We start from the raw sequence: 288,358 nt of genomic DNA on the forward strand, positions 1-288,358 counted from the left end.
GGAGGAGGAGGGGACGACAGAGGATGAGATGGCTGGATGGCATCACCGACTCGATGGGCATAAGTTTGAGTAAACTCCGGGAGTTGGTGATGGACAGGGAGGCCTGGTGTGCTGCGATTCATGGGGTTGCAAAGAGTCGGTCACGACTGAGTGACTGAACTGAACTGAGTGCCGCATTTGCAAGTTGCGCACGCACGCATCCACCCAGCTAGCGAACCTGTTTCTGATCCTTGGCTGGTTGAGCCATGGGTTCCGTATCGTTGAACTTGGAGGGCAACTCTCCTAAGCCATCTTATGTAAGGAACTCGAGCACCCAGGGACTGTGGTGGGTCCTGGAGCTAATTCCCTAGTGATAGGGAGGCGAGTGGGTGTTGGTAGATGGTTTTCTTCATAGAGGAGTTAAATGATGAAGGCAGTCTTGGTACTGAATTTGTCTTCCCAATGGTCCATATAGAATCCTTATAGATTCTGTCTTTCTGGTGGTGTCCTGTCCCCCTTCTCAGATCAGTTTCCATCTCCAGTGGAAGATTGTTTCTGTTGCACTCAGGCGCGGTGTAGGCGGAGTTCACTGATAAAGCACCTGGACGGTCTCTAGATTCTAGAACCTGCCGTGAACGGTGCTCCTCCTCCCCTGGCCTCAGGATTCTGAGTGCGGTGCCCCAGCTCGGGGCCCTGTATCACTGTAACTGTAAACACCATCCTTGCTTGACTGCTCACTGCACCAGGCTCTCTGCACAGGCACAGACGTGTTCCCTCCTAAATGAGGCGGGTGTGTGAAGCTCCCGGGAAGCTCTGCAAGACGGCGTTGACTGCGAACAGGAAGGCAGGAGGGGGTGTGACCTGTGCATCGAAGGGCAGGTGCCCCTGTGGGCCACTGGGGCTCAATTCATTTGGGACCCAGGGGGGAGTATGCATAACCAGCCAGGGCTGTCCCCGAAGAGGCCAGGAAGCGGTGGCACTGTTTCAGGGTCATTTCTGGGGGCATCTTCCCCAGTCCGGCTCTGTCTCATGTGTGTGCCAAGCAGGTGCCCAGGCAGGAGACGCCCACCAGGCCGAGAGAAGGCAGTCAGCTGTAGGTGTGGATGCAGCAGGCTTTGCTGGCCTGCAGAGTAGTGGGATGATGTGAGCGGGCTTTGGGCAGCGTCTGCTCTGGCCTTTCCCACCATCTCCTTAATCTTGCCAATGCCTGTGAGGTCTGTCCCACTGCCTCCATTTTACAGACAAGCAAACCAAGGCTGGGGGTTGGTGTGACCTGCACACGGGTGGCAGAGTTACGACTCAGACTTGAGTCTGTCTGTTTCCTGAACCCCTGCCGATAACCCCCGGACTATACCACCTCTCCTAAGGCCACATCGCCTCTGGCCAGCCCTGTAGCCACTACATCCATGGCCAGTACACACACAGAAGTGAACTGTCTGCCTGTCAGCTTCTCCAGGAGCCATCCAAGATGTCCAGAACGCATCTTCACCACAGATACCATCCGAAGACTTCCCGTCTTCCATTTTCTTCTCAAAATGTCTTTATTTCCCTCCAAATATCTACGTGGCTCTTCTCTTTAATTGCTTCAGGCCTTTACTCAGATAATGCCTTCTCACTAACGCCTTCAAAACCATCCCATTTACAAGCTTGAATTTTAAAGCATGTAAATTGGTGTGGCCACTACGGAAAACGGTATGGGAATTTCTCAAAAAGCTAAAAATAGAACTACTGTATGACCCATCAGTACCACTCCTGGGTATTCAGTTCAGTTCAGTTCAGTTGCTCAGTTGTGTCTGACTCTTTGTGACCCCATGAACCGCAGCATGCCAGGCCTCCCTGTCCATCACCAACTCCTGGAGTTCACCCAAAGTCATGTCCATCGAGTCAGTGATGCCATCCAACCATCTCATCCTCTGTTGTCCCCTTCTCCTCCTGCCCTCAGTCTTTCCCAGCATCAGAGTCTTTTCAAATGAGTCAGCTCTTCGCATCAGGTGGCCAAAATATTGGAGTTTCAGCTTCAGCATCAGTCCTTCCAATGAACACCCAGGACTGATCTGCTTTAGGATGGACTGGTTGGATCTCCTTGCAGTCCAAGGGACTCTCAAGAGTCTTCTCCAACACCACAGTTCAAAAGCATCAATTTTTCAGCACTCAGCTTTCTTCACAGTCCAACTCTCACACCCATACATGACCACTGGAAAAACCATAGATTTGACTAGATGGACCTTTGTTGGCAAAGTGATGTCTCTGCTTTTTAAAATGCTGTCTAGGTTGGTCATAACTTTCCTTCCAAGGAGTAAGCATCTTTTAATTTCATGGCTGCAGTCACCATCCGCAGTGATTTTGGAGCCCAGAAAAATAAAGTCTTGACACTGTTTCCACTGTCTCCCCTCTATTTCCCATGAAGTGATGGGACCAGATGCCATGATCTTAGTTTTCTGAATGTTGAGCTTTAAGCCAACTTTTTCACTCTCCTCTTTCACTTTCATCAAGAGGCTTTTTAGTTCCTCTTCACTTTCTGCCATAAGGGTGGTGTCATATGCATATTTGAGGTTATTGATATTTCTCCCGGCAGTCTTGATTCCATCTTGTGCTTCATCCAGCCCAGAGTTTCTCATGATGTACTCTGCATATGTTAAATAAGCAGAGTGACAATATACAGCCTTGACGTACTCCTTTTCCTATTTGGAACCAGTCTGTTGTTCCATGTCCAGTTCTAACTGTTGCTTACTGACCTGCATACAGATTTCTCAAGAGGCAGGTTAAGTGGTCTGGTATTCCCATCTCTTGAAGCATTTTCCACAGTATATTGTGATCCACACAGTCAAAGGCTTTGGCATAGTCAAAATCCCAAAACACTAATTCAAAACGTTGCCTGCACCCTTGTGTTCATAGAAGCATTATTTACGATTTCCAAGGTACGGAAACAACCTCAGTGTCCGTCAGCTGATGACGGGATAAAGAAGACGTGGCGTGTGTATGTATCTATATATTCTCTACCAGCTCCCAGGCGGCTCAGTGGTAAAGAATCTGCCTGCCTGTGCAGGAGGTACACGAGATGAGGGTTCGATTTCTGGGTGGGAAAGATCCCCTGGAGGGGGAAATGGCAACCCACTCCAGTATTCTTGCCTGGGAAATCCCATGGACAGAGGAGCCTGGAGGGCTACAGTCCATGGGGTCATAAAGAGTCGGGCACGCGTGAGCAGCACATGGGTACACACACAGACACACACACAGACACACAGACACTCACACAGACACACAGACACTCACACACACAGACACACACACAGATACTCACACACTCACACACACAGACACACACACGCACACACACACACTCACACAAGACACACACACTCACACACACACACACACTCACAAACACACACAGACACACACACACTTACACAGGCATACAGACACACACACAGATACATACACTCACACACACAGACACTCACACAGACAGACGCACGCACACACACATGCACACACACACACACAGATACACTCACACAGACACACACACACACTCACACACACACAGACTGGAACACTACTTGTGCTGTGCTGTCCTTAGTCACTCAGACATGTTCGACTCTTTGCAACCCCGTGGACTGTAGCCTGCCAGGCACATGGAATACTACTTAATTAGCCATAAAGAAAAAAGAAATTTTGCCATTGGCAACAGCGTGGATGGACTTGGAGAGCTTTGTGCTTGGTGAAGTAAGTCAGATGGAGAAAGACATACTGTATGATATCACTTATATGAGGAATCTAAAAAATGCAACAAACTAGTAAATATTAAAAAAAGAGGCAGACTCGTAGATACAGAGAACAAATTAGGGGTTACCAGTGGGGAGAGGGAAGGGAGGAGGGGCAAGAGCGGGGCAGGGGACTGAGGCGCACCCTCTCAGGTGTCAGCTATGCCACAAGCACACACCGGAGCACACGCGTCAGAGCGCTCTTCCCCTCCTGACCCTTCCGCCTCGCTCGGGCATCTCCGCTCAGGCGTCGCTTCCTTGAGGAAATCTTTCCTGACACCACTGCACGCTCTGCTGCTGTTCTGGATCAGATTCCATTTTCACAGACTGTTTCTTTTCAACATGACGTTTCTCTTACTTGGATGCCAAGCTCTCATTCCCGTGATTACGTGATTATTCAACCTCTTCTTCCTAAACTGAAAACTGTCCTCATCTTTATCCCCACCGTCCCTCCCTGGCCGATGCCAGCCTGACCCGTTCCTCAGGCACCAGCCTCTCAACGACAGCAGCGCCGCCCTGACCCCATCCTGACAACCTCCCGCTCGTGTGCAGTCGCGTCTGACGCCTTCCAGCCCCACGGACTGTGGCCTGACAGGCTCCTCTGTCCATAGGCCTTTTCAGGCAAGCGTACTGGAGTGGGTTGCCATCTCTTCCTCTAGGGAATCTTCCCGACTCAGGGATTGAACCCCCCTCTCCCGTGTCTCCTGCCTTGGCAGGCGGATTCTCTACCCGCTGAGCCATAGGGGAAGTGCCCTAACCATAAGCATCTCTAAATACAATATTTTTCACTATAGTGGAGATCACCCTAGGGATGCTGAGGGCCAAGCCACAGAAGATTTGAAGAGAAGGCTCTGTTTTGCTTTTCAGTGAGCTATTTCCTTCCTCAGCAGAGCTGAGCTAATTTGTTAGATCCTGGCCTCAACTGCACCCATCAATAATTAAGTAAAGTATCTCACAGACCTGCATCTTTGGATTTGCTTTTGAATTCCTAGAGGGGGAAGGCACTTAATGAAACAGTCAAAGAAAAGTCACTTATCCTTCAAGTTGCATTTCAAAGAGACTTTGAATGAGCACATACAAGATCACCAAGGCAAATGATGTGTTTGAGGAGATGCAGTGATTGGATTCAGCTCCTCAGATTGTACATAATGCATTTAACTTCTTACAGAACAAAATATGAATTGAAAACTAAACTCAGCTTTTCTGTTGAGATGTGACTATTTTTTTCATAAAGACTTTCTATGACTTTATATAAGAGTTGATAAATATCTTTAAAAAAGTATTTAAATATTTATTTATTTCGCTGCACCAGGTCTTAGTTGCACATGGGCTCTTCGATCTTCATTGTAGCTTCAGTTCAGTTCAGTTCAGTTGCTCAGTCGTGTCCTACTCTTCTCAACCCCATGGACCGCAGCACGCCAGGCCTCTCTGTTCATCACCAACTCCTGGAGTTTACTCAAACTCATGTCCGTTGAGTCGGTGATGCCATCCAACCATCTCATCCTCTGTGGTCCCCTTCTCCTCCTGCCCTCAATCTTTCCCAGCATCAGGGTCTTTTCCAATGAGTCAGCTCTTCGCATCAGGTGGCCAAAGTATTGGAGTTTCCACTTTAGCATCAGTCCTTACAATGAACACTCAGGACTGATTTCCTTTAGGATGGGCTGGTTGGATCTCCTTGCAGTCCAAGGGACTCTCAAGAGTCTTCTCCAACACCAGAAGCATCAATTCAGAAGCATCAATTCTTCGGCGCTCTGACTTTTCGCTGTGGCGTGCGGGGTTTTTAACTGTGGCGTGCAGACTCTTAGTTGTGGCATGTGGGATCTAGTTTCCCGACGAGGGATCAAACCCAGGCCCCCTGCATTGGACGGTGGATTCTTAACCACTGGACCACCAGGAAAGCCCCAGGAACATCATTCTCCCTTCTGCCTGGGATAATACTGATTGCCCTTCTCTTTGGCCTTACTTCCTGCCTCTTTCCCCCTGCAAATCAATTCCAAACATTTGACTAGGGCTGTGTATTTATCCCTTACCAAGAGCCCCCTTCGACCATTTTCAGACCAGGTCTTCTTTTGCTTCTGTCGAGTAGACTGTAAGTACATACCCTACTCTTGGCTTTGAATCTGCATAATACATGTGCGTGATGGGATTCATTACATTGAACACGTAAGCCGATGGTAGTTTGCAGAGCCATATGTTTACATATCATGTCTGAAGTCAAGCTGTTATCATCTTTATTATAGCTCAAAATGATCTGCCATTAAATCCATCCATCCTCCATGTGTCTGGTAATAAAGCTTTCTTGGAATCATATAATACTTCAGTCTCTACCATGAGGCATTCCTGCTGTGGCTGGCTGGGTGCAGAGGGTGAGGGTTACTTGTTTATATGTTCTGCTCCCAGAGCGGCAAGCCTTGCCTTTGAGCTGCACACCCTGAGAAGGTCCAGCTTTTGTTTGGGTGGAAAGCCAAGTCAATAGTTACATCAAGTGATTAAATACAGCGTGGCGCTGCCAGCCAAGGGTCAGATCATTAAACAGGGGGCACGCGGAAAGACAGCTTTAGAATAACACAAAGAACGTATTCATCTGAGAATAAGGGGGCCAGAATTCTCGTTCTTGTTGTGCAGCAGGTCACTCTATGACTTGTTCTCTCTGCTCCATTTTCTCATCTGTTTTATATGGAGATAAATCTGGCAAATTCTAAAGCCCTTTTTATATACAATTTACAAAATGTATTGGGAGATTAACCAGCTCTTTTGAATGCATCCAAAAATAAATGTTAATAGATGGAATTATTTTTGATGTTATGCAGTCACTAAAATAGGGGTCTTTAAAGAGTAAGTAATGACATGAGTCACTATGCAAAAAATAATTCCCCGAACCATAGATTCCTGGCTTTTTTTTTTTAAAGAAAATATATGCAGGTAGGAAAAGAGGGACAAAGATTTTAGCAGTATGTATTTCTGGATGATTAACCTATTGTGATTCTATTTTTATTCCTAAATTCTGTTTTTTTCAAGATTTCCAAAATCTGTCAAAATTTCCTTGATTCCTTCTCATCGCCTCTCAGATCTGAATCTTTGTGAGATGTCCAGACCTTGATCTCAATTATGCAGACCCACACTCCTTCCCACCTTCTCACAGTAAATGTTTGTAAAATCCTCTTACGTAGCATGAAGTGAAATTTGTCAGTAACATAACTGTACATGTAAGATAAATACAATGCTGTAACTATAATGAGAGAGAAATAAAAGTAAAGTAAATCTTGATGAAAATAACACGCCTTTTAAAATATAAATGCTTGAACTTGATGACCCTAGAGGTCACAATGAAATCTCTTGACATTTGTCACAGGTGGAAGCAGCATGGACTTGGCAGCTTCCAGTACAGGCTGACTCAGATGGGTGGACAGTAATTCAGGTACCATGATCTGAATGATTATCGGGGGTAGATAGGATTTTGCAAAAGAGGAAAATTTAGTAAATTTCCAGCAAAACAGAGTGCAGGCTTGTCTTGATTGTCACAGTAGTTTTATGTTTGGGAAAGTCACTGAATATTAGAATTCTACAAAAATACATTGTGTTCCTATGTAGATGAATTTTAGGTTCTAATCCCAGTTCACTTTAGCAGGGTTTTCACTTTTAAATGGTATTTGAAAGTTAGGCCAAAAAAGAAAAAGGGCAGAAGGTAAGACAGTTTTCCCTTGGGCAGGACGGTCTTGTGCATTGCAAGACTCTTGTATTTCAAGCTGATTCCCTGATTCCCTAAATCAGCTCCTTGTTCCTTGAGCATGGCGTGTCGAGTCATGCCTCTGGACATCTTCATTTTTAATCATTACTCTCGGCTGCGCTGGGCCTTCGCTGCTGCTTGCAGGCCTTCTCTGGGGCAGCAGGCAGGGGCCCCTCTCTGGGTGAGCTCCGCGGCTCCTCGTTGTTACGGACACAGGCTCTGGTGTGCGGGCCCCAGTGGTTGTGGCACACAGTGGCCCCGCAGCATGTGGGATCGCCCTGGACCAGGGACTGCACCTGTGTTCAACTGGACCTGCTCTGGCAGGCGGATTCTTCACCACCAGACCACCAGGGAAGCCGCCTCTGTGCTTCCATATGTACCAGTCCCTCTGTTTGGGGTGTCCCACTTCCCTAGCTTCCTATCAAAATACCTTTCCATTTCATCAAATCTGAGATGCCTTTGATGTCTATGATGTACCATGATTTGTGCCATCAGGAAAGAAAAACGTGCTGCCAAGAAGTCTAAGGCATGCTATTGTGTATAAGTTGCGTCCCAATTTCTGAGACATAAAATGTGAATGAGAACGTGCATTTGGAACAATGAAATCTGGTCTTTACCCATCCGAGTCAGGCTGCCTTAAGTGAAAGTCACTCGGTTGTGTCCGACTCCGCACCTCCCTGGACTATGGAATTCTCCAGGCCAGAACACTGGAGTAAGTAACCACTCCCTCCTCCAGGGGATCTCCCCAACCCAGGGATTGGACCCGGGTCTCCCGCATTGCAGGCGGATTCTTTACCAGCTGAGGCACCAGGGAAGCCCAGGGAGACCGTGCCTGAGTATCTGTGATCCAGCCTGGGCCAGGGCCTCTGCTCAAGCACCGGCTCCGCCACTTAGAGTGATGGTACTCCCTCTCCTTCACGCTTCCATTGAGGTTAACGGGTGCGTTCTCAGAAGACCCAACAAGATAATTCCTGTAAAGCACCAAGCTCGGTGTCTGCCACAGCAGGAAACCCTCATGACTGTTCTATGTATTATTATTAATGCATGACTGTTCTATGTAATATTACCAATAATGGGCAGTTGTCACATCACCTTCACTGTGGATTGGTCCCAAATTCTCTCAATCAGAATTACCCCTTCCTTTTGGGAGTCTTGCATCTCCATGCACCATACCCTAAACCTTGCTGGTTATCAAGAAGTTCAGCAAGGTCCCTAGACATCTTCAAGACACATTTGGAAAAGAATATTGACGTTTGTGTATATTGACATGCAAACATACACGCAGACACACACATACCATGAAGCCTTGAAAGAAGTCACTTAATTTCTGGAAATAGTGGGTAACGTTTACTCACTGCTGACTCCAGGCCAGGTGCTGTGGGAGCACTCCCCGGGCGTGATCTTTAATCCCAGTGACGATCCTTTGAAGCAGACACAGCACACTCCTAATTCACGAGGAAGAAACTGCACATTCGCTCACGCAGCCGCCGGGACAGAGCTGGGCTGTTTCCCAGGGTCTCTTGGTCCCAGAGCCCGAAAGTGAACCTGTGACGTATCTTTGTTCTTTACATCGGTGTCAGAACCAAGTCTATCATCAGCTGGCTTGTCTTGCGAGTTTGTGTGTTTTCTCCCCCATCTCCCCGCGAAGACGGTTTGCTCTTTCACATCCGGGGATTTTAGCTACAACAACGTTTGATCATTTTTTCCCCAGCAGCTTCTTAATGCTGCACAAAGCTGCATTAGAAAGAAAGGAAGATTTTCTATCCATAATTTTATTCCCAAACAGTGAGCCAGGAAGCAAGAGAGAGTGAGGAGGTGGGGTTTTATGGATGCACTAAGGCCCTGTCTGTATGGGGATGAATTCTGAAAAGAAAACTGAACTAGCGCTCTGAGAAAGCGGGCGTGTGTCTTTATTACGGTAGACATGTGGCTCCTCCAGGTAAACAGCTGAGCCCTGATTCCTCTCTGAGGAGCCATACAACCGTGCAGTTCTGCATCTGATGGCCTGAAGTCAGGAAACCAAAGGCAAGGTTTTTGTGGGGGCTTTGTGGATTCAGCCCCTCTCCTGCTTCCTCTCCCCAGTGATGCATGGTCCTGAAAACAGCAAAGATGATGGAAATTGTAACTAACAGCTTAGTAAATATGCAGGTCATTTTTTCTTTCTTATTGCTTTGGGAAAGATGGCATTACAAATTTGCCAACTCATTTTTTTTCCCCAGGCAGTGAAAGCAAAACTATTTGTTGAAGTGTGTGGAGCTGCCAAAATCCTGCTGAGCGGCCCCCAACATCTGGAATTCAAACTGCTGCAAATGCAGGGAGCAAGAAAGCTATTCTCCTGCTGCTCCCGGCAGATAAAGTCATGCTCATTAAGGCTTAGAATGATATCCAGGGATTCAGTTCGACTGTGAGAATCGCTATTGTCTTGTGAAAGCCTTGCCTCTTGCTACTGAAATCTCATCAAAGAGCATGAGATGCTGTCTAAAATAAGGGTGATGTTTCCCTCTGTATATACGTTCTCAATTAAAGGTACTTTTATTTAAACATACAGCCATTTGATATACAGAACCCAGGCAAATAAAAATTTTTAGTTAGCCTGTTACTCAGGTGGCCCTAGTAGTAAAGAACCCGCCTGCCGATGCAGGAGACATGAGAAACTCAGGTTCAGTCTCTGGGTCGGGAAGATCCGCTGGAAGAAGGCATAGCAGCCCACTCCAGTATTCCTGCCTGGAGAATCCCGGGGACAGAGGAGCCTGGTAAGTCCGTGGGGTCGCAAAAGAGACACAACTGAGTGGCTCAGCACACAAGCACAGCTCAGTGGGCAGGGTCGGATTATCTCCCTGTGAGCTAAGCAAAGGCAGTCACAGTCGGGCAGGGGGCAGAGTCCCCTGAGACAGGCGCTAGGTATGAGTGTAATAACAAAAGCAATGGAAAGCAAGTCAACGAAACAGCTCCAACGTGGAGTCAGAACTGGCTTCTCCCTGGATCAAGCCCAACAGTGGATTTCCACAATGATGAGCCTGTTGTCTGCAGCATTTTTACATTTCTTTTCTATCATCAATATGACTTCCCTGGTGGCTCAGACGGTAAAGCGTCTGCCTACCATGCAGGAGACCCAGGTTCAATCCTTGGGTTGGGAGGATCTTCTGGAGAAGGAAATGGCAATCCACTCCAGTATTCTTGCCTGGAAAATCCCACGGACAGAGGAGTGTGGTGGGCTACAGTCCATAGGGTCGCAAAGAGTCGGACATGACTGAGTGACTTCACTTTCACTTACTTTTCTGTCATCAAAGATAGATTAAATTCTGTTGAGTATATATATGTTTAGTATTTTGCACATGTATTTGAATTATTTCATCAGTTTTAACTCCTTAAGTTCAGGATGGCAGCTGCTCCCTTCGGGCCGCCTGCGGGCCCCGGCCCTGTGCAGGTGCTGGTGGAGGCATCTTTAACCGATGACAGGGCTCCTTCCTCTGGGGCTTCCATCTGACTTCAGCGTCCAAGCCACTACTAAAAACTGGACCACGCTGATGCTAAATACGGAATAACATGTTTCTGCCATCAAATTAATCGATAAGATTTTGCACAAAGAATATTCAGTTCAGGGCTAGATAAACAGAATTCTGTTGATCTTATGCAAAACTGTGTTGCATGGATTGTATTTCAGCTGATATGTCTTTTATATGATATTAGCTATTTCCTCAGTGTTTATAAAACTGATCAAAACTCTGCAGGCTGCTGGTGAACTTAGGCAATGTTAGTAACATAAAGAAACAATCCATGTATTTTAAAGGGTTAAATGAGATTAACTTAACATACTATATTTGTTGTTGTTCGGTTGCTAAGTTGTGTCCGACTCTTTGAGACCCCATAGACTGTAGCACGCCAGGCTCCTTTGTCCTCTGCTATCTCCTGGAGTTTACTCAAATTTACATACATCCACTGAGTCAATGATACTATCCAACCATCTCATCCTCTGTTGCCCCCTTCTCCTTTTGTCTTCAATCTTTCCCAGCATCAGGGTCTTTCCCAGTGAATTGGCTCTTGCATCAGGTGGCTAAAGTCCTGGAGCTTCAACATCAGTCCTTCCAATGGATATTCAGAGTTGATTTCCTTTAAGATGGACTAGTCTGATCTTTCTGTCAAGGAACTCTCGAGAGTCTTCTCCAGCACCACAATTCAAAAGCATCAGTTTTTCGGTGCTCAGCCTTCAAGGGTCCAGCTCTCATGTTCATACATGGCTACTGGGAAAAACATAACTTGAACTAGATGGACCTTTGTTGGCAAAGTAATGTCTCTGCTTTTTAATATGCTGTCTAGGTTGGTCATGGCTTTTCTTCCAAGGAGCAAGCATCTTTTAATTTCATGGCTGCAGTCACCATCTGCAGTGATTTTGGAACCCAAGAAAATAAAGTCTCTCACTGTTTCCATTGTTTCCCCATCTATTTGCCATGGAGTGATGGGACCAGATGCCATGATCTTAGTATTCTGAATGTTGTCACCTCAATAGCACCATTTTAATCTTCCATAAATGTCACATCTTTTCTATAGAACTAATATATTGATAACTTTATTAAGCACAGCTAATGTATTGTTTTCCTTTTCCACATGCTAAAAAAAAGATCATCAGTTAGAAAATATGATGCCATATAAGATTCCATTCATAGTAATAAATTTATATACATATATACACACCTGATGATACATTTTTGTTTACTTTATTTTTTAACTTTTTATTTTGTATTAGGTTCTAGTCAATTAATAAACAATGCTATGATTGTTTCAAGTCAGCAGTGAAGGGACTCAGCTATACATATACATGTGGGAATACATTTTTTTAAATGCAGGTTTAAAAAAAAAACAGATTTTTAAAACAAAACTTTTCAGAGGGACCTAAAATAAAACAGGAAGAAAAGAGAGTAATGGTTACTGAAGTAAGGCAAATTCAGCAGACAGAATGCTTATCTAGAAAAGATCACCCACCAACTCCTATTCATTAGAACGTGAGCTCCAATATGCTTGACTTATCAGTGGTTGATTCACTGAGCCAAGTCCTGGCCAATGAGACACACTCTGGCAAGTTTGTTAATAGGCATGATGTTAAGAAAAGATCGGAAGTACAGAGTGTAGGGAGGAATGCGTTAACTTTTATCTCGGTCTCTCAAAGGGATAGCTGTCTTAATAGATTAAGCCTGTATTATTTGTTAAGCAATTTTTCCCGTGGAAACACAAGATGAAAAAAGTGAAAAGTGCAGTTCTGGACTGTAGATCCGTCTCTAAGATCTATTTTTATGCTCGCAAATAGGGAATGATCAATACCACGCTCAGCAGCTGAATTCACTGTTGCGGCTGCTGTGGCTAGAACGAGTCAGTGTCTCATCAACGTGTCTGCTCATTAAGTTTTTCCCTCCTAATCGCGTGGCTGGACTGAGATTCAGTAGCGATATGCGAACATAGCATCTACTCACCGGCAGACCTCGGAGAGGAGGAGCCGGGAAGAGCAGCCCCGCTGTGTGTCTCGGCTTTGAACAGAAGCGAGGGATATTTTTAAACCAAAAGTGAGAAAACGACAACTCCAGCTCTGCCTCAAACCGAAGGCATCAAAAGCTGTTACGATGTTTGAGTCTAAAAAGGAGAAAATGTGGGGTCCTTTATTTGTATTTATTTATCTATTGGACTATTACTGCTTTACAACGCTGCGTTAGTTTCCGCTCTACAACAGTGCGGATCGCTCCATGCGCACACAGACCCCCTCCCGCCGGAGTCCCTGCCGCCCCCCGCCCACCCCGCGGGGCCTTGGCACGGCGGCTCCCGCTGGCTCTGTCTCACACGTGGCCCCCTCCCCCCGAGTCCCTGCCGCCCCCTGCCCACCCCGCGGGGCCTTGGCACGGCGGCTCCCGCTGGCTCTGTCTCACACGTGGCCCCCTACCCCCCTCCCCCCAGTCCCTGCCGCCCCTGCCGCCCACCCCTCGGGGCCGTCCGGAGCTCCGAGCTGGGCTCCTGTTGCAGGGCGGCTCCCAGTGGCTCTGTCTCACACGTGGCAGTGTCTTTACGGCGTGTCCTCTTCCCCACCCCTACCCCGGGTGGTTTTAATCATTTCTGACACATTATTTCACAAAGCTCTGTTTGTTATAAGCCGTCCACGGAGGCTTACTGTCCACAGCTCCGGTGAGAGCAGGAGTTGGCACACTTCCCGTAAGGGCCAGAGAGGAAGTGTTGAATGCCTTGCTGGCCAGATGCTGTCTATCAGAATTTCTGAGGTCTGCTGCGGCATCGCATAAGCAGCGATAGACGATAAGTAAATGCATGGGCATGTGTTCCAATAAAACTTTATTGACAGTTACTGATATTTCAGTTTTATATAATTTACATGTGTCACGTTTTTCTTTTGATTTTTTTTCTCCATTCAAGATGTAAAAAATATGCATATTTAACCTCTGAGCTGTGTTAGATAGAAACCCAGATTTGGCCATCGTTTGCCAATCCCAGGATGATGGTGGTCATTGGCTAGCATTTTGTCAAAAACTGTCTTGGAGACTGAGTGTTTTTTAGGTGTCAGGAACCAGGCACTGGAGTTGTTCAGTTGATTAGTGGTGTCCAACTCTTTGTGACCCCCAAGGACCGCAGCACGCCAAGCTTCCCTTCACTATCTTCTAGAGTTTGCTCAAATTTGTGTCCATTGAGATGGTGATGCTATCTAACCATCTCATCCTCTGCCACCCCCTTCTCCTTTAGCTTTCAATCTTTCCCAGCATCAGGGTCTTTCCCAATGAGTCAGCCCTTCGAATCAGGTGGCCAAAGTTTTGGAGCTTTAGCTTCAGCATCAGTCCTTCCAAGGAATATTCAGGGTTGATTTCCTTTAGAATTGACTGGTTAGACCTCCTTGCAGTCCAAGGGATTCTTCAAGAATCTTCTCCAGTACCACAATTCGAAAGCATAAATTCTTTAGTGCTGGGCCTTCTTTATGGTCCAACTCCCACATCTGTACGTGACTCCTGGAAAAACTGTGGTTTTGACTATACGGACTTTGGTTGGCAAAGAGATATCTCTGCTTTTTAATATGCTGTCTAGGTTTGTTATAGCTTTCCTTCCAAGGAGCAAGCGATTTTTAATTTCACGGCTGTAGTCACCATCTGCAGTGATTTTGGAGCCCAAGAAAAAAAATCTGTCCTTGTTTCTACTTTTCCCCATCTATTTGCCATGCTACTGCTGCTGCTAAGTCACTTCAGTCATGTCCGACTCCATGTGATCCCATAGACGGCAGCCCACCAGGCTCCCCCATCCCTGGGATTCTCCAGGCAAGAACACTGGAGTGGGTTGCCATTTCCTTTTCCAATGTGTGAAAGTGAAAAGTGAAAGTGAAGTTGCTCAGTCATGTCCAACTCTTAGCGACCCCATGGACTGCAGCCTACCAGGCTCCTCCATCCATGGGATTTTCCAGGCAAGAGTACTGGAGTGGGGTGCCATTGCCTTCTCCGCTATTTGCCATGAAGTGATGGCAAAAAAACAGATGCCATGATCTTAGTTTTTTTTTTTTTAATATTGAGTTTTAAGTTAGAGCAGCATTATTGCCTTGCTCTGCTTCTTATTAGTCATGGCACCGTGGGTCAGTTATTTAAGGTGCCTAACCTCAGTCCTCTCATCTGTAAAATGGGGATTTAAAAAAAATAATTGGTTTGGCTATGTCAGGGCTTGGTCGATCATGCGGGGTCCGTGCTGTGGCCCCCGTTCTGGTCCTGTGTGTTCTGTAGCTGTGGTGCAGAGGCTCCGTAGTCGTGGTGAGCGAGCTTGGTTTCTCTGCGGCATGTGGGATCTTAGTTCCCCGACCAGGGATCAAACCCAAGTCCCCGGCGTTGCAAGGAGGTTTCCTAACCTCTGGATCACCAGGGAAGACCCCTGATGATCTAGCTTGTAAGGTTGTTGTACAGACTCAGTAAGTGTAAGAAAGAGCCACTGATTACTGGAATAAATTAGGTGATTATGTTCAGATTGTTTTCTTGGAGCGCAATGTGCAGTCTGGATTCATTTCTCATGAACCTAGCATAGCCAGCTTTAGCTGGAGGCCCACGTACTTCGGGGAGGCTTGGAAACAGAGGAGGCTTTTGTGTGAGTTCTGTTTGCCTTGTTATATTAGGAGCATCCTCTGAGCCTTATCAGCTCATCCAGGGGGCATACAAAGCAGTGAAGGTCACCGTGGCTGACTGTGGGCGCTCAAGGACTCGGCAGCATGTTGCAGCCTCATGTGGCTGCTTAAGAGCCTCTCAGGGCTTCTGCAGAACAGCCCTTGACTCACATCCTTGAAGCTAGGCTGGTCATTTGTTTGCGGAGAGCTGTGAAGCCAGGGAGCTTAATCCTTCGCCCACACTCTAACAGATGCGGGCATGGCCTTACAGGTCCTCCACCGAAAGTAGGATGGAACTGGTGTTTTAGCCAAATGGGGCTGGACTGGGGGAGGCCTGTAAGAAGCTCTCCAGGGGGGTCTGCCAAGGAATACCTCACAGGGAAGGTGCACAGGAGAACTTCAGGCCGAGCCAGTGGGTGCCGTAGCTAAGCTTTAGAGACCCAGCTCTCATGCTCAGCCTCATCTGCAGATGGCTCACGCGGGGTCCCAGGGCTTCACCGGGGTCTCACACCCTCCTCATGAATGGCCTTGGCTGTCCTGCTTTGGAAGTAGTCCTCACCTGCCAAAATGTGTTTCTGTCATTAACGTTCATGGCGATTTGTGTCATACACCTCTTAACCACCTCTTAGTATTTTCCTTTAAAGTTGCATGTTTTAGAAGACAAAAATGGACACGAAGTAAGGTCCACCGGAAGGTGAATGGATAAATAAACTAAGGTAAATGTGTAAGGGACTATGGGCTTCCCCAGTGTCTCAGCAGTGAAGAAAAGAATCCACTTGCAATGCAGGAGGTGAAGGAGACATGGGTTTGATGCCTGGCTTGGGAAGATCCCCTGGAGGAGGGCGTGGCAACCCATTCCAGTGTTCTTGCCTGGAGAATCCCAGGGACAGAGGAGCCTGGCGGGCTACAGTCCATGGGGTCACAAAGGGCTGGACATGACTGAAGTGACTGTGCACACATGCGTGTGTAAGGGAACATGATGCAGCAGTTAAGACGAAGGAACAAGAGCTACCTGCATCATTATTGCACACTCAGTGTCGACTTACACAAATCATTAACGGTGAGAAAAAAAGCAAGTTGCAGAAGGATACATACAGTTTGACACCACAAATACAGTGCTTTGGGGACCAAAAAAGTCTTTTTTCAAGACTTTTATCAACATTAATATTACAATTTTAAAATATTTCGATCATTCTATTATAGGCAAAAATGATTTCTTGTTTTCATTTGCATTTCCCTGTGTTTTCTTGGACATGTTTTTTCTTCTATGAATTGCTTGTTTTCTATTAGAATTTTCATCTTTTCTTACTAATCTTTGAAAGTTCTTTATACACCAGGAATGCAATTATTTTGTTTTGCTTTTTAATTTTAATGTTATTGTTCAGTCACTCAGTTATCTTTGACTCTTTGCAACCCCATGGACTGCAGCACACCAGGCCTCCCTGTCCTTCACTATCTCCCGGAGCTTGCTCAGACTCATGTCCACTGAGTTGGTGATGTCATCCAACCATCTCATCCTCAGTTGTCCCCTTCTCCTCCCGCCTCTATCTTTCCCAGCATCAGGGTCTTTTCCAATGAGTCAGTTCTTCGAATGAGGTGGCGAAAGTATTGGAGCTTCAGCTTCGGCATCAGTCCTTCCAACGAATGTTCAGTGTTGATTTCCTCTAGGATGGACTGTCCATAGGAGACCTGAGTGCCCACGGGACTCTCCTGAGAACCCCCGCCCCACTCTGAATTCACCCCCACAGGCTGGGTGAACGCTGGTCCCCCTACTCTAGGTTCTATGTCAAAAGGGCTGGTGTAAATGCTACAAGAATTATCTTGGGATTTACAGTTTAGCCTGTCCCAGGCTGGTCATTCAGCCAGCTGGATGTTTGAGATTGATTTTCAGTGTATGGCCTGAAGCTGTCCCCTTTCCCCAGTCTGCCATGGACCATTCCCTCTGTCGTTCCGGGCGGTACTCCTCTTGTTAAAACTCTTCTCTAAATACTGGTATCCTTCAAGGTCTGTTCTCTTCCACTCGAGTAGTTGAACATGGAAGCAGGGAAGACTTTCCAAAGGTCATACCCTTGTGATTAGCATCCAGGTAATTCCGTTAGTGAGTGTTCTGTGCTTGCAACTACAGTGAAACGGCCACGGCCCTCCTGAAACACACACAGCCTGAGACAGACATAAGACTGGCCTACCTGATTTGCCCAGTTCTCCTGAGACCAGCTCTTTCTCCTCTCAGAATTTTGCATTACATGTGTATGATGACTTTGACTGACATTTTCTACTAGAGAAGTGTCCCCAAAGCAAACACATTCTCTACTTATTTCTGTTTGCAAATCTACTTCTTTTTCACCAGCTATCATGATGGGGTATTTCAACAGGCATGTGGAACTGTCAATATACAATAAATACAAGTCAGAAGGCAGACTAATGGCAGGTGAGAGAGAACTTCTGTATGTGCTGTGTAGAAGGCAGAAGGGAAAAGGCAAGCATTTAAGTCAGACCTCCTGGAAATATTTCACAGAAGTGGGGTTTTGCAGCTATTGGAATTTCACTAAACCAATAAGAGGAGGCTCAAATCATCTAGTTCAAAGACAGCCAGACTTTTCCAGGAAAGGGGCAGCTAGGAAGGATTTTGGAGTCACACAGTCTCTGTTCTGACTCCCCTTCTCTGCCATTGTGGCAGGAAAGCAACCACAGAGAGCACGAAAGAGACGGCCGAGACTGTGCGCCAATAAAACTTTATTGACAGTGACAGGTGCTGGGCCAGATTCAGCCCAAAGATGTACTCGAATGGTGTCTGAGCTAGTTTATGTACATCATACAGAGCAGAAGATATTTGTTTTAGCCCACAACCTGAAAAGTGTATACCTTCCATAGCTACCTTCTTTTGGGGGGTGGGGGGGAAGTGGTTTCTTTCCTTTTTTAAAATTTGTATTTATTTACTTGGTGACAGGTCTTAGTTGTGACGTGTGGACTCTAGTTGTGGCATGCAGGCGCAGTTGCTCCTTGGCATGTGGAATCTTAGTTCCCTGACCAGGCATTGAACCTGAGTCCCCTGCATTACAAGGCAGATTCTTAACCCCTGCACCACCAGGGAAGTCTCTCTTCCTACTTTTAAATTTGATCAGTAGCCTGTCATATTTGTGTCTTTAAATACTATCTTTTAAAGTAGCTCAACTCATTGTACTATTTCGAAATTGCCAAGTTGGCTTTGATTTTCGTTGGCATGCAATCCTTCCATATTTCCAAGAACTGCCAACATCCCTAAGAAGTATTCTTTAATGAAAACATCAATAGTGAAATAATAAGTTCTCACTTTGAAAAAGTTCAGCAGTGGCATTAATGACTCTTAGCTGGGGTATCAAATATTGGAAGGATTAAAATTTTAATTGCAGCAATGATAATGGTACTATTTATTTAGCATTCATTATGGGATTGGCTCTACTAAACCTTTGTGCCTTAAAAGAGATGGCTGTTATTATCCCCATTATAAATTTGAAGGAATAGAGTATCTAAGCTTTTAAGTGATATGTGTAATGCCCATATACATCTGAACATAAAGTTCAAGAGGTCACGCTAGATGTGGAATTGGCTTTGGGTGTCACTGAACAAGCAAATCAACTCCCCATCTCTCTTTCTAACTGAAAGTAAAAGGTTGATCTCATTGATCTTAATATCTCTTTAAATATCCTTGTTTGAAATAACATCCAGTCACTCAAAAGCAGCCATGTGTTGAGCATTGCTCAATTCTAGTAACACCAGTATTTCTCTTTAGACTTTTCTTTGTAGAAAGAAGAAACTGTTATTTCTTATAGAACACAGGATGTATTTGACTACCCCAAAGAAAAGAACCATTGTTATAAAGACAATCAGTTTAGTTCAGTCACTCAGTCATGTCCAACTCTTTGTGACCCCTTGGACTGCAGCACGCCAGGCCTCCCTGTCCATCACCGACTCCCGGAGTCCACCCAAACTCATGTCCATTGAGTTGGTGATGCCATCTAACCATCGCCTCCTCTGTTGTCCCCTTCTCCTCCTGCCTTCAATCTTTCCCAGCATCAGGGTCTTTTCCAATGAGTCAGTTCTTTGCATCAGGTGGCCAAAGTATTGGAGTTTCAGCTTCAAATAGCTTTGACTATATGCACCTTTGTCAGCAAAGTGATGTTTGTTTTTTAATATGCTGTCTAGGTTGGTCATAACTTTTCTTCCAAGGAGCAAGTGTCTTTTAATTTCATGGCTGCAGGCACTATCTGCAGTGATTTTGGAGCCCAAGAAAATAAAGTCTTTCACTATTTCCATTGTTTCCCCATCTATTTGCCATAAAGTGATGGGACCGGATGCCATGATCTTTGTTTTTTGAATGTTGAGTTTTAAGCCAGCTTTTTCACCTTCCTCTTTCACTTTGATCAAGAGGCTCTTTAGTTCCTCTTTGCTTTCTGCTCCAAGAGTGGTGTCATCTTTATATTTAAGGTTATTGTTTTTCTCCTGAAAATCTTGACTCCAGCTTGTGCTTCATCCTGTCCGGCATTTTGCATGATGTACTCTGCATATAAGTTAAGCAAGCAGGGTGACCATATACAGCCTTGACATACTCCTTTTCCAATTTGGAGCCAGTTTATTGTTCCATGTCTGGTTCTATTGCTTCTTGACCTGCATATAGATTTCTCAAGAGGCAGGTAAAGTGGTCTTGTATTCCCATCTCTTTAAGAATTTTCCACAGTTTGTTGTGATCCACACAGTCAAAGGCTTTAGCATAACAAAGTAGATGTTTTTCTGGAACTTTCTTGCTTTTTCTATGATCCAACGGATGTTGGCAATTTGATCTCTGGTTCCTCTGCCTTTTCTAAATTCAGCTTGAACATCTGGAAGCTCTCGGTTCACGTACGGTTCACGTACTGTTGGAGTCTAGCTTGGAGAATTTTGAGTATTACTTTGCTAGTGTGTGAGATGAGTGCAATTGTGTGGTTGTTTGAATGTTCTTTAGCATTGCCTTTCTTTGGGATTAGAATGAAAGCTAACCTTTCGAGTCCTGTGGCCACTGCTGAGTTTTCCAAGTTTGCTGGCCTACTGAGTGCAGCACTTTCACAGCATCATCTTTTAGGAGTTGAAATAGCTCAGCTGGAATCCCATACATCCACTAGCTTTGATGCTTCCTAAGGCCCACTTGACCTCACATTCCAGGATGTCTGGCCCAGGTGAGTGATCACACCATCATGATTATCTGGGTCATTAACATCTTTTTGTGTAGTTTTTCTGTGAATTCTTGCCACCTCTTCTTTATATCTTCTGGTTCTGTTAGGTCCATACCATTTCTGTCCTTTATTGAGCCCATCTTTGCATGAAATGTTCCCTTGGTATCTCTGGTTTTCTTGAAGAGATCTCTAGTCTTTTCTATTCTATTGTTTTCCTCTGTTTCTTTGCATTGATCACTTAGGAGGGCTTTCCTATCTCCCCTTGCTATTCTTTGGAACTCTGCATTCAGATGGGTGTATCTTTCTTTTTCTCCTTTGCCTTTCACTTCTCTTCTTTCCTCAATTATTTGTAAGGCCTCCTCAGACAATCATTTTGCTTTTTTGCATTTCTTTTCCTTGGGGATGGTTTTGATCACCACCTCCTATACAATGTTACAATCTATGGGAATTTCCCTGGTGGTCTGCTGGTTAAGATTTTGCACTTCCAATACAGGAGGCATGGGTTTGATCCCTGGTCAGGGAACTAAGATCTCACATGCCATGGGGTGTGACCAAAAAATAAATAAATAAAATTAAAAGGAAAAAATATTTATTATAGATCACAGCCAAAAGAATAAATAAATAAAAGGAAAATGAAAAAAAAAAAAAGAAAGAAAAAAAAAAAAAAAAAAGAAAAAAAAATGAAAAAAAAAAAAAAAAAAAGAAAAAAAAAAAAAAAAAAAAAAAAAAAAAAAAAAAAAAAAAAAAAAAAAAAAAAAAAAAGAAAAAAAAAAAAGAAAAAAAAAAAAAAGAAAAAAAAAAAAAAAAGAAAAAAAAAAAAAAAAAAAAAAAAAAAAAAAAAAAAAAAAAAAAAAAAAAAAAAAAAAAAAAAAAAAAAAAAAAAAAAAAAAAAAAAAAAAAAAAAAAAAAAAAAAAAAAAAAAAAAAAAAAAAAAAGAAAAAAAAAAAAAGGAAAATGAAGAATATACGTACTGTGGGTCACAGGGCTTGAATATAACCCGGTTTTGAGTTGTGTGTATTAATGTAGCTAGCGATGATATATCTCCAGGATTTTAGGTGGGAGACTTCAGGTAAAAGGAAAGCTATAGAGGAACTGAAAATATTTAATTGGAACATGAGTGTTGGAAACAAAGTTCCCCTTATGCCAAAAATAAGCTCTACTGGATTAGTGAGCAGGAAGCAATTAAAATTTTATATATTTGTGCTAGAGCCAATCTGTGCAGGAGTTTTATAATTGCCAGCAACAGCAACCACATATGGCAAATGTAAACCACAGGGAATTTACTAGAATAGTGTGGAGCCATCAAGTTGGAAGACTCGCAGAATTAAAAGGAAACTTGTCCACCAGACCAAGGGTCCAGGAACATCCATATCTGGAGTGACCTGGCTGCAGATGACAGCAGCGTTTTCATGTTTTTCTCTCTCTCTCTCTTTAAAAGATACATTTGTATATTATTTATGGCTGTGCTGGGTCTTTGCTGCTGCCCGGGAGCTTCTCTCCAACTGAGGCGCTGGGGCTCCTCCCCAGCCGGGGTGCGGGCTCTTCCCCAGCGGAGGCGCTGGGGCCTCTCTCCAGCTGGGGTGCGGGCTCCTCCCCAGCTGAGGTGCGGGGGCCTCTCCCAGCTGAGGCGCGGGGGCTCCTCTGCAGGTGAGGTGCGGGGGCTCCTCCCCAGCCGGGGTGCGGGCTCCTCCCCAGCCGAGGCGCGGGGGCCCCCCTCCCAGCCGAGGCGCGGGGGCCCTTCTCCAGCCGAGGCGCGGGGGCCTCTCCCCAGCCGGGGTGCGGGCTCCTCCCTCCAGCCGAGGCGCGGGGGCCCCCCTCCAGCTGAGGCGCGGGGGCCCCCCCTCCAGCCGGGGCGCGGGGGCCCTTCTCCAGCCGGGGCGCGGGGGCCCCCCTCCCAGCCGAGGCGCGGGGGCCCTTCTCCAGCCGGGGCGCGGGGGCCCCCCTCCCAGCCGGGGCGCGGGGGCCCCTCTCCAGCCGGGGCGCGGGGGCCCCCCTCCAGCCGAGGCGTCGGGGCCTCTCGCTGCCGGGCTTTCTCTCGCTGTGGAGCAGGGGCTGCAGCCTGTGCAGGCGTCCGTGGCTGCCGCTCGTGGGCTCCAGGGCGCAGGCTCGGGACTGTGGCGCACGGTCAGTTGTCCCACGGCACGTGGGATCTTCCCGGACCAGGGATCGAACCCACATCCGTTGCATTGGCAGGTGGATTCTTTATCTACCCACCAGGGAAGCCCTTGTCACTCTTTTTATCAGTTGTTAAAATTAAAATCCTGGGAGGAAGCACCCTATGGTGAAGCTTATTCACAATAACTCCTTTTCTCAAGGCAAGAAAATGTTTCCCCCCCACACACACAATATTCCCTAGAGGGAGGCAATGGTTTAGGATTAGCGTACTACCAAGACTACATACAAATGCGGAGAGGAGTCTCCCCGGAAAAAAAAATAGAATGAGCAGGCAAAGAATGAAGTGGCCCTAAGAATGTTGCTTTTAAACCATCAATTTCTAAATAAGTTCATGCCCGGTTCTTGGATTTATTCAGTTAAATACCAGATGAGAACCAGCATGTTCCATTTGGACAAATCTGGCCTTAGATAATGAGCTTTTACCTTTCCAAATTATTCCTAACGTGCAAAGTAGATTTCTGATTTCTCTGTCCCAAACAATAGTAAGATACAATTATGTCCTGTTAAACACCTGCTAAGTTAGAATGAGATGGGTGGCGGAAAAAACGTGGAGTTGTGGAATGCTGCTGTTGTGGGAATGTGGAATTGATTTTCATTACATTAAGACCCCAGACAAGGGTGTCTATCTCTGCCTCCATTCCAGGACAACTGGCCATTGGATGAATGTGATGTAGAATTAAGGATTTTTATTCTACCCACAGCATTTTCCTCACTAATGTTCAATGAGTTTAATGCCATGCAAGTGAGGTAGTATTTGATAATTAATCAAGAACTTCCTTTGCCGCATCTACTTCAAGGTGGAAGTCTTCTACTTATTCAACATTTAATGAGTGACTACTGCATGTCAGGTACTAGGCCAACCCCAGGGTGTTACAGGAATAACAAAAAAGTCATAGTTTCAATACTGGAGAAGAGTCTAATCAGGGAAACAGATATGCCAAGTGTCGTGATGGAAGCGCAGCTGGACATATATTACATGCTAGAAACTCATAGAATAGGATCATAGCCCAGTGTGGGATTCCCACCTGGAGTTCCTAGAAGACAAAAATATAGCACAAGGGTTTTCAAAATATGATCCGTTGACCAGCAGCCTAAGCCTCACCTGGGAACTTTTATAAAGGCAAAGTCTGGGTGCTCCTCCAGACCTCCTGAATCAGAAACTTTGGAGTTCAGCCCCAGCAATCGTAGTTCTAATGAGCTCTCCAGGTGAGTAATGCTGATGCTTGTCAAGTTCAAGAGTCGTGTCGATACATCAAAACTGCTGAGAGGTCAGGCTTTCCTGGTAGATCAGTGGATCTCAGTTCTGGCTGCAGGTTAGAATCAGTTGGGGGAATTTTAAAATTCCTCGATGCTCAGACTCAATCAACTCTCACGGCTGGGGCATGTGCTTCTCTCTATATGTATACACAAAAATACATATTTTAAAAATGTCCAAGTGATTTAAATACTAGACTGAAGTTTGCCAACTTCAACCTTCAATTACTGACTGTCTCATAAGTGACAAGGGGCTTCCCAGGTGGCACAGTGGTAAAGAATCTGCCTGCCAGCGCAGGAGACACAAGAGATGTGGGTTCGATCCCTGTGTTGGGAAGATCCCTTGGAGCAGGAAGTGGCAACATACTCTGTACGTTTGCCTGGAGAATCCCGTGCGCAGAGGAGCCTGGCGGCTTCAGTCCATGGGGTTGCCAAGAGCTGGACTTGCTGAGCGTCTGAGCACAGCGCACAAATGGCAAAACAGTAGGTAGGGCAGACGCGGACAAGGAAGAGAAAGAGGAGCAGCAGCGTGTTTCTCAACGGTGATGGCAGACGATGATCAGGGGGTTACAAGTGCAAAGAGAGAATACAAGGAAATAATGAAGCAAGAAAGGGGGAAACGGGGAAGGAGCAGCAAAAGCTTACTGAACTGTGCGCTAGACTCGGAATCTCATTATTTCATTCAGATCTCACGACACTCCATCCAAGCAGTTGACATAAGACCCATTTTAAAGATGAGAAAACTGAGATTCAGAAACCATACGTAGTTCATCCCAGCTATGACACTGTAAGTCACAGAGTCAATAGTGGCGTGAAGTCATCCACCTTCTGGTTCCCAGGCCCTTGTTTGCTGTCTGCAAGGTGGTGGCAGGCCGGTGGCCAGCCAGATTTCCTGCCATCAATCCGCCCTTCTGGGAGTCCCATAGTCGTGTCCCCTTTTCCCGACCCCGTGGACTGCAGCCCGCCAGGCTCCTCTGTCCGTGGAATTCTCCAGGCAAGAATACTGGAGTGGGTAGCCATTCCCTTCTCCGGGGGATTTTCCTGGCCCAGGTCTCCTGAATTGCAGGCAGATTCTTTACCATCTGAACCACCAGGGAAGCTCATGACCAGTAGATTTAGTTGCATTTTCTACTCTCGGGTGTTTGAGACCCAATGAGGAGAGAGAAAAATCAACATAGTCTTGATTATTTGTTTTTCACCCCACAGAATTATCAAATTTCATATTAAATTTTATTGGAGTATAGATGCTTTACAACACTGGTTAGTTTCTACTATAGCAAAGTGAATCAGCCATATGTACACACATCCCCTCTTCTTGGGGTTTCCTTCCCATCGGTCACCACAGAGCTTTGACTACCGTTCAAACCTACCGACAGTAGGTTCTCATTAATTATCTGCTTTATTCATAGCATCAATAGTGTACATATGTCAATTCTAATCTCTCAATTCATCCACCCCTGCTTTCTCCCTTGGTATCCATACATTTTTCTCTATGTCTGTGTCTCCATTTCTGCTTTGTAAATAAGATCATCTATACCAGTTTTTTCAGATTCCACATATTTGTGTCAATATATGATATTTGTTTTTCTCTCTCTGACTTACTTCACTATGTATGACAGTCTCCAGGTCCATCCAGGTCTCTACAAATGACCCAGTTCTGTTCCTTTTTATGGCTGAGTAATATTCCATTGTATGTAAGTAGCGAATCTTCTTTATCTGTTCCTCTGTTGATGGTTTAGATTTTGTGTATAAGTGCCTTGGAGCAAACAAATCCAGCTTGCTCTGGTGGGAAGTCTTCATTTGGAAAACGTGATTTGAGTCAGGTTTGCCAACCAGTCCCATCCTTTTCCCTGTAGGAAAATTATACACATAAATGAAGTTACAATGTGAATATTCTTGGATTCCTTGGAAATATGTACATGCAAATTACACAGGTTGCAAGTAACATGTTATGATTGACTAAATCAGGTGTTTTATTCAGCTGACGTTGGAGGTGAACATGTATTTCTGAATTTCTGGATACATATTTCCTAGCACCTTCCTGCTATGAAAACATTTTGCAGCACATCTGCTTCAGCAAAGTGTGCTTGCAGCCTTATCCATGGTCACCTGGTGATTTGATCAGTAATCAACTAGAGTGAAGATGATGTGAGTAACTTATTACAGGGCAACGAAGCATGCTTAGAATTTATTACCTCCTGTCCTTGCAGACGTGAAATATGGGCGAGCTTATTTTGTAACACCTTGAAATCATTTCAGAGGCAATAGATTAGTCAGCTTCACTTAGCAAGCAAGCAGTGTCGATCATTTGTCACTTGTAGGTGGACTTTTTCTTCCTTTTCCCTCGTTGTCCAAAGAACATGGTGATTTAAGGCGAGACAAGTTTCAGGACTGACTAGAAGGGCTGATGCTGAAGCTGAAGCTCCAATACTTTGGCCACCTGATGTGAAGAGCCGACTCATTGGGAAAGACCCTGATGCTGGGAAAGATTGAGGGCAGGAGGAGGAGGGGACGACAGAGGATGAGATGATTGGATGGCATCACCGATTCAATGGACGTGAGTTTGAGCAAGCTCTGAGAAAGTGATGGACAGGGAAGCCTGGCATGCTGCAGTCTGTGGGGTTGGTTGCAAAGTGTCAGACACGACTGAGTGAATGAACAACCACAGCAAAGTCTGGGGATTCATTTCCACTCTCACAGACTCTGTACCTTGTCCACAACTGGGACTCAGAAGACTGTGCAAAGCAGTCAGATTTCATTTGCCACAGATGGTGCTTTGACCGTGCTGACAAAATGTTATCTGTGTGCTAAATCGGTATCCAAATCTGGCCTCCTGACAGAATTGACTTGAACCTACAGCAGAAATTCAGCAAAAAAAAAAAAAAAAAGAAAAAGAAAGAAAGAAATAGAATGAACAACCTCTGGATGAACAACCATGGAAATCCTTGCTTACAGCACTTAGAGTGAGAGTTGCCCGTTCTATTCCTGGTTTCCAAAAGTTGGGCCAGTGAAGATCAGACAACCATCTTTTATATTTGTCAGTAGGCTGGCAGTTCCAAAAGACAAAAATATGACTCATACTATTTTCAGTAATAATTTATTGGCTGATGGAACAGAAAAGTTCAGAGTCATCTTTAGGCATGGCTGAACTCGGGTGCTCAGACTTATTTATCTGGATCTCTTCTCTTTGCTTTATTCTGCTTGGGCTTTCGTCAGGCTCTTGAGTCATCACAGCAAAAGGCCCTCCAGCAGTTCTAGATATACATCCTGTTAGAATAGCAACCCCACCATAAAAAGAATTTCCTTTTTATAATGATTTCATCAAAATCTTCAAGTTGTATCTTGCTGGTTTGGCCTGTGTACACTCCTGAACCAATGTGGTATCCAGATATTAATTTAAAAAATGCTCTGACTGGACTTGCCTTCAGCATATGATTATTGCTGAAGGAACGTAAGTAGATTCAATCTCACATAGACGATATGGACTAAATTAAGGAAGATTTCCTTCCAAAGGATGAAGACAGGTTATTACTAAAGCCATCCTCATTAGTATAGTGAGTATCCCCACCTGTCACATGGAGACCAGGGTTCAATTCCCTGTTGGGGAGGCAACACATCCTTTTGGGTTTCCCAGGTGGTGCAGTGGTAAAGAATCCACCTGCTGATTTATGAGACACAAGAGATGCGGTTCAATCCCTGAGTCAGGAAGATCCTCTGGAGGAGGAAATTGCCACCCACTCCGGTATTCTTGCCTAGGAAACCCCATGGACAGAGGAGCCTGATGGGCTACAGTCAATGGAGTCCTAAAGAGTCAGACACGACTGAGCACATACACGTTAAAGAACAGAGGGAGGGTGATGGGCTGGAAAAGTCAACCAACCAGCCAACAAAAGTGCCCATCTGTTGAGAATGGAGATGGGAAGTCCATTAATATCAAAACCATTCGCATCCCCAACAGTTTCTCTCTTCAGGTCTCTAGCAGAACAGTCAAACTATGACCACTGTATCCACCCTTGGAAGAGGACCTCAGAAAGCCACTTTCCTTACGATCTCAGTGCCTGCCTTCAAAAGAGGCTCAAACAGTTCAGCTCAGTATGGACCTTACATCAAAAATTACCACAAGGTCCTTGCCTTTGATTCTTGATGACGACACTGGATGTTACCGGCGACCCCGACATATTCTAAAGGAAGAAAGAAGTTCTAGGGTTCACGTAAGGGATTTTGAAACTGTTTAAAGACAGCTTGAATTTAAGAGTGCTTACATTTTTAACCACCAAACTGAAAAGAGGAGAAATGCTGGTTTTAAATTTTAATGTTAGGGAAATAGGCTCTGTCAGGAGGTGTAAGGCCTCACGGCCTGTGGAAGAATGTGAGCACATTCAGACTCTAAATTCCCCCTAAATGTCACAGGAGCCATTTTACATCAGTCACGTGGAAAATAAAGAAGGAGATAGTGCAATTTCCAGGAGGAAAACTGTAGCTTAGAAGTTATACCTTCCCTGTCCCCATATGGATTCTGCATTATACTTGTGAATCTCAGAAGCCAAAGGGTTTATTCGAAAGCTCAAAGATGTGTGCCCATGCCGCAAAGCTGGGATTTTAATTCTTTCTCTTGGAAGATGAATATGAAAGTAGGAGAGGTTTGAGAAAGATGAAAAGACGAATTGAGTTTCAAAGAAGAAGGTGACCCTAAAGTTTAATACTGTGGCTCATCTTTTAATTAAATAAGGATTCAGATATACACTTATTATCAATGAGGACATTTCAAAGAGAGATGCTTCTCCTTGAAAAGGGGGTAATATACCTAGCCCCTATTATTTATTTTCTGCAATTCCTTTAGTGGTCGTAAAAGGGGACCTATAGAAAAATGACCCCCTCAGTGTTCTCATAGCACTTTGATCATAGGCCTGTTATAGAAATTCATTCATTCACTCACTCACTTGTTTAAGAAATATTTATTGAGTATCAGCTATAGTCCAGGTAATGTGGACTCATCAAGGAACAAGACAGACAAAGCTAGTGCTCTCCTAGAACTGACAGTTGAGACCCAAATAAAAACAAATACACAGGGGCTTGCCTGGTGGTCCACTGGTTAAGAATCTGCCTTGTGATGTAGGGGACATGGGTTCAGTCCCTGGCAGGGGAACAAAGATCCGGCACGCCACAGAATAACTGAGCCTGAGTGCCACAGGTGGAGAATCTCTGCTCTACAACGAGAGATGCAGCAAAATAAATAATTTTTTTTTAAAAAGCAAGTAAACAAAGCAGATATACAAGATAATTATGAAACAACTAATCCAGTTTCTATACTGTTACTTTAAGAAAGGAGAGGGGAGTTCTATTCTAGATTTAAAGTGACATAATCAAATGCAAACTGTGGGCCTTGATTTGATTCGAGGTTTAACATACCCATTGAAAAAGATGACTTGGAAACAACTGGAGGAATTTGAATGTGCCCTGGGTATTAATGATGTTAAGGGGATACTGGACTTCCCTGGGGCTCAGTTGGTAAAGAATCCGCCCGCAAAGCGGGAGACCCGGGTTCGATTCTTGGGTTGGGAAGATCCACTGGAGAAAGGATAGGCTACCCTCTCCAATATTCTTGCCTGGAGAATCCCACGGACAGAGGAGCCTGGCGGGCTACAGTCCATGGCTTCACAGGGTCGGACATGATTGAGCAACTTTCATTCACTCACTCAGGGAACGTTTGTGTACATGTTTTCTGTATGTGTAGTGCAATTATGAAGCAAAATGTCTTTAGTTTTTTGAGATTTATACTAGTGTATACACAGGGTAGGGCTTCCCAGGTGGCGCTAGTGGTAAAGAACTTGCATGCCACTGCGGGAGACTTGAGGCACAAGTTAGATCCCTGGGTGGGGCAGATCCCCTGGAGGAGGGCACAGCAACCCACTCCAGTGTTCTCGCCTGGGGAGCCCCAGGGACAGAGGAGCCTGGCGGGCTACAGTCCGTGGGGTCGCAAAGAGTCAGACTTAGCACACACACACACACACACACACACACACAGGATAAAATGTCAAGATAGCTGCAGCTTTGCTTAAAACTGCATGTGTGCTAAATTGCTTCAGTTGTGTCCGTGTCCATGGGATTCTCCAATATTCTCAAGAATACTGGGTTGCCATGCCCTCCTCCAGGGGACCTTCCCCACCAGGGACTGAAGCTGCGTCTCCTGCATTGCAGGTGGATTCTTTACCACCCAGCCACCAGGGAAGCCCTTGCTTCAGAGTGTTCAACAATAAAAAGGTAAATTTAAAAATGGCACAGAATTAAATCTTGTTGATGGGTGTACGAGACTCCATTATGATTGTCTCACTACTTTTCTGTGTGCTTGGACATTTTTGTAATCGACATGCAAGTTCTGTTCATTATACCATGTAAGACAGAATCAGAGGCTGAGATTAAGTGATGAATTGGCTGTCTTGAGTCTGAGTGGTCAGGAAAGACACAATGAAGAGGTGACTGGGAGGTGACTTCTAACGTGAGACCTGAAGGAAGAGAATGAGTTGGCCTCATTAAGAGCAGAAAGTATTTCTGACAAAGAGGACAACGTGTTCAAAGACATGGTGACTTGATCTCAGATAGCATTCATCATAAGGAATCCAGTTAAAAACAAAAGCTATTAGAACTAGAAAATAAGTTAAACAACGTTAAATTAAACAAGGTTGCAGGGGACAGAATCAATACACAAAGAATAACTATCTTTAGCAATAAAAAATCCAATAGCAATAAAAAGCAGTATACAAGATATAGTGAATAAAAGATCCAAGGAGGAAATTAAGAATTTCATTTGTAATAGCATCAAAAGAACAAAGTTCTTAGAATTTAACAAAATAAGTGTAAAACTCACAGTCTAAAAACTGTAATGCATTGTTGAAAGTAACTAAAGGAGGTCTAAATAAATGGAGAGGCAGCTCTTGCTTATGGATTGGAATTCAGAATCTTGTTAAGAAGGTGGTCCTCTTCACATTGGTCTATAAATTCAATCCTTGGGCCACTATAGCTTGTTTTCATCAGAGCTCTGTACTTTATTCAGCAAAACACTTTCCTAAATAAATGATTAAATCCAAGTATATTCCAAAGATGAATAAATAGTAGAAGCAGTAGTATATGATTGAATGCCAATGTTAGAAAAAAATTGAAAAATGAAGTTTGTATTTTCAAGATGGACTACATGAATACCAAACAAAAGTATGGTTATCACATCTAAATAAAAGTCCTGATTTCATAAAACTTTGCATATTGATTTTATTCATTCATTAGCTTCTAAATAATTTTTTATCCAAAACAGCATGTAAGTAATTACAAATATTCCATGCAACAAGATTTTATTAGGCATTTATGTGCCAAATACTCTGTTAAAAATAGGAGATTTAAAAAAGATAAGGCATAATCCCTCTCCTCAAAGTTTCAATGATTTGTACACATTTTTAATTTATCTCATGTTAATAGCTCACTGACTAGCTTATCCATCTTGGGCAAGTTAGTTAACATCTTTGTGCCTGTTTCTCTCTCTGTGTGTGTATATATTAGTTTATTATGGAAAATTTCAAACGTACACCAAAGTAGAGAGAATTATGTAATAAACCCCCATACATCTATCAACCAGTTTTAGTCATTTTCAACCAAATGTATTTTTTTTCTTAATGTCCTCTCTTTGCCCCTTATCCCTTAACAACTGGATTGCTTTGAAAGCCATCCTGGACATCATATTGTTTTCATCTGTCAGCACTTCCTTATTGCTGCTCAGTCACCAAGGGATGTTTGACTCTGCGACCCCAAGGACCCTAGCACGCCAGGCCTCCCTGTCTATCACTGTCTCCCGGAGCTTGCTCAAACTCACGTCCATTGAGCCGGTGATGCCATCCAACCATCTCATCCTCTGTTGTCCCCTTCTCTCCCACCTTCAATCTTTCCCAGCATCAGGGTCTTTTTTAATGAGTCAGCTCTTCGCATCAGGTGGCCACAGTATTGGAGTTTCAGCTTCAACATCAGTCCTTCCAATAAACACTCAGGACTGATCTTTAGGATGGACTGGTTGGATCTCCTTGCAGTCCAAGGGACTCTCAAGAGTCTTGTCCAACACCACAGTTCAAAAGCATCAATTCTTCGGTGCTCAGCTTTCTTTATAGTCTAACTCTCACATCCATACATGACCACTGGAAAAACCATAGCCTTGACTAGGCAGACCTTTGTTGGCAAAGTAATGTCTCTGCTTTTTAATAAGCTGTCTAGGTTGGTCATAGCTTTTCTTCCAAGGAGCCAGTGTCTTTTAATTTCATGGCTACAGTCACCATCTGCAGTGATTTTGGAGCCCAAGAAAATAAAGTCTGACACTGTTTCCACTGTTCCCCTATCTATTTGCCATGAAGTGATGGGACTGGATGCCATGATCTTAGTTTTTTGAATTTGAACTTTAAGCCAGCTTTTTCACTTTCCTCTTTTACTTTCATCAAGAGGCTCTTTAGTTCCTGTTCATTTTCTGCCATTGAAGTGACATCATCTGCATATCTGAGGTTATTGATATTTCTCCCAGCAATCTTGATTCCAGCTGTGCTTCATCCAGCCCAGCGTTTCTCATGATGTACTCTGCATATAAGCTAAATAAGCAGGGTGACAATATACAGCCTGACGTACTCCTTTCCCATTTTTGAGCCAGTCTCTTGCTCCATGTCCAGTTCTAACTGTTGCTTCTTGTCTTGCATCAACACTTCCATAATCATAACACGATCATTAAATGCAGAAAATAACAAAAATTCCTTAATTTTATGAAGTATCTAATCAATCTTAAAATGTCTCAGCATGTGTCACATTTCTTTTTAAAAATTTTATTTATTTTTTACTTGTTTGATTCTGGCCGCGCTGGGTCTTCACTGCTGTGTGCGGGCCTCCTCCAGCTGTGGCGAGCAGGCGCTCCTCTCCGGGCGCGGCTTCTCATTGTGATGTCTGCTCTTGTTGCAGGGCACACACTCCAGGGCCCGTGGGCTTCCGTAGTGTGGCTCCCGGGCTTCGTTGCCCTGTGGCTGTGGGATCTTCCCAGACCAGGGATCGAACCTATGCTTCCTGCACTGGCAGGCAGATTCTGAACCATTGGACCACCAGGAAAGTGTACACATTTTCTTTTTAGATGATTTTTTTTTTCCAAATCAGAATTCAAAGTCCACATGTGCGCAAATTCACTTCCCACTCCCTCTTCTCGCTTCCCTCCAACCTGGTTGGAGAAACTAGATTGTTCTGAATCACTGCCATCGTGGATTTTGTTGGTTGCTTCCCGTGGCGTCATTTAAGAGGTCACACTGTCATTTGATATTTTTGTAAGTGGAGTCGAGTTCCCTCTTTCCCATCCCTGGAGAATATAGGTAGGAGGTGGTGCTGCCTTCAGCATCCCAGCAGGAAGAATAGGATATCTGGTGTTGTTTGGGTGATGTTATGATTGACCCATCCATTATGGAGTTCCTTACTGGCTTTTTACCTTAAAGTATTCATTATTTCAGTAGGCTTTGAAAGTGGCTCAGTGGTAAAGAATCTGCCTGCCAGTGTGGGAGACACATGAGCTATGGGTTCGATCCTTGGTTCAGGAAGATCCCCTGAAGTAGGAAATGGCAACTCACTCCAGTATTGTTGCCTGGGAAATCCCATGGACAGAGGAGCTTGGCGGGCTACAGTCCATGAGGTCACAAAGAGTCAGACAGGACTGAGCACGCACGCATTGAAAGTGGCAACTTGTCCCATCCTAGTGGTCTTTCTCTGTGTGTGCGTGGGTTACCTGCGACTTTTCTGAGCTGAACAATTTCCCTGATCTATTGTATGGTCACCGTGAAGTGCAGTTCACAGAGGACTGGCAGGAAAAGTGCTTGATTATTTTCCCTTCAGTTCAGTTCATTTCAGTCACTCAGTCGTGTCCGACTCTTTGCGACCCCATGGACTGCAGCACGCCAGGCCTCCCTGCCCATCTCACCAACTCCTGGAGTCCACCCAAACTCATGTCCATTGAGTCAATGGTGATGTCATCCAACCATCTCATCCTCTGTGGTCCCCTTCTCCTCCCGCCTTCAATCTTTCCGAGCATCAGGGTCTTTTCAAAAGAGTCAGTTCTTCACATCAGGTGGCCACAGTACTAGAGTTTCAGCTTCAACATCAGTCCTTCCAATGAACACCCAGGACTGATCTCCTTTAGGATGGAATGGTTGGATCTCCTTGCAGTCCAAGGGACTCTCAAGAGTCTTCTCCAACATCCAGTTCAAAAGCATCAATTCTTCAGTGCTCAGCTTTCTTTATGTTCCAACTCTCACATCCATACATGACTAGTGGAAAAGCCATAGCTTTGACTAGACGGACCTTTGCTGGCAAGGAAATGTCTCTGCTTTTTAATATGCTGTCTAGGTTGATCATAGCTTTCCTTCCAAGGAGCAAGTGTCTTTTAATTTCATGGCTGCAGTCACCATCTGCAGTGATTTTGGAGCCCAAAAAAAGAAAGTCTCTCACTGTTTCCATTGTTTCCTCATCTATTTGCTATGAAGCAGTGAGACCAGATGCCATGATCTTAGTTTTCTGAATGTTGAGTTTTAAGCCAACTTTTCACTCTCTCTTTCACTTTCATCAGGAGGCTTTCTTTGCTTTCTGCCATAAGGGTGGTGTCATCTTCATATCTGAGGTTATTGATATTTCTCCCGGCAATCTTGATTCCAGCTTGTGCTTCATCCACCCAGCGTTTCTCATGATGTACTCTGCACATAAGCTAAATAAGCAGGGTGACAGTATACAGCCTTGACGTACTCCTTTCCTGGTTTGGAACCAGTCTGTTGTTCCAGGTCCAGTTCTCACTGTCACTTCTTGACCTGCATTCAGATTTCTCAGGAGGCAGGTCAGGCATTCTGGTATTCCCGTCTCTTTAAGAATTTTCCACAGTTTGTTGTGATCCACACAGAGTCTTTGGCAAAGTTTATAAAGCAGAAATAGATGTTTTTCTGGAACTCTCTCGCTTTTTCAATGATCCAACGAATGTTGGCAATTTGATATCTGGTTCCTCTGCCTTTTCTAAATCTAGCTTGCACTTCTGTAGTTCGCGGTTCACGTGCTGCTGGAGCCTGGCTTGGAGAATTCTGTGCATTACTTTCCCTTAGTTAACAAAGATGATGAACTAAGGTTTCTTTTTTCTGTTTAAATGATTTTAGTATTATTTTTTTGTATTATCATGAATGTACTTTTTATTTTTTCATTTATTTTTATTAGTTGGAGGCTAGTTACTTTATAATATTGTAGTGGTTTTTGCCATACATTGACATGAATCAGCCATGGATCTACACGTGTTCCCCATCCTGAACCCCCCTCCCCACTCCCTCCCCATCCCATCCCTCTGGGTCATCCCAGTGCACCAGCCCCGAGCACTTGTCTCATGCATCCAACCTGGACTGGTGATCTGTTTCACCTTTGATAATATACATGTTTCGATGCTCTTCTCTCAGATCATCCCACCTTTGCCTTCTCCCATAGAGTCCAAAAGTCTGTTCTATACATCTGTGTCTCTTTTTCTGTTCTGTTCTATACATCTGTGTCTCTTTTTCTGTCTTGCATATAGGGTTATTGTTAACCATCTTTCTAAATTCCATATATATGTGTTAGTATTCTGTATTGGTGTTTATCTTTCTGGCTTATTTCACTCTGTATAATGGGCTCCAGTTTCATCCATCTCATTAGAACTGATTCAAATAAATTCTTTTTAATGGCTGAGTAATATTCCATGGTGTATATGTACCACAGCTTTCTTATCCATTCGTCTGCTGATGGGCATCTAGGTCGCTTCCATGTCCTGGCTATTATAAACAGTGCTGTGATGAATATTGGGGTGCACGTGTCTCTTTCAGATCTGGTTTCCTCGGTGTGTATGCCCAGGAGTGGGATTGCTGGGTCATATGGCAGTTGTATTTCCAGTTTTTTAAGAAATCTCCACACTGTTCTCCATAGCGGCTGTACTAGTTTGCATTCCCACCAACAGTGTAAGAGGGTTCCCTTTTCTCCACACCCTCTCCAGCATTTATTGCTTGTAGACTTTAAAAATATGGAACGCTTCACGAACTTGCATGTCATCCTTGCGCAGGGGCCATGCTAATCTTCTCTGTATCGTTCCAATTTTAGTATATGTGCTGCCGAACTGAGCACTGACTGAAGGTATTTTTTAAAAAATTTTATTTTTAATTGAAGGATAATTGCTTTCAGTATTGTCTTGGACTCTGCCAAGCATCATGAATCAGCCGTAGGTATTGTAAGTCCTCTCCCTCCGGAACCTCCCTCCCATCTCCCACGCCGCCCCATCCCTCCTGTCAGAGAGCCCCAGTTTGAGTATTTTAACACAGTTGTTTTTCCACCCCTTGTCTTTTTTCCTTTTTCTTCCTTTTTTGAGGCTTAATTCTTTTTATCTCTGGCTGAGGGGAGCTTGTTCAAATCACTCCTGAGTCCTTTGGACATAATGTCAAGAGTCTCTTACAGCTTTCCTGGTTCCTGGCACGAAGCGTTCCTAACTCCGCGTGTACTTTGCCTGCCCCAGACCTGGCACGTGCTGTTTCTCCAGACAGCCCTAGTTCTCGGCATCTACAGGCTGGTCTCTGTCTCTTGGCCTTTTAGTGGACAGAGATAGGGTATACACTTAGTTCTTCAGAAAAAAGTAAACCATGAGTTTATACTGCTATTACCCATTTAAACTTGTGGTTACAAGATTTTTATTTAATTTCTTTAATTTTATATTTGAATTTCTTTACTTTTATGATGAAAAATCCTGGTTACTAGCTACTTCTTTGCTTTAATTTTCATCATGTTTATAAATGTGTATCAGAATAATAATATAGCTATTTGCATATATATGATTAATCACACATTTGTGTGCATGTCTGTGAGAAAAATAATACCACTTTATTAAAACATCTTTGCCCTTATAGTGTATCCCACTAAGGATATACTGTCAAATTACTGTGTTTTAAAGTCATTTAGAATAATTTCTGAATGTTTGGTTAAGCCACAAATCAATACTCATTCGGTTGCTTTGTTGTATTTTGCTTTCATTTTAGGTTTTTTTTTAAAAGACTTTGTTTTATAACTGTGTAAAAGTTAAATTGATAAATCAAGAAATATCCAGAGAATTTTAGCTTTCATCCCTGCCCCTTGACCTATTTTTTCCTTTGCTTTATGGATTATCTTTTATTTTTAACATTTCTGGTTTATCCTTTCATTGTATATTTATATTATAAGCAAATGTATGTATATGTATATGTTTATATTAGTGTAATGCTCATTTCTTAGATAAAATGTAGCTCCTCTATGTACTATTCTGTATCTTGTTTTTCTTTTCCCCACTTAAAGATATATAGAGCCTGCCATTACAGAGTGGAATAAGTCAGAAAGAGAGAAACAAATACCTTATTATGTATTAATGCATGTATATATGGGATCTAGAGAAATGGTCCTGATGAACCTACTGCAGGGAAGGAGTGGAGATGCAGGTGTAGAGGGTGGACTTGCGGACACGGTGGGGGGCCGGGGGTATGAACGGAGAGAGTATCATCACACGCACGCCGTCAGGTGTGAGACGCCAGCTGCTGAGGGGTGTCTGCAGCACTGGGAGCCCGGCCAGGTGCTCTGGGATGACCTGGGTGGGGGGGAGGCTCTGGAGGGAAGGGATATATATATAAAATTATGGCTGTTTCCCATCGTTGTATGGCAAAAAACCAACACAAAATTCTGAAACAATTTTCTTCCAATTAAAAAAGAAACAAAATATATTCTGGAAACCGCTTCACAGCATCATGTTAATAAGGTATTCCCTATTTTTTCAGCCGTCTCTTTGCGCCCTATTATGTGGACATTCTATTGCTTATAAATCCTGTCTCTGCAGATAGCCATTTGTGCTATTTCCAATCTCCCACTATTTCAAATAGGGCTGCAAGGAATAGCCTTGTCCGTATGGAGGTTTCATTTGTTACTGCTCTTTTGGTTTTATCTGGTTTCAGTTTTTGCTGCTGTATCTTTAGGATCCATCTCTAGAAGAGGAACTGAAAGAGCGAAGGGTAGAGGCATTTGCAATTGTGCTCTGCATTGATAAATTCCACATGTTACTTTCTTATCCTACCAGCAATGTATAAACATTCTTCTTTCCCCACAACTGCACCAAGAGGTTATTTTTGTCACCCTGATAGGGGAATGAAAGTGATGATGTCATGGCAAAATGTCATGCTGTGAGAGCTGATTCAGCGAACCATAGATCTTCCCTAACACTGGGCTCCACTAATAATTCACAATAAAACAAAGTGAGTAGAAGCAAGGAGATAGCATTCTTCTCTGCGGGGACCTCAAACTATCAGATGCAGCTTCCGAAAAGTGTTCCTCTTGGCTCCAGTGCAACTGGTGTCAGTGTCAGAGTAAGATGGTAACGACCACGTGTGTGACTCAGGTCAGCCCAGAGGAGCTCCTAGCGACCACGTGTGACTCAGGTCAGCCCAGAGGAGCTCCTAGCAACCACGTGTGTGACTCAGGTCGGCCCAGAGGAGCTCATAGTGACCACGTGTGACTCAGGTCGGCCTAGAGGAGCTCATAGTGACCACGTGTGTGACTTAGGTCGGCCCAGAGGAGCTCATAGTGACCACGTGTGTGACTCAGGTCGGCCCAGAGGAGCTCCTAGCGACCACGTGTGACTCAGGTCAGCCCAGAGGAGCTCCTAGCGACCACGTGTGACTCAGGTTGGCCCAGAGGAACTCCTAGCGACCACGTGTGACTCAGGTCGGCCCAGAGGAGCTCCTAGCGACCATGTGTGTGACTCAGGTCGGCCCAGAGGAGCTCCTAGCGACCACGTGTGACTCAGGTCAGCCCAGAGGAGCCCGTATCAGGTTTACAGCTTCTTGGTTTTTAGACTTTGTTAGTTACACAAAGAGAGAGGCTGTGCAACTCAGCTTCCACTTTCTGGACTTCCTTGCTCCTCACATTAACACATTCCAGTGGTTTGTTTATGACAAGCAATCTTGATAGATCAGCTATATCCTGGTAAAGGTGTTAGAATGTTTAAAAAGAAGTCTGAGGTAAATCCAAGAAGGGGCTCAGGGGAGTCCCAGGTTTGCTGTTTTCCTTCCAATTATCATATCTTGGCTATTTTATCCTGAGTCAAGATTAAGCACCTTGTCTTCAGTTTTCCGTCTGTCTGAATTTTCTCCTGTGAACCATCTGTTCACATGCATTGCTTCTTTTCCTGATAGCCTTGTGGTGGCTGCTAGCTTACTCCCTGAGTTGTCTCTGTCTCTTTTGACCCCATGGACTGTAGCCCACCAGGCTCCTTTGTCCATGGACATTTCCAGGCAAGAATACTGGGGTAGGTTGCCATTTCCTTCTCTAGGGGATCTTCCTGACCCAGGTATCGAACACATGTCTTCTGCATTGCAGGCAGATTCTTTAGCAACTGAGCCACTAGGGAAGCTCTCTAATAGCCTCAGTTCAGTTCAGTCACTCAGTCATGTCTGATTCTTTGTGAACCCATGAACTGCAGCACTCCAGGCTTCCCTGTCCATCTCCTACTCCTGGAGCTTGCTCACACACATATTCAAGGTGAAGAGGAACTAAAGATCCTCTTGATGAACATGAAAGAGGAGAGTGAAAAAGTTGGCTTAAAGTTCAAATTCAAAAAACGAAGATCATGGCATCCAGTTCCATCACTTCATGGCAAATAGACAGGGAAACAATGGAAACAGTGACTGACTTTATTTTCTTGGGCTCCAAAATCACTGCAGATGGTGACTGCAGCCATGAAATTAAAAGATGCTTGCTCCTTGGAAGAAAAGCTATGACCAACCTAGACAGCATATTAAAAAGCAGAGACATTACTTTGCCAACAAAAGTCTATCTAGTCAAAGCTATGGTTTTTCCAGTGGTCATGTATGGATGTAAGAGTTGGACCATGAAAAAAGCTAAGTGCTGAAGAATTGATGCTTTTGACCTGTGGTGTTGGAGAAGACTCTTGAGAGTCCCTTGGACTACAAGGGACTAGTGTCATCTGAATATCTGAGGTTACTGATATTTCTCCCTAAATTTTGTACCTCTAATTACTTCTGTTGGTTGTATCATGGTTCCTTAAATTAAAAGATGAAACAGAAATTATATTTATCTCTTAATCTTATTGTACATATTAAATGATATTAAATATATAAAATGATTAGAGCAGTGTCTGAAATTTAAATTGCACAATTACTTATTTAATTTAGCTGTATGTGTATATACATATATATGAGTCTTCTCTGGTGGATCAGATGGTAAAAAATCCACCTGAAATGTAAGAGACCCCTGTTTGATTCTTTGGTCAGGAAGATCCCCTGGAGAAGGGATAGGCTACCCACTCTAGTATTCTTGGGCTTGCCTGCTGACTCAGATGGTAAAGAATCTGCCTGCAATGCAGGAGACTAGGTTCGATCCCTGGGTTGGAAAAGATCCCTGGGAAGATCCCCTGGGGAAGGGAATGGCAGCCCACTCCAGTATTTCTTGCCTGAAGAAACCCATGGACAGAGGAGCCTGGCAGGCTGCAGTCCATGGTGTTGCAAAGAGTCAGACATGTCTGAGTGATTAAGCATGCATGCATGTATATGGTTGGATAGCATCACTGACTCAAGGGACATGAGTTTGAGCAAACTCAGGGAGATAGTGAAAGACAGGGAAGCCTGGTGTGCTGCAGTTCATGGGTCGCAAAAAGTTGGATATAACTTAGCGACTGAGCAACAACAAATATATATGTATCTCCATGTGTTCAGTGAAATATTTCAGAGTTAAGCAATTCTTTCCAATAGCAAGCGTTTTTACATCTGCAATTTGGAATTATGAAAGCCACAATCACTTTCTGAAGAGATCAGTATTTGCAAAACTGATCATGTGTCACCTTCATAATTTTTGCCATCATCTGTGCATCCTACCACTTCTAGTTTTCTTTAGTATTTTTCTTTAAATGAAAAAGTTTCTCTATTTTCTTTTAAATGTATATGTAAAGATATACATATAAATAAATGCAGATTCTATATATAGTGTATCTTTCTGTGTTACATATATTAAAATAAAGATATTGGTTTTTTTTAAACCTCAACACATGAATGTGTTTCATATCGCACATGGTGAAAAACATTAATGAATTTCTGCTTTAGACAAGAGCCTCCTTCTTACCATCTCAGGTGACTGACAAGCTTATTTTTAAACACTTCTTGAGTAGGTTTTATAATCACTCTTTATTATAGCTAGAATGTAAATTTTTAAAAAGTGGGATCTTTGGTCTGATTCACTGATCCATACGTGTTTTGGAATTCTTTCATTCATTCAGCTCTTCTGTCTTTTTCTTCAAGTCCTGCTCTGGGGCTAACATGGGTCTTGTCATGATGTGTTTAAACTACTGTGGTTTAAATTAGTGTCCATTCGGTTGAAAAAATGGAAGAATTGGGAATTTTGGCTCTCTTCTAGAAGATTCATGAAAAAAAATTTGGATTTTTTTTCCCCCCGCAGCTAGCTGTGTTTCATTCACATTTCCCCTTCACTTCTGGAAGTTTCCCTATAGATTATTTTTGAATCGTGAGGTTTTAAATATTTGCAGTGGGTAACTCTGATGCTATCACAATATAATTAGAAATATAGAAGTGTGGGGTAAAATCCAGCTAGGGTATATTTGGCTTTCGTTTGATCTGCAACTTATATAACTAGCAATAACCCAGTCCCCAGATGCTAAATGTTGCCTGTAATTAGAAAGGCCCACTTTTATAATTGATGGTTAAAATGACGTTTACTGGTGCTTAATGGGCTTCCTTTAGGTATTCTTATCATAAGGAATGTGTAGGCTGCCTGTTTATGCCTTTCAAAGATTCCCCCAAATCGTTTTAAGAAAATAAGGTCACTTTATAAAGCACAATTCTCTTTTGTTCTATTTTGTTAAATGACATAGTTGGTAAGTTTTCAAAGTGCCATCTGCATTCTATAATTAGAGCAGTATATTTTTCTTCCAAACATTTGTCAAATTAAGGATCCCAAGGTCTCAGGCATAATTTTTCACATCTTGTGCATAATGCTGGAAGCTTCTGTAGGTACCAATTCAAGATGAGGATAAGACATTAGTAGGAAAAGCAAGATTAAAAGAAAAAAAAGTGTTAGACTTGGGGGAAATGTGTGAGTTAAAGTCACAGAATCAGCCGTGTACTCACTGGGGAGTCTCTGAATCTCCCCAGCCTTCCGTTTCTTCTCTGAAAGATGGGAATCATCAGGCAGGTCAGAAAGGTGTGTCGGGACTTCCCTGGCGGTCCAGTGGTTAAGACTTTGTCCTCACAAAGACCCGCGCTGAGCAGGGGGTGGGGTTTGTTCTCTGGTTGAGGAGTTAAGACCCCACATGCCTCTCGACCAAAATCCAGAACATAAAACAGAAACAGTGCTGTAACAAAGTCAATAAAGATTTAAAAATGGTGCAGATTAAAAAAAGAGAGAGAGAGAAAGGTGTCTTAAAGAGACGAGGGTGCAATTCAACAAACTCTTTCCTCAGTCTCTATCATAGCTAAGGTCCTTCCTAAGTGTATGTGAGACCAAAAAATAGGATGAAAGCCTGTCTTTAGGGACTTTGTAGTTTGTTCTCAATGACAGGAATATAAAGATAATTATGTTATAATATAGAGAGGCAGAAAGTGTCAAAATAAACATGGATGAAAGACCAAAAGATAAATTGATAATTATTTCTTCATTGATAAGTTGATAATCGTTTCTTCATTAATTCATTCACCAAATATTGACTTTGAACCATAAATGTCTAATAAAACTTGTAATCTCAAAACAAGTCATTTATCCAAATATCAACAATGAAAAATGTATTTTTCTACATGTTTTGTGGGCTTTTCTCAGCCTCCCAAGATGCCCTTCAATCCCTGTGATGTGTTATCTTCCACAAGGAGCCTGAGTCCTGGTAGGCATAGTTGTCAAGGGCATGTTTGAGATTAAAAACAACCCATTTCCTGGAAATTCTCTGCAAAATTCACAAGGGCTACCTTTAAAGCTGAAAGAATGCCCACCATACAGTATTAGCAAAAAAAGTTAAGGTAGAATATTGTTTACAGACTGCTGAATGTCCACAAATAAGCACGGGTTTGAGAAGGGCTTTAGGCTTACATTAGTTGCACAGTCCTGCCTTGAGATAGCAAATGACTACAGCGTTTTGCTTCTTTAATATCCTGGTGGAAAAGCATAACATTCACTCATTCAACAAAAGGCCAGCTTCAGGCACTCCTGCTGCAAAATTTTCAGCAATTAACAAGATAGATCTCACATCCTAATGAAGGAAGGGAAAAAGCATTAAATTCTGTTTCAAAGAGTTATTTCCTTATTGATGGGGTGCGGGGTTTGCCTTGCGGCGCGGCTTTCTCTAGTGGCGGCGGGGGATGCCCTCCCTTGCGGCGCGCGCGCTTCCCACTGCGGCGGCTTCTCTCTCGGCTCCAGGAGCGCGGGCTTCAGCAGTTGCAGCACGCGGGCTCGGTAGTTGCCGCTCGAGGGCTCTGGAGCACAGGCTCAGTATTCCTGGCGAGCTGGATTAGTTGCTCTGCGCCATGTGGGATCTCCCCAGCGAGAGATCGAATCTATGTCTGCCTCCTTGGAAGGTGGATTCTTAACCTCTGGGCCACCAGGGAAGTGCCATTAAATTCTTACCTGAGCAAAAAAATGATGATTGCAGGAAGTTGTATGAAAACAAAAAACAAGGGAATAGAGTACTTGGTAGAGGTAAATCTTGATAGAGTGATAAGAGAGAGTCTCTCCAAAGGAGTGCATTTTAGGATCTGAATGATGAGAACTAGTGGGCCATGTGAAGATCCATCAAGGAAGCATGGCTTGTAGCATTAATAACAGGTGAAAATGCCCAAACATTGGAATGAACTTGAATTACTCAAGGAGCACAGTGAAAATGGGAGAGTTGATGACTTGGACTAAAAAGGTGATGGAGAGGGTACGGGCAGGAATTTCTTAAATGGTTTCTGATTTCAAAAATGCAAATCTGGCTCCTGTATAGAACATGAATTGAAACAGGCCAAGAGTACCATGGGGACTGGTTCAGGCGCTGTTGCTGTTACATGGTAAAGAGAGTGTGACGGTTTGGTGTGGGGGGAAGCCATGAAGATTGTCAGCTTACGGTGTGTTAAACATTGCGTTCATGCTTCAAGAACATGAAAACCAGCAGCACTCTGAAAAGGTAATCACTTTACGTTTCTCAGGTCAGAAGATTGGAGCTTAGAGAGGGTAAAACGTTGCACACAGTCACAGAGTTGGTAGACAGCAGACGACACTGACTTGGTCAAACTTCAAAGACCTGCTCCTTTTTAAATAATAATTTTATTTGTTTATTTTTGGCTGTGTTGGGTCTTTGTTGCTGTTCACGATCTTTCTCTAGTTGCAGAGAGTGGGGGCTACTCTGTAGCTGCGGGGTGTGGGCTTCCCACGGCAGTGGCTTCTCCTGTTGTGGAGCGCGGGCTCCAGGAGCATGGGCTTCAGCAGCTGCGGTTCAGAGGCTCAGCGGCTGCAGCTCACGGGCTCAGCGGCTGAGGCTCACGGGCTCAGCAGATGCGGCTCAGGGGCGCAGTTGCTTTGCAGCATGTGGGATCCTCCTGGACCAGGGATCCAACTTGTATCCCCTGCATTGGCAGACGCTTATCCACTGCACCACCAGGAAAGTCCCAGAGACTATGATCTGAGTGCTGAGACACCAGAACTTCAAGGAATCGGTTGAGGTAGACTTTCATGCAGGCGTGATGGGAGTGAGACCACAGTCTGAGGATGGGGCAGAACCTGCCTCTCCCTGAGGGGAATATTTTGTCCACAGATCTGTTGACAACTGTGAAGGGCCTGAGATTTTATCCTACTTGCGAGTGAACAGTTTCTTGTTTCCTAGGAGGAGACACGAGGTTCTTGGGACAGAGACAAAGGACTTGAGTGTGGACAGCAAGTGGCCTGAGCGTCTTGTTTGGTTGGGCTCCCGCTGCCCTCCAAGTCCCGCAGGGGTGAGGAGAGGAGGCATTCCCAGGCCCGAGCGGCTCAGGTGGGTTTGCGTTACAGCTGAGGAGCCCTGAGCTGGGGAGTCTGCCGGTTACAGCAAACTGTAAGCCAGCCTGCTCGCTGTCTGGAGGGGAAGTTACCTCATCCTTTAAAGTTGCTTGCTGTGAACAGAACCCTGAAGTGTGACCTGGGTGAAGAGAAGTCGGGGCCTTGCATTCGTGGCACAGCCACGAGAGTATGGAGGAGTGCTTCAGGGCCCACGGCAGCTGCCCACCCCCCACCCCTCCTCCCCACAGGGTCTACAGCTCACCCCAGTGGGAACAGAGCCACTTACTCGGGACTGATGCAGGAATTTGTCCCAAATTCAACCCTCACACTGTTTTAGAAAGATCTGGGAAATGCATCAGGAACCAGAGTCTTGGGGTAAGAGATTTGAATGCTTTTGGCTGCAAGTAAACGAAGCAGAGACATTACCAACAAAGGTCCGTCTGGTCAAGGCTATGGTTTTTCCAGTGGTCACATATGGATGTGAGAGTTGGACTGTGAAGAAAGCTGAGCACCAAAGAATTGATGCTTTTGAACTATGGTGTTGGAGAAGACTCTTGAGAGTCCCTTGGACTGCAAGGAGATCCAACCAGTCCATCCTAAAGGAGATCAGTCCTGGGTGTTCATTGGAAGGACTGATGCTGAAGCTGAAACTTCAGTAATTTGGCCACCTCATGTGACGAGCTGACTCATTGGAAAAGACCCTGATGCTGGGAGGGATTGGGGGCAGGAGGAGAAAGGGACGACAGAGGATGAGATGGCTGAATGGCATCACCGACTTGATGGACATGGGTTTGAGTAAACTCCGGGAGTTGGTGATGGACAGGGAGGCGTGGTGTGCTGCAATTCATGGGGTCACAAAGAGTCAGGCACGACTGAGCGACTGAACTGAACTGAAGGGAATATTGGCACAGTGGTAAAGAATCTGCCTGCCAATGCAAGAGATTGTGGGTTTGATCCCTGGGTCAGTAACATGCCCTGGCAAAGGAAATGGCAACCCACTCCAGTATTCTCGCCTGGGAAAGAAGAGACGGAGGAGCCTGGTGGGCTACAGTTCATGGATCGAAAAGAGTCAGACACAACTGAGCATACACACGCACATAAGGGAATATTCACCTTTTAGGATCTTATAGGGGTTTCGTTTCCTCATAGAAAATGAAGGTATGGTAAAAGGTGATTTGCTGGTGATGATTCAGTGGCTGAAGAAATACTGGGGCCCCAGGTCCACATTCCTGAGATTCTCTAAACTTTCCACTTGGTATAAGACAGACCTGACTCATCTGAGCGTGATGTTCTTATTCAATCACTTCCAAAGCAAGGAGGAGGCAGGCAGAGTACTTCTTTTCCAACACCATCCCCTTGTCAGGGGTGAAAATTCACTGCTTCAGGAATCCCCAGGAGATTTCTGCTTAGATCTCATTGGTCACAGATTGGTCACATGACCACCCTTTCCTTCCCGAGGGACCTCTGCCAGACATGTGAATAAAACTGAGGTTCTGTGACTGAGGAGAAAAGGAGTTTTTCGTGTTTGATTGTCACACTTGTACCCCAGTTCGTTTCTGGCATTTAGACAAGGGCTCCAGGCAAGAAGGATGGAGTGGAAATCCCATAATCATTGAAGCAAGCCGTGGCTCTGTGGGTGGTTCCCCAGGGCAGCAGGGAGGAAGCATTCTGTCTTTCACACCAGCCTGGCTTGGCGATAGCTACGGAGCCTGCCAATTAATTTGGCAAAGACTGCCCTTCGGTGAACTTTAAATAAAGAGCACAAAAGGGGACAAATGGGAATTATTTTGTAATCTGACTCAAACCTTGCAGGTTCCTGAGTCACTGAATAGAGCGAGGACAAGGTCTTCTCAGCATATGCCGTCAGCCGGCCGGAAGCAGGAGGGAGCAGAGGGAAAGCTGTTTGTGAGCCTGGAACCTGTCACAAAAATCCCAAACAAGCAGAATGAATGCTGCGTCTCTCAGTGGGCACCACGGCCCGAGGTTCGGCAGTCTGCTTGCCTGCAGGTTTAGTCAGCGTTATTCTCCTCAGTTTTTAATAGTATTCACCATATTGACAGTAATTTGCAGGTTTTTAAGTTCTGCATATGTTCCCACAGAAATAATCCTCCTTTTTTGCTTCTCTGAGACCTTGTTCAGGAAACACCTGAGCCAAGCAAAAATAATAAATAAATAAAAATGTTAAAGCTGTGCATTAATCAGAAAATGTCTTTGGAAATTTCTCCAGGCTTTTACACATCAAGTACTGCCCCCACTGAAATGGCAGTGGCAACATCAGGAGATTTATTGCTACGAATTGGAATCATAATCATGGGATGTTTTTCACTGAGAATTATTTTACACTATTAGGTCTCTGGATATATTTTTTAAAGTTTAAAAAATAACTTCTTGGGTTCTTTTCCTAGAAAAAATAGCACATTTATTTATCATGCAAAGAGTTTGTTATTGTAATTTATTAGAGGTCTTAAGTGTACTGTAACTGTGACTATGTTTTTATATGGACAGCTGTGTGTGTGTGTGTGTGTGTATAGGAAATCTCAAAATGACATCAAGGAGGAATCCTATAGACAACTGGTTCAAATATTGGCCCAAATAATAATATAGTTCCAACCAGATAATTATCATTGTAGATCTGGGGAGCCTGGCAGTTTTGAAGTCAGACCTCGGGCTTTCAATTCCTACCCTGTCATTTGATCTTGGGAAAGTGACTTCAGTTCTCTGAGCCTCAGTTCCTTCATCTGTTGGTTGAGTTAATAACAGCAAATAAGAGTAATATTAATCGCAATAACAGCAATGATGATGATGATGCTGCTGAAACTAGTTAATAGTTATTGAGTGAGGGGCACTGTTCTAAGTGCCTCTCAAGTATTGTTGCTGTTTAGCTGCTAAGTCACGTCCAAGTCTTTTGCAACCCCATGGACTGCAGGCTCCCCTGTCCATGGGATTTTCCAGGCAGGAACACTGGAGTGGGTTGTGTATTGAATCATTAATTAATTAATTATGAATATTAATAATTACAGAGGCTTATGAGGATAAGATGTTATGTGTGTATAATTAAACTACTTCACACACTATAAATATTTTAAAATATGTACAGACCAGTTAGGCATCCAGACCCAGACAAAGAGCCCCGGGCTGTACTAGTTGTTTCATTTTAGAGGCAATGCCAAGGTGTTCTGGGCAAATGATTTTCAAAGTATATCCTGCCCTGCCAGAATGCACAAAACACCTAACAGCATAGGACCTCTGGTCTAGATTCTTTTGCAGTAGAGGCTGAAAAACTTCCACGTGTTTGCATATTTCCCCTGGTAGCTCAGTGATAAAGCATATGCCTGCGCTGCAGGAGACTTGGGAGATGTAGGTTCGATCCCTGAGTCAGGAAGATCCCCTGGAGAAGGAAATGGCAACCCACTCCAGTACTCTTGCCTAGTGAATCCCATGGACAGAGGAGCCTGGCAGGCTACAATCCATAGGGTTGCAAAAAGTCGGACACCTTAGTGATGAACAACAATAACTGGATCTTTCTGGTTTGAACCACAAAAGTTTAAATATTTGCACAACAGACTGTTTCAAGAACGTTGCGGAGGACAGTCACACCGCCTGCTGCTGCCGTCCCAGATCGGCTCCTCCTCACCCCGCTGGCGGTTTCCTCTCCCGGGTCTGGCGCACAGCAGTGCTGGGCAACATCCGAGGACAGCCAGCAGGCCCGGCAGGGAAGGTTCCGACGGGCTTTCTGAGCCCCCTGCTTTCAGCAGAGTTGCTGAGCCCTCCCCTGTCGACTTTGAAACAATGAACGCAGAAACCTGGCTCCCCCCTTTCATTGATTCATTTAAGCGCTACCCCTTCTCCAGGGAGCACAGAGGGCCGTCTCTCGGAGTCATTCAGATCACACACATTCCGAAATGTCTAAAAGCTGCAGCGTTTCCGCGTGCATCTGATAAAAAAGCTTCTCCTCTCACCTTATCCCATGAGACCCAGCCTGATCCCGACCTTGCCTGGCTCTCATTTTGCATCACTGTCGCTGCCTCTCTGCTCCAGTCCTCCTGCCTTATTGCCTCTCATCGAAGGAGCCAAACTGACACCGCTGCAAGGCCTTCACTCTGCCTGCTTGCTCTTCTCTACCTTTGCCTGGCTTGTTGTTGTTGAGTTGCTAAGTTGTGTCTGACTCTCTGTGACCCCGTGGACTATAGCCCACCAGACTCCACTGTCCATGGGATTCTCCAGGCAAGAATACTGGAGTGGGTTGCCATTTCCTTCTCTGGGGGATCTTACTTATCCAGGGATTGAACCCATGTCTCCTGCATTGGCAGGTGGATTCTTTACCTCTGAGCCACCACGGAAGCCTTTCCCTTGACTGGTTCAATTTACATATTTCCATCACACTGAGACTTTTCATATCAACTCGACTTAAAGTAATTCCCCTTCTCCAGTGCCTGGAACAGGGCCAAACACATAATAGGTGCTAGTACTTAATTAATTTAAATCACATGAAGGATGCTTCTATGATGTGCAAATTGCTCTCTTTTAAAGAAAATATTTAGGTGTATAATTAAACTCAAGGAGGACTCATGAGATTTTAGGTGATCTCTTGGAAGGCATAGAATGGCTAACCTTTAGAATGGTGCGTTCCAGTTTAAGTAGGTCCAGGAGCCAGGCAGGTAAGCAGTGTGAAGTCAACCTAATTTTAAAGGAAAGAGAAAGGGTGAGAGGTGTGGCTTAACTTGAGTGTTATCCCTGACCTCAGATAATCAAATTCAGTTTAAAAAGTTAAGACAAATAAAAGCCGTAGCCTTAGCCGTGGGTTCAGCTGACTGGTTTCTAACCCTTGATGTGCTGCTTCCTCTGCTAAGAGCCTTCCTTCACGCTCTGTGTGTGTTCTTTCACTTACCATCACTCTACCCTGTAAGGGAAACGCTATGATTGACATCCTTTATACAGTCAGCCTTCCGTATCTGGGGGTTCTTCATCTGCAGATTCAACCAACTGGACTGAAAATATTCAAAAGAAGAAAAAAAAGCCAGAAAACTCCAAAAAGCAAAGCTTGAATTTGCCAAACCCCCCAAATTATTTGCATAATATTTACATTATATTAGGTATTATCAGGAATCTAGAGATGATTTAAAGTGTACTGGAGTATTTTATTTATTTTATCCCTATGTATCTTATATCAGGAAAGTACAATTTTTAGAGTGGAATATTATTAAAATACTAATGCTGGACAAATAGACTAAAATATCATTTAAAGGTTGTCCATAAGCTGAGACAGTGCTAAATTTTTGGACAGACGACTGAAAAACAGCCTGCTAGAAGAGAATCAGGGCAAAGGATTGACCCTCCTCTGCTTGGCAAGTTGCTGTTATTCAGTTGCTCAGTCCTGTCTCCTCTCTGTGACCCCACGGACTGTAGCTCTCCAGGCTCCTCTGTCCATGGTGTTCTCCAGGCAAGAACACTGGAGTGGGTGCTTAGCAAGTTACATGCAAGGAAAAGATCATGTCTGGTCACTTTGTATTTCATAGAGACCTGCAATAGCACAGAATGCTTTGCAAAATTTTTTCCTCATGTGTTATCAGCAGGTCCCTTTGGAAAATAAAATAATGCTTAATTCTTAAAAAAAAAAAGATTATCCATATAAAATAAAACAAAAGTTATTTGTGAAGCAAAAAAAAAAGCAAAATGAAAAGATAAAGTATACCGAAAGATACATGTAGGTTATATGTGCCATTATATAAAAGGGACTTGAGCATCCCTGGAGTTTGGGGTCCACGGGGTCTGGAACCAATCCCCTGAAGTTACTGATGGACTACTGGAAATTCGGTACTTGAGGTTTATAGAGCAGGGCGGACCTTTTCTGTAAAAGGCCTGATGGTAAATATTTTAGGCTCAGGGGTCTACACGGTCTCTGCTGCGGCCACTCAGCTCACAAGCAGTCACAGCCTTTATATCAACACATGCGTGTGGCAGCCTTCCAATCCAACTTGCTTTATAGAAGCAGCGGGCTGGACTTAGCTGTCTATAGTTTGCCAACCTCTCTTCTAGAGCGTAGGTAAATTGCTAGTATTTAAAGAGCTAAATGGCAGCCAGGTTTTGACCCACGCTTGTCCCGATTTTCAGATGCTAGGTTTACTGCCTGTGCTTCCTACTGGCCTCCCCAATAGGTCAGGGCCCCCACAGCTTTTAATAACTAGAATGCACGTTTGCTGACTGCTTACTACACACCAGGCGCTGCTTAAGGGGTCTGTGTGTATGTTCAATGATTTAGTTCTTATGGTGTTGATGGAAGAAAGTCTTAGTCACTCAGTCGTGTCCAACTCTTTGAGACTCTGTAGTCTGCAGCAAGCCAGGCTCTCTGTCCTCCACTATCTCCCAGCAAACAGGAGTTCGCTCAAAGTCATGTCCATTGAGTTGGTGATGCTCTCTAACCATCTCGTTCTCGGCCATGCCCTTCTCCTCCCACCTTCAATCTTTCCCAGCGTCAGGGTTTTTTCCAGGAAGTTGGCGCTTCGCATCAGGTGGCCAAAGTATTGGAGCTTCAGCTTCAGCATCAGTCCTTCCAGTGAATATTCAGCATTGATTTCTTTTAGGGTCAAAGTACCAGCAACATTTTTCTCCCTTGATTTTGCATGCTAAGAACTTTTTACACTTACAACAATACTATAAGGAGATACTTTTATTTCCCTAATGGGATGTTTGTGGAAATGGAGGCAGATTTTGTGCCTCTTCCAGGATCTTGGAGGTGGTGGTGGCTTAGTTGCTAAATTATGTCTGATTCTTTGTGACCCCTGGATTGTTACCCGCCAGGCTCCTCTGTCCATGGGATTCTCCAGTCAAAAATACTAGAGTGGGTTGCCATTTTCCTCTTCAGGTGATCTTTCTGACCCAGGGATTGAACCCAGTTCTCCTGCATTGCAGGAAGATTCTTTATTGACTGAGCCACTAGGGATGCCCAGGATCTTAATGCTGGTAAATGGTAGAGCCAAGATTTTAAAACTGAAAGTTGGGATCCTGCTCTGCGCTTTTAACAAAGATTTTCTTCTGCCGCTCATGTTATGTATTTGCTTTTGCTGAGGTTAGCAAGCTGATCACTTACAGTCATGTGGATTAATTCCTCATTTGAATCTATGTTGTTTTATCCATTTTAGTTCATCCTTTATTCTCTCCTATGTTACCTCTTGTAGGTAACAAAAAGACTACTTAAAAAAGAGCATTCATAAGGTCAAATTCCTTTGAAATGCTGTGCCATTTAAGGTAATTGTTCCTAATATTTTAGCTTCTAACCCAAAAGTCAGGCTTGCTTTGAATGAAAGGTTAATAACCAGGAATCTCAACTGCACAGTACATCAGGGCAGATAAATGACTACTTGAACGGTAATGCAAAATTATAGCCTAGTTTAAGCCCACTGGGTTTGTTCTTGATTCTTAGACCAACCTTGCCAAAGGTTAAATGGAAAATTAAGGAAAAGACAAGTTTATCTCTTGGCAAATTCATGTTTCACCTTCTACAGCTTGCAGGACTTGATTGTCATGGCCAACATTTGCAGCAGAACTAGACTTGTAACTGGAGAGTTGCAGTTGTTTGCTATTTGACCATAGACTGACTCAGGGGATAAAAGACATGGACTTAGTCCTATTTTATTCAATAAATTAGATGTAAAATCTGGGGGAAAGGGTTGAGTCTATTCATGTATATTTGTCTTTTTAGGGCTACTGTGACAAAGTACCACAAATTGGGTGACTTAAAGTAACAGAAATGTACTGAGATAGTTTTGGAGACCAGATGTCTGAAATCAAGTTACTTGAGAGTCAGAGTGAATCTTGCCTTGCCTCTTTTAGCTTCTGGTGTTTGCCTGCAATCTTCACTGTTGTTTGGCTTGTAGATGCGTCATTGTAACTCTGCCTCTATCATCATGTATTTCTTCCTTCTTCCCCAGTAGCATTTTGGACGCCTATTTTGGACCTTCGGGGGCTCATCTTTCAGTGTCCTATCTTTCTGCATTTTCATACTGTTCATGGGGTTCTCGAGGCAAGAATACTGAGGCGGTTTGCCATTCCCTTCTCCAGTGGACCACGTTTGGTCAGAACTCTCCACCGTGACCCGTCCGTCTTGGGTGGCCCCACACAGCATGGCTTGTGGCTTCATTGAGTTACACAGGGCTGTGATCCATGTGATCAGTTTGGTTAGGTTCCTGTGATAGTGGTTTTCATTCTGGGGGCTGTGGGATCGTAGTTCTTGCTTCTTCTATCTGTCCTCTGATGGATGAGGATAAGAGGCCTGTGCAAGCTTCCGATGGGAGGGACCGGCTGTGGGGAAAGCTGGGTCTTGCTCTGGTGGGCAGGGCACGCTCAGGCCATTGTCATGTAGCCTCTCTGCCTCGATTGCCCTTAGCTTTGCCCCGTGTGTCTCTGTCTCTGAGCCCCTTCTCCTTTTCTTACAAAACCACCAGTCCTGTTGGGTAATGAGCCCACCCTACTTTATTTGGACTCATCTTCACTAATTACATCTATAATGACTGATTTCTAAATAAGATCACATTCTAAGGTACGAGGCACTAGAACTTCAGCATATCTTTTGGGGGAAGACAAAATTCAACCCATAACACCAGGTTTCCATGTTCTCATTTGTTTTAGGATGTTAAAATTATCTTCTCCATAGTAATGCTAAAGGGAGGCTAATGAAATTCAAGTCCTTTGAGGAAAAGCTACTCCATAATTATTAAACAAATCACTGCGAGACTTACCCAAGAGATGAGGACATATTCATGGGACAATCTTTATGAAATCTGGAATTTTTTTACACCCAACCAAGTTCTCTTTTTACAGGAGCTGGGCTCCCCACAGTGTATTTTTAACCAGAATAATAAATAACTTCAAAATAAGTGAGATATACACAAAAGGATGATAATTCCTGACCTAGATGTGATTCTGCAGCAAGTTTTAGAAATTGCTTTCTTTATTTATAAACTGGATATTTGTTAAGAGAAAACCAGTTTCTCCCCAGACATACAAAGAAGTGTTTCGTTTGTTTGTTCTGGAAGAAAAGGCAGTTTTCATTAACACAGACCATCCGTATTTGGCTTTTTCACTGAACGCATAGAAAAGAATATCAATTCAGACAGTAATTTCATAGAGGATGCAGGAAGTCCTCTTGGGCTTCTCAAGAAGTGAAGTTCATATGAAATGGGAAAACAAAAGCTTCCATAATCTTTTTTGGGGTGTGTTGCTCATTCACTCGCTTATTTGACAAAGAGAGAGCCCACCTGATTAAGGCAGAGACAACGAAGGAGCAAAGATGTATAAGATGTGGTCCTTCCACTCAGAGAACCCACAGGTGAGCAGAGAAAAACGTAAAGAAACAGCCAAAGTATGGTACGTTCTGTTGAAGACGTATTTCCGAAATGCTGCGGATACAGCTGATGCCATTGAAAGGAGCCAGGGAACGTGTTCTTGAGGCAGGGACAACAGCAGGGAATGTGACTGTGTAAGGCTGAGGAGTATAGACGCCATGCTATTTTCAATGTGTGGCTGGAGTGTAGAGCGTGAGGTGTGTGGATGGTGAGACAGTAGGAGGTGAGGTCCGAGGGGTAGGCTGAGCCATTCTGCAAATATTCTCTTATATGTTGATCCAAAGAATTTGAACTCTGCCATGAGAGAGAGTCGGCTTTTTTCATTTCCTCAATAATGTTTTTCTGAAATTAATCTCAGTCCGTTATATCAAACTTTAAGTATAGAAAAGTATAAATATGAAAATTAAAGTCACTTTTAATCTTGACATTCAAAGTAAAGCTTTTTGTGTTTTATGTGTATTTCTTGGTCTAGAGAAGTCCATGGACTATATAGTCCATGGGGTTGCAAAGAGTCGGACACGACTGAGAGATTTTCACTTTTCACTTTCACTTTCACTTTGTCTTTTAAAAATAATTCAGTAGGGACTCCCCTGATGGTCCAGTGGCTAAGCCGCTGTGCTTTCAATGCCGGGGGCCCAGTTTCCATCCCTGGCCAGGGAACTAGATCCCACATACTGCAACAAAAATCCCGTCTGCTGCAACTCAGACCTCATCCAGTCAAATAAATAAATAAAAATAAATATTTAAAAAATATGTAAATTAACACAATGTATTTATTTTAATTTTGGTTTATTATAATGTGAAAGTAGATAGGATTTTTGTCTCTCTCATTTTTTTTGTCACTTAACTTTATATTGTGGACTTTGTCCTGAAAGAATTTTTTCTAGATAGTCTTATGATATATCTACATTTTACAAAGTTTAACCCTGGTAGCAAGCAGAGATTTCTACACTCGAGGATAACGTTAAGGTGATATCAGTCCAAAACTTGAACTCCACTATTCCTAGCTATAGAATTGATTCAGTCTTGATGTATTTCAACTTGTCATGTGATTCACAGAAATAAAGCCAATCATTCATCTTTTATGGAATTGTATACATTTATTAAAAAATATAAAGGGGAAGTGATACATGAAACACAATTTTGAAAAAGAAATTATGGGTGTAGAAAAATAGCAGGTTTGAAGCAGTGCACTTATTTTCTGAAAATAAACATTCCTGTTTATTTAAACGTATAGTCTGACTATGCTAACTATGTGTGCTTTAAGCCTAAGACTTCCATAAACTGCATCATTATGAGACACATAAGCTTTATTGACAGCATTGCAACAATCTCAAATAATCTGTCTGGAGAACAACTCTTGGATCAAAATAACATCATAGTACACATGATTTTTTAAATTTATCCTTGAAATTTAAGACAATAATACCATTAGAAGGGATCAAAATAGTCTGAGTGGGCAGGAAATAAAATAACTGCACAGGAATGTGGGCTTGGACAGTGTCCCCTGCCTCTTGTCTAACTCTAAAATAGCTCAACGCTTTTAATGTGAAAAATCAGAAGTCTGTTGCATTTCAGTGATATTCAATAACATCCACAAAGTCCACTGAGCCAGAGAATTCACAAATAGTTAAGATAATCAGAATGATTTTTTAAAAGTTTGGCTTAAGTTGGAGGCTTTATCAACTCTGTTTTTTTTTTTTTCAACTCTTTTTTAATTCACCATCTCAAAACAAAGACCATTCATCTATAATGACATGTATCTTCAAGGATAAAGAAGAATAACTTAGGCATCTAGAGGGAAAAACCACATAATCTATAAAGAGACAAAATTCAGGCTGGCTGCAACTTTCTCTTCTGGGAGAGAGAGAATTTGACAGCCCTGACCATTTTTGAAAGATAATTTCCAGGAAGAGGTACACTCATGACTTACATACAGATTCAAAATGAACATGTACATTAAAGATTTTATTGTACTCACAGGAGGGGCCCAGGCTGATATTATAACTGGTTCAAAGAGAAAATCAGAATAGCACTGAGTAAAGGAATGCTGAGATGAACTGCGAGCAAAGACAAAACCCGGGGGGTGCAGTGGGTGGGGGAGTGAAGATAGTCTGAACCTCTTCCCAATAAGACATGCTCGGCACGTCTATCAGTTATCACAACTGCGACTTGTAACAGCTCAGGGTCAAGGATCAGAGTTAGAGTCAGCCAACAGAGAGTGTGCTGTGGAGCCCGAGTTGTGTTCCCTGGAGCACTTTCTCTGGTCCAGTGTCACAATGGTGAACTACCTCTCTTTGCCGAGTGATCTTCTATTTCCCATTATGCCAGTCATCTACAATCTAAACCCAGAATTAAATGAAATGATTCCCGCCCCCCCCCCCCTACAGATTTAGGCGTTTAAAAAAAAGATTTAAAAAAGCAAAAATCTAGGCCAACACTATTACTGTTAAAAGGCGAGGAACAAACACATTCCCGCTGCAGTCCAAGTTCCGTTAACCCAGGAGCTTCAGCTCTTTGGGTCACTGGTAGTGATAGATCCTGGTGGGTTTTTTTGGTTTTTTGTTTTTTTTTTTTAATATTTCTTTATTTATTTGGCTGTGCCAGGTCTCAGCTGTGGCTTGCAGGATCTTTAGTTGCAGCCTGTGGGATCTAGTTCCCTGACCAGGGATCAAACCTGGGCCCCCGGTGCTGGGAGGGTGGAGTCCGCCGCTGGACCACCGGGGAGGTTTCCCAGATCCTGGTTTTTGAGGTCTGGAGCTTTTATAATGACTTTAGCCCTCTTAAAAAGATGTATATAAAATTATGAGAAAAGCTTTAGATATAGGGCAAATACTTACAATAAGCAAAGAAAACATGAAATAAGTAATAAACCATTAAAAATCATGAGTCACAATTGATTTTAAAGCTGACTTTAAAAAACCCACACATGTCACAAAGTCCAGAAAAATAATACTTAAAAAAAAAAAAATTAACTGATTCACCCCTCTGTAGTACTCTTTCCCTACATTTTTTTTTTGTGTGTGTGTGGGCATATCTTTTGATATCACTGATATCATTCTTCTGTTCCTGTGACAGGGATTTTGCCATATTATTTTCTAGCGAGAGAACTGGAGGAAACTTGGGTTTTTCTTCTACTGTGGTTGGCTGTTTCTGTTTTGTGAGCAGTTTCGCGTGTTCTTTTGTCTGGTTCACAGACGCCGTCAGGACAGGACATGTCAGAGGGGCTGAGATGTGATTTAATACGCCGCTACTCAGCTTGTCCACTGTGGATTTAAGAATTCTGAAGTTCTCACGAGTGAGTGAATGTCGCTCAGTCGTGTCTGACTCTGCGACCCCATGGACTGTAGCCCACCAGACTCCTCTGTCCATGAAATTCTCCAGGCCAGAGTACTGGAGTGGGTAGCCGGTTCCCTTCTCCAGCGGATCTTCCCAGCCCAGGTCTCCTGCATTGCAGGCGGATTCTTTACCAGCTGAGCCACAAGGGAAGCCTAGTTCCCATCGAAAGAGGAATGAGAATGCAGGGTGTATTAATTGTTGTGCTAGTTGGTTTTAGTTGCTAAGTTACGTCCAACACTTGAGACCCCGTGGACGGTAGCCCGCCAGACTCCTCTGTCCATGAGATTTCCCAGACAAGAATGTGGAGTTGTTGCCATTTCTTTTTTCAGGGGATCTTCCCAACCCAGGGATCGAATCCACATCTGTTCTATTGACAGGTAGATTCCTTATCACTGCACCACCAAAGAAGCCCAAAGAGCAGCTGTCTAATTTAATTATGTGTAGACATTTTGCTCTTACAAAACTTACAAGAACACAAAATTATGTGTGTCTGTGTGAACGTATTGCTAGTAAGCCTTCCTCATTTCTCACTGTATCCCCAGTGTTTTGCCCATTACATAGATGATAAGAAGCATTTAATAAATCTATGTTTAATGATTAAATGCTTGATGAGCAACATGAAAGGAAGCATATATTTATCTAAGGATTCTTCGGTGCCCTCAAGGGATGCATGGACATATAGAAAATACTACCCAGAAGTAGTTTTGTTTATTTGCTTAGAATGGTTCATTTCTTGTAGAAACCTGTATTTATTTATTTACTTTTGGCTGCTTGGGCTCCTTGTTGCGGTGACGTGTCTTGCAGTGGAGCTCGGCTCTGGGGTGGGCTTTAGTTGTGGTGCACAGGCCTGACTGCCCTGCAGCATGTGGGGTCTTCCCAGACCAGGGATAGAACCCGTGTCCCCTGCACTGACAGGTGGATTCTTAACCGCTGCACCACCAGGGAAGTCCAAAAGCATTTTATTTTTTAAAAATAGGTATTCAACTTATTAAAGTTGTGAAAGGAAAACGAACTCTAGCTTAGTCTTGAAGCATATCACACTAATCTATTATTCTAGTTTTAAATCCTGCGGATATTATTAGTGACGACTTCTAATGGATCTTTGACAAATATTGGGCCTTTCCAAGCTAGAACATCTCAAATATTTTAAACAGCTTTTAGAAAGTTAATCTATTTGCTCTAAGTACCCCGAAGAGACTGAATTAATGAAAACAACCTTCTAGAGTAATTCTCAAGCCTTTTTCATTTACTAATGTTTAAACTTACAAAAATTTAAAGTCTTTTTTCTTAAATAGTTTCAAATGCATATTTATAAAGTGCGTACAGATTCAGTATTTACAGGGAAAAAAATGTTAATGCTATGAGTTTGTTACTCTCAAAATTTTTATACTTAATTTTAAAGTTTATTGTGTTCATATTTCAGTAATATAATTAAGCTTTCAATTTACTGGATTTATTCATGACCAGAGATTACATTCAGAAAGCTACCTGGGTTTTTAGTGACTGTTCTGCTGAAACTCATTGAGATCTATTTTATAGTCTACTGGTCATGTCTGCATAATTCCAGGATGTGATCAAATTGCCTGATTTCCCAAATTCAAGTTATACATATTTGCTAATTCATACAGGGAAGCCTGGCATGTTGCAGTTCACGGGATCGCAGAGTCTGACACTAACGAGCGACTGACAGCAAGTATCTGTTTACTGGGCTTCCCAGGTGGCGCTAGTGGTTAGGAACCCATCTGCCTCCCAATGCAGGAGGCACAAGAGATGTGAGTTTGTTCCCTCGGCTCGGAAGATCCCCTGGAGAAGGGCATGGCAACCCACTCCAGTATTTTTGCCTGGAAAATTCCAGGAGACTGACAGGCAAATTTTAATTTGCCTTAAAATTCCTGGGGCTGCAAAAAGGAGGCACCTGAGCACTTGCACACGTGTCTGTTTACAGATTCTGTAACTTTTACCCAAATCACTGATTTGATTTGATTTTTGCTTCTTTTTTCCCCATCTTGAAGCACATATCAGTCCTTGCTAACTCAGACTTATGAACACAGTAGAATTATAAAGACATATAAATATAATTTCTACTCCAGAATATAGCATGTGGAGTGCTGGGTTAGATGAAGCTCAAGGTGGAATCAATAGCCTCAGATATGCAGGTGACACCACCCTAATGGCAGAAAGTGAAAAGGAAATAAACAGCCTTTTGATGAAGGTGAAAGAGGAGAGTGAAAAAGCTGGCTTAAAATTCAACATTCAAAAAACTAAGATCATAGCACCCAGTCCCATCATACCATGGCAAATAGATGGGGAAAAAATGGAAATAGTGAGAGACTTTATTTTCTTGGGCTCCAAAATCACTGCAGTCATGAAATTAAAAGATACTTGCTCCTTCGAAGGAAAGCTATGACAAACCTAGACAGTGTATTAAAAAGCAGAGATATCACTTTGCCAACAAAGGTCTGTATAGTCAAAGCTACGATTTTTTTTCAGTAGTCATGTATAGATGTGAGAGTTGGACCATAAAGAAGGCTGAGCACTGAAGAACTGATGCTTTTAAACTGTGGTGCTGGAGAAGACTCTTGAGAGTCCCTTGGACAGCAAGGAGATCAAACCAGTCCATCCTAAAGGAAATCAGTCCTGAATATTCATTGGAAGGACTAATGCTGAAGCTGAAGCTCCAATACTTTGGCCTCTTTGCAAAGAGCTCACTCTTTGGAAAAGGCCCTGATGCTAGGAAAGATTGACGGCAGGAGAGGTGGATGACAGGTGGTTGGATGGCATCACCAACTCAGTGGACATGAGTTTGAGCAAGCTTTGGGAGATAGTGATGGACAGGGAGGCCTGCAGGCATGCCGCAGTTCATGGAGTCGCAAAGAGTCGGACACGACAGAAATACTTAACAACAACACCAGCAACAACCCCAGAATAAACACTTGCCCACTCAGTGAGCTCGTTTTTAAAATAAATATTTTACTTATTTACTTGTTTTATTTAAAATAAATATTCTCAAATTCATATAATTGAGGTGGTGTTAAGAATGATATCCAGCAGAATTCTGTATCCCTCACGTGGCCTTTGTCTGATTTGCATTTAAGCTCATGAGGTCATTCTGATGGCAGAAAATGTAGGTCCTCTTGCTAAAAATAAAATCAAAGACACCTTCCTGCTACCCAAAAGAATGAATCGAAGAATTTCAGAGAAAGAAAATGACAGTTTTTTTAAACTGTCAGTGATCAAGAGAGGTGCAATTTAATAATAGGGTTTAAATGTAATAGTAACATTAAATTTCAAAAATAATTTTTAAAAGAGAAGGTGCAAAAAATGAAGAATAAATCTATGGATCAAAAATCTCACATTATATAGATGCTATGTAATAGATAACAGAAGAGGTAGAAAGGAGCTGATATAAAACAAAAGTACTCAAATTTCCATCATGGATGTTTATGTATTTATACAATCTAATACAAATATCAAAAATAATTATTGAGGGAGCATGTATAATGTAAAATCATCATATTTGTCATTATATTTCCATATTATATCTTATTATTGAAAAAAAACAGGAGAGGGGGTCAGGTTTCAGGAAAATAAAAATTGCTGGCATCTTTATCTTCTACAGAAAGTTCGACTTCAAGAAATTTTGACATAGAAATGAAAAATACATGCATAAAATTATAAAACTAACTGCTGAGGGAATAAAAATAAGATAGTGTTGACAGCTGACTCCCCAAAGAGACAGACCATCAACATCACCTGCAGATCCGACAAAGGCGAGTTCATTGTTCATGGCAGTGCTGAACAGAGGGCAGTCTCGGAGCATCTCTAGATGGAAAAGCCCAGAGTGGGAGAGACCTTGAGGGCATTTTGATCTGATTTAAGGTAGATCTTTCAGTGCAGGGACCTGAATGGGATTTTGCAAAGTGTGCGGTATGATAGTTGAAGATTGATGGATGCAGAGAAGTGAAGATTTTGAAGTGAATCTATAGTAAATACACAATAATTTGGTGAATCCACTTGAGTAATCTGTTATTTAATAGGCTTCTGTTCCTTGTACTGAAGAGAACAAGGTGAATAGTCTAGTGTTCAGATACATGGATTTTCAGCAAGCTCCTGAAAGAAATAGTAAAGGTTTGCAACTTCATTTTCCCGGGCAGGAATTTCCTGGCTTAAGAGAGTCATGTTAAAGTAGACAGGAAGTTGTGTTGGTGTAGATGGTATCAGGTATCAACAACATGTTTTTAAAAATCAGCCTTATTAAAAATTAAAAAGCTTTGTCTATAGCTTTTATAGACAAAAGGCGGAAAGATGAATAACAAAATGAGCATAAAATCAGACAACAGACATTAAGAAGATCAAACACAACAATAAATGTTAAAAATGAAAGTGGATTAAGCTATCTGAGGAAAAGATGCGTTTAGCTGTGTGCCAATCGAAGCCTCATGCTCGTCTCCGTCGTGTCCGAGTCTTGTGACCCCCTGGACTGCAGCCCGCCAGGCTCCTCTGTCCATGGGATTCTCCAGGCAAGGATACTGGAGTGGGCTGCCATGCCCTCCTCCAGGGGATCTTCCCGACCCAGGAATGGAGTCTGCATCTCCTGCATTGGCAGGCGGGTTCTTTTCCACCCGTGTCTCCTGCACTGACCACAGATTCTTTACCCACTGAGTCACTTGGGAAACCCTCGCCCAACTCCAAAAAAATACGGTCATATGGTGGTTGTGGTGGTTTAGTCGCTAAGTCATGTCCAACTCTTGCAACCTCATGGACTGTAGCCCGCCAGGTTCCTCTGTCCGTAGCATTTCCCAGGCAAGAATACTGGAGTGGGTTGCCACTTCCTCCTCCATATGGTCATGTATCTTTATGCATAAAATCAAAGAGCATCAAAGTACATAAATCAAAAACTGTTGAGGCAAGAGAATGTAGGAGGAGGAATAACTCAGGATGAATGAGTGTATGGGTCTGGGTTTAGGGCTCGAAGAGATGCCGGTTCTTGAAGCCGTGAGCTGAGGGTGCAGGGGTTGCTGTCTAGCATTCAGCCTCTGACCCAGGTGGGGAAGTTAGATCTCTGACAGACGAGACGCGGCTGATGGAGAACAGGGCTACTATAGCAGTGTCCACACGGAAGAGAAGGAACTGGATTTCGATCTTCCACGGCACCCCTCTCTCCCAATAACATTATCATTTGTGATGAGTTCAAGACTTCACTGTGGAAAGTAAAACTTTAAAACTTGTGGAAGAAAATAGAGTGTGTTTGACGTTAGGATCCTGAAGGATTTCTTAAGACACAAAAATGAAAAAAATGACCCATAATTTGACTCCAATGAAAATTTAAACTTCTGTTTAATAAAAGACCCCATAAAGAAAAAGAAAAGACAACCCCAGACCCCTTTGATAACACACTGACAAAAATTTGTTGTCTGGAATACATTAACAAAAAAATTCCTATGTGAAAATATGGGCAAAAGACATAAACAAACATTGCACAGAATATAAAACGTGGATAGAAAGTAAGCATATGGGGACAACGCTCAACCCCATCATAGTCAGAAAAATGAGGATTAAGATCTCATGCTGATGTCCAGGAAGTGAGGAGTGCTGGAGCCGGAGGACGTGCAAAGGCCCCGAGGCAGGCTCCTGCTCGGCTGGTCAGGAAAGAGCAGGAAGGCCAGGGAGCCAGACAGAGGGAGGCAGAAGATGAGGACAGAGACGGGCAAGGGTGCAGACCATCAGTTTCTGTGTCACGTAATGCAGTCCTTGACTTAAGAGACTAGCAAGGTAATGTATAAAAATAATAAAGAGGAACATAAACATATAGCGGACACCACTGATAGGAGTGGCAAACTAATCTTGAGAGAAAAGGTCAAAGGGAGAGCGAAGTAGATGTTTTAGATAATTCAATATTTAAAAAATTCAGACCATGTTTGTTAAGGTATCTGCTAGACTCTCTATTAGGAACTAAGGGTTCAAAGATAAGGAAGAAGAAACTCTGCCATAGAAGGTGTCAGGTGTCTTAATAAATAATTATAAAAATAAACAGAAACAAGTAATGAGCTGTTCATATGTGATGTTCACAATAAAAACAATGTGTGTTTGTAAACTTATGAAGACCCAGTTTTTGGTCACTTCGACCCTTTTCCCCCAATTTCTACACTGTACAGCGCTGTAGCCAGAGGAAGTGCAAAGGCCCTAAGGCAGGATCCTGCTTGGCTTGGTGGTTGATGCTGTTTGTTGCCAATTTACATCTGAGAAAACAGCTACAGGGGAGACTAGATGATTTGTTAGAGCCGAGTTTCCCATGTTCCATGCTCTTGGCCTGTGGGGCTGGATAATTCTTTGTTGTGAGGCTGTCCTGTACACAGTAGGGTGTTCTGTAGCATCCTTGGTCTCCACGTACTAAAAGCAAGCAGCTCCCCACCCTCAAGCGCTGTGAAAACCACGACGTGTCTAGACAAATGTCTCCTGGGTGGCAAAGTCAACCCCATGGCGAACCACTGGTTCAGCAACAGAGTCGGGGTGAGGGTGGAAATTCAGACCAAATCTGCTCAACTCCAAAGGAGATAGTTGTTGATTGTTTTTACAGAGTTCTTACTGTAATGAACGGTGCCTTTCTGTACAGCTCTCTCGTGAGCACTGTCCATTCATGTTTAACATTCATGTAAAGCAACGCAGCTACTACGAATGGTTTGCCCTGGAGGAAGATACACGGGAGACCGCAATGCAGATGTTATTTTGATTTTCCATTGTTTGTTGAACATCTCAAGACACATGTAATATCAAATAACAACCTGCATCTCATTCATTCATCCAGCAATGCTGGGCGTTGCACCAGGCACTGAGGCCCTCCATGGACAAATTAGAAAGATCCTGACTTGTGCTCAATCTACTACTGGGGGTCGGAGAACAGACAGGAGACCCAATAGTACATCATGAGACAAGATAACTTCAATTTCTGCCATGAGTTTTGGAAAAAAAAAGTTTCCAAGGGAAAGTGTCTTGGTTGGAAGAAGGGAGTTAATTTGGACTCATATCAAGGAAGGCTTCTCAGAGGAGTTGATACAGGCTGAGAAATGAGTGATAAGAGTCAGCCATGTGAAAATCTGAAGAGTGTGTGGCAGAGAGGAACAAGCAGGCACTAAGATGCTAAGCAGTGAGTGAGTCTGGCGTATTTTGGGAACAGGAAGAAGTTCTTGGTGGACAGTGGGGGTTGAGCCAAGGTAAGAAGCACGTGAGGACCTGAGGCCATGCATGACCTTGTAAGCCAAAGGATTTTATTCTATATGCAAATGGAACATGACTTTGTTGAAGCCACTTCAAAAGGAAGACCAAATGTTATCTTTCTCCAAGCTAAAATACCAGTGCAGGGTCCTACATCTTCTTGCTTCTATCATTCATAGTTACATGTTTGCGATTATTTAAATGGACCCATGTGAGACTTAACGTTTGAAGCCAAGGGAAATCAAAGAAATATTTAAAATATATTAGTTTAGCTTTTATTCTCACTGCAGAACTTCTGCAAAACCAACTTTTTTTTTTTTATTACTCTAGCTCCTTAGAAAGTCTACCGAGCATTTGATTTCATTAAAAAGAGCCCACAAGCATCTATATTCTTTAGGAATTCTGATGTTGAGCGTCACTGGATGTCAGTGATTTTTAGATTTTTTTTTAGGAAGATATTGCTGTGATGATCTTATTTCAGGGCCAACAATCTAATGTCTATTACTTGTGAAGGGATAAAATAGAAATAATTTAAGTGCCCAGCAATGAAAAAAGAGAAATAAAATGTATTATTGTTATATGATAGAATACAATTCAGTAGTTTAATGACTAGATCTAAGTGTATCAAACTGTACAAGTCTCCATAGAAGGAGAAGGAAAAAGTAGGCTATAGTCAAATATGTATATAAAAATACATTTCCCCCTAGATTTATTGAGATACAATTGACACCTAATGTAGTATAAGCTTAAGGTACACAGATGCTAATTTGGTACATTTATATATTGCAAAGCGATGACCTCTGTGGCACGGCGGTCTGAGGGGGCACGAGAAGCTTGGGGGGACGGTGGGCACGTCCATTATCCTGGTTGTTCACTGTTGCTGTTCAGTTGCTAGGTCACGCCCAACTCTTTGAGACCCATGGACTGCAGCACACCAGGCTTCCCTGTCCTTCCCCATCTCCTGAAGTTTGCTCCAACTCATGTCCATTGAGTCAACGATGCCATCCAACCATCTCATCCTCTGTCGTCCCCTTCTCCTCCCACCTTCAGTCTTTCCCAGCATCAGGGTCTTTTCCAATGAGTCAGCTCTTCACGTCAGGTGGCCAAAGTATTGGAGCTTCAGCTTCAGCATCGGTCTTTTCAATGAATATTCAGAGTTGTGATAATTTCACAGGGTGTACACATTTGTCAGAACTGAAGAAATTTTATGCTTTATTATATTTGTGCTTTATAGCTGAATGTCAACTATACCTCAGTGAAACTATGAAAATTTATTATGGTTGGCCATTGGCATGAAAAGTTAAGTTGGTAGAAATTTTCCTTCCTTACTAGGGCATAAAGTGGTAGCATCCCTTAAAATTAATGGCATCTTAAATTTCATCAGCAGCAATAATGCCTTTGACCTGAGATTCTGGTGGCTGAAGTTTATGCTATTTTCAGCTAAAAACATGCTAAGTGATACGTTTTGGAAATACTGGAAGGGGATAATGTTGGAAGACTGTGGATTTGGTTTTAGCCATGTTAAGACTGGGATGGCAGGAACTTCCCTGGTAGTCCAGGGGTGAAGACTCCAAGCTCCCAAAGCAGGGGCCCCGGGTTCTATCCCTGCTTGGGGAATTGGATCCCACATGCTGCAACTAAGTTTGACTCACACGGGAATGAAGACTGAAGATCCAATGCACTGCAACCAAGGCAAGGTGCAGCCAAATAAATAAATAAAAATAAGTTTTTAAAAGTCCTCATAAAAAAAAACCACACCAAGATTGGGATGGGAGGAGGACCATTGTCCCAGTAACTTTCTAACTGGTCTCCGTCCTCTCAGGCTTTCTGTGGTCCAGGCCCCACCAGGCAGTCTTTCTGCCTTTGCCATAGACTGCCACCTTAGCCTGGCTCCTGCCTGCCTGGGATAAAACAGGCCTTCCCCTATGGTCCCTTCTCTTTGTGAAGCCGAGGTCATGTGGCTAAGCTCTGGCCAATGAGATAAAAGTGGAATTGATGCGCGCAGCCAATTCTAATCATCCGTCTAAGAAAGGAGTTCCTAAGACTGCAAATGGATCTGTCTGTCATATCTTATTGTAAATGCATCTGGTTTTTGCTGCCTTATAATTCATCGACACAGAAGCCCTGTTTTCGAAAGAAAAACAGACTAGACTCAGTTTAGCTGCATCTTTTGAGTGACGTTAAAACGGCGCTCCTCTGGATGTCAGCGCGGTCCAATGGCTAATCCCGGTTCTCAAGCAGGCTCCATCGGTGTCCCTGGACAAGCCAGTTATTCTTTCTGCTTCAGATCCTTCAGCTGTGAAACGTGGCTAATACTGCAGGCCTTGGGGGTGCTGTGGGGATTAATTAACGCTGGCAGAGCACTTTGAACAGGACGTTGTCCTCTTTGCACGTTTTATCCAGGGACTTCGACAAACTGTACCAGTAAGGCTGGTCCCATTTATCTCTGTTTTCCAGATCAGGTATTAAGGCAGCAGACATTAAAACCTTGCTCAAAGTCGCTCAGTGAACTGGGGGGTGAGGGCCCAGAGGAGACCTCTGGAATGTTGGCTTCTAATCTTGCAACAACCACTGAAACACGCTTTGTTTTGAAAAAAGGCTCTATAAATGCCCAACGCCTTTGTCACCTAGTTCCTTCTCTCGGGTCTCTGTCACGTGCTGGCCTAGATTTTCCTGAGTTGTCTTTGCGCTGACCTACAAAGAGGAGGCCTCTTCTCATCAGAAAAGAAACATGAGTATCTGGGAGAAGGTGAAGGATCACCAGACTCCAAAATGTGTATCACAGACAAGTTGACTGGAGGTTTCTGTTAGCTTTGGTGTCCTTGCTTAAAGACTTAACACGTGAGGTCCTCCTCTGCAGAGAGAAAGAGTCACTCTTTATCTTCTTTAATTGTATCTGGAATTTATTTTAAAAAACACGCACAGGAGAGAATTCACAGCTTCAGTAGTTCCCTTCTGCCACAGATGACCCCTGCTTATATTTCAGTACAGATACATTCTACCCGGCGCGGTGTGTGAGTGTGTATATGTGTGTGTGCATACCTTTAACACAGAAAGCAGGACCGCACCAGCACAGGAGCAGGCCTCTCCTCCCCCGCGCGTCATCTCCCAATTCAGCCCTCTGGTCAATCTGTCCACCCCTCACCTTCCCGGGGGGCCAGGTCCTCTCTCTCTGCCCTTTGCCGTTCAGTCGATCAGTCGTGTCCGACTCTCTGCGACCCCATGGACCGCAGCACGCCAGTCCTCCCCGTCCATCACCATCTCCCGGAGTTTACTCAGACTCACGTCCCTGGAGTCGGTGATGCCACCTGGCCATCTCATCCTCTGTCGTCCCCTTCTCCTCCCACCTTCAATCCTTCCCAGGGCCAGGGGCTCTCCCCGTGTCTCGTGGAGAACTTCAGTCACGTCTTCTGCTCCCGCTGGCCCGTCACCCCGTGAGGGCAGAGCCTGGTCTCTGTCTCTCTGCTCCACCAACACCTCGGGGCCAAGGAAGCCTGGCTCGCATATTTGTGGAACGAACAAATTAGAAGGGTCTCTCCTGCATCCATTCCAATGCTTGCGATGCGGATTTGTAACAATGCTGAAATGTCGCCTTTCCTGTGGACTCAGTTTCGGAGGAAGCCTCTAAGGTGCAGGGGAAGGGTGGGGTGGGGGCCCGTTTAGAAAACCTTCCGAAGCCAGGGTGCGGGGCATCTGCGCAGAAGTGACAAAACCAGTGACCAAAAAATGATGGTCCAGTGAGGGCTCGGATGTTAATGAAATGCACTGATAGGTGTGAAATTATGCACCAGAGAAAGTCACGTGATGCTAGGACCAGGAGCGAGCCCCCGACCCCCGTGGAAGATGGGGGCTGCAGAAATGAGGGAGCTGAGCCAGGAGGTAGTAGTTTGGAACCACTTTGCTTGCCCTGGTCGATCACGCTCCTCCAGCCTAAAGAGGACTTTGTGGGCAAAGAAATTCAAGGAGGAGGCGTCCCTGCAGACAACTGTCCTCTCCCCACGGGGCAGGGAAGAGGGGAAGCTTGTCCTTACTTCATGGCAAGGGAGCGGTTTTCAAGAGATTCGCTCAGCAGGCTGAGATGCGGGTCCCTGTGAGTGGGGCAGACATGCGGGCTGCCCCGGACCCCCTCCTCAAGAGTCTGAAGGCGGAGGTCCGCGGCTGACCCGTGGCCTTGAGCTCAGGGCAGCCCCGGGGGGAGCGGAGCACTCAGAACCGAGTGAGCTTTCCTGTGGGCCGCTGCGCACAGGCGGGGAACAGAGGCGTCAGGAGCACACGGGGGGCCCACCAAAGCCGGCAGCCCTGGGATCTGCGGGTGTGTGTGGGGGGGAGGTAAAGAGCAGCCCGACTGAGAAGGGGATTGAAGGTGAGCTCTTGGCAGGTGCATCTCTAGTGAACTCACGAAAACTCGGAGACAGAAAGAGCAGCCTTTATATGCCTGCAGCCCCGAAGGCATCCGGCCCCAGGCAAACCTTGGGGCAGGCAGGACTTCTCAGTGTTGCAGCCTCTCCAACCCTGGAGGTCTCCGACGCCTGCAGTTATTACCTGGAAGCAGAGGCAGAAAGTGAAGACTCCGCTCCCAACCCCGGTGACCTCTCAGGTCTGAACGGACTGTCGGAAAAACACTGAGAGCTGTTGGTGTTCTGTGGCTGCCAGGCTGGACGGGTGGCTGTCCGTCTTCCCCTGAGGTGTGGCTGTCTGTCCCTCCCCTGGAGGGGTGGCCGTCAGTCCCCCGAGAGGTTCGACTGTCCCGTCCTTCCCCTGGAGGGGTGGCTGTCCTTCCCCCTGGAGGGGTGGCTGTCCATCCTTCCCCTGGAGGTTCGACTGTCCTGTCCTCCCCTGGACTATTTTCCTCATCAGTCCCTCCTCCTCTGGGGTTGAAACACACGCTCCCTAGCTCAGCCGCTTGACCTTGCCCAGCTCCTTCCTGAATCATGGCTCTTCGGAGCGCCCTTCCGCTGGCTGGAGTGCCCATCCCGGACATTTCACAGCGCTTCTTCTCTTCTTCCCTGTCTTGGCTTCAGTGCCACATCCTCCGAGAAGACTACCCTGATTCTTCAAGGAGGACCGCTGCTTAGCGCCCTCATAGCACTCCACTCGCTCCGATCGCCACCTGCAGCTGTTGACGTTGTTTCCTCCCTCGTTTGTTCTCCCTCCCTGGGTCAGAAGCTCCCTGGGGACTGGACTTTGTGCGTCTGTATGGGGTGTGTGGGCATGCACGCGAGTGTGGCAAGGCTTAGGACGGACACTTTGCTCATAGCAGGAAGGGGCAGGGAAGCAAGCGATACCTGAAGCAGAGCAGCTCCCACGCTTCCCCCCACCTGGTTTCAGCATCACCTTCCACGTCACCCCCCTTTAGTGGCCTGAGCCCTGGGGAGGGGGCCCGAGGCCGAGCCCCCCTCCCTCCCGCCACAGCCCCCTCCCCCTTGTTGGCGCGGCCTCACCTTGAGGGGCCAAGGCTGCACATGTTTCTGTGACACTCCCACCGAGAGCAGCAGGCCACGGGGCCAAAGCTCAGGTTACTTTTGGTAAAGATTTTGGACACGTGCCATTTCAGCCTCTGCCCTGGTGCTGGGTGGCACCCGGCGAGAGAACGACCTCTTTTAATGAACTTGGGCACCTGCTCTGGCAGAGTGCAGAAACCTCTGGATCTTCTGCTTGGAAGAACTTAATAATGATGGTAATAGCAATAACAGTAATTGGCTGAATGGGATGCAGAGAGCAAGGCATGAGGTGTTCGTGTTCAAGTTAGAGTGGATCTCTGCTCTGAATGTATTGAAGTAGGCAGCCTTCGGGCTTCCCTGGTGGTTCAGATGGCAAAGAATCTGCCTACAATGCAGGAGACCTGGGTTTGATCCCTGCATGGGGATGATCCCCTGGAGAATGGACTGGCTACCCACTCCAGTGTTCTTGCCTAGAGAATCCCATGGACAGAGAAGCCTGGTGGGCTACAGTCCATGGAGTCACAAAGAGGCCTTTGGGTTAATTCCTGCCTCTGTGAGGCTGTGGTTATAAAGTTCTATTCCAGCGTGTGATAGTTTTCTTTTATAGCAAGATGTCCAAGTAGCAGAGTACTGTTACCTGTGTTCCATTTCACACTGACACTCCTTTCATTTTAGTTATGCTTTTAATAAGGACAGTGTGGTGGACTGGATGTGTCCCTCCAAAATTTAAAAGTTGAGTTTCTCTCCTCCCCGCAGTGTGATGGTCTCTGGACATAGGTCCTTTGGGAGACGATTAGACTTAGATGAGCTCATGACAGTGGGGCCCTCGTGAATAAGATTAGAAGATGCTTTTAGAAGACAAAGAGAGACCAGAGCCCTCTCTTCCTCTCTGGCATGTGAGCACCTAGCAAGAAGGCTGCTGTGTGCAAGCCAGGAAGAGGAGTCTGCAAGCACTTGATCTTGGACTTCCCAGCCTCCAAAACTGTGAGAAATAAGCCTCTGCTGTTTAAGCCACCCCGTCTACATATTTTGTTATAGCAGCCTGAGCTTAGAAAGGTGGTAGTGTCAGCTTTGGGACTGGAGGAGGCAAGAAGCTCCTAGAAGGGGTGGTTTAAGGAAGCATTCACCCTCAGGGTCTTGCAAATGGAGATTCAGCACTCGGTAGCCTGGAGAGCAAGTGCTTCCTTAAATTTTGCACAGTGTCCCATTCACTTCACCCTAGTCCAGGCCCTGGGGAGCATGCTGTTTATACCCCAAACCAAACGGGCTCAAATAAATAAGACAGAATAAAAAAAAGTAGATCTCGTCAGCGAGACGCAGAAGAGGTACAGTTCTGGCGTGAGGAATGATTCTATCTCTAGCTCTGTCTCCTCCTGCTTTCTCCTGTCTTGGATTTATTCTTGACTGGGCTCCCATTTTGGAAACAATATGGCCACGTAGCTGTGCATCTCAGGGAAGGTTTTGATTGGCTCTTCTGGGTCACGTGCCCATCTCGGTGCCAATCCCCGCGTCACAGGTGGTGTGTGCTGATTGGCCAGACTCGATCAAGTGTCCAGCCCAGGATGGGTGAGACTGTGGCTCCTGCAGAATCACTCATGGTTGAGACAGAAGTGATTCCCAAGTGACAGCGATTAGACCAGTTTGGACCTGAGGTCACCTTCCCCTTTGTCCATAGCTTTCTAGAAAATGCCACAAAAATGTTTGGAATTTTCTCAAGTAATCTATGCCCTCTAGGTGTGTCTGTACACAATTCAGTTGAGATTCTTGAGGCTTCAAGTTGTACCGTGGGGCCATAAGCAGGACTCCTTTGATTGCAAATGACAGAATACCTCAGTCTGAGCTGGTTTGAGCAAAAAGGAGATTTATTTACTTAGTGCAATTAAACAGCCCAAGAGTGGCTCTGGTGAGGTAGAAAATGCCAACTGACCCAGGAAACACCAATTCAATTTTGTTCTTTCAGAATTAAAGCCATGTCTGAACAGAGACTATATTCCCCATTCTCCTTGGAGACAGGTGTGGTCTTCTGACAACGTATCAGTCAGTGGAACGTAAGAGAAAGAGGTTTGAAATATCTGGATGAAATTTTTATTTGGAGGATGTTTTCCATCCATGCTCTCTCCTCCCTTCCTGGGAAGTGGCAGTTAATTACACCCAAGGATGGAAACCATGTCCGCAGCTGACCCACCTGCCTGAGTCCCTGAATGACCTTTTGGGACTGAGCTACCTATCTGCCCATCTGTTTTGTTCAATGAGAGATAAATCAACTTTTACCCAATCTAAATCATTGCATTTTGGGCTCTAATTGTAACAGCAGCTTCACAAGTATTTATAACATAGTAGTCTCCTGGGGGTGGGGTGGGCTACCTGGACTGCAAGGAGATCAAACCAGTCAATCCTAAAGGAAATGAACCCTGAATATTCATGGGAAGGACTGATGCTGATGCTGATGCTGAAGCTCCTATACTTTGGCCACGTGATGTGAAGAGCTGACTCACTGTAAAAGACTCTGATGCTGGGGAAGATTTAAGGCAGGAGGAGAAGGGGAGGGGAGAGAATGAGATGCTTGGATGGCATCACCAACTCAGTGGGCATAATGGACATGAATTGGCACAAACTCTGGGAGATTAGTGAAGGACAGGGAAGCCTGGCATGGGATCCATGGGATCGCAGAGAGTCTGATACCACTTAGTGACTGAACAATAACAACAGGTTCCTGGGGTGCTAGATCAGGGGGTTCCAAATGGTACCATCAGGATTTGGTTTGCTTCTCTAAATCTCTTGGTCTGCTTCTTCTGTGTGGCCTCCACTCCCAACGCTTCTGGGCTCTGTCCCTCTAGACTCTATTTCAGCCAAACACAGTATGAACCTTTGGCCCAGTAGTCATCAAAAGTAACATATCTCTTAACGCACCAACTTAGGTCGTGTGTCCATGTCTAAACCAATCAGTATGTTTGAAAGAAGGCAGTGTACAAGGCTGCTCCCCTGTGCTGGTGATTACACCCCAGGTAACAACAGTGCCCAGTACTGGAAGAAGGTTATTTGCATGCTATGGAAGCAAACAAAAATGGGTACATACGAAGTTCTAAGTGTTAAAATTGAGTTAAAAGCAGGGATTGAAATAATGATTTTTCTGTATCAGACATCTCTAGTGAAACTAAATTGTGTGTGGCTGTGTGTCTGACACGCACAGTTATACAAGTTGTGTACTGTGCAACTCTTACAAGCACTATTTACATTGTGCATCTCTGAGAATTACTACTTTCCCTTCAGCAGTAGGTCTCCAAACGATTTTTTAAATCATTTCATCCTCTTTTGGTGAGAGATTTAAACTTAAAACATCATTTTCATTGAATGACAACATGATGACAGAGCTGGTGGTTTACTGTATAACAAAAAGAGTGCTCCCTGTCAGAAGATTTGATTTTTGATGGTCCCAATTTAGTCTCCATTCCCCTATGACACATTCTAGGGTGATTCTCTTCTTTAATTGACACCCATCAAACCAAGATGGCTCAAAGTCAGTGTTCCCAGAGAGAAAGATTCCTATAATCTTAGAGTTGAAAAACCTTTGAATGTCATCAGGTCAAAGAATCCACTAAATAAATGAATCCTTTCCTCAATAGCTCTGAGCAAAGGTCACCCAGCCTTCATTCAGTAACCTCCAGGGGACAAGACCTGTCAGATTTCTGACTCCATCTTTGCCTCTGTGGACAGTGCAAGCGATTGTAAAGATTTTTGGAAATCAACCAGTAACCTCCCTGCCCCATGACACCTGCTCTTCAGAAGGGATGTGTTGTTATTGTTCAGTCACTAAGTCATATCCGACTCTTTATAACCCCACAGACTGCAGCATGCCGGGCTCCTCTGCAGTCTCCTGGAGTTTGCTCCAATTCCTGTCTGGTGAGTCAGTGATGCTATCCAGCCATCTCATCCTCTGCTGCCTACTTCTCCTTTTGCTTTTAATCTTTGCCACCATCAGGGTCTTTTGCAATGAGTCACGTCTTCACATCAAGTGGCCAAAGTACTGGAACTTCAGCACTGGTCCTTCCAATGAGTATTCAGGGCTGATTTCCTCTAGGATTGACTGGTTTGCTCTCCTTGCAGTCCAAGGGACTCTCAAGAGTCTTCTCCAGCACCACAATTCAAAAGCATCAGTTCTCCGGTGCTCAGTCTTCTTTATGGCCCAATTCTCACATCCATCATGACTACTGGAAAAACTGTAGCTTTGACTATAGGGACCTTTGTTGGCAAAATGATGTCTCTGCTTTTTAATATGCTGTCTAGGTTGGTCATAGCTTTCCTTCCAAGGAGAAGGGATATAGGGCAGTGTTTATCATCAGCACTGGTGGCGTATCCATCTCCCTTCTGGTGGAACCGGATTCAAATCTCTTTAATTCCTCTGAGCTTCAGTTTCTATAAAATGTGGCCCGTAGTTCATTTTCCTTTAGCAGCATTAGCGTATTGCCTAATGCGTTCCAAGCAGTGATCGCTGTTATCAAGTCAAACAGGTTTCAGGAAGGCCGTGCAGCCAGGGCCAGGTGGATGTGCAATGGGTATGAACATGGCTACCGCCAGGCTCAGGAGGAATAAATAGGGTCCTGCTGTTCACATAAGCGGGCTACCTTATGAGGGAGGGGACCTGTAGGGTATATGAGAGTTTACATGAGTCTGGCTAAGGGCTTAGAGGGTACCTGACACTAAGGATTTTTTCAGCATCTGCTCTGGGCCAGGCTTAGCGGGTACAGGTATTAATGAGGCCAAGGGTCAACCTCTGGGACTCACAACCGGCCGGGAAAGACAGGCTCAAACAAGCAAAATGTGGAAAATGATATCACCGCAGGCTAGGTCCAGGATGCCAAGGAAATCCGAGGAAGCAGGCAGCTTAAGCCAGGACACTATCCCTCCCCTCCTATGCCAAGGTCAAGGCTAACCAGGGCAACACCCCCCCCCCCCCCCCCCCCCCCCCCCCCCCCCAGAGGCAAAAGCGAATCCTTCTCGGGAGAGAGCTGGGGGCGCAGGGAACGGAGGGGTAGACGGGCTGAGAAAAGTGAGGTTCCCTCTCCACCTGAAGGGAGCTGGGGATCTCCGCGGGAGTGGGCGAGGCGCGGGCGCGCAGGGCAGCTCGGGGGTCCCGGGGAGGGGACGGGTCAGAGGACCGGATCGGGCCAGGTAGGCGCGAGAGGGGTGGGGGGAAGAGTGCGCCCTCAAGGTTGTCCTCCTGTGGACGGCCGGCGGCTCCGCCTGCTCCCTCTCCTCCCCCCACCCACCCCGAGAGGCAGGGCTGGATCCCTGAGCGCCGCCCCTCCCTCCCCTTCCCTCCCCACCCCTCCTCCCTCCTCCCTCCCTCCTCCCTCCTCCCTCCCTCCTCCCCTCCTCCTCCCCCCTCCTCCCCTCCTCCTCCCCCCTCCTCCCCTCCTCCTCCCCCCCACCGACCCGCAGAGGCAGGGCTGGATCCCTGAGCAGCACCGCCCCTCCTCCGGGCAGGCCGGCCGATGAGTCAGCTGACGCGGGCGCCCCAGCCGCTCCGGCTCCCCACGCTCCCCGAAGTGGCTGCGAGCCGGCCGCCCACTTCCAGGCTCGGGGACGGGAAAGTGATGCGCGCCTCCTGACGCCGCGCAGAGCCGCCGCCGCTCGGTCTGCGCTTTCGCCCCCAGCCCAGCCCAGAGCCCCGTCTTGACCCGAGGCCAGTTAGGGCGCGCGCTGGGCGTGGGGACCTCGCCGGCCGCCCGGGATGGCCTCCAGTTTCAATGACATCGTGAAGCAAGGCTACGTGAAGATCCGGAGCCGCCGCCTGGGGGTGAGTGTGGACCCTCCCTCCCGCCTCCCGACCCCCGGCCAGCGGCCCTGGGGGTGCCCGGCGCGCCTCGCCGCGCCTTCCCGGCTGGAGCGCACCCCGGGGCAGCCGCTGGAGCGGCTCTCGGGGTGTCGCGGGTCTATCTTTGTCTCCCGGGTGACTTGGCTTTCCGTCGGTGGCCGCGTGTCCGCCTCGGTAGCCTCTGGAGCCCATCGAATGGAAATAAATATTTCTCGGTAGCCATGGGAGTCGGCGCCGAGGAGCCCGCGCGGGGGCGCCGAGCCTGCCGGGTGCCCCGCTGCCCCCGCCCGCCGCCAACTTCACTCCAGCGGGGGTGGGGGACGGATCGGCCGGGTGAGGAAGGGCGGACGCTCCGGGTGCGAACCGGCTCAGTGACCCCCGACCCGGGAGAGACGCATCTGCCAAGAGAAGGGCTTTTTTCGGAACTCCGGGCGGTGGACAGTGACCCAGCCCTGGCCCAGGAGCTGGCGAGGGCGCCGTGGGTAGATGTCCTCGTCCTGAGCCTGGGCAGGGGGCGTGCTGCTGTCGTACACCCGGGATGCCACTGGAGCGCTGTCTATTTAGGGCGGAACCGAACACCCGGCCCAGAGCTGGCGCTCTCTCCTTAAACATGTACTGAAAGGAAGGATGGAGGAACCGGAGGGCACCGGTGTGGGCAGATGTCGGCGCAGGGATGGGTCCTCCTTTAAAACTCCCTCTCTGTGGCCCTTCTCCTCCCTTCATTGATGAACTTCAGAGAGAACTGACTCTGCTTCTCTTTGGGCTTGAGTGATGGCTAAGGAATTCTTGAGGGAGGAAGAGGATACCGGAGTGATTTTTTTTTTTTAAATTTCAAGCTGCCTCATTTCTCTTTGCTTTGTGTCGGGTGCTGTTGCTACTTTTTTTTTTTTTTTTTCGTTGTGTACTTTGGGGCGAGGGGGTTGGGGGGGGGGTAGAAAAGTTTACTTTGCTAATGTCTGAAAAAATGGTAATGTCAGGAATGGCCACAGGGATAACTTGAACATCTTTCTCCACAAATACATGTCACTGGCACTGTTCTCTTATCTGATCTTTGGGCTTGCTAATGCACCAGATAATTTTACTGGAAATTGAAATTTCACCATGTTAAACAGCTATACAGGAAAACATGCTGATGGGAAATACCCATAACTATTAGAAGTTCTTACCTGGTTTGTTTCGGTCTTTTGCTTCCTTTCTTCCTTCCTCCTCACTTTTCTTCCTCTCTTTCTTTCCTTTATTTTCTTCCTTTCATTCCCTGCTGGTTACCATGTTTTAGCAACTATGTCCTGTGTAATTGTGAATATGCAAATATATAATTAGGGAGCAATGTAAGATAACTCACCGGTCCCTATCAACTGTGAGTTTCCTTGGTTTTCTTCTCTGCCATGCAGACATTCTAATCAACAGGAACAGCTTTTGTTAGGGTACTTAACAAGGGTCAGAAATAATAGGAACTTTTTATTTTTCATAACCTTGTGGGCCAGCCAAGTGTTACAGTGTTAAAAGAGCATTTGAAAACACCATTCTAATTTTAGATTTACTCCATCATGTCAGTTGAGGAAATTGATGAGACATCCATTCTGTGCTAGAGAGCATTCCAATAGAAAGAGGACGTGAATTATTAATGTACAAAATGTGAATTATTCATAAGGATCAGTTTATGCCAAATTGTGACACATGATGATTTATTTGAAAAGCTAGTTACCATAACTTCTAGTTTATAGTAATTGAGACTTTTTTCTGTGATATTAATACTGACATAATGTTGTCCCATGTGTGTGCCAATGTTTTTGGACAGATATACAAAGGAAAGGAAAAGTAGTTTACTTTGCGTTTACTTCATACTTTATAGTATTTTGAATGCCAACAGAAGTGTACTTTCTTAGGATTTATTCATTGTATCTGTGTTAATACTCAAATAGATTTTGGAATATTTATTGAATGATGGTTATTGTTCATGGAGAGAAAAGGTCAACAATAATCAAAATCTAGTTTTATTTGTTCAGTTTGGTTTTATCACCAGTTTAATTTTAAAAAGTGTTCTAAGTAGTAAAATTTATCATTAGAAACTGAGGAGGCTGTCGGAAACACTGCAAGCTGAAGTTTTAATGGAGGCATCAAGAAGAAGGCTTTGGGAAAAGCATAGGGACCTTCAGTCTAAAGGAAGAAATGTTAGTGGAGCTGATCGAGGCAGAAGATAGCTTAGAACAGCCCGCAGCATGTGTAAGTCTCAAAGAGTGGTAGGGCTTATGTTAGTACACTGTAGATGCTCAGTTCATGCACGCTGAACATGGATTGAACTAAAAGTGGATGCCTGACTTTGCAATTCATAACCTCTTGAGGAACTAATATGACATGGTGGCTTTATTAATGGAATCCAGGCAAGTGTCTGAGGATTAGAACCGTGTTTAGGAGAGTTTATAATTAAACAAGAAAACAACATTTCATGGTGAGCAGCTGTTGTACCTAGGAACACCCCTGCAGATTTGGAGAAAGAAGAAAAGAGACAAACACTCCTTCTGTTACTTGTTAGCTTTGTGACCCTTGACCTCTCTTGGCCTCAGTTTTCTTATGTGTATAGTGAACAGTGTTTAACGATGTAGTGAACTTCGGATAAGATAACATCTATGAAAATGCACTGAAAGCATACAGCTCTGGTTCTGATTGCATCATTTCTTTGGTATAATTAGAGATGAGTTAGGCTTGGTGGAAGGATATGGGAATTGTTGATTTCCTTATCTTTCTATCTAGAAGTGTCCAAAGGCATACATGTTTATGCAGTTTTCATTGGATGCACTTTTTACAAATATAATACATTTAAGTGATTTGTGATTTTTTTGTTGTTGTTATTTAATACTGATTTATTTCTCACGAGGGACCAAAAAAATATATGCTGCAATCATGTGGTGCCGTCTCCAAGGGGCTTATGTCACATTCACAGACTTGATTATTACTAAGTTCCTTGCCCTCACTTGTGTGTGCGCTAAGTCGCTTCAGTTGTGTCTGACTCTGCGACGCTATGGACTGTAGCCCACCAGGCTCCTCTGTCCATGAGATTCTCCAGGCAAGAATACTGGAGTGGGTTGCCATTCCCTTCTCCAGGGGATCTTCCCAAGCCAGGGACTGAACCCATGTCTCTTACGTCTCCTGCGTTGGCAGGTGGGTTCTTTACCACTCGCGCCACCTGGGAAGCCCTGCTCCCACACACATTTGTAGTTATCCCCACTAAAACACAGCATGCATGCCACACACACACACAGACACACAAATATAATACATTTAAGTGATTTTTCAACAAGGCATGAGACATTCTAAGACCATCCCTGTTCAGATGGGTCTCAGTGAGTGATGTCTTCACGTCTTTACTCTCCAACCTCATCTCCGTTGGAGCTGTCCACTTGGGCCCTGGGGGCTGCATTTGTTCAGGAATGTCGATGGCGCTGCTTTGGGGGGTGGGGAGGGGCCTGTCCACAGTTGTTTGGCAAACCCACTAAAGGCATTAAACGTGTGTTTTTAGAGGAATGGTGAATCGGGTGATTTGCACATCATTAGCGATGGACCTGGGTCTGAGCAAACTCTGGGAGATAATGAAAGACGGGGCAGCCTGGTGTGCTGCGGTCCATGGGGTCGCAAAGAGTCGGGCGTGACGTAGTGTGTGAACAGCAACCACGGCCTCGTGGGTGGCTCAGGCGGCCTTACAGACTGTGCTCACTCGGGTTCTTCCCGTGCAGCGGACAGGATTACCCAGGCAGGAAGTGTCAGGACATGTCCACCCAGCAAGTCTCAGGGTTTAGACTCACACCTGTTTACTTTATCTCCATGCAGTTCCCCTTGATGATTACTTGATTTTATTTACTTTTTAACATTTATTTATTGATTTGACTGTGCTGAGTCTTAGTTGCAGCCTGTGGGATCTAGTTCCCTGACCAGGAATCGACCTCAGGCGCCCTGCATCGGGCGTGTGGAGTCTTAGTCACTGGACCCCCAGGGAAGCCCCTGGGAGGGAGGTGCCGGGGAAGTCCCCATTTGTCTCTCAGCAGCATCTCTGCTTACCTACCAAGGAAGGGCCTCTTCCCCCATCAGCCTACATCTTCATCTGGTCGGCTCCTAGTCTCAGACTTAATATATCCAACCACCCATTGTTTCATCCCAGCCGGCTTCTCCTGGAGTCTGTATCTCAGCCACTACAGGTCCCGGTATTTCAGCTGCCCTGGTGAAAATCAGTCAAACAATCAAACAAGCAAGCAGCAAAGGATCAAAACTTCGTCTCCTTTCTCGATCCTTCCCTTATCTCTTACCACCACAGCCAGTCCATCACGAGATGCTGTAAGCTTTGTTTTGGAAGTATACCTAGAGTCCAATGACCTCTCACGCCATCTGCCACTACCGCCCTGGCCCAAGCCCCCAAATATTGTCATGCCCTCCTGGTTTATCTGCCTCGCTGCTCAGACCACCAAAGCCTTTCCCTGCGACCCAGAGTAACGGCCTTACCGCCAGCTCCGAGGTCCTGTGCGGACTCAGAGTGTCTCTCTTGCTCCTCCCTCCGTCTGGAATACTGTTCCAGCAGCTTACCTCTCTCTTCACCTCCTCCAGCCGTTCTGCAAGTGCCGCCCTCTCATCGAAACCTTCCCGCCCTCTGGTTTCGCCTCTTCCCTCCTTCTGTCCCCGTGTCCCTTCCATTTTTTCTCTCTAGACTCAGCATCCACTTACCCACTGATCTGTCTGTAGGTTTTACCTGTTGATTGCCTATATCTCCCAAATAGCGTGTGGAACTCCATGAGGGCTGGGACTTCTCATTTAATTGTAGCCGAACCCCAGTGCCTGGAACAGTTTCCAGCATGGAGACGCACCTGATGAAGGTTTAATGTGTGAATGAATGAATGAATGAATGAATCCATCATTATAGCTGAACCCCAGTGCCAGCATGAAGAAAAACTTGAAAATGTATTGGATGAATGAATGAAACCATCAGTTATAGTTGAACCCCAGTGCCTGGAAGAGTTTCCAGCATGGAGAAGTGGTTGATGAAAATTTATTGAATGAAGGAATGAATCCATCAATTATAGCTGAACCCCAGTGCCTGGAACAGTTTCCAGCATGGAGAAGCGCTTGATGAAAATTTATTGAATGAATGAATGAACCATCAATTATAGCTGAACCCCCCAGTGCCTGGAACCGTTTCCAGCATGGAGAAGCACTTGATGAAGATTTATTGAATGAATGAATGAATCCATCACTGTCTCCTGGCTTAAGAGCATGGGCTTTGACATGAGACTGTTAAAATCCCAATTCAGCAACTAGTTATGTGACTTTTGGTGAGTTATTTAATATTAAGAAGCCTCAGTCTTCTGTAAAAATAGGGAGGCTCCTAATATCCGCCTAATAGAAGATCCTCATGAAAGGCTTAACACAGTGCCCGACACAGAGGAAACCCAACCAGTTCTCATTTCTGCTCTCCTTACCACCAGTGCTGTTGGAGGGTAATGATGCTTCTGTGGTGGTGGCATGCCTCTTCTACTGCGATAGCTCTCATCCTCAGAGAACTCACTCTTTAGTTAGGAAAACAGATGTAGCACCTGTGAGGTAGTTACTGTGCAACCACTGATGCTAGGTCATGGCCAGGGGTATTGGCCATTGTATAATTTTCCCTGATCTTTAGATACGTGGCAAAAATGCCAGGAACAGAGAAACTTACCTGTATACAGATTTGGTTTGAGCAAGCTCATCAGACAAGAGCAAAACTGTTAATTTGAGGATCTTTTTCTGGGGTGGGGGAACTGGCAGGTTAGATTTGAAAAGTTGGTTAAATTTTAGGTGGAAATATTTTCTTACCCCTTTCGTTTCTCAGTTTCACCTGACCCAGTATGCCAGAGACGTTTCATTTTTCATTTAGGGATTTAGGATGCAGAGATGATCAGGAATCTGTGCATTTTTTATGATATCATGGCAAAGTTATATTCCTTACTAACATTGAAATCATAGGAATGGAATAAATTAATCACATGCCACCAGTTTGGTTGCTAAGTCGTGTCGCCTCTTTTGCGACCCCCTGGAGCGTGGCCCGCCAGGTTCCTCTGTCCATAGGATTCTCCAGGCAAGAATACTGGGGTGGGCTGCCATTTCCTCCTCCCGGGGATCTTCCTGACCCAGAAATAGGACCTGTGTCTCCTGCTCTGGCGGGCAAAGTCTTTACCACTGAGCCCCCAGGAAAGTCCTGCCACCAGGAAAGTCCTGCCATCAGTACATGAGTGTGTATACACACGTGTGCACACAAGCACATGTAATCATTCAGTAAGCTCCATGAAGAACCCTTTTCCTTCCTAAGGAAAAGAGACTTGGAGGCTGACTTCCTGTAGTGAAATTTATGGTCAGACACTCACCTAAGACTGTTTGGCTTCCCAGGTGGCACTAGTGGTGAAGAATCTGCCTGCAATGCAGGAGACCCAGGTTCCATCCCTGGGTTGCAAAGATCCCCCGGAGAAGGAAATGGTAACCCACTCCAGTATTCTTGCTGGGAAATCCCATGGACAGAAAAGCCTGGTGGGCTACAGTCCATGGGGTTGCAGAGAGTCAGACACAACTATGCATGCACGCGCGTTCACACACACACAAGAAGACTTAGTGTTCCCATTTGAATCAGCCTCACTGGTTTTCATGTCAGAAGTTCTTTCCAGCTGGTATTTTAGTCATCTTTATTTGATCGTCATTGTGGATAAAGTCAGCCTTTAATCATCAGCCCCAAAACTGATTTAAGCAAAGAATGGCCAATTTAGTGATTTTGTGTGTAGACATAAACCAAATTATGGACATGATCATTTCCCCCACATCTGCCAATGTATTTTTTTATAATATTCATGAGATGACTAGAAATATTTATTTTTTAAGCAGTTTTGTGGATCATTATCTTTGGTATTTTAAGAATTCAGTTTTCATTCGGGGTATATTTGCTTTCATTTATTTTAACATGCATCAGATGTTTATGGAGTGAATACTCGTGTTAAGAAGCTTAGGGAACACTACCCTAACTAAGACAGATGTGGTCAACATCCGTGGGGAATTGACAGTCTGTTTTGGGGCTGGTGTTATTAACATGAGATTAATATATTCACTCTAGTTAAGGAAGAATTTGTCTGAGCAACAGGTCAAATATTGAAGTGAAAAGGTATCTTCAGGTCTTTCCTTGTTTCATTTTTATGAAACGAGGGAGGGGAAATTTGATTTTCCTCTTACTCTAGGAATTTGATTCTGATCGGGTGGAAATCAAATCTTCAGGGAATCTAAGCCAGGAAGAGATTAGTCTGCCTCCATCCTGCAAACGCCCTGTTTCTGTGAAATTCAAAATGAAACTAATTGTTTAGAAATGCCACAGACATATGTGAATGTGGAAGTTAAAATAGCTTCCTTCTAGAATGCAGATGCCTGCATTTTGGATGAGGTTTTTCAGAGCAGTTGGCAGGCTGTGTTTATTTTATGAGTGTTCTAGTCTGTCGGTGCCCTGGGTCTCAGAGAATAGAAGTGTTAGCTGTGTGCGCTGTGTTATGCAGAGGGTGCAAATGATTGTCCTCAGGTGATGCTTCACAGCTTTTATGGGATTCTTAGAGAAATCTGGACTTCTGTGTCCCCAAACCTCTCACCTCCCACCCTCCAGATTTCCAAAACAGTGAAGAACCACTGTCTCATCTTTTTAAATTAGAATTTTAGGGACTTTATTGGTGGTCCAGCGGCTCAGACTCCAAGCTCCCGTGGCAGGGGGCCCGGGTTCCACCCCTGGTCGGGGGACTAGATCCCACGTGCCCCAGCGTCGTGTTCCCGGGCCGCAGCTAGAGATCCTGCCTGCTGCAGCGACAACTGAGATCCTGTATGCCGCAACTGCATACAGCTGCAGCTTAAAAAAAGGCCAGACTTTCAGCTTTTACATAATCGTAGGTTCACGTGAGGTGTAAGAAATAATACAGAGACAGCCCATGCCCTTCCCCAGCTTCTCCCAGGGGTGATGTTTTTCAGGTCCCCAGTGTCGCAGCAGGATCCTGGTATACCACCGAGGCGCAGGGCGTCGCTCACAGCGGGGTCCCCCCTGTTGTCTTTTATAGCTGCCCCTTCATCCCCCCGCCACCCCCGCCCCACAGCCCTAAAGCCCTGACAACCGCGAATCTGTTTTCCATTTCTGTGGTTTTATCATTCATCGTTTCAAAATATTATAGAAATGGAACCATGCAGTATGGAATGTTTGGAATTTTTTTAACTCAGTATAATTCTCTAGAATTGTGGTGGTTGTCGTGGGTTCTGTGGGTGTGGATGGTGGTTGTTGATAGTCGCTCAGTTGTGTCCGACTCTTTGCGACCCCACGGATCACAGCAGGCCAGGGCTCCCTGCCGTTATCATCTCCTGGAGCTTGCTCAAACTCATGTCCATTGAGTCGGTGATGCCATCCAGCCATCTCGTCCTCTGTCGTCCCCTTCTCCTCCTGCCTTCAATCTTTCCCAGCATTAGGGTCTTTTCCAATGAGTCAGCCCTTCGAATCAGGTGGCCGAGGTATTGGAGTTTCAGATTCAGTACCAGTCCTTCCAATGAATATTCAGGGTTGATTTCCTTTAGTATTGACTGATTTGATCTCCTTGCTGTCCACGGGACTCTCAAGAGTCTTTTCCAACACCACAATTCAAAAGCATCAGTTATTTGGTGCTCAGCCTTCTTTGTGGTCCAGCTCTCACATCCATACATGACTACTGGAAAAACCATAGCTTCAACTGTAGGGACCTTTGTTGACAAAGTAATGTCTCTGCTTTTTAGTACATTGTCTAGATTTGTCATAGTTTTTCTTCCAAGGAGCAAGAGTCTTTTAATTTCATGGCTGCAGTCACCATCTGCAGTGATTTTGGAGCCCAAGAAAATAAACTCTGTCACTGGTTCTGTTGTTTCCCCATCTATTTGCCATGAAATGATGGGATCGGATGCTATTCCTTTTTCCTTTTAATGCTAAGCTGTAGTCGAGGGTATGGATGTGCCATAGTTTGTTTAGCTGTTCATATATTGAGGGATATCTGGGGGGTGTTTTCCATTTTAGGCTCTTATGAATAGGTTGATGTAAATATTTGGGCTAGGGTTTTTGTGTGAATGTAAATTTTCATACCTCTAGGAAAACGCTCTAGGGGTACCATTGCTGTGTGTATTGGTAGTTGCATGTTTAGTTTTATGGGAAACCGCCAAACTGGTTTTCACATTTTGCATTCACAGCAGCAGCATGGGAGTGACCCAGTCTCTGCATCCTTGCAGCCTCTGGGGTTGCCCCGTTTTTTGGTGTGTGTCTCGGCATAGATGTTCTCACGAGTGACGCTGATCCCTCCTTGTCACGCTGAGCATTTCTCATGTTCCACTTTGTCGTCTATAGTTACATTTTGGGAAAAGGCCTGTTCATATCTTTTGCCCATTTTCTAATTGGGTTGTTTTTTAACTGTTGAGTTTTGAGAGTTCTTTGTATATTCTTGATATTAATCCTTTTCAGACATGTGATTTGCAAATATTTTCTCTTACTATGTAGTTTATCATTCTTATCCTTTTAAAAAGGTCTAGCACAGGGCAGACGTCTTTAAGTTTGATGAATTCCAATTTATCAGGTTTTTTTTTCCTTTTCATAGTAATGCTTTGCCCAGCCCAAGATCCTAACTATTTTTTCCTACTTTTTCCCCGAAATATTTTATAGTTTTACCTTTTACATTTAAGACTGTGATCCGTTTAGAGTCAGTTTTTATTTACGGTGTGCATTTTGCGTGAAGGTTCGTTTTCTGCCTCTGGGTGTCCGGTTGCTGCAGGACCATTTGTTGAAAAGGCTGCCTTTTCCCCACTGAACTTGTTTGCGCTCTCTGTTCCTAGTCCTCTGTTTAATGCCACTGTTGTGTGTGTCTCCGATGTGCCTTGATGTGTCTGCATGTGTCTACATGTGTAGCTATACTGTGTCTTGAAGTGGGGTAGACTGGTTCCTCCCACTTTATTTTTCTTTTTTGAAATTGTTTTTATTCTAAAGTTGAAATGATAAAGCTGAAAATTCGATCAACATATCATGGGGAAAAGGTAAGTTTATTGAATCAAACAGATACATAGTAACTAATATTCCCAATCAACATTTTTATCAACTCGCTCAGTCTTATAAGTGGGTCTGGCTGGGAGGAGGAATGATAGAATAGTGTCTTGGCCCACAGTCGGTGCTCAATGAACATTTAAGTCAATGAGTAAAACCCTGAAATAGCATCTTGCATATTCAGTTATGAAACGGACAGAAAGCCTAGCCTCTCATGAGTACACATACTCAGAAATCCCAAGAGTTTTGTAAAATTCTATTGAGTGGTGTTTGCTGGCAGCCCTTTTGCAGCATCCACGCTGCAGTCCTCGGCGCGGGACGAAGGTGGAGATGGGCAGCCTGGCTGGAGTGAGAACGGCCTGACTCCCCTGTCCTGCTGCTGGCCGGCCGCTGTGACTGGCACGTGTCGCTGACCTTCTCCCACCCCAGCTCCCGCTGCAGCAGAGATGGAGGTGCCAGGGTCTGCCCTCCTTGCTCCCCCGTCCGCCTCGGAGCCAGCAGTGTGGCGGCGGCCGTGGAGAGCCTGCCGAGCACACTCCACCTCCCGTCTAGCCCAAGCTTGGTCTCCAGGGTGCCCCACTGTCGGCCTCCTGAGCGGAAAAGAGCAGAGAAACGTGGGATGGCTCTGCTGCTGTGAGCTGTGTCAGACCACAGAACCGGAGCAGGTGACTCCAAAACTTTCTAGATTTATGATTTACTTTGGATTTACAATGTTGAATTTCTGACCAAAAAAAAAGAGAAAGAAATAGATGTTCTTTACCTACAACAAAAAATGGCTTTTGCCTGTATCAATTCTTTTTAATTTACTGGTATTTCACACTATATGTACATGGTTTAAAAAAAAAAGCAAAAAAGGATCAAATGAAGAGGAAAGTTCTGTCCTACTCCAGACTTGTCTCCATTTCCAGGCAATTCTAGGTGGATTCTTGTGTATTTCTATGGAGATATTCATATGTTAGGCATATATAAAAATGCATGTGTTTTTGTGTGTGTATAACTGAAAAGCAAAGGAGAAAGGGAAAGATATTCCCATTTGAATGTAGAGTTCCAAAGAACAGCAAGGAGAGATAAGAAAGCCTTCCTCAGAGATCAGTGCTAAGAAATAGAGGAAAACAACAGAGTGGGAAAGACTAGAGATCTCTTCAAGAAAATTAGAGATACCAAGGGAACATTTCATGCAAAGATGGACTCAATAAAGGACAGAAATGGTATGCACCTACCAGAAGCAGAAGATATTAAGAAGAGGTGGCAAGAATACACAGAAGAACTATACAAAAAAGATCTTCACGATCCAGATAATCACAATGGTGTGATCACTCACCTAGAGCCAGACATCCTGGAATGTGAAGTCAAGTGGGCCTTAGGAAGCATCACTATGAACAAAGCTAGGGGAGGTGATGGAATTCTAGTTGAGCTATTTCAAATCCTGAAAGATGATGCTGTGAAAGTGCTGCACTGAATATGCCAGCAAATTTGGAAAACTCAGCAGTGGCCACAGGACTGGGAAAGGTCAGTTTTCATTTCAATCCCAAAGAAACGCAATGCCAAAGAATGCTCAAACTACCGCACAATTGCATTTGTCTCACACTCTACTAAAGTAATGCTCAAAATTCTCCAAGCCAGGCTTCAGCAATATGTGAGCCGTGAACTTCCAGATGTTCAAGCTAGTTTTAGAAAAGGCAGAGGAACCAGAGATCAAATTGCCAACATCCGCTGGATCATCAAGAAAGCAAGAGAGTTCCAGAAAAACATCTATTTCTGCTTTATTGACTGTGCCAAAGCCTTTGAATCTGTGGATCACAATAAACTGTGGAAAATTCTGAAAGAAATGGGAACACTAGACCACCTGACCTGCCTCTTGAGAAACCTGTATGCAGGTTAGGAAGTAACAGTTAGAACTGGACATGGAACAACAGACTGGTTCCAAATAGGAAAAGGAGTACGTCAAGGCTGTATATTGTCACCCTGCTTATTTAACTTATATGCAGAGTACATCATGAGAAATGCTGAGCTGGAGGAAGCACAAGCTGGAATCAAGATTGCCGGGAGAAATATCAATAACCTCAGATATGCAGATGACACAACCCTTACGGCAGAAAGTGAAGAGGAACAAAAAAGCCTCTTGATGAAAGTGAAAGAAGAGAGTGAAAAAGTTGGCTTAAAGCTCAACATTCAGAAAACCAAGATCATGGCATCTGGTCCCATCACTTCATGGGAAATAGATGGGGAGACAGTGGAAACAGTGTCAGACTTTATTTTGGGGGGCTCCAAAATCACTGCAGATGGTGATTGCAGCCATGAAATTAAAAGACGCTTACTCCTTGGAAGGAACGTATGACCAATCTAGATAGCATATTAAAAAGCAGAGACATTATTTTGCCAGCAAAGGTTTGTCTAGTCAAGGCTATGTTTTTTCCAATGGTCATGTACGGATGTGAGAGTTGGACTGTGAAGAAAGCTGAGCACCAAAGAACTGATGCTTCTGAACTGTGGTGTTGGAGAAGACTCTTGAGAGTCCCTTGGACTGCAAGGAGATCCAACCATTCCATCCTAAAGGAGATCAGTCCTGGGTGTTCATTGGAAGGACTGATGCTGAAGCTGAAACTCCAGTACTTTGGCCACCTGATGCGAAGAGGTGACTCATTGGGAAAGACCTTGATGCTGGGAAAGATTGAGGGCTGGAGGAGAAGGGGACAGCAGAGGAGGAGATGGCTGGATGGCATCACCAACTCGATGGACATGAGTTTGAGTAAACTCCGTGAGATGGTGATGGACAGGGAGGCCTGGCGTGCTGCAGTCCATGGGGTCACAAAGAGTCGGACACGACTGAGCAACTGAACTGAACTGAACTGAACTAATTTGCTTTGCACGTTTGGCTTCATGTGATTTAGTACTGTTACTCTATCTTTGTTCTTTTAACTTATGTTGGAGCACTTTTCTGAAATTTTTATGGATTTCCAATATTCATTTGGGCTTCCCTGGTGGCTCAGCTGGTGAAGAATCTGCCTGCAATGCAGGAGACCTGGGTTTGATCCCTGGGTTGGGAAGACCCCATGGAGAAGGGAAATGCTACCCACTCCAGTATTCTTGCCTGGAGAATTCCATGGACTGTATAGCCCATGGGGTCACAAAGAGTTGGACATGACTGAGCGACTTCACTTTCACTTTTCACTTTCACGCATTGGAGAAGGAAATGGCAGTCTACTCTAGTGTTCTTGCCTGGAGAATCCCACGGACGGGGTAGCCTGGTGGGCTGATGTCTGTGGGGTCGCTACCCGTTGGACATGCCTGAAGTGACTTAGCAGCAGCAGCAGCAGAATTTTGATAAATTCATCTAATATTACTTCAGAGAGGGTGTCGCAGACATCCTTCCACTGAGAGTGCTCAGAGTCGTTTTTTTCTGCCAGTCGTCCCTTGAGCTGTGTTTAACCCTGTGTGTGTGTTCAGCTTCAAAAGGATGTTCTCCTGCAAGGATGTTCTTTTGCTTGGTCCCCTGCTCGCCAAATTTATTCTGCTTGCAGCAAATTTATTACCTAGTAATCCCATCCAATCCTATCCTACCTGTACTTTAAAACTCTCTAATGCCTTTTCCTTACCCATAAATATTCTGCAGTGTCCTCAAGACACTCTGAGAAATCTGCACCCGGCCATAGCTCATCCCACCCAAACCAGTGCTCAGATCAGTTTACCATCCCCCTCGGTGCTCAACCAAACCTGCCCACTTGAGTTCCTCCATTGGCCAAGCTCTCCGTCTCTGTTATTGCCTTTATACATGCTTTTTCGTTGACTAGAAAATTCTTCCATTTGCTTTTATTTTCTCTACTTTCTCATCCTGAAAGTCTCAGCTGGGATGTTGCTGATCTGGAGATGCTTTTCCCAACACCATCCCACATCTAAATGGTGGAAAAAGCCACTTGGCACATGTATTTTTTAGTTCAGTTCAGTCACTCAGTCGTGTCCAACTCTTTGCGACCCCATGAACTGCAGCACGCCAGGCTTCCCTGTCCATCACCAACTCCTGGAGTCCACCCAAACCCATGTCCATTGAGTCGGTGATGCCATCCAACCATCTTATCCTCTGTCGTCCCCTTCTCCTCCTGCCCTCAGTCTTTCCCAGCATCAGGGTCTTTTCCAGTGAATCAGCTCTTTGCATCAGGTGGCCAAAGTATTGAAGCTTCAGATTCAGCATCAGTCCTTCCAATGAATATTCAAGGTTGATTTCCTTTAGGATGGACTGGTTTGATCTCCTTGCTGCCAAAGGATCTCTCAAGAGTCTTCTCCAACACCACAGTTCAAAACCATCAATTCTTTGGCTCTCAGCCTTCTTTATAGTCCAGCTCTCACATCCTTACGTGACTACTGGAAAAACCATTCCTTTGACTATAGGTACCATTGTTAGCAAAGTAACGTCTCTGCTTTTTAATATGCTATCTAGGTTGGTCATAGCTTTTTCTCCAAGGAGCAAGCGTCTTTTATTTATTTATTTTTTTGTGGGTGTGTTTTTTAAATTCATTTAATTTTTATTGAAGAATAATTGCTTTACAGAATTTTGCTGTTTTCTGTCAAACCTCAGCATGAGTCAGCCACTGGCGTCTTTTAATTTCATGGCTGCAGTCACCATCTGCAGTGATTTTGGAGCCCCTCAAAATAGTCTCTTACTGTTTCCATTGTTTCCCCATCTATTTGCCATTAAATGATGGGACCGGATGCCATGATCTTAGTTTTTTGAATGTTGAGCTTTAAGCCAACTTTTTCACTCTCCTCTTTCACTTTCATCAAGAGGCTCTTTAGTTCTTCACTTTAAGGGTGGTGCCATAAGGGTGGTTTCATCTGCATATCTGACGTTATTGATATTTCTCCTGGCAGTCTTGATTCCAGCTTGTGCTTCATCCATCATGGCATGATGTACTCTGCATATAAGTTAAATAAGCAGGGTGACAATCTACAGCCTTGATGTACTCCTTTCCCAATTTAGAACCATTCTGCTGTTCCATGTTCAGTTTTAACTGTTGCTTTTTGACCTTCATACAGATTTCTCAGGAAGCAGGTCAGGTGGTCTGGTAGTCCCATTTCTTGAGGAATTTCCCACAGTTTGTTGTGATCCACACAGTCAAAGGCTTTGGCATAGTCAATAAAGCAGAAGTAGACATTTAAATTCATTAAAATCAAATAAAATTCAGCATGTTCAGTTCCTTAGTGGTGTTAGCCGCGCTCACATGCCCAGGAGTGACAGCTTTGCTAGTGGCTCCCGTGCGAATAGGACGATTCCGTCGTTTCTGAGAATTCTGTTGGATGGTGCTGCTCCAGTTTCTCCACAGCACTCGTGGCTGTTTTAAAATAGTGATTGAGAACTTCCCTGGTGTCCAATGGTTAGGAATCCGCGTGCCAGTGCAGGGGATGCAGGTCCCATCCTCCTTCCAGGAGCTAAGAGCCCACATGCCCCGGGCAGCTGAGCCCACGCGCCACAGCTCCCGAACCTGAGTCCCAGAGCCCGCGTCCCGCAGCAGGAGGCGCCCCCGCAGTGAAGCCCGGCCATCACAGCTGGAGCGTGGCCCCCGCTCGCCGCAACTAGAGAAAGCCTGTGCATCGCACCCAAGACCCCGTGCATCCAAAAATAAGTGAGCAAATACACAGTTTTTAAAAATGGAAAAACATTACTGTTAAGAATGTGTTACCTTAAAAAAAAAATATGTGAGTGAACGTATTGTTTTGATGTTTACCCTCATTAGTTTGTGAGCCACACAAGGGTACAGCTTATTCTTGTCTTGCTTCCTGCTTTTTTTCTTAGAGTTCAATAAGTATTTGTCAAATGAATGACTGAGTGAATTGAAGAATTCCTCCAGGCTCTTAACTGTATCATTCTGCCATATTGATGAGAGTCTTTCTGGGAAGGGGCTGGACACTTCATGATTTTATCCATGCTTCAACATTCCCGTGAGATACCTTAGCAGGGCCCTAATTCTTTCCCCAGCATCGTCTGGGATTATTTTTTCTCGTTGGACTTGACATTTCGGCATCCACTGGCCAGCCGTGGGAAGCTTGCCTGGGGTTGGGCTGGACCAGCGTGTTGGCGCTGTGTTGAGCCTTCCATCTGCACCGCCTCTTCAGGATGGGGCCTCTCGACCCCCTGGGAGTGCTGAGCGTGTCGTAGACAGCTCGCAGACCAGCCCTGTCCTGATGCTGAAAAGAGCGGCATGCCCGAAGCCAGGCCCCTTTCCAGGGCATGTCCTGCCTCCAGTGACTGCCCCAGCTTGGGACAGCTCTGCAGGCGGCCAGCTCCCGGGGTGGGGTGGGCTGGGGGTCTTCACGGGGCACAGTGGACAGAACATCACAGCTGACCTGCGCCTCTGTGGCTTCCAGAGCCCTCCCAGGAGACTTCCTGGATGCAGATCTCCTTGAATCTGCTTCCTGCTAATAAACTCAATTTGCAATTGCAAACCTGCAGCTCAGTCTTCCAAAGAGGGAGCCAAGACCTTTGGCAAGAATGCGTTTTGCTTGATTTGCTGGCCCATGGTTTCTCCCTGTATTTTACCCAGTGTTCTCAACACCCAAATGGTTCTTTAGTTCACTTTACATAAAATGAAAGTTTGGTGGCTTATTTCGTTTCTTATGTTGTTAAGATGCGCCGGTCTCTTCAACAAACTCATCTAATGAATGAATTAGGAAATTACTGCCACTGGTTCGTTACCCTGCATTTGGACTCGGTAAATTACTAATGCCAACCGTGGTCTTCTCTGAGAGGAAGAAGCTCCAGACGAACAGCAGGCAAGGATTGTATGCATATTGCTCTATCTTTTCCTGCAGGAAAGGCCTGATTACAGACAGTCTTTTTCCTGAGTACCACTTTGGTGGTGGTTTAGTCACTAAGTCACGTCCGACTCTTGAGATCCCATGGAATGTAGCCTGCCAGGCTCCTCTGTCCATAGGATTTTCCAGGCAAGAATAGTGACGCGGGTTGCCATTTCCACCTGTTTACGCCATTATAAAAGGAGAATTCCGATTATAACTAGTTGTCGCCAGAGGGAGGGAAGATGCTGTTGTCTGTGGATTTGATTCCATTTTAATCCTGGACGGGGCATTTGGCCATCAGGTAGCCCACTCACGGAGAGGAGAAAATTTGATTTTTCTTCAAAACTGTCACTTTCACTGGGCAACTGTGAATTTCTGGAGAACATTTGTAGCATCAATGGAGTTCCAGAAGATATGCTGACTGGCAGATGTTTCGAGATCGATTAAAGATTTAGAAAGAAGTTCGTTTCCCCAGGCTACTGGACTACCTTTTAATGAGATTGACAGTTTTACACGGGGGACTGAAAAACTTCTTTATCATACAGAAATAAATTTCTGAAGTGAAATCCATTTGAGAGAGATGGATACAAGATAAAGTGTGTGAAGCAGTTTCGACATTTTGCTGGCGTTTAACTTTGAAGTTTCTTTTTCAGAGATAGGTGAAGCTGGATCTTTCAAAAATGAAAAAGATCATTTTGTTAGACTAATATCTCTAATATTAGCTCAAAGAATGGGTCAACTCCCTGCCAGTTGAGGTCATGCATTCTGGAGAATTTGTAATCATGACTTTAGTTGGGCATTAGGCGTATTGAGTTAGAAATTAGCAGATTTTAGTCTTGTAAAGGTTCAAATGGAGAACGTCGTTGGCGTGTTAGCTGGGGAATGACTAACAGGGAGACTGTCAGCGTCATTAGAAGAATGTATCTTACTGTTCTCTGAACGAGAGGAGCAGGCAAGTGAAGATCATGTTAAATTTAAGGGACCACATATAAAAAAAGAACAATATCAGTTCAGGCTTTGAAACCAGAGAAAGGAGAAAAGGTCTAGGATAATTAGGCCTTTGTGGTGTAAAGAGATCTGATGTTAACTCGTTTGATACCTGTATCTAACTGATGGGATAACTGAAGCCAAGAGTGATTTCATGACTTCTTATCCCTCAGAAATCATATTTTTAAGCTGTGAAATCCACAATGTGAAATTATCCTGATATATTGTTAAGTGTGCCAAAAAACAAGTGGCAGAAAAAAGAGAAATTTTGGCACAGAGGTGTGCACATAAGTTTTTGTGTGTGAGCATAGAAAAATGAAGAAGGGGATAGCTTCTGGTCATACATCTTGTGTAGCAGCTGTGCTTCCCTCTAAGAAGTGGGATGCTGTGGGTAAAGTAAGATGGGTGGTCATTTGCTTTTTAAATTTTGTGCCTTTAAGTTTGTTTACCCATTTGTTTGTTTTTAGTGATGCACATTTGTACCTTTTGTAGTACAATAAAAATATAGTATCATGACCCTAAGTGGCCAGACGTGGAGGACAGTGGTTGGAAGATGACTTTATTTTTAATGAACATATTCTACTTAATAAATTAAGAATTCATTCTCTACGTGGCAAGGGCATATCCTCATATATTGTCTTATCCTGAAAGACAACATCCAGTAACTCCACTGACTTTTCCTCTGATGCCTCTCTTTGGAACACGGGAGAGTCACAGATCCTGTTCATTCCTGTGTGAAGTCATCACATGGGATTTCTACTGTGTATTTTCTTTTGCAGGAGAGAAAGCTCGGCCATGTGACTTTCTGCACCCTAGCGTAATCATTATGGCTTTGCCAAAAACATTGTAAGACACCCTCACAGTTAGAATGAAATGTATTTTCCTTTCGTGATCACTATTAATGTTTGAATTAGGACTGTTGAAAGCCCAGGGTTTCAGCAACATCTCACAATCATAAACTGGTAGAATTACATGGTCTTTTTACATATCGTATTAACTTTATCAAGGGAAGAGCAACAACTCTAGTTTGTCAAGAGAGAAAGATGGGATTTGAACTCTATATTCAAATATTTAAGCTCGGCAGGCAGCTTCAGCAGTGACAGAAGAAGTGCCTTTCACCCTTTGGAGAAAGGTGAGAAGGAAGTTGGGTCAGGTTTTCAGAACAAATCAAGCTGATCTGGAATTTCAGTGTATCTTGATGATCTGTTCACTTCCAATGTGCTGTATCGTTTTGCAGGTGTTGATGTTTGCTTTTAGATAACAAAATTACATCCAGTATTTCAGAGCCATGTTCTTGGTGAACTGTGTAAATTGTGGAGCCCAAATCCTTTGTTTAGGATAATAATAGAACTCAAGGAAGAATCATGTCCCTTCGAGCTAGTTTTGTAAAGATTTGTTTCCAAAAGCTATTGAATAGTATTTTTGTAGGTTTTGACCCTCCAGCCAAATAACGATTTTTCTGTGGAAGAATAAAGCCAGCTAATTGCCATGTCAGTGTGGTTGGTGGTAATTTGTAGAAATGTAGAAATATTGATAGAAATTATTAGGAACTCTATGAATCAATATAGTGAATTTGGTCCTAACAATAATATCTGGTTCCAATATGATTTGATAATAGTAGGGCACTTAATAATAGTTGGTGCCATTAGGCAAAGCTGTATATACACATACAGGGGAATTAGTTGTGACTCATGACCGCATTTTATAAATGAACAAAGTAAAGGTCAGAGCAGTGACATAGCTTGTTCTAGGTCATACGGCCCAGCGAGATGAAAGCAGGATGAACTTGGAATTGAGCCTGGGCACATTTCATGGCCTCTTGGAACAGCGTTTACACGACTGAGCAGCTGAACATGTTGGTGTTACTCCCTTTGGAAGGGGAGTGAAGATTCTTCAATGCCATGTTGTATTTTCTGCATTCGTCTTTTTGAATCTAACACTTTAAGGCAGGTTTTATTAGCTTCATTTAAAGTTTCAGGAAAGTCAGGATCAAAGAAGCTAGAAGTTGTCCAAAAAGACAGAAATGGTCAACGACTGAGCAGCTTTGAGCTTCTCTCTCTGTGGTCCCACTGTCCATGCTAGTTCTGTTATTTACACCCACACGGAGGCAGGGGGTCCGGGTGGTGTACGGACCAGAAGGTGTGTTGAATCGCACGTCACTCCCAGAGACTGCTTCTGGGGTGTTCTGCTTCTGCTGCAGTTACTTTGCTGCTGTTGAGCCGGTATTAGTGGAATGAATGCTAAGTGGGAGGAGTCGCCACTTCCATCACATCTGGCCACCTTAAAAGGGCCTTTAGTGTTGCTAAGATTAAGGCACAGAGAGCTGAAGTAATTTACCGAGGTCACACAGACAAGACACCCACCTCTGTTCCTGTGGTTCATCCCACTACTTGACTGAGTGTACAGCACAATGGTGAGATCTGGGTTTGAATTCATTCTCAAACCTTTATGATATACTATCTTTGTCCTCCTTTTACAGGTAAAGGATTTAGGCTTATAGAGAATGTGTAATCCAGGCAAGATTGCCCTGCTGGTAACAGGAGATGCAGGAGGTTCAGACCATGCCTTTCTCTGCTTAACCTGCAATGCAGGTCCATAGACCCAGTCTTTAAAATTTTGATATTAGTAACAGGACTAACTAGATGTTTTGAGTTACTCCTGTAAAACTGCCTCTTTTAGATATTTTTTTTGCACTACTTTTTACCTGATGCTCTGAAAGTAAGAAATCTTGAAGTTGCTAATGAGGAAAAGAGTAAGAAATGGATTTGAATGAAATCAAAGTGAATGTCATACAATTAACTGACTTGAAAACCAATGACAGGAGAGTGCGGCTGGGTGTCTGGGTAGTCTTTGTGAGTTTATTCATTCCTTTAGAAAAAGAGACTAATAGTCTAAAGCTGGGCTCCATATATAGGATCTTCAGAAGAATTTTAGTAACCAAGATCATCTCATTCGATATAAATTTGAACACGGGACACAAAAGGGACAGGAGAGACCACGTTGATGGCAATAAATGTCTTTCCTCTTTGCACTGTTACAGTTTTGCTAGGTTTTCCATTATTTTTCCTGGTAATAAATTACATAAGCCTAGTACCCCAATGGCAGCCTGCTCCAGGGTTCTCGCCTGGAGAATCCCAGATTCAGAGGAGCCTGCGGTTTGTGGGGTCGCACAGAGTCGGACACGACTGAAGCGACTTAGCAGCAGCAGCAGTACCCCAATACAAGGGTGCTATTTTAGTATATCTCTTTCCATTTTCCCCCGTGCTTCTAAAATTTTTCATGGTTGCAGCTATTATATATTTATAATGTCATATCCTGTGTATGTTTTAGAATGTGTTCTATACATTTTCCCAAATGGTTACATAATCTTTCAAACTATAATTTTAATGTCTATAGTACTCTGTTGAGTAGGTACATAATCTACTTGATAGTTAAAACAGTTTAACTGTTTCTAATTCAAATAATGCTCAGGCTTACATTTTTGACCATGGTTTAGATTACACCTTAATAACCGTGTGCTTATGAGGCTCGAGCATTTAAATATTTTTATGACCATTGATCTACATTGTGAATTCACTTGCCTAAGATCCTTAGCAGTTTATCCTGCTGTCAGCGATGTGTGCAGGGATAAAGGCCAGTTTTTAAGACGAGAAATCCAGCAGCCTGCCACAGATGAAGCTGACGTCCTATTTGTTTCATGGTCTTCCATTCACTGATTATAGAACATGGCTCTGAATCCTGAACTCAGTAATAAAGTCATAACCGCAGTCCTCCGTGTAAATTTCTGCCCTTAGCATGAAGATATAGACATTGTTTTGTGATATCCTTCGTTTAGACACTCTGAAGATTCTTTAGCTCAGTTAGGAATTTCACCATAGAGAAAAATTAGATATGCTCTTTGCGATGGACATGAGTTTGAGTGAGCGCCAGGAGGTGGTGATGGACAGGGAGGCCTGGCGTGCTGCAGTCCACGGGGTCGCAAAGAGTCAGACGCGACTGAGCAACTGAACTCGCGGTGGTGAGCTCTGCTGTCTGCAGCCCACTGGGAACTACTGCCAAATGAGCTCAATGACCGTTTTGGTTTCATTTGTTCCAAAACTGGAAAGAGGATCTGTTTCTGAATTTTGAGCAAATTTGAGTTCCTCAGCTAATACTCTGAAATGCAATTTGTTTGTTATACTTGCTGACAGCGGAGGGCATTGGATTTGGTTTTGCTCTTTATTAATTATATTCCATCGATAAAGCAATTTACATCTGTGAAGCTGGAAAAGCTAATCAAGAGAGAGTGTGCTCTTTCTAGTGAGTTCTGTCCTCGTGAGTGACCCTGTACCCCTGGCTACTTGTGGTGTGTGTGGCTCTTATCAGAAACCGCATCAGCGGCTGAGACCTGTTCCGTAATCACTGCACCAGTGACCTGGGCTTCCTGGTGGCTCAGGCGGTGAAGAATCTGCCTGCAGTGCGGAGACCTGGGTTCGATTCCTGGATCGAGACGATCCCCTGGAGAAGGGAATGGCCAGTATTCTTGCCTGTAAAATTCCATGGACAGCGGGAGCCTGGAGGTCTAAGGTCCATGAGGTGGCAGTGTGTCGGACACGACTCAGCGATTAGCACACACACACCAGTGACCTAATTATTCCTCTAGTTTAAAATATTTGATGAGTGAACATTCATTTGTAGGTCCTTGCATTCATTTATTTAATCCCTTTTGTTGAGTGCCGACTGTGTGCAAGGCTTAGTTCTTGGTGCTAACAGATAAATGGTGAGTCAAAGGAAAGTATATTAATGATAAATGTGCTCATTTAACCTGTGGTTTTAATATTATTATAATGATTTCATGCTATTTAAATGAAAGATTTTATAGGTATTCACATGGCATAAAATTCCAGCATTAAAAATTAAAAAATAGTACACAGCAAAAATTCTTTCATCCTGTTCCCCAGTATTATCCAAATAGGCAATCAGTGGTATAGCTTCTTATGGCTGTTATTTTTTCAGCCGTATTTCAGGCATACATCAACATATACATATATAGATAAACACATATATGTTATTTTTTGCACTCCTTTCCCCCACATATTTGGTGTATATACAATATACTTTATTCTGCACTCACCCTGTGTTACTTAATAAATTTGGAAATCTCTCATCATTACTTAAAGATCAATTTAATTTCTTTCTTTTTCTGGTTTTCATGGTTTTCCACTGTGTTAAACATTTTGTTAATTTGGAATTCTTAAAGTTATTATCTCCTTTATTACTATTATTATAAATAGTATTGCAAAGAACATCTTTGTACATAGTTTTTATCCCTTGAGGTCTTTTTTCTTTCTGGCTGTGTCAGGCGGCCTGTGGGATCTTCGCTCCCGGACCAGGGATCGAACTGACGCCCACTGCACTGGAAGCGCAGTCTTAACCGCTGGCCACCAAGGAAGTCCTAGAGGTTTTTCCTTAGTAAGTGAAATTGTGCTTTTAACACAGAGTGATTTTTTTTTCTGGCTATTGAAAAATATTTTTCAAATCATAGCCTGTATTGATCCCCAGTGTGTAGAATGCTGTATTTGTGTGGGAAAGGAGGGGAATGAGGCTGTATATTTGCATTTGTATGTACATGCTAGTATTTGCATAAGAAGCTGACTGTCCTTGCAAATAGGTGACTGGTTCAGGGGAAATAAAACTAAGAGGAAGGAGCTAATTAATAAATAGTCAATCAACCAGTAAATAAACACAACTGAATAAATACATGAGTAAATACAATTGAAATCATTAAGAAATTTGAACCATATGAACATATCACTTTTAAAAATAATAAAATTTCAATTTTAACTATAAAGGTAAAAAATGAAGGGTAGTTCTCTGTTATACTGCCATTTTCAATCTCGAATATGAATGGCTTTCTTTTTAGAATGTTGGTACCATCAAGTGAAATATGTCACAAAGGACACTTGGTCATGGGGTTTGTTCATTGGTAGGATCTAATTCATGGGTTTGCTGCTTTCACCTCTAGATCTTTTAAAGAAAATTGTATTAGAATATGGTTGATTTACAATATTCTGTTACTTCCTGCTTCCAGTGGAGTTGGGTTGAAACGGGATTGTGAGACACAGAGGGTGTTTAGACCCATAGTCTTCAAATTTTTTTGACTATGTAATTCATTCAATTAAAAAAGCCACTCCTGGGATTTCCCTGTCAGTCCAGTGGTTGTGACTCTGCGCTTCCACTGCAGGGGATGTGAGTTTGATCCCTGGTCGGGGAACTCAGATCCCATGTGATGTGTGGTGTGGCCAAATAAAAAAGTAACTCTTAATGTTTTAATACATATTCTTTATATAGGGGCTCTATTATCAAATCATATATAGCAGCATTATATTTTAGAAAAATTTTTCTTATTTATTCAAGATACACATAAGTAAACACAAGTTTTAGAATGTTTTCCTTCACTTCACTGAGCCCTACTGTGGAAATGACTCTGCCAAGCAAGGGGATTGCGCGGGCAAAGGCCTGAAGATATAATAAAGCCTGACCCACGTGCAGAATAGCAGGAGCTCAGCGAATCTGGAGCGAAGAGTGTAGGTAGGGAGCTGGGGGCCATGATGCTGAGGAAGCAGGTAGGATCGTTTCTGGAGAGCTGTGCGAGGCTTTCATGAAGAGTTATCGGCTGTGGGGACGATTTTGTTAGATACCCAAATGCCTGTATGATGAGAGGTTGTGTGTGGGTTTTAAGCTTGAGAGGGTATCTGGCATTTTGGTAAGCACTTTGCGTTCATTTGTCTTCACTTCGCAATGCGAGGTGGTGACGAGAACATTGGTTATTAATGAGAGTAGTCTCCTTTCTCTCCTCTCCACTTTCTCTAATTAATTCTGTAAGTTGAACTCATGCTGGTGGAGACAAGAGCTTTGATCACAGAGAGAAATTTCATTCCAGGACAGATGGTACTGGATCCCTACCGCCACGGCTCCAGAATACCCACACACTGCCTGGGGTCCATCCAGTGAAAACTGCCCAGTTATACCAAGGGGTAAAAATGTCCACCAGAGGCTTTCAGACAAGAGTATGGACAGGTCTTTTTTTGTTTTTTTTTTTTTTAAATACTGATTTACCGTTCCTTTTACTTACTTACTTTGCTTACACACAATTTCCTGGAAATGATTTTACTCTAAGAAGCAGAATTATTCCTTTTTCTTTACTGGAAGATTCTCTCTTCTGAATTCCTTGATGAGGAAGGCTGGTGTGCAAGGGGCTGTTTCTTGGTCTGCAAATGCTCAGTAATTAACAGTCACACTTTATGCCTAATCCTGAAATATGTGTAAGTGAAATAACATTTTTAAAAAGCCTATTTTAAATTTCACACTTGTTTAATTTTTTTACCTTCTGATTAGAATTGAATAGAATAAAGCCGTTTCATGATAAGTTTTCTGGTCATGGTGAGGAGAGGTGTTTTATTGCTAATCTCTTTAAACCACAACCGGAGACGTATACTCAGAAAATCACTTTATATTAATGGCTAATTGGAAAAGCAGACAACACTATTAGAACATGGAGAGAAATAGCATTTTTGCTTTCAAAGTGGATTCAGTATAGGATCCCATGGCCTGGTATCAGAGAGGACATTTCTCCTTCCTGATTTGCAGGAATCCCTGCTTTGCTTTACTTTGGTTCGCTTACATCACCCTGGCTTGTGCTGGATTGAAAGGTTACCTGGCTTCGTGCAGTCCCTGGACCAGAACTTACTCTCCCTGCTCAGCCATTGGGAGCACAGCCCTATCAACAGATGCATCCACTTGATTTCACTTCTGGGCTTTTGGAGTTGAAAGAGCAGCCCATTGCAATGGACGTGTCAGTGGGCTCACCAAGACTAGCTCGAGACGCTTTTTGGCCATGGTGTTCACAGGACAATGCGGAATAATAGCGTTTGTGTCCGAGGATGGTCAGAGCTGTTGGACTCCAGAAACCACAGCAAGTTACAGCTCCCATTTGGTGGACATTTTCTTTATTTAAAGTTGAAGTATAGTTGATTTACAATATTATATTAGTTCCAGGTGTATGGGAAAGTGATTCAGTTATATACATATATATTTTTCAGATTCTTTTCCATGATAAGTCATTACCAGATATTGAATATAGTTCCCTGTTATACAGTAAATCTTTATTGCTTATCTGTTTTATATATAGTAGTTTATATCTGTTAGACCCATACTCCTAACTTATTCCTCCCTCCTCCCTTTCCCCTTGAATAGTATTCTTTTTTATTGAAATCTGCACTTTGATTTACTATTTCAAAAAATGCACACTTTAAAAAAAAGAAATATGCTATGAAGGGTAAACTCTGTTTCAGTGATACTGACTTGATTTTGGCCCTAGTCTTTGCATAATTATTGTACTGTGGTTCTGGAGAAGGCGATCATAAGAGGTTCTGCAGCTAGAAGTGGAAGAATAGGATGTAAAGTAATTAAGGAAGCAGAGAGGAACAAAAGTGAGCTTTTGTGTGGTGCTGAGCATGTTTCAGAAATTTTGCATCAACTGTTTGTTCCTCCTAACCAGCCCGTGATACAAGTTTGTTTCCTGGACTCTATTGGACATCAAATTGACACTCTCTTCTCCCTCTTACTCACCAGCAGATCCCAGGTTGTTTGGGGTCATGATATACCCAGCTAAACTAACCACGTTTCTCAGCTTCTTGGCTGGGGCTCAGGAACCAGATGGAGTTAATGGTAAAGCCCTTTAAAAGGGGGCAAAATCAACCGGCAACTTGTCTCTTACCCTTTTCTCAGAGTGTAACATGGGGTTCTAACAGGAGGTTGAGCAGCCACTTTAGGACTATAAGTGGACAAGCCCCAGAATTTGGTTTCCTGTTATATTCAGCTGGAATACAATTCCCAATAAGTAGATAATACTGTGTGTGTGCTCAGTCATGTCTGACTCTTTGTGACCCCATGGACTGTAGCCCGCCAGGCTCCTCTGTGCATGGGATTTCCCTGGGCAAGAATGTTGGGGTGGGTTGCCATTTCCTTCTCCAAGGAATCTTCATGACCCAGGGATCAAACCCCTGTCTCCTGTGTCTCCTGCATTAACAAATGAATCCTTTACCACTAAGCCACCTAGGAAGCCCAAGAATAATAGTAATAGGAGTTTATTGAGCTTTAACTGAGTGTATACTGTCTGTCAGGTAGGGTGCCAAATAGTTTCTGTTTATGATTTCATTCACCTTGCCTTATGATCCTTACTACAACCATCGAGTTAATTATGGCTACAATGATCTCCCTATTTTACGAGTAAGGAAATTGAAGCCTAGAGATTATAGGTAACTTGTCCTTGAGTGGTTAAGTGTGAACACAGGTCTGTTCCACAGCAAAGCTTCTACTCTTAAGAAGATAGGCTGACTCTTTATAATGAGCTCCTGTTATACTGGTAGGGAAAACTGAATGAAGTAATAAGCTTAAAAACAGATAAGCAAAAACTCTACTTCCTAGGACATGTTCATAACTATATTCAATTTCAGGAGAAACATGGCAATCATATATTCCATTTGACAATATAAAGTGCAGAAAAGTTAATTAAATCCTTTTATTCCAAATCTTAACACTGGTCAGAATCTGCCTGAAGTCAAGAATGGCCTCTACTCTTTGGAAATCTAATCCCAGTTCTTACTACCACTTAACTAGTTGTAGGCTGATACACTAGTAGTGGAATTAACTTAACTGCTCCTTTTCATTGTTCATCATGACCTTTCTACCACTGATGACCTTGTAAGTCTATCCATTTTACCTCCGCATCAGCAACAAAGACTTTTTCCTGGTGAGAGCGATGGCCCAGTGTAGAGGAAATACAGGCTTTGGTTTCAGAAAGCTATGTTGAAATGCCATGTCTGCCATTTCAGTTTGTTATTGAGTTACCTAACCTTAGAGCCTCAGTTCTATAAAGTGAAAATAATCATGATACCTAGACAGTAGAGCTGTTGTGAGAATTATGAGAATTAATGGGTAATTGTCAGATAGTAGATGATCAGTGAATATTAATTTTAGATTACTGACATCTAGTAACTACTCAAAAATGAGCAGTTCTTTTGGAGATTGTTGAAGATATTGTTTCAAAAAGTCAAAAACTCAGAAGCCCTTAAAGCAGCTTGTCCCATGAATAAGTGAAGAGGGCTGGGTAGGGATTCTGGGAAAATAACACCTGCCCTGCTTCAAGGAAGCAGTCACTTCTCACATCCAGCCCAGGGATCCAAGTTTGTCAATTGCAATTTTTCTTTTTTTAAATTTATTTTTAATTGGAGGATAATTGCTTTACAGCGTTGTGTTGATTTCTGCTGTACAGCAGTGTGAATCGACCGTAAGTATACGTAAATCCCCTCCTTCCCACCTTCTCCCCAGTCTCGCCGCTCTAGGTTGTCATAGAGCACAGGTTAAGCTCTCTGTGTTATATTAGCATCTCTCCACTAGCTAGCTGTTTTACACATGGTAATGTATATATAGGCCTCCCAGGTGGTGCTAGTGGTAAAGAACCAGCCTGCCAATGCAAGAGACATAAGAGATGAGCGTTTGATCCCTGGGTCAGGAAGGTCCCCTGGAAGAGGAAATGGCAACCCTTTCCAGTATTCTTGCCTGGAGATCCCATGGACAGAGGAGCCTGGCGGGCTACAGCCCAGGGGATTGTAAAGAGTTGGACACGATGGACGTGAGTTGGAGCAAGCTCTGGGAGTTGGTGATGGACAGGGAAGCCTGGAGTGCTGCCGTCCATGGGGTCGCAAAGAGTCAGACACGACGGAGCGACTGAACTGAACTGAACTGAACTGAAGAGACTTAGCACACATGCACAGTGTGTATGTATCAATCCTACTCTCTCAATTATTGCAATTTTTAAAGCAAAATCAGAAGTCCAATTCTCTGTGAAACTTGATTTTCAAATATTAGTTCATTTATATATTTTTAAATGCTCTGTGAGCAAAAAAAAAATCATATTCCTTTGCAGGCTGCCATCTTGCCATCACGGATCATTCATTTATTTCACTGATCCATTCAACAAGCTGTGGAGAGGTAACGTAATTCAGAAGTGAGTCACAAAAACGACTGCAGAGTAAGACTTTCAAAGGAAGATAAAACACACTGAGGTTATTAATGTTGGAGAAGAGTGGGCTGTGGGTTGGCTAATTAATAGTTTTCAGATACATGAAGGCTTTTAAGCAGTCGATGTTGACTAATTATCTTCTGTCTTTCAGAGAGTAGAACAAAAAGACAGTGGATTCATTTTAAGGAGAATCACTATGATGAAATAAAATGGAAAAATTCTGCATGCTGGGACTGATTAAGTTTTCAACAGAATAGGGGAACAGGCTGTGGACCTTTATTTTGTGAAGACTTAAAAAAATAGGCAATGTTATTGGGGGGAAATATGTGTATAATTTGAATGATGTTGGAATGACCCCAACATCTGGAAAGCTGAGACTGCAGTTGCTTATCCTGAAGGGATTTAATTAGCGACACCCGACCTTTTGCACTCAGCTCACTGCAAGGTGCAATTCAAGACAAGTCCGTAAGGATTTTGGATTCTGATTACTTGAGAGTCTTCTGCCTCTCCTGTGCTGTAACTGCTCTTGTTACTGGACACGTGCATTGAATAGAGGGCTCCTTTCAGAGATACAGACACGAAGTTTCCCCTGGGGAAGTCGTACCTTCCAGCTTGACGGATGCCAAGTTGACACCTTCCTCCTCTTTCGTTATTCTGAATAATTCTGCAGAGCCCTCCTCACTTCGGTACTGCTCTGGGCATGAGAATTTGCCTTTTCCACTTGTCAGAAGATGTCAAGAGTTTCTCGGAGCCCATGGCCATACTTCAGTTTTCAGGCAGAAGGGGAATTCCAAGGGTTCAAGAAATGGCAGTAAATCTCTTCTCTAACTAACTTTGGTTCAGATGTGCTTTAAAAATTCGAAGCTTAACAGTCTTAAATATTCTCTTTCCTTTTGCTGAAAAGCTGCAAGTTATTTTAAAATATATGGAAGGTTGCTTAGTAACTATAGCTTCACTGGCTGTGTAAGAGAGGTTTTTTTTTTTTCTTCTCTCTTTCTGCGACAGAAGGTCTGTCAGGGAATAGTCTTGGGAAATGAGGTTCATCGAGAAATGAATGAAAAATAAGACGTCTTTTGGGAGTTTGGGCTCACATAAAACTGACATTAGCAGGAACATGTAATGTTAGCTTTGTGTTTGAGGCAATAAATAAGTTCAAGAAAATCATCTCATTTATCTTTGCTTATGCTGAATAGTTTGAGTAACGTGTGTTATAGTTGAATTGTGAAAATACTGTATTTCACCTTTCTGTCTGTCTCTCCCTTCTCTTCTCTCTCCTTCTTCTTATCTTAACTGTGTTAGTCTGCTTAGGCTGCCATGAAGAGTGCTGCAGACTGGGCAGCTTAAACCACGGAAATCAGTTTTCTCCTGGTTTTGGAGGCTCAGTTCAAGGTGCCGGCAGGGTCGCTGTCTGGCGTTAAGGACTCTCCTTCTTGCTGATAAGTGGCTGCCTCCTGCTGTGTCCTGACATGGGCTTTTTTCTGTGTTGGCAGGGAGAGAGGGATCTTTGGTGTTTCTCCCTGTTGTAAAGACACCAATCCAGTTGGATCAGGGCCCCACCCTTATGATCCCATTTAACCGTAAACACCTCCTTAAAGACTCAGTCTCCAAATACAGTCACATTGAGGGTTGGGGCTTAACATATGAGTTTGGGGAGGACACAGTTCAGTCCATAGAAGTTGTGTGGGTAATCTTATATTCTGTGGACTCAGCTTTAGGCTTTGAGATATGAAGAGTTAATTATAATTGACCTCATGAAGTGAAGTAAAAGTTGCTCAGTCATGTCTTACTCTTTATGACCCCATGGACTGTAACCCCACCAGGCTCCTCTGTCCATGGAATTCTCCAGGCAAGAATACTGGAGTGGGTTGCCATTCCCTTCTCCAGGGGATCTTCCCAACCCAGGGTTCGAACCTGGGTCTCCTGAATTGCAGCAGATACTTTACCATCTGAGCCACCAAGTTTCAATTGACCTTGTAACTGACTTTATTTCTCGTTTGACTTTTGCTTCTTTTAGCCTAGTGGGAAACAACCACCAATCAAGATGATCAAGATGTTTTTACTGAGTCAGTCCAGGTTTGGAACTGACTTATTGAAGAGCTGAATGTTGAACTTGGCAGAGTTCTATGGGGATTCTGGGAGTTTTGTGAACTTATAGTAGTACTTGGTGCATAGTTTGAGACCCAAATATTGTTTGTCTTCTTCTTTCTTTCTTTCCTTCCTTCTTCTTCCTTTTTTTTTTTTTTAACAGCTGTTTGACATGGAAAGAAGAAAACTGAGCGAAAATGCAGTTTAAGTTAATAGAACCATCAGTACCTTTTGGATTAGTACTGCGATGTGGGAAATGCATTAGTGCTGTGATATAGGAAACCTAGCTCGATTCATTTAACAAGTATTATTAGTTACCACCTCTGAGCAAGGCACATGTACTCAGGATATTAGGATGAACAAGATAGCAAGGTCCCTGCCCCTAGAACATTCCTCCTCAGTTTATTAAGCCTCAGTCTTCTAAAAGCACAAGGGTGTTAGACTTTGAAACAAGTGTTTTTCAGGGAAGGTAAAATGCATTCATAGTTTAACAGAGGGCAGGGCTGGTTCACGATGGTTTTAGGTATGGGGAAGGTGCGGTATGGGTTAAGGAAAGCCAGCTGCCGTCTAACCTTGCAGAGGGACCATGATGATTTTCTTTGTGTTCCTTTCTACTAAATATTCTTCCGCATTCTTACTGGGAACATGGCCTTGGAAGGGATGCACAGGTTTTCTGTGTTCCTTTGAAGCCCTGTGCTGGGATCACCCTTCCTTCTCGTTTCCGTGTCTGACTCAGGTTCTCACTTTCTGTTCAGCTATTGCCCCCTCACTCTGATTGGGGAAAATATGCTACTGTAATATTTTATTATTAACTTTAATTATGTGAATAACGCATAGGACATTATCATTGTAGGAAGTTAAAGTGTTAAAAATAAGTGTCCTTTGGCAATATCATCCTGCTTTTAACTCTTTACCAGGGGCAACTGTTGTTATCAATTACTACATATGGTTTCTAGGCGTTTGCATAAATATGTACATCCATAGAAATGTTAGTTCTTTGGTATGCGAGTTCTTCTATTTAAATGATACCCTGTATGGACTGTACTGCAAGATATTTTACTTAATTACCCAGAGAAACACATGTGCATAAGCAGAGGTATAGTGTGATGATTACTACATTGTGGCTTATCGTGGTATAAATTAAAAACAGCATGTAAGTTGGGACTTCCCTCATGGTCCTGTGGTTGAGACTTCGAGATGCTGGTCCAGGGGATGTAGGTGCGATCCCTGCTTGGGGAAGGAAGATCCTACAAGCTGTGCAGTGCAGCCAAAAGATTTAAAAAGAAACAGCAGAGAAATCCATTAATAGAGGAGTGGCCAAATAACTATTAATTATGCTTACTATGGGGTTCTATACAGCTTCTAAAGGAATGGAGGACATATGGCATGAAATGCACACGCACGTACTGACATAGAAAGAGCTTCTCTGCCTCATGTCCATGTTTCCATCTGTTCTTGGCACAAGACTGGGAGCTGACTGTGGCTCAGATCGTGGACTCCTTATCGCCAAATTCAGACTGAAACTGAAGAAAGTAGGGAAAACCACTAGACCATTCAGGTATGACCTAAATCAAATCCCTTATGATTATATAGTGGAAGTGACAAATAGGTTCAAGGGATTAGATCTGATAGAGTGCCTGACGAACTATGGACGGAGGTTGATGACATTGTACAGGAGGCAGGGATCAAGACCATCTCCAAGAAAAAGAAATGCAAAAAAGCAAAATGGCTGTCTGAGGAGGCTTACAAATAGCTGTGAAAAGAAGAGATGCGAAAAGAATAGGAGAAAAGGAAAGATATACCCATCTGAATGCAGAGTTCCAAAGAATAGCAAGGAGAGATAAGAAATCCTTCCTCAGTGATCAGTGCAAAGAAATAGAGGAAAACAATAGAATGGGAAAGACTAGAGATCTCTTCAAGAAAATTAGAGATACCAAGGGAACATTTCATGCAAAGATGGACTCAATAAAGGACAGAAATGGTATGCACCTACCAGAAGCAGAAGATATTAAGAAGAGATGGCAAGAATACACAGAAAAACTATACAAAAAAGATCTTCATGACCCAGATAATCACGATGGTGTGATCACTCAACTAGAGCCAGACATCCTAGAATGTGAAGTCTAGTGGGCCTTAGGAAGCATCACTATGAACAAAGCTAGGGGAGGTGATGGAATTCCAGTGGAGCTATTTCAAATCCTGAAAGATGATGCTGTGAAAGTGCTGCACTCAATATGCCCACAAATTTGGAAAACTCAGAAGAGGCCACAGGACTGGAAAAGGTCAGTTTTCATTCCAGTCTCAAAGAAAGGCAATGCCAAAGAATGCTCAAACTACCGCACAATTGCACTCATCTCACACGCTAGTAAAGTAATGCTCAAAATTCTCCAAGCCAGCCTTCAGCAATACATGAACCATGAACTTCCAGATGTTCAAGCTGGTTTTAGAAAAGGCAGAGGAACCAGAGATCAAATTGCCAACATCCACTGGATCATTGAGAAAGCAAGAGAGTTCTAGAAAAACATCTATTTCTGCTTTATTGACTATGCCAAAGCCTTTGACTGTGTGGATCACAACAAATGGTGGGAAATTCTTAAAGAAATGGGAATACCAGACCACCTGACCTGCCTCTTGAGAACTCTGTATGCAGGTCAAGAAGCAACAGTTAGAACTGGACATGGAACAACAGACTGGTTCCAAATAGGAAAAGGAGTACGTCAAGGCTGTATATTGTCACCCTGCTTATTTAACTTATATGCAGAGTATATCATGAGCAACGCTGGGCTGGAGGAAGCACAGGCTAGAATCAAGATTACCAGGAGAAATATCAGTAATCTCAGATATGCAGATGACACCACCCTTATGGCAGAAAGTGAAGAAGAACTAAAGAGCCTCTTGATGAAAGTGAAAGAGGAGAGTGAAAAAGTTGGCTTAAAGCTCAACATTCAGAAAACCAAGATCATGGCATCCGGTCCCATCACTTCATGGCAAATAGATGGGGAAGCAGTGGAAACGGTGGCAGACTTTATTTGGGGGGCTCCAAAATCACTGCAGATGGTAACTGCAGCCATGAAATTAAAAGATGCTTGCTCCTTGGAAGAAAAGCTATGACCAACCTAGACAGCATATTAAAAGGCAGAGATATTATTTTACCAACAAAGGTTCGTCTAGTCAAAGCTATGGTTTTTCCAGTGGTCATGTATGGATGTGAGAGTTGGACTGTGAAGAAAGCTGAGTGCCAAAAAATTGATGCTTTTGAACTGTGGTGTTGGAGAAGACTCTTGAGAGTCCCTTGGACTGCAAGGAGATCCAACCAGTCCATCCTGAAGGAGATCAGTCCTGGGTGTTCATTGGAAGGACTGATGCTGAAGCTGAAACTCCAGTCCTTTGGCCACCTGTTGTGAAGAACTGACTCATTTGAAAAGACCCTGATGCTGGGAAAGATTGAAGGCGGGAGAAGAAGGGGATGACAGAGGGTGAGATGGTTGGATGGCATCACCGACTCAATGGACATGAGTTTGAGTAAACTCCGAGAGTTGGTGATGGACAGGGAAGCCTGGTGGGCTACAGTCCATGGGGTTGCAAAGAGTCGGACACGACTGAGCGACTGAACTGAGCTGACTAAAATTGTTGAGTCCCTCCTGTCTTAGACTGGGAGCATCTGGAGGATAGGACTTGAAATGTTCATTTTTGTCTTCCTAAGCTACCTTGGCTCCAAGTGGGCTTTCAATAAAGGCTGTTGAACGAGTGAAAAACATAGTAGATGAATGACTGAGTGAATGTGTGATTCTGAACAAATAAGAGAGGAACTAATGCATAAATACGTTTTGAAGATATGAAAATAATTAAGTTATTACAACTGTCTTATATAGTGAGTTATATATAGATTCAACGTTCAGAAGCAGAAATTAATTGGAGAAACATTTGTCGAAAATTGTACCTTTAAAAAGTTTTAATGATACATAACATTACTTTCCTATTGCTGTAGTAACAAATGATCACAACTTAGTAGTTTAAAAGAACAGAAATTAATTTTCTTACAATTCTGGAAGTCAAAAGTCTGAATTGAGCCTTAAGGGGCCAAAGTCAAGGTGTCAGCAGAGCCTCCTCTGGAGGCCTTAGGAAGATTGTCTCCTTGCCTTCTCTCGCTTCTGTAGGCTGCTCCTAGTTTTTGACTCATGGCCCATTCCTTCATCCTCAGAGCCCTTCACTCCAGCCTGTTCCTGTTGTCACATCTGCTTTTTCTAACTTTCTCTCTTGCTTGTCTCTTATAAGGATGCACTTGATTACACTGTACCCACCTGGATACTCCAGGGTGATTTTCAGATATCAAAACCCTTAGCTTAATCAAATCTGGAAAGTGTTAAGATCATATCTGCACAGGTCCTGGGCATTACATAGTGGACATCTTTAGGGGGACGTTTTTTGTGTGTCTGTCATAGAATATCTTCTTGCTATTGACTGTTCATGCTTTGAGATCTTATGATGGAAGGCATCCTCTGTCACTTCAAATGCAAATTGAGAGAGTTTTGAGTGTATGTTCTCTGTTGCTTGTTCCATTTCAGAAGTAAATTCATTTCCTGAGCAAACATATCATTCTTCATGTTGCCCCTAAAAAGAGACATGGTTCAACCAAAGAAAGCATGCCAAGATGGACCCAGTCCCTCCTGCTCTGCTGGTCCCAGAAACGCATGCTGGTCTTGCAGAGAAGGCAGACCGCCGGCCGTCAGCCAGTTTTGTCAGGCGATGGCGTGTGTCTGGAGTACGCGTCTATGCAGCCCCGAGGTGTGTGTGACCGGGTAATGCAGAGGACGCTTCTGTGCTGTCCATGGTTTTGGTGGTGGTTTAGTTGCTCAGTTGTGTCCGACTCCTGTGATCCCGTGGACTGTAGCCCGCCAGGCTCCTCTGTCCATGGGCTTCTCCAGGCAGGAACACTGGGGTGGGTTGCCGTTTGCTTCTCCAGTGCAGACCGTGGTGTGGTGTAATCGGGTAACGCAGAGTGTGATTCTGTGCAGTGCCATGATGTTGCGGTGACCGGGGAATGCGGGGTACGCTTCTATGCGCTCTGTGGTGTTGCGGTGATCGCGTGATGTGTTAGCTGACAGAATCATCCCTGACACAATCCATCTCTTTCTGGCTCGAGTTATTTCTGACCCTTAAAGTAGACCAGGGAGGTCAGAAGGAAAGGTGTGTATAATAGTGAAGTGTTAGCTTGCAGTGGGTCCTGCACCCTTAGGCTGAAGACAGCATCTCAGCGTCCAGCTCCCACAGTCCCATTTCCCCTGTGTGATTCCTCGGTGGGCAGAGGTGTATCTCACCATACAACCCTGTTACAGTGGGAAGAGAAGCTGTATTTAAATATGCGTGTGGAGAATCCATTGTCAGCTACAGATACATATTTAATTACTGTAAGGGAGAGAAAAAAACGGAAATTTAAATATGATATGGGGGTTGATTTTATTCAAATCAGGGTTCTACGTCAGCCTAAAAAGAACTGAGCAGTGTTGTTTAAATGATTGCCTCTTAGGAGACAGTATGTGTATTTGTATCTATAGCCCTGCTTTATTTGAAGAAAGAGGCTTTTTGCAGCAGATGGAAAGACAAGCGAGAGGGGAAAATCATTTAAATTTAACCCTTTGGAAATACTCTAGCTTGGGGACCGTCTACTGTCTTCTTTGGGTATGGTAGAGTATGCTGTTGTGTCTGAGCTGTGTCTCCGTCTTCTAACATCCTGGGCTAAGAGCGTTATTGTTGCAAACCCAGGTCCCTCCCAGTGACAGAGAAGGGCCTCCAGCTCAGATGGTTTGTCTCCAGATGTGTGCTCTACACTCACCCAGGGTCTAGCCTCACAGTAAACAATGAAAAAATTAACACGGATATTCATTCATTCATTCAGTTCCTAATGAGGTCGTCGTTCTTGTTCAGTTGCTCAGCCTGTCTGAGTCTTTGCGACCCCACGGACTGCAGCCCGCCAGGCTTCCCTGTCCTTCACCGATCCCCAGAGCTTGCTCAAAGTCATGTCCATCGAGTCGGTGAGGCCATCCAACCATCTCATCCTCTGTTGTCCCCCTCTCCTCCCACCTTCAATCTTTCCCAGCATCAGGGTCCTTTCCAGTGAATCAGCTTTTTGCATCAGGTGGCCAAAGTATTGGAGCTTCAGGTACTACTAGCTCTGATCATTTTCTACTCCTAGAACCCTTCTGACACCTAATATTCATGAGGCTTTCCAACATCAACCAATTCCCTCTCTCCGGACACCAGCTCAGTGTTCTATGATTCAGTTTAATTCTGACACTGTGTGTGCTGCTAAGTCGCTTCAGTTGTGTCCGACTTTTTGCAACCCCACGGACTGAAGCCCGCCAGGCTCCTGTGTCCATGGGCTTCTCCAGGCAAGAACACTGGAGTGGGTTTCCGTGCCTCCTCCAGGGGGTCTTCCCCACCCAGGGATCGAACCTGCCTCTCTTACCTGATGTGCCGACGGTGATGATGTTGGTGATGTTGATGAAAAGGCCTCACAGGATTACACCCTTACGTTTTGCCCAGCACCGTGCTGAGCACGGCACGCACGTGAGCTCATGGTGTTCTTGCTGATCCTCTGTGACAGGTGCTATTGTAGCTTCATTTTTTCATTTTATGTTTGTGTCTATCTATTCACTTGACTGCACTGGGTCTTCGCTGTGGCACGCGGGACCTTTTGGCAGCATGTGGGATCTAGTTCCCTGAGCAGGGATCGAACCTGGGCTCCCTGCATTTAGAGCACTGAGTCTTGGCCACTGGGCCACCAGAGAAGTGCGAAGGTTCAAGTTTAGTGGAGTTAACGAACGTGTCCAGGGTCGTCTAGCAAGAAATCGGCTCACCTGGTACTCCAGTGTGGATGTGACTGACTCCCAATGTGTGCTGTGTCTTATTCACTGTTTTCACTCTGCTGTAGTGGTTTGATTGAACTGCATTTTTTTTTCTTTTTTTTTTTGGTATCAAGAGGTCAGATGTTATGAAGATTAAAAGAGATGTAATTTATGTTTAGTGTTTAGCATCCATCCCATATAAAATGCTACACAAATATTAGGCATATAAATAATATTAGGTCTATTTCTTTTACTTATAAACTATTTAATATAATCTTTATTCCTTCCAATCTTTATTGCCTTTAGCATTTCATGCCATCCTGAAATGATTAAATTATTTATTCTCTATCTCTATCGACATCCATATAATTGAAGATGAGAGAATGACAAGACCTCTGTAATGTCCACAGAAAGTCAGAAAGTCTTGATTTAGGTCAGAGTTTCAAGTTTGAATATGATGATCTCATTTTTTCAAATAACTAGCTTATATTTTAAGCAAATACCATTAGACCTGTAACACCATCCTCTTGTGATTTAGTAAAGAGAAATGGGTTGCTTAAACATGATGCTTTGCTACTTCATTTCAAAGTGAATGATGCATTCAGGAACGGTATTTGTGAATTTGTCTCTATACTGTGAGATAACCAATTTGTCTGACTTTTATCTTTGAATTAATAGTTGTTTTGGCTTCAAGGAAATGTGATGCATTAGACATTGAAGATTGTCTGTGGCAAATCTTCCTGGTAGGCTTTTAGTAACACTCTGTTTGAAACTCTCAAGAGAGAATCCTGGCGTCTTTGCATTTTGGGTTTTGGAAATCAAGTGTGTCCTCAGTTCTGTGGCGCAGGTAAGCGCCTACGGAAGCTCGTCGGCGTGCAGCCTTTGTCCGCTCTCAGACTCTTGTCGCTCGTGTTTTGGGGTCCTCCTCCTCCAGTTGATGGGACCAAAGACGTCTCAGTGGAACTCCTAATTCAACTCCATCCCCCCAGCTGCTCATGCGATCCACCTTCGGTTGTCCTCGACCCTTCTCTTCCTCTCCCATTTGTTCGGCAGCTCCTTAGCAAATTCTATTGGTTCTAGGTTCAAAATACATCTAGGATTTAGTTCTTAGTAAAACTCAACATTCAAAAAACTTAAATTGTGGCATCCTGTAGCATCGCTTAATGGCAAATAGATGGGGAAAAAGTGGAAACAGTGACAGATTTTATATTCTTGGGCTCCGGAATCACTGTGGATGGTGACCTCAGCCATGAAATTAAAAGACGCTTGCTCCTTGGAAGAAAACCTGTGACCGCCCTAGATAGCATATTCAAAAGCAGACACATCACTTTGCTGACAAAGGTCCATAGAGTTAAAGCTTTGGTTTTTCCAGTAGTCACGTCCATGTGTGAGTTGGACTACAAAGAAGCCTGAGAGCTGAAGAATTGATCCTTTCGAACTGTGGTGCTGGAGAAGACTCTTAAGAGTCCCTTCAATCCTAAAGGAAATCAATCCTGAATATTCATTGGAAGGACTGATGCTGAAGCTGAAGCACCAGTACTTTGGCCACCTGATGTGAAGAACTGACTCATAGGAAAAGACCCCGAGGTCAGGAGGAGAAGGGGGCGAGAGAGGATGAGATGGATGGCAGCATTGGCCCAAGGAACATGAGCCTGAGTAAAGTCTGGGAGATGGTGACGGACAGGGAAGCCTGGTGTGCTGCAGCGCATGGGGTCAGCTGCGAAGAGTTGGACACGACTGAGCGACTGGACAAGAACAGTGCTGTGGGGCGTTTGCGCTCATCGTCGGCTTGGGTGTTTCCTTGCGTATGGCCACCGCGCTCCCTCGCGTCTCCGGGCCCTTCCTTGGGTTGCATGACTCCTGTCAGAGGGCCCTCCTGTGAGCAGCTTCTGACGGACCCGGTGTCTTCTCCCGTTGACCTCGTTCTTCATTTTCTGGTTTCACGTCGCTTGTGAGCAGCGGTGGTGCTCATTTTTATGATGCAGCCTCTGACACCACGTGTGTCCAGCACCACCCACGTGTCCAGAAACTTGGTTCAGTTCTGCTGCTGCCTCCTGGAGTTAGCACAGACTCCAGAGGTGAAAGCCTTGCTCCCAGGAGACGTCCCTGCTGGAGCTGCCAACCGCAGGGGGGATGCCCGGTCTCCCCACCCTTCTGCGGGGCCGACCATAACCTGCTGTTCTCCCAACTTTCTTTTCAGGTTCAGTAATTTGCCTGAACAACTCTCAGAACTCAGAAAAACACTTTTCTTGCATTTCCCTGATGGTTATAATGGATTCAACTCCAGAACAGCCCGATGGGAGAGATGCCGGGGGCAGGGTATGGGAGGGGGCTGTGTGGGACTCCTGTCCCCTCTCTAGACCTGCCACCCTGCCAGCACCTTGATGATCTCTCGATCCTTCAGTCCTTGAACCCTGCCCTTTTCTATGGAGGATTCGTTATGTAGGCATGATTGACTAATTCATTGGCCATTGGTGGTTGGACTCTGTCTCCAGCCCCGTGCCCTCCCCAGAGGTGAGGGCTGGGTGTGACTGCCCCAACCTCCCATTGCAAGCCTGCTTCCTTTGGCTCATCCACCTCGTTAGAATACATTTAGGATGAAAGGAGTTAGTTGTGAGCAATAAAAGATGCTTCTCAATTCCTGTCTTTCCCATCACTCAGGAAATTCCAGATGTTTTAGGAGCTGTGCCAGGAACGGGAGACAAAAGCAAAATGCATATTTCTTATTAAACCACATCTGCCAGCCTGCTTCACACTCTTCTTAGATGTTGCCTGCCTGCCTGCACCAGCTAGCATTAAACGCCACTGGGCCATGTGCTTCTGAACCGTGGTGCTGGAGAAGACTCTTGAGAGTCCCGTGGACTGCAAGGAGATCCAGCCAGTCCATCCTAAAGGAAATCAGTCCTGAGTGTTCATTGGAAGGACTGATGCTGAAGCTGAAACTCCAATACTTTGGCCACCTGCAGCGAAGAACTGACTCGTTGGAAAAGAGCCTGATGCTGGGAAAGATTGAAGGCGGGAGGAGAAGGGGACGGCAGAGGGTGAGATGGTTGGATGGCATCAGCGACTGTGGGGTTGCAGAGCCGGACACGACTGGTTGTTGAACAGCAGCAGCAGCAGCAGCAGGTGACTGTTGTCGGTTTTGTTACCACTCTCACTCAGCACCCGGGACAGTGCCTGGTGCAGCACCGACGATCAATATTTATTGAATGAGTTGCTTAATTGATTTAAATCTAATATTTAATTAACAGAGTGATGGAGGCAAAGATGAGTTTATACATCTTCCATGAGACTCAGAACCCAAGAAACAGGGAGAGAGAAGAAAGTGATTTTCTAAAGAGCTTTCTGGTTTGAACCTGAGTCCTTCCTGGTACTGTGTTTTCTTTCCTTCCATTGGAAAGTTCTTGAGCTTCTCCTGTCTCCTGAAAATAACCCCCTATTACAAAGCAAGGTTTTAATGGATTTTCCATTTGTTGAAAGCCAGAGTATCTTGGCTCATGCAACTCTTTGTAGAAGAGTAAAAGCAGTGGGCCTGGCACATGATAGGTGCTCAGTAAATATTTTCTGAAGCATGAATGATTCCCTAAAGACAAGAAGCTTGTATTTCCCATTGGCTAGAGGGAGAGAGTGCCGGCAATGTGCTGGCTAGCTGGTGTGGGGCAGAACTCGGAAGCTCGTTTAGACACTCTGAAAGGAGACACGGGCCACGGCCTCTTTGAGGGCATTTCACTTCACACGCCAGTGCAGATGTTACAGGATTAATTAAATACATGTCTCTAAGGCCAGCGTCAGGGACCAGACTCGTTCCGGCTGCAGAACTGAAGCTCCGAGATTCAGACCTGCGAACTGGCGCTGGTGCTGGACTCAGGGCTGTGAAGCAGGCTTAGCCACGGTCCAGCCCTCTTACCTCCTCTCACCCACCCCCCGCACCTTCTGAGTCTAGCCCCGCTTGCGTCCCTTCCATCTGGAGGTGGTGGAGGGCTGAGGGAGGAAAGAGCCGGGAGAGGCGAGGAAGGCCCACGGAAGGGCAGTCTCGGGTTGAAGAGGGAGCCGCATTGATGCTCCAGCCGGCAGGCGTGAGGCTAACGATGCCGCTTGGCTGCAGTCAAGATGCGACTTGGAGTTCTGTGACTTCACCCCTTTGTCCTTGCGGTTCAGTCCAGTTCCCTTGCTGACATGGCGATGATGTGCTGGGTCCTCCAAGGTGCAATGAAGGATTAACAGGACTTGCCCTGGGGAACCCCAGCTGCTCCCAGAAACCCCAGTCTCCGCCCTTCTGATCACCTCATCTCACTGGTGATCTGATTTCAGTAATATCTGTTATGGTAACTCAGGTGACTCAGGCGTAAAGAACCCGCCTGCCAATGCAGGCCATGTGGGTTCCATCCCGGGGTCAGGAAGATCCCCTGGAGGAGGAAATGGCAATCCGCTCCAGTGTTCTGGCCTGGAGAATCCCATGGACAGCAGAGCCTGGCGGGCTGTGGTCCACAGGGTCACAAAGAGTCGGACACGACTTGGCGACTAAGCAGCAGTCATGGTGACTAGGGTCACTGTTCGCCATCCAGACCTGCCTTCCCTCTGCAGCTGTGCTGTGGGGGCAGTGAGGTGTTGGTTGTATTTTCTCCATTACTCAGCACCGGGGAAACGGAGACGTAGGGGAGGTAGGGAATTTATTTGCCCCAGATCACACAGTAGAAGAGGGCTCGGTTTCCTGCTGTGAGTCCTAAAGTGAATTTACACAACACATGTCGTGTCTTGGCATTTGGAGTCTTCCTCTCTCTTATCTTCTGTAATAACTGATTTTCATTAAGATAGTTAGCATACTCTTGAGCTGGCAGCTGAGATTTATCTATATCAGATTAAAAACCAGACCTTCAAAAGAGAATGAACAAGATTGGGTTTTCGTTGCTCTGTAGCTTTTAATTTGCGGCTGCCTGGTTGCAGTTAGCCTTCAGCCAGGGGACAGGCCTCTGGAGAAGCACGTGAATCGAGGATGGTCCTTGGCGGGTGACGGTCACTGTCTGGGGGACGAGCAAAGTTCTTGCTCTGCTCACACGTTCAGTACTCCAGGTGGCGTCGTTCTGAACACCCAGGTTATTCATAGCGGGTCGGATCGTGACTGTCGCTGCCCTGAAAGGAAGCGTTTTCCCCGAGGGTGTGAGGCCGGCTCATGGCTCCTGGGCTCAGTGGAAGGTGGAATCCTGCTCTCCTGGTTGGTTAGAAGCCGTCCTGTCAGTCATTCTGTTCACGGTGGTGCAGGGGCCAGAGGGACTGGGGGCTTCTCCGGGGGCACGGTGGTAAGGGACCCGCCTGCCGGTGCAGGAGACTCTAGAGGCGCGGGTTCCCCCCCGGGTCGGGAAGATCCCCTGGAGAAGGACATGGCAACCCGCTCCAGTGTTCTCCCCTCGGAAATCTCATGGCCAGGGGAGCCTGGTGGGCTGCGGTCCACGGGGCCGCAGAGTCAGACTCGACTCGGAGACTAAACCGTGACAGCGAAAAAGGTGATGATTTAGGCAGGCCTTTCATCTTTACTGAAATCATAGCGGGGTCGGGTTGAAGTTGTATTCCGGTCTTCTGACGCGTCCCGTTTGGTGATGCGATCTGTTACTGAAGACTTGCCTGCAGATATGGGGCCAAATACCAAGAACCAAACAGCCTTTTAGTTTTCGGGGTGCGCACACGGGTGTGCGATATCGTGTCCTTTGGGCTCTCACCACTTTCCCTTCCTAAGTTTTGCTTTTTGAATTTGGCTGCTTCTCCCAGTCCAAGTTCACACTTCTCTGATCTCTGGTTGAGGAGCCTGTGTCAAAACAAACCCCACATTCTTTTTTTAACCGTTTCCCACATTCCTCTCTCTTTAGCTTTGATGAGGTCAGCTTTCAGAATCGCCAGCCTGACAGTTTTCCCCTTCTTGCATTGATTCCTTGGGATAAAGACAGACTGTTTAAAGAGCACTTTTCGTCCGAGCACTTTCCTTTCTATGCATCGTGAAGGGCGAGGCCTGAAGCTGGGACACCAGCCGTCTGGCGCCAGGGTTCCTGGAGTCCTGAGTGGTGAATATTCAGGAAAGAGATGAATTTGTTCCCTTTGATCCAGAGCTGGTTGCCAGGGGGGAAGGCTGGAAAGGGAAAGAAAACGTAGCGACCGACTACTCGGGTATTAGGAATGTTAGAAATAATGATTTTCTCTTGAAGACTGGGACTTTCTTGCTGCAAACTTGTGGTCTGATTGTAAATCAAGTGAGAATCTAGCACACAGTACGCTTGGTGAGACACACACTCACAACTGGAAGCACAAAAAAGATGTCCAATTGCTGGATGCTTCCCGAGCCACGTCATTAAATCACGACTGTGCTTTTCAGAAATGCCTGGAGCAAGTCCATCTTCCAATAATAGATATCTTTTCATGCACATGGCTGTGTCTGAACTCCCAGAGAAAACTGTGGGGCTGCCTGTAATCAGAAAGCAGCCTTTTTCCCCTCTTGCTTTCAGAACACCAGTGTGAAAGGTGAGTGCAATTTCTTACTCAGAGGCGGAAATGTTTTAAAAATCAATTACTGAACCGCAAACAGGTACTGTCTCTGAAATAATGAGATTTTATTTATCAGAGACAGTGTTTGTTAAGGTGCATTTTGCCTGGTCTTGTCTCTTACGGAGATGTGGTTCAAAATAGTTGTGGTTTCTGTGTGCTTCTGATAAGGATGCTGAAATAATTGCACTTTCAGCAGAAAGAGCAATCTGGAAAATTTCCCTGGTTAATCTTTCTCTCAAAAATGGAAAGCTTGAGCAACTTGCCTGAAACATGGATTTGGTCTCTGAATGATACCTGAGATATGTTTTACCTAAACAATTGCAACTGTAAGTCCAATGGGAGAATTCAGGCTCTGTGGTTCCGAATCTGCCTTCTCTCTGAGAACTGGCTTTAAAAGTTTTTAATTTTATTTTGTTAATCTACTGGCAATATAGGAGACGTGAGTTTGATCCTTGGGTTGGGACGATCCCCTGCAGAAGGAAATGGCAGCCCACTCCAGTGTTCTTGTCTGGGACGGCCCATGGACAGAGGGGCCTGGCGGGCTGTAGTCCTTGGGGTCACCGAGAGTCAGATGTGGCTTAGTGACTGCACGTTCTCCGCCAGGTGATAGCTTTGGGGTTGAGTGATGAAGACCCATCATAAGTGCGTGTTTCTGTGCTCAGGTTTTATGAAGCTTCCTTAAACTTGCAGTTCCCTGGCTGCTCCTGAGATGGACACCCTGAGCCCCCTTCCTCTTATAGGACCCTCTGTTGTCATGGCATCCATGGCTGGAATCAGATCCAAGGGCAGACCTCTCACGTTGCTGTTATTAGACGGTACACGCTCCAGTAACTTGCTGTGGGGGATGCTAACCCCCAAAGGCCTTTTGTCAGTTTCCCAGAATTTAAGCTGGGAAGCAGAGTTGCTTGTCTAAGAGCAAAATAAAACTGAATGCCTTGGGAAGGCACCACTGAGTAGAAATAGATTTTTTTCCCCCCCAGAAACAGCATTTGAAAAAAGAATTTAACAAAGTGGTTAACGGATGTAGAGGAACAACTTGAAACTTTAACAATGGAAAGCTATGCATTCATTCAAAAGAATGATTTGTTTTGAAGTGAAAACTAAAGGAGTAAGTTATGGAATGTAATGCTTGGTATGATTCTCTTTATTAACGCAAGCATGCATGCTCAGTAGCTTCAGTGGTGTCCAACTCTTTGCAACGCTATGGACTGTAGCCTGCCAGGCTCCTCCATCCATGGGATTCTCCAGGTAAGAATACTGAGTAGGTTGCCATGCCCTCCTCCAGGGGATCTCCCTGATCCAGGGATCAAACCCATGTCTCCTGTGTCTTCTGCCTTGCAGGCGGATTCTTTACCACTGAGCCACCGGGGAAGTCCCTTATTAAAACATATGCATATTTAAATAAATAGAAGGGTAGGCTGATACTACTTTTTGAATTAGGTTTGTCTGCCTATACCTGAAAACTCATAATCATAGTGACTTACTAAGTAGAAATTTAGTTTCTTCCTTAGAAAAGAATTCAAAGTTCGTATAATAGTTCCAAGATCATTAGGAAAGCAGGTTTCATCTATATGTCTGCTCTGCCATTCTACTAGGGGCTTCCAACCAAAAGGTTACCTCATGGCCCAAAATGGCTGCTGGAGCTCCATGCATCATACCTCTTACACAAAAGTAGGAAAGGCCAGAAATGCAAAACAATTTTGACAGTACACAAAACTTCTTCTATATCCTTGGTCAGTATGTAGCCACCTGGCTTTACTTAGAAGCCTAAAAAATATAGTCCTTCAGGTGGAACATTGCCTGGGATTTTGTTGCTGTTTAATAAAAAGAGAATGGTGATTGGGTGGTCACTTGCTAGAATGGCCAAATGGCAGCCTCCTGTGCTTCCATATCATCAATTGCCTTAAATACACATTTTTTATTTAAACAGTAAAAAAAATTAAGGAATGCATATTTTTAAGTAGGCTCCCCCGGGGGCTCAGTGTAAAGATCCTGCCTGCAGTGCAAGAGATGCCAGTTCAATCCCTGGATCGGGACGACCCCATGGAGAAGGAAAAGGCAACCCACTCTAGTGTTCTTGCCTGAGAAATCCCATGGACAGAAGAGCCTGGAAGGCTACAGTCCATGAGGCTGCAGAGTTAGACATGACTTAGCAACTAAACAACAACAAGTATTGTAAATAGAAGGAAATAAAAATATAAGGAAATACATGGTGGCCCAGGAGTCCACGATTAGCAGCGTGAGAGAAATGAGAGTTCTCTGGCTTGTAGGACCTGTCTTTCAGCATCAGAGCACCTGGGCGTGTTGAGCAGATCATCCTGTCACGACCCAGCACTGGGCTCCTGACAGTGTCAGGTGAAAGCACGTTTAGACTTCAACTCAGTTTATATTCCATCGTTTTTTATCTGTACCAAGCCACTCGCAAAGGTAAAATTCTAATGAAAAGGACTAATTCATAGCTGTCACTCAGCTTCCTAAAAACGACTCCAGCATTTGGATGTTCAAGGCTGGAACCATAATTACACAGGTGACCTTTGAACAACGCAGGTTTGAACTGTGCTGGTCCACTTACATGCAGATGCTTTTTGCAGTAAATGCATTAATACTATAGTACTATGCAATCCACAGCTGCTTGGATCCATAGCTGCAGAACTGCGGTGTGCAGGGCTTGGTTGTAGAGTTTTTACAACTCTACAACTCAATGTTTTTGACTGGCAAGAGGGTTGATTCCTCTAACCCCAGAGTTGTTCAAGGTTCAGTTGTAATAAAAACACTAACAGAGATTAAATGCTTCAGTGAGGGAAGATCATCTAATGGACAAGAGTGTGGGTTCTTGAATCAGAATTGCTCTTACGTCTTCTTTAAATATCTTAAACCTCAATTTCTCACCTCTAAAATGGTAATAATAAGAGTTTCTCTTTATACCATGGGACTGTCATAAGAATTTAAGAAGATAAGCCCATCAGTGACTGGCCACTAGTAAGTGCCCAAGGTCAAGGTGATGACATTTTTGTTGCTGGCACGCTGCGTCAGGCATATTGTAGTTATTTTGAATCTTACCCCCAAGTTCCACAAGTCTATAAAGATAGTACTTATTTTTTAAAATAACAACTTTATGGAGATACAGTTCATATACCATAAAATTCAAGCTTGTGAAAGTGTACACTTCTGTGATTTTTGGCACATGCACAAGGCTGTATGATCATCACCATGATCTAAGTTTAGAACATTCTCATCACTCCATAAATAAATCTCCTACCCATTGGCAGTCACTCCTAATTGTCCGTTCCACTCAGTCCCTGGAAACCAGTAATCTCCTTTCTGTTTCTATGGATTTGCCTCTTTTGGACATTTCATGCAAATGGAATTAATGTAATATGTGATCTTTTGTGTCTGGCTTCTTTCACTTAGTAAAATGTTTTCAAGGTTCATCCATGTTGTAACGGATATCAGAACTTCTTTCTTTTTCTTGGCTGAATAATATTCCGTTGTATAGATATCCCACATTTCCCCCCTCTTCTTCAGTTGATAGACATTTGATGGTTTCTGCCTTTTGACTATTGTGAATAACGTTGCTATGAACATTTATGTGCAAGTGTCTGCGTGGACATGTGTGTTCACTTCTTCTAGGTATTCACTTGGCTTTCTCACTTAGCAGTCACTTTTGGAGAAGACAGTCATTTTAGTGGATGTACAGTTGTCTCAGTCTTGTTAACAACTGACTTTCATGTTTTACTCTGCCAGCTCCCTAATGGCATTCTAGGTGTTTCAGATCTTTGGCTTGCTTTTACAAACAGTGCCACAGTGGGTACGCTTATTACACAGTCATTATTTCACACATGTAAGTGTATAAGGGTAAAGTAAACCTTTGCAAGTGGAATTGCTGGGTCAAAGGATGTGTACAGTTTGGGGAAAGATCCTGCGAAATTGCCCTCCTTGGAGAGTGTCCAAATTGTAGCCCCATCTGTTATAAAGACCCTGGGGAAGCATTTCTCTCTGGACCGAGTGCAAAGAATTGTTCTGACTTTACTCAGCAATTGTTCTGTTTTTGTCTTACAGAGAACGTGACTTATAATTCATCAGGTGTCTAATTTATTACTTGCTTAGAGCCAACTTTGTGGTCCAGCTTCATTAGTATATGAAATTATATTATGGGTTTTATTTTAGTGTCTTTATTTTTGCTCATCTTGTAGGATTGGAAGAGTGTTACATTGAATCTTAAAATTCTCATTCGGATGAGTCTTGAACCAGCATTGATTCCAGTTGTAGGATCTCAGAGCTCCGAAAGGCTGAAACTGTAATAGAACCTGGCTTGTAAGGCAGGGAAGCTGTTAAATTTCGGATGAGTCTGAGTAGACTCTATTATAGTGAGGACACCTAAGGAAAAGTTGATATTATAGGGGAGAGACGTCTCCAGCTTTGCCTCATTTCATGACTAATTGGAGTGAGAATGCTGTTCCAGCTTTCTATGCAGCCTCCTGTTGGCCTTGGGTACAAGCGTGATCAGAGTTGGACCTCTTGCTGCCACATGTTACTACTGGAGATGGAGTCTTGGGGGAGCTGGTTTCCAGTTAATTTCTAGTGGAAAAGCTCCCCTTTCTTCATATCCTTTGTAAAAGCAAAAGCATTTCCAGTAAGACTTAGTAGAGACAAGTTTATAAGAAAGCAAAATATGAATTCTGTTGGCTCTACTGTCTTAGTTATCCTTTATTTTACTTTACTGAAGTATAATTGATTTATAATGTTGTGTTAGTTTCAGATGTTCAGCATAGCAATTTGAGTTTTTGACAGATTATATTCCATTCTGCCGCTGCTGAGTCGTGTCCGACTTCAGTTCTGCCCGACTCTTTCTGACCCTGTGGACCGTAGCCCCCAGTCTCCTGTGTCCGTGGGATTCTCCAGGCAAGAATACTGGAGTGGGTTGCCTACTCTCCTCCAGGGGACCTTCCCGACCCAGGGGTTGAATCCGCATCTCTTAAGTCTCCTGCGTTGGCAGGCAGGTTCTTTACCATTAGCGCCAACTGGGAAGGCCTATGTTCCATTATAGGTTATTACAAGATAATGGGTGTAATTTGATCGTATTTATTCTTGAAGTTAGATATAGATTCATTTCTTCATTTCATTTGGGAACTATTTTGATGTGTGCTCACCATGATCCAATAATTGAAGCAGTGCAGAAAGCAAGCACTGCCCCTCTCAGAACTTACAGTCTAGAGAAAAAGAGAAAATTCAGTAGTTACCGTGAAGTGTAGTTTGTTCATGATGGTGGAATCTCAGAGTGCTCTGGGTGTGCTGCGTAAGAGGGGCCCCTGGCAATTCATTCATTCAGCAGTTGTTTATTGAGTTCCTGCAGAACGGCCAGCACTGTGCGAGGGCTGAGAATGAAGCGACGACGAATATAAAGTCTCTGCTAAGGGTGTCTGTCTTGATGAAAGGTTGGTTATGGGCCAGCCATCGTTCCAAGGTGCTTCAAATGCAGGAACGCGGGGGATCCTCCGGGATGAGTCCTGTGACAGTTGGTTATCCCCTGAAGAAACCGGGTTTAACAGCTTGCCCGCGGCCACACAGCGTGTCCATTTTGCGATCAGCCTGTGAGCCTGGCTGGGCTGGCTTTTATCTCCGGGGTGTTCACCATTCTCCTCCAGTCGCCTGTGTGCAGTGCTGGGATCCGGCTGCACTGGTCCCCCCTGCGGCGCGGGCTGCTCCTTGGGTCGCCTGCCTCTTCCTCCTGCTGCGCGGGCTGGTAGGATCCTCGTTCCCAGACCAGGAAGCGAACCCACGCCCCTGGCATTGCCAGGCGGGTCCGTCCCACTGGACGGCCAGGGAAGTCTCCAGGTTGGCTCCGGAGGCTGTGCCCCTGACTTCTGCTGTCTGTGCTTCTTCGTGTGGCCTCTGTGTATATTGGTTTGATGCTGAGGTTGACGGGAAGTGACCATTTTCTGGAGGATTTGACGTGACACGTGGAAGCTAAGGACGCATGTTGGAGGGTGTGAAATGGGAGGGTTGACACAGAGGCATTCCCCTGAGGTGCCGGAAAGAAGGGGGGATGGTTCTGGCAAAGAAGGGAGCCTGGTGGTGTAGAAGATGGTAGGACATGTGTCCAGCCTGGGTCCCAACTTACGCGTCTCCGGCGGACTCGCGGCTTCATGTTTGGGGCCTGCCACTGTTCACAGCCTTTGCTGTTTCTTTTCGTCCTGATTAATCTTCACCGTGCCGCTTTTTCCCATGTGTTCCCTACCTTGATCGGCAGTGACTTTTCTAGCAAGGCTCACATTTGAGCAGGGTGCCAGGAGGCTTGGAGCCCTGCAGTCTGAGTGGCAGGTCCTCTGGCTCCATCCAGCCCTCCTGCCCCAGAGCTAGTTACTGCCGCCTGACTTCAGAAATCCTCTGAAGTCTGAAATACGTCGTCCTGGGACTGCGGGCATGTCTCAGCTTGTTAGGATCTGTGTTTACCTGACCCTAACAATATCCTATCACGTTAAGAGAAATGTTTGGGCATCTCGATGTTTGGTTTTCAACGTGACAACACTTGGTTTCAGAGCACTTTATGATTCATCAAACAGACTTAACTTTGGTCAATGAGTCCTTCTAGATCTGGGATAAAGGCTTTAATTTTGAGAAGACTGTTTACCTGATGTCTTCTTTTTCTCACCTTCAACACTATGGACATTTTAGGGCCAGATAACTCCTTTCAGTGGGGGCCGGCCCTGGTGCTGTAAGATTTGGCATCTCTGGTCTCTAACCTCAGGCACTACTCAGCATCTCCCCAGCTGTGCCAACTAGACTTGTTTCCAGACGGCGTCACGTGTCCCCCTGGGGACGCACTTGCTGAAGTTGAGCACCGCTGATCTAATCACACCGATCTAATTGTCACCTACAGGCCTCTGTCGTTCAGATGTAGGTTGGCTTTTTAACCTGGATGGTATAGAGTAAAAGGCCATTTCATGACATTTTAATAATCTGATATTTAGACACTTTTCCCTAACAGTCTGTAATTAAATCAATACGAACAGGGCTCCCCTGGTGGTTCAGTGGTAAAGAATCCACCGGCCAGTGGAGGAGACCCGGGGTCAGACCCAGATCTGGGAAGATCCCATGTGCCTTGAAGCAGCTAAGCTCTTGCGCCACAACTACCGAGCCTGTGCTCTGGAGCCCGGGAGCCTCAGCGACGGAGGCCTGCACATCCCAGGGCCCGGAGCCACAGTGACTGAGGCCTGCACATCCCAGGGCCCGGAGCCACAGAGACTGACGCCTGCACGTCCCAGGGCCCGGAGCCTCAGAGACTGACGCCTGCACGTCCCAGGGCCCGGAGCCACAGAGACAGGCCTGCATGTCCCAGGGCCCAGAGCCTCAGAGACTGAGGCCTGCATGTCCCAGGGCCCGGAGCCACAGAGACTGAGGCCTGCATGTCCCAGGGCCCGGAGCCACAGTGACTGAGGCCTGCACATCCCAGGGTCTGGAGCCACAGCTAGAGAAGCCTGCATGTCCCAGGGCCCGGAGCCTCAGAGACTGAGGTCCCCTGCACGTCCCCAGGGTCCGGAGCCACAGTGGACTGAGGCCCTGCACCATCCCAGGGCCGGTGCCCACAGAGACCAGGCCTGCACGTCCCAGGCCCGGAGCCTCAAGACCTGAGGCCTGCACGTCCCCAGGGCCCGGAGCCACAGAGACTGAGGCCTGCACTGTCCCAGGGGCCGGGCCACAGAGACTGAGGGCCTGCACGTCCCAGGGCCCGGAGCCTCAGAGACTGAGGCCTGCACGTCCCAGGGCCCGGAGCCACGGAGACTGAGGCCTGCACGTCCCAGGGTCCGGAGCCACAGAGACAGGCCTGCATGTCCCAGGGCCGGGAGCCACAGAGACTGAGGCCTGCATGTCCCAGGGCCCGGAGCCTCAGAGACTGAGGCCTGCACGTCCCAGAGCCCGGAGCCACAGTGACTGAGGCCTGCACGTCCCAGGGTCCGGAGCCACAGAGACTGAGGCCTGCACGTCCCAGGGCCCGGAGCCTCAGAGACTGAGGCCTGCACGTCCCAGGGCCCGGAGCCACAGTGACTGAGGCCTGCACGTCCCAGGGCCCGGAGCCACAGTGACTGAGGCCTGCACGTCCTAGAGAGCAGCCCTCGCTCACGCAGCTGGAGAGAAACCCAAGCAGCGCTGAAGACCCAGCATAGCGAAAAGTAAATTAGTTAATTAATTAACAAAAAACTTTCAAAGCAAAACCCATCTTTCTGGTGCCGTCAATGTCACATCTCTTCACAACAAGAATGCTCTCTGAAAGTCTGCCTCTTTGTTGTAAATTACCCCTGACACTCTGAAACAGTTTCCTCTGTGGCTGCCTGGGTTTCCTCCCCTTGGATTCCTGGCTGAGACTGTTTTACGTGACTCCTATCCTTCACCCTTCCGCTCCTTTCTGGCAACATCTGTTCCAGGTGTATGTGTGTTTTCAGACTGCTTTCTTAACCTTGGGATTCATCGCTCTTCCTTTCTTAGAGAGTGACGTTCAGATTTTCTGTACGAAGGCCTCTCCCGGAATGACTTTTACTTAGTACTGTCCCTGACATGGGGAAGTTTGGAGAGCCAGCCGTGCTGAGATGTTTCTATTTGAAATCATGATAGTAGCTTAACTTCAGAAGTAGCATTTCTAATGAAAACTCCCTAATTGGGAATTTAAAAAAATTTTTTTTTTTTTTTTTATCATGGCAAATGTCTCTCCAGCTTGGTTAGAGCCTGTTTCTAATTATAGGAAAATATTTGCTTTAGTCTCTAGGGAATTACAGTCATCTTGAGGGTCTGTGGTTTTAGAACAAAAACTCATTGATGTTTAAAAACAGTGATGTGCCAAATGGCCACCAGAACCTTTCTTCATGGTATTAGATAATGGCATTTTGCAGGATGCACTTTTTAAGGACAAATGTGGTTTTAAATTGTTTCTTTTCAAAGAATGTCTGTCAGTATAATTTGAATGTTTGCTCTACATATTTTGAGGTTTTTTTTTTAATACTGTCTTGTATAAAGATGTTAAGGCTTTTTTTTTGAAATGTGAGGTCCATTCTGAGGTACTTTGATATCTAAGGGCATCATTTATGAAATTGTGGAAGGCTCATGAGTGCTGAGTATGGATTTTCCTATTTTTTTAATTTGCTCATTCATTTATGCGCTCAATTATTTAAAAGGAATGAGAGCCTATACTCTCTTAGGTCCTGAGAATTCAAAGTAAGACAAAATATGATTTTTTTTTTTTATTTTTAGAAAGGAAGGTAAAAAATATGCAGACGAATCAGTGAGCAAGATGATTTCAAACACTGAAGTTGCAAGGATGGGGGAGGAGAGTGCTTTGGATTTCATAGGTGGGATGTGTTTCTGAGCAGGTGGCATCATGGTGGATCATGAGTATATTCACGGCCTCCGTTACTTTTGGGACCTTTACCTTGAAATCTGACTGTCTCCATCTGCCCTGACTCTGGGCTTGTGAGATGAACTATCAGCAAACTTGCCCCAAGCAGGGCTTGTAAAAGCGTTTTACGTGGAGGCTGTAAAAATATTTACTTGCTCCTTCTGGGATAAGTGAGTAGACGCACTTTCCTCTATTTCCTTTGCTAAGTACAACTGTAAACTCTGGACTCTATGTATAACTCAAACTAAGAAGGCTCTGAAAGGTGGAGAGAGGGCAGACGGGCTGGAGACCTCAGCGTCTGAAAACCGTGTGGCTGTGTCCAGCGCATGTGGGATCTTCGTGCCCCAGCCAGGGATTGACCCATGCCCCCAGCAGTGGAAGCACAGACTCTTAGCCACTGGGCCACCGGGGAGATCACGAGAGGTCCTGGCTTTCAAGGACCAACATAGTGGTTATTTCCGTAGGTTTTCGTTTTGTCTCATATGTTTCAAAGCTGTAGCTAGAGAAGGCAGCACATCAGAAATGCTAATGGGTACAGAAGAACCTCCCTTCCCCCAACAAAAAAATTTTTTTTTTCTGATCCAAGGACCAGGAAATAGCCCAGCTGAGCAACACAGAAAACTTTTAGAAAATATCTCTTCTGATATCAGCCAAGCACCACAGAATAGACTGGGCCCCCACCCACCTCCGTGCCAGCAAAGGCTGAGGAAGAAGTCTAGACTTCCATCCTTATGCGCTTCTGTGAGTGAAATATTTCCCTCTGCCTTCTTAGGTGAAGTACCTGGGCATTGTGAATTAAACTGACACAAAGATAAAAGTTTTATTTATATCTTCATATTTCTGGGGACTAAACAGAGAAACAAGTGAAAATCCAAAGAAGCAGGCTTGGGATTTTATTTTAGTCACTCCTCTTCCTAAAAGTCCTCTATTTGTCCCAACTCAGATTTGTGTTCAGCCGGTTATTTTCCAGGCAGTGCCCAGATTCATCACTTCTTTCTCTCCTTTCTGTCCCTTTTATTTTTCCCTCTCTCAAGTCTCCGTCTCTCAAAGTATCAAAAAAAAAAAAAAAAAAAGAAAGAAAGAAGGAAAAGAGAAAGAAACCCAAATACTCTGTTACAAAAGAGTTTGGCCATTTCTTTCCTTTTAAGAAATATTTATTAATTTTGTTGTTATCTGACTGCATTGGGTCTTAGTTGCGGGACACTGGATCTCCATACATCGTGGAGCATCGATCCTTGAGGCACACGGACCCTCTAGCTGCAGCCGGGAGGCCCCTCGCTGCTGTGCCCGGGCTTAGCTGCTCTGCGGCAAGTGGGATCTTAGTTCCCCGACCAGACATTGAGCCCACGTCCCCTGCATTGCAAGGAGGATTCTCAACTGCTGAACCCCACGTAATGAAGGCCCCTCAGTGTCAGCGATTCTCCTGCCTGCTCCGTGGAAACATGCCCCAGCTAACCCGGGGAGTCTGAGACCATGCAGGAGCTCAGTCACCCCAGGGGAGCTCCAGACCGCCCTGCCGTGACCGCGCGCCTGAGCGGGAGCCCTGCCTAAAGGAGCCAGGTCCGACCCGCGGAGCAGCCTCATCCACCCTCAGGTTCACCAGGAGTGAAACACGCCTGTTCTCTTGGGCCTCTCAGCTCCGGGGTGATCGGTTATACAACAGTCGCGAAGTGACGGGGGAATCTCATGTGAGACCTGGAGGGAGAGAAGGAGGCAGCCCCCTGAGCAGCAAGGGGAAGAGAGTTCCAGCACGTTCTCTCCTCCCTCGTTAGGGAAGCGTGGAGCTTGGAGGCTGGGACTTCAGTGGTGGGCAGGACGGTCTGAGCAGCGGGCAGGTCAGCCTGTGGAGAGCCAAGCTGAGAAACGGGAATTCGGTGTCAGGGATTTTGGTTTGGTGCTCACTCACAGACTTTTGGAAGCCGCAACGACATCATTTCTTTTTTTAACTCGGCCAAATACTTGTTAGGAACGTCCTACCAAACCACGGCGTCTCGCCGATGCAGTCTGTGGCTGTGATGGCCACAGGCTGGGCCTTGTGCTTGGGCCAGGGAGACTGAGTTATCTGTCTCAACACGGGAGGAAGCGAAAACCCAAACTTACATGATGTTCACAGAGATTTTTATAAACGTTAGCTGATTCAATCCTCATATTAATTATGTGTGGTGGGTATTATTATTTATTTATCCTCATTCCACACGCAAGAAAGTGACTGTGTCATTTCTTCAGTCCTTGGACCAGGGCCTGGAGCATAGTAGCTGCTCAGGAAATATGTGTGAAGTTAATGAATAAATGGGCTCCCCTGGGGGCTCAGACAGTCAAGAATCTGCCTGCAGTGCAGGAGACCCAGGTTCAACCCCTGGTTTCGGAAGATCCCCTGGAGGAGGGCATGGCTACCCACTCCAGTATTCTTGCCTGGAGAATCCCATGGACAGAGGAGCCTGGTGGGCTACAGTCCATGGGGTCGCAAAGAGTCGGACACGACTGAGCGACTTTCACACACTTCACAGTGAGTACGTGAAGGAACCAGAGTGTGTGTTGCCCTTGTTTGCAGGCAGATCACTTCTCGGCTGGGTGGTATCACTTCTCGGCTGGGTGGTATCACTTCTTTCCTGGATGGTGTGAGCTGCTGACCTCTATGAAGTGTCTCCCAGGCAACAGAGGCCCTTTAAATGTACTGACTCATTCCATTCTGCCAATAAGCCTGTAGGGAAGATGGTGCTATCAGTGTATTTAAAAGTGCAATAAGATCTTGTATCTTAGGCTTGTGTATACAATGTATACATAACTGACTAGTCCTCATGTTTAGTAATAGAATGTTTATATGTAAAACTTAGGTGTTTGACAGGCATGACAGACTCCTTATGTCCGCTGTTAGATTCTGCATTCTCCCTGCAGATCCTGGTCCCCTCCCAGGCTTGCTTGCTTCGCCGATGGAAACTCCATTCTTCTACTTGCTTGAGCTAAAAATCTTGAAATCATCCCTGGCTTGCATCCTTACCTCTAGCCTCATCCGTGAATCTTGTTGGTTCTGTTCTCAGAATGTGTCCTCACTTGGACCCCTTCTCATCTGCTTCTCCACTTCGATCCCGGCTCAGGGCACCATGAGATTTATTGCAGCAGCAACCTCCTAGCTAGTTTCCTTGATTCTGCCTTCAAGTCCCTGCCGCGTACTAAACATAAATTGGACTGTACGACTTTCATCCAGAAGCCTTCATCTCACTTCCCATCTCACGCAGAGGACAAGTCAGAGCGTCTGCAGTCAGGCCCGTACGGCCTCACCCTCCTCTCCCAGCTCTGGCTTCTCTGGGATTCCGACGGCTCATCGTGCCAGGGCGTGTTTCTGTCTGCAGGTGCGTCTCCTGCATCAGCAGGCAGATCCTTTCCCACTGAGCCACCAGGGAAGCCCACGTAACCTGTTATTGCCTGTGTACTACAAGACACACGCTCACAGATGCACCTGTGCGTCTCTGGTCATCACGCCGCGTCTGGAGGCCCAGTGAAGGCAGCGGCTTCCTCCCCTCTGTTCACAGCCCCGTCCTCAGTACCCGGACAGTGTCTGGCACACAGTAGGTGCTCAATAAGGGTTTGTTGATGAATTAATGCAGGAGTTCCCAACCTCCCGGCTGTGGACCAGTACCTTCAGATCAGCTGTAGCATTAGATTAGAAATAAAGTGCCCAATAAATGTAGTTTTCTTGAATCATCCCAAACCACCCCCCCTCCACCCCGGCCCGTGGAAAAATTCTTTTCCACAAAATGGGTTCCTGGTGCCAAAAAATGTTGGGGACTGCTGAATTCATGAGTGATATAAGCTCTCCAATTTTTTGTTTGAACAGAATGCCCACCCAGTAGTCAAGACTCTCTAGCATTTCTTTAGAGTTGTTTGGCTTTTTTCTTTAAGGCTGCTTAAAAATAGAAGCTGAGTGAGGACATGCAACTGTGTGCGGCTCTTCAGGCAGGGCTCCCGTCCGTCACTTCTCTGCCTCCTACTTCGTGGATCTGTCCGGGGACAGAAGGAACTGGGGAGAGCAGGAACAGAGCCATCACCTTTCCCTTTGGCTCTCCACTCTGCATTGGTCAGCTTTGTCCGACAAGGGAAGGGTCCCATGTGTGGCCAGAATGTTGATTCCATGAGAATTTTTCCAAATAATCTCGTATTGCTTGTTTGATCACCACTAAAAATATATGTGTATAGTTCTAAGTAGAGACCATATAAATGAAGAAATCAACAAAATAAGGCAAAAGAGGTAGGGTGGGGCCAGCTTTTGCAGGTTCTAGAATCTCTTGTTAAGACTTGGGTTTGTACCTCAAAGGCAACAGGCGGCCTCAGAAACGTGTTAAGCTGTGGGTTGCTGTGGTCACATGAGGGTTTTAAGGGTCATTCCAGACGCGCTGCAGAACATGAGACGTGGCAAGAGAAAGCAGGGGACGCTGAAGCTCAGGAGGCGGCGCTGAGATGAGGGTGGTGGTCCCTGCGGCGGGGCTCGGGAGGCGGGGGGCTCGGGAGGAGGGGGGGATGCTCCAGGTTCAGCCAGAAGGTGAAATACACAGGACTCAGTGACCGATGGATTGTGGTAAAAACTAGTTTTCAAAGCAGTTAACTTCGTATCGTGATTCTCGTACAGATGTAGAAAGAGCACGTGCTGAAGATTCTAGTTGACTCATTAATTAAGTGAAAGAACAGCACAGAGTATTGTAACTAGTTCTAAGGGGAAGCCAGAGAGCTCACACATTTGTATAAGCAGCGTAGTGAAATGTGTGCTCCAGAGGAGGCTGAGCCAGCTCCACGACGGGGGCAGGCGGGAAATCAGTGAAGCCTCTACTAAAGGGGATAGAATTTGCATCTTTATGGACTAGAATTATTTTACATTTTTACCAGTGATCTACAGTTTAGGGTTGTAGACTGTTTCCCTCAGAATCAGAAGCAGATGATACCGGATGTGTGTGTCTAGAGAATGCATAGTTTTCCATTGAAACAGATATTTTCCCCCCTGGTGTGTGTGTGTGTGTGTGTATGTGTGTGTATGGGGGAAAGATGGAGTATATATATTAGAGTAGAAACAGATTAAAAAGCAAGGACAACCTATTTTCTTACTTAATAACTTACTTAATAGCACATTCTATGGTATAAATATTATTTTACAACATCATTTTTAATGATGGCAATTTCCAGTTTACAGACATGCCATAATTAATGAAGCCAGTCCCCTGGAAGACTTACAGTGCTCTCAGTTTTTATGCCAAAGAGCCCTATTCCCATATGTTTGTATATTTCCTTAATTATTTCCTTAGGGGGAAAGTTCCTAGAAATAGTATTTTCAGGTCAAAGGGTAGGCATAATTTCTCCCCTGGAAAGGTTGTGTTAATTTACTTTGACATCAACAGAGGGCTTGCACAGCTAATTTATTGCCTGTGGATGCTTTTGAAATATTTTTAATCCTCTTTATACTAATTTTATTTTATGATTAATTATCTCATTTTGCTGGAATTTTTCTTTGTACTGAATTTTAACATGTACCTCGGTACCCACCGTGCAACCTTCTCCAAATTAACGTTCTTTCCTGACAAATGAAAGGTGTATATAAATGACAGGCATACAGTCGTGTTGTTTGCTCATTAAAATGACTTTTTCTCCTCATAAAATATGTAATTCTGAACCAGCTCGTTATTTTGGTGAGTGTACAATTCAGTGAAATCACAGAATTCTATTCTTCTTCCGTCACCTTGTGGTTCTGGCGGTAAAGAATCTGCCTTCAGTGCGGGAGACCTGGGTCCAGGCATCGGCCTGCAATGCAGGAGACCTGGGCAGTGGGTCTCTGTGGCCGGGCGCCGGGGGCCATGTGCAGGCTGGGTGCTGACTGCACGCATCCACAGGGAGCCGGGGAGCCGGGACGGTGGTTCCTGCAGCTGTAACCGGTGAAGAGCGAGCAACTCCAGGTCAGACAGGGAAGGCAGGCCACGGAAAACCCAGAGCTTACATGAGACACTTACCATATAGTCAGAAATATTTGGCACAGTTGAGTTTCTGAGCTGCGGTCAGGGATCCTGAATACTTTGTCACTTAAGGAGAGGGTGGAATTCTTTTAAGAGAAAACACATCTTACAAACTGCTAGGCTTGCAGTCCCGGAATAGGGTCTTCAGACCTCAATTGCAGAAATACTCCATTAAAAATGTTCACTCTCGGCCAATGCTGGGTGCCAGGGAACTTAAAATCACAAATGCAAATGTCACACTGAAATAGCTAGACGGTAAAGTTGTCGTCCAGATGAAAGAGCATATGGTTACAACTAAATGTCTCTTTATAGATTATGGTAAGCATGAAAATCAACTTCTTACAGACAGCTCGACCCTCAGCAGAAGTTTGAGCGTCTCTAGGAGACCAACTTTTCTGGGAAAATCCTGGAGGAATGGTTAAGAGTTTTTTCTCCAGAATCAGGCAAACCAAGGTTGGAATACTGGCTTATTTCTCTAGTTTCATGCCCTTGAGTAATTAATACACAGTGAGGAACCTCACTAAGGTCTTATTTCCTCGTTGTAAAATGGGAATAATAATAGGCTGTGTTTTATAGGGCCGTTGGTAGGTTAGTTGAGATAATGCACAAAAAGGAATTAGCATTCTGCACGCACAAAGGTTTTGGCTGATACTTGGTGTTGATATTAACTCCCCAGATAAGAAGAATATTTGACTTGTTTTGGAGAATAAATAAAAATAGGACTAGAATGTGAGAAATGAGGCTAATTTAGCAGTATATGACTGAGGATATATGATATGGCTGAGTTGGAGAGAATGCCTGGTTCAGTTCAGCTCATTTCAGTCGCTCAGTCGTGTCCGACTCTTTGTGACCCTATGGACTGCAGCACGCCAGGCCTCCCTGCCCATCACCAACTCCTGGAGTTGCCTGGAGAAGAGGGAAAATTGTTGTGATTACAGAAATTAGATTCTGGCAGAACAGAAAACAGTCCTAGCTTACCTCCCCCCCCGCCACCGCCTCCCCACCAAATACACCTTCCCTCTGTGAATTGTGGCTGTTGTTGAGTCATTAAGTCGTGTCCGACGCTGTGCGACCGCGTGGACGGTGGACCGCCAGGCTCTCTGTCCGCGGGAGTTTTCCCCGGCGAGGATGCTGGAGCGGCTGGCCACGCCCTGGGTGGGTGCTGAGGACTGTGTCATGTGCTTGCCTGTTGTTGCTCGGACAGTGGCTTGTGTGGATTGGCTTGTCCGAGTCCAGGACTTGAAGATATTCTTCAACTCTGCAATCTCAGATCAGTGTGAATTCACCTATAATGGTGTTTCTGACGTTACAGCCCTTCCCCTCCCCGCAGGGGACACTCGGCAGTGTCCGGCGGGGTAGGAGAAGCGTGATTCCGGCATTCAGCTGAAGCCCAAACAGACTCCAAAACACCCCACGATGCACAGCACAGTGCTCCCCCCCCCACTAAAAAATAATGCTGTCTAAAATGCCGGTTGTGCTGAGAACACAGAAGCCTAATATATAGCAGGTGAGATATTTCAACATAAAGTTATTCTGTCATCAGATTGTCTTAAGAGTGGTGCTAGTGGTAAAGAACCCACCTGCCAGTGAAGGAGACATAAGCGACTGGGGTTTGATCCCCTGGTTGGGAAGATCCCCTGGGGGAGAGCACGGCCACCCATCCAGTATTCTTGCCTGGAGAATCCTGGGGACAGAGAAGCCTGGCGGGCTACAGTCCAGGGGGTCCATAGGGACCCAACTGACGTGACTTAGCATGCAGGCATGCATCGTTAGCATTAGGATTACCTCCGCTTCCTGTCCCGTGAGACTACACTTTGCTGTCACAGTTGGGAGAACAAAAGCTTCAGTTAAAGAAATCAGTGAAAGAAAAATGTTAACTAAAAAATACTATAGATGGTCTGTAGATGTGTTATATAAAATATGAAGAAGCTCATTGGATGAATTAACTTAAGAAGGAAACGCTGCCCTCTGCTAGTAAGCAAACGAGATTATTCTCAAGCTGTTGTCCTTTGACGCGTGTCAGTCACTCCAGCTCCTCTCTGCGTATTCCCACCTTCAGGGAGTCCTCCTGTTTCGCCTCCTCTGACCAGTTCTGAAATATGGAGCACAAGTTTGTAATTCCTCTGTTCTTGAGACCAAGAGGGTAGGGCAGGTGAAACGGGTTTGCTGTGGTTCAGCTGACCTCACTTTCACCGTCACTGAATCTCAGGACGGCATCTCCCGCCGCTCCATGCCCAAGGCCCCTGTCCTCACCGGACATCACGCACTCAGAGGCCCTCACTGTGGGCGGAGCAGTTGCCGGAGGAGTTTTTGTTGGCAGTCCCTCTGGGGAGCACTAGGTTGTCTGGAAGTCTTTATGAATATTCATGCCTTAGTTTGCAAATTAGCAAGCAAAATTCCTGGGGAATGTGGTAAACAGCCAATTTGTCTGGCCCCACTCTGATGCAATTGACCTTGGCTAATCTCTAGGAATCTGCATAATTAACAATTATCTTGAGTGAGGCTGGACCACTGCTTGAGAATCACTCAACTCCCTCTTTTCATAAGCCAAGTGTTGGAGTTTTCCTTACCTCCTGATGAGCCAGCATGTTTTAATCTGTTCCAGGGTGATTTTCCAGCCAGGAGTTATAAACAATATTTATATAATACAGCCTGGAGACCCAGGCGACTCAGTGGTAAAGAGTCTGCCTGCACTGCAGAAGACCTGGGTTCCATGCCTGGGTCAGGAGGATCCCTGGAGCAGGCAATGGCAGCCCACTCCAGTGTTCTTGCCTGGGGATCCCACGGACAGAGGAGCCTGGCGGGCTGCAGTCTGCGGGGCCGCAAAGAGTCGGACACGACTGAGTATAGAGCAGCAGAAGCAGCATGCAGTACAATAATTTGTATAAATTTATTTTTACAAATTATTTACTTTGTATAATTTGAATTTATACAATAGTACTTCGGCAGTTATTTGATTCTAACACTGCACTTTTGCTCTTACTGCTTAATGGAACAAAAGAAAAACAAAAATCCTATGAGAGTAATGTGGATGAATTGAAGATGGAAGTCATCAGGCCTGCTTAAATTGAGGAATCTTTAGCTTGTGTGTGACAGACTTCAGACAGAAGCCAGACAAATGTGGTTTGATCCTGAAGAAACTGAGTAACTTTGTTTTAAAGTAGAAATGCTGTCATTCAAGATTGGGTCTAAAAGTAACAGCATAATTTAGAAATATAAAATATCCTCTTTGATGAAAACTTTTTTTCCCCGTAGTATGCATATTTCTTGCATACCTTAGCATGCCGTCTCTAACACATTTTCATGGCCGCGTCCAGAAGGAAGGAGCTGAGAAACCTATTTTCCACATCTTTTATTTTAACAATCAGAGTGACAGCCATTCCCACTGTAATTACAGTCCTCTTTCTGGTGGTTAGGTTTTAAGGAAGCCAGTGATCTCATCTGTTATCAGACACCAGTGTGATATTGGTAAGTCTTCTCTTTGCCAGCCGTAGCCCTCAACATGTTAATTTCCATGGCTGATTCTCCATCCTGAAAAGGATTCTGTGTTTGAACTCTTAACAATGACTCTTGGCATTTGATTTTCTAAAGTTACTTAGTCTAGTGGTTAATTAGACTTCAGCTTGATAGCAAAAGAAATAGGTAACTGTTTTTAGATTAAGCTGTAATTTTTGAGATCTTGGTTAAATATCTCTGCACTTTTCTGTTAAAAATTTATAAGTGTTTTGTTTTAAGATAATTGTAGATTCACTTTTGGTTGTAAGAAGTGTTACACAAAGATCCTGTACTCTTTAACCAGTTTCCCTGGTGGTGCTATCTTTGAAACAACAGCGCAGTATTTTTTAGGTTTATGTATTTAATTTATTTATTTGGACGAGTCGGATCTTAGCTGCAGCACGTGAATGGACCCTCTAGTTTGGCGTTCGGGCTCAGTAGGTGCAGTACGGTGGGGTGTACTCGCCCCAGACCTGTGTGACCTTAGCTCCCCGACCGCGGATCGAATCCGAGTCCCCTACATTGCGAGGCGGAGTCTTAACCCCTGGGCCCTCAGGGACGTCCCCAACAATGCATCGTAACCAAGACAACGGTGTTGATAGAGTCAGGACACAGGGCAGTTTCAGGACACAGGGCAGTTTCAGCGCTGCCGGGACCCGCCCGTCGCCCGTATAGACACCCCTCCTCCCTTCTGTTCCCTGTCCCACAGCCCTCACCCCTGATAACCACTGATCTGATTCCATTTCTATACTTCTGTCATTTCAAGAATGCTCTCAATGCAGCCGTACTGTATGTAACCTTTGGGTTTGGCGCCACTCTGCTACCCCCCCACTCGGCATTATTCTCTGAAGACTCCTTCAGACTGTATTTATAGCCGAGTGCCATCGTACAGGGTCACTGTTCCCCAGATCGTCTGCCCGCTTACCTGGTGGAGGAGAGGTGGCTGGGTGCAGTTTTGCACTGGTACAAATCCAGCTGCTGTGAGCATTCTTGGTCATGTTTTTTGTGTGTGGGGAGTTTGCATTCCTCTGGCCTAGGTTCCAAGGAGTAGAACTCTTAAGTCCTATGCTGCTCGATTAGTTCTTTAAGGGGTTGTACATTTCACATTCCCAGCAGCAGTGCGGAAGCGGCCCCGTTTAGTGGCATCCTTGTCAACATGTGGGGGTACAACCTGGTAGGTGTGCGTTTCACTGTGGGTTTAATGTTTGTGGTTGTGATCCACAGTGTTTCTCTGTGGTTTAATTTACATCTCCCTGAAGGCTTAATGACGGCGAGCATTTTCTCATGTGCCTCTCGATCACCTGTGTGTTCTCTTCGGTGAAATGTCTCTTGTCCATTCTGTGAATGGATTGTGTGGCTCTTTAATGTTGAAGTTTGAGGACTCTGTGTATTCTAGATACTGATCCTATGTCAGATACATGGTTTGCACATTTCCTCCCCCCCCTCCTCCAGCTTGTCTTTTCATTCTCTCAGCGGAATTTTTCACATAGCCAAAGTTTTAAATTCTGATGAGGTACATGTGGCAACATTTTCTTTTATGGATTAAGATTTTGGAATGAGGTCTAGGGCTTCCCTGGTGGCTCAGTAGTAAAGAACCCACTTGCAATGCAGGAGACCCGGGTTCCATTCCTGGGTCAGGAAGATTCCTTAGAGGAGGAAATGGCAATCCACTCCAGTATTCTTGCCTGGGAAATTTCATGGATAGAGGAGCCTGGCGGGCTACAGTCCATGGCGTAACAAAAGAGTCAGACGCAACTTAGGGAGTAAAGAACAGCAATGTGAGATCTAAGAACTCTTTGTTCAGACTGTGTTCCCAAACATTTCCTTTTTCCTCCCTAAATATAAAGATTTATAAAAGATTTTATAAAGATTTCAGTCCATTTTGAGTTAATTTTGTATGAGTGTTTTGGGTCAAGGTTTTTTTTTTTTTTTTAATTCCCTATGGATATTCAGTTTTTTTGGCTTTCCTGGTGGCTCAGATGGTAAAGAATCCGCCTGCAATGCAGGAGACCTGGGTTCCATCCCTGGGTTGGGAAGATCCCCTGGAGGAGGGCATGGCAACCCACTCCAGTGTTCTTCCCTGGAGAATCCCCATGGACAGAGGAGCCTGGCCGACTGCAGTTCCTGGGGTCACAGAGTCAGACACGACTGAGCAACTCAGCACACACATTCAGTTTTTTGAGCACCGTTTGTTTAAAAGGCCACCCTGTGTCCACTGAATTACTTTTCCGCTTTTGTCTCCATGTTTTTATGACCCTTAATGTTTTACAGTGTTAACTTGGACTGCACCCCATCCTGGCAATCATCTTTGAGTCTCTGGGTTGAATTTTCTGAAGGAGAATGTGGTTGGTGTTCACTGTCATTTATGAGCTAGTCAGTCCGCTGTCTGGCCCAGCTCCTGACCATCGGGTATGAGGAACGTCACACAACTCACAGGGACTGTCCCTTCCGAGGTCTTCTCGTCTTTGGTGTCTATCAGGCTGTGATCTCCGTAAATAAGGGTGTTTGAAACTAGGGTGTGTGCCGTGAAAGCTTGTCTTGTTTGTGCTGATTTCGGGTTTTTATCTCTGGGACTTTTTCTGAAATGCTGTCAAAGAATGAAGATATGTGCCTCTAAATACTTATTTTCTTTTGATTCCAGTGATTTTCTGAATGGCATCATACACCCATTGTGGAATCAGTTTGGGGTTTTAAAACTTTGTTTTCCCAAAGCAACATCACGTTTATGGTTTATGAATATTTTACAGGTGGAAACATCAAAAAGAAAACATTTAAATGTAAATGCCAGTAGTATCTGAGTCAGCTGTGATGCTGAGTGCAGTCTTTTTATTCCCTTCCAGATTTATCAACGATGTTGGTTAGTATTCAAGAAAGCGTCCAGCAAAGGTCCAAAAAGACTGGAGAAATTTTCTGATGAACGTGCCGCCTATTTTAGGTGTTACCATAAGGTAAGACTCAGTTATTGTAGCTTTCCAGAAGTCTGTTCATAACTAGAGAACTCACGTTCTTTGAGTCTGAAAACTTGTCTTGCTTTTTTAACCACGTTACAAAAATTACTTTTTCCAAGGACATAACATCTCTAAAGGACATCTACTAGCTCACTGTTTGCTTTTTTGGCTGTTGTTATTTGTCTCCTCTGTAGCTTATTCATTCTATTGTTTTTTAAGATTTATTCCTTAGTTTTGTGTTTTGGCTGTGGCGGGTCCGTGGCTGCCCGCAGGCTTTCCCTAGCGGTGAGCGGGGCTCCTCTCCGCCGCTGTGTGTGAGCCTGTTATTCTGCGCCTCCTCCTCCCGTGGAGCGTGGCCTCTGGGGCTTGGTGGTTGCAGCTTGCAGGCTCTGGAGTGCTGTCTCGGGTCGGTGTGGCCTCCGTCCACGCGGGAGCTTCCCCTACCAGGGGTCACACCAGTTGCATTGCACGGTGGATCCTTAAGCACTGCACCACTGGGGAAGCCTCCCATTTTATTGTTGACAGACACTTAGGTTTTTTTCCAGTTTTCACCTATTATGACTCCAGTTTTTAAAAAAATTTTATTGGAGTATCTTTAAAAAATTTTTATTGGAGTATCGAATCTTTCCTGGTGGCTCAGAGGGTAAAGCTTCTGCCCGCAATGCGGGAGACCCAGGTTCGATCCCTGGGTTGGGAAGATCTCCTGGAGAAGGGAAAGGCCACCCACTCCGGTATTCTTGCCTGGAGAACCCCATGGATGGAGAAGCCTGGTGGGCTGCAGTCCACGGGGCAGAAGAGAGTCGGACACGACTGACGACTCCGCTTCCCTTTGTGGTGTGTTGGTTTCTGTGGTCCAGGCTGAGTCAGCTCTGGGTGCACACGTCCCCTGTTCCTGGATTTCCTCCCCGTTTAGGTCTGCAGAGCGCTGAGCGGCGTCTCTCGTGCGGCCCACTCAGTTCTGCTTGGTGTCTATTGTGTTCACATCATCAGTAGTGTGTGTGTGTCCATCCCAGCGCCCAGCTCACCCCCCACTCCCTCCCCGCTGGGCATCCATATGCTTGTCCTCTGCGTCTGCATCTGTTTCTGCTTCGTAAACCACTGTCTGCCGCTGTGGTCCAGGGCTTCCCTGCTGGCTCAGTGGAGAATCCGCCTGCAATGCAGGAGATGCAGGTTTGATCCCTCGGTTGAGAAGATCCCCTGGAGGAGGAAATGGCATCCGGTTCCAGTACTCTTGCCTGGAAATCCCCATGGACAGAGGAGCCTGGCAGGCTACACAGTCCATGGGGTCCCCAAAGGTCAGACATGACTGAGTGATTAGCCAACAGACCACGGTGGTCCGAGCCACCACGCTGCCTAACCCCCAGCCCTCCGGAGTCTCTTTGAGACGCTCATATCTCATCATGATTCTCTGACTCAGAACCCTCAGTCGGGTTGATATAATGGTCCACCCATCACACGTGTGACTTCTTGCTGCCTGTTTAACTTCAGTTTCCCCAGTCCCACTTGGCCCTGTGACAGGGACCCTGGGCTCTGCACTCTCAGAAGATAGCCAAGCACATCCCTTCTTTTGAATTTCCTCTTCCCTCTGCTTGGAAGGCTCTCCTTGCAAATATCCACATAATCACATCCTTACTTTGTTCATGTCAGTGTTCAAGGCCCTTGCCTGCCCTCGTCATTTGAAATGAAGCCCTTGGGCACCCTCCCACTCCCTCTCGCTTTGTTTTTAGCGCTTATCATCCTGCATACACACTGCTTAGTTATTTCTTATTGTCTTCACTACAATGCCACCAAGAGCAAGGTTCCCAAGGGCAGAGATTTTGGAGTCGGAAGTACACCTGCTTCTACTCCTTACCAGGGCCTAAAGTAGCAGGCATTTTTTAAACTTTTTTTTTAAAATATCAGAGATCTTTATTCTTATTTGTTTTGTTTTTATTTTATCAGGTCTTGGTTGTAGCACGCGGGATCTTCAGTTGTGGCCTGTGGGCTCTAGTCCTGAGCGGGGATTGAACCCTGGCCCCTGTGTTGGGAGTGCAGAGTCTTAGCCACTTGACCGCCAGGGAAGCTGCTCTTAAAACTCTCGGTTGAGAAGATAGGAGTGTTATCAGCAGAGGACAGGGAATGGATGCGGATGTCTGTGCTTCACTCTTTTATTAGCTCATCAGAAAGTCTTGAGGCATCTGAAACTAGGAAAAGGAATTCTGATTGGAGGAGATGCAGTGCATGGTGCTGGGAGCAGAGAAAGCCAGGACTGGGAAGGTTTATGAGAACAGACTCAAATGTAGAACCAGAGTGGACTGGGAAGATGCCCCTTGCACGGGAAACACGCCAAGGGAGTTTGAGGACAAACTTGCCCTATTTCCCAGACTCCTGCCTGCTGGCTGTGGAATTTAATATGTACATCTTTGGGGAATGTGGTAAGCCACAGTCTCTTTCATCTGTAATAATCATTAACCAAAGTTCAAAGCATCAGAACGGAAGAATTATCTCCATTAAGCCTCCAAGCCCTTGATGAGTTCCTGTAGCCGATTCACCCTCCTAACTCTTTCAGATCTGATACATTTAATATTAATCTCTCAGGGGCATATAAAAAGCTGGAGTAACTCTGAGATATGCATTTTTTATCTAAATGCTGTGTAATTTATGAATCTTGATAATAAAAATACTAGGGTGATAAGTAGCTTACCGTGACTAGATTTCAGAGTTTATTTGAATACAAATAAAAAGCAATTTCCACAAGAAAGGAAGCACTGTATATTATGCTGTTTGATCAGTTCAGAGATGGTGTGGCATAGACACCCGTCTCTCCTGTAGGAAATCTGTGGCATGTGTGGAAATGAAGTGCTTCTTTGTTTCACTTTTAAAGATAGTATAATGGGGTGGGGGGAACACACCAGTTTTACATATGTGATTCTTTTTAGTTTTTTAAAAAGGAAATTGGCCGTAGAATTTTAAAACATGGTGCTTTGCTCACTGACAAGGTAAGTAAAGGTGCTCTCATACAAAAACTGGAAAATAAATATATGACTAATGCCCAGACAGCCATTATCTTCATGTCTTTACCTCTTTCGTGAAGTGCCCCTCAAGCCCCAGAGCTGTCAGAAGCGGCTGTGAATTTGATTAACTGTAATTGTAACAATATTAAGACTCCAGTGACTTTATTTTTTCTTTCTTTCTTTCTAGTTTCATTGAGAAATGATTGACATGCATCACTAAGTTTAAATGTAGGACTCCAGTGACTTTAAATTTTGTTCCTGACCTTCCCATTAAATTCTGGTTTATTGCTCTCACTCAGCAAATCCAAACGGCCCACACGAAGCAGAAGGGGTTGAGAGTTTCTGTGCATACTTTTACTTTTTTGGTGTGAATAACAATTGGGAGGAAATCTAAGTAGAATGATGGTCAACTGTTGTTTTTGAGACCAAGGCAAATAGCATGGTGGGAAGTATGCTGGCCCTGGGTTTGGGAAGCTTGCTTTCTCTTTTCTCTCTTTTTTCTTTTGTTAATTAACCTCACTTTATTTATTTATTGAAGTGTAGGGAATATACAATATTATGCTGGTTTCAGTGTTTTTTCAATTATTTTTATTAATTAGTTACAGACTAATTACTAACTTATTAATTATGGACTGGAGCTTGGGGGTTGCAAAGAGTGGGACGCGCAACCTAGCAAGTGAACAACGACACAACAGTATTGGAGTGTGTTGACTTACGGTGTGTGTTAGTCTCAGATGTGATGGCCATGGCTCAGTCACCAGGTCATGTCCAACTCTTGTGACCCCGTGGACTGCATAGCCCGCCAGGCTCCTCTGTCCGTCAGCAGAGTGACTCTCTTACACGTACGCACATCTCCACGCTGTTTTAGCTTTGCTCCCCTGTAGATCACTGTGGAGTGTTGAGTGGGGCTCTCGGTGCTGGGCGGCGGGCTCCTGCTGGCCTCTATTTTACGTGTGTGTGTAGCCTGCGTGCAGTCACTTCCAGCCTCTCGATTTACCCCCCTCCCCCTTGGTAACGGAAAGTTTGTTTTCTAGGTCTGTCACTCTGTTTCTGTTTTTATAAAACTCTTAGAGGAAAACAAAGGTGGAACACTTTCTGACATAAATCCCAGCAAGATCTTTTTTGATCCACCTCCTAGAATAATGAAAATAAAAACAAAAGTCAACAAATGGGACCTAATTAAACACAAAAGCTTTTGCACAGCAAAGACAACCATAAACAAAATCAAAAGACAGCCCACAGAATGGGAAAAAATATTTGCAAACAAAGCGATCAACGAGGGATTAATCTCCAATTTTTAAATACACAAACAGCTTATGCAGCTCACTATCAAAAAATAAAGACAACCCGATCAAAAAACGGGCAGAAGATCTAAATAGACATTCCTCCAAAGAAGACATAGAGGGGGCCAAAAAGCGTGTGAAAAGATGCTCAATGTCACTGATTATCAGAGAAATGCAAATAAAATCAATAATGAGTTAGCACCTCACACAAGTCAGAATGTCCGTCATCAAAAAATCTACAAACAATAAATGCTGGGGAGGTCTGGAGAAGAGGGAGCCTTCCTACACCATTGGTGGGAATGTAAATTGGTACAGCCACTACGGAGAACAGCATGGCGGTTTGTTAAAAAACTAAAAAGAGAGCTATCATATGGTCCAGCAATCTCCCTCCTGGCTTATATCCAGAGAAAACTATACTTTGAAAAGATACATGCACCCCAGTGATCATTGCAGCACCATTTATTAATACAATAGCAGGACATGGAAGCAACCTAAATGTCCATTGACAGATGCGTGGATAATGAAGATGTGGTGTATATACACAATGAAATATCACTCAGCCATGAACGGAAATGAAATAACGCCACTCGCAGAGACATGGACGGACCTGGAGATTGTTTTACTAAGTGAAGGAAGTCAGACAGAGACAGACAAATATCAGGTGATATTGCTTATATGTGGAATCCAAAAAGTGACTCAGCATTTCTCCAGATTCTCCTCTATTACAGGTTATCGCTACACTCTTCTTGCTTATCTGTTTTATACGTAGTGTTGATAGTTTGTATCTGTTAATCCCAAACCCCTGATTTGTCCCTCCATACTGACTTCTTCCCTTCGGTAACCACAAGTTTGTTTTCTATATCTGTGAGTCTGTTTCTGTTTTGCATAAACATTCATTTGTATTATTTTTTAGATTCCACATATAAGTGATATCATACAGTATTTGTCTTTCTCTGACAATTCATTAAGCGTGATATTCTCTAGTGAGTGAAAGTCACTCAGTCGTGTCTGACTCTTTGCAACCCCATGGACTGTACAGTCCATGGAATATCCAGGCCAGGATACTGGAGTGGGTGGCCTTTCCCTTCTCCAGGGGATCTTCCCATCCCAGGGATCGAACCCAGGTCTCCCACATTGCAGGTGGATTCCTTACCAGCTGAGCCACAAGGGAAGCTCAAGAATACTGGAGTGGGTAGCCTATCCCTTTTCTGGGGGATCTTTCTGACCCAGGAATCGAACCGGGGTCTCCTGCATTGCAGCTGGATTCTTTACCAACTGAGCTCTCGGGTTCATCCACATTTCTGCATATGACGATCTTTCACTCTTTCTTATGGCTGAGTAATATTCCATTGTGCATAAACCACATCTTCTTCAGCCAGTCAAGAAGGGTGCTTGGGCTGCTTCCATGTCTTGGCTGTTGTAACTAATGCTCCTGTGAACAACGTAATCCCCGTGAGATTCCTCCAAGTTGCTGTGGTGTGATCTTCATCGTCCCTTCCTGTTTATCCTAAGCAGTGTTCCACAGTGTGGATGACTGCAGCTGATTACAGTCCCCACTGAAGAGCATCTTGGTTGTTTCTAGTGTTTTATTATTATGGATAAAGTTTATCTTTCTGGGATAAACTCCCAAAAGTACAACTGCTGGGTCATATGGTGGCTGTATGTTTAGTTTTACAAGAAGTTGCGAACCTCCCTTACAGAGCAGCTGTGATTTTACATTCCCACCAGCAAAGAGTGACCGATCCAGTGTTCCTGCATCTTCATCAGCGTTTGGTGGTGTCACTGTATTTACTTTAGTCGTTTGATAGTCACATCTCGTGGTAGTTTTAATTTGCATTCCCTCATGTCTAATGATATTGAATGTATTTTCTTGCACTTGAATTGCTGTCTGTGTATCTTTTTCTATGAAATATCTCTTTATGTATTTTTACCAATTTTTAGTAACTTTTTTTTACAAGTGAGTTTTGGGTATTTTTTTCTATAGTATAGATTCCAGTCCTTTGTTAGATATGTGGTTGCAAATATTTTCTCCTTTTCCATAGCTTAACTTTTCATCCTGTTAACAGGATCTTTTGCAGAACAAAAGTTTTAATTCTCATCAGGTCCACTGTTTGAATTTTTACTTATATGAATTGTGCTTTTTGTGTCAAGTCTAAGAATTCTTGGCCTAGCCTTGGATCCTGAATATTTCTTTTCTAAAATTTTATAATTTTAGGTTATAAATTTAAGTTAATGATTCATTTTGAGTTTAATTTTTGTACAGGATGTGAGACGTAGGTTGAGTTTCATTCCTTTTTACCTATGGTTGTCCAATTATTCCAATACTCTGTTGTTTAAAAAAAAAAACAAACTATTCTTTTCCCACCGAATTGCCTTTGTACATTTACCAAGAGCTATTTGGGCGTATTAGCATAGGTCTATTTCTGGGTTTTCTGTATCATGTTCTCTTGATTACTGTAAATATACACTAATACTTAATATTGGGTAGAAATGAATGCTTGCAGTTATTCTTTTTTTAAAGGTCGTTTTAGTTATGCTAGTGCTTTTCCATAAAATTTTAGATTTGTCTGTGCTTATAGAAAACCCATGTTAGAATTCTGAATAATTATATTAAGCCTATAAATCAAATTATGGGAGAACTTGACATCTTTTCTATATCAGATCTTTCAATTCATAAACATGGTTGCTCCATTTATTTGGATTTTAAAAACTTCTTTCATCGTCATTTGGTAGTATTCAACCTCTGTATCCTATACATGTTTACTTAAGTTTATATGTGATTATTTCATTTAATTTGGATTAAATTCAAAGCCCTTTTGCATTAAACTCTTGTGTAAACTTGTCATCTTTGGGCTGTAATCAGTGAAACAGTCATCTGGTTTAATTTTTTTTTCTTGCCCCACAATTATTTGAGTAATCATTTGAATTGATTAGTGGTCCTTGCATTTTGGGAAAAAGCCTCAAGTTTTGAGGCCCTATCAGAATGTCATCTGTGTAGTCTGGCACTGATCTGTTTGCTTGACTTAGTCATGTTCTTAAGCAATGTACATGTGCAAGCAGGGAAAAGGAACAAGACAAAAACAGACTTAGCTACAAAGTTCATTGAATGTAAATGCCTTCCCCCCCATTCATATGCATTTCTTACATGAATTTCTTAAAAACTTGCATCCGGAGGACTTATCTATGTGATTTCACATTTGTGCTTATGTGGAAACACTCGACTGTAATCCAGGTACACACAGAAGCTCTCTGTTGGTGATGTCAGACAGAGAAGAATGGGTTTTCTTAAGTCAATAAAAAATGAGTCAAATGGTTTTGGGTGTGGGAGAAAGTACAGGATATTGTTGACCAAAGGGTGATGATCCGTCTACCTCATTTTACAACTTTTTGCAGATTTTTTTTTCTTTTTCGTATCACATTATTTTTAAAAATTATAGGTATTGTACATGTTTCTTGTAACAAATGTATAAACAATTCTGAAGTGCATGGAGTAAAAAAAAAAAAAAATACTATTCTGGACCCTATTCCCTGTCCTTCAGAAAAAATACTAATGGGTTAATGTGTACTTTTCAGACCCTTTTTTCCTCTGTATACAAATAGAAACAAATTCTCACACATATATAGATCACATTTTTAAAGCAAAAATGCAGTAATTCATTGCATATTATGCATATTGTGTTTAAGGAGACCATAATTAACAGATTTCCCCCAGGACATTTTAATGAGCCTGTAGTTCTTACATAACTTTTAGTAGTGACTTCTTTCACATTCATAATTATTTGGATTTATGAGGTAGAATAAATGGTCTCCTTAGTTATGCCCTTTCTCTCATGCTTTGACTATCATTCTAAGTCAATAATTAGTGGCTACACCTCATTAATTTAACAGATCCAGAGTACCCTTTAATATTGATACACCACAACCTGTAGAAAATACCCAAATTAATGGGCAAAAAAATTCTAATATTTTATAAATTAAATTCTACTATGGTGAAAAACTTGTGCAAGTATCTTTGTATGCTCATGCAAATCTTCTTGAGAGGAAAACTCTTAGACGAGGGATGGTCAGCTGATATCCTGTACCTTTAACATTTTGTAACTACTGCCAAATTGTCTCCAGATAGATTATCCAAAATCCCACACCCAGGACCAGCTTAGGAAAGTGTCCTTCACCCCAGACTCCATTCTCTCTGTAAATTTCAGATGCAGACTTTTCAGTGTAAGTACCCTTTGGTGTGAATGTGGCTTTTTATTTTTAAAAAAGACGGAATGAACAGATTATTTCAGTTATTTCACGTGTACAAATAAGGCTCCACTCTTCAGGGCAGACAGTCCAAATTTATACCTCGGACAGGCTGTAGTCCAACTTATTTTAAGTGACCAAGGGCATGTGTATATATTTGGAAAGAATGAAACCCTCTCTTGGGGCTGGGCTTTAACTGTCTAGGCTGGTTCTTTCTTAGGGAATCTTTTGTAAAATGTTTGCTTAAACTGCTGTGTTCCAGGTCCTGAGGGGAGATTTGTGGATAGAAATGTTTTATGCTGACAGCTTTTGATTAGAACTGGGAATGTGTCTCCTTATTTATCTGCCCTAGCATTCTGGCACTGCATTAAAACCATTGGTACTTTTTTTTTTTTTTAGGAAAGACAATACGAAACACTTAAAATGTTTGGAACACATTATAAGAAGTCCTTAGGAAAATTTTAATGGCAATATTAAGACTTTTTAGAGTGCTCTGAAAAGTTCAACTGATAATAATGTAATAACAATAATAATCATGTAATGGATTGTTTTATTAATCCTGTACTTGGGAAGACATTATAGACCCAGAAATGTATTGCTTTTACATGACTTATTTTCAGAGGCAACCTACAGAAGTTAAAGGGATTTATGCCTCTTCATTTTCCGGAGGATAATGGCTTTATTTATTTATTTTTTTAGAATGAAATAATTTGAAGCTTCTGCAGAGCTTTGCAATTTGCATATACAAAGTGAATTGCTCACTGAATTCATTCAGTGCCACAAGGGAAAAAATAATTAGGATACAGCTTACAAAAGCAAGGCAGAAAAATTGCCTTTTAGGTAGCAGTCTCCATTTCACTCTGTAAACATAAATAAATCATCATCTGTAAATTACCATCAGCAAAAGAAGGGGAAAAATTGGAAATCAAATCCTTGTTTTCCTAAATGGCTTTTGACTTTGCAGCACACCAGCAACATATTTAATATTCCCACACAACGTTGACTAATTGCATTTCTGACAGAATATACCAGCTCCTCAAGGCAGTGTACTTTTAAAAAATCCAGTTGTATTAATCTTCCCTTGAAACACCAGAAGAAATTTCAGCAGTTTCTCTGTCTAGTTACAAAATAATCCATTTGGAAAATTGAATTGCGTAATTTGTAGTTGTTTTCCAGTTGTTAATGCAAACCTATATCAGTAGCAAGTTAAACTTTTAAAGTATGGCCACTTTGTTAATTGCTGGCTGTTAAACATTTATTTCAATGAATACTATCATTTATGACGAATAAGACATCTGGAATATGGCTTTAAACAGCCAAATTAATTTGCCAGTTTTTTTTTTTTTTTGGAATTCCTAATTGGATGGCATACTTAAAGATCTATCAGAGATTTAGGAGTGTGCTGAATATCGCTCTTTCCTTTGAGGGAGTCATAGTGCTGGGTTTTTGATGCTCAGAGACTTAGAAAACAAGAACTGCAGAGGAATTAAGTAGCTCTTTAGCGCTCCCTGTTTTTCCACCCCTCCCACCCTGAGCTAAGCTAAGTCATAACTGCTTACTGCCTGGTTGTCTCCTGACCTCCCCGGACCTTGTTTCCACCCCCCCGGTCATGTTCCCATCCGTCCCTGCAGTTGAGGGCACGTGTATGGCCAAGCCAGCGGCACGCTGCTCAGCTCCAGAGGACGCCATCCTCATCAGTTCTGTGTGAACAGCACACTTTTTTAGTTGCGTGATGCATCAGCCGTGTCCACTTTCCACTTTCGCTCTGACAGGGTTTTTCCGCGCTCTGCGCTGTTGACATTTTTGCTGTGGAGCTGGCCTGTTCATTGCAGGATTTTAGCAGCATCTCTGACTTCTACCCCCTCGATGCCAAGAGCACCTCCCAGTTTTGGCAACCAAAAATAGCCCTGGACCTTGTGGAGTCTTTTTCTTGGAAAGGAGGAGGCGAGTGCAAGGTCTCAGGCTCTCCCGGGATGGAGAGCCAGTGGCCTGTGGTGTGTAGATGTGACCCCTCAGTTACCTGCTTTAAGCCTCCTCATCGGTGCTCTGCGGACCTCATGAGTCACAGCGACTCCTGCCGGCTGCTCCCCGAGCCCCTGAGCCCCGGCCAGCTGCTCTCGCTTCGTACTTGGTCTTCCTGTCACTGCCTCACTCCTTCCCACCACTTTCCCCCGTATTTCTATCCTGCCAATCTGCAGTTTCGAGGTTGCGTGGGGAAGTTTTGGTCTGGAAATTCATCTCTCCTTTCTGAAACCCTTGCTCACCCTTCTCAGCCCACTTTAGGGATGACAGTGCCTCCCTCAGGGGTGATGGCCTTGCCGACTCTTTTCTGGAGAGCCATGTGGTGGCGTTCGGTGGTTTGCTGGAGTGTCGCATCAGATCATCCACGTTTGAGTCCCAGCTCTGCTGTTTGCAAGCTGAGTGAACACATTCACCTCTGATAGTCCTGTTCTGTGTACAACAGGAATTTCACAGCTAGTCAGAAATGTGAAAAATTAAACAACACAGTCAATATGAAGTGCTTAGAACCCCGAATCTGGCATATAAATAAGGGTCTGCCTGCGTGGGGGGCTTCCCTTCCCTTCCCTGGCGGCCCAGTGGCCAGACCCCCGTCTTGGGAGCGCAGTCTCAGCCACATGCCCCAGCTAAAGACCCAGTGCAGCCAAAGAAGTGAATTTTGTTCTTGTTCAGCCACTAAGTTGTGTGTGACTGCGACCTCATGGACGCCAGGCTCCTCTGTCCTCCGCTGTCTCCTGGAGTTTGCTCAGATTTATGTCCGTTGAGTTGGTGATGCTATCTTACCGTCTCACCCTCTTCTGCTCCGTTCTCCTTTATTTATTTTTTATTAACAGAAATAAATGAATAATTTTTTTTTTTAAAGAGTCTGCCTGCCTGGAATCAACCCTTGCCTCTGCTCCGGGTCAGGAACGGTCCGACCCCGGACGTGTTAACCGGCTGCATCTCCGTCTCCTTTCCTTTATGATGAAGATGGGGGGACGCGGGGCTTTCGTTTGCCGGCTCTTGTTGAGGGCTTACACGTGGGAGGCCCTGAGCCTGGTGCTGGAGACGGAGCAGAGAACAGAGCAGGTGCCACCCGCTTCTGCACTAACATAAAGAAATCCTGTAAGTAAATGTACAGGGTGCTGGCGTGACTGAGCAGTGCTGAGCAAGAACGAGAGCCGGGCAGAGAGATGGGCGTGTGGGCTGAGGGTGTCGCAGTTTCGTTTTGTTCTATTTTGCTGGCCTGTCCGCATGTGGGACCTTAGTTTCCTGACCGGAGATCCGGGCCGCGCCCCCTGCATTGGAGGCGCCCAGTCTTAACCATGGACCGCCGGGGAAGTCCCCCATTGCAGTTCTAAATAGCGTCGCCTGGATGAGATGATGTTTGAGTCACTGACGATGGGGCAGGTTGAGACTTCCTCCTCGAGAGGAAGAGTGTTTCCAAGCAGAGGGAGAGTAAACCCAGGTGCTCTTGTTTGGTGGGACTGAAAAGACCACAGAAACGAGAGGGACGTCAGTTGGACTGTGCACTGCCTGTGTCTTAGCACCGTGGTGTCTCCCCCGCAGAAGGCCCTCTAGCATCACAGTGGGTTTCCCAGGTGCTCCTGGTGAAGAACCCGCCTGCCAGTGCAGGAGATGTGAAGGACGGGGGTTTGATCCCGGGGTCGGGAAGATCCCCTGGAGGACGGCACAGCAACCCACTCCAGTATTCTTGCCTGGAGAATCCCATGGACAGAGGAGCCTGGGGGGTCTGTGGGGTCACAGAGTCGGACACGACTCAAGTGACTTAGCAGCGGTTTTGGGAGGAATATTCTGAATGTTCTGAAGAACTGTCCACTAGATAAGCAGGAGCTGGGTGGAGACTTCACTGTGCAGCTTTTCATTTCTTCCAGCTACTGGGAAGAAGTCCATTTCTCTTAGAGCAGCACAGAGTGTGTGGGAGGGGTACGTGTGGTTGGATTGTATCTTGAGGAAAGTGAATCAAAGTTTGTTCAGACTGATTTTCAGGCAGCGCTGTCCAAAGTAATCACACGCTAGAGCCGGAAAGCACACCGCCCCCGAGGCAGCCTCGGTCATCTGCTTTGGTGCAGGAAAGGCAGCCTGGACTGCCTTCAGCTTCTGCCTGGAGCCTCTGCTGAAGGAAGGATGCTTCATTGCGAGGCACGGGGATTGAAGGGCCCTCATCAGATGGTCTGCATGTGCCCCCGAAAGGCTAAGACACAAAGGATCCCTTCTCAACAGGCTCTAGAAGTGTGACCTGAACGGGCCGCCATATTCACCAGTGCATGGCTTTCTTCAGATCCTCAGCGACCGCAGTTAGAACCTGGCACTGTGGTCACGGCCAGCCGCCTGTCCTGCTGAGATGCCTGCAGAGAGACTGAGGATGGTGTCAAGTCACAAGTGGCTTGGTTCCCTTCTTGAGTAAGCTAGCCAGGCGTGCACACCAGCTCAGGTACTGACAGATCCAAATTAAACACCGAGGATGTGTGTGTGTGTCAGGCGTGTCCTGCTCTTTGTGGGCCCATGGACTGTAGCCCGCCAGGCTCCTCTGTCTGTGGGCTTCCTTAGGCAAGAATACTGGAGCAAGTTGCCATTTCCTCCTCCAGGGAATCTTCTCAAACAGGGATCGAACCCAAGTCTCTTGCATCTCCTGTATTGGCAGGCGGATTCTTCACCACCCGCGCCGCTTGGGAAGCCAGAAATGGAGGAGGATGTCCAAATATTCAAAGGGTGTATGGTGGGTGCTTCTGTCAACTAAACATGCAGTAAATTCCCGATAGTTGAACTCGCTCACCTTATTAAATGCCATAGTCCACGTTTTTAAAATAAAGGACTAATCACAGGGATTCTAGTAATATTCATGACCTGAGTTTCCTTGTGGGAACAGTTCAGGTATCCTGTGTCAATATTTATCTTGACTTTGACAATCACAAATACATGGGCTTAGGTTGACAAACCAGTTGGCCTAAAAAGAACAGCATTTTGATGCATATGAGAGTCTTCAGTGGATGCTAAGACAATTCTCTCAAAGGTGATTGGGAAACAGGATATTCACATAATGCCAAAGTATTGCCCAGCGTGGATGCATCTCATAGACATGATACTGGATATAAGAATTCAAACATAGAATAACACGTGTGATGTATTTCGGTTTATATGTTTATATAAAGTTTTCTAGAAGGAAGAACTAAGCAGTGGTGATGGAGGTAAGAGCGGTGGTTTTATCTGTGGTCAGTACTGATCCAGGAAGTGATGGCATTAACTGAAATGTCTGTACGTCAGTCTGAGTGGCGGCTACCCAGGTGTGCACACGCGTCAGGGTTCACGGGGCTGTGGTCTTGAGATTTCTGTCTTTTACTGTTTGTGCTTGATCCGTGGGACCTCATATTTAGATTCCTGCGCTTGTTCCAAGCCGACTTTCACTAGAGCTGTAGTTTGGGATGCAGACCATGGTGCCATATGCACACACGTGAAAGCAAGTGGTTTTTGAAAAGCCGAGTTTTCTTCAGCATCTTAAAGTCTGAATAGGAAAGATGAGTTTAGTTCAGACTGCCTTCTTTTGAGTTGACAGGTACTTTATTTTTACATAGCAATTTAAGATTTACATTTCTTTTTTCTTTCTTTCAAGATACAGATTATAACTTGCAGAAATATCTTTAAAAGTTTCCAAAACTGTTTGCATCTGTAGTTTTATTCATTTGCTCATTTATCCAGCCAGTAACTTATTTATTCATTTACTTTTAATATTTTTTAAGGAGCACACGAGGTGGAGTATACTGCTAGAAAAAAGCATACATCTGTAGAAGCCAGAAGTTCTAGATTTGATGGTGTCTCTATCCTTCCTTCTACCTGAGAAATCCTAATTAAGTCTCTTCTCTCATTCCCACTATTCATCCTCATAATGAGTTTAATAATAGTACCAAGGACGTTATACCATCCTGAGAATTTAGTATTACGTGCAGCCATTCAGCATTCTGCAGTTGATTGAAAGAAGCAGACCTCCTTGAGAAGCGGATTTATAACTGGTGCGTAGGGTGAGATTCATTTCCTCATTTAATTAGACTAGTTCTACTTTTATATGATGGTGACCCTGTAAGATTTCCTTTGAAAAAAATTTTTAAAAACCAAGTGATTCAACCACTAAATTAAAACTGCTAACCAGTGTTCTAGTGGCTTATTATGTATTTGACTAGGAAATCTAGTCCCCTTTGTACTAGAAGTAATATAGTTATACAGTGGGGTTTAAGAGAAAAACTCTATGAAAATTCTTGGCCAGAAGGAAATCAAACGCAGGATGTATTAGCCAACTTTTGCTTTGGCAACAATTCCAAAATCTTAGCAGCTTATAGCAACACATCCTTACCTTCTGCCCTTATTGTTTGAGGGGTCTGGGTTGGCTGTGGGTGTGTTGAGCATAGCTGGATTAATTTGACTCAGTTGCAGTCCATCTGTCTGTACATCCAGGAGTAAGGAGGGAAATGAACTCAAGGAGAGAACTGAGTTACACATACTTTTAAAGCATTTTCTAGCACATATCAGCTCACATTCTATGAGCTAAAGAGAGTTGCATGACCAAATCCAAACCATTCGGGGAAAAGTCGTGTGGGCAAGGAGGGAATGAACAAATAAGTCAACCCGGAAAATGAAGGTTAGGAATTCCCCAGGTGGCCCAGTGGTAGAGAATCCACCCGCCAATGCAGGGGACGTGGGTTTGATCCCTGGTCCAGGAAGATTATACCTGCTGCAGAGCAGCTAAGCCCCTGCGCCCAACTCCTGAGCCCACGCGCCCCGGAGACCGTGCCGGCAACGAGAGCCGGCGCCCTGCGGCTGGAGCGCCCTCGGCAGCAGCAGAGGCCCAGAGCAGCCGGAGATAAAGATGAACAAAGGAAAAAAAGAGAACGAAAGTTGCCATGAGGTACAGCATTTGCCTTTGGTCTGATTTGAAATCCCTCCAGATTCTAAAGAGAATCATTTTTTGCCAAGTCTTACCTGCACTCAATCTTTCCATCCTCTGCGCTCGTGAACATACTTTATGTGTCAGGAAAGCTCCTATTTAGGGTTCATTATCTCTTACCAGAGGAATTTTCAAGGAACCATGATCTTCCATGAATTCTGAATGAGTCCAGGAATTGAATATTGCCCAGGGTTTATCAAGTTAAGCCTGAAGCTAACCTGGGCTTTGAAAGTAAACAGCCAATTTCTAAAGAAAATCGAGCATTTCAAAGGTCTTCATATTGACATTTTCAGTAAGCCGTACACATGTTTCTGGTCTTCTTTGGCTCCATTTTGGCCAAAATGGATTAGATTTTAGCTCCATTTCAAGAGAGAAATCTCTGGAGTCAGAAAGCTTAAATACATCCGAGAAAAGGGAAAGGAAGTTTAGAGATTGAGAGGTCACAGATTAATTGGAAAGAGTAAGCAGGCAGGTAGCAGTCCAGATATAAACAGAAGTAATTTTGATTGTCTATCCTTGTCACTTGTTGCCTTAGCATGAAGATTCTATAAACGGGTAGGTAAAAATATTTAAACTCTATATACCATTTTAATCACAAAATTTGACTTCTTTTACTTTTCTGCTCGATATCAAGACCCTCTGTTAGTAATGAACATTTGTACCTGGATCTGATATTAGCTGTCTTTTGGAAACTGTTCTTTCTTTTGACTTTTAAATCATAATTCTCACTGATATCTCAGATCTGGTCATGAGGCTTGATATGCTTTGTTGTCTTCTTCACTGAGGATGTGCGGTTGTGAAATGGACAAAAACGCATTGGAAACAAATGGTCCTATTCAGATGCGTGACCTCCAGGATGTCAAGTGGGCACCAGATGGTATCTATTGTCATGCCCCTGCCGAACAAAGGAGAGTTCTTCCGGCTGACTGTCGACCTTTAGGACATTGGTTATCACCTGGACTGTCAAATTCGTAGAAACTTAAATGCAAGTCAGTTCATAACAGTGGTGTTAGATTAGGAGTAATTGATGGTGTTCTTCCTAATTTTTAGTCCTTTTTCGTTTATTCATAACTGTTTGTTGTGATGCTTGGATGGCATCACCGACTGGATGGACATGAGTGAGTAAGCTCCAGGAGTTGGATGGACAGGGAGGCCCGGCGTGCTGCAGTCCATGGGGTCACAGAGAGTCGGACGCGGCTGAGCGACTGCGCTGAACAGAACTGTCGTCATAGTCTTGTTGCAGGGAAAAGCCAGTTCTGACTCCAAGTTGGAACTGTTTCTTTGACTTGCTTTTCGTTGCTTTTGTTACTATAATCACATATAATGGACTGTCTCACAGAATTCTGCCCCTCTGTCTGACCATTAAACTAAAATGCCTTTGTTCAGAACCCTGTCCTCTTGTGGATGGCAGGAAGAAAGAAATTAGCACCTCCTCTGCCTGAGGCTTGCCATTCTAGGAGCTGTTTGCGAGATTAATGGCCCTTTAACTCTGCTCCCTTCCTCCCCCATCTCAGATCTATCAAAGAACCCGGCATCCAGACCCTGATAAGATGACTGTTCTGAGACATTAGTTCTGCCATCTTCTCCGTCAGCCAGCTCTCCCCTTGCCTCAACACCGAGTCTCCAAACACTGGCCTGTCATGAGACTAAAAGTGCGACCCCTACTTGGTAATAGTATCACCTTTACTCCTATTTACTTACTATTTTGCTTGAAATCAGATCACTTCTTCGTTTAAATAAATTCACTGTAAGAGAACATTTTCTTACTACCATCAATAGAAACTAGAATTGCTTGCCATGAACAGTAGATAGCGTTTAAACAGAAGTACAAGGGGATAGAAAATGATATTTTTAAGGCTGAAGAATATCCCATTGTAGGCATATACCACAGTTTCTTTATTCATCCACCAGAGGACATTTATGTTGTTTCTATATCTCAACTATTGTAAGTAATACTGCAATAAAGACAGGAGTGTAAATACCCACGTCGAGGTACCGTTTTCATCTCCTTTGAATATACATCCCCAAAGTGGGATTGTTGGACCACATGGTACTTCGTTTTTAATTTTTTGAAGAACCTTCATTTTTTTTTTTTAATAGCAGCTGCATCATTATACATTCTCACTAACAATGCACAGTTTCCATATCTCATCCCTAGTTAATAGAACAGTGCTTGATAGAGTAAATTTTAAAAGTAAATGAATGAATGAATGAATGAGTAAGTGAATAGTAAATAGACAGATATTTTGATGAATGAAGGGATGCAGGGAAGATTCTTGAGAAGGGAGTGTGATTCTCCTACAATTGTGTATAAGTGGGTCTCCTTGATGTTAGGTCTTCTCAGGTGGTTCAGTGGTAAAGAATCTGCCCACCAATGCAGGAGATGCTGGTTTAATATCTGGATTAGGAAGATCACCTGGAGGAGAAAATTGCAACTCACTCCAGTATTCGTGCCAGGAGAATCCCATGGACAGAGGAGCCTGGTGGGCTACAGTCTATGGGATTGCAAAGAGTCAGACATGACTGAGCATACACTTTTTGATGTTGTTACACTTTGAAGAACTTTTTACATTTTATCTGTGAATCTCTACACAAAGACAGCATAATTCATGTGTAGTTTCAGTTCAGTTCAGTTGCTCAGGCCTGTCCGACTCTTTGCAACCCCGTGGACTGCCGCATGCCAGGCCTCCCTGTCCATCACCAACTCCTGCCAGGCCTCCCTGTCAGAGCTTGCTCAAACTCATGTCCATTGAGTCAGTGATGCCATCCAACCATCTCATCCTCTGTCATTCCTTTCTCCTTCCGCCTTCACTCTTTCCCAGCATCAGGGTCTTTTCAAGTGAGTCAGTTCTTCGCATCACGTGGCCAAAGTATTGGAGCTTCAGCTTCAGCATCAGTCCTTCCAATGAATATTCAGGACTGATTTCCTTTAGGATGGATGGGGTGAATCTCCTTTCAGTCCAAGGGACTCTCAAGAGTCTTCTCCAACACCACAGTTCAAAAGCATCATTCTTTTGGCATTCAGCTTTCTTTATAGTCCAATTCTCACATCCATACATGACTCCTGGAAAAACCATAGCTTTAACTAGATGGACCTTTGTTGGCAAAGTAATGTCTTTGCTTTTTAATATGCTGTCTAGGTTGGTCAAAACTTTTCTTCTAAGGAGCAAGCGTCTTTTAATTTCATGGCTGCAGTCACCATCTGCAGTGATTTTGGAGCCCCCAAAATAAAGTCTGTCACTGTTTCCACTGCTTCCCCATCTATTTGCCATGAAGTGATGGGACTGGATGCCATGACCTTAGTTGTCTGAATGTTGAGCTTTAAGCCAACTTTTTCACTGTCCTCTTTCACTTTCATTAAGAGGCTCTTTAGTTCTTCTTCACTTTCTGCCTAAGAGTGGTGTCATCTGCATATCTGAGGTTATTGATATTTCTCCCGGCAATCTTGATTCCAGCTTGTGCTTCTTCCAGCCCAGCATTTCTCATGGTGTACTCTGCATATAAGTTAAATAAGCAGGGTGACAATATACAACCTTGATGTACTCCTTTTCCGATTTGGAACCAGTCTGTTGTTCCACGTCCACTTCTAACTGTTGCTTCTTGACCTGCATACAGATTTCTCAGGAGGTAGGTCAGGTGGTCTGGTATTCCCATCTCTTGAAGAATTTTCCAGAGTTTGTTGTGATCCACACAGTCAAAGGCTTTGGCATAGTCAATAAAGCAGAAGTAGATGTTTTTCTGGAACTTTCTTGCTTTATTGGTGAACCAACAGATGTTGGCAATTTGATCTCTGGTTCCTCTGCCTTTTCTAAAGCCAGCTTAAACATCTGGAAGTTCACAGTTCACGTACTGTTGAAGTCTCACTTGGAGAATTTTGAGCGTTACTCTGCTAGCATGTGAGATGAGTGCAATTGTGCGGTAGTTTGAGCATTCTTTGGCATTGCCTTTCTTTGGGATTGGAATGAAAACTGACCTTTTCCAGTCCTGTGGCCACTTCTGAGCTTTCCAAATTTGCTGGCATATTGAGTGCAGCACTTTCACAGCATCATCTTTTAGGATTTGAAATAGGTCAACTGGAATTCCGTCACCTCCACTAGCTTTGTTCGTAGTTCTCTTGCATTGTGGAAGAAAGAGAAAATCTAGAAAATTATAAATATAATCTATACAATTCAGGAGAGAGTTTTCCTTAAGTTTTTGAACATGGGAGGGAAATAGCTTCTGGGTGATCTGAAATTTAAGGATAAGACAATAAATTTATACTGAAGGTGAACTGAAGCTATTTGATGCACTTGGTACTGAAAAGTCACCCCTTTGAGACAATGCTGAGGGTCTCATATGGTCATTTTTGATGGTCAATTACACTGACGTCTCCCGCATTTAAAATACTGCTCATATTTAATGGGAATCTGAGGACCTATGAAAATCTCTGTTTGCTCCCAAAATAATTATTTAGGGGCCAATTATATCTTTGGAAAAGAAATATTAACAAAAAAAATATGTCCTTCTCTATTTTTCTCATTTGTAGAGAGGAGTGATGTTAGGAATATGTATGTCTCATTAAAGTTTTTATGTGACTTATAAGTACATCTACAAATGTTAATTCTCCTAGTTATCACTTTAACATGTATTTTGAAGAAGATTCTATATGAATTAAAGAAAGTTGCAATTCTTTTGACAGTAAGGTGTGGATTTGCTCAGGTGTGTATATGTGTGTGCATGTTCATGGCGTTGAGGGACTGAAGCTGTTGCTTCAGAACCTGATGGTCTGTGGGACTTCTCTGGGGATTCAGTGGTTAAGACTTCACTTTCCAGTCCAGGGAATGAGTTTAATCCCTGTTTGGGTAGCTAAGATCCCACATGCCTTGTAGCCAAAAAGCCAAATATAAAAGAAAAACAATGTTATAATAAATTCAACAGAGACTTAAAAAAAAAAAAAGGTCCACATTAAGAAAAAGAAAAAAAAAAAAAAACCTTAAAAAACGACTGTGATGATCCTTGTACACATAAAACATAACCGTCCCAGCTCCATGAACATTGACTCACCAATCCGGAGCAGACCGTTGGGTTTCCTATTATCTGAACCAGTTTCCCAAATGGATGTTTGTGGGCTGACTGGCGTTCTCTCTGCATTCCTGACCCTTTAAGTTGCTTTCTCCTTCCTCTTTGCCTTTAATGGATGTTTAATGAAATGACACGTTTCAAGGTCATTGCTGAGTCTGAGGCTAGGGTGGACTGCTCTTTTATCTCAGCAGAGGTCAGAATAGAACCCAGGCAGTCGGGCCCACGCCTCCGCGGGAGACCCCTGACGCTGGCGGGCAGTTTTGGCTCCTCCTCCTGTGGGGTCACTGCTCCTTGCCTCTGGACGTTGACGTTGAGTTTGTGCCCTCCAAACCGCCGTCCCTGTCTCCCCCAGCCCTGTGGAGCCCCTGCAGTCAAATCCCACTGGCCTTCAAGGACTCCTAGTCCCCATGCCGGATCGCCAGGCTCGGAACCTTCCCAGCAGAGGGAGAACCTCTCTGGTGTTTCTGGGCTTTGGTTGTGGGTCTCCCCCTCGGCAGGTATGGGGTTTGATTTTACCGTGATTGCGCCCCTCCCGCCATCTCGTTGTGGCTTTTCGGTGTCTTTGGATGTGAGTGATGTTTTTGGTGGGTTCCAGCGTCCTCCTGTCTGTGGCTGGGCCCCAGCTAGTTGTGGTTTGGGTGCGCTTGCAGGAGGAGGTGAGTGCACATTTTTCTACCCTGCCGTCTTGAACCTGGAATCAGACTTGGTTTTTAAAAAAGATCGTCTGTCGCCCCTCCCCACAGCTGTCCAAGTGCCCCTGTTCATGGTAAGGCTCCTTTTTACTTTTTCACTAAAATATATTGGTTTCCCACAAAGCTGCTTTCTTCCCAAAGCTGACTAGGGTTTTAAAAACGATAACATTAAATAATAAGAAAAAGATCATCTAGATGCTGTGAATGAATAGTCAGGACGGACGTGAAGAGACTAGTCAGTAGTTGGGGCAAGATGGTAGTAATGGCACAGAAATAAACAGGCGTCCCTGGTGGACGAGACAGTCGAGAATCTGCCTACAAAGCGGAAGACCTGGGTTCAGTCCCTGGCTTGGGAAGATCCCCGGGAGAAGGGAATGGCTACCCACTCCAGTATTCTTGCCCGGAGAATTCCATGGACAGAGGTTCCTGGCGGGCTACAGTCCATGGGGTTGCGAAGAGCTGGACACGACTGAGCGACTAACACCTGTACTTTCAAACAAGAAATGAGTGATTGCGTCTGGTGAATGCTGAGAGGCCTGGTGCAGCTGGGGAATGAGATAAGCAGAGTTAACCCGGTAAAGAGTTCACAGGTTTTGGGAAACTGTGTTGTCTTTTGGGTTGCTATTAATACACCAAAAATACTATAAACCGGGTAGCTTATAAACAACAGATATGTGTTTCTCACGGTTCTAGAGGCTGGGAAGTCCAAGGTCAAGTCACAGGCAGATTGGGTGTCTGGTGAGAACTCACTTTCTGGCTCATAGAAGGCATCTTCTAGCTATGTCCTTACGTGGGCGAAAGGACAGAGGAGATCTCTGGGGCCTCTCTTATACGAGCACTCATCCCACTTACAGGGGCCCACTCGCATGACTCCATCAGCTCCCTAAGGCTCCACCTCTCAACGCCATCCCCTTAGAGGTGCTATTTCAATGTGAGAGTTTGGTAGGGCCACAAACACTTGGTCCATAGCAACTGTTGTGATATTTCGGTTTCATGCTAAGAAATTTGCATTATCCTCTTCAGAAAGCCAATGGAGGTTAAGAGGCAGGGAAATTAAATAATAGGGTTAGGGTGTGCATAAAACGAGATGAAATTCAGTCACTCAGTCGTGTCCAACTCTTTGTGACCCCATGGACTGTAGCCCGCCAGGCTGCTCTGTTCATGAAGTTCACCAGGCAAGAACCCTGGAGTGGGTTGCCATTTCCTTCTCCATGGGATCTTCCCGACCCAGCGATCGAACCCAAGCGTCCTACACTGTAGGTGGGTTCTTTACTGCTTGGGCTGCAGGCAATAGAGGGCATTTCTTTTCTCACCTGCTTTCTGAGCTAGACATGTACCGAGTTTAGAGTAACAGGAGAGATGGTGCGACCTTACTGATGGCGAAGATTGGTGAGGGGCACCGTCTTTTGTGTAACAGGCTAAGAGCAGGCTAAACTTGTCCGTGTGGAAAGGTTGTTTGTCTTGTAATATTCCGCCTCATGGCTCAGTCAATAGTAGAGAATCTGCCTGCTAATGCAGGAGATGCAGGGCCCGTGGCAGGTTCCATCCCTAGGTTGGGAAGATCCCCTGGAGAAGGGAATGGCCACCCACTCCAGTATTCTTGCCTGGGAAATTCCATGGACAGAGGAGCCTGGTGGGCTACAGTCCATGGGGTGGCTAAAGAGTCAGATGTGACTTACTCTGCCCTGAAGCCACCTCAACTTTCTCCCCTGGAGGACCCAGGGATCCCAGCCCTGGAGGCAGCAGGGGTCTGGATGTAACTCAGTGGGGGTGGGCATTCTGGAAACACAGTAAGCCACAGCCCTTGTGGCAGGGGAATGGTTTTTAAGAGAGGTGAAGGGACCATGAGATGGTGGAAGAAAGAGAGATGAAGAGAATGACTGCTGGGGAAAGGAGAAGATGGCGCCGTGCAGAGCGCCCTGACCCTGGAACAGTGGCCCCATAGCCACGGAGGGGCTAGGAGGAAATCAGCCTTTAAGAATCTCAACTCTTGTCTCTCGTTATCAAAGGACGAGGTCATCTAGTTATGAACTGGACCACCTCTGCCTGCTCTTCCTCAGTGTCAGTGTGTTTAAGATGTTTGAGCTGGGAGTACTCTGAAGGGATCGGGTATTTGAAAATCTGTCCCCATCGATGTCATGAGCCCTGTGGAGAAGGCAGAGTCCTTGGCGGGGGTGGATAGAAAACGAAAAGGCCCGTGACTCAGCCATGAAAAGGGATGAAATCCGGTCATCTGGAGAGATGTGGATGGACCTCGAGTCTGTCATACAGACTGAAGTGAGTCAGAAAGAGAAGACTATATTAACGCATGTGTGTGGAGTCTAGAAAAATGGTGCAGATGAACCTACCTGCAGGGCAGGAATAGAGACGCAGCCTCCAGCGTGGACGTGTGGGCACCGAAGGAAAGGGGGCTGGGGCGGACGGAGAGCAGCCCCGACGGAGAGGTGTGGAAACAGCGCGCTCGTGGGCACCGGCCGTGTGGACCGGAGCCCAGCTTGGTGCTCTGGGGTAGCCTGGGGGGTGCAATCGGGTGGCGGGGGGAGACTCCCGGGGGGGGGTTAAGTGTATGCGTACAGCTTATTCACACTGTAGCAGTCACACTCAGTCCACACTGTGTATATAGAAAACAAGCACCTACACTGTGAAGCTCGGAGGCTGTGCCACCTGTTAGCCTTCAGAGAAATCTAGCAAGGGGAGGCAACTTGTGAACTTCCTTGCTAGGGCACTGAGGTGACCCTGAAATGACTCATCGCCGGACACACTCTTCTTTCTGGCCAGCCCCCCCTGTGTTCCCCTGGGACGTGCCCTCTCCCTTCTGCTCGGTTGGTGGTGTCCGTGGGGAGCTTGCTTTCTGTCCCCTAGCTCACCGTGGTTCCTCTTTCAGGTTACAGAACTCAACAATGTGAAGAGCGTAGCTCGACTGCCAAAAAGCACCAAGAAGCACGCCGTCGGGATTTATTTCAGTGATGACACCTCCAAGACCTTTGCTTGCGAATCAGGTTTGTCGGCGGAGGGGGGGCCTTGGCTCTTTGCTCCCCAGCGGGCACCGGGCAGCCGCGCTCATCTTTGGCGTCTCCGCAGATCTTGAGGCTGACGAGTGGTGCAAAGTCCTCCAGATGGAGTGTGTGGGGACGCGGGTCAATGACATCAGCCTCGGAGAGCCTGACTTACTGGCCACTGGAGTTGAGAGAGAGCAGAGTGGTATGTAAAGAAAATCCTCTCCTCTCTTTTCTTAAACTGTTTTTTCTCCCTTTATAGTGAAACATAAGACATCTTGTAAAACTTTTGAAGTTATAAAAGTGTATAAAGGAAGAAGTAAAAATAACCCTTTATTTCACCTAAACCTAGGTTAGCATTTCCGTGTGTTTCTTAATATGTTTTTGGTGATGAATAGGACTGTATCTACACTGATAATATCAGCTGGAAGTTATGAGAAACCTGCTGTATTTCTGTGTCAGTTTTCTTTGGAAGGTGCAGCAGATCATTGAATTTTCCCAGCAACCTGTGATATAAGTACTGTTACCTTCCATTTACAGATGAGGAAAAGGAAGCTTAAAAGAGCTAAAGATCTGGCTTCAGGTCCAATAACTAGGGTTTGATTCTAGACCCATAGTCCTGGGCCTGTACTTGTAGCCTACACGTTTTACAGTGCAGTGGGTTTTTGTCTTACTTTTCTTCTACTTAAAATTTTTATTGAACACTTTCCAGTGTTTTTAATAGAATCCAGACTTCCTGAATGTTTCATCAAGAGTAAACCCACCTAAAATCTGTGATTTCTTTTTTTTTCAACTAAAACACTTGAGCCAACTCTTTGAGCTCAACACTCAACCTGGGACTATATCACGATAAATAATAATGACCAAAATGTTCATGAACACTTCAGTGAAACTCAATATGGATTTTCAGTATGAGTTTGGAGGCAAGGAATCATTTCTTTGTCTCCAAATGCCTTGTAATAGGATAGACTGACTCCTAGAGCTCTGCACCAGCCTGTTGACTTGATCTACGAGGATATATCACAGCCGAAGAGGCTGGACGTCACCTGGCTTGACTATGAACACGACAGAGCTGGGATTGTGCTAACCCCTTCTATGGGTTCACAGTTCAATTGTTAATGAGAAAAATGCCCTCCCTCCCAACCGGAACTATGTCTTCATGACATGTTTACAGTTGGCGACTCTTTCAGATGCACCATGTCTGCCATAATCCGTCTCCAGGGACGTGCTATTTGATAAAGTCTGAGACGTGCTGGCTGATTCAGAGGGGCCTCTTTACAGACTGGGAAATTGAGCTGCAGAGAGGTGAAGTCATTAACCAAGGTCACACAAACACGCCCCAGGCTTTTCCCTCCAAAATCCACTAACTCAGAATGCTCTTGAAACCAGAGAGGAAAACGTGACAGCTTCTGATTATTTTTTTTAGAGTGCCCAGATCAGCACTTGCCTTTCACGTTTTATATTTGCAAAGCTGTATTCAGAGAGTGCCCCAAACTGAATTCATGAATTGCCTGTTCCTAGGAGTTGGGCTTCCCTGCTGACTCAGATGGTAAAGAATCCATCTGCAGTTCAGGAGACCCGTGTTTGATCCCTGGGTCAGGAAGATCCTCTGGAGAAGGGAATGGCAACCCACTCCAGTATTCTTGCCTGGAGAATCCCAAGGACAGAGGAGCCTGGTGGGATACAGTCCATGGGGTGGCAGAGTCGGACATGTCTGAGTGACTAAGCACGTCGGGAATTGCCCTTCTGGTACCAATTTTCTGAGCCTCAGTTTCCTGTTCTGTCAAATAGGAATAAGAATACCTCTGGTATATAACTACTAAGGTTTATAACAAAACTCAGCTCTGTCTTCTGAGGTACTTTGCAAGATTAATTGTATGACTTAAAGTTACTGTAATTAAAGTAGTCACTCTTATCAATGTTACTGTTATTCTTGGACAAGGTAATTACAGAACTTCCAAGTGAGTGAACTGGGAAAGATCTCTGTTATTGCTGTTGTTCAGATGCTAAGTCATGTCCGAGTCTGCGATCCCATGGACTGTCTTACTTTTTGCTTATTGATGACAGTCTTTCTTATTTTAGAACTCTCCAGGTAGAAATTTACTCCATTAGAGTTTACTTTTAAAATAATAGTTACTAGAAAGCAGCAAACGTTTGCTTATTGGGAGTTTGAAATAACTTAGAAAATTTGCAGAATAGATGCTTGAATACATTTGTAAACATAATCTTGACACTCCTATTTCTTAAACTTAACTAAAATCTATGAAAATTCTGTTGATTTTTTATTAATTTAGAATACCAGTGATATTATCCACTATCTTCTCAGATGCAGGCAATCTATTGTAATGGCAAATAGATAAAAATGTGTTTGCTATAGTAATAATATTTTTGTTCATAATTCATTCAAAATTTAGACTCTATAACTTCCCAAATTAATGAATTTTGTAGAAATGTAACAGAAATACCATGACTGTATCTGGAGGGATGAAAATTCAGTTGCAGTAATAAGCCAAATAGTTTATTCAGAGTAATCATGGTGAAATTTTAAGTCACACAAATAAGCAAATGAATATTTCTTTCCAGTATTTGGCTAATGAGAGCTCTTTGTTAAAATGAGTCCAAATCCATTGAAATTTTTCCAAATTGTTGGTCAGTTAAGTGCATAGTACTAGTTTTATTTAAATAATTTGAGATAGAATAGTGTTATGAAAATTATCAATTGATCAATATAACTTTAATATCAATAAACCATGCAACAATGATTTTGCACCTGCACCTTTTGTGAACACAAAAGTGTGGATGTAATTACCAAATACTTGGCAGGAAAAAAGTTTTTTTTAATGGTTTCATTGTTAGAGGCTCTTACTGGCATGCAAAATTTTTATTATGCAAGCTAAAATATTCTAAAAATGATCTTTGCTAGTGTAAACAGTGTTGCATGTACACTGACCACCAGACTGTATCTTTCTTATGTTATTTAATGTAGTCTTCATTTAAAAAAGCATTTTCTGGAAGTGTTGATTTATGAGAAAGGTTTATCGTCCTGAATATTCAGCCAAAACCTAGAATAAGAGCTTGAATTGTTTTGAAATGCCTCTTTGTTCCTACAGCATCTGTGATGTTTTATTCCTGGGGATTTTAGACTAACCTTTTGTTTTTCTCCCAGAGAGATTCAATGTGTATTTGATGCCATCTCCTAACTTAGATGTACATGGCGAATGTGCCTTGCAGATTACATATGAGCACATCTGCCTTTGGGACGTCCAGAATCCCAGAGTCAAGCTCATCTCTTGGCCGCTCAGCGCGCTGCGGCGGTATGGGCGAGATGCTGCTTGGTTCACCTTTGAGGCAGGGAGGTGAGTCTCGTGGCTGTTTGTCTACGTTTTTCCTCGAAGCTCACGTCACGTGAGGCCAGGGTTTTCCTGCGAGCTCCAGCATGAAGCACACTGTAGGGATGCCTGGACCTGTGACTATACGATGCTGTGAACGGTGTGGTGGCGGTGTAGTCGCTAAGTCGTGTCTGACTCTGTGACCCCACGGACTGAAGCCCACCAGGCTCCTCTGTCCATGGGGTTCTCCAGGCAAGAACCCTGGAGTGGGTTGCCATTTCCTCCTCCAGGGGACCTTCTGGACCCAAGGATCGAACTTGTGTCTTCTGCATTGCAGGCGGATTCTTTACCAACTGAACCACTGTTCGTATATTCAGCATGGCTTTGTTTTCCAGGGAGGGGGCTAATGTTTCATGAATGTGATGTGAAATTTTCATTACACGGTTTGAGCCCATACCACAAACTGACGTTGAAGTAGGTAGCAGTGCTAAAATTGTACTCTTACAAGGTTATGCTGGACAGAGGCCAACTTCCTGGTTTTGGGAAAGCTTCTCTTTGGACATGTATGTCTCCTCACTGCACTAATTGTGGTAGATTATCACATTAGGGGCCGTTGACATTTTTCAAGTTGCAGTTTATTAAGTTTAATCTACTTTTCTCACAAGGTAATGAATGACACTAATATGATGAAGAGATTGATTTCACAACCTGCTTATTGCAATACCTAATCAGCACTTTGGAGGCTTTTCCTGTTTCCTTTTCGAAGTTAATTTTGGAGACAGAAGGGGGCACAGTAATATGTGGGTTGATCATTAGCTACATACATGTTAGTCTAATCAGCATCTTATTGTCATTCTTCTTTCCTCAGAATGTAGGCTCTTCTTTTGGAAACTCTGCAGATTAAGTTTTATATTTTAGAATTTTAAATGACTGAAGTTTAAGAAATACAAGTTCTTCTGTATATGGCCTGATTTTAAAGTTGAAAAAAATCAACTTGTGACTTTAAAAGGGTTTTGTTTTGGATTATAAACTAGACAGTTCTCCCCTCACAGGAGTATGGTACTTGACATAATAAGAGTAATGACATGACTTCTAAACACCTAAAACCCCACTCCGTGTGAATATGTCACAGTGATGCTCCGCTCACACTAATCTGCTCACCTCACTATAAACAAAGCCCAATTACTTAAAATTCGCTTTTCAGAAATATGATGGAATCAGTGCTCTTACAATTACGCCAGAAAGTGCTTAAGGCCTTCTGTCCCATGCGGCTCTTCTCTGGTCTGTTTACATTTTAAGAACCTGGAAGTGGAAATGATGTAAACACATCAGTGAGTCTCTCAGAGACACAAAAGTTCTTCATCAGCAAATAAAACTCCAATCTTTAGAGCAGTGGCCTTAAGTCAGAATCACTTGTTTATTACCCTTATGGGGAAATCTTGATAGAAAGTCAAGAATTTGTTTGGGAAGGTGGGTATTTCTCCCTGTTTTGGTGTCAGAAATCATTTATTATCAATTTTAATATTTTTGGTCATGCCTCGCCACTCGTGGGATCTTAGATCCCCAACCGGGGATTGAACCCATGCCCCCTGCGGTTAAAGTAAAGGGTCTAACCACTGGACCACCAGGATTCCCTCCATGAACTGTAACCAGTGAAATATGGATATGAAAGGTGTTTTGTCATGGAAAGTAGACCTTTCTGTTGACTTGCAGGAGAGTTCTGCATTGATCAACATGTTAAGGGCCCATTTTTGGCAGCATTTATTCCAAAATTCATATTTTTCCATTTTTGATTCACTCTATTTATAGGAAATAGTAATAGGAAAAGTGTATTTATGACTTGTGTTGTCATTTTCTAAAAGCTGAAAACAGTAAACCTTTGTAGTATCTCATGACTATCTCAAGCTTTTTTCAAATTATCTGAGTCTTCCAGGTTTTTTAATATTCTCATAGCTTGCAAAAGTTTAACTTCATGTCGACATATAGCAGAACTGCTAGGAAACTAGGAGATTATTTTAAAGACATATTTCTCCCAAGTATGGTAGGTTGAAAACCATAGAGATTTTTAAGCAGGGGTGTGTGTGTGTGTGTGTGTGTGATCATGTAAGCATGCAGGGAGGTGTGTGTGTATGTGTGCTATTACACACCTGCTTACACACATGCAAGGGTGTGTGTGTTATTGTGTAAGCATGCAGGGGTGTGTGTTGTGTTATTGTGTGTGTTGTGTTATTGTATCTGTTATTGTGATGTGTGTGTGTGTTCTGTGTATGGTATTGTGTTATCGTGTGTTATTATGTGTGTGTTGTGTTATGTGTGTTATTGTGGTGTGTGTGTTGTGCTATTGTGTGTGTTGTTGTGTTGTGTGTATGGTATTGTGTTATTATGTGTGTGTTATTGTGTGTGTGTGATTGTGTGTGTTGTGTTACTGTGTGTGTTGTGTGTGTGTGCTGTGTGTATGGTATTGTGTTATTGTGTGTGTGTGATTGTGTGTTGTGTTATTGTGTGTGTTGTGTTATGTGTGTTATTGTGATGTGTGTGTTGTGTTATTGTGTGTGTTATTGTGTTGTGTGTGTGTGCTGTGTGTATGGTATTGTGTTATTGTGTGTGTGATTGTGTGTGTTTTGTTATTGTGTATGTTGTGTTGTGTGTGTTGTGTGTATGGTATTGTGTTATTGTGTGTGTGTTATTGTGTGTTGTGTTATTGTGTGTGTGTTGTGTGTATGGTATTGTGTTATTGTGTGTGTGTGATCGTGTGTGTTGTGTAAGCATGTTCATGTTTTGTAAGTAATAGGACAGAGGTGGCCCTTGTGGATGTGGGGAGAGAATACTTAGCTCGGGTATAAGAAGTGGTGGAGGAAAAGTGAAAATATACTGAAGACATGAGTTTCAAAAATATTCCAGTTGTCTTTGACCACAAGGCGTAAACACTGACTTGGAAAATGAAAGCGCTTTTTAGTTCGTGACTTTCATCGCTCTGTGTTCTGTCCTTTTGGACATTTCGTCCCAAACCTCCAGTGGTCAGATACTGTGACACCCACAGCTTATCCCCACGGCGTTGTGCCTCGCGTGTTGTGGGACCTGGAATGTGTGTTGGTTTTGAGCAGCGTTCTTGCTCAGTGGTCGTGCTTGTGGGGCAAACCGGAGACCGAATGAATGATCAGAAGGACAAGTGCTGGGACTGCTCTCAGGACCCGACTCCTTCCTCAGACAGCGTGCTGTGTGCATAAGGGGCCCTGGTTTGGGAGTCAGAGAAACCCTAGGGTCTGATTGCTATTCTTTTTTCTGTAAACACTAAGTGGGAGCTATTTATTTATATATATATATTTTTGACTTAAACGTCACAGCCGTTTATTAGGTCAGAAGTCTAGGCACAGCATGGCTCAACTGGTTCTTTGCTCTACGATTCTCAAAAGCAAGATTTTCTCAAGGTTCTGGGGATAAACCTGCTTTGAGCCTCATTCAGGTTGTGGGCTGAGTTCAGTTCCATGTGGTTGTAGGACTGAGTTTCCTGTTGTTGTTTTTTTTTTTTTTGTCAGCTGTCTGCACCTTCTAGAGGCTGCCCACACTCTTTGGTTCATAGTCCCCATCCTCCGTCTTGAAAGCCAGCAATGGAGTCTTATCTGTTTTTTATTAGCTGTTGACTGTGGACGAAGTGTTTAACTTCCCTTTTATGTTTATCTAAGTAATTAACTTCCTTTTGGGGTGATTGTAGGTAAAAGCAGCGATGCATATAGATGACCCAGAAGGTGCTGGGCTTCTATTAAATAGTCTCTTTGAGATTTTGTTATAATAACTTTTGGAGCAGGACTGGATTTGCAGGATTGAGACAGTATCAAATGCAAGGTGATATTACCATTTTATATTTTGCCTAAAACTCAAGTTAGATGAATTTTTATAGTTACCATCAAGATGCTCACGATAATAAGATCATTCATGTTCCCCCAAGTGTGAAGATTTCTTATCTGCCTTGCTTTATTAGTGAAGATAATTTTTTCCCTTGGCTATTTTTGGATGTGTTCAAAACAAGGCAATTTCATATTAACTAAGATAATTTTCTCCTTGTCTTACACTGACAGATGAACAGGAGTTAAGTCTCTCTAGGCAGGTGGTTTTCACATATCCAGCATGCATCTGGAAAGACATCACAGCGTTCCCCTCTGGGACACAGGGAATCTTCCGGAAGAGCTCGGGCAGAATTCTGCTCCGTCTGGACAGAACCTGTGTTCAAGTTGAAACTAAGTGTTGTTCCTGTTGAATGGCCCATTTTGAGGCACCAAGGCTGACAGTGGGGTGCGTGTAATAAGCTAGGCTGGGAGTTGCAGAAATGAAATTGGAGTTAATCTCATACTGGTTGTGGGACCCTGAGTCAACGAGCTGACTCTCTGACTTCCATCAGCCACCTGTGAAATGAGTATAATATCCTGTCTCTCACAAGATGACTGAAGATTAAGCAGAGGTGCACAGACGGGCACCTGGCATAACTCCTGGCAGGCACGAGGCAATTGTATCAACCCAAAGGGACGTGAAGAGAAGAGAAATTCACCGACCCTCAGAGCCCAGTGCAGGGAGTTCGGCTGGCTTCAGGCTCGGGGTGACCCAGAGGCCAGATGAGGATCCTAGGTTGTATCTCATAGTCCCGCTCCCTCTAGATGGCTTCACCCTGACTCCACGTGGGTCCTCCAGGAGCCTTGGCATCTTCTCACACCATCAGCCAATAGAAGAGAACTAGATTCTTATCAGAGGTTGACTCCGTGTCAGGAACTGCTTTGAGGACTTTCTGGAAGGCATGCAGGGTACAGATAGAATGGTGTGGTTCTTGCAAAGCCGGAAGGAGGTACTGACACTATTGGAAGACATGTGAAGTTTAAAAAAAAAAACCTAACAAAATGTGTCCAACAGAGTATTTAATTATTGCTCAAAGCAATTAAAGTAAGTCAGTTATTTGACTATAATTAGCAATATCACTCATAATGGTGCTGAGACACAGAACAGTGGTTCTCAACCAGGGGGTGATTTTGCCCCCAAAGGACACTGGGCAATGTCTGGAGACATTTTTAGTTGTCACAGCATAACCTGTAGAGAACAACCTCCCACAACAAAGAATTGTCAGGTCCAGGCTCTAGCAGGCATGTCAACCATTGAAACGGTTACTGATACTTACGGAGCCCTTACTGTAAGGAAGGGGCTTCCCTGGTGGCTTAAAGGGTAAACAATCTGCCCGCAGTGTGCGAGACCTGGGTTCGATCCCTGGGTTGGGAAGATCCCCTGGAGAAGGGAAAGGCTACCCACTCCAGTATTCTTGCCTGGAGAAGTCCATGGACAGAGGAGCCTGGCGGCTACCGTCCATGGGGTCACAAAGAGCTGGCTACGACTGAGCGATTAACACTTTCACTTAACTACGGTAAGAAAGTTGTTGCATTAAACGTGTTATACGCACGATACCATTTAAGTCATTTGCTGGTCATATAAACCAGGGGATGTTATTATTCTCATCCTAAGAGGAAGCTTGGGCATCTGCGCAACTGATCCAAAGGCACCAGAGCAGTGAGTAAAACGTGGATTCAGAAACACACTCAGGTCTTCTTACTCCCCAACCCTAAGATCCCTAAGAAGGCTAAGTGTCACAGCTCTACTAGGTTGGGCTGGTTCTTTCTCTTAAATAATTATGTAAAATTCACTTTTAATCAGAGGATAACTGCTTTACGATGTTGAGCTGGGTTCTGCTATACAACGGCGTGGACCAGTCATGAGTACATACATCCCCTCTAGCCTGGTTCTTGGACTTCCCAGGCGGCTTGACAGCAAAGAATCTGCCTGCGGTGCAGAAGACTGGGGTTCAGTCTGTGGGTCGGGAAGATCCCCTGGAGGAGGGAAGGGGCACAACAGTGTTCTTGCCTGGAAAATCCCATGGACAGGGGAGCCTGGCGGGCTGCGGTCCACAGGGCTGCACAGAATCAGACGTGACTGAGCAGCTAACACCTTCACAGCCTGGTTCTTAATGAACTTGCAGAGCTAAGGAGGGGAAGGCATACTGCATAGCCAGCACTCCTGTGTGCGTAAATTATCTTAGTTTAATTCCGGAACCTCCTGTTTGTCCTTCTGATTCTGAGTGAGGCACTTTCAGTCAGGATCATTCATCTCTCAGTATCATGACCAAAGGTGGTTAAGAGTCTTCTAGATTCCGTTTATCCCTCCCTTTTCCAATGTGGGCAAATCTAACCATACCTGTGTGTTTTTTTTTTTTTTTTAAGAAATCCAGAGTTAATATATAATCGATAATAAAGTGCAATTGCACAGTTAATTACTACTCATTGCCCCCAGAGATAAAGAACAATTAGCCTATGGGGAGGGTGGGAGGCAGGGGAAGGGACACATTGCTTATTTTATTTTTGAGTGTTTTCTAGTCTTCTGTTTGTTTCTTTCCACTTGGAAGCCCTGAAACATCAGTGAAGCAGATCAGACTGGCAGGGTCTCTGATTTTTTACGGGAAGATCCAGTTGACGTGAAGTTGTAACTGCAGTAGCGTGCCCCACGGAACTGTTCTTTGAACGTTACTATGAAGCATGGTGCCAGGTGCCCAGTGTTTCCCTGTGAATTTCACGGCTGGCTGCCCAGTTCCCACGCCCAGCCTCAGGCCCCGCCCCACCTCCTGACTGATTTAAATGGACGTGCTGGGTTCAGCGCCTGCGAGGATGGGGGGAGATCAGGTCATGTGTGGCGGGACACGGTGGATGATTACCACCCCGGGCGCCTCTCTCTACCAGCTGAGGAATGTCTGTCTTGTGCTTTTGACATCATTTTAAGAGAAACTTTGAAGTTTGCCAAGAATATGTGAAAATTGACATTGCGTAGACACATTCTTTTCCTTAAATGGAGTGCACACATTTATGAAAAAGGCTTTTTTGGATGTAAAGCCATCTGAACAGTCTTGGAAAAGAAGTCATCTGTGTCTGGTGTATATCACTCTAAAAACAATAATAATTGGTAAAACGGTCTGTTTTAAGAGACTATTTAACATTTCATTGAAGAAGAAAATTTTGTCTTCCTCTAATTGATGAGTTTAAGGTTAAAAAGGACCATTATTCTAACATAAGTCTTTGGGTGTTCTCTGTTTGTCTTCTTGATCCTAAGCTACTCAGTCATCTCTCACTTCTAAGTATTTTATAGAGCATATATTCTTTCTTCCTAAAGGATTGAAAGCAAATAGCAAATAAAATGCACTCCGTGTTTCCTACCATGTTGAATAGAGAGCTGTTAAATTTTTTTAATTGGGATATAGTTGATTTACAGTGTTAGGCTAGTCTCCGGTGCATAGCGAAGGGACCCTGTTATATTTGTACATTGAGCCACAGTTTCTTATCCTTTTCCCCCACAGTCATTGTTCTGTTTAGTTGCTCAGTCGTGTCCAGCTCTTTGCGACCCCAGGGACTGTAGCCCTCCAGGCTCCTCTGTCCATGGGATCTCCCAGGCAAGAATACTAGAGTGGGTCGCCGTTTTCTTCCCCAGGGGAGCTTCCTGATCCAGGGATCAGACCCGCATCTGGTGCGTTGGCGGGTGGATTCTTCACCACTGAGCTGTCAGGGGAGCCCACGTAGGCCATTGCAAAGTACGTAAATATGCTTGATCCACACAGTCTTGCTCAGAAGAAGCGAAATTCTTCTTTTGAAAGCAAACAGAAGCTATAGTTGTACTAATACAGCCATTCATTCTTCATTAGCATTGATCTAAGAAGTAATTATAAAAGTGACATGCGTTTTAAGTATTCCACGAGTGGAGGCATGTGTGAAACCAGAAGGGACAGTCCCCTTTGTACGCAGGAAGTAACCTCTTCAGTCATCATCTTTAGTAGGTCATTCATCACTGCACGTCTGTTCTCTGCCAGACACTGTGCTAAGCGTTCGGGTGTGAACACAGACAAGGCCATTGTAAGACGCTTAACCAAGTCCCCTCTATCTCTGAACTTCTATGGTTTTAGTATATGAAATCCCTAAAGGAAAGGGTGACTTTCTTATGATCTTTGGGAAAAAAACTGGGCACTCATCAATGCTTCCAGTCTTGTGGCCATCTTTAAAAAAAGTTAAGGTGTATTTTTAAAATTTATTTATTCATCTAGCTTTATTCAGGCATCAATGACATAGAACATCATTTAAGGCTAAGATGTACAAGGTGATGATTTGATATATGTATGTCTTGCAGAAGGATCTCCATGATAAGGTTCCTTAACACCTTCATCACCGGGTTACCCAAAGAGTGTGTGTGGGGGCCGGCTGCTTGCTGCTGAAAAGCCAATAGGCCAGGCTGGTGGAAAGGGAAGTCTGCTGTATTTCAGATGCCGGCAGCTGTGGGGGGCAGTGAGGGTGGTGGACGTCTGTCCAGCCCCTGCTGACACTCAGGGCTGAGAGCTTTGACAGACGGCACTGGGGGGCGGGCGTGCCGAGCAGCGCGGTCACCTTCTTGTTGGCCATCGGTGGCCTGACCAGCAGCATCTTGACTGTCTCACAGTCCATCTTCAGTTCCAGGGTCCGTTTGTTCCTGTTTATTTGTGGCCCACTCTCTGAACTGTGGCCTCTCACGTCCTGGGTACCGTCTGGTCATCCTTTAGCTAACTTCTCCACCTGAGGTTTTGGAACCTATAAGACAGCTCCCAGGATATGGCCCAGAATATCATCTACAGCCCTTGAGAAAGAATTAAAGGTCCTTGACGATGCTTAATGACTGCATTATTATTGTTTAGTCTCCTTTGACTGTTTTCCTTTGTTTCAGCATTTCTCACTTTTCTGATTAAACGTATTCTTTGACTAAAGTTTCCCACAGACAAAAGGCAGGCAGAGGCCATGGCCGGAGGTTGGGGGGCAGGGACCATATGGTCCTGCTCCGTTTCAACCTCACATAATTACCCCTTTTTGTGGTGGGAACACTTATGATCTGCTGTCTTCCAGGTATGCAATACAATATTTCCCACGATGGTCCCCACGCTGTACGTTAGATCCCCAGGACTTACCTTCCAGCTGGAAGTCTGTACCAGCATCTCCCGTTTTTCTTTGCACCAACCCCTGGCAACCACCTTTCTATTCACGGTGTCTATGTGTTTGGCTGTTTTAAGATTCCACATATCAGTGAGATCACACAGTATTTGTCTCTCTTTCTCTGACCTATTTCACTTAGCATAATGCCCTCAAGGTCCATCCACGTCACGAATGGCAGGATTTTCTTCTCTTTTTTGTGACTCAGTAATAGTCCAGTGTGTTGTTTTCTTTATCCATTCATGCGTCAGTGGCTCTAAGGTTATTTCCATGTCTCAGCTACTGTAAATAATGCTGCAGTGAACGTCAGAGTGCTGACGTCTCTTTGAGATAGTGATTTTACTTCCTCTGGACATATAGCAGAAGTGGAATTGCTGGTCTTTTGGCAACTCTGTTTTTTTGAAGAAGCACCATACCGTTTTTCACAGTGGGAGTACCAATCTACATTCCCACCCACAGTGCACAAGGATTTCCTTTTCTCTGCATCCTTGTCATCACTTGTCATCTCTGGCCTTTTTCACAGTCGCCATTCTAACAGGTATGAGACTGTATTTCATTGTGGGTTTGATTTCCCTGATGGTCAGTGATGTTGGGCATTTTTCACCTGTTGGCCATTTGTGTGGTGAGACCGTTTTGTCACAGGTGCTGGCCCACTAGCGTATGTGAGCGCTCTATATATGACAGTGCCTCAGGGTTCCAGTAAAGGGCTAGTGAGGATGAACCACCCCTTCTTCCATCACACACTCCCTGAGTGCACCCTAGGAGCTAGTGTGCCTCCAGACAGCGGGGATGTAGCAATAAATGAAACTGCTGTTCAGTTATGAAACGTACCCTCTAGAGGAGAGGAGATACAGGCAATAGCAAACTTTAAGAAAAAGTAAAATAGATGTTAGGATATGTAAGCCCCATATGAAAAATAAGGTGATAGAAAGTGCCCGAGGAGGGTACGGTTTTAAGAGGGGCGAGACGACTGGCTCCGCTCGGTCAGTGGCGTATGAATGAAGGCCTGAAAGGGCGAGGGAGTGAGCCACGTGGAATCTGACGGGAGGGGAGTCTGGCACACGTAGGCGGTGCTGAGGGGGACGCGCGTGGCGGGAGCGTGCAGATCTGAGCCAGGCGGCCGGCAGGGCCGAGCGGGAGAGGTGGAAGGGAAGCGCCGCGTGACGGAAGCGGAGACGCGGCAGGGCCAGGCCCTGCGGGGCCCGGTGGCCACGGACAAGAGTCTGGCTTTTGGTCCTGATCACGTGGGAGCCACGGGGGCCCGCTCGGAGCTGGGCAGCCGCACAGTCTGAAGAAACGGTCCTCGAGGCCGGTCTCACTGCCAAGCCAGCTGCAAGTCCAGGGGTTCCTGCACCACCCAAGGTGGGACCGTTTGCTGGGATGACTCAGAATTCACTGAGAGTGTGAAGTTCATGGTTCATTTCAGAGACGGATGCAGACTCACGTCAGCCGGGAGAGGACGGGCAGGCGGTGGGGAGCAGGGAAGCGGGTGATGTGGAGCCAGGCCTGTGCCACCTTCCCGGTCTCAGCTTGTGACGGTCACACGGAGCTCGGCCAGCCAGGGACGTGCCCCGACCTGCAGCAGTCAGAGCTTTGGCTGGCCCTCTGTCACTCGCGTGATGGACTGAGTCGTTGATCGCCCGGGTGGGGGATCTCCATCTCCAGATGCACAGATGCCATGTGGCCCAAAGCTCGTTCTAAACCACATTGTTACTCTTTGCCTGGTCAGGAACCCCAGGCAAGCCAAACCCCTGACCTCCCAGGAGCCCATGGTAAAGACCAGAACTCTTTCTGGACAAGATTAAATTCTTGACTTAGGAAAGACAAGGCAGGAGGAGAAGGGGGCGTCAGAGGATGAGATGGTTGGATTGCATCACTGACGCGTTGGACGTGAGTTTGAGCAAACTCTGAGAGATAGGGAAGGATGGGGAGGCCTGGCGTGCTGCAGCCCATGGGGTCCCAAAGAGTCAGACCTGATTGAGCAACTAATTAATGACAAGTTCTCGGCCACACAGGGAGTATTAAGCAACGAGGTGACATGGTCTGGTTTCCTTTTTTAAAACTAGACTCTGTCTGGCTAAAACCAGTTAGAGGAGCATCCTGGTGATGCTCAGGGGAAGGGGCCGTGTGGCTGTGACTACTCTGGTAGCAGTGAGTGAAAGTGGGCTTAAGAGTTTTGAAGCTGAAGCCCAAGAAAGTTACTCACTGGTTGGATGTGGGTTAGGAGAAAAATAGAGGAGTTCATAACCCCCCAGAAGCAGCTGAAACTGCAAAGCTTCCCAAAGTGGGGGTCTGTGGAGGTAGGATGACAGTACATCAGTTTTGGACACATTATCGTCAAGGCTTGTTCAGCAGTTTCCCTATACTCGCTTTTCATCTCATTGGTATTAGTAAAGCTAATTAGTAGTGCTGGAGAAGAGTCTTGAGAGTGCTTGAGAGTCCCTTGGACTGCAAGGAGATTAAACCAGTGAGTCCTAAAGGAAATCAATCCTGGATATTCATCAGAAGGACTGATGCTGAAGCTGAAACTCTAATACTTTGGCCACCTGATGCGAAGAGCCAACTCATTGGAAAAGACCCTGATGCTGGGAAAGATTGAAGGCAGGAGGAGAAGGGGGTGACAGAGGATGAGATGGTTGGATGGCATCACCAGTTGGATGGACATGAGTTTGAGCAAACTCTGGGAGATAGTGAAGGACGGGGAAGCCTGGTGGGCTGCAGTCCATGGGGTCAAAAAGAGTCAAACACGACTGACCAACTGAGCAATAACACAGTATCTTTGAGTTTAAAAACTGAGACTAGCATTTCATTTCCAGCCGGCTCCTTATAAACTGCTATATCCGGAGGGATGAAGAAAAATGCATCCTTGACAGAAAGACTTAGATCGAGGTCTTGGCTTAGCACGAGAAAGCAGAAAAGGAAGAAAAAAGTCATCATCTTTCTTTGACTTTGTTTCCATGTTAAGTGTTTAAGAACAGATGCGAGTAGTAAACTATTACCCTCTCTTATTCTAGCCATATCTGGCTTTGGATAGTTCCTTTTCTCCCCCACAAACCTCCAGGCCCACACACAGCAGGGTTAGAACATACATCTGCAAAGCAATCCTGATCATGTCTGTGTGCGTGTAAGGGGACTGGTCACAGGAACTCTGGTGACGCTGAAGACGGAACCCGGGAGAGAGGACCACAAATAGCAATGCAAGCTTGGGACTGGGCCTTTGTCTTCACCCTGATCGCTTGGTCCTTAAGGTGTTGCTAACACTTTAGGACAGACACCGGTACTTCCTGGAGCTGGAGAAACGAAACACAGGATGTTTCCCACCATCGTCTCTGGGGTTTCTTTTACGGACCATCTTTTTAAAATTGTGTTTCTTCATTTTTGGCCCTGCCGGGTCTTCCCTGCTGCTTGCGCTCTCTCTCGCTGGGCGAGCCGGGGCTCCTCTCTGGTTGTGGTGCCAGGCTGCTCATCGCGGTGGCCCTCTTGTTTCGGAGCGGGCTCTGGAGCGCGGGGCCTCAGGAGGAGCAGCAGGAGGCTTTAGCAGCCGTGGCTCCCGGGCCCTGGGGCACAGGCTCAGCAGGTGTGGCGCGTGGGCCTGTTTGCTCCGAGGCGTGTGGGATCTTCTTGGATCAGGGATCAAACTTTTGATCCCACGTCTCTTGCCTTGGCAGGCAGGTTCTTTACCACTGAGCCACCAGGGAAACCCCCTCATCATAATAGTTTTTAATTCAATGAAAGTGGATTCTTTCATTAAAGGGAAACTTCATCTCCCTGAGTTCATGATTCTGGTCTCAAGGAAGAGGTTTCCACTGCTGTGCTCTCAGGCGCCTGCCAGCCTCAGGCGTGAACGCCCCCGGCCACACGCCTTCCTCTCCCAGGCATCTGACTCTCACATCTTCGCTGTTGTCCTGGGGTGCAGTCACCCGCGTTTCCTTCGGGGCTGTGGTTGTGTCTCTTGTGACGTTTTCCCCGAGGACCTCGTCTTCATTGGCTTTGACGTTTTAAAGAGCTCAAGTAACAGCACCCAATCCTAATTAAGTGTTTACTTGATGTCAGGTCCTTTGCTAAATATAAAACAAGATTTCCCACCGTCCTCTGAAGTTTGGGTGAGTTTATTGCTCACATTAGAAATATGAGGCTGGCTTCAAGAGGCCAGAGGACTTGCCCAAGGTCACAGCATCCGAGGGAGCTGGGACAGGGAGGTCCTGTCTCCTGCGGCACCAGAGCAGGACTCTGCAAACTGGATGTGATCTCCCCAAAAGGCGAGGTGCTTTTAGGCGATAGAGACACCGTGTCAACTGAATGTGACTCTTCCAGGGATGGGGTCATTTTCTTTCCAGTTACCTTTTTGATTAAATTATAGAGAAACATTTCAGTGGGTTGCCTGCATGTCTTTTCTTTCCTCTTAATAACAAATTCTTCCCTTTATTAGGAAAGGGAGAAGTAACACATTTCATGCCACATGTCTTAAACAGTGCCTCTTCTAACAGTTTCTAATTTACCTGTGTTACTGAGAGGTAATATGAACCAGTCAATCCTAAAGTAAATCCACCCTGACTATTCATTGGAAGGACTGATGCTGAAGCTGAATCTCCACTGCTTTGGCCACCTGAAGTGAAAAGCCAACTCATCGGACAAGGCACTGATGCTGGGAAAGATTGAAGGCAAAAGGAGAAGGGGGTGGCAGAGGATGAGATGGTTCGACAGCATCTCCGCCTCAGTGGGCATGAGTTTGAACAAACTCCAGGAGAGAGAGGAGGACAGGGAGGCCTGGCGTGCTGCAGCCCATGGGGTCAAAGAGGCTGAGACACTCTGACCAGTAACTGAAAAGTAAGCAAACTCTCAGCTTGAATCTTTGACAGGAGGCCCTAAACAGACGGTGATGACTTACTAGCTTTATTTTCACTGTATTTATGTTCTTGTCTACTTTCAATTTATGGCAGAGCCTACTGGTTCATGATATGGATTTGATCATTCCATTTACAACATATTTGTTTAATAGAAAAAAAAATGAGTTGATTTAAAATATTGAGTAGGAGATACAAAGGTTTGACAAGCAAGAGAAAGTTGTGTATTGATGTTCACAGAGCTGTCCCCTGCTCAGAAGCCCGAGTGGCGTGGCTTGTGTCTCCCGCGTGGATTCCATGTGTCAAGGAGGCCTGGGTCCAGTTCTCAGTAACTCCTTTCCTAGTCCTGCCTGCTGTCTCCTCATCTATGCTGCAGTTACTTTGTTCTCTTGCTCAGTTGCTAAGTCATGTCTGATTCTTTTGCGACCCCATGGACTGTACCCGCCAGGCTCCACTGTCTGTGGGATTTTCCAGGCAAAAATACTGGAGTGGGTTGCCATTCCCTTCTCTAGGGGATCTTCCCGACCCAGGTATCGAACCTGAGTCTCCCACTTGGCAGGCAGATCCTTTACCATCTGAGCCGCCAGGGAGGCCCCCTACAGTTATTTATTGGGCAACAGATATAGGCCAAGGCCTGTGGTGCGTCCTGGCGGAAAAGCTGTGAGTGAGTCAGAAAACAGTCTCCATCCACGGGGAGCTTCCATTCACATGCTTTGTGCATTCCTTGTGTGACACCTAATACTTTTAATAAATTCAGGTGACAGTCACTATCATTATAGTTACTTTTCAAATGGACAGTGCAGGCCTAGGGAGGTTTATGGACACGCCCCAGGCCTCAAAGCTGGTGAGGGGCAATCCCAGCGAGGTAGTCTGGAGCCCAGGTCTTTACCTCTGCCAAGCCTCTTCTTCCACACTGCCTTGATACGTACTTAAAGTCGCGTATATGAAGGAATGAATTTCCCAATACTTTCTGAGCTCTTGATTTTTCGATGGATTCTTAACCAGGTGCATAATCTATGGTTTGGAGTAGCAGACATGGCATTTAGGCAAAGTAGTTACTGAAGACATCAAAGCTCTAAGTGCTTCTGTATGGACACAGTGTTCTTGTACCCAAATCCTTGTCCTCTCGAAGGGCAGAAGGTCCAACTTAAACTCCTTATTTTTCTTTCTTTGGGTGTCCGTCAGCTGGTTTCTGTTAGTGTATGGCCATCAGAAAGAGTGCTGGGGCATCTGGGACATTAGCTAAAGTGCCCAAGGTCACAGTCAGCAGGTAGAGAGGAGTCGGGACTGTTAGTAGTCCCCACTTGTGCATTTGCAGGTCTGCGGCGGGTGAACGGGAACATCTTTGCCCCGTCTTGTGTCTTCTCTGGAGCTGCGAAGGGACGCGGCCCTACGAGGTTATGTAAGACCATCACTGCTTTGATGTGCTTTTCTCTTAACTTCCTTTCCTTTCCTCCCCCCTCTCCCATTTTCTTCTGACTTGCCTTGGGGAGTTGGCCCATTATTTTACTGAAGGCCCCCAGCAACAGTTTTAATGCATTGTAAAGCTGCTTATGAAACAGCGCCAAACAAATCTTTTGGGTTGGGGGCAGAGTGTGAATGAAATAAAAGAGCTTTTGGGTGGAGGTTCGCAGAGGCCTATGGAAGAGCCTCTGAGGTCAATTTTTGTTCATTATCCACACTTTCTGGGCCACACTGACCCCTGAAGGGCATATGCCTTTGAATGTACAGATGAATGCAGTGCAAACCAAAGGCCTAATTTCTGGTCTATTTAGAGGCCTTGAGTGCATTTTCATCCCCTTCATGCAAACTGGTGGCCTTCTTGCCAGATATGGTCCTTAAGTGGCATTTTGACATTGGAGGTTAAAAAACAGCTTAAAGAAAATGGAAAAAATAGCAACATTAAAAATTCAGATTATTTCCTATAAAAATTCAAGACTTCTGGTTTCTCTTAAATAATCAGAAGTGTGACTGCTCTGGTCTCATATTTCCCGTGTAAATGCCTGACCGTCTGTGAAGCTCTGTGTCGTGGGAGGTCTCTTGTCTCCATTCATTCACGTTCTTCGTCTAAACCCCGATGGAATTTGAGGTTGTGACTCCTGTTACTTTCTGTAAGTGGTGAGTGTGTATGTATAAGTGTGTGTGTGTGTGTAAGTGTGTGTGTGTATGTATGTGTGTGTGTGTGTGTAAGTGTTTGTATGTGTGTGACTGTGCATGTCTTTCAGATCCTTAGGTGAGGGCAAGGAAAGTCTGTGTACTTTCAGGAGCACTTGATGCTCTGTTTTGATTTCATTTACTTCTGATCACAATAATCATTGAATCAAATGTCACTAAAGAATGGTTGTGGTGGATTCATGAAGTTAACCAAAAGCAGACACTGGATAAAAGAATGATTTTTTTCAAAGAGTTTTTGCCAATTAGTGAATCATAATATAAATTAAGCACTTCACCACTAGTCTTAAAAGCAGAAGAGAAAACATCAGCATTTTATAAGTTGACAGATGAATAGATAGCTAGATGACACCTAGATGATAGATTAAATAGATCAACAGGTGTATTTGGTCATAACCTAAACTCTGTTACTGTGGGTTGCAATTACAAAAACCTTAAAGCCACTAGATCATCAAGTTTTAGAAACAGAGTTGCAGGTTTGCTATTATATGAATCAATCATCCTGTAAGTATTTCCCAGTTAACAGGAAACTTCATACTTTCTGAAATCAGGGTTGACATCTAAGTAAGTAAATAAATGATGACCTCTGCCCTAAAAGATACAGAAGGCCACTTCTTTCTCTTAAATAATTGATTGCAGTTACCCTTTTCCTAACAAGGTGTATTTCCATATTTGGTGGGAAAAAAGTGTGAAAAAAAAATTAAAACCTTGCAGAACTAAGTGCCAAGTGGCAGAGTCAAATTTACTTGGGTCAAGTAAAGAGTGGATAGCAGTGAGGAGGGAAGTATTTTAGGAAGTCTTCAGGAGCAAAATGGGACTTGAGTAAAAATGCTTTGAATTTTAGTTTTTAGTTCTTTGAATTAAAATGACAATTAAAATCACATGATCAACCTCATAAGCTAGTTTTTATGTTAGCTTGTTGAAAGAGCCTTCTAATTTTTCTCTTTCTTCTTAGATGGTCCATACTAGTGAAATTCAAGCCAGCAGGTTTTGACCAATTAACATACTCTGTGCTATGCATGCTGAAGACTGCCATATGGCCGGGATATTGAGCCAACTGTAGATAATTAGATGAGGATAAATCTTCCTTTTTTTACTGCACTAATTGCATAGACTGGAATAGATAAAATCATTAACAGTAGTTTGGGTTGAAAATTGGTTTGGTTTCCATGCTGTGTTAAAAAGTTCTTTTGATGTGAGCCTCTCGATGTGAGCAAAACTCGGGCAGTCAGGCCAGTGTTCAGTTTTTAGTAAGAGTCTCAGCGGTGGAAGGAGAGGGGTTGTGTCTTAGAATAACCAAGTAATTATTAATAATTGTAAATAATATAATAATTGAATAGTGTTCTTTAAAACAAAAGCAACCTCTTAGTTTACTGTTGATATATGTATGTAATTAAAATCAGAACTGTAAAAAAGTATCCTTTTGAAAATTATCCAACTCTTCAAAAATATTAAGAATAATTAAACACATTCATTAATTATGTATACCCACACCACTGTATATATGTGTATTTTATGTGTGTGTATACAAATATATATATATATATATGTACTCTTGCAATGCAGGAGACACAGGACACATGGATTCAGTTCCTGGATCAGAAAGATCCCCTGATGAAGGAAGATGGCAACCCACCCCAGTATTCTTGCCTGGGAAGTCCCATGGACAGAAGAGTCTGGTGGGCTATACAGTCCATAGAGTTGCAAAGAGTCGGACACAACTGAGTGACTAAGCACACGTACAAAACACAGACACACACACCCCCACATGCACCCCCACACACGCACACACACACACCCCACCCACATGCACACACACATGCGCACGCGCGTGCACACACACTCACACGCACACACACACATGCACGCACACACACACACACATACAGTAGCTAAAACACACTGGCTTCTGGTCTAATTATATGTACCATTCTTCCTTATCAATACAATTCATTTGTTTTTTAACAGCCTGAGGTAGAGATGATTCCCCTCTTAATCCCTAACATTAATGATGAAACCCACGTGTCTTTCCTTGAGTTCCCTCCTTCTCTTACATTCCACGCATTAATTCAAGTTATGTCTATTTAAAATACTCTTGGCTACGTTTGGTTTATCACATGGAGTGAAAATCTGGAGTAAAATTGGATTGATGATTTTGGAAAGCAGAGGTGATTTCAGAAATAAAATCATTCTGCAAGCCATTGTCCGTAAGGAGGATCAGGTCAGAATCTGAGAGTCATAGAATGCTTTCTCACCTCTGAGCTGGAAGGCACCGTTTCTGGTGAGTTTCCGAGTTGCGAGCTGTGGTGGGAAGGCCTTGCCTGGCGTCCTCTTTGACAGTCTTGGGAAGTAGAGGGATTGTACTAAAAGTCCAGAAGCGATTTGTTCATTAGCCTTCAATAAAACCTTCAGGACGAAAAACACGGGGCACCAACACGTTGGCTCGAGGTGATGGTCCCCTGCCCGTGTGTCTGTATTGGTAACAAGTTGTCGCACACTTTGATTCCTGTTAACTCCATTCAGCACATGTGAACGGGAATCCTGATCTCATAAAAAATCAGTGAAGCTGATCTTGGGCTGTTCCAGGCTCTGGGAGCATTGAGCTTGGAGAAGCTGGTTTTCAGAAGCTCTCTGCTTTGTTTTCACAGGATGTGTGAGACTGGTGAAGGGCTGTTTATCTTTCAAACGCGAGATGGGGAGGCCATCTACCAGAAGGTCCACTCGGCCGCGCTGGCCATAGCGGAGCAGCACCAGCGCCTGCTGCAGAGCGTGAAGAACTCCATGGTGCGTCTGGGGCCCAGCGCGCGGCGGGGCGGTCTGGAGTTTCTGTGCTGAAAATGTGATCAGTGTTCTGGGGGCAGATGCTTTCCTCCTACGCTCAGCAAAGTGTTACTCGGATGACACGCACCCTTGGAAAGCTCCAGAGCGTCACTTGGGAGCACGGGAAGCATCCGCCCGCCTGTCATCTGCTCACGCACTGGATGCCTCCCTTGCAATGCGTGTGTTTAATCGGTGCATTCCTGCAGCAGAATGCTGTCCACTGAGTTATAAAAAGCAAGTGTATTTCATTCTCACTGGGAGACTGAGAAGTCTGAGAGCAGGGTGCTGGCGGATTCTGGGGGGACACTTCCTGGTTTGTAACTGGCTGTCTTTTTACTGTGTCTCAAATGGCAGAAGGGTGAACGGTCTCTCTGGGTTCCCTCTTGTAAGAGCGCTAAGACCATTCATGAGGGCTCTGCCCCCAGGACCCAGCCCCTGCCATATGCCTGACTGTCTAATAACATCACTTGGGGGCTAAGGTTTGAACATATCAATTTGGGGATGGGAACACAATATTCAGTCCATTGCAGTCTGCATATATATACATTGAAATCCATTTGGCTTATGTATGGACAGCTATAGACACAACTCCATGAATTATCTACCTCTGAAAGTGAGAGTCGCTCAGTCGTGTCCGACTCTTTGCAACCCCAAGAGTATACAGTCTGTGGAATTCTCCAGGCCAGAATACTGGAGTGGGTAACCTTTCCCTTCTCCATGGGATCTTCCCAACCCAGGGATCAAACCCAGGTCTCCTGCATTGCGGGCAGATTCTTTACCAACTGAGCTATCAGAGAAGCCCATATATACTTATAAGTGTAACAGAAGTTGTAATTTCAAATGTCAGCAGTGGTCAGAGAGAAAATGTAAGTGAGAGAAGAGAGCCGAGAGGAAACTCACGACCAGACAACTGTTGACATGAGATCATGGTTTCTGTGTAGGAGAGTTCTTGATTTTTTTTCTATATAAATCAAGACTTTGAGTCTGTATAGTATCTTCCAGTTTGTAAGTGTTGGAAGTTAATTCCACTTAAAACCAACAAAAATCAGTAATACTTTGTAGGACAAAGAAAACCTATTTGTAAGACTCCATTCTGCCCACGGCCATGTGTTTGCTGTCTCTAGGGGGTAAACCTTCATAGTCAGCAGTGTGTAAAGACACCCAGGGACTGTGCTTTGTATGGAGAGTTGTGATTCATGAGTTTCTTCTTTACGAACAGTAAATTTACAAAATCTGAAGTGAATGTGCAACAGTTACATAATGCAACTCATGAATTGTGACTGCAAACACATGCATAGAGAGTCACATCTGGGAAAGAAATCTGCAGAACCAAAAGGAACTGGGTTGGCATGGGAAGGTTAAGGCAATTTGAAAAGTCTGTGATTTAACCATGTGGGGTGGTTGGATTTAAAGAGGGGGCAAGCATGCCAGTAATATGATCTGTCCCAAAGCAGCCAGGGATTATTCCCTAATGACTTACGCGTGCTGTGATGTGGGATTTTAGAGCAAGGATCAGCAAATTTTTAATACAGGGTGAGATAGTAATATTTCAGGCTTTCTGGACGAAGACAGTCTCTGCTACAGCTCTTTAGCTCTGCCATTGCAGAGCAAGTGATAGCATAGGTCATGTGGATTCAAATGGACATGGCTGTGTTCCAAAGGAAACTTTATTAACAGACAGTGAAATTCAAATTTCACTTGATTTTTCACATATCATGAAATATTCTTCTGATTTCCCCCTCAACCATGTAGAAATGTTCCTTCTGAACTAATAGAGTCTTGGCATCCATTTTCCCATATTCTTCCCAATTCTGGATATTGCAGTAGAGGTGGATAAATGCATGGATGGATGAATAGAAAGAAAAAGGAAGAAGGAAGAAAAGAAAGAAAGAAAAGAAGAAAGAATTCAAGTCATTTTGAACTTACAGGGCAACGTGTCACTGCATTAAAACTGTGAGCTTCTCAAGATGCCTTTAAATGTCTGAAGGTTTTTTTAAGATTACCTTTTTGTAAAGCCATCAATTAGCATAAATCCGTCTGTACTTGAAAGGGAGGTTCTGCACGCACATGTGTTTCCATTTATAACCTCATTACTTCCACTAAAAATTAATCAGAAATATGAGTAATTCGTTCAGATCATCCCTTTGCAAATTTAACTGTAATATAATGTTGTTTGCTCTTAATTTGCTGTATGCTTAACAAGCTCTATGAAATGAATGTGATTTTAAAAGTAAAAACATCCTGTTTTAAATGGAAATGAGTAAACTTCAAAATGGGATCTGAATCTCAAGGGAGTTAAAACTGGGGATTGCAGAATGCTTAAAAATCAACATCCTTGAATCGATCTCTGATTAGGGGAGAAAAGAGATACTGTGCTAAAATGAAATGAATTGAGATGATGCTATAATATTTCAGTTATAGTCTTGCGTTTTCTGCTCACTGGGAGAGGGTCTGTAGATTGGGTATATTTCTACTAGGCATTGCCATTATGCCACTACTGGCTGGCATCTCTGAGATAGTCAAGGTCATAAATGGAGAAAGATGGTGAAGCTAATCTCATTAGGCAGCCCTAAACCTAAATCTCAATGACAGTTTGCTGCCGCTGTTGTAAAACTCCCAAGACAGAACGCTTTACCCATGACAGTTTGAAATTGCAGCCTTGTGTGAATGGTTTGAATCAGACTTATGACCCTGAATCCCAGAAGTCATAAAGAGGAGACATGTGAGCCAGATAGTAATTATTATTTATTTTATTATCATTACTGTTATTACTGTGATAGGCTGAATAATGGCTCCCTGAGGATCTTCCACATCTTGATCCCTGGAGCTTTTGAGCATTATCTTCTATGGCAAAAGGGACTTTGCCATTGTGATTCAGTTAAAGCTCCTGAGATGGGGAGATTGTGCAGGATTATTCCAGTGGCACAGTGTCATCACCAGGTCCCTGTAAGAAGGAAACAGAGGAGTCAGAGTCGGACAGAAGTGATGTGGCCATGAAAGCAAAGGTACAGAGAGAGATTTGAAGCGTCTACCCTGATGGTTATGGAGACAGAGGAGCTAGGACCCAAAGGTTACCGATGACCTCTAGAAATTAGAATGAGGAAGGACGTGGACACTCTCCCGGAACCTCCAACAGTGACCAGGACAGCAGGCGCCGTGAGTTTAGCCCAGTGAACCTTATTTCAGACTTCCAGCCTCTAGAGCCATTGGGGATATGTCTGTGTTGTTTTAATCCCAAGTTGTGACAATAGCCAGAGGTAACTAATACAGTTACGATTGTATTAGTTACCATTGTAATACAATTATTAAAATTATAATAATGTATGCAATTTTATACAATTACAATTTTATTAGTTACAGCTGTAGTCACTGTTGTTATTCAGCCTGTCCAGCTCTTTGCAACCCCATGGACTGCAGCACGCCAGGCTTCCGTGTCCTTCCCTGTCTCCCGGAGTTTGCTCAAACTCATGTCCATTGAGTCAGTGATGCCATCCAACCATCTCATCCTCTTTCACTCCTTTCTTCTCTTGCCCTCCATCTTTCCCAGCATCAAGGTCTTTTCTAATGAGTCAGTTCTTCGCATCAGGTGGCCAAAGTATTGGAGCTTCAGCTTCAGCATTAGTCCTTCCAATGAATATTCAATTCAGGGTTGATTTCCTTTAGGATTGATTGGTTTGATCTTCTTGCTGTTCAAGGGACTGTCAAAGGTCTTCTCCAACACCACAGTTCAAAAGTATCATTCTTGGCATTCAGCCTTCTTTATGGTTCAACTGTCGCATCCATACATGACCACTGGAAAAACCATATCTTTGACTATACGGGCCTTTGTTGGCAAAATGATGTCTCTGCTTTTTAATATGCTGTCTAGGTTTGTCATAGCTTTACTTTCAAGGAGTGTCTTTTAATTTCATGGCTGCATTCACTGTCTGCAGTGATTTTGGAGCCCAAGAATTACAATTACAATAATTACAATTATAATGATGAAAATGTGTTGCGTCTCTACTCTGTAACAGACAATAATGCACGGGCTTTGTGTGTACTTTCTGACCATCACAATGACCCTTGGATCAGAGGCCTAGTGCTACCAGCTTGGAAGTAGCAGGGCTCAGATTTGGATCAGGTGTGCTGGGCAATCCCCACTTCACGCTTTTTCTCAAAATCAGGCATGTTTTCTTTGCCCTACGTGAGATCTGCTCACTGCCGTTAATGGCTGACACTTAAAAGTTAAGATATTTCACATAAAACTCCATTTCTGCATCATCTTGAAAAGGGAAAAGGTCCCGCAGCTCTCACCCCGACGTGGCCACCGTCGGAGCCGCCCCCCTTTGGGGGGCCGGGGTCTTCAGTTCTCCGAGGCCCCCGCCTCCCCCTGGCCCCCGGCAGGTGACTCCCGGCGCTGTGGCCGGTGAAGTCCCGCCTGTATCACTACACGTGTGCGCTTCCCGCTGCTAGGTGAGAAAGCCACGAACTGCGCCCCAGAACAGCACACATTTATGACGTCATAAGTGGTCGCCGCGCGTCAGGAGTGCTGACGTGGCTCACCTGGGCCCTCAGCCTCGGATTCTCACAAGGCTGAGCTGCTCTAGGCCCGGGGGCCCCAGCTGGTCTGAGGATGGTCTGAGGTGGAACGGGTGTAATGATGACAGAAAACAAAGTTCACAATAAATAGAGTGACTTAAATCACCCCTCCCCCCAGTCCACAGAAGGTTGTCTTCCACGAAACCGGGCCCTGGCGCCAGAAGGGTTGGAGGCTGCGGCTGTCGTCTTATCTCAAGGTTAGATTGGGGAGGGACCCGCTCACAACCTCGCCGGTTGTCGGTGGACGTTAATTCCTTGGGGCTGCAGGATTGCGCCCCAGTTTCCTGCTGGCTGGTGGATGAAGGCCGTCCTCGCTCCCAGAGGCTGTCCTCGCTCCCAGAGGCTGTCCTCCATTTCTTGCCGTCTTCCTGCTTGTTTGATCAAAGCCAGCAAAAAAGACTCCCCTTCACCCTGAGGGCCACGACCCTATGTGGCCCCCGTGTGGTCGCGACATCCCGTCACCCCACAGGGGCTGTTGGCTGGAAGCGAGTCACAAGTGCTTCCTGCGGTCGAGGGAGGGAACCCCAGAAGAGAGTGCACGCACGGAGGAGGAGACTGGGGGCCACCTCGCTGTCTGTCTCCAGAGTGTGCAAGCTTCTGGAATGCCGTTCAGTGCTGCTACTTCATGCTGTTTTGCTAATAATCCTGTTTGTTTATAAAGCCTCTGCTAAGTGACGGGCTCTTCAGTAACAGCAGCCATACTGCTTGTCCAGCCGTACACTTTCCTGACCTTTTCTCTATAATCATGACAGTGTCTCTGTGAGGTAGATTCATTCACTCATTCTCATTCATTTGTTCACTTACCAATGTTTACTGAGGATGTCATCTGCTTTGGGGCCTCCGCAGTGGCTCCGTGGTAAAGAATCCGCCTGCCAATGTAGGAGAGGTAGGTTCGACCTCTGGGTTGGGAAGATCCCCTGGACAAGGATATAGCCACCCACTCTGGTATTATTGCCTGGAAAATCCCATGGAGAGAGGAGCCTAGTGGGCTGCAGTCCATGGGGTTGCAGAAAGAGTCGGACACGACTTAGCAACTTCAGCAACAACAGTCTGCTGTTTGGTGCTCTCGGAGATAGTGGTAATCGACAGGTAAAGCCCATGATCCCACGGGACTTATCATTCAAGGGAGGATTATTCATTTCATGACCCTTGACCTGGAAGGAATCTCTCCAGATGCTACAGATGAGAAAACAGATGCTCACAGTGGTGAGGTCACTTGCCTGCAGCTGTAGAGCTCATTACTGCTGGGACCAGGGATGCAGGATCTTCTGTGTGGTTCTTTTTTAAACTTTTTATTTTATATTGGAGTATAGCCGATTAACAATGTTGCGATAGGTTCAGGTGCGCAGCAGAGCAACTCAGCCTTACACACATGTATCCATTCTCCCAGACCCATGAGAGGGTAGTTTATGTGGTTCTTAAATGTCTGCCTGTGGCCACAATGCCTTACTCTTCAGAGGGTTTTAAAGCCCTTCTGTTTCTCTTATGTCCACACTGTCTTAGCATTTTCAAATTACCCTGAATATCAGAGTACCTTTCAGAAATGCATATCAACTTGGAGTATATCTTACAAAATTACTCTTACAACAAACCCCGTTTCTTTTGGTGTTTTCGGCACCAGATAGCTGTCCTCTTTCTCGTAACTCTCCCCTCTCTGTTTGTGAATCCAGTGTGCTCTGATTCACTCTAAGGATGGCGCGGAGGAGGGTGGGTGGGCCTGGGGTGTTCGGGGAGGACTGACTGGTGATGAGATGGGGTGGCTGGAGCTGTTTGCTCGAGAGCTGGCAGCTGCCTCGCTGGAGCGGCGACAGGGAGACTCTGTGGGGACACTTCGGGACTTCCCTGAGCGCCCGGCTATTTTTGCCACCTTGGAGATGAGTGCTATGAGAGTCTAATTTTGGAGTGAGGAGTGGCAGTGTGTGGGAGGTCCCTCATTCCTTGACCTGGCCTGTCATTTTTAGAATTTCCTTCAAGGCGAGAGGGACGCGGTGGAGAGTGACTGCAGTCTGGCGGCTCCCTGGGTGGCTGTAGGTTTGGGCTCCCCAGGGGTGACATTGAGGCCCCGGAGTGACGCCTCCCCCTTCCTCTGCAGGCCCGACTGTGCCCCCAGGTTTGAGAGTTTAATCCAAGCTGTTTCTGCATTCCCTCTGTTTTCATTTGCTTGTTTAACTGATAGATTTATTTCCATGTTTGGTTTTGCAAATAAAATTTGATAATGAATTTGTAGAATTCAAGTGAAACTCTTTTACAGTTCTGCAAACCAAAGTAATTTATATTCAGCCTCATTTAAAAAATTATAGTCAGCACATTTTTTTAAAAAATACGGAAGACATCAAAGAAAGCATAGAATCAATTTCACTACTTCTCAGACTGAAAAGTCTGAGCTTTTTGTGCAGGGATTGTTATTTGGGGACTGTTATGCTGGGATTTTTATGCGGGGACTTTTATGTATGAGCAAGCTTTTCACGAATTTGTCCCCATCCCTCTATCCACAGAAAGTCAGTTTTTGCCTCTTTTTGTGTTTATAGACTCTGGTTAATTGGGTTAGCTTACAGATTCTTTTTTTTTCTTATAGCTTTTTTCTTAAAGCGGTTATCAACTTTTTTCCACTCCTAAAATAAATCCTTTTTATATCCTGGTAATATTAATTATAGCTCAAAAATATTTTGTCAAATACCTATCTATTGCTTTCAAAGTAGATCTTATAGAGGGCATAAAATAAATTGTGAAAAAATCTTTTGCATCTTTAAAGAAGCTTGAATTTAGATAAGTTATGAATTTAAACCCTTCAAAACATGCAACAGTATAATCCTGTGATTCAATTTGCTGTAGTCCCTTCAGAGGGCAATTTGTCCCTCTGATCAGGATTAAACTGATCAGAATTGAATTCAGGGACTCCCCCGGTGGTCCAGTGGTTAAGACTCCATGCTTCCACTGAAGGGGTCACAGGTTCAATCATTGGTCATGGACGTTCCACATGCCGAGGTGCAGCCAAAACAATGAAAACTTCAGGCAGCTCTTTACTCAGCCACAGTACTTCCAGGGATTTACCCTAAACATGCACCAGCAGAAGCAAAGATAATGTGGACACGCCTGGAGGGAGTCACACAGATGAGGAAAGGCAGGACAGCAGGCAGAGTGGACACACTCATTCCCACCCTGACCCTCACATGTGCTTTGTGAGCCCTGAGAGTGGATGTGTGGCAGGAGACTAATGTCCCGGGTTGTGTTGGTTACCTTTGGCGAGCGGGACTGTGACTCGAGGGACTGGGAGGGGGCTTTTACATCAGTGTTTCACTGCATGTTTTTCTCTAACAATAATTTTTTTAGACTGTCTACATAATTTTTAGAAGTTTATTCACTTCTGGCTCTGCTGGCCCTGTTGCCTCGAGGGCTTTGTCTCTACTTGCGGCGAGTGGGGGTGGCTCTGAGTGTGGTGTGGGGGCTTCTCTTGCAGAGCGCAGTCTCTAGGACACGCGGGCTCCAGTAGTTACATCTCCCAGGCTCTAGGCACAAGCTCAACAGCTGTGGCAGCCGGGCTTAGCTGCTGCTCTGCTCGGGGGATCTTCCTGGACCAGGGATCGAACCCATGTCTCCTGCAGGACGCTCTACCGCTGAGCCACCAGGGTAGCACCCATAATTATTTATAGAAACAGTAGCTGAACGTCTGGCCTGGGCAGAATGAGCTGATACACCTCTGAGAAAGAGGAAGGGCTCGCCCCCTGAACTGTGTAGCAGTGCTTGGTAAGAAAGAATAGGTTTTGAAAGCTTGGCAGGGATGTTTCCAGGTGCTAGAAATGTGGTCTCCATCAAGGGATAAGATGATCTTTGTGGAGAAGTTTGTGCCTGAGCTGAGTTTCCGGATGAACCAGAGGCAGCTGTGAGCGACTGCTGCTGGAGATAATGGTGAATTTGCTTCGTGCCAGGAGCTCTGCTGAGCACGAGACACCTTATCTTGACTCTTTAGCTCGGCTCCACTCACGTGGGTACTGTCAGCCCATTTTTATAGCCAGCGAGTCTGAAGCCTGGACATGCAGATTGAAGTGATGGTGCCAAGATTTAGACCCAGGTGTTTGTAGCTCCAGTATCTACAGGTTAGCTACTGGGCTCTTCTCAGCAAAAATTAATTTTTTTTCCCCTCTGAATTCATTTATGTCAAGATAGAATGCAGCTATTTGAAATCATGGAACATAGTATCAACACAGAATAAAGTTGTGGAATTGAATTGTTATATTTCATTTATATTAATAAATATATTCAAAGGAGCAAATATAGCTTTTAAGATTTATTAAGTTACTAATGGCACAAGTACCTACGAGTTTCTAAGAGTGATACTGCTTGATTTTCAAGTTAAAAGATAATAATAATATTTCAATTGGATGGCAGCAAATGCAAAAGCATGTTTTGAACTATATAATACATGTAAGGTGCCAGGTACTGGTGGCTCCGGGGTAAAGAATCTGCCTGCCCATGTAGGAGATGCGGTTTCGGTCCTTGGGCCCGGAAGAGCCCCTGGAGAAGGAAATGGCCTCACACTCCTGTACTCTTGCCTGGGAAATCCCATGGACAGAGGAGCCTGATGGGCTACAGTCCGTGGGGTCACAGAGAGTCAGACACGATTTAGTGACTAAACAACAACACTATGTAAGGTATTGGCACAGATGGTATTTTTAAAAGACTGAATTAGTTCCCTGTGTTTAAAGTGGAAGATTTCACATAAAACACATGGTTCTGGCTTTTGAGAAAACGAGAATATCTGGTGATCCTGTTCCTGCCTGAGTCAAAATTGAATAGCAGCTCTCATTCTGAGATGCTGACTGCTCTTCCTTTTTTTTTTTTTTTTTAATTTTATTGACTTATTTTATTTCTGGCTGTGCTGGGCCTTCATTGCTGTGGGGGCTTGCTCTTGCTGTGGCGAGCGGGGGCTGCCCTGTGCCTGCTTGGGCTTCTCATTCCTGGGCTTCTCTTGCTGTGGCGCACAGGTAGGCATGCGGGCTTCAGGAATCACAGCACCCGGCCCAGTGGTTAGGGCACAGGCTCCAGAGCCCAGGCTAGGGCCTGTGACGCCTGGCCCAGTGGTTAGGGCACGGGCCCCAGAGCCCAGGCTAGGGCCTGTGACGCCCGGCCCAGTGGTTAGGGCACGGGCCCCAGAGCCCAGGCTAGGGCCTGTGACGCCCGGCTCAGTGGTTAGGGCACGGGCTCCAGAGCCCAGGCTAGGGCCTGTGACGCCCGGCCCAGTGGTTACCGCACGGGGGCTCCAGAGCCCAGGCTAGGGCCTGTGACGCCTGGGCTTAGTTGTCCCACGGCATGTGGGATCTTCCTGGAGCAGGGATCGAACCTGTGTCTCCTTCATTGGCAGGCAGATTCTTTACCACTGAGCCACCACGGAAGCCTGCTTTAGCTTTCTGCAGTTCCTGTCGTTTATTGCTGTCTCTGGGCCTCTGGAGGGGACAAGGCCCTCTGTGTCACCATCATCTCGGGGCTTGGCACAGGGTTCACTGACGTTTTGCTGAATGAACAAAAGAGGGTCGAATAGATTTTATGAGCACAGGGAAGAAGAGAAACGAAGCCAGAATCCCAGATCCCATCTCCCCTCCAATGCCAAACACGGCCCAGGCTCCAAGTGAGTCTGCTCTGAGAGGCCGCTGGAAACAGTCCCAGAGGCTATCAGTTTCCGTGTACAGCTAGGCAAGGAGGCATAAAAAGTTACAGAAGCGAAGGGAGGGGTCATTCTACTTTATGCACACGGCTGAGAATCCAGACGGCTCTGAGTGAACGGATGCAAATCACTTTGCTTCCATGAAAATAACCGTTTGAGCGCATCTGGAGCTCACCAAAATGCTGTATTTGGAAATTTGGCCCCAAACGCTGGATTCCACCAACGGTCTCTTTATCAAAGCTGTGGGCGACAGTGCGGGCGTCGTCTCAGCTGGAGTTCTGCTCGCCAAGTGGTGTCACGGCTGCATTTTTTCCCTCCGCTGTCTTTCTCTCTTGCTCACATTGTCGTCTCTCTCCTTCTCTTTTGTAACACTCAAGGAGTAAGCCTCTGTCCACTCTCTCCTTCACAGTTCAGTCATATTCTGTTATGTCTCAGTAACATTTCGATGGTGGGAACACCCTCGATTTTGCTCCAAGAATTAGAACAAGGGCAAGAGCTGGAGAAAGCTAAGACAGCTCTTTGAGTGGTGCCTGCCAAACATCCGGCAGAGCTGGCCAGGGTTTGGCGGTCCAGGGGAGCAGGTTTCCTTGGAAAGCCCAGGCTGGCCACCTGTCTTGCAGACAGTCGATTTCCACTCAAGAGAAGTGCCCTGGGACGATGGGGCTCCGGGGGCCAGCAGAGTCCCTGCGAGCTTCTGTCCCTCAAGCCCCCAGGGGCCTTTCCAGCTCCGCGCGCCTCCTCCAAACAGCTGTCATTTCTCTAAGGTCTGGACTTTCATTTCCACAAGAAAATGTATTTCCAGACTTCAGTGAACAGGATGTGAGCCCATCCTTAAGGTCTTCATGACACCCTCAGCGCTTCCTCAGGAAATGCACCGGGCTCCACTCTGGGTCTCGGCTCTGGAGGAGAAGGCCAGGTCTCACGTCCTGGCCGGCACTCTTCCCAACCCTGTGTCCTTGGGCAGGTCACGTCACCACCTTTTCTGTGTGTCCCCCCTCCTGTGAAAAAGGAGGTTGTGTTAGCAGACACCTCGCTGGGGGGGTTAAAGCATGAGATTTGCCGACATCGTGGCTGCAGCTACCAAATACAAGACAACCCAAGTTCTTAATGCTGACGGGGAGCGTAAATGAACTCGACTCCAACACATTTTTTAAAAATGTTTTTTGGGTTATAATCAGTTTACGATGTTGTTAGCTTCTGCTCTACAACGAAGTGAATCAGCTATATGTAGGGTGTGATCCCTGGGTCAGGAAGATCCCCTGGGGAGGGAAATGGCACGCACTCCAGTGTTCTTGCGTGGAGAGTCCCATGGACAGCGGGGCCTGGCGGGCCGCAGCCTGTGGGCTCGCGGAGAATCGGCGTGGCGGGGACTGGGCGCACGCCCTCCCTCCTGAGCCTCGCTCCCGCCCCCACCCACCCTGGGCGTCACAGAGCGCGGGGCCAAGCGCCGCGGGCTCAGCAGCGGCCCACTAGCTGTCTGTCTTACACGTGGGACTGTTTATATGTCAACTCTACTCCCCCATTTCGTCCCACCTAAAGTTTTTTTTTAAAAAGAGACTCTTGGGATAAAGCAGAACCTCTTAGCGGTCTGCTGAGGTGGAGGTGGGCAGGGCAGAGCAGGCGGGCGTCCCCCGAGAGCCGTCCTCTCTGGACTGTTGGCACATCGCTTTCATGGGAACCGTGAGCGGGAAGCGAACACTGTTCGGCAGGTGGGAAAACAAAGAATGCACAGCACCGGCTGAGTCAGAGCGGATGAGGCTGCAGCGGACGGGGGACCAGAGCGGCTCCTCATCCACGGCCTGGTTCGTGCATTCTGTCGAGCCCGCCAGCGTGCCCGCCCGTGACTCAGTCATTCAGCAGCTTTTACCAAGTGCCTGCCGTGTGCTGTCGTGCAGATCACGCCCTGTGCGGGTGTGTGAGCGTAGATGAGGCGGCTTCTCCAGGGAACGAGAGCTCTGATCGCAAGCGGCTCTGCTCTCCTCTGTTGAGGAGGTGGCTCCGTTGTGCGTGCATGCAGTAATGGGATCCCAGCTGGGCTCTGACCTGGCGCCCTGGCCATTTACTATACAAGGCGGAAAAGGCTGCCCTCTCCGGCCTTCTTGCCGGGGAAGGTCCATGGACAGAGCAGTCTGGCAGGTTGCAGTCCCTGGGCTCGCAGAGTCAGGTATCACTCAGCGAATAAACACATGCACACACACCTGGGGAACAGAAGATCTGTGTTTTATCTATTTTTAATTTCCAGCTCCCAGCAGAGTGACTGGCATATAGATGATGCCCAGGGTATAGAAATGCATGCCGTGAGGGAGTGCATGAATCAAAGCGCCAAGTGCAGAATTCGCTGAAAGCGGTAAGGGGATGCAGGGTGCAGGCAGGGGGCGCGTGAGTGGAAAACCAAGTTTGGAGGCTTCAACTCATGGAGGGACAATTTAAGTTGGAATGAGCAGCTCCATCTGGCCTGGTGCCGCTTTATTTTGTTTAATTTTCACAACTCTCCTTGGAGATGGAGGTTGGTTTTTGAATTCTGTTTATCTTTACATAAGTACATGTATGGAAAATTTAACTAACTGCAAAAATATGATCACATTGGTGGTGATGTGTGCTGTTTCTGATTTTCCTTTTTATTGTTGGTTTCCATGCCCCTTTCCCCTGTTTAGCAACTCCTGAAGCTTAAAAGTATGTCCTTACTTTTCCACGCTTTCCTCTGTACTCACCTCATGCTATGTAGAAATCTATACCTACACCCAGAAGATTACGTACACACTTAGATACCTACACAAGATATGAGTCTCTGGGGATCCTTGTTGGTTTTATAAAATCATGATCATTTTACACATTTAAAAAACTGCACCCTAGTTTTCTCACTCAGCAATAAGTACTTAATGGGAATAATTCAAAGTCATGTAGCATAGGTCTGACTCGGGTTGGCAAACCATGGCTGATGAGCAAAATCTAGTCTGTGCCTGTTTTCATGAATATGGTTTTATTAGAACACAGCTGTCCTCATCCATTTTTATATTGTCACGGCTGCTTTTGCATGGAAACAAAGGAGGGGGTTCTTAGCCACCGCAGAGACTGGACAGCCTGCAAAGCCAAAGGCCATTAATATCTGGCCTTGACAGAAAAGTTGGCCAACCTTGGTCTCATTCATTCTTTTTAATGGAATACATTTTATTAGCAGTACGATCAAGTCCATTTCACAGAGGGGGATCAGAGGCTCCATGGCTCACAGTCAGCAAGTGAAGAGCCAGGACAGGACCAGGAAGCCCAGGATGTGTGTCATTGGGAACTGAAAGGCTGAAGGACGTTTGGAGGCTCTGGTAGGAGAGAGAGGCTGTCTAGGGCCCAAGTGTGAGTGTGGTTGTGGTGTGAGTGGAGGTGAGAGGTGTGGGATCAGGAGAGGGGGCCCTAGGGGTAGTGGTTCTCCACCTTCCGTGGGAAGCAGAGTCCCCGAGAAGGCTCACCCAGCCCCAGGCGGGTGGGCTCCGCCTGCAGGGTTCCTGAAGGTCTGGGTGATGCGCTGGGATCTGAATGTCTAACAAGTTCTCAGGTGATGCTGACGCTGGCCCAGGGACCACACTGTGAGAACAACGACTCTAAAGTGACTGAGAATTTGGCTCCTTGGTCCCTGGAAGAGATGACAGGGGAGCTAGAGCCCAGTGTGCGACCGCGTGCTCTGATACCCTTTATACCCACAGAAACCCGCAGGCAGACTTACATCAGCGATCGTTCAGTGACCATCCATGGTGCTGAGAACACAGCTGTCAATACAGGCGTAACTGCCTGCCAGTCTTCACGTGCATCTCAGCACGATGTGTTCATGGGGTTTCATTGTTTATGAAAGAACACGTGGTTGCGCTCTCGCTGGAGAAAGCTGCCTCCTCTTAAGACCTCTTTCCTCCGCCAGCAGGGGAGTGCGCCTGTCCAGCAGGCGGAGGAAAGGCGGCTGTGAGGACCTCTCTGCAGACCTGTGTACACCTCTAGGACGATTTGCCCCTTCTCATCAACCTGCAGTGATTACAGGACTTGTCCCCCTGTGATTACAAAACTTCTTCAACAGCATCTGTACCTCCGTTCCAGAGGGGTTGGTTCCCAGCACTTAGCATAGCAATTGGCATTTTAAGCGGTTTGTATTGATTAAATGAATGCGCTTCATCAAGCACAGAGAATCCCAAAGAATGCAACAAAGGTAGTTATCTCAATGAATTACTCCCAGCACGAAACCAAACAAGATATATCTGCTAGCACTTTACAAGGGTGTTTGATATACCTTAGAAATATAGATTTATCAAACTGGGTAAATAGATCGCATGCTACACAAATACACACTTGATTTTTATGTCTTAAAAAAATATTGTCTAAGACTGCTGTTCTCTTTTAAAAGAGACATTTGATATGGATTTTGTAGGAATAAACTTAATGATTTAAAGCTTCTGTTCAAAGCATGTTTACTGTTCATGAGGTATTTGGAGTACTTCTCTGGTTAGAATTTTGAAATTATGTTTAAGCTTTGTTGGGAGCTCTTTTCTAGTCTCCTTTCAGTTTCTCCTTGGTTTCACTTTCTTGTGTCATCTGGAGAGGATCAAGGGGGTTGGGGTTGGGGAGGAAGGGATCTATAAAGTGACAGTGTGTGAAGTGTGAAGAGATTTCTTCTCTACAAGCTTGTTCTTGCAGGAGTGGGGGGTACTTACACATTACTCAGTGCTTTATTCAAAGTTTCAAAGTTCTTTAATGCATGGAATGGTATGCAACAGAGGGTGGGAGCTATGATTTCTCTTGAGACTTCAAAAGAAGGCTTTTGGATTAAAAGATTTGATTCGCACGTGGTAGAAAATGCAAATGGTACAAAAGGATGCACCGTGTGTAATCAACCTCTTTCCCGTGCTTAATGCCTCTTTGGTCCCCAATTTATGTTCTTGGAAGTGAACACTTACCAGCTTCATTTGCATCCTTCCAGAACATTGTATCACTTAATAGATACAAATGTATCTATTTATTAATAGATTCATTCATTTTGAGTACCACACCCTCTTAGGAAGCAGTACAGCAAAGAACAAGAAAGAGTCCTTGTCTTCAGAGAGTTTGCTCATTATTGTGGGTGATGAGATGATCATCAATAGATAATAAACAAAACTGTATCAAGAGTTGGTGAATGCTCTGGGGATGGCAGTGTAGAGGGGGAGAGGAGGAAGGGGATGTGTTGCTCTGATGAAGCAAGACGCTGGCAGAGAGAGGAGGGAAAGAGAAGTGGAAATTTCCAAGGGCCAGTTGTTCTAGGCAGAGGGGACCATACTTGCAGAGGTGCTGAGGCAGCTCTGTTCTTTGCTTGTTCAAGTCCAAAGCCATGACTTTGAAACATGAATGAGAAGAGGGCTAGAAGGTGTTGTCCAGAAATAAGTAGGTGCCAAGTCCTAGAGGACCTTGCAGTCGTGGTCCAGACTTTGGATTTTGCGTGCGGTGAGTTGGTAAATCACCGGAGGGTTCTGAGTAATGGCCCAGTGCTGTCTTTACTATTGAAGGGGGCACTCTGGCAGCTGTTTGCAGAAGACTGGGGATGGTTGAGGCGAGAGTAAAGGACGAAGCCAAGCTCAGGACTGTTTCCATCATCAAGGCATCCAGGAGAGCGCTAAGGATGTGGATTGGATGGTGGGGGGGTAGCGGGTGGAAAGTGGAAGCTGGGTACGTTCTGAAGAACAGGGTTTGCTGATGGCTGGACTCTCATGTAGGATAGGGTGTAAACAAGGTGCTCCCGAGGGTTTCTCTTCTTTAAGCAGAGCAGTGGGTCAAATGGAAGAAGCATTTACCCGGAAGGGGAAGAACTGCAGAGAGTGGAGCCTGAGAAACGATGCCTTGGGTTTGTTTGTGTTCAGGGAGAGCCTAGCTCTGCTGGGTCCCAGGTGGCTCAGATGGTGAGGCATCTACCTGCCATGCAGGAGACCAGGTTCGATCGCTGGTTCAGAGCCTGCTGGACATTTGGTGGAGGTGGGGAGCAGGCTGTGAAATACAGGACTCTGAGGCTTCAGGAAGAGATCAGAGTCACAGATACACGTTTGAGAAGCGTCAGAGTGGATGGATGGTGTTTAAATCTGCCCCAGTGATGAGTTCTCCCCATGAACACGCATACATAAGTAATTGCAGCCCTTTGAGGGTAGAATTGTTTCACATCACTTCACAAAAGAACTACATTTTGCTTTTTAATGACTAACCTGTTAGTCTGTTGCATAGGTATACAGTAATGTGAAGATAAGACTGCTTCATTTAAAAATAATAAAAAAATTACCAACCCATCTACTTTTCTGAGGTTAGTCACATTTTAAAGTAATTTTTGAGTCAGTCTAAAATTCAATTTGGCATGTAAAATAAAATTAACATTTTAAAAATTAAAAAATACTGGTCATTGGAATAATTGTAGTAGAGTGGGTCTTAAAAATTATAGTTAGTAGGGAAAAAAATGTTATAAAAGGAGATTTGGTCACAATTTAGTACCTCCATCTTATCTGGTAAATTTAAAATGGTTAGGAAAATGAACAAGTATAGTGCAAACAAAGTACGGGCTACGATGCAGACATTAAGATGACAGCATAGAAGATGGCAGCATTAGGAACATTAGGATACATTTACAATATATGAAATGAGAAAAAGCGGACAGTGTGACACTGTACACATTATCCTATGCTCAGTTTTTCATTCCTGCTTAACTTTTTTCGACCTCATGGACTGTGGCCCGCCAGGCTCCTCTGTCCATAATTTCCCAGGCAAGAACACTGGAGTGGGTTGCCATTCCCTTCTCCAGGGGATCCTCCTGACCCCAGAGATCAAACCCAGGTCTCATATTGCAGTCAGATTCTTCACTGTCTGAACCACCAGGGAAGCCCCATTAATGACTAAAGGAGGTTAAATAACCAGCCTGGAGCCGGACCATTATTAGCGGCAGATCCAGACTTCAACCCGTTTCCTGACTCTAGAGTTGGGCTCTTAACATAGTGGAAAACTTTTCCCCAGGTTGATTGATCCAAAGTGGATGAATGACATAGGACATGAATGCATGTGCACATGCTCGATCCTGTCCAATGCTTAATTAGACCCCATGGACTGTAGACCCCACGCTCTTCTGTCCTTGGGGTTTTCCTGGCAAGAATACTGGAGTTTGTTGACATTTCCTCCTCCAGGGGATCTTCCAGACCCAGGGATCGAACCCAAGTCTCCTGCATTGCAGTTGGATGCTTTATCACTGAGCCTCCAGGGAAGCACTAACATAGGACAGTGGTTCTCAAAGTGTGGTCCCTGGAGACCAGTACGATCTGAATTATCTGGAAACTTGGGGAAAATGCAAATCCCCCGTCTACAGTGGGGTGGGGACCGAAATCTGCATTCTGATGAGCCCTCCAACTGATTCTTGCTAAAGCTGGAGAGCTCACAGGATGGCTGACCCAGGGGCCAGAAAGCATAGGTAGCGTCTCTTCTCACATGTCATTTCCATAGGAGGTCAGTAGGCAGGAGGTGAAGGCATCGTGCAGGAGGCCCGGCGGGGACCGCGCGTGAGCTGAGGGCGGCGTCACTGGTGCAGCTGGGTTTGGGTGGAACGAGAGAAAGACTGAAATGTGGGTTTCTTTTAGAACCTCGTTTTACTTTTCCTCTCTTGGACTGAATCGTTCCTTCTGATTCAACTTTGCCCACATGTTGTGCTTAAAATACCCAGAGAAAATAAGTTGCTTTATATATGCGTCCCTAAACTGAGGCTACTACCAGAATCAGAGGAGCTTTGGAAGCCTCTCAAGCTGAGCAGACACTCGGCGTCGATGTAGCTGTGATTCACAGCACAGCCTCATTGTTGACATCGTGTCCCTGGGCAGCGACTTCAGGACGCGGTGGAGAGAGTGGAAATCACGGGTGGTTTGCGTACGCAGGGAGGCCCCACGGGAGTTAACTGGAAGGCGCAGCCCGTTGGCAGCTTAAGAGTCTGACGAGGAGGGGTTGGGTCTTGAAGTCATCGTCTGTTTTGTGATGACTTGTGCTGGCTTCTGAACGGCTCCAGGACGTGCCACAAACACAGTGTATGAGCGTCCTCGTGGTGGCTTATGGCAGCAGTTACCTCCTGTCGCACTGGTCGCTTCTGCAGAACACAGTGCTTTGTTGTGAAACCAGATGGAGCCCAGGGAAGGGCGGCCTGGTGGTGTGTGCTGTGCTGTGGCTGGGTCTTGTTGTGAAACCAGATGGAGCCCAGGGAAGGGCGGCCTGGTGGTGTGTGTCGGGCTGTGGCTGGGTCTTGGCCCCCGGCCCGCGCACCTGGTGGCAGACTCATCAAAGGGACCCCCAGGCAACAGGGAAGCGTGAGCCAGGCCAAGGGAGGGGGCGGGAACCAAAGGGCGGCTGGCACACAGTGGTCCTCAGAGGGCTTTCTCTCCCAAGAGGGTGGCTACGGTTTGCCAATTATTAGGAGAAACGGGGCCTTGACAATGAGCACGTCCCTCACTGGGTTTTGGGAGGTTTTTAAAAGAATCTGTCTGTGGTGTTGACTGTGACAGCAGTGGGGGACCATGTTTCAGCCAGTTTTTACTCAAATTTAAGTTTGACTTCCGCTGCGACTGTTTGGCTGCTGGTGGTGGTGGTTTAGCCTCTAAATCGCATCTGACTCTTTGTAACCTCGTGGACTATAGCCCACCAGACTCCTCTGTCCATGGACTTTCCCATGCAAGGATATTGGAGTGCGTTGCCATTTCCTTCTCCTGACCTAGAGATCGAACCCCCAACTCCTATATTGGCAGGTGGATTCTTTACCACTGAACCACCTGGGGAGCCTTTGACCAGAAGTAGCCACCAGCTACCTCATTACATCCTACTTTATAAAAAAGAAATAGTCCATATACTACTATCTGATTTTATTTTTTTGAGGACAGCTATATTGAGACATAATTCACATACCATATGATACACCCGTTTAAACCATACAATCCAGTGGTATTAATATAGTCATGGAATTGTGAAACCATCAACACAGTCAACTCCAGAACATTTTCATCACCCCAGAAAGAAACCCGTCTCCTTATCCATCATCCACCCAGCTTTGGGCAACCACCAGTATACTTTCTCTGCATTTTCCTGTCCTGGACATGGCATATAAATAGAATCATATGCTATGTGGTCTTTTGCAAGTGGCTCTTTCACTCAGCATCATGTTTTCAACTTCTCCATGTTGTGGAGGGGAAGCTGGTGGCCCAGAGGTAAAGAAGGTACTTGCCAATGCCGGAGTGCAGGAGACAGAGATTCGACCCCTGGGTTGGGAAGATCCCCTGGAGGAGGAGATGGCAACCCCCTCCAGTATTCTTGCCTGGAGAATCCTATGGACAGAGGAGCCTGGAAGGCTACAGTCCATGGGATCGCAAAGAGTCGGACAGGACTGAGCGCAACTAAGCAAGCATGCATGTTGTGGCATGCTTCAGGACTTCATTACTTAAAAAAAATTATTATTTATTTAGTAGGTCGTGGTAGCAGCATGCAGGGTCTTTAGTTATGGCATGTGGGATCTAGTTCCCCGACCAAGGATGTAACCTGGCTCCATGCACTGGGAGCTCCGAGTCTTAGCCACTGGACCACCAGGGAAGTCCCTAGTGCTTCATTCCTTTTTATGGCAGCCTGTTTCTTTTTCATTTGTTTGGTTTTACTGTCATCTCTCTAGGAAGGGATTTTCCACGGGAAAGGAGACTGGGAGGTTCAGACACGAGGGGGTACGCGTCCCGTATCTCAACAGTCATCTGGAGCACAGCTGGGTGGGAACCCCGGTCTCCTACCCCGGGATCAACCCCCAGCCACCCCCAGCGGCACAGCGCTACCTGTGTCCTTGAAACCCCACCGGCTCCATCCGTTGATTATCTCAGGCCACCGGGCAGCATCAGAGCTCACTCGGACTGGGCAGGGAAGAGACCCCCACACGTCCTGTCCTTTAGGGGAAAGTCTGGGTGGTGAAGTCCGAGAAGGTATGTGTTTGTCACTCAGAAGCTCTGTCTTTCTCCCCTGGCGGGATCATGAGCCGACACTCTCGCAGAACGAATAAGCGTGCTGAGTGGGACCCCCTGCTTCTGCTCATCACGTGAATGGCAAAGTACAGAGTGACTCCGTCTTGTCACCATGTTCTCCACAGCCCCGAGAACCACATTCACTTAACCTGGACCTAAAGCTTCAGCAGGAACTCAGCTCCAGGCTGATTTGCTGGGTTGATTTAAGATTTATTCCCTGCTCCCTGGGCAGGGCTGGGTTCTCTGGCTCATTGATTCCTCCATCCTGTATTTGTTCAGCCTTTGGGGGTCCCAGTTAGGTGCTGGGGACACAGAGATGAAAGATATAATCTCGTGTTCTCGGAGCGCATGGGCTACAGGAGGAGGCAGGTTGCAGTCACAACAGTGAGAGGATCAGAGTGAGAACAGGTCTGTGCGTGCTCAGTCGGGTCTGAGTCTGTGACCCGTGGACCGTAGCCCGCCAGCCTCCCCTGTTCATGGATTTCTCAGACAGGAATACTGGAGGGGGTTGCCATTTTCCTCCACGGATCTTCCTGACCCAGGGATCTCTTGCGTCTACTGCGTCGGCAGGCGGGTTCTTTACCAGCTGAGCAGCCGTCTGTAGGAGCGCCTGGTGTCGTTGCTGGGGGAAGCGTGGTCAGGAGGTGGTTCCTGAGCTGCCTTCTGAAGGGCAGACAGCTGTCAGCCAGGTGAGGAGTCGGGGAGTCCTCAGGCCTAGGAATCAGCATTTGCTATAGTGAGCTATAGGTGTGAGCTCACGGGTGGGTGGAAATGGCAGGACTCAGCGTGTGGCTTGGGCCCGGCCATTGTGCAGAGAGGTGATGGAGGGCTGGCGAGCTGAAGTCAGAGGTGAGGTCCCTGTGGCAGTGAGGCGGGTTGAGGGGGAACCTTCTGGATCAGAGGTGGGTTCCCTGCGGCAGTGAGGCGGGGTGAGGGGGAACCTTCTGGAATCAGAGGTGGGTTCCCTGCAGCAGTGAGGCGGGGTGAGGGGAACCTTCTGGAATCAGAGGTGGGTTCCCTGCGGCAGTGAGGTGGGGTGAGGGGGAACCTTCTGGAATCAGAGGTGGGTTCCCTGCAGCAGTGAGGCGGGGTGAGGGGGAACCTTCTGGAATCAGAGGTGGGTTCCCTGTGGCAGTGAGGCGGGGTGGGGGGAACCTTCTGGAATCAGAGGTGGGCTCCCTGCAGCAGTGAGGCGGGGTGAGGGGGAACCTTCTGGAATCAGAGGTGGGGGTCCCTGTGGCAGTGGGGTGGGGTGAGCAGGGAACCTTCTGGAGTCACGTAGGGTCCCTGTGACAGTGAGGCGGGGTGAAGGGGAACCTACCGGAATCAGAGGCGGGGTCCCTGCAGCAGTGAGGCAGGGTGAGGGGGCACCTTCTGACTGGTGCTTCATCGCATGACTTCCCAAGTCTTCTCACACTTTGAGAATTCAGACATTTTTGCAGTGTTAACTAAGAAGACTTTTCTTAGCACTTTTCTCCAAAGACAATTAAAACGCTCCTTTCATAAAATTAGATGTTCTTTCAAAGGTTTGAGGAAGAAAGAGACCAGGCTTTGTTAATTTTCTCTTTGACACATGACATCAGTGCCATTTTATTTTTGTTCCTAAATAAGCATTCTAAAAATATAATCAAACCATGCTGGGCTGCAGAAATATGCTCACAGTAAAGTAGTGAGTAATTTGAAGTGATGGCTACTTCCCAAATATTTTCTTTGTATTAAAAATATTATTGTCTTAACTATAATTCCTTTATATTAAGAAAAGCAAATAATCAGTACCTTGAATATTTGGTTCTTTTCCTCTCTTTATTTTCTTGTACTCCATGTTCATGAGGCTGAATGTCACCACAAGTCACTGGTAAATTGGTTTTTTTGTTTGGTTGGTTTGTTCTGGTTTTTACTTTTAAACTTCGAGACTTTCATTTCTGCAGAAGTAGAAAAACAGCCACAGAACTTTTCTTCTAGCCATTGTTTTCAACTGTTTACCCTTTAGATTTGACAGGACATGTTTAGGAAAAAAATGTCCCCACAAAATCTAGTGCTATATAATTACTTGGACACATTTAGATAATTGTGCTGCTGTGGTAAAGAGAGAATTCAATCCATCACATGTTAATACAAGATGTATGTAAATTAAAATTGTCTTTGGAGTTGGTCTCATCGGGCTTCCCTTATATAGCTTAGTTGGTAAAGAATCTGCCTGCAATGCAGGAGCCCTGGGTTCAATTCCTGAGTTGGGAAGACCCCCTGGAGAAGGAAATGACAAACCCACTGCGGTATTCTTGCCTGGAGAATCCCATGGACAGAGGAGCCTGGCAGGCTAATGTCTATGGGGTCGTAAGAGCCAGACACAACTTAGCAACTAAACCACCACATCAACTCCAGCGAGTTTTGGTTTCCAGGGTGTGAAGTCTTGTATTATTTTGGCTTTGTTGAGTGAATGTGCAGATATTATGCCTGAGACTACTATGTTAGTGAGACGTATAGAGTGGGGAGTTTTAGAAAATCTTTTGGTGGGCATTGCAGTTTATGCTCATCGTAATAATATACTTCATTTTCCCTGTTTCTGGTTTGTCTAGGCAAGTGCTAAGCAGGCATCATCTCACTGAACCCAAATGGATAAATATTTAATACCAGCTTTTCTCAGATGAGCAGTTAAGGTGGCATTCCACTAGATAGAATGGTCTGCAGTTCACTTTTCCTTGATGGTACAATATGTCAGTGTTTCCTTTTCAGTTGACGTAAGTCTGCCGTCCTCTGATTTGCAGTTGCCAAGTACTGCAGCATGTCTCTGCAGTTAGCCAGGCCGTGAGACATGGAGGCTTCTGTTGCCCCTAGTTTTCCGTGAGTGCAGGCTGTCTCCTAATGCCCATTCTTGTCTAAATCCATCTATTTCTGGACACATTTTTATAAGACTGGGGTGGGTCATTTGATATTCAAGCAACTCCAGGACATCAAAGAGTCACTTCTGTGTTATGACACAATAAAAGGATGTCATGTTTGTGTCCAGATCAGGGCTTGGGGAGGGGAGGCTGGACAGCTGCCTCAGATCACACCCCACCCTCTCTTCTTCTTGCCTTGTCCCTGTATGCCTCTCGTCACGCCCCGCTCGTCCCGCTAAGCTGTCTTCTCTCAGAATCGTCCCCCAGTGTAGTCGGACAGACAACCGACTCCCCCCCCCCCCCAACCCTCGAGGACCTGGAGCCTCACACTGTATCTTTTAGGATGGATCCTCTTAGATACTTGGAGCCAAAAGCCACAGCTTCCTCTGTCCCCGTCAGTATCTGGAAGGGGATCAGCCACTTGGGGAAGCAGACAGAGTTTTTCTTCTGCTGGTGATAGCGTGAGTGCTCAGTTGTGTCTGACCCTGCCGCCCCATGGACTGTGGCCCACGGGGCTCCTCTGGCAGTGGGATTCTTCAGGCACGGATACTGTAGCGGGTTGCCATTTCCTCCTCCAGGGGTCTTCCTGACTGAGAGAGGGAACCAGAGTCTCCTGCATCTCCGGGCTTGGCCGGCAGATTCTTTACCACTAGCGCCACCTAGGAAGTCCCATGCTAGTACTAAAACCCAGCTCCTATCAGCTTAGACTGAGAAGTAACCGGCTGGTTTAAGTGAGAGGTCTCCGGCTAGCCTCTGGGTTCAGGTAGGAGCCAAGGCCTCCGTGGAATGTGTCAGGACTCTCCCTGGCTTTCTTCCTCAGAGTAGTGTCCACTGACTGCCTTGTTCTTTCTTACTGTGCCAGGACAGACCCCAGGCCCATCTCCTGTCCCCCTATCAACCCCACGAGGAAGCTCCTACATTCAACTCCAGAAGTATCTCCTCTGTACCTACCATGTCAGGAAATAATCTAGACCCTGGGATTCAGCAATGACTGAAGCAGGCAAACACCCTTAACTTACCTCTCTTGCTTGTCTCTTCCACTAAAGTTCTAATAAATGTCCCCAGGGATTGTGTCTTACTGGCCTGACTCGGGTCTCTGGGCCACCCCAGAATCCGTAGTGGGGTCTGCCCACCGTGACCAGGTGGGTTGAGCTGAGTCGCGGGAAGTTCTCGCCCGGAAAATCAATGCGCTGCTGCCAACGTGCGAAGAAGCGGCGCTGCCAAGTCAGCAAAGCGACAGTCGTGCTCCCCGACGGGCCAGCCCACCGGCTCCGCATGGCCGGCTCCGCGGCCCTCGAGCTCCCCGGGTGGGGCTCTGTGGGTGGAGGGCTCCCCGGGTGGAAGGCCCCCCGTGTGGATCTCCCTGGATTGGGGCTCCCCGGGTGGATCTCCCCAGGTGGATCTCCCCTGGTGGATCGGGGGCGGCTCCCCGGGTCGGCCCTCGCAGCCCCGGGTTGCTGACTTGCGCTCTGTTCTCTGTCGCAGCTCCAGGTGAAGATGAGCGAGCGGGCCGCCTCGCTGAGCACCATGGTGCCCCTGCCTCGCAGTGCCTACTGGCAGCACATCACCCGGCAGCACAGCACGGGGCAGCTGTACCGCCTGCAAGGTGAGCGGGGCGGGGCTCTGGGGCGGAGGGCGGGGCTCTGGGGCAGGGGGCGGGGGCGCCGGGAGGGGGCGGGCTGAGCCCCCAATGATGCTGCATCCCCACAGGTTGGTCCCCTTCCCCCCAGAGCCCCATGCTTCTGAGGCAGGGGCCACGGGCTGCATCCCTAGTTAGGGCCCTGAGACCCCGCCTTTCATGCGGGGAGGGCAAAAAACGAAACATCCTCAGGGCAATCTGGACAGAGGAGATGTCACATGAAGGAGACACTCATTTTACAATTCTTATTTTTACTAACCTAACTCCCTTTCATCAAAACAAGTCAGCGCTCATCAGAAGTGACTGAAGACTAAAGGCCTTTCCAGGGCCCTGACGGTGTAGTAATAATTTTTAAAATCTTCAGCTCAGAGCAGATGTTTTATATGCTGTTAGCATATGGCTTGTGCGCGCCTTGGGTTTATAAAGCTACCTCTGACAGTGTCTGCATCTGTCTGCAAAAAGAAAACAACTCTGTTTTCCAGCATATACACAACTTCTTCAACCATAACAACAAAAAATGCAAATTTACCTGCATGCAAAAAGCCCATATGGTTGGAAAACCATACATATAGCTGAAAGAGTCTGGGATCATCACCAAGGACTAGTGACCCACTAATTCCAGAAAAACAGTGGTGATTATGTTACCTCTAGACATGGAGCAGAACAACACAAAACATCCACAAAGGAGAAAGTCACCTTTGAGAAGTTTGTGTTGTTTTTGTCAAATACAGCAAGTCACAGACCAAACAGCTCATCAGAATCGGACTTGGGTTTGCTCAATCAGCCTTAATATTTAGGTTTGTTATTTATTATCTTTATAACCCAACACTCAAAAGTAATGGGACTCAGGCAGACTTTGGATATATATTAGCTTCCCTGGTGGCTCAGAGGGTAAAGCATCTGCCTGCAATGCAGGAGACCGGGTTCAGTCCCTGGGCCGGGAAGATCCCCTGGAGAAGGAAATGGCAACCCACTCCAGTTTTCTTACCTGGAGAATCCCATGGATGGAGGAGCCTGGTGGGCTACAGTCCACGGGGTCGCAAACTGAGCAACTGCACTTTCACTTTTGGTTCCAGACCATCACAGTAAAGAGAATATTGAGATAAAGCGAGTCCCATGAAGTTTTTTGGTTTCCCAAAGCATATAAAAGTTACGTTTACATTAGCCTGTGGTCTGTTAAGTGTGCAACAGCTTGTATGTCTAAAAAGATGCACATACCTTAATTAAAAAACACTTTATTGCTAAAAAATGCTAACCATCATCTAAGTCATATAAGCCTTCAGTGGGTCGTAGTAGTAACATCAAACATAACCAATCACAGGTCATCAAAGCAAGTATAATAATAATGGACAAGCTGGAGATATTTTGAGAATTACCAAAATGTGACACAGAGACATGAAGTGAGCAAGTGCTGTTGGGGAAATGGTTCCAACAGATTCACTTAGCGTAGGATAGCCACAAATCTGCAATTTAAAAAATATTTAGGGACTTCCCTGGCCATCCAGTGGTTAAGAATCTACGCTGCTTCCATTATAGGGGGCATGGGTTCCATCCCTGGTTGGGGAACTGGGATCCTGAATGCTGCATGATGAGGCCCAAAAATACTCAATCAAGATAAATATTTAAAAGTTAACAAAATGCAGTATCTGTAAAGCATAATGCAGTGAAGGAGAAAACGTGGTCTGCCTGCATTACTGTAAAATTAAGTTCAAGTTTATTGGTATAGATTTTACAAATGAACACAGTAGTAGTACTTACAAGACAGTAATTTAAAGATAGTGATTGCTTAGTTTCTGATGAAATAAGTTCCAATGATAATAAAAAACAAGTCACGGAATTCCTGCAGAGATGAGGGATTATCAAACTTTGTGACTGGTAATTTTATAGGGTTTTCAAGGTGATTCTGTTCTAGCATTGAAGATGATAATCAAAACTATGATTGTTTGTTACATAGTATAACCTTCATTGAACCCAAGCTTCCCATAGAATTCTTACATTTTTCCTGTTTTGACTGCACACTAATACTCAATGAAATATCCTATTATCTTAGAATATTTCTGTGCACAAGAATGGCATTGTAATTGCTTCAGTGTTTGTTTTTTGCTTTATGTTTTGTATCAATTATTTCATCAAATTATTTGTTTTCACATACTTTTGTTACCTGTGTAGGAATTAATGTAAATGTATTTTATTTTGATACTTAATTTATAACCAATGTTTCCGAGATAGTACCTCATCAGCATGTTCTATGTAGATTTGTCTATATTTGTTTTATCTTGGGATTGCTTTTTAGTCACCAGTATTCATTGAGATACGGTGCTAATATGTGCTGTGTATATATTGAATAGCTTGGAAACTTAATTTACCACTAAATTTGATAGATTTTTTTTTTTATAATGTTCAGACTATAGAATTATCTCGCGTCTCAGGGGTGGTCATCCACATGACGAATAAATGGGAAACGTTCACCTGTCCCACCTATGAGGCCTCCTAGTGGCTCAGCAGTAGAGGCCGCCTGCAATGCAGGAGACTCGGGAGACACGGGTTCCACCCCTGGGTTGGGAAGATCCCCTGAAGGAGGAAATGTCTACCCACTCGAGTATTCTTGTGAGAAGTCCCATGGACAAAGGAGCCCGGCGGGCTATAGTCCTTGTGGTTTTAAAGAGACAGGACTGAGCAACTGAGTACCCACACACGCATTCCACCTGTTCCACCTGCCTTTCTTCCTCCCTTCTGCCCACCCCCAGAAAAAAAATGAAATTGAGAAAATGAGTAACATCGTGGCCCTGTGTGTGTGTCACATGATGAGATTACACAGCTCATCGTATCTTCTTGTTTTGTTGGTATCCATGAGTTGTAATTCCTCTGGCCAATTCACCTACCCTAATGTATTTCAGACTGATTTTTTTCTGACAGATCCAGTGGCTAACCTTGGAAATCATACAGACCTTTATGAGGGAATTTATCCAAGAGATTTGAGAAATTTTTTCCTCTCCAGATTTAGTGCTAGAGAGCCACCTACTGGTTGATGTTTGGATTTTCCGCTTTATTATTGCTGTGAGGAAAGGAGCGTGCTGGGTCTGACACGCCCGCGTACACTAAGATGTGTTCATCTACCTTTGCTGCTTCCTCCACCCCATTTTCCAGTTTTCAAAACTAAATTCTCTTCTCTGCTTAGGCGTTTACAGAATTAACATGTGAGGTTCATCGTGAGAACTGGGAAAAAATACATGACATAGAAGCACCCAACCGTATGTTGAGCCCTGTATTCACAGAATTCTAATGAGAATTCATTGTATAAAGCGAGTCACCTTTTTCCAGTTGTCTTCTATGTTGTCCTAACCCTGGTTGATATCACCCTCCTCCAAAAAAGCACTAGGATCCAATAATTGGGGGCAGAATCAGTCTTTTAGTCGCTCAGTCGTGTCCGACTTTTTGCAACCCCGTCGACTGCAGCATGCCAGGCCTCCCTGTCCATCACCAACTCCCGGAGTCCACCCAAATCCATGTCCAGTGAGTTGGTGATGCCATCCAACCATCTCATCCTCTGTCGTCCCCTTCTTCTCCCACCTTCAGTCTTTCCCAGCATCAGGGTCTTTTCCAATGAGTCAGTTCTTTGCATCAGGTGGCCAAGTATTGGAGCTTCAGCTTCAGCATCAGTCCTTCCAATGAATATTCAGGACTGATTTCCTTTAGGATGGACTGGTTTGTGCTACATGTTAAATTCTTTAGGAGATTCAGAAAGCAAATCCGTATTTTCAAGACTCTGAGATGTCCTTCAGTAAAAAAACAAATCTGTTTAATCTTGGTTAAGCCAGAGCTCTGCAAATTTGAACATGCAATCTTCTCTCTCCTTTTTTTTTTATATAAACTAATGTTAATATACCAGTAGTAAAGTGCCAGGTTTGTTCCTTTCAAGGGAGACAGGACATACTCACTGAACATCTTTATAAAAGCTGTTGTTTCTTGAGGACCTACTGTGTTTCTGTCTTTGCACTAGGACCTTGATGTGGTGGTGGTGGTTTAGTTGCTAAGTCGTGTCTGATTCTTCTGCGACCACATGAACTATATTCTGCCAGGCTCCGCTGTCCCTGGGATTTCCCAGGCAAGAATACTGGAGTGGGTAGCCATTCCTTTCTCCAGGGGATCTTCCCAACCCAGGGATTGAACCCGGGTCTCCTGTGCTGCAGGCAGATTCAGGACCGACTGAGCCACTAGGAAAGCCGGAACGCAGTATGCATGATCCCATTTAGTCTGCAACGCAGCTCCTGGGAGTATTTTATTCCCTTGTGCAGCTAAGACACAGAACTTAAAGGAATTCAAACTACTAATTACACAGAATTTCAAATTACTAATTTGAAGTTAGTAATGTGTCCAGGATCACCTGTGTCGTGGAATTGAGGCTTTCGTCTCTCCATTCATTCATTATTTGATAAATGTTAGTTGAGCATCTGTTTTATGCCGAGCATTGTGCTAGTTGATGGAGCCACCCTGGGGCTCCTACACAGGCTTGTTCCTGCGTCCTACTGGTTATAGTCGGAAGGAGAGCCACAGTCAGTAATTACACATGCGTATTTAATTTCAAATTTGGTCCATGTCATATTGAAAAGGAAGTGTTTGTAGTAAAGAATGGTAAAGCAGAGTTGTCAGTTTGGAGAGGAAGGTGACAAAGGGACTTCTTTAGAGGGACCATTTACCCCAAGACCTGGTGTCTGAAGAGAGGAGTCCTGTCAATAGCCAGGAAAAAGCCTTATCCACAGAGAAATCAACATATGCAAAGGCCCTGGGGCGGGAAGGAGCCTGGGTGTTCGGAGAGCAGAAAGGAGGTGGTGTGGCTGGTGCTTAAAGGCTTTTAGGAGAGAGCTGGGTGTGTCCAGCCTCTTGGCCATGTTCTTCTTAAACTCCCTCACCTTCTTTAAGTTAACATCTTAGGAATTCTGGCTTAATCCTAAGGCTCTGCATTTCTCAACATGTTTAGAACCCTTCTGTAGAAATTGCCTCTGAAGGGTGTCCCTTGTTTCAAAGCAAAAATGAGAAAAACATAGGCATGTGTATCATTGATCCAATGTGATTTTGGATAATCTTAGGAAATCAAGGAGCAGCATCAGATGTCTGTCTCACTCTATGGGCGCCCTCCTTGTCGCCTTTCCTGGCTTATCTGGCAGCAGTTAGAGTTGGCCAGAGACTCCATTTCAATGAAGGCAGAAACTGAGACCCTTGGAAGTCAATACTTGCCTGAGATCACATGGCCAGTGGGTGGACGGGCTGACGTAAAATTCCAGTGTTCTGAATGCTGGTTTAGGCGCCTTTCTTTTATTGTATATGCTTGCCTTTGGGTGCAAATTATGCCATGGGGGTGTTTCCAAAGTGAATACCATGTGATGGAAATAGCTCCTCCAGAGGGTTGGTTCCAGGTCGTGCAATTTACATTTTTATATTAAGGAGGATAGATTTTTTGAACAGTGATTACTTTGGAAGGCTTAACCTTGGATTTTCTTTCTTTTTTTAAATTTATCTTTTATTGAAGTATAGTTGGTTTACAATGCCGTATTTATTTCTGCTGTACCGCAGAGTGATCCAGTTATACATATATGTGTATACATTCAGTTTTGTACACACACACACACACACGTGTGTGTGTGCCAAGTCACTCAGTTGTGTCTGACTCTGCGACCCCCTGGACTGCAGCCCGCCAGGCTCCTCTGTCCATGGGATTCTCCAGGCAAGAATCCTGGAGTGGGCTGCCATGCCCTCCTCCAGGGGATCTTCCCGACCAGGGATGGAAGCCAGGTCTCTTACGTCTCCTGCACCTGCAGGCAGGTTCTTTGACCCCGGCGCCTGTGTCTTCTTTAACACTCTGCTCCATTATGGTCTGTCACAGGCATCGACTGTGGCTTCCTGTGCAGTACGGTGGACCGTGCCTGTCCCTCCTGGATAGAAGCGTTTGCCTCTGCTCACCCCAAACTCCCACCCACCCGTCCCCAGCCTCCCCCTGACAACCCCAGTCTGTTCTCTATAACGTTGGTTTTTCAATATGAATTCTAACACAGCTACGTACACTGTGTGCATCTTGTAAGGGAGAAGTAGCTTAAGATCCCAGCAAATTAGAAAGATGACAAATAAGCCGGGGTCTCACGCTCGTGTGTCTGTAGGGGCCAGGAGGACACGCCAGTGTGGGCGTGGTGGGCTCCCTGCTAAAGGGAGAGTGCAGGCCGGGGAACGGGCCCTCAGCCCTTCTGCAGTTACTCAGACATCGACAGCGATCCCGCGTGCTCAGCCCCGTGCAGGCCAGGGAACGGGCCCTCAGCCCTTGTGCAGTTACTGAGATTTCTGAGCGATCCCGCGAGCTCAGCCCCGAGAGGCCAGAGGACAGGGCTTGGCACACATCGTGTGCACAGGCCAGTGCCAGCGTGTGACCTCTGTGTGTGACCTTTGCACGCATGTGGGTGTGTGTGTTGGAAAGAGAGTTGAATTCATGTGTAAAATGACTGGGAAGCTGGAAGGAATGACCTGTAGTGATTGGGATATTTAATATTGTAACTTCTCTAGTAACAGTCACTGCTATATGTACCAGTGACTGTATGACTACATACATAGTTTTCTTATGGTTCAGATTTGAGGCTTGCAAATGTCTGAAGCCATGACTTCCTATGTCAGAAAGAGACTAGACGGGGCCGTGACGGAGCCCAGGGCTGCTGGGATGAGGAGATGCAGCTTAGGGCGTGGGGCCAGCGCCACCACGAACCTCCCTGCTCGGTCCCGCGTTCCGAGCGCGTGTTGGTGGGGCGGGCATGCTTTGCTTCGCCGGGGTGCCATTTCCCTGTGCTGTTAGACCGGCTTGATCTCTGAGTTTGGTTCCAGGAAGTCTGAACTGTGGTGCAGGTTTTGCTTTGTTCGCTTCTGAGGGCTGTTCACCTCATCACCTGATCTGCATTGTAAATTCCTTTTTGGTGTGGTAACCCTTAGTCGCTTAATGTAACGAGCCGACTCATTGGAAAAGACCCTGATGCTGGGAAAGACTGAGGGCAGGAGGGGAAGAGGACGACAGAGGATGAGATGGTTGGATGGCATCACCGACTCAGTGGACATGGATCTGAGTGAATTCCGGGAGATGGTGAAGGACCGCGGAGCCTGGCAGGCACAGTTGACGGAGTCGCGGAGTCAGACTCAGCAACTGGACCACAGCAACTCAGCCAGCAGATGGCCGCGGAACACCCCTCGTGTTGCTCAGGTCCAGCGCTCCGTCCACAAGGATTGGCCAGCTGGCCTCCTGCGCGTCCAGCTGCTGTGTGTTTCTGTTCACAGCCTTTCATGGGAAACTCCGGAGGAGGCCGTGGCAGCCCACTCCAGTACTCTTGCCTGGGAAATTCCGTGGACGGAGGAGCCTGGTGGGCTGCAGTCCATGCGGTCGCGAAGAGTCGGACACGACTGGGCGACCTAGCAGCAGCAGCAGCATGGGAATCCTCACGCCCATTCCTTACGGATTAACCGGTTGCTGCTGTGCTGCAGGCAGTGGAGTTAGGCAGCTGCTGTGAGACCATGCTCTGCAGAATCTAAAATACTTCTTGTCTGGCCTTTTATAAAGTGCACCAGCCCGACCTGTGTCACAGCGGAGACTCACGGTGGCCTTGTGTGACTTCTTCCTGACCTGGCCTTCCTGACGTCTTCATTGTCCTTGGTTTGGAACTTAAACCTGAAATAATAAAGGCGGTGTGTCTTTTAATAGGTCCTCCTATACTGCAGGATTTCCTACCGATAAATACAATATTGTCTTATTTCTGGCCTGGTTTCCAAAAGGTGTTCTCCCCAAAAGATTCCCCACTCTTGATTGTGTCTTGTTTTCCCTAAATCTTCCGGGTGTAGGAGTTAGTTGATAAAGATAAAATGTTAAGGAGGAGGTTGTCCCTAATTGCTCCTGGTTTGATCACGTTGTTGTTGGTTAGTAGCTCACTTGTTTCCAACTCTTTGTGACCCCACAGTATGTAATTGCCAGGCTCCCCTGTCCTTGGGGTTTCCCAGGCAAGAATCCTGGACTGGGCTACCATTTCCTTCTCCAGGGGATCTTCCCGACCCAGGGATGGGACCCATGTCCCCTGCATTGGCAGGAGGGTTCTTTACCACTGAGCCACCTGGGAAGCCGGGTTTGCACATAGCCAGTGCAAAGGCCACAGGCAAGTGATGCATTAATCACACTGTCTTTCAGGACTCTCCTTTGCATATCCTTGTGAGTAGCCTCTGGCGGGAGAAACATTCTGTGTCCTATGTTACTTATTTCTATTATACAGAAACTTGTGATGAGCTAACCTGGTTGTGGGCTTTATTGAAATGTAACTGCTGATTTTAAATCTCTTTTGGAAAAGGTGTCACCAGCCCTCTGAAGCTTCATCGAACAGAGACTTTTCCCACCTACCCATCTGAGCACTGACGGGACTGGCAGGAATCGCCTGGTGACACGGGTGAGACGTGTCAGCCACAGACCCCCCGGCCGGGCAGAGGGCGCCCAGGACGCCGTGCCGGAGAGCAGCTCCCCGTCCTGCCTACCTGTGTGGTCCTTGGGACACTCTGCAACACTCTTTTTCTTTTCTTCCTGTCTTTGTTTTTTCCCCTTTTCTTCCTTAAAAAAAAAAAAAAAATTAGCATACTTGAAACCTGCTCTATAGATATCGACCTTTTGTTCCCTCTTTTATGGCCGGACAGAAAGGAACTGACGCCGCTAAGTGGTTTTTCTATTGTAGATCCCGTGTCCCCTGCACCGCCCTGAGTTTATCCTTTTGCGGATACTTGTGATTTCTTTTCCTTCTGAGTGTTTCAATTGTGTGACAGTACTGACAATAAAATGGCTCTTAATTATTTGTTATTTGTTCATACTGTATTCCTCAGTTATTAATATTATGGTTCTGCTTTACTATGGGCCATCATATTTTATTATATCCCCACTTAGTTAAATCAGTGCTTTGACTCAGTATGACCTATTACATTAAGAAGTCACCTTTCTAAGAACCCTTTATATTATTTACCAGGGTTACAATTTCTTACACCATCTCCCCTCTCCCTCCCTTTTAAGAAAGCTTTTATTTTGTTCCGTGTACCTTCCGAAAACGTTTTAAAATAAAAGATCGTTCTTCACCCATGTGGTCTTGGGCTTCTGGCTGTGTGGATTTCTCGGTATCTCCAGTGTTTCTGAGGTGTGTGAATATCTTCCTTGTGAGCCCTGAGCATCGCATCGGGTAGACCAGCCGTGTGTGTGTGTTCACTCATTCATTCAGCTATCTGTGCTGAGCGTCTGCTCTTCCCAGGGCCCTTGAGGCAAAGTCAGGAGACGAAGAGATAGAAGGCACAGCCTCTGTCACCAAGGACCTTACATGCAGAGGAGTGTGATGAGGAAATAAGGACATAATTCCAGTACAGTGTGGTATCTGCTAAATGGGCCCCCAGAAGTGATGTGCTCCTAAAGGGATGGTCACTCTGTTCCCTAGACTTGCCCACTGGGAAAAGGCCAGATGGGAATTGAGTCTTGTGAGCTTCTGAGGCTAGAATTGCTATAAAGCTGTATGAGGGATGGTCTGTCTTGGTCTCAACTCTATTCTCAGTAGCGTTGCCAGATAAAATATAGGATCCAATTAAATTTGAATTTCAGATACACAATGAATAATTTTTTTAGCATACATGTATTGCATGGGATGTGATTATACTTAAAAATGTCCGTTGTCTAGCTTAGATTAAAATTTGACTGGATGGTCTATATTTTTCGTTACTAAATCTGGCAATCCCATTTTCCAGACCCTAGAACATAGCTCATGCTTAAGAAATATACGTTGAACCCATGGATAGAGGAATAAACCCTGATCCTTGGCATGGAATTCTTTCTACAAGGGGAAGCAAATTAACATTGATTGCATATGTTCTCAGTGCCAGGCACGGGGCTCGGTCCCTCCAAAATGATTATTGTCACTGGGGGGGAAAAGTGTTTTTGCTAAGTCCCAGGAATGCTCCTTCCAAAAAGTGCATAATTTCCTAAAACAGAGATTGACCAATGAAACCCCCAAGGTCTTGCTGAAATCCTGCCTCCATCTGAGGTGGCTGGGGTTTCCAGGGACACTGCTGGTTGGATGTATTTTTCTCGGGGGTGGAGAAACCCTGGGGGAGGAGGATTGAGTTCAGCTGAGAGTTAATGAGTGGGTGAGGGACACAGGAGTGACTTCGCGCTGGTGGTTCTGCGGGGGCGCACTTGGTTCTGTGTTCTTTTCGCATCCTTCTCGTTCACCCTGCTTCTCCCAGACGTATTTCTGGTCATCTTTTAAAAATTTGGTTTGCCACACACGTTTGATAATTCGCTCACTGTTCATTTTTCCTGACTCTATCTGGCTCTTAAGTTTTTTTTTTTTTTTCTTTCTTGTTGAAAACTATCTCATAAGAGGTTCTCCCTGATTCCCAGGGCCTTGGCAGCCAGCATGGGGGATTAAGTTAAAGAAGTAGATAAAGGAAATGGAATTAAGGAAATAATTATAATTTTAATGAAGTCGGGATTGTTGAAGCAAGTCTACAGCTAATGAGAGTGTGAAGAAATGTTGCTGAATGTAGTTAACTATAAGCTAGAGACTCTTTCAGGACTTTTCAAAAAAGAAACGTATTGACAAAAAGGAGTTAGAGTTCTATTAGATTCTCCTAACAGCTTCTATTTATTGTCTCTGCTGTTCTTAGAGCTTTACTTGTGTTATCTAACTTAATTCAATCCTCAACAGCTCCATGAGGTAAGTATAATTATTGTTCCTGTTTAACAGATAAGAGACTGGTCCTTAAGGAGTTTAAATAATCTAAAAATATGCCTAAGATCTCTTACTCTGTTAAAAGTTAAACCGAGGCAGATTAAAACAGTTTATCTGGGGTACTTCCCAGTGGTCCAGCAGTTAAGACTCCTGGCTCCCACTGCATGGGGGTGGGTTCAAACCCTGGTCCGGGAACTAAGAGCCCAGAAGCCTCATGGCATGGCTTTAAAAAAAAAAAATTTACTTGAGTATCCATCTCTTGGGATCAGACTGCTGCTGCTGCTAAGTCGCTTCAGTCATGTCCGACTCTGTGCGACCCCATAGACGGCAGCCCAGGAGGCTCCCCCATCCCTCTGATTCTCCAGGCAAGAATACTGGACTGGGTTGCCATTTCCTTCTCCAATGTGTGAAAGTGAAGTCACTCAGTCGTGTCCAACTCTTCGCGACCCCATGGACTGTAGCCTATCAGGCTCCTCCATCCATGGGATTCTTCAGGCAAGAGTACTGGAGTGGGTTGCCATTGCCTTCTCCAGGGATCAGACAGCACCAACCAAAGATAGTTAGAAAAGCTCGACGGACAGAAGCTGGTGGGGTGGGGGGTGCGGTTTTTATAGAGAATACATGAAGGCAAAGCAAGGAAATCATTTGACTGTGGCTGAAGTGGTTGCCTTATCTGGGAAAGACTAGTTGGCTGTTTGTGATGGCTTGTTCCTAAGTTTCATTTTCTTGAATTCTAGTGCATTGACTCTGGCTTACGTTTTTGCTTTGCTTGAGTAGGCCACCAAGGACCACCCCAGTCCAATGGCCTTCCTGTTTGATTATGTCAACAGCCACTCAATGAGAGACACGTTTGAACCCGGGCTCTGCTTCACGAGACAGCTCTGTCAATTGTGTATCCCTCACCCACGCTGCTTTAGACGGCAGCAAACATTTTCTTACTCTGCATAGAAGTTAAACAAGCAGGGTGACAATACACAGCCTTGACGTACTCCTTTTCCTGTTTGGAACCAGTCTGTTGTTCCATGTCCAGTTCTAACTGTTGCTTCCTGACCTGCATACAGGTTTTTCAAGAAACAGGTCAGGTGGTCTGGTATTCCCATCTCTTTAAGAATTTTCCAGAGATTATTGTGATGCACACAGTCAAAGACTTTGGCATAGTCAATAAAGCAGAAATAGATGTTTTTCTGGAACTCTCTTGCTTTTTCAATGATCCAGTGGATGTTGGCAATTTGATCTCTGGTTCCTCTGCCTTTTCTAAAACCAGCTTGAACATCTGGAAGTTCACGGTTCATGTACTGCTGAAGCCTGTCTTGGAGAATTTTGAGCATTACTTTACTAGTGTGTGAGATGAGTGCAATTGTGCGGTAGTTTGAGCATTCTTTGGCATTGCCTTTCTTTGGGATTGGAACGAAAACTGACCTTTTCCAGTCCTGTGACCACTGCTGAGTTTTCCAAATTTGCTGGCATATTGAGTGCAGCACTTTCACAGCATCATCTTTCAGGGTTTGAAATAGCTCAGCTGGAATTCCATCACCTTCACTAGCTTTGTTCGTAGTGATGCTTTCTAAAGCCCACTTGACTTCACATTCCAGGATGTCTGGCTCTAGGTGAGTGGTCACACCATCGTGATTAACTGGGTTGTGAAGATCCTTTTTGTACAGTTCTTCTGTGTATTCTTGCCACCTCTTCTTAATATCTTCTGCTTCTGTTAGGTCCCTACCATTTCTGTCCTTTATCGAGCCCAACTTTGCATGAAATGTTCCCTTGGTATCTCTAATTTTCTTGAAGAGATCTCTAGTCTTTCCCATTCTGTTGTTTTCCTCTATTTCTTTGCATTGATCACTGAGGAAGGCTTTCTCATCTCTCCTTGCTGTTCTTTGGAACTCTGCATTCAAGTGGGCATATCTTTCCTTTTCTCCTTTGCTTTTTGCTTTTCTTTTCACAGCTATTTGTAAGGCCCCCTCAGACAGCCATTTTGCTGTTTTTGCATTTCCTTTCCATGGGGATGGTCTTGATCCCTGCCTCCTGTACAATGTCGCGAACCTCCTTCCACAGTTCATCAGGCACTCGGTCTATCAGATCTAGTCCCTTAAATCTATTTCTCACTTCCACTGTATAACCATAAGGGATTTGATTTAGGTCATACCTGAATGGTCTAGTGGTTTTCCCTACTTTCTTCAATTTAAGTCTGAATTTGGCAATAAGGAGATAACCTCTGATATGCAGACAACACCACCCTTATGGCAGAAAGTGAAGAGGAACTAAAAAGCCTCTTGATGAAAGTGAAATAGGAGAGTGAAAAGTTGGCTTAAAGTTCAACATTCAGAAAACTAAGATCATGACATTTGGTCCCATCACTTCATGGGAAATAGATGGGGAAACAGTGGAAATAATGTCAGACTTTATTTTGGGGGGCTTCAAAATCACTGCAGATGGTGATTGCAGCCATGAAATTAAAAGACACTCCTTGGAAGGAAAGTTATGATCAACCTAGACAGCATATTAAAAAGCAGAGACATTACTTTGCCAATAAAGGTTTGTCTAGTCAAGGCTATGGTTTTTCCAGTGGTCATGTATGGATGTGAGAGTTGGACTGTGAAGAAAGCTGATTGCCGAAGAATTGATGCTTTTGAACTGTGGTGTTGGAGAAGACTCTTGAGAGTCCCTTGGACTGCAAGGAGAGCCAACCAGTCCATTCTAAAGGAGATCAGTCCTGGGTGTTCATTGGAAGGACTGATGCTGAAGCTGAAACTCTAATACTTCGGCCACTTGATGCGAAGAGTTGACTCACTGGAAAAGACCCTGATGCTGGGAGGGATTGGGGGCAGGAGGAGAAGGGGACAGAGGATGAGATGGTTGGATGGCATCACTGACTCGATGGATATGAGTTTGGGTAAATTCCGGGAGTTGGTGATGGACAGGGAGGCCTGGCGTGCTGCGGTTCATTGGGTCGCAAAGAGTCGGACATGACTGAGCAACTGAACTGAACTGAAACATTTTCTTTAAAGGGCCAGAATATAGATATTCTAGACTTTCAGAATTGCAGAAAAAGGCATAGACAGTGATCCTCAAAGGAGATGCATGGCCATGTGCCAATAAAACTTTATTTACAGAAACAAGTGACAGGCTGGAGTCACCCCCACTGCACTTGCCAATCCCTACGCTAGATCCTCAATACTATCTTTTATCAGTTTCAGGGTTTTGGTAGAAAACATGAGAGATTTAAACACTTTAATCTCTGGCCTTAAATAAGAGAAATAGTGATTCGAAGTTATTTTGAAATTTCTTTTTCTAATCCTTAACCTCCTTGGTGAACACCAGAGTGTGAGAAGGGGTAACATTTCAAAGCTGTGCTGGATTTGTACATAATCCAAACTGAATTCTTAAGCGTTTCCACCAACATTGCAAATAAACTGAAATCTAAAGATTAAACTATATAGTTTTACTTAGAGTTGTTTCTATTTTAATTGTATGATGAGAAAAGTGAGTTTTTCTTTTTTGGCAGAGGTGTTGTGAAGGGGGTGGGGGGTAAATTTTGTCTTCCCTTTTGCATGCTTATTTTAGGGCTGAAAAAAGACCTTTGGGGCTTCCCTGGTGGCTCAGATGATAAAGAATCTACCTGCAATGCAGGAGATTCTTCTGTCTCTGGGTCAGAAAGATCCCCTGGAGGAGGAAAGGGTTTCGCACTCTAGTATTTTTGCCTGAAGAATCCCATGGACAGAGGGGCCTGGCAGGTTACAGTTCATGGGGTCGCAGAGAGTCAGACTAAGCACGCAGCACGCACAAAAAGACCTTTTACCTAACTTAAAAGGCAGAATGATGCAGTAGTTATTAAAATGCTTTCCAGGTAAGACAGCTTTGGTTTCTGTGCTTCATTTATTCATTTATCAAGTATTTATTCTCTCATCTCTGGATATCCCAGGCTTAGTGGTAGCTGCTGAAAATACGGTGTGAATAAAACAAGCAGTGTGTCTGCCTTCACAGTGCCTGATCCAGAAGCCAAATTATTTAAGCCAATTGCTCAGGAAACAGAAAAATCTAAGGAGAACATCCCTTTATATAAAGGGGCATTTTATAGTTTTTTAGGGGAGACGGCGGACAATCTTGACCTTTCAGAGGTACTGAAAGATACAGTTGGTACTGTACCAACTTTTAATAAAAATTTTTCCTTTTAGCCCCAAACAAAGTAAGTCCATTTTGCAATTCCCACATAAACTCAGTACTTTCATTCCTGTTGACATTTTAAGTTCTTTTGGTGAAATGTTGGAGGTAAGGCTGCCCATCTGATGAAAGTCAATAGTGGCTGATTTCAAAGCACAGTTTTGGCTCACCCAGGGGATTTGAATCAGCCAAGGCAAGACCAGGTGATGGTCAGTTGCCTCCACTTGTGCTGAAGAAGATAGCTCCACCCACATTCTGCTGTTCGAGCTTGTAATTGTCAGCTGTTGGCTAGAGATGCTCATCTTGTCGGTCTGAAGCGGAGCCGATGGATCTCTTTTCAGTCGGTATCTCTGGGAGATTCCAGTGCGGGTGGTGTACCTCCCATTTTAAGAAACCTTAAGGAGATAGACTTGGGGCGAGTTCCCATCACGGGAGACGGGGCGCCTGGAGTTCTCAGCAAGTGTGCTTACACGGGACACCCCCGGGGGTCGGCAGGAGGGGCTGGGAGCCGGGCAGGTACCGCCGGGATTCCCGCTGCAGGCCACGAGCAGGCGGAGCTGTAGGGAGACGGTCGGGCGGTCCTGAGTGGCGCTTCCAGGGTTTCTGTTAGACTTTCTTTGTTGCCATAGCAACTAACGAGGCGCCTCAGTTTGACCTTCTTTATCTGGGAGAGGCCTGAAGGGCATGGACTGCTCACACTGTTGTTTAATAGGAAAAAGCCAGCCGGGCGCTGCGGGGAAAGAGACAGGCTGCGAAACAGCGGCTGCCGGAGGAGGCCGAGCCCCGAGGTTGTTAAGGGCCCAGCTCCGAGCCGCCGGGCGGGCCGCCGCCACCGCCCCCCCCCCCCGCGCCCCTGTTCTTTCCTCTGATTGTAATAGTTGTGCCGTGTTATTATCTTTGGCCTTTGGTAATGATGAGTTCGCCTCCTCTGCTGAGAAGCAGAGGTTGCTGGGGTGGATTTAAGGATGTCAGAGGTGGGTAAGGATTGCTGTTTTTGCCGAGTTTTGACCTGGACCGTGACTGCCCCTCTTCGTGGTCTGTTGTGTTGACAAGCTGTGTTTATTCCCTTTCTTTACACGGGAAACCCCAGGAGGCCAAGGACGAGCCTGATTGTTTTTCAGTAGGTAGCTACCCTCCCTTGACGCACCCAATGAGGCCCACATGGGAGGCTTGTGTAGCAAGGGTCCTAAACTCTGGCCAAAGCGTCAGTCAAGTTTAACTGGAACACCGCCAGCCTGTTTGGTACCTACCTCTGCTTTAGTGCAACACCCGCAGAGTTGAGGGTGGTGTGAGGGGCCTGAGCCCTCCCCAAGGAAGGTGTGCAGAGTCCTGCTCCGTACGAGCCCTGCTTTCAGGAACCAGCGGCCCCTGGTCCTGCAGGCATCCCTCGTCACTGGCATCGCCTGTGAAGCCAGCATTCCCCGTGGAGGGAACGCGGAGCCCGCCCCTGAGCCGGGCCTGCGCCCTCTCACTGCAGGGGGCATTGTTTCTGTCATTCTTTTGGCCTCAGAAAAACCTTATCTTCCTCCACTCTTGCAAAACCAACGCTTCCTTCAGACGTTAATTAAAACACCAGGCTCTGAGTTCCTTCCCGAGACCCCCAGACCAGACGAAGCCCCCAGCTATAAGCTTTTAAAGTAGTCGGAAGGGTCCCTGCACAGCCCTAATTACTGTGTGTAATGACAGTATCGTGTGCTGACCGGATTGTCTGCTTTCTCGGTGTGTCTCAGGCTCCCTGAGGGCAGGAACTCTATTTAATTGGCTAAGCTTTGCCCCCGCCAACACCAAATAAAACCTCCAACTTAGCGGGTGCTCAATAAAATAAATGGAAAGTGAGATGGCAACAAATACATCATTAAATCACAGGATTGGGCAACACAGGTTCTCCCTCGGAGGAGCAGTACAGAGAGCGCCAGGAGCCCCGACTTTCCGGGACCCCCGTGCGGGCCAAGTGCAGCCCTGACATCATCTCTGCTGGGTGATGACTCGAGTCAGGTGCGTTACCTCCACCCTTCTGGTTCCCAAGCTGTGTGCCCGGGCGCCCCAGGGACGTCATCGTGGTGCTCTGGAACATGTTAAGATTTTGCAGGAAGCAGTGACATTTAACCTCTCTTGGACCCTTGGGAACTACTAGCCAGAGGCTGTTCCGTTTCAACATTCGATCGCATTGAGTTCATTTCCATGACATCATGTTTGTGAAACTGGGTTTTTGGCAATAAAAAGCAAACGTACTGTGTGAATGGCTTCCCGGGCGGAGCTGGTGCTGCAGAACCCGCCTGCCAATGCAGGAGATGCAAGAGACCTGAGTTTGATCCCTGGGTCAGGAAGCTCCCCTAGAGGAGGGCACAGCAACCCCCTCCAGTGTTCTTGCCTGGACAGAGGAGCCTGGTGGGCTGTGGTCCACAGGCTCACAAAGAGTCAGACACCAGTGATGTGACTTAGCACGCATGTACTATGTGAATAATCAGTGTGAGCCAGGAGATGAGGGTGACTGTAGGTGTCCCATCTCATTCCCAGGTTTGAGGAGCTGCACTGCCCAGTAGATACTCAACGTCCCCTTAGCAAGTATTGTGGTTAAGAATAAGATTAAAAATGTTTTCTTTGTTTTTTATTTAGAGGTATTTTTAAAAACGGTTCCTAATTTCTTAGGACAGCTTAAATGGCTTGGAACATACAGCTTAACAAATGGAACTGCTAAGCCTTTCTTTTGACCTAAATGTGTTACAGAAAACTCGCTGAGCGACTCGGGGTGCTGGAACAGAGAAAGGTGAGGCGCTCTTCTCCCCCCCCCGCCCTGCCTCGCAGCAGCCCCCGTGCAGGTTCCCGGCCCCGAGTCTCAGGCTGCAGGGCCGGTTTCGTGCGTACAACCTGTGTGGTCACACAGGACTCCACGCTCACAAGGCCGCGTGTTTAATTTAAAACTCTGCTGCTGCATGGCTTAATGGTGCATTGGTTTGGTTCAGTGGAATCCTTCACACGTTTATCTCTGGACTTGTGTTTGTGAGTGAAGTCCGATGGGACAGTGGAGTGTGTGTGTGAGCGGAGGAGGCGCCTGCAGTGTGTTCACTGGCTGTTCCTCCACGCGGGGTTTGCATGAAGTATTCATAATCCAGCAGGACCCGAGGGGGCCTTTCAGAATAGGCCTTCCCTGTATCTTGTGCTCTGGCTCCTGTCTGATGGACCTTGTTGTTCTTGCTCAGTCATATCCAACTCTGCGACCCCATGGACTGCAGCACGCCAGGCCTCCTGTCCATCACCAACTCCTGGAGCTTGCTCAAATTCACAATCCTCGAGTCGGTGATGCCATCCAACCATTTTGTCTTCAGTCATCCCCTTCTCCTCCCACCTTCAATCTTTCCCAGCATCAGGGTCTTTTTCAATGAGTCGGCTCTTCACATCAGGTGGCCAAAGTATTGGAGCTTCAGCTTCAACATCAGTCCTTCAGTGAATATTCTAGGCTGATTTCCTTTAGGATTGACTGATCTCCTTGCAGTCCAAGGGACTCTCACATCCATACATGACTACTGGAAAAACCATGGTTTTGACTATATGGACCTTTGTTGGCAAAGTAATGTCTCTGCTTTCTAATATGCTGTCTAGGTTGGTCACAGCTTTTCTTCCAAGGGGCAAGCGTCTTTTACTTTCATGGCTGCAGTCACCATCTGCAGTGATTTTGGAGCCCCAAAAATAAAGTCAGCCACTGTTTCCATTGTTTCCCCATCTATTCACTATGAAGTGATGGGACCGGATGCCGTGATCTTGCTGTAGAGAAGCAGAGCATGCTGAGAAGGGCTATGAACGACCCAGACCCCACGGTGGCGCGCTCACTCACCTCGAGTCAGACATCCTGGAATGCAAAGTCAAGTGGGCCTCAGGAAGCATCACAAAGCCAGTGGAGGTGACGGAATTCCAACTGAGCTCTTTCAGATCCTGACACGTGATGCTGAGGTATCTAGATAACCACATTTGATGCAAGTTTCCTGAGATGTTTTGCAAATGTGGAAACTGCCTCCCCCACCCCACCACCACCACCACCAAAAGGAAGATGTTAACTACTTGATGGGCATGAGCACACAGCCCCAGGCCTCCTGGAGCCGAAGGGCTGATAGTGTGAACCCCTGTGACAGCGTCTGTCCCCTCACATCAGCCAGTCGGAGAACCGCGCACAAGCTGATCCCACGTCCTGTGACGCCCCCCCACACACACACCCTCCCTGGCTTTTAAAAACGCTTGGGCTGTGTAGGGCAGAGCCACCATCTCCTTGCATGGCCCTGCAGTCAGCCTTTCTCTGCCAAAAACTCCGTGTCTCTGGTCTCACCATGCGTCAGGCACGCAACTGGCATTAACACTCGTGCCCGTGAACACAACTCCCAGGGCCCCAGGGCGCATGAGGGTTCTGGGGTCCCTAAAGCAGGCAAAACACCAGGGTGGCGCACCCACCGCGGGGTAAGCAGGGCCTTTGGCTGCCCGGGAGGCTTTCCCTCTCTGCCCCAGAACTGGCCTCCCCTGCAGAAGTGAGGCAGCGGGGGTCCGGGAAACGCGGCCAGCCGAGGGGCCCATCAGGTCCTTTCCCACGCACAGTCCTTCCCGTGGGACCGAGAAGGAAAAGGAAACGCGGGCAACCATGGCTCTTTCAGTCCCTCCTCACTCATCGGGAGGCCAAGCTGACTGTGCTGGAGAATGTCCGTGTATCAGGAGGTGGAATAAAAGCAAGTGCGTCAGCTTCGTGCAATCTTTTCCTGTTCTGACAAGAGCAAGAAGCATGTATGAAGTATAGAGACTCCTTGGAAAAGACCCTGATGCTGGGAAAGACTGAAGGTGGGAGGAGAAGGGGACGACAGAGGCTGAGTTGGTTGGATGGCATCACTGACTCGATGGACTTGAGTCTGAGCAAGCTCCGGCAGTTGGTGATGGACCAGGAGGCCTGGGGTGCTGCAGTCAGTGGGGTCGCAGAGTCGGACACGACTGAACATCTGAACTGAACTGAGCTGAAGCTGGGTAGGCAGCATCTCAAGAAAGCCTGTGAGCGCTGCTCCGAGGTGGCCTGGCGGGAGCCGGGTGACACGGAAGTTTTGCAACAAAGGGCAGGTTGTCCAAATGTCAAAAGATTGTTAATTCCAGAAAACCAAATACCTCAAGGATTTTAGGGCTTTTCTAGGTACAAAAAGGGCTTCCCTGGTGAAAAGTGAAGTCACTCAGTCGTGTCCAACTCTTTGCAATCCGATGGACTGTAGCCCACCAGATTCCTCCGTCCATGGGATTTTCCAGGCAAGAACACTGGAGTGGGTTGCCATTTCCTTCTCCAGGAGATCTTCCCGACCCAGGGACTGAACCCGGATCTCCCACATTGCAGGCAGACGCTTTACGGTCTGAGCTGAAGAAGGAATTTATAGGGCCTGGACTCCATCTCAGGCCTGTCTGTGCTGATCATGCGCGGCCACCTCTCCAGTGGACTCTGAACTCTGTGCTTAGCGCCTGTGGGAATGACAATGGAAGGATAAGACCCCCCCTCTGGGCAGGGGAATCTTGAAGAACAGGCACTAATCACCCCTGCCTCCGGACACTATCTATCAGAATGTAAGCACAGGCTTATCAGTTATTAACTATTTGGAATGTAACTGCGGGCTTATTGATTATTGACTGTTTGAACACATAACATGTGAATGATGGGGTTATTGTAGTTGTATTTACCCTTCCTTTGTTTATGTAAGTCTCAAGGGAATTGGGGTAGTGGGTTTGGACACATGGGGTATAAAAGATTTTCACAAATGCTGGACGGGGTCCTTGGCTAAGAGGAGACTCTGCCTTGGGCCCGCCGGTGTAATAAACTGCACTCCACTATCTGCATTGTCCTTCTGAGTGAGTTTGTTTCCCGGAAAGCGTGGCTATAACATTTGGTGCATGGGCCGGGAAACTCCTCACTTTGAGGAGAAAGGTCTCATTTGAGGCCACCCCGAGGCTTTGTGGCTTGAATCTCCTAGAGGGGGGAAGGCGCCTCGCCCCTCTGGAAGAATTCAGCCTTTCAAAGCCCGGTTTCTTCGCTTTGGCAGGTAGTGGACTGCAGCAGGGGAACTGAGCGCTCAGGTGAGGAGGAGCCCACCCGGCAGGGTGGAAGAGGGGGCCTGATCACCCCCCTGGGAGGGACTAGAAGGAGCGGGGACCCACAGGAGCCTGGGATAGGCAGGTGGCGATTGCTTGGTGCACAGGTCGACGAGCGTGCTAGGGTTTAGGAAGGAAATTTGTGAAGGACATTTAGGAGGTGTGTCCACGCCGTCTCGGGGAAAATTATTACCAAGCGATCGCCAGGGGATTTTTAGGATAGGAAACTGGTCCTTGTATGCTCGTATTCTGCCCTCCCCTAGGAGGTGTCCCGTCTGCTGTGAGATTCTTGACCCCCACCCCCCCGGAATTGTTAGGCTAGAAGGAGGGGGAAACAGAAGTGAGTATGAATTGGCTTTTCCGGAGATGGCCTGGGACATGAGATATTTCCGATGGTTCTGCTCAGACTCAGGATGACCCCACAGTCCCAAGGCTATTCTCCGCACGAAATTGTGTATGGGAGGCCTCCTCCCATAATAAAACAGGTGTCAACAAATTTGCCTCAGGTAAGGGGGGATAGGATTTCACAGCAGATGGAACTGGGTAAGGTAATAAATCGGGTAACTAAGTTTGTACAAGAAAGGGTGCCGTTCCCCCTTGGGGAACAGATTCATGAGTTTACACTTGGTGACCAAGTATGGGTCAAAGATTAGAAACATGATTTGCTAGCCCTTTGGTGAAAGGGCCCTTATGTTATTCTAACTACCCCTACTGCAGTTAAAGTTGCAGGTATTGTCCCTTGATCCATCACACCAGAGCAAAGAAGGCATACCACGCTGACCCGGAGGACGCCGAGTGGACCACCCAGAAGGACCCCACCGACCCACGGGAAACCAAGATCATTCTGAGGAGGAAGAAGAAAACTAGGTCCCAGACGAGCCCTCTACAAGATGGAGCTGGGTAAACGACTCCTGCTGCTCGGCCTCACCAATGCAATTCTGAACTTGGGTATGTGGGGCTATGCCCCTGTCAGTAATAGACAGACTCCCCTGGTGGGTATCATCACTCCGTTATGGGGACTTTAACAACGGAAAGGAACTTTCCTCTCTCTCACCAACCATAACCTTTCTTTGCCCTCTGGTGTTAGAAGAAGCCATCAATGGGCCAGGGACATAGGGTTACATTTAACATGAACACCAGCCTTACGGAGATAACAAAGGCTTATACCTCATATATGAGAATTAAGGAGGAAAAAGGCTCTCTTACAAAAGGGGGACAGGACTCCCGGTGCCTTGAGCAATACTACCAGGTCTGGGATGAATATTTCTGGATGACTCCTGAGAAAGGACAGTTGATTGCCCCTGCTACTATTTGCTGGGAACAAAAAGAACAGAAAGTTGGATTTGGAGACCATCCCCTAGACCCAAAAGAATTGTTATTTGTCCCCTGAACGAAGTAAACAAATCTTGGAAGTTACCTATCACCCCAATCAGTCTGCTCAGTGGCCCGGTTCCGACTGGAAATATAATCCTGGAATCCGCTGGGTAGCCCCCAATGGGACCCAGTGGCTCTGTGGGCTTAACTTATGGCCATGGTTACCAGTTGGCTGGGTGGGGCGTTGCACATTAGGATTTGCTTTCGCCCATGGCAGAATTAAGCCTAGCCTACACCAGCCTCCAGTAAACCTGCCTTATCTGCATGCAAGATGGACACGATCTGTGTTCCAATGGTATGACTATCTTGCTGCCTTGTTTATACCCTCTGTAGGGACAACGGATATCATGGTTAAGGTAGAGGCCTTAACTAATTTCATTAAACAGGCCCTCTTAGACAGTACTAAAGCCATTCAAGCTTTGAACGAAGAACAGATTCAGATGAGGAAGGCAGTAATTCAAAATAGGATGGCATTAGACATACTCACAGCAGCCCAAGGAGGGACTTTGGCGAATGGTGTGTACATCCCTGACCTGTCTGAAGATGTATCTGCTGCCTTGGAGGATATGCAAAATCAAGTGAAAGCCAAGTCTAATGAACTGTTGTTAGAGTAATCTTGATCATACTGCTTTGTGGGCCCTGCTTCCTACAATGCCTTGTGAATTTTGTAACCCAGAGGTTGATAGCATTCTCTCATGTGGGTGGCAGGAGGGCTAAGGTACAATACATCTCAATAAATGATGCTCGTTATGGAAACTAAGAGCATCAAGAGGGGGGAATGAAGAAGGAATTCATAGGGCCTGGACTCCATCTCAGGCCTGTCTGTGCTGATCATGCGCGGCCACCTCTCCAGTGGACTCTGAACTCTGTGCTTAGCGCCTGTGGGAATGACAATGGAAGGATAAGACCCCCCCTCTGGGCAGGGGAATCTTGAAGAACAGGCACTAATCACCCCTGCCTCCAGACACTATCTATCAGAATGTAAGCACAGGTTTATCAGTTATTAACTATTTGGAATGAAACTGCGGGCTTATTGACTATTGACTGTTTGAACACATAACACGTGAATGATGGGGTTATTGTAGTTGTATTTACCCTTCCTTTGTTTATGTAAGTCTCAAGGGAATTGGGGTAGTGGGTTTGGACACATGAGGTATAAAAGATTTTCACAAATGCTGGACGGGGTCCTTGGCTAAGAGGAGACTCTGCCTTGGGCCCGCCGGTGTAATAAACTGCACTCCACTATCTGCATTGTCCTTCTGAGTGAGTTTGTTTCCCGGAAAGCGTGGCTATAACAGAGCCACAAGGGAAGTCCACACGTGCAGGTGGCTCAGTGGTAAAGAATCTGCCTGTCAATGCAGGAGACACAGACTCAACCCCTGGGTCAGGAAGCTCCCCGGAGAAGGAGACGAGGAGAAGGAAAAGGAGAAGATCACTCCAGTGGTCTTGCCTGAGTCCCATGGACGGAGGAGCCTGGCGGGCTACAATCCCTGGGGTCCCTAAAGAGTCATTCACAACAGAGCAACTAGAAACAGCAGCAGTGTGCGGAAGACAGGGAGCCTGGCCTTGCTGAAGCCCTCCGTCCCGCGTGCCCCTCGGCTGCCGGAGCTGGCGCCCTGGGCTTCCACACCCTCAGGGCTCACCGGCCACAGTGGCGGCAGCCGCTGCTGACTGTGACCTCCTTTGTTTACTGCTACGGCAGGAAGCACCCCGTTTCTCAGAACACCGAGGCCCCCGTCTAACCGCACTGGGCCCCCAGGTCTGCGCCGGTCCCGCGCAGGAGACGCTGCATAAGGGAAGGCAAGCTGAGCGGGCCTGCGCATGAGGGTCCCATCGACTCTTCCTGCCTCTTTCCTGCTTCCGCTGGTGGTTTCCACCCCGGCCCACCGTTTAAACCTTCCAGTCCAGTCATTTAACAATCAGCCTCTGTTGCAGACAAGCCCTGCAGCTCCTATTTTAAGCAAATGCCCCAGGCCAGTCACAGTGGCTGCACAGAGCTAGACGCAGTAGAATTATTTTCCTCATCATTGAATTTCTTTTAAAGTTGTACCTTCAGAACAAAGAAAGAAAGAGAAACATTTGGTTATCAAAGGAAGCCAGCCCCCAAATTTACTCTCCTTTAGCTGTCATGCAGATTTCAAGCCAGAGGCCTGACGGGTTGGCTTTGAAGATAAAGATCACAGTGGCATCCTTGAGAGGCTTCAGTGGGGTTTCTGATGATCCTGTGATTTACTTGGAGATGGAAGAAAAGAGGGAGAAAGTTAGGAAGAACTCTGGAGGCAGAATGATGGCTCTGAAGGCACAGAGGCCCAGTGTCTTATTCTGGTCCTCTCTGCCTGGAGGAAAGGTGGGTTGACAGGAAGGGGTCAGACAGGGCTAGACCAGGATCTCCTGAGTGCCGTCTTTGTGATGGCAATCCAAGTTCTTGAGGGTGAAAAAAGAGTTTTATCCGTAAGTGAAGCTTTGGTAAATGTTACATCAATCCTGAGGGAAATCAACCCTGGATATTCACTGGAAGAACTGATGTTGAAGCCACAATACTTTGGGCACCTAATGTGAAGAGCTGATTCATTGGAAAAGACTGATGCTGGGAAAGGTTGACGGCAGGAGAAGGGGGTGGCAGAGGATGACATGGTTGGATGGCATCACCGACTCTATGGACATGAACTTGGGGAAACTCCAGGAGAGAGTTGCGTTCAGAGGAGCCTGGTGCCCTGTAGTCCATGGGGCTGCAGACAGACATCAAACCAGTTTCTTTACTTTGCAGACATCGTGGAACCTTGCGTTTAGCAAATGTAGCAGCCAAGGCTGGGCTAATAGGATGCAGGGTTTGTTGTTGTATTTTTGTTTCTTGTGTGTGTGTGCTAATCTTCATAACATGAGACACTTTTTTTTTTAGTTGCAACATGTCTAAACCAGCTTGGCTGGTTGTTGCTCTTTCTGCATCACTAGTTTCCAGAACAGCTGGAGGGCAGAGTTGACTCCACATCCCCTTCTACAAAAACACAGCAACAACTCTTCTATCCTTTCGGTTAAGACCAAGTGTAAGTCATAGCTATGAAAACTTTGAAAATTGTAAAAATGATTCATCTGTGAGGCACTTTCAGAGTCACTGCCAAATGTCCCCGGGGGGCAAAACTGCCTCCAGTTGACACCGGTGGAGGAAAGCACAGGTGCAGTGTCTCTGCCCGCCGATCCGCTCCTCTCCCGCCGCTGTGAGATGGAAGAGCTCGTACATAGCAGGGATGCGATGGAGCAACGGGCCTCCACTCGCGTGGCCGCGGCTTCTGAGGACCTCAGGGGAGGCAGGGGCTCGGGTCTCAGAGTCGGGCTGCCCGGGGCTGAGTCCACCTCCGCCGCTTCTCTTTCAAAATATGCGTTTATCTGGCTGCACAGGCTCTGAGCTGCAGCAGTGGGATCTTCATTCTCCGTTGCGGCGCGGGGGTCTCTCAGCTCAGCTGCAGCAGTGGGGTCTAGTTCAAACCAGAGACCAAACCCAAGCGCCCTGCAGTGGGAGAACAGGGTCTCGGCCACCGGAACAGCAGGGACGTTCTCAGCTCTGCTGCTCCTCACTGCATATCTTGCATATGTAATATGTAACAGCACATTTGTTGGGGTGTGTTTGTGTGTGCGCACAGTCGTGTCCGACTCTTTCTGACACTATAGACTGTGGCCCGCCAGGCTCCTCTCTCCATGGGATTTTCCAGGCAAGAATACCGGAGTGTCTTGCCATTTCCTTCTCCAGGGACCTTCCCGACCCGGGGATTGAACCCGCATCTCATGTCTCCTGCACTGGCAGGCGGGTTCTTCACCACTAGCTTCACTGAGTGATTTTAAAAGTTTGCACCTCTGTTTTCCCTCCCTGTAAATTGGGAATAGTCCCTTCCTCTTGGAGTTCTTGAGAAGACAAAATCTTACTTGTAAACTGTTAAGAGGGGGCTGGTACAGCATTGCCACTCAAAGAAACGATGGTTTTGTTAACGATACGCTTTCCCTTGGTTCTAGGCCTAACTGAGCCGTTAGGTATTTATTTCAGTGGTGTTTGGCAAATGCTATCAGCGTCAAAACCTTGCAGGGATGTAGTCTCGCTGTGAAATTTCTGTGGATACAATGTTTCTAGTTGGTGGAGTTTTTGCATGAGGTTAGGGCCAAGGCCTCCACTAGACCCAGGAGGCGCAGTGCCTGGGCTCCGTGATTCTTTCAGAGGCCCGTAAAAATCCTTCCCTTTCTTATAAATTAAAGAGAAAAATCCAACCTGGATTATATGGGTTTATACAAACCCAGTCATGTAATACAGTTTTCAGTAGCATTTTCTGGAGGAAGGAGTCCACGAAGGCAGAAGTGTTTATTGGCCCATGAAAGTCATCATGTCTGGAATACCACCTTAGTCCAAGGAAGAATGGTCTCATTGCTTCCCGCTCATTTTCCGTTCTCAGATCTTCGCTCTGTGGATACAGGAACATGCCCCTATTCAACAGACAAAACAAGGGAGGCTTCTGAGTCCAACAGAACCGGGTTTGAACCCTGGAGTACTTTAGGCAAATGTTAAAATTTCTCTTGGCATCCATTTTATAAAAATGGATGGATCCATGTGTTTATTCAACAGTGATTTGAAGGCCCGCCGTGTAGCAGGCAGCCTGCAGGGCGTTTATCTTTGGAGAATTAGAGGAGCTGACGCATGGGGAGCCCCGTGTCTGGCACTCAGTTCGGGTTTTAACTTCCTTGCCCTTGGCGGTGAGCTCCAAGCCTCGGCGCGGTCCACTGTTGCCGTCGCTCTTGCTGTGTGAAACTTGGGATTCTTCTCAAGGTGGGGTCCTCCTGCCTGTTTAAAATAAATCCATTAGTTTTCAGCTGTGCCAGATCTCCACCGCTGGGCACGGCTTTCTCCGGTTGTGGCACATGGCCTTCTCATGGGGGCGGCTTCTGTCCTCAGCGCGCCAGCTCTCGGGAGGGCGGGCTGCAGGAGCTGTGGCCGACGGGCTCCGTGGCCCCGTGGTGTTTGGGATCCTCCTGGACCAGGGCTTGGATCTGTGTCTCCTGCATTGGCAGGCGCACTCTTAACCACTGGACTACCAGGGAAGCCTGACCCGTCTACCTTTTGCAAAAGCGCAGTTCTTTTCACTGGAATCTAATTAAGGCCCAGTGCTTCTGCCCATAATCATCACTGCGATGTCCCAGCATCTCTTTGCTAATGATTTTGTCCTGTGTAAGTGTCTGTATGACTCATTCTCTAAGCACGACCATCAGAGAGCGTGAAGGGTACGATAATTCAAAGACCCACTGAACCATCTTTCGCTGGAAGAAGCTGTCAGAATTTCAGACCTGCCTTATATTTTGTTGTTGTTGTAGAAATCTTTTTTTTTTTTTTTGCCTTCTTATAACTCTCTTACAGATCCATCTGTGAAAAAAAGCGATGTATTATTAGAAGAATGTGTATTTCCCCCTTATAATATACCGTGCCACGCCAGAGCACAGTGAAGACTCTGTAGTCGGTTATGAAAGTGCCACATATAATTTGTATGCAAATATCTGATGCAAAGGAGGACTTTTTCTTTTATTGCAGGCAGAAAAACACAGCAAGTGAATTTTTGACAAACACAGGATAGATCCTGCTGAGATAAGAAAACATCTTAATGCAAAGCTGCCTAGAGAGAAGAGGAGGAAATGTCTCTTGTGTGGACTTATTCATTCCGTATAAGAAACAGCAGTGCTTCTTTTCTCTAGGAGACAGAGCCTCAAGATGCACTCCATTTGTGCCCACACCCACCTGTTTGCTCCCTGCCTGGCTGAGGAGTCCCGAAGACCCAGTGGGGAGAGCCTGAGTGCCCATGTACCCGCCCGCCCTGGGCAGGGACGGCACATGGAGGCCCCGGGTGCCCGCGTACCCACCCGCCCTGGGCAGGGACAGTCGCACAGATGCCCTGTTGGTGCGGGGCAGGTTAACTCCACCCTGGCCAGGTCTCCGCCTTCCTGCCATGTGTGGGGAGGGGGCAGTGGCCTGGGATGCACGTTCACGGGGCCATCCTTGTGACGGCATATTCCTTTTCTTATCTGGGCTGTGATCAGATGGTGCCTGAAATGTGCCCAGCAGTGCACAGGGCATTCGCTTTAAGAGAGATGGTGGTGAAGCTTCAGACACACCCAGCTCGCCATTAAACTCTGTTTACAAATAATTCAGGGGTGCCAAGAATGCCCAAATCCCCCCAGATGCACTCCCAGTTTGTTTTCTAATTTCTCTCTTCTCAACGTGCTTTTTTGCTTAAAGCTGAACTTCTGCAGGGGAGCAGGGAATAATAATTCAAGTGATCCTATTCTCTGAGTCAAAAAAGTCCAGAGTAACACACGTAGGCACACTCATTCATGTATTTATTCGTTTCTCAAATGTGACGGACAACCTCGGTTCGTGTCCAGCATAGTATTAGATGCCTGGAGCTGCGCAGAACTAGTGCACATAGGTGGTTTTCTCAGCAGCCTAACCCCATGTGGGGGACGCGTCAGGATGGAGGGCCACGGCCAGCGCTCCTGGTGGTCGCCTCTGGGCGCGGCACTCGGGGAGCCGGCCTGTCTCCTGTCCTCGCTGAGAAGCCCGCCGCCCTCCTCACAAGGAGCTGGGGAAAGGCCCCTCCTGTGACCCCTGCCAGAGGGGATGCTCTGTTGGGGGCTCCTCAGAGCCTCTCGCGGGCTTGCTCACTCAGCCGTCAACACGGGCTAATGATGACCAGTGTCAGACGTGCTGGGGACGCTGGACCTGGCGAGGAACCAAACGGGCACAGTTCCCGCCCTCGCAGGGCGCACAGTCTGGCTGGGGGAAGCAGAGCGGGCGGGGAGGGGGGGGGGACGTTTGTGTGCACACCAGCTCCAGGTTGCTGCCTAGAAAGCCAAGTGGGGCAGGAGGAGGGGAGCAAGGAGGGTGCTGTGACTGTGAGCAGGGTGGTCCAGGATGGTCACAGAGGAGGTGATTCTGAGTGGGATGGAGGGGCCCGCTGGGGAGCATCGGGGAACACGCGAAGAAACGCAGGCGTGGGGGAGCTTCGGAGCAGGGCTGTCCGAAGACGGGAAGTGGGGGCGCCGCCTCACTGGAGGCGGGGGAGTTTGCTGGGGAGACATGGCGGGGTCAGGGTGCCGAGGACCACCGGGGGAGGAACGAAGTGGAAAAGACTCGGTGGGGGGGGGGTGTGCGGTCCAGACGGCGTCTCCTTTGTCCAGAATCACAGAGCAGGGGGTACTGGTGGAAGACGTCGACTTCCAGCCCCCGGGAGCTGAAGGGTGTGTACTTGGTACACCTCCAGCAGGCGTGTTGGAGCCGGAGGAGCCTTCTTGCCCTGTCTCTGGGTGGGCGTGCGTGCCTGAGTCTCTCTGTCACGGCCTGTGAGCAGCTCAGCCACGTTTTACTGGTGAGTTTGAATCAGGAGTCACTGGATACCCAGAGTTCCCAGCACAGACCTGAGACACGACCGGCGGCTTGCATCCCTCACCCACGTCTCGCCCGGTCTGACGGGGCGTCCGGCGCTGCCCCTGAGGATGCAGCCATCCCCTCAGGGCACAGGCTTGTCTTCACATCTCTGTCCACGCAGCTGTGACCGCCGCTCACATGGTCTTTCCTGCCAAGCTTGGAGGAAAGGCCGAAGTCCTCAGGATGGCCTTCAAAACGCCCTACATGGCCTGCCACACCGACATGCCCGGCCCTGAGTTATTTTTTTAATTGTTGTTCAGTCGCTCAGTCATGTCCGACTCTTTGCGACCCCATGAATCGCAGCACGCCAGGCCTCCCTGTCCATCAACAACTCCTGGAGTCCACCCAAACCCATGTCCATCAAGTCAGTGATGCCATCCAACCATCTCATCCTCTCGTCCCCCCCCTCCTCCTGCCCCCAATCCCTCCCAACATCAGGATCTTTTCCAATGAGTCAGCTCTTCACATGAGGAGGCCAAAGCACTGGAGTTTCAGCTTCAGCATCAGTCCTTCCAATGAACACCCAGGACTGATCTCCTGTAGGATGGACTGGTTGGCTCTCCTTGCAGTCCAAGGGACTCTCAAGAGTCTTCTCCAACACCACAGTTCAAAAGCATCAATTCTTCGGCTCTCAGCTTTCTTTATAGTCCAACTCTCACATCCATACATGACTACTGGAAAAACCATAGCCTTGACCTGATGGACCTTTGTTGGCAAAGTGATGTCTCTGCTTTTCCTATGCTGATTTTTAATATTTTAAATATCTGTATTTTCTCATTTGGCTGCAGTGGGTCTCAGCTGAGACACCAGGATCCCCACTGCGTCATGTAGATCTCTCTCTGTGGCCCTAGTTGTGGGCTTAGATGCTGCTGAGCAAGTGCTATCTCAGTGCCCGACCAGGGATGGAACCAGCAGCCCCTGCATTGCCCAGCAGACTCTGGACCACTGGGTGAGGAGGGCAGCGCCCCTGGCCCCCCGCCTTCCCTTCTTCACCCTCTCTTTCCTCTCGGGCGTCTGTCTCTCCTGAGCCGGCCCGCCGCGCTGTGGCAGGACCTCTGCACTGGCCCCTGTTCACTGCTCTTCCACAGTCAGCTTCCATCCTTGATTTTCCTGACTTTGGGCAAGGTCTTTGTTCAAAAGAACCCTTCTCAGTGTCTTAACCTGAGCATGCTAATTACAGATGACTACCGCCCATTCCCTGGCCAGTCCTCTGACCCCCAGCACTCTACACTGTCTTTTCCCCTGTGGTACCTAGCTTTTTAAAAACAAACAAACAAAAAAACACCATAAAAATTAATTCCTTTCTCATAGTTTCCTTTACTGCCTTCCCCCTCTTTGCTCATCACAGTCACTGCTCTATCCTATGTCCATCAAATGCCCAGGAGAGGCTTGTTGCGTGGAGGGTGAGTCCCTGAGTGGGAAAGACAAAGAGCAATGCACAGAGACGGCACATGTAGGAACCATGGAGCTGTGTCCGTATGCATGTTCACACAGATAAACATACGTGTGTGAGCAGTGAAGGCATGCGTGTGTGTGACGTGAGTATGTGTGGACACACACACCCAGCTCAGAGGGAGGAAGTGTATCAGACAGCCTAGGCATTGGGCATTAATATCCGGGTTGAGGGTGTGGAGTAAATTTAAGTGTATTTTTGGTGAATGTCAGTTCTTATCATCTAATTTATACAGTGGATAAAGAAACACTTTTAAAATCTGGAAAAAAGTCCATAAAGTCTATAAAATACAGGTTCTTTGTTTTTGCTGGGGTGTTCCCTCTGACTTTGATCTCTACCAAGCAGGATGCTTGGTTGAAACTTCAAGTGCAGGCGGCTGTTGTGAGGCAGCTGAGTTTGGCTTCACGTGTCCACGGTGGAGTCTGACGGGCTGGGTCTGCAGGCTAAGCAGACCCCCTGGCTCCGGGAAGTGCCAGTCCAGGCTGCTCATTTAGGCAGCGATGTTACTGAATTCAACAGCCTCTTCTGATATGAAAACCCCTGTGATCACCAGACTAGATCATTATTAGTTTGCTCTTAACTCCCTTTCAGCTGAAAATCCCGCAGCTCAGCTTCCTGGAATTAAACAGTCTAGTTTTGTTTTGTTCTTCTTTGTTTTCTGATCTAAAGAGCCAGACAAGTGCATTGTTGAAAATCCAGAAATTATATAAGAGTGGAAAAGAAACTGTCAATACAATCAGCTGTAAACTTACCTCTCGTGGATGGCCATTTTCTCATTTTAGTGTTTTCTCTGCCTAGATGCAGAATCCATGTTTGTTTCAAAAATCACAGCTATACCTTAAACCGTTAATTTTTTCACTCAAAATGACAATCTAAGAATTTCTGGATCATGAAAGAAACTTGAAACATGCTTTTTGCTGGTTTCATTGTATTCCAATATATTAATTTTCCATAAATTAATTACTGCTCTTCACCCAAACATTTAAGTTGTTTCTAGAAAGTTTTCATTTTAATTGGAGGATAATTACTTTGCAATGTTGTGATGGTCACAATGTGAATCAGCTCTAGTACACACATACCCCTCCCATTGAGCCTCCCTGCCCCTCACCCCCTGGGTCGTCAGGGAGCAGCCGGCCGAGCTCCCTGCTCTGGACAGCAGCTTCCCACTAGCCGTCTATTCTATACACGGGAGGGCATATGCTTCAAGGCTACTCTCTCAGAAAGCTTATTATTAATGATGTCGTGATGAGCATTCATGAATATTCGTCTTCAGGTGTGAATCCCAGAAGTGGGACCAATGAGTCAAGAGTGTCTGTTGGTCACTTTCAAAAGTAGTTGAATACACCCGCACTAATTGTCTTTGCTATGCCGATTTGACTATCTCCTGCTGTGAATAAATATAACTATCAAGCAAAATAAGACAGACCTTTGAAGAGACTGGTCGTGGCTCCCCGGCTTGGAGGTGCTAGGGTGGAGCTGAAGACGCCCGCGAGGTCTCTCACAGACGGTGGTCTCCTGCAGCCCTGGGGAGTCCCGTGTCTGAAGGACTTCCTCCGTCCAGGTAGAGAGCATTTGTGGGCAGTTCAGTTCAGTTCAGTTTCTCAGTCGTGTCCAACTCTTTGCAATCCCACGGACAGCAGCATACCAGGCCTCCCTGTCCATCGCCAACTCCCGGAGTTCACCCAAACTCATGTCCATCAAGTCGGTGATGCCATCCAGCCATCTCATCCTCTGTGGATTTGTGGGCAAGAGGCCCCCAAACCCTTCCTTCTTCTGAAAGGGACACATTTAGCCTTGGGCTAACACCCTCTATCAGTTCCCCTGGAAACTGAATAAGCATGGCCCACCAGCTGTGTTAGCAGGACGCGTGGGTCAGGGCAGATGTGAGCACTGGCAGAATACTGTTGGACCTGGGAGAAGCCCCGGGTGGACGCGTTTGATGAGAAGCCCTGCCTTGGGCTCCCCAGTGAGTGAGGAAGACTTGTCACAGGCACATCCCTTGCATAAAACTTCTACTCCACCTGAAGAGGAACGCCTCGTGGGCCCTCCCGGCTTGCTCTCTCTGCTGGCTTTGGTCAGTGGGGATCTTACGCATCTAACGATTTAACAATTCCAGACTGATGACCCCTGCTAGCTACAGCCTCAGAGTCATAAAGACCCAGATCCCAGATCTGTGTTCCCTCCATCAACTCACGCAACTGCTCTTAATCCCGTGAAACCTGGTTTCCTTATTTGTAAAACAGGGAGGCAGACATCCCCTCGAGTCTGGCCCCAAGTCAAGGTGTTTATAAACAGTAGTAGCAGGAACTGTGGTCATTTAATAAAAATGAACATTAATGCTACTCACCCGCTGTTTCAGTCAGGGCTGGCTCTGAGGACGTGGGGCCCATGCAGTCACTCAGGGCCACACTTGGAAGGACTCTGCTTTGTTGAATGCCTGCTGGGGCCACCCTGAAGTTCTCAGTAAAGTTCTCAGTAATGAGACCCACAACTTGGTTTTGCTCTGGACGCCACCAGTTATGCAGTTGGTTCTGATTACAGGATAAGATATGCCTGATGATGTTAAACATGGGCTTCCCAGGTGGCTCAGTTGTAAGGAATCTGCTGCAATTCAGGAGACCTGGGTTCAATCCCTGGGTTGGGAAGATCCCCTGGAGGAGGCATGGCAATCCACTCCAGTATTCTTGCCTGCAGAATCCCATGGACAGAGAAGCCTGGCGGGCTACAGTCCATGAGGTTGCAAAGCATCAGACACGACTGAGCGACTAAGCCACACTCGCCCGGCTGGCAGGCTCTATTTCAGCCGGCTCTGCAGACAGGACACTTCACAGAAAACAGTGAGTGTCCGGGGCTCCTGAGGGTCCATGTGCAGCTGCTCTTCCCAACGGGGTCCTCTCCGCTCGTAGCTGGTGGAAGGGGGGATCCTCTCATGCGGAGCCTTTCCTGTGGGTGGGGGAGTTCACTAAGCAAATGATAAGCTCCCCAAGTCTGGGGCTCTGGAGACGCCATATGAATACACCCCGCACGCCCATGGACCAGCGAAGAACGGTCTCAGCTTCGTTTCTGCGAAGCTCTGAATGTTGCACAGTATCACGGCTGCTCTGGCGCTCAGCTCTGCCTCTGACATTTCGTGTCCTTGTGAACTTCCACAGGACATAGCGATCCGTGTGCGGAGCACTAATGGTGTGTTTCTGCGGGCACCGCCGCCCTGAAGCCCTATCTGGTGTCGTGACCGTTGTCAGGCTCTGGCTTCCCGGGGAATCATTGCTCACTCCCAGAGAGAGGAGAGTCTGCTCGGAGGAGTTTGGGTGTCATCTGCTGAACTGGGCAGTTCTGGGCATTCCCTACTCCTAGCATGTTCTTCTGCCCTTCTTGGAAGGAATCTTCTAGAACACTGGTTCCTAACCCTTTTGACCTCCAACGTCACTCGACCTAGTCTAAATCGTTCTTTGTTACTTCCTTGATTCAAGGCACTAGTCACGTCCTTGACCCCGCCCACTGGTTCCCGGACCCTTGCCGGGCCCCGTGAGGGTCCTTAGGGGCCTCGGTCACTGGTTCCCGGACCCTTGCCGGGCCCCGTGAGGGTCCTTAGGGGCCTCGGTCACTGGTTCCCGGGCCCTTGCCGGGCCCCGTGAGGGTCCTTAGGGGCCTCGGTCACTGGTTCCCGGGCCCTTGCCGGGCCCCGTGAGGGTCCTTAGGGGCCTCGGTCACTGGTTCCAGGGCCCTTGCCGGGCCCCGTGAGGGTCCTTAGGGGCCTCGGTCACTGGTTCCAGGGCCCTTGCCGGGCCCCGTGAGGGTCCTTAGGGGCCTCGGTCACTGGTTCCAGGGCCCTTGCCGGGCCCCGTGAGGGTCCTTAGGGGCCTCGGTCACTGGTTCCAGGGCCCTTGCCGGGCCCCGTGAGGGTCCTTAGGGGCCTCGGTCACTGGTTCCCGGACCCTTGCCGGGCCCCGTGAGGGCACCTTCCTTCCTGGGCTCTCTGCCACCCGTTGGTTCTGTTGCAACTGAACCTTCATGAGGGCAGGGACTCGAGTCCTTTGTTTTCCCAGTAGTATCTGAGGAACAGTCAGCAAACGTTGCTAGAACTGCCTCTTGGGAGCAACCCGGACACGCACATGCAAGTCTCAGGTCACCTGCGAGCTCTCAGATCCCGAGGTTGCTCACGCAGAAGTGCATGGACCGCAGGACAGACCTCCCCTCGGCACTCTCCTGCCTCACATAACCTGGTCTCCAGCACAGCTCTGCCAAGGGGAGCCCGGGCACCATTCGGATGTCTCTGCTGATGGTAAACTCACTACCTACTCGAATGTCTCATTGAGGGAGCTTAAAGCATTGGAGGGTGGATGGATGGAGGGTAACTTCACTCTGAATAATTTTTGTGCTATTGTTTTTATTTTGCTTTTGCTTCTGGCTGCACTGGGTCTTAGCTGCATGGCCTCAGCAGTTGTGGTGTGCAGGCTTAGTTGTCCTAAGACCTGTGGGATCTTAGTTCCCTGACCGGGGATTGAACTCATGTCCCTGCCTTGGAAGCAGATTCTTAACCATTGGACACCAGGGAGGGCCCTTCATTGATTAGCTTTTATTGGGGGCCACAGTGTCAGGTCATTTTCTCGGGAAACAACGGTAGACAAAATCAAGCCCTTGTTCTCTAAAGCTGAGTTCCAACGGAGAAGGCAGACGATATTCAAATAGCGATCAACCCGTCTGGTACGATTATTGCAATGGAAGAGGTACAGTAGGTGGACAGCATGTGGCGGGGGTGGGGAGGAAAGCCTATTCTAAACAGACTGGGCAGGAAAGACCTTTCTGAGACCTGAATAAAGGGAAGGAGCCATGAGCAGTGTAGAGGGGACAAGACTTACAGGCAGAAGAAACAGTGAAGCTCTGAGACAGGAAGGCCAGGGTGGCTGTCGATGGGGGGTGGCCGGGGGGTCAGGGCCACAGGCCTTGAAGGTCCCCATGAGGGTGTGACTTTCCCTCAGGCTTGATGGGAGCCAGTGGAGGGCTTAAGAAGGGGATCAGACGGCCCTATTTTCAAAGGATCCCTGTTTGGTGACGAGGAGCTCTTGGGAAGAAGGAAAGTGAGGTGGGGTCTGAGGAGGGAACTCTGGTCTCCCAGGTGATGTTTGCTCGGATGTGTCTGGCTTCTGATCGGGCCAGCATCATCACTGCTGTTGCTCTCAGGTGGAAAGTTGTGTTTCCCCAAGGGGGAGGTGAGTGTCCCTGGTCTGTGTTATGACTCAGGATGAGTCTGGTGCTAAGTCTGGTACACAGGGTGTTTCCATGTACCTCCTTCCCTGGCCACACTGGTTACTATATGTGAATCTCTGTTCTTAACTCAAGAAGGCCATGTGTTACATCTCTAAATTTCTTTTCAATTAAATTAAATTCCTCTTTGGCCTCCGTCCCAGTGGACTGATTGGCAAATCTGTCTCAGCTACTCTCCGGGTTCCTTCTTCACCTAGACTGTACCAAGGCCCTGGGTTCTTCTGCTGAAGTACTAAGAGGTCTGGCTGGTCATTTCTGAAATGCCCCCCGTTTCACCCAGCATTGTCCTCTGAGGTCCAGCAGTCATACTGACTCTGTGCAGTGCTGAGGGCGTAGAAACGTTTGGCTGGAAGTCCCTGTTTGAGATAGATCTTGTGGAGGCGGTACTCATCAAATAAGGGGCATAGTCTAAGTCAAAGGAGTTAATTTCTGACTGTGGGGTTTTGTTCATTTTAATTAAATCAACACTCTGCTAGTATCTGGAAAGACAGCAGATAAATAAATATGGGGTGTTTTGCTTGTGTGTTGTGTGGAATCTTGAATATTCCAGGCAGAAGCCTGGAGCAGCAGCATGCTTGGAGTTTTGACAATAACTAATCCTTATGGGGAACCAATTTACTTAATATACAAATGAGCAAATAAAATAAAAGTGGCTGCAGCAGAGTCCCCCATGACTTCTAGTTACCTTCATTGATCTTCACCTACACTGAGAAACGTGCTCTAGAATTGAAGCTCCTTTGTGGGAACACAGTGGTAGGGGTTGGCACGCCACCTGGACCCTGGGCTCGGGAGCTTTCTTAAGGGAGGGGATGAGCCAGAAGGCGCCTGGGTCCCCGATGCAGTGGGTTCCCATGTCAGCCGTGAGGCGCTCCCGTGCGGATCTGTCCCTGGAGAGAAGCGGTCAGCCTCTGTCTCGCTGCAGCCAGAGCTCTCTGCCCTTCGTCTGGTCTCGCCTGAGGTCCTTCACGGCCCCTCCTTTAGCTCCATCTTTGCATGTTGCATGAGTCCCTGCTCTGAGTTTGGAGCTTTCAGCCTGCTGGGGAAGGGAAGATTTGAAACAGAGTTATTTCACTGAGAATGTATCACAGGTGAGCCTGACCAAGGATGCAAGAAGTGATGTCGAAAGGAGGATGGAGCGATGGATAGATGTCCTATTGCAGGGAACGGTAGCCTGTTGTCTCCTTACACAAATAAAGTTTTATTGGCACACCTCTATGTCTATTTGTTTCCGTATCATCTGAGGATGCTTTTGTGCTGTAAGCAGAGCTGAGCAGCTGTGACAGAGACCGTGTGGCTCAGAGCGGCATCTTGTTTTCACACCCTTTAAAGAAACGGATTTACCTGGCTCTGATCCTCAGGCGGCGGGAGATAGAGCGTGGGCGGGGCTGGGCAGGGAGAGCTTTTCGGAGTTAGGACGGGGCTTCTTTCCGCAAACCCAGGCAACACATCCGAATCTCACAAACGGTCAAATAACAGAAATAAAGTGGATCGTACGTTTGTGCATCACACGGACAAGATCCCAGAGAAATATGCCTTCTGCCTTTGTGTTTTGAATATTGGGCTACTGCTTATTTTTCCTACTTTTAATGGAGACATGGATATAAAAATATTTCTCAACTATAAGAAAAGCCCAGAGCAAGCATAATGATAAGTGGCAACTGAAATTCAGACCTGGTTTTAATGGTACAACAGAGTGGTGGGGACTGAGGGAAAACAGAAACATGCCTATTTCATGCTTATAGTGCCTAGCAGATAGCGTTTCTTTTTTTGTAAGAAATTATAGACATTCAAATTTTTATGTGGAATCTCCCAGTATTGAAGCAGCAGCTTTGGTTTTGTTTTTCCTGTGTGAACGTTAAAACTCAGCTACCTCCAGGCTGGGTTGTCCCTGTGACTTCCAGTTGGAGACCGTGGCATAGACATTTAGGAGGTTCAGAGGCGCAGACCTCAGACGATTAGGTTCTGACAGCCCAGGAGCATTGAGCAGATTCTTGTATCACGTTGTATATTTTGTGGCACAAAGGTGTTTGCATCGGGAGGCTGGAGGAGGAGGGGGAAATTCAAGGTGGCTGGAGAAGTCTCCGTGGACCCTCGGAGAAGACGGGTAACGCGCAGTGCTGGGCAGCTAGTTGCTCAGTCGTCTCTGGCTCTTTGTGACCCTGTGGACTGCAGCCCACCAGGCTTCTCTGTCCATGGGATTCTCCAGACAAGGATACTGGAGTGGGTGGCCATGCCCCTCCAGGGGGTGACCTCCTCCAGGGGGTGACCTCCTCCAGGGGGTGACATATGAGGCACTAAATAAAGGATACAATCAGAGTATCTAGTAGCAAGAAGAGACAGAAGACCTTGTCTGGATTCTCCAGACAAGGATACTGGAGTGGGTGGCCATGCCCCTCCAGGGGGTGACCTCCTCCAGGGGGTGACATATGAGGCACTAAATAAAGGATACAATCAGAGTATCTAGTAGCAAGAAGAGAAGAAGACCTGGAAAACCACAGTCTGGGAAGATGAGTGCTACAGAAGAACAGAGAAGGATTTGTAAGAGATTTGATCTCCTGGGAACAAACTGTATACGCGGGACTTTACAAGGCCAGCAAGTAATTTAAAATCTGTGCTCCTTCTGTTATCCACAGCTCCTCCTCTGCCAGTCGCTGACCTCTGCGCTCTGGTTTGAGTTGAATTTTATCTCCGAGTTGGTTCAGAAATTGCTGGTGGCGGGAGATCTGCCACTGGGTGGCGACATTCTCATTTGGAAAAAAATGGAAAGTCCAGCCAAGGAAGGAGCCACTTTCTGTTGAATGATGTCCGCCGGATTCTCTGATCACTGCCTGAGCCTGGGTTTATAGCTAATAAAGTAGAAACAGCTTACACAGTTTTCCTGTTTTATTTATCTTATGGCACTCTCCATAGACCCCGCCACGCCAAGCCCATCATATTTATTTCTGCAGCGACTGCTATGCAGACTGTATGCAGGGGAAACGTCTAACTGATTCCCAGCATCTTCTCAGCAAGCGCAGCCACAAGAGAGAGCGGAGAGCAGAAACCTGCATGCAGAGGCCCAGAGGACTTCCTGGAGGGCGAGGCGAGAAAGTGAGGTGCATCTCCCACCCCTGCTCTCCAAGGCGCACGGGTTTAGACAGAAGACCTGCTGCTCAAAGGCTTGTTTTAAGAAACAGAATATGCAATACCAAATGGTCTTTTTTTCAGCCTGTGTCTCTGGAGAAGCTCAGGCCAGAGCACCCCGCCGAGGTGAAGGGCCGCTTCTGGTCAGCCAGGGGCGGAGGGCCAGGGCTGGGAAGGACGGACCCGAGGAGCTGGGAGGGAGCAGAGGGGAACCCTGGCCGGTGGCGTCTGTTCTGTCTCTCTTTGACCCATGGGAGGCGCCCCATGTGGATTTCCTCTGCCCTCCCCCGCCTCCCACGATGGTGTTGAATCAGGACAGCTCCCTGGGAGGAAAGCGCTCAGCCTTCCCTGCAGGAGGGGAGTCGGCCTCACAGGAGCCGGTTCACCAGCCAATGAAGCAGGAAGTGCCTGGAAGTGCTTGTCTGGGGCCAGAACCCACGAGGTGCTGGGCAAGTATCATCATTCCTCCCTGGCAGTCTGGACGGTGTGTGAATTAGATCCATCTGTTCACGCTCCTCGGGCTCACAAGGCTCCTCTTCTGCGCCAGGCCCTGGGGTTGCTGAGATTTCCACCTCCCCCAGTTCCCTTTCCTCCCCCTTTCCCAGCCCTCCTCCCTGGCTGGGGTCTCCAGAAGCCTCTGCTCCTCTGGGGGGACTGACCCTCCTTCCTGGGCTGCTGGTCTCTTCCCCTTGGCCCCTCCTGGCTTCCGTCTCCTCTCCTCCTCGCGTTTGTGAAGAGGCAGTTCTGTGCGCTTGTCCGCAAACCTGCTGGATCCCCCCATGAAAAGTGGGGCAGAGCCCGCTCCTCTGCTGCACACAATCGCCTCTTTGAGGTGAACTAGACCCTGGCTGGGGTGGGGTAGGGTAGAGAAGTGGGCGAGGAGCAAGAGAGCAGACCAGGAGACCTGTTCCTGGCCTCAGGCCCGGCTAAAGCAGCGTGTGGCCTGCTGCTCTTTCTGAGAGGGGGCGGGAGGGAGGGGCGGTTCTGTCGGGGCCCTGGGGGCTTGGTCGTCCCCCTCTTGGCTGAGTTCTGCCCCAGGAGCGTCAGCTGTGCCCACCGGGCTGTGTCCCTTTGCAATGGACTTGGTCTGGGGGGCCTCGTCTGCTCTGCAGGCGGTTTTTCACCAGAGGTCTAGCTTCCGGTTGGCACTAGTGGTAAAGAACCCGCCTGCCAGGGCTGAAGACGTAGGAGACATGGGTTCAGCCCCCGGGTCAGGAAGACCCCCTGGAGGAGGGCTTGGCAACCCACTCCAGCGTTCTTCCTGGAGAATCCCGTGGACAGAGGAGCCTGGCGGGCTGCAGTCCCTGGAGTCACAAAGATTCAGACACGACTGAGGTGACTTACCACAACACCACTAGCTTCTGAAGTTTCAGCCGCTATGCCCATAGAGACCCCCGGATGCAAAATCAGAGGCGACTTGCCCACGACGAAGAGCGTGCGGCCACCCGGCCCCCGTGCTTCCTCACGGGCCTGCTGCCTGAGCTGTGGCTCTGAGGCCCGCCGGCCCACCCGCTGAGGGCCTGGCACCTAGGACCTCCCCCGCGCGCTGACGGGGCCCTCTGCCAGCGGCTGGCTCTCTTCTGAGCCGCCTGCTCCTGACCCGGCGTTTCCCAGGCAGGGGTTCGCCGATGCAGTGTGCTGGACGTGGTCCTGCCCTCTCGGCAGGGGAGCTGGGTGAGTTGCTGCCTCCCCGTGTCTTCTGGCTCAGAGCCTTGTGGGCCCGGAGGCCCTGAGATGAATACAACAAGCTCCCGGTCACAGAGGATTCATGAGAATGGGGTGGGTTTGGTCAATAAGTGCTATGTGAACGGTGTGTTAGGTGAGGAAGCTGCTAGAAGGGAAACCAAAGGAGTGAGAGAGGTGGTCGGGGAAACCTGTGTGTTGGAAATGACGTGGGCGGAGAGCTGAGGGACTGAGTCGTGCAGTGATCCGGGAAGGAACCTGCCTCCGGCAGCGGGAACGGCAGGTGCAAAGGCCCTGAGGTGGGGTGGGAGGGAGGTGTTGGAAGAACGACGTCGAATATGAGTGGCTCTGATGACGTAAAAAGAAAATGGGAGGAAATAAGGCAGGTGAGATTTGGGGGCTGGGGCTGAAATCACACAGATTATATGGAGCTTTGCAGGTCCTAGCTTTTGAACTTCATCTTGGGTGAAATGTAAGGTTTTGGAGGGTTTTGAGCGAGGCATTATCTATTAGCTTGGCCAAAAAGTTCATTTGGTTAGTGAGTACATTATTTAATAAAGTTCTTGCTGAATATGAAAAACAGGTCTTTTATTTTTACTGAAAACTGAACAGACTTTTTGGCCAACCCAATATTGTGACTTCCCCATTTTAAAAGGCTGGTTCAATTTTCCTAAAGGGAAACATGGTGTGTGTGTGTAAATATATGCCTGAGTGTAGTCACATGTATATACACATATGCACGCATAAAGTTAGATGCATACCCTATACACACAGTTTGAAAATAGTTACAGTCTATGTCTGTGAACCCCTTTCCCACTAACTCTCTGCTGCACTCAGGTCCCGGTTCCTCGACTCGCCTCATCAGTAAGAGCAGGAAGCTCAGGTGGGAGCGGAGTCCGAGCCCCTCTGGGGCCGTGACACAGTCTCTGCCCGCTGGGCCGTCTCAGCCGTGCGTGGAGACCCGAGCCCTCCCCTTTCTCAAGTAGCAGCTCGAAGCTGGGGTGTGTGGGGTGGTGGGCAGAGGGTGGCTAGCACAGAGCGCCAGCCAGGGGACTGGGTTGTGAGACGCCGGTGATGCATGCCCGGCTCTGGAGAGAAGCGCTGGCAGAGCAGGGCGTCATCGTCACACGGAACCCGGCTTCCCCACGGACGTGGACTGACTCGAGAAGACCTTCTGCTGATAGTGAAGTCCTGTCTGCATTTTTAGAAGCATGCAGGGGAATAAAAGAAGCGATTTACAATGAGAACGCAGGCCTTTTCAGATAGAAGGTGTGTGTGCATGGGTGTGTAACGTTTTTAAAATGGAGATTTCTTAAAAAATAGCTCTTCTTGAAAACAGATGCTCAGCTTCTCCCACACACTGAGGTGACCTGGCTCTGTCTCATGGGTGAGTCCTCGGAGCATGTTTTGTCTAAACCAAGAGCCTGCCGGGCCTCTCTGGCTGGAAGTTCTAAGGCTTGTCTGCAAACCCAGGCGTGCTCCCAACACTAGCCTCTTAATGCACATTTACTAAGAATGGACCATGACTTCCTGGTGATGTTGACCTGATTCGTCTGAAAGCTTTTCAGGTGTATGTGGGGGAGAGTCTTAGGAATCATTCTTTGAAATCTCTTAGGGGATGAACCCAAGGGTTCTCCGATCGCTTTCACCTCGATTCAGATGTTTCATAAACCAGACTCGCCCTGCAGGAGTTTTCTCCCTGGTGCAGTCTGAACCAGCCCTGCGCAGGACACAGGTCACATGGGCTCTGTGGCGGCCCTTACATGAAGCCGTCGCTTTGGCTCACTAGGGGGCGAGCCCAAGGCTGTCTGGAAGCCGGCTTTGCTGACAGCCGCTCCGTTAGTTTTACGGCACCCTTGCCCAGCCGTGGGTTCTGGTGCCGTTGCCCCGCTGCCCTCCCTGGGGCCCAGGATGGAGTTCTGAGAAGGCCCCGTGTGCGCGTCCCTGCCCATGAGCCCCTCCGCTCTGCGGAGTCGGGGATCCAGCCACACAGATGCCACCCCTCTCTCGTCCGCCACGTACCCACACGGTCGCGGTCTTGTGCATCCCTGAGCCCCTCACAGGCTGAATTCTACCTTTCATAGCCCCCAGACCCCACCCCATCGGGACCCATCCTCAAAGACCTTTCTGGGACCCCCACCACCCAGATTGCAGGCTGGGGTAGCGAATCAGAAACCTTGCCTTCCCCTCATTAGAACTTACCAGAGCCAGACCCAAATGACTAACTGAGGAACCAGTTGTTGAAGGCCTGTCCCTCCACTGGAATATTTGGCTTTAAAATAGCTTTGTGGAGGTATACTTTTTATATTATAAATCCACTCATTTTAGTACATTCATAGAATTGTGCAGCCATAACCCTAGTTCATTTTTAGAACATTTCTTTCACGCCCCCAAAATCCCTTGTGCCATCTTTAGTTCAACCTAATTCCCACCTCTAAGCCCAGGAACCCCCAAGGAACTGCTGATGCCGTTTCTGTCTCTCTGGGTTTGCCTGTTCTGGGCACTAAGACAATTGTGTTACAATGCAGTACAGTAAAGTGCTGGAGTCCACGGGGCCGCGGGACACGGGGTCACGAAGAGTCAGACACAGCTGAGCGACTGAACTGATCTGAACAATGAGGTTCAGTGCAATGCAGTACAATGCAATACAATGGGCTTCTCAGGGGAGTGAGTGGGAAAAACCTGCCTGCCACTGCAGAGATGTGGGTTCAGTCCCTGCGTCAGGAAGATGCCCTGGAGAAGGAAATGGCAGCCCACTGCAGTATTCTTGCCTGGGAAATCCCATGGACGGAGGAGCCTGGTGGTGGCAAGAATCAGACACGGCTGAGCCGCTGAGCGGGCACGCACGGTGGCACCTGGTCCTGTCACCTGGCAGACGGCTCTGGAGCCGCTTCCGTATCGTGACCTGTGGTAGCAGCCTGTCCTCCACTAGAATTTCATCTCACTGGGGGCTGGAGCCTGACATGTGTGTCCAGTTCATGAATATTTATAGTGTGGGACACCTGCTACCTGCCACGTTCTGGGGATGGGCCTCCTGGGAGGGGGATGTGCCTGTCAGGGCCTTGCCAAATATTTATTTGGATGAATCCAATGTTGGATAAATGAATAATGATATAAGGTCCCTACAGATACCGGATGTCTAACCTCATGATGCTGAGGTTCTGGTGAGATCCCACGTGGGGCCCAGCAGGAAGGATCTGAGTCAGACAGAATGGATACTTCAAGGCTGAACCGGGGAGACAGACACGAAATCATCTAATTGCATTACAGCCTGGTAGGTGTGCAAAATGGCTTAGCCATGTTGTGGAAATTCTCAGTTCAGCTTTGCCCATAACTTACTCTGTGCCTTTGGCAAAACCACTTAACCTAGCAATCATTGCAATAGAAGAAATGTACTGAACGATTTCTAGATGTTTTTACATAAATTTTACATAAATTAGCCATTTGATCGTCACACTAACCCCATGTAAATTATTATTAAATAATCGCCATGACAATAGCAACACTGAGCGTTGTTACAGCATTCTTACTGTTATTACAGCAATTGTGTGACTATAATCATTATGTGATATTAATTATTACATGCCTTGAGCTGCTCTGCGCACTCTATTATTAGTCCTCATTTAATTTCCGCAGTAACGCTAGGAGGTGAGTACTACTACATTCACTGGATCGTAAGCCCCACGAAGCTTCACACACACGAGCTCGTTTGCTTATTCTTCAGTGCGCCTCCTACACTGGCAGAGTATTTAAGAATACCTGATTTTTAAAAAATTACTTTAATTGGAGGATAATTAGTTTGAAATACTGTGATGGCCTCCTGCTGTACATCAGTGTGAATCGGCCAGAGGCAGACCCGTGGCCGCTCCCTCCCGAGCCCCCCCCCCCCCCCCCCCCCCCCCCCCCCCCCCCCCCCCCCCCCCCCCCCACCCCTCCCCTCCCCACCCCTCCCCCCCACCCCACCCCACCCCTCCCCCGCTGTCAGAGCACCACTCTGGGTTCGCATCACCAGACGTCACACTCCGGCTGGCTGGCTATTCCACACATGACAATTTGTATGTTTCAAGGCCGTTCTCTCAAATCATCCCACCCTCTCCTTCTCCCACTGTGTCTAGAAGCCTGTTCTTTATGTTTCTGTCTCTTTTCCTGCCCTTCACATAGATTCTAACTGAATCAATGACTCTCCTCTATATATGCGGAAGCTAAAGCCCAGACTGTACCTGATAGAGTCCCCCCTCCATACCCGCAGATTCTGCATTTGTGGATCAGCCAAACCAGAATCAGGCCACAGTTGGTGGAATCCATGGATATGGAGCCCAGGGGTGTGACAGGGAGGGGGAATCCACTGAACCACAGCGTTTAAACACGAAGGACCGGCGCATCTGCAGATCTCAGTACCCATGAGCCTTCCTGAACCAGTTCTCCTGCAGACACCCAGGGAAGACTGTATTTCTCCCACGTCATGAAGGCTGTAGACGATCACCTTGGATGTGAACCGGGGGGCCTGAATCCAAAGGCCACACACCAATTTAAGGTCTCTCCCTGGCTCGTCCCTGAAAGGCAGGGCTATAATTCAAGTACAGGGCTGCGATGTGGCTCCATACAGAAATCTAGAACCAGAATGGACCTCGGAGACCATCACAGACAAAGGTAGCATTCTCCAGAAGAGGAAGCCAGACCTCACCAGTTTCAGGATGAAGGGCTGTGCCCCACAGCAGGAGAAGCCCTGCGATGAGAAGTCCAAGCTCCACAACTAGAGAAAGTCTGCACAGCCCAAAAGAAATGAATAAACAAAAATTCAAAAAAGAACGGGACGACTGTGACAGTCCTGGAAAGCTTTGCAGGGAAGGAAGAGGTCTCGTTAAAAACTCCCAAAGTTGGCATTTCTTGTGATTCATGTTCTTTTTTTTTTAACTTAAAAATACTACTTGTAAAAATTATACAAATAAAACAGGTTTATCACAAATAGTGGCATAAAACAAGTAACTTCAGATGAGTGCCACTCAGGATCAAGGAATTGCATGTGTCTGCCACAAAATGCAACATTTGACTAGAAGGGGGTTCTGTCTGCAGGTCCAGGCTGTATGTTTATAACTCCGGCAGCTAGACTGTGTGCTCATGGTTGACAATAAACCAACTCAAAAACACAAAACTGAGTGGCAGCCTTCTTGGAAGCTGAGCATCAGAAGATGCCATGCGAGCATCCTGGGGTGGAATGATGAGAGAATTCGGTGAAAAGGTGGGTGAGCCCACCCAGTCTGGACTTCCCAGAGCCCACCTGCCACTGCAGAAGATGTGAGAGACGAGGGTTCGGTCCCCGGGTCGGGAAGATCCCCTGGAAGAGGACTTGGCAAAACCCACTGCAGTGTTCTCACCTGGAGGATCCCCATGGACAGAGGAGCCTGGAGGGCTGCAGTCCATGGGGCCGCAAAGAGCCGGACACAGACTGAGTGACTGAGCATGCATGCGCACGCACACACACACTCACACACACACACACACATTCTCACACTCACACTCATACACACACACTCTCACACTCATACACACACACTCTCACACACACACACACTAAGGAAGACTAATGTGGTATTTTGAAGGCAGGTTTTAAAACACTTCTGTATTTAGTGATGTTGAGAAGTCCTTTCCATCAGAGGAGCTTGACTTTCTAAACACACACTGAGCATTGCTTCTCTACTTCCATTTTTTTCTAACCCATTTTACCCTCTATCATGATAATCCCTCTGAGTCCCAGAAGGGATTATTCAGCGAGTTTGTGGAACCCTCTTGCTTATTAATCATTTGGAATAAATGCCCTAGACTGAATTTGAGAAGAAGCAAGCTTAATGTACAGGGGTAGCCTGTGCTAGTCTTCTGGCAATATATAATTCACTGATTTGGGTTTTATATGGGCAGGGGGTAAAGATGGCAAAAAGAAGGAATACACATATCTTCTCTCTCTCTCTGTGTCTACCTATCTGAAGAGAGAGACGCTGAGAAGATCACAAGTTGAAGGTAGAACTAGATCTCTGGTCTTTTGAAATCTTATTTCTTGATGGATTTACAACTGTATTTATTAAAAGCAGACCTACGCAGGGAAGTTTCAGGCCATGTTTAAGGGGAGAAGGCCTTTGCCTGGTTTGTAACTTAAAACATTGGTTGGAGACTCACCTTGATTCGGATGAACTCAGACTTGGACCCTTGGCCGCTCTGAGTTCTGCCGTCTGTGTCGCCATAAACTTCGGAATGTCGCCATAAGCTCTGCCCTCTCTATCACGCAGCACGGAGACACAGGATGATAACCCGTTAGAGGCGCTGACAAGCACTCGGGGAATAACCTACGTCCGTGACTTCAGGAGACTCAGGTGTCACTGGCCGAGCAGAAAACGGCTCCCCTCCTGTGACACGCGCCAGCGAGTGCTCGGGGGCGGAGGGTGACGGGAGCCCTTCGGAGAGGACGGTCAGAGGAGGCCCCTTGAAGAGGCGGAAAGTAAAGGCGGAGCCTGCGGGGTAAAGTCGTTACGGCGTTCATCGAGCACGCAGAATCTCAAGAGTGGAGTCTGACGCATATGCTTGGAATGACATCTCCTATGTCTTTGTCCCCTTTCGTAATTATGACCCAAATCCTTTCACATACCCTTCAATTCCACAGCAAAGGAAGTTTCTCAAGTCCAAAACCCTATCTGCCCCTCCTAAGTCTCCACTTTTCAGACACTCTTTCCTTTACCATCAGCGTGCTCCTTGAGAGAGTGAGGTCCCGCTCTCGGAGCCAGCCCCTCAGGCCCCCTTGGCTGGCGGCAGCCTCCTCTGCGTTCTCTCCTTTGTTTTCAGAAGAGATCTTGCACGGCCGTGTGCGATGCAAACTTCATTTAGACCAGGTTCTGGGCGGAGCAAGCCTACAGCTCCTGCCATTTGCTTCGAAAATGGATTATTTCATTTACTTGTTTACACAGTGAAGCAAAATCAATCTGAAGTTGTTTTCTCCCCAGGACACGTGACTGTCCAATCCCAGTGGAAAAGTGCTTAAGCTGTGTGATCCATTGCTTAAAGTGGGACGGAGCATTTAATTACAGTTTAATTATCTTTGCAGATGTGGCGTTAGGTGGGGATTCAGTTGGTTGGTGGGCAGCTGCAGCATCTGGGTTTCCTGCTGCCTTTTTTTTTTGAGAGCAAACTTCTTTGTAACACAATCAGCTTTGCTGGTTATAGCTTTCCAAGCCCTATCAACTGAGAATTTCATTGCTTTTAAATTGCAAGGCTTTTGTTATCACTACAACTATGAACCAGACAGCCAAAACCAAAGCGAAATTCAAAAATACCAGCAGAGGAGGAGGACCGAGTCGTAGCTTTGGTCTGGCCCGAGTTACAGAGAATGCAACTTTCTGAAGATTATTTGCAACCTCTTTCTTTATCCATGATGTCATATGTTCATTTTTATTTACAACTTTCAGGTAACCATCTTTGATTAAAGTTTAAATGTGACTTCTGCATTTTTGTTGCTGAGGTGTCTGAAATTGTTCATATGCATCACACAAAGAAAGTAAAGACTATTTTCATAAAAGAAGAGGCAAGACTATAAGTGTTGCGTAGATGACTTCAGAATCTGTCTGCATCTGGCTAATAGGATAACAAAAACAGTTATCAGAGAGAAGAGGCAAAGAATACAATGTCATGTTGCAGAACCTGGGCTACATTTCTATTTGTAATTTCAGCCTGGTGTGCATTAAGGCACAACTGCACCATCAGGAGAGAATAAACTTTGTGGTAAGAAAGCTTTGGCTGGTGTCGCCTGATGGCAAGCTGCAGGAACTGAAGCTGAGCTTGTCACTTAAACTTCAGCTATGAGGGGATCATAAATTGAAGGCAGGGACAAAAAGCATTGAAATCTAAATGAATCCTCAAGATTCAGGAAAGACTTTTTTGGACTCCAGGCTCTGGGGAGATGTTTCAGCCAGCTACAACAGAACTGCTGGCAAAATGGTTTCTTTTTCTAGCTTCAGCTTTGAACTTGGCAATTGTGCTTGCAAGGAAGCTTCCCTGGTAGCCATCTGCTAAGTTATGTGGTGTGATTTGCCCAGAAAGTTAATTCTCAGGTGGCAGTCTTTACGTGCAGCTAGGTTGCCTTTATGTGTAATAACATTCGCAACAACCTGCCTCCAACTTATTCCTAGTGATACCCTGGGAAGGAATGAAGGCGAGAGAAGAGGGCAGCAGAGGATGAGATGGTTGGATGGCATCTCCGACTCAGTGGACCTGAATTTGGGCTAACTCCAGGAGACAGTGAAGGTCAGGGAAGCCTGGGGTGCTGCAGTCCATGGGGTTGCAACGAGTCGGACATGAAGTGACTGAACAACAGCAAGGAATCCATCAAAGAAGCTCCAGTACATAAGACAAAATTCAGGCGTCTGCACCCCTCTCACCCCTTGGACTTGCATTAGAAACCCAGTTATAGAGAAGAAAGAAGTGTTGCCTAGAGAGGCAGGAGTCCTCTTTTTTTCCTGAGTGCTGACTGTGCCAGCCAGGTAAGGGAGTTAACTTTCATCTCATGCCTACCTTGTAATGTTTCATCTTCACGATTTCCTGTGCGAGAAGAATGACTCCCCATGTTAACAGAGGGGAGAAAGAAGATTGAGGATCGGAGAGGCTCAGCACAGCTAAACCGTATGACCAGATATATTAGTTTCCTGCAGCTGTGAAAACAAATGCCCACAAATTTAGTGATTTAAAACACGGCAGATTTATCACCTTCAGTTTTGGAAATGAGATGTCCTAAAATCAATGTATGAGCAGGACCATGTTTTCTGGAGGCTCTGGAGAATTGGTGGTTGCTTTTTCTAGAGGGCAGAGCCCAACGCCCTCCTTGCCTCACATGAACCCCCTTCTTCCACCTTTAAGGGCGTCTCCGGGAGCTCGGATGGTAAAGAATCTGCTGCTCTGCAGGAGACCCGGGTTTACTCCCTGGGTCAGGAAGTGAAACCAGCAACCATGGTCTTCACACCTTTCTATCTCTAACCTGGGCTCTGCGGCACATCTGCCTCTGAGTCTCTGTTGGACCTACCTGGATGATCCAGTGTCTCAAGATCATTCCATCTCAGAAGGATTCTCAGCCACAGGGAGTCACTTTTGCTGCATAAGTTAACAGATTCGTAGGTTCTGGGAATTGGGGTGTGAGCACGTAGGGGCCATAATTCAGCCTGTCACACCAGGGCCACAGCCGTTAGAGTCAGGAGAGAGGAACAACCCCATTTCTGTGCCTATCTCTGGAAATCTCTGGATGTAAGAGTCTGTGGTCCAAAATTCTGTGAAAATTTCTCGGGCTTGTGCAGGATGATTCTAAAATGAATCGGTCTCAGTCATATTGCCTAATCTGCAAATTTTGGTTTCCAGTTTCAAAACTTTTCAACCAAACTTTTTAATTTTTTTAAAAAAAGCTTTATTTATTTTTTGGCTGCACCTCGTGGCATGCAAACTTTTCCAGACCAGGGATAGAGCCTGCGCCCCCTGCAGAGGAAGAGCAGAGTCCTAACCCCTGGGCCGCCTGTGCATGCATGCTCAGTCGCCCCGTCGTGTCCGGCTGCTTTGCCCCCCCATGGGCTGTAGCCCACCACGCTCCTCCGTCCATGGGATTCTCCCAGCAAGAATACTGGGAGTGGGTGCCATTTCCTCCTCTAGGGGATCTTCCTAACCAGGGATTGAACCTGCATCTCCTGCATTGGCAGGCAGATTCTTCACCACTGAGCCACCTGGGAAGCCCCTAAATTTACTTTTTAAAAGTTGATTTAAATTAGTAACGTATCTGAGGACATTAACTGCAGCTGCCTGGGATCATTGGAACCTTCGATTTGGGTAGATGCAGACTTTGCTTGAGGCACCATCGCTGGCCCACTTTTCGCATGTCTTAAAATGCAGAAGTAACTCCACCGCCTCTTTTGCGATCTTCGCTCCCATCTTCTGCTGTTTCAGGCTCAAGAGTCCATGACTGACTCGTTATTTCTGCAGCCTCTTGTTACTACAATGTTTACATCTTCCAGATGCCTCATGCTGAATCTGGAGAATGTTTTCCTGGAAAGAGCAGAGACCCTGAAGAGCCTGACTCCTGGAATCAGACTGCTGGGGCTGTCGTCCGGCTTCAGGCTCCATCGGCGTGCGCTCTGGGCAAGCATCCTAACTGCGCCTACGCTTCCCTTTCTTACCTCTGAAGAGCACTGAGTAAGGCTGCTGCCTGAATGAGACGCTTCTGCCGTGCCCAGGACCCTCGGAAAATGCTGACTCTTACCAGCGTCATCGACAAGGCAAGGCCACATTTAGCAGAGATGCCACCTGGGACAGAAATCAGCTTGCAGTGAACATTGCTTTCTCCTTTTCTTTTCAAACCCAGTGTAAAATGTAAAATGTAGGAAGTTCCCTGGTGGTCCAGTGGTTAGGACTTGGTACTTTCAGCTGCCAAGAGCCGAATTCAATCCCTGGTTGAGGAACTAAGATCCTGTAAGCTGCATGGTACACAAAACAAAATATTAATAAAATAAAATGTAAAATATATAGTGTTCAATATATGTGTGGGATGAATTGGGGGCAGGAGGAGAAGGGGACGACAGAGGATGAGATGGCTGGATGGCATCACCGACTCCATGCACATGGGTTTGAGTAAATTCCGGGAGTCGGTGATGGACAGGGAGGCCTGGCGTGCTGCAGATCATGGGGTTGCAAAGAGTCGGACATGACTGAGCGACTGAACTGAACTGAACTGAACTGAAATGTGTGTCTATATGTGTCCATACATCTATATCCTTCTTCTGGTTTCTTTAAAGCTACCTGTTATGGTCGCTACCTTACATAAAATCAGTTTTACCTCATTATTTATGTTCTCTGAACCTTTTCCCTTGGTTCAGATACATGACTTCAGTCTCTGCAGCCCCACCTGCCTTCCTCACGGGGTGAGGCTCACTGCTCACACGTCCCGGGAGGCTTGCTCAGCCTAGAACAATCTCCTGGTGTTTCTTTCCTGCCAGGAATCAGATCCCGTATGTGTAGAAAATAATAATTCTAAAGGTGAAGTAGAAGTGATGCATTTCCCTCCAGTTTTATGTGCCTTTCAAAGTTTATCATCAACTCCATGAGCTGGGAATGAGCAGGGCTCACGACGACCTGCACTCACGTCTCTTGCGGTGGGTGTGAGCCACAGAATTCTGGTCCCTGTGATCCAGCCCCTAGTGTCATGCCTGTGAATGCGTTTCCTTACATGGTTAAAGGGACTTTGTGGATGTAATTAAGGTTGCTAATCAAGTGACCTTAAAGTAGGCATCTTATCTTCGATTTTTTCCTGTAGTCATGTATGGATGTGAGAGTTGGACTATAAAGAAAGCTGAGTGCTGAAGAATTGATGCTTTTGAACTATGGCATTGGAGAAGACTCTTGAGAGTCCCTTGGACTGCAAGGAGATCCAACCAGTCCATCCTAAAGGAGATCAGTCCTGGGTGTTCATTGGAAGGACTGATGCTGAAGCTGAAACTCCAATACTTTGGCCACCTGATGTGAAGAGTTGACTCATTGGAAAAGACCCTGATGCTGGGAAAGATTGAAGGCAGGAGGAGAAGGGGATGACAGAGGATAAGATGGTTGGATGGCATCACCAACTCAATGGACTTGGGAGTTGATGATGGACAGGGAGGCCAGGCGTGCTGTGGTTCATGGGGTCGCAAAGAGTCGGACACGACTCAGTGACTGAACTGAACTGAACTATCCTGGATTATCCTGATGGAATCACCTGAGTCTACAGCAGAATTTTCTCCTGCCTGTGGGCAGAAGATGAATTCAGAGGGGTTGAAGTAAGAAAAAGACTGGATGTGCTCCTTCTGATCTTGGAGATGGAGGCGCTGCAAGCCTAGGAATGTGGGATCCTATAGAAGTTGAGAATGAGTCCGGCTCAAATACCAGCAAGGAAGTGGGGACCTCAGTCATACAGTCACTTGGAGCCAAGTTTTGCTGGCAATCGGATTGAGTCTGGAGGTGGGTTCTCCCCCGGAGCCTCCATATGGGATCCCAGATGATGGAACCTTCGCTTCAGCCTGGCGAGACTCTGAACACAGCACCCAGATGAAGCTGCTGAGACTTCTGACCTAAGAAAGTGCGGGATGACACGTGTGCTTTTAAGCCTGGGGTCATCTGTCACAGCAGTGATGCAAATGTGGTGCAGGGGCTTCCTGAGAGTGGACATAGAAAGTGAGAATCAGCCCCAGACTTCACTCAGGGCTCCTGAGTGACTGTAATAGCCTCGGATTTTCCTCATGTCTTTCCAATTGGATGTTTCACCCAAGTTTTTGGTCACTTGACTCTTTAATGAAGTCAGAGGGGCCAAAGCAGGTGTAGAAGTGCCAGGGCCAGGAGCTGTCTTGATTCGCCAGAGCTGCCACTTTTTCTTTCTTTCTTTCTTTTTTTTTGCCTTTTAAAGGGGACTTTTTTTTAAACATTATTTCCCAAATAGCAGCCATAGTCGAGTTTGTTCAGATTCCTGTAAAAATAGAAATGGAAAACAGACTGCTTCTGAGATGGAAACGGCCCCCAGGAGGCCAGGGTGTGACTGTGACCTCTGGAGCGCTCTTGTGCTTGCTCCAAGCTCCAGTGGATGACCTGGGTTGCAACTGAGGTCATAACACACCCAGATAATGGAGTTGGTGCACTCAGCAGAAACACGAGTTTGTGAAACTTCAGTCAATGTGGTTAATTTTAACAGATTACCCTGGCAGAGCCCTTTTCAGAGCCTGACTCATGACAGATATTCAATAAGTGAATGATAGAAAGTCTAACAGGACTATAGACAGACAAGACAGAAACACAGTGATGAACACACACAAAGTTCCAAGTCCAGTGGAAGTTTAATGTTCAGTCAATAACCAACTCCACCTTGATTTTTGTTGGTATTTTATTCTTCAAGATAAATTTTCCAGGGAGGAGTTCACTGAGAGTTTAGCCCACCCCTAGCCCTTGCTGCTGATGTGGGAGAGTCTGCACCGCAGCTAGGACCTCGTCGGGTGTGGTGGGAATGGACAGGGCTGATGTCCTCGGGGAGCGGATGGTCCCGCAGTGGAGGACACATGTCTTGCTTCCCAAACACAATGCACCTTACGTCAAGATTCCCTTTTGTAACATCTTTATTAATTGAGGTTTTATGGTGGGGTGGAAGGGTTCCCATCTTAATCACAATTATTTAGGATTTCTGTACATGTCAGACCAGATTCCTTGAATTGAACAGAGGTAAAATGGTTCTTGTATATGCACCTGCAAGTGAGGATCATTGTCTATGACTAATTCACATAAGTGATGTTTGTTTTCTCCTCATATCATCAAAAGAACTCTGTGTGGTATAGACTTGCACACCCCATTTGGTGGAAAGTAGTAAAAATGCAAATATCTCCTTTGAAGTCACTCACCTGGTAACTGGTTTTATTAATCAAGAAGCTTTAGAAGCAAATGGGGGGGGGAATATCTTCAATCTGTATTGAGACAATAAAAGGAATTTGTTTGTGAAACTGAAAAACTCAGAAATAGATGCAGAGACCATATATGTATACTATATATCTATCTTTATATTTCTTAGTTCTTCTGGATTAGCTTGATTTGGCACACACATTTCATCAGAAGTTCTAATATCTTTCCAACCTCTCTTCATGTCTATAATAAGACTACTTTATTACCATGGTCCCATGAAAAGTCTTAGGATTCCATCTAGTTGGACTGCAATTCCAGTGCCTGAACCAACTTCAGAGAGATGCAATATGCTGATGTGGAAGATGGGATTTTCCAAGAATTAATGAAGAAAATGTCATGGAAGGGATGCTCCAGGACTTCCAAGGCTAAGTCATAAAGAGTGAGAGTGTTTTTGCCTGGGTCTCTGTCTCAGGGCAACCACCTTTGAAACCCCCACCATACTGCTTGGAAGCCCAGGCCACGTGGAGAGGCTACACGTAGGTGTTCTGGGCAATAGTTACAATCTCAGCTGACTGCAGGCACCAACTCCCGGATGCATGATTAAGAGTTCCGGTGATTCCAGCCCCTGCCTTCAAGCCTGGAAGCTGTCTCCGCGGGTACTGAGTGGGTCAAAGAAGACCTGTCACGTTGAGCTCTCCCCATACTGCGTCTTTGTAGACAAACAGGCATGGTGCTCTCTTCTTAAGTCACTATACTTTGGGGGATTTGTTGTGCAACCAAACCATGGTAACAGAAACATTGATCATATCTGAGTTGCATGACCATCCATGGAATTGGAGTTGGGAAACTGCAGGGAAGAATGAACCTGATCCTTCTATAGGGGCAGAGAGTAAAGAGGAGGTTGAGAATAACATAAATATTGGGATGATGTAGCCGGTAGAAGGAGGATGATACTAGCAGACACATCAGATGCCCTTTACAGTGGTAAAGAAAGGCTTTAAACACTGTCTTCAAAATCCACGCTCTTTTCATCACGAGGCTCGCCTCCTCTTCTTGCGTGGGCTGCCCACAGTCTAGTTGGGATAGAACATAGGCACAGATTGCAACATAACGTGAAAGGTGATTATCCTTTCCGCTAGAGCAGGTAATGGAAGATGGGCTGCATTAGATAGGTGTGTTCTGTTTTCCACACCAGGATAGTGGAGTCCAGTAGGGCTGGGGTGACTCTTGAGTTATGATTCCTTGCCCTAGTGTCTATATGAGGACCGACAGAACCAAGTCATATTTTATACTTTCATTCCTCACTGATGTAAGTTTTCATGTCAACAAAAGTGGCCTGGGTGCAGAAGGTACTGAGAAATGTTAATTGCATGTTTTGAACTTGGTTTCTACATTGTTTTACGCCTCCGTGTTGTATTTCTGCCCCCCTCCACCCCCCAGGTGGTCTCTAGCCGTCAGAAGCAGAGAAAGCACGTGGTGTTCGCACGACTTTTACTGCAGCTGGGGGAAGGAGTGGCCACCACCGCAAGCTGAGACAGGAATGATTTGTTACGAGCCCCCAGATGGGAACAGGCTTCAGAAACGTCTTCTGATGGCTGCACAATGGCAGAGTAATTTAAAACATAACCAAGCATTCAATACTCCATTTGCTGATGGCAAGGTGCATTAGCACATTTTAGGGAAATCAAAATTCTTCCCAAGTTCTAAGTGGTTATCAGGTATCTGGGGAATATTTTTACACATTAAATATAATCATTGGTTTCCTGCTTGGAACCATTCCTTGAAAATTTGCTGGTGTGTCATCCCCATTCCAGCTTCTGTTGTAGCTCAGTCAGTAAAGAAACTACCTGTACTGCAGGAGACCCAGGTTTGATCCCTGGGTTGGGAAGATCCCCTGGAGAAGGGAATGGCAACCCACTCCAGTATTCTTGCCGGGAAAATCTCACGGACAGAGGAGCCTGGTGGGCTGCAGTCCACGGGGTCACAAAGAGTCGGGCACGACTAGGCGACTAACACTTACTTACTTACTTACATCCCCATTCCAAACCAAGTTATCTTTGTACAAAAATAACTATTATATCACCTGCTTACAAACCCAAAACAAGCAAGCCTAAACAAAACATGGGTTCTCTGTCGCATAAAGCTTCTTTGAGAATCTGTGCAACCTTTCGCGTCTTAACTCCATCCGACTTACTAACCTTGTCTCCGTTTATGGCTGTCCACACTCCTCACCGCTCCACGGACACGGGCCATCTCAGGGATCTGTCACCTCGCCTGTGTGAACTCTTCCAGAGACACCTTCTCTTCATCATTCAGGGCCTACACAGCTCTTCAGTTTCCTAGACATAATTTAATACTGTTCATGTTGAAAGCACCAGAACTCTTTGACAATTAGATCACCTCTAACTCCCCTTCGTATGTCCAATACCCCATGCAGAGCATAAATTATATGATGGATGGATGGGTGGGTAGATGGATGAACCAATAGATGACACTTTGACCAACTGATTCATTGTCTGTCCTTTTATCAAGACTGCACTGTCTTGAATACTCCAGCTTTATAGTAAGTCTTGGAGTCAGGTAATTTAAGTTCCTTTGTTATTTTTTCAAGATTTCTTTGGATAGTCTAAGGTTTTTGAATTTCCATATAAATTGTAGACTCAGCTTCTCAATTTACACACACACACAAACTTAATGGGATTTTGATTGTTGTAACATGTTAAGTTATCCAGCCCCTAGTAGTAGTATCTCTACTCACTTATTCAGACCTTTGATTTCTCTCAGAAATCTTCTGCAGCTTTTCATGGAGATGCCTTACATTATGTTTCCCCACCTCTTTCACTTCAACTCCCTTTGATGCCGTGATTCACTTAACCCTTCTTCTCTTTCTTTCTCCCCGTGTGTGCGCACACACGCCCAGTCACTGGGTCGTGTCCGAGCTTAGCGACCCCCTGGACTGTAGCCCACCAGCCTCTGTCAGTGGGATTTCCCAGGTAAGAACACTGGAATGGGTTGCCATGCCCTTCTCCAGGGGATTTCCTGCATTGACAGGTGGATTCTTCACCACTGAATCACCTGCGGAGACCCTTCCTCCCCACACTCCCCACTCTTTCTCCCCATCTTCCATCCAACAAATATATTTTAGTTGTGAAGTTCAGCCTGTAGACGGTGTCCAGGAACCCAAACAGGCCCCCAAATAAATCTGCATCTTTGCCATTTTTAAAAACGGCTATAGGACTCCCCTGGTGGTCCTGTAGTTAAGACTCTGCCTTGCAGTGCCAGGGTCGTGGGGTTCAATCCTTGGGCTGAGAACTAAGACCCCGCTTGCTGCAGGGCAATGGAGCCCACAGGCCACGACTACTGAGCCCAGGTGCCTCGGCCCGAGAACAGCTTGCTGCCGCCGCAGAGATCCCTGCAGATGCGCCACGACTAAGACCCGGGGCAGGCAAAGATGAGTATTAAAAGAAAAACAACACTGAAATGGCAGTCACGAGGTCTGTGCATGCGTGTTAAGTCGCTCAGTCGTGTCCGACTCTGTGACCCTGTGGGCTGTAGCCCACCAGTCTCCTCTGTCCATGGGAATTCCCAGGCAAGAACACTGGAGTGGGTTGCCATGTCCTCCTCCAGGGGATCTTCCTGACCCAGGGATCAAACCTGCATCTCCTGCGTTGGCAGGACGTTTCTGTACCACTAGGGACACCCGAGAAGCCCATCAAGAATTCTGCTTAATACTAATGAATGAAGATGGGATTTTTGAAAAATCCTTGGTAGCAAGCAGGGCTTCTAAAATTATTCTTTGGTTAAAAAAACTATTCAACATTGCTGTCATAAGTATTTCTCAACCTGAGCTCCATTCATAAGGATTTTAGGCTTGATTTTGTTCCAAACTTGAGTCATTCTAAACGTTAGGCTTAAGCATATGCAATCACAGTTTGTGACAGTCACAAATGGTCAAGTGTTGGCAATTTCGTATGTTCAACGAACAGAAAACGTTTTGCTATATGTACCTTCTGATGACTGTATTTACTTGTAGCAGACATTTTCAGTTCAGTTCAGGTCAGTTCAGTCCCTCAGTCCTGTCTGACTCTTTGTGACCCCATGGACTGCAGCATGCCAGGCCTCCCCATCCGTCACCAACTCACGGAGTTTACTCAAACTCCTGCCCATTGAGTCAGTGATGCCATCCAACCATCTCATCCTCTGTCATCCCCTTCTCCTCCCGCCTTCAATCTTTCCCAGAATTAGGGTCTTTTCCAATGAGTCAGCTCTTCGCATGAGGTGGCCAAAGTACTGGAGTTTCAGCTTCAGCATCAGTCCTTCCAATGAACACCCAGGACTGATCTCCTTTAGGATGGACTGGTTGGATCTCCTTGCAGTCCAAGGGACTCTCAAGAGTCTTCTCCAACACCACAGTTCAAAAGCATCAATTCTTCAGTGCTCAGCTTTCTTTATAGTCCAACTCTCACATCTGTACATGACTCTTGGACAAACCATAGCTTTGACTAGACAGACCTTTGTTGGTAAAGTAATGTCTCTACTTTTTAATGCGCTGTCTACGTTGGTCATAACTTTCCTTCCAAGGAGTACGCGTCTTTTCATTTCATGGCTGCAGTCACCATCTGCAGTGATTTTGGAGCCCGGAAAAATAAAATCAGCCACTGTTTCCACTGTTTCCCCATTTATTTGCCATGAAGTGATGGGACCGGATGCCATGATCTTAGTTTTCTGAATGTTGAGTTTTAAGCCAACTTTTTCACTCTCCTCTTTCACTTTCATCAAGAGGCTCTTTAGTTCTTCTTCACTTTCTGCCATAAGGGTGGTGTCATCTGCATATCTGAGGTTATTGATATTTCTCCCAGCAATCTTGATTCCAGGTTCTGCTTCTTCCAGCCCAGCGTTTCTCATAATGTACTCTGCATATAAATTAAATAAGCAGGGTGACAGTATACAGCCTTGATGTACTCCTTTTCCTATTTGGAACTAGTCTGTTGTTCCATGTCCAGTTCTAACTGTTGCTTCTTGTTCTGCATACAGATTTCTCAGAAGGAAGGTCAGGTGGTCTGGTATTCCCATCTCTTTCAGAATTTTCCACAGTTTGTTGTGATCCACACAGTCAAAGGCTTTGGCATAGTCACTAAAGCAGAAATAGATGTTTTTCTGGAACTCTTGCTTTTTCGAAGATCCAACAGATGTTGGCAATTTGATCTCTGGTTCCTCTGTCTTTTCTAAATCCAGCTTGAACATCTGGAAGTTCACAGTTAACATACTGTTGAAGCCTGGCTTGGAGAATTTTGAGCATCACTTTGCTAGCCTGTGAAATGCGTGCAATTGTGCGGTAGTTTGAGCATTCTTTGGCATTGCCTTTCTTTGGGATTGGAATGAAAACTGACCTTTTCCAGTCCCAGACCTTTTTCAGTGCTGAGTTTTCCAAATTTGCTGGCATATTGAGTGCAGCACTTTCACAGCATCATCTTTTAGGATTTGAAATAGCTCGACTGGAATTCCATCCATTTTATGAATCGAAAAAGGAAACAATATCGTTCAATCTTTCCAGGTGTTGCACAAATCAGATGGAACCCTCTTCAGATGGAGCTGGATGGCTCCTTTTCTCAGGAAGGACTTGAGAATCTGGATTAATTTCTCCCCTAATGTCTTCTTCCTTCTTCACTAGAAAGTATGAATGCAAATTGAAAGAAGTCTCTTATCAGAATGCATTTCCTCTTGTTCTTACCCTAAAAGATAAAGGTTAAATTTCTAACCAATTACATTTTGATTTTTAAAGTTTCCACCGATGACACAGCAAATCCTAAGCAGGCATTTTCTCTGTCCTTTTACCTCTTAAGGATGTAGAGCTTGAGGGAACCAGATGTGTGATCCAGAAACTTTGCAACTTTCAGTAAATAATATCAGTCCCATCATAGAAGGAAAGGATCTCAGTTCCAGTTTTGGATTTCAGTTTTGAATGAGGGATTTCTGCTTCGCAGACTTTAGCTGCAGCCCAGGGGTGGTTTCAGACTCTGATGTTCTCTGAGTCTCCTACTCCCCAGAGATCTGAGATCACCATGGGGCTGAGGGCGGGGTGAACAGCACAGTCTTCTGCTAGCAATGGCTGTGATGGATGACAAATTGCAGAGTGCAGGGCTGGTGTCATCTAAGTTCAGTTTCCACACCTGCCTTTACAAAATCAGATTTAAAATGAGTACAAATAATAAAATCACTTGGAGAGATTCTAAAACATTTTGTCACTAAAAGAAGCTGATCATTTCTTTAAACATAATAATATATGATTATCTGCTCATGTCGGGGAAAAAAATCTGAAGAAGTCAGTGTGTCTGGGGAGGTAGATTTCTGATAAATTCATACATGTGAGTAGGGGATGGAAGTAGGAGAGGATAACCAGGCCAAATAGAAAGAAAAAACTGTCACAGATCCATCGACATATGTTTAGGAAGGCTAAAGGTCATGATGCATTAAAGCCTGGGGAAATATTACCTAAAGGGAAACCCGCTTTATAGTGATGTGTGAGATGAGAAGATAAACCAGAAAGAAACCGCACTCCTGCTTGGGGCCCGGTAAGCAGCTAAATGATGGCACCGCCATTCAATCCCATTTTCTCTCAATTTTCAGATCAAGAAATCTGACCTTCAGTCTGAATGTGTCAAGCCAGCATCCTTAAGGGAGGAATTAAAGACAGACTACAACATTAAAATAAGTCTAGGTTTGGCCAACTTTGCTGTAATGGCCTAGAAATAAATAAATAAGCATCTGACCTTGGCAACCTTCCGGTCTCTGCAGCAGGTCCTCAGCTCTGCCGCAGCCCCAGAGCGGCCACGCAGAAACAGGAACGTGCCCGTGTGGCTCTGCTCCAGCCAAGCTTAATCTGCGGACACTTGAAATTTGAATTTCATGTAATTTTCATGTTGTTGGGCATGTTATTTTACCTTTGGTTTTTAAAAAGCGTTGGTAAATATATATATATATATATATATATATATATATATACATATATATGTATATATATATATTTTTTAATTGGGTTTTGAGTCTTATAAAAATATTTGTCCAGCCAGAGTTGGCCTCTGGGCCATATTTGCTGACACTGAAATAAGAACTCACTTAGCACTTTATTTATTTTTAAAAACATTTATTTGTTTACTTTTGGCTGCACAGGGTCTTAGTTGCAGCGTGTGGGCTCAGGTGCCCCGCAGCACATGGGATCCAACCTGCCTTCCTGCCTCGGAAGGTGGATTCTTAACCACGGACCACGAGGGAGGTCCAGAGAGCTCCCCTAGTCACTTTAAAAGTGAACTGTCTCTCTGCTATTTAAGAACGTCCACTAACGTCCTGCCCGACTTGGAGAGGTGACGAGGACCCACGGTCATCCACTCACACAGAGGGTATTGGCTGAGGGAAAGATCAAACTTGGAGGCAGGCACAGGTACTAATTTTCTGAAAGGTGGTGAATGGTCACTTCTGGGAACCACACAGCAGAATGGTTGAGCTCAATCACTGGCATATACTGGAACACGTTATTAAACAAGCAGGGACACTGAGAAGTGATTACTCCTTAGTGTGAGCTAACAAAAACAAATATCAAGCTTAAATTGGTAGATCAGATTATTAAAATAGGTGAATGGCATGGGCAGAGAATGGACTGAGCGTGCAGGAGAGTATCTGACAGCACTCCACATACACTCCTGGGTAAAAGGAAGGAATGGGCAAAATGACAGCACAGTTAGGAAGGGTTGTGATTGTCTTCACCAAGGCCAATGCGTTTTAATTGATTAGTTCATACCGAGTTGGGTGTATAAGATGAACACTATGATCTTGTATTCCTAACATTTAAACACCTAAACACCAGCTCAGCATTCCAAATTGCCTTTTGCTTGAATGTCAATTTGATTACTAAAGCCATGCTGCCCACATTTTCAAATGACCCAAAGTGAGCAAAATCTTCCAGTGAGATCACACTGAAAAACACCTCAGTTCCTGAAATGACTGATTCAAGCCAAAGAAAAAACAACATGTGACAAGCATAAAAGTACAATTTCAATTAGGTTGAAATAAACTCCTTACTGGGCTTCCCTGGCAAACAATCCACCTGCCAATGCAGGAGACGCGGGCTTGTCCCCGGGTCAGGAAGATCCCCTGGAGAAGGGAACAGCAACCCGCTCCAGTATCCTTACCTGGGAAACTCCAAGGAAGAGGAGCCTGGGGGCCTGCAGTCCATGGGGGCGCAAAGAGTCACACACGACCCAGTGAACACACACACACACACACACACTCACTCACCCTCTCATTAACAGGTATCAGTTGCAAAGTGCTTAGCATAACTGTTTTTGTTCCCTTTTTGTGGTGTGTATGTGTGTCTGTGTGTTTTATTTTTTAAAAAGGGGATTTGGTGAATCATAAACTCACTTAGCCAATGGTTTCCCATTTCTGCAGAAAGGTGTATAGTGTGCCTCTTTTTTCTTCCCAGTTCCTTGGGTTGCAATTTAGGAAAACACAAAATAAAAAGATCAGTGGGTTTGTCTGAGATTTGGGTATTTTTCTCACCAAGATGATAACTTGGAAACATTCTTGGTAACTATTCTGTCTGGTGAGATCACATTTTGGACAGTTTGGTTGGGTCAGGCTTCTATAACTTACTGGTTGCTCATTATAGCTGTCTGCTTTCTTAAGTGTTTGCTTAATTTCACCTTCAGCCCAGCTGTACATTAAATGTACCAGACCATCAGTGCCGGAGGCAACATGACTTGGCGACCAATGATGTGCAGATGCTGGTGAGAAAACCGAGAAACTTAGAATCTTGTAACTCACTTCGTAGCATCACACAGCTTGTTTAACCTCTCTGAAGATAAGGGCTTCTGTTTAACAGAAACACATGTTTAATCAGGAACGGGGTGGAGGTGTCACCGTCCCCGTATTCTTTCCTCTTAAGCCTCTGTGCCCCCAGCTCCTGGCTCTGGGCTCCTAACCCCCCTGGTAATTTCCTGAGTGATGGGGGGTGATCGGAGGGTCTTATGCAAAGCTAAAACTCTTGGAATTTTCTGGGTGACAGGAACATCCTTTGTATTAATGAGGTGACTCCTGGATAGTCTTAGGATGAGGCTGTTCACCAGAAAGATGGAATATGATTAGAAGTTTTGGACTTTCAGCCCCACTGCCATCCTCTGGGGGGGATGAAGCCCCCAGAGAAATTCCTAAAGTGCAGGCTACACGGAGCTTCCAGGTCGGTGAACACACCTACATGCCAGGAGTGTGGCTCAGCCCAGCTCCCCGGGGGAGTCCTGCGCTAGGGACCTCGCCGGAGCTCACCCCACACCCTGCTCACGCGGCGGTCCCTCTGTGTCCCTTATAACTCTTCTTTGATAGAAAATAAACTGGTAGACGTAAGTAAGGGTTTCCCTACGTGTTGTAAGCCATTACAGCCAACTGGGGAACCAGAGGAGGGGGTGTGGGGACTCCTCACTGATGGCTGGTCTGTTGTTGGTCCTCAGCCGCTCAGGCGTGTCTGACTCTTGTGACCCTGTGGACCGCAGCACGCCAGGCCTCCCTGTCCTTCGTTAACTCCCGGAGCCTACTCAGACTCATGTCCATCGAGTCGGTGATGCCATCCAACCATCTCATCCTCTGTCTCCCCTTCTCCTCCTGCCTTCAGTCTTTCCCAGCATCAGGGTCTTTTCCAAAGAGTCAGCTCTTCACATCAGATGGTCTGTAGAATGCAGTTAACATCTTTAGTGGGGGCAGTCTTTTGGAGTTAAACCCCCAAATTGTGAGGTCTGATGCTAACCCCAGGTAGATAATGTCAGAATTTAATTGAATTGTAGGACACCCATCTGGTGTTGAAGAATTGGCCAATGTGGGGAAAAGCAGAAGTAACGTGAACAGAAAACAGCCAGTTTTCCTTTTATCTTCAGAAGTTTTCTCAACACAGGTAACGATCTGGAACCACATAGATCTGACATGGAACGTGAAGAGTGTTTGTCATGCCCGGAAAAGACGCTTTTCAGGATTCCTCCCCACCTGGGTCTGTAAATGATCTCTAAATTTTGGGCTCTGAATATTCTATCATGGTTCTTTGTTTTTCAACATCTCCTCACATTTCACACTTTAACAAATCAAATATATAGTAAATCCTTATGGTATATCAACATTTAAATTTTATTATTATTATTTTTTTAAGAAACTTCTGAAATTTCTAGGATAAACTTTGGGATTTTTGCAAAAATTCATCCTTCTGAGTCTCCTTTTGTAACAGCCATTCTAAAATCTGAAGGCTAGTAACTAGAAAGTTATAGTCAATGTTTTATGAAAATCTGAATTGCAGAATTCCTCCTCCCAAAAGATGTGAAGGTCAATCAATATAGCTAGGGGATGAGGCTAACTCTTATTTTAGGATGAACTGGAACATGAATTTCCCACTCTAAATTCAAGCTACCCTCTGTCCAGTAGTCAACATCTCTGCAATTCAGTATGGCAGCCACTCTCTGATTTCAGCTCATAGATGTGGGTTTCTAATTTGGAGACGTGAACAAAGCTTAATAAACTTCCCAACAGCCTTGCCATTTTCCACCCGGGTCCTTTCCCCCACGCTCCCACTCTCCGTGGATTTCCTTCCCACCTCGTTCCCTTCTGTCCCCTTCTCCTCCCCCAGCCTCTGTGGGTTCCGTTTGCTTGCATTCATCTAAGCTGCTGAGGTGTGTATCACTGTGGCATGCTCACAGAGGCACACACGTCTGTGCCTGTCTGCCCAGCTGTATGCAGATGTCTGTGCTTAAGATATACATGGATAGTTAGCAATGGCTTGAAATTACGTAGTAGCATTGGTTTTTAGCTCTTGGCCTTGTTTCGAAGAGGATTACCCCCTCCCACGTATCAGGCTCTGAGAAGCCCTCCTCTCCTCCCAGCGGGCCTATCGCCCTTGCAGTATACTGTGGTGCAAGGCGTGTGCTGTGAAACGGGGTGGAGGGCAGGCCTCTCCCCAGTCTTGATGTTGACCTGTTTAAGGCTTTGCCAGATAAAATGCCATCAATATCATTTACAGATAATGGGACCAACACTCTAGGTCCAAGGAGGTGCATACCCACACCTCAAGGGGAGGAAGTGTTCATTTGGGAGGCTCACGGGAAGCAAGTTGTTTTGCTAAATTATCTACCTATATATCCACTTTCCTTGGTGGGGGTTCCAACACCCCCCTGGCCACTCCCCTAAGACCTGGTTAGGTTTTAGTTTGGGGGAATAAATTGTACCACACACAAATCTCCCTCTGCTAATCTGACTACCCGTATATTACATTTACTGAGTGTTTAGGATTCCTTCCTTGGGAAGCAGTTATTTGCTGGAAGAAGTCTGCTCGATGCCAAAAGTCATCTTTTACAATTTAGGCGAATGGTGGCAAGATTTACAGTGTATTTTCTTTTTGACTCCTTCCAGCTGTCAGCAGCAGACATTCATCTTCTGCTTCCTGTTATAGGATCTGACTTATGACATCATGCTCTGGAAGTCTGCAGTGCAACTAGTGTGTTTTTTCTCTCTAACACACAGACATTATGCAGAGACCCTAGGGTTTCATTTTCATTTCATTTTTTAAGTCTATAGACGCTAACTACTCTGGGGGTCTCCTCCTACAGACTCTGGCATTGCCAGGGAAGCATTCTGATGGCCCTGAAGTGCATCGTAAACACACGTCATCTCATGATGGATACTTAGGACTCGGCTTGTGCAGGAGTGGCTTGTTCCCCCGGATGAGTGCAACACCGAGAAGCCAATGACGTTTACCTCCACTAAGTTTCCAAAGCAGCAGGATAGAAATGTGTGCACAATACCGCTCACTCACTTTTAAGGGATTCTTAGGTTTCTGGAACGGTGGCATCAATTGAAGCCCCTTGCTCAGAATGTTATCTTAGACAAGAGAATAACACAGCAAGCTGTAGAACTCTTCAAGGAAGATGAAGAAACACAGACCGTTTGCTGGGGGACCAAGATGATTCTCAGCATGTCTTAATATCGTGAAGCATGGCTCTCTTAATACAGGGTGAGTGGGATGCTTGCTGCTACTAGGAAGATGGGGGTTTTGATCTCACATGGCCTCAGAGAAGTCAGGAGGACTTTAACAATGAGCTTTTAATGGCACTTCTAATGCCTAAGCTTGTTCTGTGACATGTTATCAATTCCCCCCCCTCGTTTCTAAGAAAGGATATGTCCAGCAACAGCTGAGGAAGTCTCAATGTCTCCATAAAGTAGGGCACCTTTTAGACTGATTAGGACATTGCCAACTTCAGGAGAAAGAAACCAACCCAAACTTCAGAACATAGCTGAAGAGCCTGAGGGTTGTGCTAGTTTCAGGCTTGCAGCTAGAGTTGAGATTTCCATGATGTCAATCAAACTCTTGTTGCTTCCTTCAGTGGGACTGATGCTATGTTAGCGTCCATGTGGCATACCACGCCTCCCACCGCTCCCCTCCAGGGTCTCCGCAAGGATGGTAAATAGGCTGCAGCACAAAGTCTAGCCAGAACCGGGACACTCCGTTCTCCCTACTCCTGTAGAATTCCTGAGATCCGTTCTGATTGCTTTAGTTTCTGAACCTATTACTAGGCCTGGAGAATGTGGTTTGCTGAATCCAGTGTTGGACCTCTCCTCAATCCAAGTAGACTCAGAGTGGGAGAAAGCTGGCTTCAAACAAAAGTCAATTCTTTTATTGAAGAACCTAAAAGGTCAGCAATACACTGGTAGTGCTCATATTGCAATTCTCAGATATGGGCCGAATTCTAAAATTCATATGCTAAAGCCCTCACCCTCAGTAGCCTCAAAATAGGACCATATTTGAGATAGAGATTAAGTTAAAATAAGATTATTAGAGTAAACCCTAACCCAATGTGCCTGGTGTCCTTACAAGAAGAGGAAATTTAGACAAAGAGAGAAAAAAATAGCCAAGTATTTAAGCCACTGCTATTTTCCAGGAACTTAAATAAGTATCCCAGACAGTGCAGACATCATCTCCTGTCTAAGCATCTTGCCTTTTATATTAAGATTTTTGTCATTCTTTTTAATCCCCTCCCCCCCAAAGACAATAGTAGCTTGAATTCTTCAGGGCTTGTACAATTAATACAGAAAAGAGCTGAATCTCAAAGTCATGAAAGCAAATGGTTGAAAGTCAGTCTTTCCCACTCTTTGTATTTGGTTTTTATTCATTTGAACTTAGATCATGCAAATATTGCACAAAGTGTAATCTTTGGGAGAGAATTTGAATTATCTGTGCCTGACATCTTTGATTCAATGAAGGATCATTTCAGTTGTGGTTCTTGCTGTTTTATCAGCAGTATGAAGAAAATGTTTTTAGCTGACACAATAAAAAAATATACCATTAAAAATAAATAATGCACAGTATTTTGAATCCTTCTTTCAAGACAAATAAAAATATCCTGTTTCAATTGTTTTAGCAGCTCTTTTAACTGCTGAATACTTGCTTCTCCAACTTCTCTGTTCTCCCTCCTCTCAGAAATTTGTCTGTTTCATGAAATTCATTCTTGGTCTATGTTTACACTGCTATTGTGTTCCATCAAATGTAGGATATCATTACAGCATGTGTCAGTCATCAGAAAAAACCCCAACTCCAAGGCTCTGTATGTGTGTATGCTAGCTCAATAAATTTAGACAACAGATGTAGCCGCCAGTTCCGCTTTCTGCCACTTTCCCAGTTCAATAAGAGGTCCAGATGGTTCCCTTTGCCCTGGTGTCTTGAATCTTGGTATGAAGATGCTGACTCTGCTGATCTTTCTCTGGAACCTTCCTTTGACCCATAGGGCCATGGCAAGCTAAGTGTCAATGGAGACCGCCTTGCATGTATCTGGCCATTTGGAATCCTGGGCCCTTTAACAGTTAAAAAGCATCTTGAAGTCCCTCTTAGCATTCTTCATGGAGAAACTGTCAAATTACAGTTTCTCCTCTGCTTCTGACTGTTTATACGCTCCGCCTGAAGAATCCCAGTGCTGGGAGAATGGTCATCTGGGCGTTAGCGCTGCCTTAGGAGGAGCTGGAGTCCATCTACCAGAAAGAGAGGAGAATCCAGCCGGAACTTAGAGTTTCCCAGCTCGGTCAAGAGAAACCAAGGCAACTGACAGTGGTGTTAACTAAAGAATTTAAGATATTAAAAAATAAAATTTAAGGTCTTAAATTATGTGTCCTATGGGATAAATGCAGTTTTGTTTCCTCTCTCTGGAAAATGCTTGCTCTTTAAGGACTGGTATTAGTGGTTTGTACTACTCACAGGTGTCTCAGAGAGGAGCCCGTGATGTGTGGAGGGTTGGTCACACCCTTGTGGTCCTTATCTACAAATAGCTGACAAAGCTACCGGTCACAGTCAGCCAGACTCTGGGCAGTGGAGCCATAACATCCAGCCATCTCAATTGGGATTAGATGTTATCTGATCCAGAAGTGAACAGCTATAAGGTAGGCATAGGTAGGCAGCCCAAATAATTTATGGTCAAAACTCGGGTAGCATAGGGGACTTCCTTGGTGGTCTAGTGGCTGAGACCCCATGTTCCCAATGCAGGGGGTCCAGGTTTGACCCTGAATGCCGCAGCTGAGACTCAGTGCAGCGAAATAAGTAAAATAAATATTTTAAAAAAACTCGGGTAGTATAAAGAGGGAAAGGGCTGTTTGAATACTCAGCTGGGGCAACGGAATGAACTGAGATGAGCTTGGGCAGCGTCCACCCCCTGGTCAGTCTTCTAAACACCTCCCCACGTATCATTCCGTTCAATAAAACATGCTCTGATTACCCTTCTTTTGCATATCGGGAAACTGAGGCACTCAGAAGCTAATTGACTTCCTAAATTCACATGAATCTGGAGATGGTCAAGTCTGGGGAGAGGCCAGGAACCTTAGGGAGGGCCTGGGTACAGACCTCCGCACAACAAGGCGGCTGAGTGTTGGGGAGCTGATGACCAGAGTGTTTCTCTCAAAAGGTTTGACGTGGCAGGGACATGGAATACATTATAGGGGAGTAAAAGTTGTGGCCCACAGCAAGATGGCAGAGGAAATGAGCCTGGGAGGAGAGTAGAGAACGTGGGTAGCCGATTGTGTCGGAAGATGACCCAGTTCCCCAGGAAGGCTGAGGAAGACGAGAGAGAGCTCTGTGGCCGCCTGAGCATCCTAGGGCCCCTGCGTTAGGACCATCCCGGTGCTCACAAACCCTGTCATCTCCAGCTCTGCTACCCCAGGGACCGGAGCTCACCAGGCTCCTCCGTCCATGGGGTCCTCCAGGCAAGGATACTGGAGTGGGTGCCATGTCCTCCTCCAGGGGATCTTCCTAACACGGGGATCGAGCCGGGGTCTCCTGCACTGGCAGGCGGGTTCTTCACCACTGAGCTGCCTGGGAGGCCCCATTCCTGAACTCGCATCCCTGCCCAGAGAGTGGCTCCTTCCTTCCTTCCCCAGCACGTCTCCTCTGGTGTGTAAGCTCGGGAATGTTGCAGGTGAAATGTGAAGCTGGGCTCTTCGCACGGAGGGTGAGGAGAGATCGAGAAAGAGTCAGTCATCCCAGACGGTGCAGGGGCAGTTCTAACAAGCAAGGGGCAGACATACGAGGCTTGTCTTGGGCTCTGCAAGAAGAGTCATTCTCCACACCCGCCGACAGAATCTTGAACGTTTATTGAGAGGTCTTGAAGGGGCTCCGGCGCGTATCCGGTTCCCATGGCCTCCACGCTGCCTTGCTCTCTGAGGGCTGTGTCTTCCCCCTGGTGGGCAGGGGGCGCAGAAGGCAGATTTCCAGGACGGGAAGGACCGGGAGCCTCTGATTGCCCAGGTCCAGCTCGGGGGTCCGCCCACGTCCCCTCAAACCTCCTCCAGCATCTGAGGACGCTGCTTTCTCCTGAGACTTGAAAGAGGCTAGTGGCCGTGGTGAGCTGTCCCAGAGACCTTGGTGGGCAGCTGCTGGCTGCTTTCAGAAAGCTGGGATTTGAAGTTTGAGGCCTGTGGTGAGACGGAGTGAGCAAACTCAGCTGCCTGGCGAGCAACTGTGTGTAAATCGGGGTTTACTAGCCTCTCCATTTATCACCCCACATAAAGCAGCTTTTTCTCTCTGGGGAATGGCCAACCAGTGTTCACATCGAACGCTCACTCCAATGGTCCAGTTGTTTCTGACTCATGGGGGAGTGTTGTATGCTAACGGTTATTCTTGAAAATGGGATTCATGAGGGTCTCTGAATTTACACCTCCCAGATATCATAGATTCCTGCTGTGAGTGGTGATATTTTTCTGGGCCCCCCTGGAGTTCTTTGGAGTTGCTTAAAGAGCACTGTGAAAACTTGCTATATTTCATTTTTAAAACTTATATAAGATATAATAGTTTGAAAACACCGATGAAAGCAAGCATGTACTCTAGTGTGTTTTAGACAAAATTGTCCCCATCGGAGAGCAGCTTCTGCTGCCAAATTAACTTTTTAGTTCAGAACACAGACTTAGCAGCCAGAGTTGTTCAGTCACTAAGTTGTGTCCGACTCGGCGGCCCCATGGACCGCAGCCCGCCAGGCTCCCCTGTCCTTCACCATCTCCCGGGGTTTGCTCAGACTCAAGTCCAGTGAGTTGATGAGGCCATCCAACCATCTCATCCTGTGTCACCCCCTTCTCCTCCCGCCTTCACTCTTTCCCAGCATCAGGGGCTTTTCCAATGAAGCGGCTCTTCGCATCAGATGGCCAAAGTATTGAAGCTTCAGCTTCAGCCTCAGTCCTTCCAGTGAATATTCAGGGTTGATTTCCTTTCAGATTGACTGGTTTGATCTCCTTGCAGTCCAAGGGACTCTCAAGAGTCTTCTCCAGCACCACTGTTCAAAAGCATCAGTTCTTTGGCACTCAGCTTTCTTATGGCCCAACTCTTACATCCATACGTGATAGCTTTGACTAGATGGACCTTTGTCGACAAAGTAATGTCTCTGCTTTTTAATATGCTGTCTAAATTGGTCATAGCTTTTCTTCCAAGGAGCATGCATCTTTTAATTTCATGGCTTCAGTCACCATCTGTGGTGATTTTGGAGCTCAAGAAAATAGTCTGTCACTGTTTCCACTGTTTCCCCATCTATTTGCCATGAAGTGATGGGACTGAATTCCATGATCTTAGCTTTTTGAATGTTGAACTTTAAGCCAACTTTTTCACTCTCCTCTTTCACTTTCATCAAGAGGCTCTTTAGTTCTTCACTTTCTGCCATAAGGGTGGTGTCATCTGTATATCTGAGGCTATTGATATTTCTCCCGGCAGTCTTGATTCCAGCTTGTGCTTCATCCAGGCTGGCGTTTTGCATGATGTACTCTGTATACAAGTTAAATAAGCAGGGTGACAATATAAAGAATTCCTTAGATAAGCTCGATTTTCAACTTTGAAACAAATATCCCGTTGAGCTTTGAACAACAGTGTTTGAAGTGTACCAGTTCACTCACAGGTGGGTTTTTTCACTAAGTGCATGCAGCAGTACTACCAGAGTACCATGCTGATCTGTGGCCAGTGGAATCCTCAGACATGAAACCCCGGAGAAGGAGGGCTGGCTTTGAAGTCGTGTGCTGACTTCTGGCTGTGCAGGGAGGTCAGCTCCCTTCACACCCCCGTTGTTCAGAGGTCAGTGGTATCACGACCTCACTCTCACTTTTTGGACATTGCTGTTGGTTGGTTGCTAAGTCGTGTCCAGCTCTGCAGCCCCGTGGACTGTAGCATTCAGAGCACGCCCCCGGAGTTTGCTCACATTCATGTCCCTGGGTTGGTGGTTGTGTGTAACCATCTCATCCTCTGCCCTCCCTTCTCCTCTTGGCTTCAATCTTTCCCAGCCTCAAGGTCTTTTCTAATGCATCAGCTCTTCACATTAGGTGGCCAACGCATTGGAGCTTTTTGAAAGAGCTGACTAAAAACTAGTGTTTGCAGGGAAAGTTGAAAACCACTTAGCCTTTGGATCTACTTATGTGTACCACCAAGGATTCGCCTGATACTCTCTAGCACACAAGGAAAAAGCAGAAATCAACTGAATGACGAGGATCACAGCAGACTAAGCTACCATTTCTAATCATCAGTGTGAATATGGTGTGCTCTTCAAAATTTGCATTGCGTATAAAATACTTAACCTTTTTACTCTAAGTGTGTCTATATAAGATTTTTATTTTGATAACATATGGTTATACTTGAAAAGTGTATAAAGAAAGAAGAGAAAGACTGTTGGAGCTCCCTCATTTTTAATCTCCTATAATATTTTTGTCTGTTTTATGAAAGAGGAATCAATAGGGTGTGTGACACTTTAGGTACCAAAGTAAATTACGAGGTATCTGATTTTTTATGTGTTATTTTTGACTGAATTGGTAGTACAGGAATGATAGCATTTTATGTGTGATGCATAGACTCAGCTGAGATACTAGTTTTTTTGATAATGCGTGTGTGCTCAGTCGCTCGGTCGTGTCTGACTCTTTGCAACTCCGTGAACTGTAGCCACAAGGCTCCTCTGCCCACGGGATTTTCTAGACAAGAATACTGGAGTGTGTTGCCACTTTCTAGTCCAGGGGATCTTCCTGACCCAGGGATTGAACCCATGTCTCCTGCATTGGCAGGTGGATTCTTTACCACCGAACCACCTGGGAAGCCCAGTTTTGTTGATATATTTGTAATAAAAATTTTGATTCTCGTTTTCAGTAATTTTTGGTTGGAAGTGATAGAAACCTGGTGCAACTTGATTAAATTCAACAGAGTGTGTGGGGCTCAGGGACCGGGAGGAGACACAGGGGCAGGGAGGATGCGCAGGTCTGAGGGGCTGGGAACTCTGAAGGTAAAAAGAACTAAAGTTATCTTTTTCTCTCTTAAGTATCAAGTGGGATTTCATTTCCGCCAGTCTCTTTAGATGTAATTGTTTTCTTCTGTCTCTGTAGCTAGGCGCCCAACCCTACCAGTATTGAAGAGGAAAAGTTAAAATTTTACCTAACCTTCTTCTCCTTCTGCCTCTGTAACTCATCCTGCCCCTCGCAAAGTCTGGATCATGTAGGTCACATAGTCTCAGAAAGCGGGGACTTACAATACTAGGAACTGGAGTTTATCTCACCCACCCTTGTCCTGCTCTTTGCAATCGCTCAGCCCCTGCAAACCTGCTTATCATGCCTGTCCAGGTCAGACATCCCCCGCCCCATCCTGACCACTGCTCCCGCACGCATGTGTAAAACCCGTTAGTTTAAGCCAACCGATTAGCAGCTAGTGCTGCCCACTACAGCCTGTCTACAAAAACCCTGTAATCCCTTTGTTCGGGGCTCAGAGCTTGGAGTGTTAACTCCTCTGGGCCCGCCGGCGTAATAACCCTGTGTTCTCCAACTCTCCGAATGTGGTGCCTGGTTTCTGCAACAGTATATCCCTTTTCAAATTCAGAGCCCAGGAGTGTCTCAAACCCAACTGCAAAATCTCTAGGGTGGGCACTCTGATGGGCCTGAGACCCTGGGTGATCCTGGGGCAGTGAGACTAGATGGACTTCTGCCCACTATCGGGTCCTGTCGGGAACAATCCTGTGAGAAGGCGGGAAAGAGCCTCCCCGTGGAGGAAGAGGGGCTGTGAGCCGAGCAGGAGGCCTGGCAGCCTCCAGTCCACCCGTCTGGGTGTCGTCTTGTCTGAACTTATTTTGTAATATCTATTTTTATTTAGCCGTGCTAGGTCTTTGCTGTGGCACGTGGTGTGGAATCTTTAGTGCAGCAGGGGATCCACTTCCCTGATCAGGGATCGAACCAG

The 288,358-nt window shown here is 45.8% G+C and overlaps 1 protein-coding gene and 2 non-coding genes across 5 annotated transcripts; 2 read left to right on the forward strand and 1 right to left on the reverse strand.

Annotated features, from left to right (window-relative positions):
- Positions 1 to 10,538: 10,538 nt before the first annotated feature.
- On the forward strand, positions 10,539 to 10,610 carry TRNAG-ACC. Its single transcript has one exon. It is a non-coding gene; the product is annotated as a tRNA-Gly (tRNA).
- A 25,664-nt stretch (positions 10,611 to 36,274) lies between these two features.
- Positions 36,275 to 36,381, reverse strand: LOC122449110. Its single transcript, XR_006271912.1, has one exon. It is a non-coding gene; the product is annotated as a U6 spliceosomal RNA (small nuclear RNA).
- A 39,720-nt stretch (positions 36,382 to 76,101) lies between these two features.
- On the forward strand, positions 76,102 to 222,945 carry DOK5 (docking protein 5). Of its 3 annotated transcripts, none has more exons than XM_043480019.1 (8): positions 76,102 to 76,421; positions 142,533 to 142,640; positions 166,751 to 166,865; positions 166,948 to 167,067; positions 170,029 to 170,218; positions 188,879 to 189,014; positions 213,662 to 213,782; positions 222,176 to 222,945. In XM_043480019.1, exons 1-8 carry the CDS (start codon positions 76,356 to 76,358, stop codon positions 222,238 to 222,240), a joined length of 921 nt encoding a protein of 306 aa, XP_043335954.1. In that variant the 5' UTR covers positions 76,102 to 76,355; the 3' UTR covers positions 222,241 to 222,945. The 3 variants fall into 3 exon arrangements, with proteins under 3 accessions (XP_043335954.1, XP_043335955.1, XP_043335953.1); XM_043480020.1 differs by lacking the exon at positions 76,102 to 76,421 and adding an exon at positions 142,198 to 142,208; XM_043480018.1 differs by lacking the exon at positions 76,102 to 76,421 and adding an exon at positions 142,419 to 142,439.
- Positions 222,946 to 288,358: the final 65,413 nt, after the last annotated feature.

The sequence above is a fragment of the Cervus canadensis genome, chromosome 10 (genome assembly GCF_019320065.1).
Source record: "Cervus canadensis isolate Bull #8, Minnesota chromosome 10, ASM1932006v1, whole genome shotgun sequence".
Taxonomy (NCBI): Eukaryota; Metazoa; Chordata; class Mammalia; order Artiodactyla; family Cervidae; genus Cervus; species Cervus canadensis.

Coding starts and splice junctions, on each gene's coding strand:
- DOK5 (XM_043480019.1), top strand. CDS start 76,356: ATGGCCTCCAGTTTCAATGACATCGTGAAGCAAGGCTACGTGAAGATC. Junction 189,015..213,661: donor AGAGCGTGAAGAACTCCATG/GTGCGTCTGGGG, acceptor TCTCTGTCGCAG/CTCCAGGTGAAGATGAGCGA. Junction 213,783..222,175: donor GCAGCTGTACCGCCTGCAAG/GTGAGCGGGGCG, acceptor CTTTTGGAAAAG/GTGTCACCAGCCCTCTGAAG.